Source organism: Notolepis coatsorum (assembly GCF_963971535.1).
Source record: "Notolepis coatsorum genome assembly, chromosome: 8".
NCBI classification, from domain to species: domain Eukaryota; kingdom Metazoa; phylum Chordata; class Actinopteri; order Aulopiformes; family Paralepididae; genus Notolepis; species Notolepis coatsorum.
The window spans coordinates 86,728,913-86,951,603 of record NC_140172.1 but is presented as its reverse complement, the minus strand read 5'-3'; the positions used below and the strand labels follow the sequence as shown (position 1 = coordinate 86,951,603).

The 222,691-nt window shown below is 44.7% G+C and overlaps 2 protein-coding genes across 2 annotated transcripts in view; both read right to left on the bottom strand.

Moving 5' to 3' along the window:
* LOC311233663 (sodium channel protein type 4 subunit alpha B-like) overlaps nucleotides 1-27,577 on the bottom strand; it is a 33,946-nt gene extending 6,369 nt beyond the window's left edge. Inside the window, exons 1-5 of the mRNA XM_084320645.1 lie at nucleotides 27,491-27,577; nucleotides 20,468-20,738; nucleotides 13,703-14,324; nucleotides 11,112-11,256; nucleotides 9,898-9,975 (exon numbers count right to left, since the gene is read on the bottom strand). Of these exons, the coding sequence (XP_084176771.1) occupies nucleotides 9,898-9,975; nucleotides 11,112-11,256; nucleotides 13,703-14,324; nucleotides 20,468-20,738; nucleotides 27,491-27,565 (1,191 nt within the window). The 5' untranslated portion in view covers nucleotides 27,566-27,577. The remainder of the gene's footprint in view (nucleotides 1-9,897; nucleotides 9,976-11,111; nucleotides 11,257-13,702; nucleotides 14,325-20,467; nucleotides 20,739-27,490) is intronic.
* A 9,125-nt stretch (nucleotides 27,578-36,702) lies between these two features.
* On the bottom strand, nucleotides 36,703-216,007 carry LOC311233502 (sodium channel protein type 4 subunit alpha B-like; the record flags this gene model as incomplete). Its single annotated transcript, XM_084320469.1, has 23 exons — nucleotides 215,924-216,007; nucleotides 211,989-212,117; nucleotides 210,621-210,700; nucleotides 210,233-210,463; nucleotides 199,959-200,022; nucleotides 198,562-198,703; nucleotides 188,946-189,146; nucleotides 188,373-188,490; nucleotides 187,221-187,459; nucleotides 184,662-184,733; nucleotides 154,839-154,940; nucleotides 154,236-154,592; nucleotides 145,729-145,885; nucleotides 80,133-80,266; nucleotides 59,624-59,660; nucleotides 57,237-57,391; nucleotides 55,689-55,862; nucleotides 51,189-51,293; nucleotides 50,057-50,203; nucleotides 48,580-48,717; nucleotides 45,827-45,880; nucleotides 45,309-45,450; nucleotides 36,703-36,791 (listed from the first exon to the last, which is right to left on the bottom strand). The coding sequence occupies exons 1-23, from the start codon at nucleotides 216,001-216,003 to the stop codon at nucleotides 36,703-36,705; spliced, it is 3,147 nt and encodes a 1,048-aa protein (XP_084176595.1). The 5' UTR covers nucleotides 216,004-216,007.
* Nucleotides 216,008-222,691: the final 6,684 nt, after the last annotated feature.

The window sequence follows — 222,691 nt, the reverse complement described above, 5'->3', positions numbered from 1 at the left end:
GCAGGCAGTAATGGTGTCATCTGCTACCTCTCCACCCATGCAGGACCAGGGACCCCCGCCTGCACCTCAGGTAGTGAGAAGCTATGGCTATAGTTCACAGAACCAGGCGTCCAGGCGGCAGGCAGGGAATGGGCAATCAGGCCCACGGTTTACACAGGGACCGGGGAACGAACAACAGTTTCCCCGTTTCCACTGTTGGAACTGCGGCATGCAGGGACACAGGGAAATGAGATGTAGGCAACCATACCGTCCCGGCTCGGAGTATGGAAGACCCGTGCGCCAGGGGGAGTCACAAGGGCCCCACGACCAGGGGGAGACAGGAGGGCCCCGAAACCAGGGGGGTAATCACTAGGGGTGCCCAGAGAATGCGACGGGGGGAAATCAAATGATTGTGGTTTCCAAGGGAGCTGAGCAAGAACCTATTCTGCAGGTCCTAGTGGAGGGCAAATTAACAGAGATGATGGCAGACACTGGAGCAGGTTTTTCCTGCATAAAGCAAAAATACGCCGCTCACTTACCCCAGTCTGGACAGTATGTTCGGACGGTCGGATTCTCGGGAAAAACACAATTAATACCCACATCAGATCCAATCTCTATGACGTATAACAACAAGACCATAACAATACCTGTATTAATTTCGGACAGCACCCCGCGCAATCTCTTGGGACGAGATGCAATGTGTAAACTAGGCTGTAAAATCCTATGTACGCCTGAGGGGATTCAAATTGAACAAGACGTGTACCAAATGATGCTACAAGGGACGGGGGAGAAAGAGGCCACTGTGTTCTGGCTGGGCAACATAGATGCAGAGCTGCAAAGGGTCTGTGCCCCCTGGGAGCCATTTCTGAAAACCCAACTGCCTCAGTCTAGACAAACAAACATGGAGGCACATTGCACACTACAATATTTGACGAATAGTGACCTAGTTAGGAACAAGGCATGGTTGCAGGGACAGCCCGAGCAGGTGCAGATTGACTCATCTGCGATAATTGTAGGGAGACAGGGCGCGGCGTTGAGGGTTAACACGGGTAAGTATCTACGGGAACAACATAGACTAAGAGACGCCGCCCCACACATCAATCTGAGAATAAATCCTGGTTACGAATCCGAACATCTAGGTTCAATGATACAGGAATCCGAGACTCAAAGGTGGGTCTCCACGGAATCTCCGCTAATTTGGAACAGCGCAGATGGGAGTTTCATAAAAATAATGATTTCCTTTTCAGTTTTGGCAAAACCGCAAGTAATCAGATTACCAGGAGACCCTTGCGTTATTCCAGAGGCGGATGCTTTGCTGGAACAGGACATGTTGGCGCGCACCCCGGAACGGTTGTGGTCAAAACACGACACAGATGTGGGTCTAATATTGTCGGCACAGCCAGTGAAGGTCAGGTTAAAGAAGGGTTGTAGACCACCCTTTATCAGACAGTATACAATGAAGCCAGAGTCGGATGAAGCTATATCACATCAGATTGAGGGACTGTTAAAGGGGGGAGTGCTCGTCCCTTTCAAATCCAGATGTAATACACCTATCCACCCAGTGCTAAAGGCGGACAGGGCTAGGTACAGACTGGTACACGATTTGAGGGCGGTGAACGACGTGGTGTCTGGACCAGAGGCGGAAGTCGCTAATCCACACACCCTCCTGACAAACATCCCGAGTAGCTCGCAGTACTATACGGTCATTGATCTCACGCAGGCATTCTTCAGTGTTCCATTGGAAAAAGAGTCTCAGTATCTGTTTGCTTTTACCCACAGGGGGAAACAATACTCTTACACCCGGTTGCCACAAGGGTTCGCGCACTCGCCGCATTACTTCTCGAAGGCGCTCAAGGAAGACTTGCAAGGAGTGTGCGACACACTACTCAGCACGGTTTTACTGTATGCAGATGACATTCTAATCTGCTCGGATACACGTCAGCAGTGCCATGAGGACTCCATCAAAGTTTTGAGTGGATTAGCCGTGGGAGGCCACAAGGCATCCCGTTCAAAACTGCAGTATTGCCAGCCAAAAGTTGAGTACTTGTCTCGCGTCATTCAAAAGGGCATAAAAAGCATCTCACCCACGCAGCTCGAAGCTGTATCCAAGGCACCTAGGCCATTGACGGTCCGACAGATGATGACGTTTTTAGGGATGACTGGGTACAGCTCTGAGTGGGTGGAGGACTATACGATAGCGACAGCGCCGTTGAGGATGATGATAAAAGAGGCGGGTACAGACAAGCTTCGCGCTCCCTTGACATGGACCGAGGAGGGGGAGGACGCGTTCATAAACATTAAGCGTCTGTTGTTACAGGCCCCTGCCCTGGCGCTGCCGGATTATGAGAAGTGTTTCCACCTATTCGTCTCACATAGAGCGCAGCATGCGACAGCTGTCCTGACTCAAACACAGGGGGGGAGTGGGAAAAAACAACCGATAGCATATTACTCTAGAGCTCTTTCGCCGGTAGAGCAGGGTCTGCCACCTTGTTATCAGGCCCTGGCCGCAGCACATTTGATGTATGAGAAGGCAACGGCCGTGACAATGGGATATGACATTTGCATTTGGACACATCACAAATTGGCAAACTTGATTGAAAGAGGCAAATTTGTTCTGACCAGCCAACGGCAACAGGCTTACATGAGGCTCCTGCAGTACTCGGACGTTACGATAAAAACATGCCACGGCAGTAACCCGGCGGATCTGGTACCACTCCCGAGCGAGGGTCAACCGCATGAGTGTGAGGTGGAGGTACAGGCTTTCGTGAAACTCCGTCCTGATTTGGGAGTCGACCCGCTCGCGATAGCAGAACTCTCACTTTTTGTGGATGGGTCCTGCTATCGGGAGGGGGAAAATTTAAGGTCAGGATACGCCGTCGTACAGTGCAAACCTAACGGAGAAACACTAACAAGAAAGGCCGGACAATGCATGCAACCATGTTCGGCCCAGCTTGCAGAACTAATAGCACTAACAGAAGCATGCATAATAGCTAAAGATCGCACGGTTAACATCTTTACAGACTCTGCGTATGCGCATGGCGTATGCCACCTATTCGCGGCCATTTGGAAGGCAAGAGGCTTTAAGAAATCGGACGGCTCACCGATCCTTCACCACAAGCAGGTTGTGGCGCTTATTCAGGCTGTAAAGTTGCCCAAAAGCATTGCTATCGTAAAGTGCCAGGCACACAGAAAAGACCTGTCCTTTGTGACGACGGGAAACAACGCGGCGGACGAGGCCGCGAAGGCGGCGGCTGCGGTGCCGTCCACGGCTGTTCTGATGTTTGCGGCCGAACTGACGACTGAGGTAACTGAGGATAATTTGAGTGATCTTCAGGACTCAGCCACGCAGGCCGAGAAACAGTCGTGGACGGAGAGGGGGGCTGTAAGGGGGGCAGATGGTCTGTGGAGGAGTCATAACGGTTTGATAGTCGCCTCCATCGATCTTCTGTCCTTAGTGATACCTGAGGCTCATGGTGTTGATCACTGTGGAAGAGCAGAGACCCTGAAACGAATCACGAAAATGGGATTTTGGTCCCCAAAGCTTCAGGCACAAATTGACGTTACACTAGCCAGGTGTTTAACATGCTTACAGGGCAATGTGCGCAAAGGAGTACCGACAGTGGCGGCTTACACACCCCTCCCTGAGGGACCATTCAGACATCTGATTATGGACTATACAGACATGATAACGCCAGTGCAGGGCAAACGATACCTCCTGGTAGTAGAGGACTGCTTTAGTCGCTGGATTGAGGCCATTCCATCTAAACACAAGAACGCGGACACAGTGATCAAGTTCCTGTGTCGCGAGGTCATTCCGAGATTTGGAATTCCCACGATATTACAAAGCGATAATGGCCGCGAGTTCATCGACAAGGTGGTTAAAGGGCTGATGCAGAAATTAGGTATAAGACAGCGCCTTTCCTGTGTCTATAGTCCCGGGTCGCAGGGGAAGGTGGAAAGGGCCAATCTGGTCATTAAAAACAAACTGTTGAAAATCTGTATGCAAACTAAGCTTAACTGGATTGATGCTTTGCCACTTGCTCTGATGGCTATTAGAAGCAGCGTAAACCGCCAAACACAGCTAACACCGCATGAAATGCTTACAGGCCGCAGCATGCCAGCACCGCCATTTAGACACCTGGCTAGGGGCCCGGCATTAGATATTTTTGAGCAAGATCTGAAAAAATATCTTCAGCAAGTGACTAAAATACATGAAGCTGTGTTTCGACAGGAGCAGAGAAAGGAGAGAAAGGGGGAGAAGGAGGCGGAGAAGGAAGCCACCAAACCGAGACTGATCCCTGGGGACTTGGTCTTCGTAAAGGTCCACAAGAGAAAGTGGTCATCACCCCGGAGAGAGGGCCCGTACGAGGTGATCCGATCGACTGGAACGGCAGTCCAAGTCAAGGGATCAGCGACCTGGTTCCACTTCAATCACTGCATAAAGGCCAGCGGCGATCTCTTGGGGGATACAATCGATCGCAGTTATGCAGAACCCGACATGGAGGGTCCGAGACGGCAACTGGAAGGTGCAGTGCCTGCTGATGCTCCCGCAGATGTTGGCAGCAGTGTGCGGACGGTCGGCCGGGCACAACGACGTCATTAAGAACCGTCACGGTCGACCCGGCCTTGAGGATGACGGGTTTGAGTGGGTAGGAGTCCCACGGGGTCCCGCTCAGGCTCAAGTACCAGCAGACTTTCATGACCAGGCTCAGAATCAGGCGCCCCCTTTTCCCTCCATCGAGGAAGGGGGGGAGAAGATAAGACTACAACCAAACGGGGTGTTTCCCGTAGGACCGCAAGGGCATGTTTTTGATTTTGACCATTCCCCCGTTACAGGCGGGGATACTTACCATTATACTGACGAGCATCGGGTTGTGGGGGTAGATAGGAGAGTTGAGCCTGTCCCGAACCAATCACAGGGGACAGGGGTGAGGGGAAAAAGGGAGGTCAAGGACACTGAGTCGGAAGAGGTGGGGGGACAGGATATGTTCCAGAGAACAGCCGGAACGTTGAGGGACTCAGTGGGCTCACTCTGGGCCAGGTTGAGGGGTTTGCTTCCTTCCGGGGAACAAGATGGGGGCGACTATGACTATGACGAGGAAGACCCAGAGGCTGACCCGATGTATAGGGCGGCTTTAGGGAATGAGTGGTTTAAGTGGGTCCAGTACACGAGCGCGCAGAATCAGATAGAGGATTGTTATGTCTGCTCCAAGGCACGTCCGGATAGGCTGCTGGTGAAGGGCACGAAGTTCAGTTGGGCTCAGTGTGACAGGGACGCAGAGGCATGGGAGGGGCCCCATAATAGTCGCCCTTGGTGCGAGGCAGAGTGTTTGGGGTTTCTCGGCTCTAGTCGTTTTAAGGCGGCAGGAAACGTCACGGATTTCAAGGATGTCACTATGCGGGAACGGTGTAGGAAATTGGATGTACGTGTGCAGGGGGTAGCGACGGGGTTGCCAATACCCAGAGGTGTCAAACTATGGCTGACCAAGGATTTCGAGTGCTTGCAAAAGGAGGGGACCCGGGATGTAGGGGAGGTGGCAGAGGGGCGGTGCACTACTATTTGGAGCATCACGACTAACTGTACGAAAGAAGGAAAGTGTGGACACGGGGTCGTGTTAAAGGGAGTGGATACCAACCCACGGCCTGTAGCTTGCCCTTTTCATGTCCAGGATATGGCACTGGCGGACCAATACTGGCTCTGCGGCGGTAGGAGGTTGAGGAATACACTTCCTTTAGATTGGTCAGGTAGATGTGCCCGGGTTCAGGCGATCATGCCAATGGTGGTCCTACCATTATCAGTGACGGAAGGACCTTCTGAGTCTCCTATCTCTCGAACGAAGCGTAGCTACAAGGCAGACCCAAGGGTGTATCTGGACAGCATAGGACAGCCAAGGGGCATTCCAGCCGAGTTCATGGCTAAGAATGAGATTGCGGCAGGGTTTGAGTCTATTCTGCCATGGATATCGGTCAATAAGAACACCGGGTGGATCAACTATTTGTTTTATAATCAGCAGCGGTATCTCAATTACACCGAGGAGGCGTTGGATGCAATGGGGGACCAGATGCACGCGACCAGTACGGTGGCGTGGCAGAATAGACAGGCTCTGAACTGGTTAATGGCGGAGAAGGGTGGAGTCTGTTCCATGTTTGGACAGTACTGCTGCACATTCATTCCGACGAATGTGGGGCCAGGGGGAAAGTTCTCCGAGGCCATGGCTAAGCTGAAGGATTTGAGGGAGGAGTTGAGGGGGAATTCTGGCCGGAATGAAGAATGGTGGGGGAGTGGGGTGTTGGAAAGATTGGGACAGTGGGGAAGCATAGTGATGCAGACGGGGATATCCATCGGGGTGGCAGGGTTGATATTGGTTCTCCTTTTCTGTTGTGGTATGCCTCTCTTGGGTAGGCTGGTAACTTCACACGTAACGAGCCAAATGCTGATGGTGGGACAGAAAGAGATTGAGCCACAAATCGGGCCATATCCTCAGCTTTATGCTGCCTTAGAGGGAGACGAGGGGATAGAGGATTAGGGGTATGGTGAGGTAGGGACATTTTCTTTTTGTTGGTTCTTTCCTTTAAGAGTGACGGGGGATGGTCTGAGTGCAGTTTTGTTGGTTTATTCCTTTAACTAGAAATTTTAGTCTGATTTTCTAATGATCCTTCGGCATAGAGATTGCAACCATTGAAAATCATTGCATTGTTTTTTATTTTTTTATTATTTTTTGTTTATTTTACTTGTGGTCCTGGTCAAACCGGAATGGGAAGGGGCATCGGCAGAGTGTCGGTTCTGAGCCTGAGGAAGCATTGAGAAGAAGTGGTCGGGGGATCGGTTCTGGGGACTGGAGGGACAAAGGGGGGGGCTAACGCAGTGGGCAAGATGGGCACCTCCCGTCGAAGATGGGGGGACACGTGGTGAGGTCGGTACCAGCGCCTCCCGTCCAGGCATGGGGACATGCTTCTACGAGGACTGGAGGTGTGGCGTGGTGGTTGCTGTATTGGCAAAATGTGACTTTTGGCAATACGGTGAGGAGACTATGGCGTGGGCATGGAAGGGGGGCTGAGCGATGGACACTGGGACTCAATGTTATGGAAGAGACAATGTCATTTTTTTGGGAGGGATGTTCTATGTTTAGTTCTGACGGTCAACTTCTCCTTTCCCTGATGAGAGTCGCGGTTTCCGGCCGGAACTGTGGCTCATTTGGTAAGCGGTGGAGGTTGGGGGGATTTGTCTGTCAGGTTAGGATTATAAATTGGGGTATTTTTTTGATGTTTTATTATTACTCTTGTTTTGAGCGGTTTTGTGTTTATTGTGAGAACGGTAGTCAGCCTTTGTTGGTCCGTTAGGGGTCCAGTGAATGAAGTAAGGTTTCTTGTTTAGTTAGACGTTCACATTTTCTTGGTTATATGATTTGGGTGGGACTAGGGATAGCCCCAAATGGGGGAATGTTGGGGAAAATGTGTATGAGGTGGACTAGTTTAATATAGGTCAACTAGCAGTGCTGAAAGACGGTCTGGCTGACGTTCTTAAAACAACTTGGACAGAGGGACATTTCAGTACGGCACATTGTGTGCTGGTAATCTTATCTTGTTCTTTTCTCTCTTTCATACATACACAGCACACACACACAGACACAGGCACAGCACACACACACAGACACACGGACACGCACATACACAATACACACATACAATACACATACGTCTGTACGCAGACGCACGCACACACAGACACACACACACATACACACACACACACACACACACACACACATCTCACTCTCTACATCATATCGTGTGTGGATATCATATCTTGCTTATCTCTCTTCATGTTCTCTCTCTCCGATGTTAAATCTACGTATCATCTTAATGTACGTCATGTCAGATCTGACATGATGTGATACGTCATCATATCTGTCATGGGGGGGCAGGACTGAGAGGGGATTTAGGGACAGGCAAAGGGATCCAGGACAGAGTGTTTTTGTTCAAGCTGTGGTGATCCTCTTTGACCCATAGCTCTTGCTGTTAAAGAACTTCTTTTCTTAAATAAATTACCTATTTGTTACAATTGGAAATATCGTCTCCTGCTGTGTTAAACAACCTTTCCACAACACTACTAACAAATGTGACGGCTGGTAAAACAGCACTTCTAGACATTTTATACTTTCTGAAAATAAGAGATGATACTATAAAATGATGAAGGGTGCACATTAATCTGAGAACATTTGAGGAAACTGTCTGTTTTAAGATTGCTAGTCTTGTTTCACAAAAGTGAAAAAAAATTCGTTTTAGCCACAGACTCTATATATTGAGTGGCGTGTATTAGCTTCTTAGCTTAGCTTAATTTCAGCTAGTTAACACATTCCCTGCCACGCTTATATCCATCAATGTATGATCACTGCCACCAGTCTAAGCCTATGGAGATGTTTACCTTCTTTGCAGGGCTATAACTTTTTAAATTGTATTTCTAAATTGACATTACTATGGGCCATTCAACATCGATTATCTATCGTTCAGGATGTAGGAACGTTTAACTTTTTCATTCATAGATTCATACGAAAATACCGTCTAGAATATAAATATGTTTTTATCGTTTTCTGCAGTAATTCCTAGAACGTGAGATATAGGCATAAACGCATATATAGATTATCAACTGTCGTTTGTTGGCGATACACGCTATATAAAAAATTTCAACTGTACATAATCCTAAACGTTATGACTTATAATTCTGTGATCGTCAGTAAATGCTTTATGTAGTATGGGTGATATATTTATCAGAGCAGTTTGCATGGATAATAATAAACAAACACGCTGAAAATGACGTCAGCATCCTCTTACCGTTAGCCGATGAGACTGGAGTAAAAAGATCCCACTTATTTGACGCCGATCTCCTAAATCCATTTCCGGTTTGTATAATCATAATAAACGCCCAAATCGTATCGATTATTGCGTTATAGCAGCAATCGCTACACACGGACGTGTGTCTACAGTCCCGCAACAATATGCGAGTGCCGGACGCATTTGCCAGATGCACCGGAGATCTCCAGAGATCCACTTCCGGTTGCAACTCGCCGATCATCCTCCAGGCGGCAGTATTGAAGCGTTGCAGAGTTGTGCAGGCTCCCACTGCATCAGACCAGGCTCCGTGAGGGAATTATGAATAACATGGCGAAAAAATTAAATATGATCTCAATAACGTTGTACGCCGTGGAATGGCAGAATTCGCATGAACTTGAAACACGTCGTAAGCCGTTTCCAGCGGTGGATGTGTTAAGAAGATAAAATTATTTAGTTTGTTGTTGTTTATTTGTTAACTCATTCTGTGCCAATCACGAGTTTAGTCGTTATTGGCCGCCAAGTGTTGAGTGCCAATCACGACTAAACTCGTTTTTAGATCCTTTTTTTTTTTTTTTTTTTTTTTAATATCAATATTACACTCACGGACCTCTATGTTACCGTTGAAAGCCATACTGAGACCCAGAGAGTGCAATACCGGCCAAATCCTGCTAGGTGGCAGTATCGCCTACCCTTTGTGTCACATCTAATGTCATCCGGGTGGGGAATCTGGTTCATCCGAGCATCTTGGAACGCGTCCAGGCCACTCGATGCATGTGTTGTGTATATTGTATTGTATTATTTATCAGAGTAACTGAAGAATACTATTAGATACTTGAGGACTTTCAATTATTGTTGGACTGAACAAATTAAAATAAGATACTTTTTTAGTACGTCTGACAGAGTTATGAAGTGAATAATGTTTATTTTCAGAATGTGTTCCTTTACATGGTTTGATAGCCAATACCTTTCTCTACAAATATATACATTTCAAATGAATGAAGAATATATATTTTTTAATTGAGTTCTAAAACATGTTTTGTCCCTTATCTGAAGAATCAGTCACCTATACGAACTCTAATGTGATACCTTGGATGGGTTGTTGGCCATAAACCTCTCCTCCATTTTGGCTTTCAGAGTGTCCATCTGCACGGAGTCTCCCAGTACCTGCAACCATCACAACATCAACCTTAGACAATCATATAATTACGTTTAAAGATTTCAGAGGAACAATGTTTTCAAACTGTATTATCTAAAGATGGTAAGTTAGAATGTTGTGTTGATTCATAGTCAAAGACAGTAGAGGTTGAGTACTTTATTATCTAAAGATGGCAAGTTTAGTGTTGTGTCCATTCATAGTTAAAGACAGTAGAGGTTGAGTACTTTATTATCTAAAGATGGTAAGTTAGAGTGTTGTGTTCATTCATAGTTAAAGACAGTAGAGGTTGAGTACTGTATTATCTAAAGATGGTAAGTTGTGTTGTCTATTCATAGTTCAATACAGTAGAGGTTGAGTACTTTATTATCTAAAGATGGAAAGTTAGAGTGTTGTGTTCATTCATAGTTAAAGACAGTAGAGGTTGAGTACTGTATTATCTAAAGATGGTAAGTTAGAGTGTTGTGTCCATTCATAGTTAAAGACGGTATAGGTTGAGTACTGTATTATCTAAAGATGGTAAGTTAGAGTGTTGTGTTCATTCATAGTTAAAGACAGTAGAGGTTGAGTACTGTATTATCTAAAGATGGTAAGTTGTGTTGTGTCTATTCATAGTTAAATACAGTAGAGGTTGAGTACTTTATTATCTAAAGATGGTAAGTTAGAGTGTTGTGTTCATTCATAGTTAAAGACAGTAGAGGTTGAGTACTGTATTATCTAAAGATGGTAAGTTAGAGTGTTGTGTCCATTCATAGTTAAAGACAGTATAGGTTGAGTACTGTATTATCTAAAGATGGTAAGTTAGAGTGTTGTGTCCATTCATAGTTAAAGACAGTAGAGGTTGAGTACTTTATTATCTAAAGATGGTAAGTTAGAGTGTTGTGTTCATTCATAGTTAAAGACAGTAGAGGTTGAGTACTTTATTATCTAAAGATGGTAAGTTAGAGTGTTGTGTCCATTATAGTTAAAGACAGTATAGGTTGAGTACTGTATTATCTAAAGATGTATTGTGTTCATTTATAGTTAAATCACCTTCAGACTCCAAGTGATCTGCCATGATCCTCCCCCACATACCACATAGTTGAACTGGTGTGGTCCAAGCATGCTGTACACCCCATATACATACAGTATGTGGGTGTCTGTGTACCTCAGTAGTGAGAGCTAGCAGGATATCCAGACAATGGATCTTGTCTCCAGGGACCAGAGGCAGATCCATGCTGATCAGTTTGACAGAGTTTGGTTTGGAGATCCGCAGGGGGTCCTGCAGTGTGTCGCAGAAATCTGAAAGAACACTGTAACATAGAACCAACTGAATTATTAGAATAATAATGGCATAGAATAGAAGTAGAGTAACATACAGTATCTCAAGAGTTAAATAGTATTCCACAACAGCATGGCGGACATCTTGGTAGGCAAACAACAGTGATTAGAATCAAGTAACAGGTGACCATTTTGAAATGGCAACTGTGGCCAATGTGCTGTTAATTGTTAACGGCAACATTTACATTTTTGTAGTAGTAGTAATATAAGTACTGTAGTCGTTGTAGAAGAAGTAGTAGTAGTAATAGTAGAAGTAGAGGTAGTAATTGTTAAATATTGATTGCTTATTCCAACAATCAACTCCGTATTTAAACATTTATTAAGTTCTCCGGTCTAGTGCAAACGCACTAGCATTGCTCTCAGCATACATGTCGCTTCCTGGATGTGCAGCATCCGCTCCTTATGACGTAACCACGTAACCAGTGTGGGACATCAGTAGTGTACACAACAGTAATAGTAGTAGTAGTACTAGTAACTATGGCTGTCAGATGCAGTGAGAGAAGAAAGACAGACCCCTCGCTCCACAATGGTGGAACAAACTTCCCACCACAGTTGGGACAGCCGAATCCCGACCAATCTTTAGCCGTTGACTAAAGACACACTTCTTCAATCAATATCTGAAATGAAGAAAAAGATAAACCACTAAACTTACTATCCTATACTACCATGCACTCCTCCTACTATACTAATATGTCTTGCATGGCTATGCAGCACTCAATACTGCAGCACCAAAGTTTCAGCACTGTTTGATGAACATTATTACTCAGCTGAAAAAGTTTTACCATTCCTGCTGACTTGTCATACAGAACTTGTAAGTCGCTTTGGCGTCAGCCAAATGAGATGAAAATGTAATGAAATGTAAATGAGAGGCTGAGAGGAAGTATAAAAAGACACACCTCACCTCACTCTTCTCTGTCCTGATTCTCCTGGACCTCTCAGCAGCCTTCGACACAGTCAACCATCAGATCCTCCTTGCATCCTACCAAGTATCATGGAGAGGTACTTTGTTGGCCCCCCTGCCCCTACAGACAGGTGTCCCCCAGGGCTCGGTCCTTGGACCCCTCCGCTTCTGCTATACCGATGACACTCAACACTTCCTCTCCTTTCCTCCCACAAATATCCAAGTCTCTGAGCAGATCTCGGCCTGTCTGTCAGACATAGGTGTAGTTCTTGACAACCGGCTGAACTTCTCTGCTCACATCGTTGAAACAACCAAAACCTGCAGATTCTTCCTGAGCAACATCAGAAGGATCCGCCCCTTCCTGACAAAAGAAGCCACTCAACTCCTCCTGCAATCAACAGTCATGTCTCGCCTCGACTACTGCAATGTACTGCTAGCTGGTCTACCGACTACCGCCACCAAGCCACTTCAACTCATACAGAACGCAGCGGCCCACCTGATCTCCAACCTACCAAAGTCAGCCCATGTTACCCCACTACTTAGAGAGCTGCACTGGCTTCCCATTGCCACACGAATCCGCTTCAAGATCCTTGACCTGGCATACCATGCAGCAAAGGCTTCCGCCTACCTCCGGTCAATGGTCTCTAACTACACACCCTCAAGACCCCTCCGCTCTACATCTTCTGGCCTCAGACCCACTCCTGTCCAAGCTCCGGGGGGGTCATCAAAGAGAAGCCGACTATTCTCGGTTCTTGCTCCACAATGTTGGAATGAACTACCCACCACAGTCAGGACAGCCGAAACCCTCCCCAATTTTCTGTGGTCGACTTTTCTTGACTCAATATCTGAAATGGGGCTGGAATTGATTGTACTATCTTTATCTCCTACTAAGGAATCGACCTTACCTATATTATTACCTACTATGCTAATATGCACTCAAGTCTGTAGCACTCAAGTTCGACATGTGTTTGACACAATGTTACTTACGCTTAGCTGCCAGAGTTGTGCTCCTCCTGCTGACTTGTTGTACAGAAGTCACTTTGGATAAAAGCGTCAGCTAAATTACAAAATGTAACGTAAATGTAGTAGTAGTAGTAGTAGTAGTAGTAGTAGTAGTAATACTAATATTAGAAGTAGTAATAGTAGTAGAAGAAGTAGTAGTAGCAGTAGTAGTAATAGTAGAAGTAGTAGAAGTAGTAGTATTATTAGTAGTAGTAACAGTAGTATTAGTAGAAGTATTAGTAGTATTAGTAGTAGTAGAAGTAGTAGTAGTAGTAATATTAGTAGTAATAGTAGTAGAAGTAGTAGTAGAAGTAATAGTAGTAGTATAAGTCATAGTAGTAGTAATAGTAGAAGTAGTAGAAGTAGGAGTAGTAGCAGTAATAGTAGTAGTAGTAATAGTAGTAAAAAGTAGTAGTAATAGTCGTAATAGTAGTAGTAGTAGTAAAAAGTAGTAATGGTAGTAGTAATAGTAGTAATAGTAGTAGTAATAGTAGTAGTAGTAATAGTAGTAGTACCTGTACTGAATTAATTGTGTGGCCTCAGGGTCAAACTTCTCCCAGGTCTTGTAGAACATCTCAAAGTCGTCTTCACAGAGAGTGTCTGCGCTCTCCCCTATCGCTACCTTGAAGTTCTCCAGGATGATGACGATGCACATGTTCACCACCACCAGGAAGGACATGATGAGGTAACTGCATAAGAAGACAATACCCACACCTGCACTGCCACAGTCCCCCTTCACTCCGGTCCCTGGGTTCTCTGCTAAAGGGTCACAGTCTGGAGGGCTGTTCATGAAGGGCAGGAGAAGGCCATCCCAGCCGGCGGAGGTGGTTATCATAAACATACACATCATGCTGTTCCCAAACGTCTCAAAATTAAACATGTCGTCCAGCAGGGCTTCCTTCTTCACGTAGCCAAAGTTGGACATCCCGAAGATGGAGAAGATGAACATGATGAGGAACAACAGGAGGCAGTTGTTGAACAGGGCAGGAAGTGACATCATCAGGGAGAACAGGAGGGTACGGATTCCCTTGGCGTAGCGGATTAAGCTGAGCATGCGGCCGATGCGAGCCAGTCGGAGAGCGGAGAGCAGCGTGGGTGAGACAAAGTATTTTTCTATGTTGTCTGCTAAGAAGAGGTCTGAAGACAGAGATACAGAGAGAGAGAGAGAGAGAGATTAATGATGAAAGCAAAACCAAAACATTTCAGTATATCAGTAGCCTATATCATTTTGTACTGAAGAACAGAAACACAATTAACACAGTAACAATGTACTGCCATTACTACTACTTATAATATTCATAATAACAATAAGACACCACATGGACCACAGGTGTCTGAGATTAATAATTACAAATCAACAATGTGCTGCCATTACTACTACTTATAATAATAATAATAATAATAATAATAATAATAATAATAATAATAATAATAATAATAATAATAATAATAATAATAATAATAATAATTATTATTATTATAATAATAATTATTATAATTATTATTATTATTATTATTATAATAATTATAATTATAATTATTATTATTATTATTATTATTATTATTATTATTATTATTATTATTATTATTATTATTATTATTATTATTATTATTATTATTATTATTATTATTATTATTATTATTATTATTATTATTATTATTATTATTATTATTATTATTATTATTATCATTTTGGTTGCCTAAGGTTAAATTCATGATATACCATAGATTGCCAGCGCTATTTGTCTATGGAGAAAGTCCCCTTCTTTGCAGGGCTATAACTTTTTAAATTCTATTGCTACATTGCCATTATTAGGGCCCATTCAAAGTCCTATATGTATTGTTCATTGTGTAGCAACGTTAAACTTTTTCATTCACATATTCATAGTAAAGTATGGTCTAATGTATAAGTATGTTTTCATCTCTTTCTGCAGCTTTCTCCAGAACGTGATATATAGCCCCAAATGCATTATATTGATGATGAAATACAGTTTGATGGCAATCAGCGCGATATAAAAAATTCCAACTAGACGTACTTCTAGAAGTTACTACACGTCATCTGATGTTGACCGGATGGGCGAGGGGGCGTTTATAATTCCGTGGGCAGCGTTATACCAATCATCTAATGTGGGTCAAATGTTGATAATAGCAGTTAGTATCAAAGACGGTAACGTTACACGCTGAAACTCACCCCAGTCTCCGCGCGCCGTTGGGCGATCATCGTCGAGTAGAAATTTTATCATTATGGGATATATTTTTACCCGGTCCATCTCCAGCTTGTATAATGGTATATACGTCCAAATCATGTTGTTTATCGAGTTATTGCCAATCGTTCACCGTGTAGCGTGACGAGCCAGAGTCCCATGAACTATAGCGAGCGCCCGGAAGTACTACGGTCGTCATGACAACCTCTATTCAACATCCTGTTTGGCGATTGCGCCGATCGGCCACCAGATGGCACTCCTGAACCGCCAGAGAGCTCAGTGGGTCCTGCTGGTGGATCTCAGGCCAGCGGAGGGGACATATGAATCCGATCGCAGATTTCTGAAATATTGATATAAGGACGCTGTACAGCGTCCCCCGGAAACTTGAGCATGGCCAGCAATGACGTGGAAAGACGTTTCATGGCAGTCAAAGTGTTATTATTATTATTAAAATAATTATAATTATAATAATTATAATTATAATTATAATAATAATAATAATAATAATAATAATAATAATAATAATAATAATAATAATAATAATAATAATAATAATAATAATAATAATAATAAATATAGCCGCAAGTGGTGATTACCAGGTTTCAAGCCAATTTGGATAATAAAATTGCTAAATAAGTTCACACGTGGTTCAGCAGTATTATGAAACATGGCGTGCGAGATTTGTAATGTTTGGACAACATTTAAATGTTGGTGATTTGTGTTATGCCACATATATTTTGTGCAAAGTCAACCAAAGTCAACCATCATCCCAGTCCCAAAATCCTCAAATAACCTGCCTCAACGACTACAGACCCATAGCACTCACATCTACAGCAATGAAATCATTTGAGCACCTGGTCCTAGACTACCTAAAAACTGTCATCACCTCAACTAGATCCATACCAATTCGCCTACCGTGCCAACAGGTCAGTAGAGGACGCCATTAGTCTAGTACTCCACCACACACTCCTACACCTAGAATCCCCCAACACATACGCAAGCATCCTGTTTATCGATTTTAGCTCAGCCTTCAACAACATCTCCCCCAACAAACTATTTTCCAAACTTCAGGACATGAACATCAACCCGGCCATGAACTACTGGATCCTTGACTTCCTCAACAAGAGAACCCAAAAAGTCAAGGTGAACAACCTCACATCCCACTCCCTGACACTCAGCACTGGTGCCCCACAGGGCTGCGTCCTTTCCCCCTGGCTCTTCTCCATCTACACCAACCAACTCATCTCCCTGGACAGCTCAGTAAAAATATTTAAATATGGGCAAGAGGTGGACAGAGCAGCGAGATGGTGCTCCATCAACAACCTCCTGCTCAACACCTCCAAAACTACAGAAATAGCCACCGACTTCAGATCTACCAACAAAACACACAAACTCCCACTCTCACTGACCAATCCATAACTCTGACGGACTCACTCAAATTCCTAGGCACCCACATCAACAATAACCTAAAATGGGACACCAACATCACCTACATTACAAAAAAGGCCCAGCAGCGCCTGTACTTCCTCAGGCAACTGAGGAAGTACAGGGTCAAACGCCACCTGCTGGTCCAATTCTACACCGCCATTATACAAAGCATACTCACCTCTTCAATCACAGTCTGGTACGGTTCCGCACAAAAACTATCCATACAAAAACTCCAGCGCATCATCAACAAGGCCTCCAAAATCACAGGATGTGACCTTCCCTCCCTGGACTCCATCTTCACCTCCCGCACAACCACCCGTGCCAGAAAAATAGCTAAGGACCCCTCACACCCAGCACACCCCCTGTTTCAGCCCCTGCCCTCAGGTAGGCGCTTTAAGTCCATCCTTTCCAAAACCACCCGCTTCAAAGACAGCTTCTTCCCCACCGCCATTCGGACCCTGGACTCCCTTGGCCCCCCGCTCCCCCTTCCGCCCCCACACTAACCAAGCTCCTGACCGATGGACTTGATTCTCTGTGTGTTTATGTGTTTATGTTGTGCTATGTTGTGCTGTGCTGTATTTATGTATTTATTGTGTCATGTTGTACTGTATTATGTATCCATCCTGGCCTGTACCGAACAAGAATACCACCAACCTGGTTGCGTGGCAATAAAGGAAACTTGAACTTGAACTTGCATGTGTAGCATCCCTAGTGATCAATTTGAATGACATGTTCAGGGTATGTTCTGGGTAGCTATCTGGACATACCCTGCAAATTCGGTGATGATTGGCTAAACAGTTGTTGATTTGCATCTATTTATGTGCTTAGCCACGCCTTCTTGAAGTTCATTGATTAATATCTTCAAAACTAAATAAGGTATAAACAAGCCTTATGCAACTGTTGATATGCTTGATCCAGTAATGATCCACAGGACATTTGGTAGTAATTTGACTTATGTTATAGGTATAGATCTCAAATCTGTTTTACATAAAATGGGTCCTTGAGGCACATTTGGAGAGGGCAGATAGGTGGATGTCTGTACCAAATGTTGTGTAAATCAGACTCATGGCGTAGGTGTTTGACCTTGCAAAGTAATGATTATATAATCTTCAATTATAGTGCCCCCTGTTGAGATCAGAGGCTCTGTATAGGATTGTTAGTAACTGTCTAACTGTGCAATATGACTGTTTACACTGGTAACTGTTTACCTGCATATGTGATTGTCTCCACCAGTGATGGTCTAGTTGTATATATATATCTGCTCCCACCAGAGGGCGCTCTAGGCGGAGCCACCCAGGTACCCTACCTTATGGCAACTATAAAAGGAAAGGTATCCACCCCTTTCGTTCTCTCCCCCAATGTCTCTCAGAGAGAGAAGAGTTGTACTACTGCTGCTTACATGTGAATAAAAGAAGCCACGCCAGTTCAGGCACAAGATAGAAACCATGCCTCTTGACCACATTATTGTCGCCCTAAGTTGAGTTCTGTTAACACCCCCATTACGCCAATTGGTGTCATATTTCTTGGAGAGCATTTACACACAACGTCCAATATATGGGTCAAATTTCATGTTGCTACCATTTACCATCTCACAGGAATTTGCAAACCCATTTCTGAAGGAGAAGATTAAGAATAACAAATCGGTCGAAGAACAATAGGGTGTCTGCACTTCGTGCTTGAAACCCTAATAATATTGATAATAACAATAAGACAAATTTTAATATATCATGCTTTAAGTACTGTAGTTTTAATGCAGTTGGTGTTTTTTATAGTGGTGAGTGTCTATGTATTGTGATTGTATGTTTGTCTTTTAACCACTGCACAAATAAAGTTCCGAAAGGAAAATAAAGTAATTTGAAGTTGAAGTTGAAGTACTACTACCACTATTACTTATATTATTAATAATAATAATAATAATGATAATAATATTGATAATAACAATAAGAAGTCACCACATGGACCAGAGATGTCTGATAAATCACAATAACAAATTAACAGTGTACAGCCACTACTATTACTTTGTTACATTATTACAGTAGTTTTATTTATAATACCATGTGAAACAACAGGTTAGGTAAGTCATTTTGTATTTATATTATTCACCTGTGTTCACCTGTGGTAACTTGAATTACTATGTCCCTTTCTCAGGTACTGCCCGGCGTGCCCGCCCCTTCCTGTAGAGTCTCCAGTGCCTGGTGATTGGCTCCAGCTAAGGTCCGCCCCTTCCTGTAGAGTCTCCAGTGCCTGGTGATTGGCCCCAGCTGAGGCCCATTACTCAACAAGGTGCGGGTGGATAAAACCTGAGATCCCGCAATCATTCTGGGCATTTTGCCACTATCATGGGACTGTGTGAACTGTTGGTTCACCCTTTTGCTTAGTAGCCTTATTGTGCTTTGTTGGTTTGCTTACCACGTACGTTTGGTTGTGTCCTGTGACACTTAGGCTTACAACTGGTGCAGAACGCAGCCGCGCGCCTCCTCACCAAAACAAGAAAATACGAACACATCAGCCCAGTTTTGGCCTCGCTCCACTGGCTGCCTATTAGCTTCAGGATCGATTTTAAATTAGCACTAAATGTTTTTAAATCATTAAATGGCACGGCTCCCTCCTATCTGTCCGAGCTCCTGCACCGCCACACCCCCTACCGATCCCTCATATCAGCTTACCAGATGCTATTGGTGGTACCCAGAACCAGGCTCAAAACTAGGGGAGACAGAGCTTTCTCCACCGCAGCGCCTAGACTGTGGAACAGCCTCCCCCTCAGCGTACGGACTGCCCAGACCGTACAGGCTTTTAAATCACTCTTGAAAACCTACCTGTTCTCCTTGGCCTTCCCCCCTACTTAACCACCACTAGACCCCTGGCCCTTCTATCCTCTTTGTTTTACTGTGTCCTACCAGTTTTTATTACTTTCATTGCTTTATTATGTTTTTAATCCTATATCTTGCACCATACTGTTTGTTTTTGTTGCTTTCATTGCTTTGCTATGTTTTTTTTCTTTCTTTTAATTTGATACCTTGCCTCACACTAATTTGTTTTTATCAACTTGCTTGTGAAGCACTTTGGTGTCAGCTGCCGCTGCCTGGAAATGTGCTATACAAATAAAACTGACTTGACTTGACTTGTATTACCTGTGCTTGGTTAGTTTCCCCTTGTTTTTCCCTATTGAGTGGAGTTACTGTTTTAGTGTTTATCCCTTGCCTTGTTTTGTTTGTCTTGTTTTGTATTCCTGGTTTGTTCCCCCTTCCCTTATTCCCCTTTGTTTGTTTATGGCTTCCATACCCCTTTTATTGAATAAATATTATTCACTTTGGAAAACGTTTGAGTTGCTCTTTCCTCCTGCCGGGACATACTTATAATAATAATAATGATAATAATAATAATAATAATAATAATAATAATAATAATAATAATAATAATAATAATAATAATAATAATAATAATAATAATAATAATAATAATAATTAATAATAATAATAATAATAATAATAATAATATAATAATAATAATAATAATAATAATCATCATAATAATCATCATAATCATAATCATAATCATAATCATAATCATAATCATAATCATAATAATCATAATAATAGTAATTGTCATAACACTGCTGCTAATGCTATGAAAAGAACAACAACCCACCTACGATAGACAGTATGACCAGAACAAAGTCAAGAACATTCAGTGCCACAGTGAAGTAGTGCTGTCTGAAAGCAATTATCTTCAGGAAGAACTCCGCGATGAAGATGCAGATGAAGACCAAGTGGATCCAGAAGAGGACCTCTTCCTTATCCGCACTCTGCTCGTCCGTCTCCACCATCAGGGCCACCATGTTCAGACAGATCACAACCATCATGAAGATCTCAAACATCTGCGTGGTCACCAGGTCAAACAGCAGGCACTGGAACCGGTTCTGTTGGTAGAAGTACAGAGCAGACATACAGTATGTGTTCTGTTCTATCAGTGTTGAAGGTAAGGCTGAGACCACTTATCTGCGTGAAATCAACAACAACTGCGTGAAATCGATAAGTGGCATCACTTATAGATTTGTTTGCATGTGTTAAAAAAAAATCTTAATAATTTAAAAAAAAACTTTATACTATACTAAAATACTAGGTCTTGTGGCATGTTTTAGTTAAAACATCCCCATTTCATGTAAATGCAGTTGAATTGCAACTTTGCACTGTGTATTCAATATGCAGTGCACTCCTCCATCACATCCAGAGACCACCGACTATAAAATGAGAAGGATCACTGTGGTCGTTTTGAATGGGGAAATCTGTAACACTAAAGATGGCGGCAACGACAAAGAATTGCTGTAAAATAAACATAAATGTGTTGTTTAAATGAAAAAAAACGAATAATAAAAATATCTACATAGATAATTCTGTCCCGATTTATCGATTCTTCCAAATGGCATATTGTCTCAGCCTTAGTTGAATGATCATCACACCACAAGGTCAGCCAATCATTCAGTTGGTTAATCAATTAGTCATTAGTCAGTCAATCATTCAAAAAAGAAAAAAGGTCCAAGGCACTCTTCTGTCAGTCTGTCTTTGTTGAGATGCTATTTCATAGTGAAATTCTTAAGAATATAGACAATTAATGTACATGTTGAAACAGCTGGTGTAGCATGTTGAAACAGCTGGTGTAGCATGTTGAAACAGCTGGTGTAGCATGTTGTAACAGCTGATGTAGCATGTTGAAACAGCTGATGTAGCACGTTGAAACAGCTGGTGTAGCATGTAGCATGTTGAAACAGCTGGTGTAGCATATGTTGAAACAGCTGGTGTAGCATGTTGTAACAGCTGGTGTAGCATGTTGAAACAGTTTATGTAGCATGTAGCATGTTGAAACAGCTGATGTAGCATGTTGAAACAGCTGGTGTAGCATGTAGCATGTTGAAACAGCTGGTGTAGCATGTTGAAACAGAGCATGGCTACAACCAGGTGTAGCGGCATACAAATATTTTTTACTTCAGTATTAACTACCAAAGAGCACCTTCATCACACTAATTAATCTAGCACATATTCTGCTTTTCCGGTTATTCAATTAATCAGTCAGTCAGTTAGTTAGCACATCAGTCAGGTATTTAATAAATAAGTTTGTGTCTGTTCTTCTCTTAGATTGTTAGTAGTTGGCTGGTTAATGTATTGGTTAGTAGTTATCTGGTTACTCTGTTGGTTAGTTGTTAGTAGTTAGCTGGTTAATGTATTGGTTAGTAGTTGGTTAATCTGTTGGTTTGTTGTTAGTAGAGTTAACTGGTTAATCTGTTGGTTAGTAGTTCGCTGGTTAATCTGTTGGTTAGTATTTTGATGGTTAACGATAGGTTATGACTATAACCAAGTTCTGTTAGTTAGGGGCGATGCTTGGCATCACTACTGCACTATCTCGCGTACGTGCACGCGTACTGAATAAACCACAAATGTACCTCTAATACCAGTATTAGTCTGACCACACCCCTCATCAGCTTACCTTCATAAGCAGGTGTGTGGTCACCTGCTCTCCTCCTTCCCAAGCTTTCACCACAAGGTGAGGACAAGGGCTGCAGCGGCCGTCTGATGCCAAGCATCGCCCCTAACTAACAGAACTTGGTTATAGTCATAACCTATCGTTCTGTATCGTTAGTGGCTTAGCTTGGCATCACTACTGCACAAGGGAGGCCAAGCGGAGCCACTTGGCTGACAAATACACCCCGCTGACAGCCCCCCAAAACCATCAGAACAGGGAGGGCCGAGCCCCCCCGACCCCCCCTAATGGAGGGTATCCCCCCTATTAGAGGCTTCACGGGAAGGCGACGGACCCGACCGTGCGAAGAGGCACTCAAGCAACTTAACGCACAGGGTGAGCAGACCGTGGCTTGACCCCACGACTACACACACGCACAACCCGCATGCCACCCGGGAACGAACGGAGGAACAACCTCGTTACTGCCCCCAGAATCACGGGGCCAAGGGCAAACCCAACCCCGTGGCAAGGCCGTAGCAGCGGAGCGCGAAGGAAGACCCAGACCCACCAAAAGGACTGGACTCCCTGGAATGGGGGCCCGGAGAAGTCCATGATGCCAGCATCAAGACCCCACCAGGTGGGCACGCAGTGCCCCGCCCCCCACATCGCCAGCGTATTCGGACAAAGGCCCCTCAGTTACTGCACCTGGTATTCCCAGGCGGAATCCCATCCAAGTACTAACCAGGCCAGAACCTGCTTAGCTTCCGAGATCGGACGAGATCGGGCGTGTTCAGGTCGGTATGGCCGTAAGCCGAGCGGGCCCCGTCCCCCCAATAGTACACCGCCTGGCACACTGACCCTGCAGAACAGGCAGTCAGCATGGCCGTAAGCACACAAAAAAGGTTAACCAACGGAAGCAGGCAGCGCACCGGGGAAAAACCAGGCAACAGGCTGTTAACCCTAGCCTGGAGACTGCGGACGAGACAGGCGCCAGAGGGGACAGCTGAACACAGCCGCCCCGGCGGAAGGAGCGTAAGCTGGCGGTGTTGCATGACCAAGCCTCCATTTAACAACCCCCACCCAGAGGGGTCGAGGCAGAGAAGGCTGACACGATTGGCAGACGTCATGAACGTGCAGGGGCACCCTCAAACGGTGAACCCGGGAGTTGACACTGCTCCAACACACCAGGGAATCAACCACCTCGGTGTTACCCAATGCGGTGGTTGTTCCTATAACCCCTCAAGAAAAAACTCCAAAACACACCTGCGGGTATACACCGGCTATACCGCAGTACAAGTGTTTCAGTTTCCAAAAAGGGTTAACCCAGGCCTACGGGTCGCAAACATCACTTCGGACCGGGCCTGGCGGTACGGGAAGCACAGGGTCACCAGAGGAGGTCAAAAAACCACCCCCACAGGCCCCTCTTCGCCATGCGTGAGAGAGGAGCGAAAAACAATGGAGAACCAGCCCCTAAGCACACCGTACCTGGTATTCCCCGGCGGTCTCCCAACCAAGTACTAACCAGGACCAACCTGTGTAGCGGCCGAGATCCGACGAGATCGAGCGCGTACAGAATGGCATGGCTGTAAGCCATGACGACAGTGCTGAGTAAAAACATACCCAACCAGGGTCTCCATAGCGCTTAACCCTGTGACACCCAGACCGACCTGGCATTTTTCCCCCTGAAAAAAGCCCAAGTCCCTCAGGGTACCAGAACAGCAGATCTGCATCCCCGGCGGACAACGGGTTCAACTGATCTGGACCAGCGTGACCAGAACCAGTCCCGTGCCCTAACCACGCCGACATGCCTACTCCAGGAGAAGGGCAGATATGCGTGTTGATCTTAACATGAAAAGAAGGCGCCACCCAGACGTTCGGACGAACCGCGCCTGGTGGCCCACCCCAAGGGCGTGAGACCCCACTACATATGTTCAGATCCATCCCGTCATCATCCCCCAGACATGAACGAGAATCCGTCGACAACCCACCCAGGTCATGGGATGTGGTCGTCGGAAGAGGAAAAACCCCCATCTCAGTTGCTTTATAAAAACGCTGTTTCAACCACAAGCAACCAAGGCGTGCCAGTCAATCGCCTGTTTACAGCGAGCTAGCACTATACGTGCGTCGGGACACACCCCCATCAATGAACAGGCTACTTAGACCTGTCATTGAATCCCCAAGGCGCCCAGGGGAACGACAAGAGGGGTGTGACACTCCCTAACTCCAACACTTCTGGAATAGAAAGAAGGAAGCATCAACAGCATGTATCCCAGTCTACACAGCCGGGGTAAAAAATGGTCACATTTTTACATCCCACCACCCTCCCATAGGAAAGAGACGGGGATCCCCAGAGAGACTTCCCACGCGAGCTGTACAGATTGAAAAGAATATATTGCACCTTGAGCCATGTAAAAAACTGGTTTTAGGGCCTCCGGGGAAGAGGCACTGAACCCATACACACTCAATAAACGAATTGAATCGAATATACATACAATAGAAAAGGACCCTTCTAGAGGGTCCACTCACTTTGACAATCTGAGGAGGAAGGCTCTGTACTCTGATGGAGGCTTCCTCACATGGAAGAAGGAGTCCGAACTCACAGAAGGCCTGAATAGGCGCTTGGTGAGGAGGAGCCCTGACCACCCCCCCTGAAAACAGATCCATCACATGGACCTGAACAGCACACGGAAGTCCTACCAACAGAGACGCGCACGGTGACGTACTCTATGGCGGGGGAATTCCTGCGGTGCACACGCCCAATATACCAGGCCGTGGGACCAGGAACTCCCCCCCCCCCCCCCCCCCCCCCCCCCCCCCGTAACGTGCCGAACCGCCACGTGACGGGAACCTTGAAGGACAGGGGGTGTACCCCTGACCGACAGAACAATGGGGAGAGGAAAGGTTACCAGTTCACCCCTTTACGACCCCACACCCATGATACGACGTAACGACAAAAAGAGAATATGACACAGTCATAGTCAGCTCTATGAAGCGTTTCACAGCTCCACACAGCGCATGAGCTAACCTGCTATCTGATTTTTACTAAGGAAAAACACAGAATAGAGAGGGCTCTAAGAACCCCGGTCCAACATACACATGTGCTTCTGTGGCCAGTACAACCCAGTTGTAGGTCACATGACACACACAACCCATCATCACCTACAAAAAATGGCAAAAACACTCAACAGAGGAACGCCGTTTTTTTCACAATGAGAGAATACATCATTCTTGATTAGTATCGACCACAGGCCTTGCTAAGCACACATGACAGCAACCAAACCAATTTCCCTTTAGGAAATAAGTTTCTCCAGCAGATTTAGCACAACCTCAGCAATCAAGCTAAGAGTTACATCGTATCCCTACCACACAAAAGACACAATTAATGCACAACATGTCTGATAGGAGGTGATAAAGTCCCCAGGGAACCGGGGGGGAAAAACACAATCCTCCTATTTTACCCTCAATACGGCCAGTTAAAACAGGAAAACCTGTTAATGTGTGAACACACTGTTCATTGTCATTACAGTCTGAGAAAGAACATTCTTTTACTCACTTGTCACCAAGCATAGCTTCATAGGTTAGTTGCCTTAGTAGTGAGTACACGGTACACATAAACACCATGATGTTTCTCACACAACAACCAGATCAATACATCACAATCTGCACGGAGAAGCTAACTGCCAGTGACAAAACAGCCCACACATAACCCGCAACGTATCCTAAATGTATTTGCAACAACACACGTTTTGGGAAAAAACACCGTTATTCACAATACATCTAGCAAAGTAAAACCAGAAGACGTGTTATGAGGTCTGGTCAACCCCGTACCTACCCGGAACGCAGATCAGCGAAGTGCAGTCACAAGACACCGTAGAACACAGCCGTCCTGTGTTGTTCGATCCGGGCAGCGTCGCCGCTCCAACCAGTCGCTACAGTCCTTTTTGTTGACGCAATCCCCGTCCAGGCCCAGGGCAGGGTCGACGAAACATCCCCTGTCAAGGATGACGTCGCGGTCAAGAGTGTAAAACATGTTAAAATCAAAGCACGTTCAACAGAATAGCATCAAGCCAACGGCGATCAGAAGCGAGCTCCCGGCGGCGCGCGAGAAGCTAAGCTACCCCGCGCCAGCCATCTAACCGTAAGCTATGAACATGTAAACAATGACATAACACTCACCCAGACAGGCCGCCGTTCTGAACCTCCTCACTTTTTAAGAGAAAAGAGAAAACAAGACGTCAACACCGCTTCACAACGGTGACATTACCACGTCCGACGGAAATCAGCACAGTACCAACTGGCCTGTGTAGCTGACTTTAAACATGAATCTGCCGCTATCGCACATTACATGCACATATCCCCTCGTGAAGGAATACTCTCATTTGGATATGAAAGATGGGGCCTTAACACGGTGACAGAGAGAATCCACTCGTCCAGAACACACAGGGATCACCAGTGTCAATGGTCGCGGCCCACTATAGTTAAAACTATAATGGTCTTCAGACCAAGGTCTTCTGTCGCCTAGGTGGCTAAACAAAGGACCCTAGCCTGGGGCCGGTTTCCATAAACTTTGTCAAGTAGCCCCCATAGCACTAACAGACAAGTGGAGCCCGCCAGCAAACACTACTCACCCAACCTGGAACGCACCGCTTCTCACAACAGCGGCATGTCCGACAGTTCAGCTGTGGCCTGACAGGTTTCACCCCAACAAACACAGCAAGGAACTGCAGTTGAGAAGCATGCAGCGGCGTGCTCCCAATACGAAAACCGGTGGAGGGTTTTTAGAATGATCATCATCTTCTAGACACTCCAGTACGAAGACAATATCGCCGTATTTTCTCGAAAAATAGTGAGAGAGAAAATAAAGATATGATGTCAACGTATCCTTGTTTCCCAAGCTGTTCCTAATCCAATTTCTTCCATCATGGTGTCAAGTGTGGGGATCTACCGAGGCACCTCTTCCTTGTGGTGAAAGCGAGAAGGAGGAGAGCAGGTGACCACACACCTGCTTATGAAGGTAAGCTGATGAGGGGTGTGGTCAGACTAATACTGGTATTAGAGGTACATTTGTGGTTTATTCAGTACGCGTGCACGTACGCGAGATAGTGCAGTAGTGATGCCAAGCTAAGCCACTAACGATACAGAACCTGTTGGTTAGTTGTTAGTAGTTAGCTGGTTAATCTCTTGGTTAGTAGTTAGCTGGTTGGACATTTAACCTACCAGTGGTCGAGGGATGGGTTTCTTGGAGCCCAGTTTCTTCATGGCATTGTAATATTTCTTCTGTTGTCCAGTCATGAAGATATCTTTATCTCCAAAGTAGAGACACAATATATACACTATTAACTCACAACAATGTATTCATCTGTGTTGTATTGGAGATACATGTCGCCAAAGTACAAACGCATCATATTAACTCAAAATAATACAATATATGAACTCAATGGAGCAAGGCTGTGTTCAGGGGCGGAGCTTCCTATAGGCAACATACAGTAGGCGGTTGCCTAGAGCCAAAAACTGCCCCCAGTTAGTTTTTTGTTTGTTAGCTAAGTTGTTTGTTTTAATTATTTAGTGTGCACTTTACATTTCTTCTTCATTTTCTTTGAAAGCAAATGTGCACATTATTTTATTGTCTGTTATTATTATTATTATTATTATTATTATTATTATTATTATTATTATTATTATTATTATTATTATTATTATTATTATTATTATTATTATTATTATTATTATTATTATTATTATTAATAATAATAATAATAATAATAATAATAATAATACTATTATTATTATTATTATTACTATTACTATTACTATTATTATTATTATTATTATTATTATTATTATTATTATTATTATTATTATTATTATTATTATTATTATTATTATTATTATTATTATTATTATTATTATTATTATTATTATTATTATTGTTTGTTAGTTAAGTTTAAAAATTGTATTCTTTAGTGTGCACTTTACATTTATTATTAGCTCTTGTTCTTGTTTGTAATAAATAAAGGTGCAGTACTGTATAACTATAGTTATACCACAAGCAGTGGTGAAGCTTGCCTAGGGTGCCAAATGTGCTAGGTCTGGCCCTGGCTGTGTTGTACTGGAGGTAAATATCTTTATCTCCAAAGTAGACACACACACAGTCAATTTGCTCATACAGGAAGACGAGTGGGAGGAGGTTCTAGAATCCATTAATCCACAGTATCATCCAATTTAAGCTCATCCATCATATTTACTGGACTAAAATCAAAGCTAGAATCATCGAGCTCTTAGGTGACAGATGCAAACAGGCCCCAGCATCACTAATCCATGTGTTCTCCATAAGGATGCTCTGATATTATTCACTCTTATATCCATAAGGATGCTCTGGTATTCTCCATTCTTAGCTCCATAAGGATGCTCTGGTATTCTCCATTCTTATCTCCATAAGGATGCTCTGGTATTCTCCATAAGGATGCTCTGATATTATCCACTCTTATCTCCATAAGGATGCTCTAGTATTCCCCATAAGGATGCTCTTGTATTCTCCATAAGGATGCTCTTATATTCTCCATAAGGATGCTCTTGTATTCTCCATAAGGATTATTACGTTACCATTGACTGAAGCAGTGCTCGTTGTCTTGCCAATGTAACATAATTAGGAAACGGTAGCCAAAGTAACCAAAAAAGATGTTTAATTATATTTACCATGGGTTTGTAACCAAAAGAAATAACAAGATAACAACAAACAAAACACAGGACTGTACAAACAGGATCAGCGACACATGTAGGGAGGAACAGAACAGTTATACACAAGGGAATGACGAGACAAGAAACACCTGGGTTGATTACAGATGGATACACCTGGGAGGGAAACGGCAGGGAACTACAAGACCAGGACATGGAACTACAACCAGACATTACACATCACACTGGGAAGCGTCTATACTTTCGACAACAAATGTTTGTTTCTGCGTTCGAGTTTTGCGCTCTGATTGGCCAGGTCATGTGACATGTGCGCCAATCGTGGGACGGCAAGTTCGGCGCCTATTTCCGGGTCTAACAGCCTGCAAACTACCTAACGCCTAGTTTATCACTGGTTAAGCTTAGGCGACTCTTTCGCAGTTGGTTAAGGTTAGAGTTTGGAATCAGGGCAGGCGTTCTATCGCCATGCTCTAAGACAAACTCTACCAACTTCGAAAGAGTGCCTAAGCTTAACCAGTGTAGAAACTTGCGGTCCCACGATTGGGCGTACATGTCACATGACCTGGCCAATCAGAGACGCGGAAACACGACTTTGTTGTCGAAAGTATTCAGGCCACTGGGAACACCTGATCAGGGTACAAACACATCCCACACGTAACAAGGATGCTCTTATATTCTCCATAAGGATGCTCTTATATTCTCCATAATGATGCTCTGATATTTTCCATAAGGATGATCTGGTATTCTCCATAAGGATGATCTGGTATTCAATCTTAAATTGGAAGCATGCTCATCAACTGGAACCAATCAGCCAAGTCCTCAGAGACCTCCCTGTCTTCCACTGGAACTAACGACTCAAGACATCAGGGATGTCTGTCATGCATACCCATAACACCAGAGCCAGCATTGCCAACCTGTGTACTGTATTCCAAGGTTCAAAACAAATATGGGCAAATGTTCTTTTAAATTCCGAAGAGACACAAATTGGAATTTGCTACTGTGGTAGTTTTTAATGAACAATAGATCATAACTGGTACAAATCAAACTAATGTGTAATAGTCTTGTAGAAACATGCCAATCAAAAAGGTTTTAAGCAAACATAAGATGTAGTCAAAACAGCTGTCTTATTCAGTCAGTCCACGGGCCAAGTTAGCGCAGGAGGAAGTAATCAACAGCTTGGAAGGTGCGACAGAACCGGTTTCCTTCAAGACAATAGAGCAACTGTTTACAAGGGGGGTGGGTAAACAGCTAACACAATGAGATGATCAGATCACATGCAGTTGGTATCGGCTGCCCCGCGGCCTAGGGACAACACAGGTGTAGCCAACTGGTCTGATTAGTATGAAAAGTCTCAAATAGGAATTATAGTTAAATAACTTAAATGTGTGTTTAAAGAGATAGGAGGTTTACCATCAATATGACATACCTGCATATATGACTGTTAGGCTGGACTGATGAGGCTGAATAGAGTAGTGTGATAATATGATGTGATTATACTAGCTCAGAGACAATCACTCAACACAATGTGAAATAACTGCAAATGCCTGTTATATTGGGGTAACAATCCTGAGTGAAACTGATATGAAATATACAATGTTTATAAGTCTCATTTAGCATCAAGATAAACTGTTCAATTATGATATATCTGTGTTTATGTAATCAATATATCTTGGGGTTCACCAACCAAAGTATTAAATATACAGTGAAACTATTCTCTGGGCTTAAACAAAGGAAAGTATAGAGTTGGCTGTATAAGCCCAACCCCTATTTTCAAATCCAAACTTAGCAGGCCTGGCATTGGAGGAAAGGATTTGATGTCATTTTTGATGACATCACGTAGAAGGCTCTAGGTTTGGGATATAAGCTGGGGTGGGGGGACGGTGAGGGGAGACTCGGAGAAAACCAACTCACCGACCAGGAGACCACACCCCATCTCTACACACGCGGGCAGAGGAAGAACAAAGAACATCACTTTTGGAGGGAGAAACATAGCTTTACTTTCTTCACTAGCCAGAGAACAAAGCCATCAACGATTTATCAACTATCATTCTTTAATCTGATTTCTTAGATAGGGCGAGAGCGGCATAGGGCTCCGGTACCTTGAATCTTTTATAGCATTCTTTATTGTAATTTGTATACACTCTTAACTTTGATTAAACAGCTGTTGTTATATACCCTCTTCTCCTCATTCCTCCTGCTGCACCGCTGATCGTCATAACAAAGACCCTCAAGTCTTTGTTTAAAGTATTTTCCAGGGCTGTAAAGGTTTTGAATCACAACGCAGAGCAGATTAGATTAGGTTCTGATAAATATCAGAACAGTTTAGTTCGGGAAAATACTACATTTTGGTGCCGAGGCCCTTGAACAAGAGGCGGCCGTGAGAACAAGAATTTTTTTCTTCATTCATCGACCTCATCAGCGGACAACGAAGGCCGCAGCTGCGTGAGCTTCGATCCTGTGAGAGAGGTGAGTGATGACGGAGAATTGGCTGCTCAGTTCGAACAAGGGGTTGGAAAAAGTTAAAGCCTCATATAGGAGTATATGAAGATAAGTTAAAGCCTCATATAGTAATATATGGAGTAGTTGGAAACCTCATATTGTATTAAATATGTAGGCGTTGGGGGGAGCACAACTAACTGGTTTATGGTGTTGGTCGAGGCGTCGGACTGCGGCAGATGAAATGCTTAACTGATCATGAGGCTCGGTATATCTGATTTGGCATTCGACAGATGCGTATCCTGGGTTATGGGAACCCTAATACATTTCTCAGGAGATGGGCGCTATAATGTTGATAATTTTTGCGTGTCTGAACAGCGGGGGAGCCGTGTGTTTGCGCCGGGGAGGTGAGACGGGTCTCGTCGGGGTGGCGCGTACTCAAATCGGCACCGGGGCAAGATGTGTTTCACCGAGACGTGGATGCGGTGGCTCAAACGCTGTTTGGATTATGTAATCGGGTATGGTGGAAATGAAGGGGGATCGGTATAAATCAGGGATCTTGTTGTGCGATTACAGGCCTAACACGACACGATTAATATAAGCGGGGCTGGCTAGTGTTTATGAGGTTGTAACATAGTTTTCTGACTGAACGTGATGACCGGCATTACGACGGGACGTGGTATCTGCGGGGACTATCGGCCGAATTAAATGGAGAATTATGATAGTTTTTAGGACATATTCAATTGGATCAAGACGGCGAGGGGTTGTCGGCAAGGTGAGTTTGCGGATTAAAGAAACCCGAAAGCCTAAGGAGATCCTATTTAATACGTTAACACGCCGGCATATTAATTGATTACGTGCGCTGTAATAAGGGGCGAACGATGGTGCTTGAAAACATTTCGGTTGAAAGACTGACTTAGTACTTAGTGGCGATTCGATTGCAAAGCTGTTGTAATCTTAAACATTCAGTATAGTAAGGTGTACGATGGCTGTAACTGAGGGGTACAATTCCCTGACTGTATTACTAGATATGATACTTACTACCACTACCTTTGTACTTAATATTCGGCCACCCAGTACACGGCATAAATATATTATCATGAACACTCTCACGTAGATGAAACGGATCCAACACAAATGTACGAATTAGAAACAGGTCTTTATTTCCTACACAGCGATGGTGTGTAGAATAAACACTTAATCACTTAATTACATTTATGAATTGAAATAGTATGCACTTTTATGGCAAGGAGTATTCGTCGGTATATCAATAGATAATGTCCAATCTCTGAAGGCGCAGGTGGTAAATAAACGACCTGGAATAGTTAAGGAATAACAGCAATGATACTTTAATGATTATAGGCTGGATACACTAGAGGGGGTTAATCCGGTCGCTTGTAAGCCGACAGGAGTAGGAGGGGGGGGGGGTAGAATCCAGCTGCCTCGTCCGGCCAAGGGTATCCCAGGTGAACCCACTGTAGTGCCGTTCAATGCGCCGGCGATCCTTGGACCACAGATGAAAGCAGGTGGACTCTTTGTGGGCCGGCTCTCTCCGGTCCACGGGGGAGAGATGTGGAGAGACCTCGTCTTGCAGAGCGTCTCCTCACCTTGCGTCCTCTCCAGGGGGGGGGGTTCCAACACACGGTAGTGTCGGGGGTCTTTATCCATAGAATAATCAAAGTATCCAAAGCATAATCCGTGCCTGGGAAGGCGGGCTGTCGTCGGTAGAATAATCCGGTATACAGGTCCACTCGCTCGTCGGCTCTGGGGCTCCTCGGGTGCAGCTTCACATAGGGTCAACCACCCTGGGTAAGCAGCCAGTTCTCTGCCCGAAACGATGGGGTACTGACTACGGTAGTATTCTCACCGCACGAAGCACTATATATTAACAGACTATTATTAGCTTAATAGACTACGTCCAACTCGACAAATATGACTATTCAAATATTAATATACACGATGTCTCAATACCGATGGTAGGCCGAACTTGGCCTTACTCCCACACGTGGCATCGCGGGGAGGCTTTACGTCTGTGACTCTATTGGAGGGTAAGAAACTGGACTGAAAAGAAAGTCCTACTTTAGTAGCGCAGTATAAACTGGACTGAAAAGAAAGTCCTACTTTAGTAGCGCAGTATATATACGCACTATGAACAAATAGTCCCATTAGTGGTGCGGTAGCCAAATTCCTACGCGGAACTAGGACTTGTTCGTACATGTCGAGCGGTACGTTTGAACTGGGTCTGAGGGGTATGGCAGCCTGGCACCAAGGTCTCGACCAATAGTAGAATGGAGACTATTATGGGATGTTCAGTAGGCTAGAATGGATATTCAATGCATATTGTACAAGGAATATACAAGGGATATCAGGGAATATTAGAGAATATACAAATACAATTAAATATATATAAATAAATATATATATTCGGTTTAATCTGGCCCTTCACAACAATGGCACTTGGTCTCGTTTTTAATAGTCGCGCGGAAGTTATTGAATAAGGTGAAACGGAATGTGAAAACTGCCGCGCGGACGTTCGAGGGACAATAGTATGTAAGTCTGAATGGATGTTTGTGTTTTTATTTGTGGTTAGGAGTGGCAGTATGATTGAATGTTTGGATGATGGCTATGGTTAGGTATGATTGATGAAACGTATGAGTTTATTGTTGTATTATTATGTAATTTAAGTCACCGGATAGCCGTGGGGATATGTTATGGTATAACGCCGGTTTTTCGAGGGCCGTTGGAACGCAGCGGCGGTTAGCTGCTGTGTTAGCCTGGGGGCGACCGGAGGATGCTAGTGACAAAGTGGCGTAGGTGCGAATGTATAAGGTCGATGGGTAGTGTCTTGGGATTACGGGGATGTGTAAGGCACTTTAAAATTTTCATATTCGACGCGGATAAAGTAGTTGTTTATTGTTTTAGGGGATCGGGATGTGATGAAAAGTTGTCCCGGAAGTCGTCCTGAGCACACCGGAAGTGAAGCCGGCGGGGTCAAGCTAGTGTTTTGTGAGGGCCTATATGATGTTATGTTTTTATATTTGTGTTTAAATCACTACACTGGGGCTTTGAGAGGATTAGGGTTCTGTTGTGGGGTAAGTGATGTTGTGGTAACATTGCGAGGTGTCGGCCCGCGCTGCGAAACGGGACAATGGGTCGTTGGGGTACGTTTTTATGGTATCGTGGGAGAAGCTAAGCTAATGCTAACTAGCCGCGCTAACGGCTAAAGCGGTCGCCGGTTGTGACGTCATAAGGGTGCGTGGAGCGAAGGGCGGACTGGCGACCTGCGCGCGCTGGGTTGAAGCTAACGTAGCTAAAATGCTAAGCTAACTGTGCTGACGACATAGCATGACGAGACTCTCGGGATGTCTCGCGATGAGGCGGCCATCTTGGTAGGGGCGCCGGGCGTCCATTGTTGAGGGGAAGGTGGAGTTTATTTAGGAATACGGTAGGGGGCAGCAGAGGACATGGTGAGTTTCCTTTTGAAACTGTTTTTGGGTTCTGCACACAGAACGGTTTCATTTAGAGGTTAGTGTAATGATAGGGGTGGATTAGATTGTTATGCTTTAATCTGGTAGTGGAATGTGGGGCCCTGGCCCCCCCTCCCCCTCATCCATTCCCTCTCCCCCACCTCACCCCCCCTCTCTCTCTCCTCTCTCGCCTCTTCCTCTATCCCTCCCCCCCCCTCTCTCTCCCCCCCCCCCCTCCTTCTCTCTCTCTCCTCTCTCTCGTTCCATCTCACCCTCACTCCTCTCTCATACTTCCTCCTCATCACCCCCCCTCTCTCTCTCTCCTCTCTCCTCTCTCTCCTTCCTTCTCTCACCCCCCCCCTCTCTCTCCCTTTCCTCCCTCCCTCTCTCTCTCCCTCTCTCACCCCCCCTCTCTCTCTCTCTCTCTTACCCCCCCCCCTCTCTCTCTCTCTCTCTCTCCTTCCCTCTCTAACCCTCCCCCCTCTCTCTCTCTCTTACTCCCTCTCTCACCCCCCCCCCTCTCTCTCTCTCTCGCTCCCTCTCTCTCCTTCCCTCTCTCACCCCCCCTCTCTCTCCCTTTCCTCCCTCCCTAGGGGGCAGCAGAGGACATGGTGAGTTTCCTTTTTAAACTGTTTTTGGGTTCTGCACACAGAACGGTTTCATTTAGAGGTTAGTGTAATGATAGGGGTGGATTAGATTGTTATGCTTTAATCTGGTAGTGGAATGTGGGGCCCTGGCCCCCCCTCCCCCTCATCCATTCCCTCTCCCCCACCTCTCTCCCTCCCTCTCACCCCCCCCCCTCTCTCTCTCTCTCTCTCGCTCCCTCTCTCTCCTTCCTTCTCTCACCCCCCCCCTCTCTCTCTCTCTCTCTCTCTCTCTCTCTCGCTCTCTCTCTCTCTTTCCCTCTCTCACCCTCACCCCTCTCTCTCTCTCTTACTCCCTCTCTCACCCCCCCCCCTCTCTCTCTCTCTCTCTCTCGCTCCCTCTCTCTCCTTCCTTCTCTCACCCCCCCCCCTCTCTCTCCCTTTCCTCCCTCCCTCTCTCTCTCCCTCTCTCACCCCCCCTCTCTCTCTCTCTCTTACCCCCCCCCCTCTCTCTCTCTCTCTCTCCTTCCCTCTCTAACCCTCCCCCCCCTCTCTCTCTCTTACTCCCTCTCTCACCCCCCCCCCTCTCTCTCTCTCTCGCTCCCTCTCTCTCCTTCCCTCTCTCACCCCCCCTCTCTCTCCCTTTCCTCCCTCCCTCTCTCTCTCCCTCTCTCACCCCCCCTCTCTCTCTCTCTCTTACCCCCCCCCCTCTCTCTCTCTCCCTCTCGCTCCCCCCCCCCTCTCTCTCGCTCCCCCCCCCCTCTCTCCCTCTCTCACCCCCCTCTCTCTCTCTCTCTCTCTCTCACCCCCCCCCCCTCTCTCTCTCTCCCGCTCTCTCTTTCCCTCCCAATGCCCCCCTTCCCCTCTCGCTCCCTCCCTCCCCCTCACTCCCCGCATGGTTATGGGCACAGGCTATATTGTGATGTGGTGTTATATGAACGAGGAATCTCGTTCCTACACCGCCTCTCTTCCATTCTCTCTTCCCCCCTCGGCCCCCCCCAAAACGCTCTCTCTTTCTCTCCTAGTTTGGTCTTGTATATTGTTTATGGTTGTGCTGTGTAGGTTTCAAACGCGGTGTATTGCTAGATTTATTGTTTATTGCTGTCTACTGTAGGATTCAAAGGCAGTTGGTTGAATTTGGGACTTGTTTGATGTATGTTGTTGTTCAATATTCAGTTTTATTGTTATTTTTAGGGAATTTCTAGTGCTGGTAGTGGTATTGGCTGGCGTTAGGGCAATGATGTCGTACTCAACCGGCGATGGGGCCGTACTCTCTGGCTCTCTCCAGGTATCCGGCCGCCTTCCGGTCTCTTGATTTAATGGAGAAGTGTAGCGCGGCTGACACGGGGCGACACGGTAGACTCCGTGTCAGTGTCTTTTGTGTGGCGTTCATGTTGGTGGGCCGTAAGTCGGAGCATATTTTGAGGACAGGTTGGGGGCTCTCCACACAGATGGACCTGCGTGTGGGGGTTGCTCTGCTCGGCTGCACCTGGGTAGACAGATCGTCGTAGCTCACTGTCTGCCTCCACGCGTTGACGGGGATGCGCTATGTGTGCGACTCGTCGATGCTCGCTGCCACACTGCGCATATTTTTCATTTTAACGGGGGTACGGGGACTGCTAGACGTCGTGGCGGGGGTGGGCTCGTTGCCTGCCACCGCGCATTAACGGGGATGCGCTATGCGTGCACTCGTCAAAAGCTCGCTGCCACACTACGCGCATTGGGTTATATTGTGTGTGGGTATTTGGGTGACGGTGGTTACGGTGGTTGATTGGTGTCGGAGGTGCTGTGTGTGAGCAGCAGTGGTTGAGAGTGATATGAACTTTGGATATCCTTGAGTAGGAGGCCCGGGGTTTCGCGTTCCAGGTTGCAAACTGGAGGGGGCGCCGTTGGGCCACAAGTTAGGTTGACCAATGAGATGTCATTGGTCTGCAGGGATTTCAATGTGGGGGTAGTGTCGGCACCTGTGGTTTAATGAACAGGTTGTATGACACTGTTCCGAATGCACGGGACTTCAGTGTCATAAGGCACTGAAAATTGATTTCTATTCTCGTGAGAAGTGGGTTTAACACCTAAGTGGTTAGGTGTTACGGGGGAATGTGTAGTAATTGTGTGCAAAATTGTGTGTGAAATATGTGTATTACTGGTATGTAAAATGTAATATGAGCGGAATACATTTTTAGGCTTTCACGGATAGAAATAAATATAGTTACACGTAGAAGGAAAGATTAGGATTAAATATACACATAGCCATTTGCAAAGAGCAATAAGAGTTAAAGTGCTTTTATTCACATGAATTATAGGAGTTAAAGTGAGTTTATTCACCTAAATTACCATGTCCAGTACAGATGTTTAGAAATGATAGGCTGTAAATAACAAATTTCTGATTGACCAACAGAAGGGGAAAGGCTGATGCAATATTGGGTTCCCCGGAGTTGTGAGAAGGAACATGACAACGGGATTGGGAGATCCAGTTTTCCAATGGAGACAACTGAAAAACGATTAAGGCTGTGTCGTTGATAATTCAAACGAAAATTGCACAAATGCTCTCAAGTGATTTTAGTATAGGAGAAGCCCTACATTCCATGCTTAAAGATAAATGATGGATTGTGAACGGGAAATGCCACTGATAATTAAGTGTATGCTTTTTCTTCTCTCTTCACAGCTGCTCCAGGGCGGACAGGCCAGTGCTGACAATTTCGAACTCCAGACAGGGAAATCAAAGGGACTGTTGAAAGTCGGTGTATAGTATCACACAGCGAGTTATCAATTCCTGTTTGCACCAATATATCAGTGTGAGTGAAATTAACTCAAAGTTGTAAAAATAGTTTGAATACAGAGACACTTGCTTTCCAAACGGTGATATTACGAGTGTTTGAAAGAGGGTGAGAATGGAAAATACACAGATCGGAGCAACTGGAGGGTTAGATGTACTAACCATAGAAAGGGTAGACAATCTGTCTATTTCAACGACTGGGAATGTCACAATAAAAGTGACGAAACAATGGCCAAAGATATTCAGGCCATTACAGAACCTTGTATTTAAATGTAAGAAAGGAGGCCGGTATAGAATGCGTACCCAAATCAAAAAACAGAAAAAGAGATTACAAAAGGTGATGAAAAGAAATAATGCCGGTAGTGGGGTAATGCCGATAACCTCTGCAGACATTACATTGACCGAATTGAACAGTGACGTTAACCTGATTGACTTGAATGTGATCGACTCCCCTCCGGAGTCCAGTGTGACGGAGGGACTGGAAATAATGTCTTTAACTCCGCCACAGGGAGTCGTTGCAGCGAGCGACCCAGAGACAACTGTATTACCCGAGCCGATCCACGCTGAAGTGTCCGTTGCGGGAGACTGCCAGTTAACCAAGGGACAACGAAAGCAACTGAGGAGAGCGATGTTGTTACAGCAGTCCCAGGGAGTTGACGCTGGCCGTGCGGCGGGAATAGAGACCGACAACAGGTATGGGATAATACATGAACAGTTTCTACAGCCCACCTGTGTCCCGTGCCCAGATTTCCTCCACCCCCACCATCAGTACCAAACTGAGAGACGTGGCCCGATGACTAGGAGCCAGTCAACAAGGGCCAGGGTGGAGGAAGTGCGGAGGACGTGCCTCCCTCTAGAACAACAGCTAACCGAGGCTGGACAGGTAGTGGAATACCTCCAAGGCCTAATCCAGTCCACACAGCCCAGAGGGGAGACAGGCTCCAACGGAGAACCAGATGGCCAGAGACGGGCCCAGTTGGGGCCACAAGGGGGTCCTGCGCCGGAACAACAACAAACCCCAAGAGGGACACCCTGGCAGTCACGGGGACAAGGTGGAAACAAAAGAGGGAGTGCGAAGAGATCCAGAGCACAGTAAATTGTGTGTTGGGCGTGCGGGAATCTCGGACACATTTCTCGAGAATGTGAGTGGGGCTATCTATCCACGACAGGAGGCCCTCGATGGGGGAACAAAGGAAGTGGGCATGGGCAAAACCAAGGTCGGTATCAAGTACAGTGTTCACAGCCAGCAAGCTCCCCCTGTCCAGGACCCCCTCAGCACCAGAGCCAAGATGAGAGGCGGGACCCAGCGATGGGAAGTCAGACCGCCAGCGCTGAGATGGGGGAAGGGGCGTCGTCCTATAGACAACAGAGAGCGTTTATAGCAGCTATTGAGATCATACTTCGGGCGTCGGAATTAGCCGCACACGAGACTCAGAGACTGGAACAGGAACTGGGGAGAAAGACTGCACTACTAGATGGTACAGCTATTGAGATCATGTTTCGGGCGTCGGTGTTAGGCCACCGTGACCGAGCAATGCCGTGTGCTCCGTCGTCTGGACAGGTAGCGGGCCCCTCCCAACAACAGGCTCAAAGTGTGACTGTGAACTGTGAACTGTGACTGAACCAAATAGGTACGTGGCTTTCTCCCCAGGACAGGCTCAAGGGAACCATGGCGGACAGCAAGGACATGCTCTGGGCCCAATGACCCCAGGGCCATCCGATCACAGGCGGGCGACCCACCGGGTCCCACAACCCAGGGGACACGGACAGGTTTGCTGGATCTGTGGACTGAAAGGTCATTTTCAAAGGTCATGTCTGCAGAGGCCACCGGCAGAATAAAAATATATACAACTGATTAGGGTAAAGATGGAATAGATTGAATAATAAAAAATATATGCTCCTGATTAGATTAGAATAAAAATAGAATAAAAAATAAATAGAGGGGTTAGGTGATTAGGTTATGAATGGAAGTTACTAAAATGGATGTGTGAGTAACGGACAAATGCATGAACTAATCAGACTAACAGTTAATATTAGGTATTCAATATTAGACAGTGTGATGATGTGACACTGCGGAAGCTAGTGGTCAGTAAATGATCCATGCTTGGTCAACATTCAGATTGGTCAAAGGGTGGACTGCATGATTAAGAAATTAAAAAGACCCATAGTTGTTCCTAGGTTTTTATGGTATTGATAGATAGATATTAACAGTTATGAGCAATAGATATAGGTGTTTATTTGTATTGTCTGTAGAAATTCTCTTTTCTAGTGTGTTACGAGCAATTCCTGACTTAGGCCGGGAGCGTTCATTTTGTTTATTCATTTGATTTTTCCCTTTTTTGTTTCTTAGTTAATACGGGGGTGCATAAGCCTCTAGATAATAGGTTAATTTTGTTTCTAAAAGTGAGTTGAAAAGAAAAAAGAACAAAGCTCACAAGTTTAGTTTCTTTTTTCTTTTTTTCATTTATTGTTTTGGGCATGCATTTTCTTTGTTTGTTTTTGTTTGTTTTCTATATAATTTTTTCTTAGGGTACCTGGCAAGCTGGGAGTGATCTCGACACATCAGGACTGGGTAGTATATGTCTGGATAATGGACTGAGGACAAAGTGAATGGACATGAGCTGGTTCATGGATTTTTGTTCTCCGCCCATTAAAAATCCGGTTCTAGGAGCTGGGGGTGTGTCGTGATTGGTGAAAGTGTTGGGGAGCATGATTCTCTGTACATTGATAAGCTCAATAGGTTTTGGTCGCTATTGGCCAAATTAGTCTTTGTGTAGGGTGTGAACATGTGCAATTGATAATTGGCTTGTGGGGGACTCCGGTGGCTTGGTGAAGGCTGACGGAGCATGTGGAAGATGTGTGTTTAAGGCGGACTGTGATTTGTTGCCATACACCTAGGATTACTGGGAGAGTGGACGTGTCAGTGCTGACTGTCCAGGCCGGGAAGCAGCTGTCCAGGGACGAAGGTAACGATGTTTGAATGTTATTCCACATCGAAGAGTGGTGGGTTATACTGTTTTGACAGCATAATATAAGGAGAGCCATGTGATTTTTTCTGAATTTTGAATATTAACGATCAAAAAGTCATAAAATATATAGAATAATGATTTGGAAAAGAGAGTTGTCAGAACTCAGACCAGTAAAGAGTGTCTGAGGGAGGAAAAAATCTGGATTCTCAATAAATTGTTGTGGTAGAAGTAACCTGCACTGTCCCGAAGCGATATATATTCACTGCAGGATACAAATGGGAGATTGGGGAACCGACATGCATCCGAGTGTGGTACGAAGCAGACCCAAGGATTCCATCAGTACTGGGGAACCAGACACTGGCTAGTGTCTACCCAGAGGTCCATGGGGAATCATAACACTGCAGGCCACCGAGAGATCCAGGAGAAGCCTAACTCTCAAGCGTGGAGAGTTCCGGCCAACGCAGTGACCGGGTCTTGAGGCTTCAGAGGGGAACGAGAGGAGCCAAACGACAGGCAACCTATGAGGAGACAGGCTGCTAGGCCTCAGCAACAACTCCGGCTGTCAACAGACGGGCTGCAAGGCCTTAGCAATTGACCATTGACAAGCGAAAGGGTGGAGCTGCTATCGCCCCTATCAACGACCAGGCGGAAGGGGGGGAGAAGCAAACCTCTTCCACTAATCCGAGGGTCAACGGGGGTTGAGCAGCCAGCGACGACCTCCTCACAGCTGTGACAGCGACAGAGCAATACAGCAGGGGGTCCTACCCCTATAGAGTTCAACACGAGACATGCGGTCGCGACAGAAGACGGGGTGTGATAGAAAGGCAATTGGCTTTCTAATTCCACCTCCCAGAGTTGGTGGTAGCATTCAGCAGTCGTGAACTGCACCAGCTCTGAGAAATAAGGAGGAGGCCAGGTCGATCTAGAAAACATTGACCCCCCTTCCTCACTGTTCCAAGTCAGAATTTGACAAATCACATTGGAAACCAATGGAAATTGATCTTGGTACGAAACAGCGTGTCAAAGACTGTACACGGGGCACAAATAACCGAAATGGACTGCTAATAAAGGTGTTTGAATTTATAAAGATACATAAGAAGGAGATTTAGAAAAAGAATGTTAGGTTGAATTTTAGGATCTGAGTGTGGCAAACCATATGTATTTTATATAGATAGTGAGTAGAAGTTAAGATCTATGTTTGACATAATTAAGGATAGATGAACTATCCGAGTGTGGAAACTGTGGTAGTTTTTAATGAACAATAGATCATAACTGGTACAAATCAAACTAATGTGTAATAGTCTTGTAGAAACATGCCAATCAAAAAGGTTTTAAGCAAACATAAGATGTAGTCAAAACAGCTGTCTTATTCAGTCAGTCCACGGGCCAAGTTAGCGCAGGAGGAAGTAAGGGGGGTGGGGGGTGGGTAAACAGCTAACACAATGAGATGATCAGATCACATGCAGTTGGTATCGGCTGCCCCGCGGCCTAGGGACAACACAGGTGTAGCCAACTGGTCTGATTAGTATGAAAAGTCTCAAATAGGAATTATAGTTAAATAACTTAAATGTGTGTTTAAAGAGATAGGAGGTTTACCATCAATATGACATACCTGCATATATGACTGTTAGGCTGGACTGATGAGGCTGAATAGAGTAGTGATAATATGATGTGATTATACTAGCTCAGAGACAATCACTCAACACAATGTGAAATAACTGCAAATGCCTGTTATATTGGGGTAACAATCCTGAGTGAAACTGATATGAAATATACAATGTTTATAAGTCTCATTTAGCATCAAGATAAACTGTTCAATTATGATATATCTGTGTTTATGTAATCAATATATCTTGGGGTTCACCAACCAAAGTATTAAATATACAGTGAAACTATTCTCTGGGCTTAAACAAAGGAACGTATATAGTTGGCTGTATAAGCCCAACCCCTATTTTCAAATCCAAACTTAGCAGGCCTGGCATTGGAGGAAAGGATTTGATGATGTCATTTTTGATGACATCACGCAGAAGGCTCTAGGTTTGGGATATAAGCTGGGGTGGGGGGACGGTGAGGGGAGACTCGGAGAAACCCAACTCACCGACCAGGAGACCACACCCATCTCTACACACGACGCGGGCAGAGGAGCAGAAGAACAAAGAACATCACTTTTGGAGGGAAAAACAGAACTATACTTTGTTCACTAGCCAGAGAACAAAGCCATCAACGATTTATCAACTATCATTCTTTAATCTGATTTCTTAGATAGGGCGAGAGCGGCATAGTGCTCCGGTACCTTGAATCTTTTATAGTGTTCTTTATTGTAATTCATATACAACTCTTAACTTTGATTAAACAGCTGTTGTTATATACCCTCTTCTCCTCATTCCTCCTGCTGCACCGCTGATCGTCATAACAAAGACCCTCAAGTCTTTGTTTAAAGTATTTTCCAGGGCTTTAAAGTTTTTGAATCACAACGCAGAGCAGATTAGATTAGGTTCTGATAAATATCAGAACAGTTTAGTTCGGGAAAATACTACACTACCTTCACAGCTAAAATGCCTTAGTAGCCGACACAATTTTAAGACTTTGGACGCCACAGCGATATGCGTGATGTCGTGTTGTTAAAAGGCTGACGCTCTAAAATATAGGAATACGTGGCGGTGTTTGCAGAGCTATAACTATATTCTATATTATAGCTATGGATACAATACTACCATTTGACATCGACTATCTATCGTTCAATATGTGTTGAAGACATATTTTTTTCATCCATACATTCCCGTTTTATACCGTGGTGAATATGACTATAGTTTTAGAGTAATCCTGTCTAATCCCAGAAAATGACTCTATGCAGCAATACGTGCAATTCACTAAAAACGTTGCCATTTCTCGCCTGTACACGCTACTATTTCGAGATCACATCTATATTATCGGTATTATGTTTCATCATGAATGCATGAAAGGGTGGGGGTGGGGGGTTGTTTTTTGATGCTTTGATTGTCACCAACGGCACATGTTGTGGAGTAAAATACACACATATATTGTGATCGAAGTGAAATCATGGTTGGATCACAGCAGGATTGAAACCATATAGGCCTTACCTTCACTAGTCATGTACCCCAAAATGAATATTCCAATGATCTGATCGCGAGTCCCAGTATTGGTGTCGATCGTGTCGCCAACATAATCCGCCATACATCATGCACCGGGAGCAATTCACGCTTCTCAATCTGACCGTTATAACCGCCCCCCTTGCCCGACCAATAGAAATCCGACCGGAGACTTCTGATCGACCCACAGGCCAAGATATAATGTTTCAAAGGGTATATACTGCCACCTGGGTGGATGCGGCCGGTATTGCACTTGTGCATTCTCAGGACGATTCCCCATGTTAACCCAGATGTCTGTGTGCCTGTAATGAATGGAAATATTGAATAAAAGAAATAGTGATGAAAACCCGACTATACTAGGGTTTGGCGCCCAAGCGTCGGCGAGTTAACCCGACTATCATCGGATCTGGCGTCCAAAGTGTTAAGAAGAAAGTCAAATCATGGCTCCTCGACAATGTTAAGTTAAAAACTAGATATTAAAATGTATGAAAATGTTGTTTGTGGCTACGTTTGTACTGCACTTAATTACTTAACTACTTATGCAGTTTGTCATATTATTATTTGTGGTCATGTTTTGTATTGCTTATCTGTCTGAGACCAAGGACCACAATGGAAATAAGTCTTGACTTTTTTGTGTTTCATCCTTGATGTTTTCTTGAATCTTGAATTTTTTTAAATGTCAAATAAAATAAAATAAAATCTGTCTCGTCTCAATTCCAATTTCCATCTCTTCTCCGTGTTTTCAACAGTCAACTAGCTAGCGACTGGATACACAGCTCTCGTATTGTATGTACTAATGTTGGAATTTCTGTTGGAATAAAATCAATATCTGTTGACAAAAGGCTGACACTGAGTTTGGACCCCAACAGAGGGCATTTGAGTCCCAGGTATGTTTATTATTCCAGAGCTGGTGATGATTATATTAATGGTAGTCTCATAGTCAGTCTGTTGACCAGGCAGTTGATTGGTTAGTTTATTGGTTGGCTGGTTATTAAGAGACTTATCTTAGGTTTTTGCTGGTTGAAATGATCAATGATAACTCCGACGAAGAGGACAAGAGTGAAGAAGGAGCCGAAGATGATGAAGATGACGAAGTACAGATACATGTAGACATTATTTTCATAGACTGGCTGCTGATCCACCTACACACACACACACATACACACAAGCGAGATACATGTTGATTTGGGCTGTAATAGTGATAGTGACAGTGTTATAAAAATAGTAGCAATTATTATGACTGTTTATTATATTATTAGGTGGTGGTGAATGCTCTAGTTAAAGTATCTCTCTCTCTCTCTCTCTCTCTCTCTCTCTCTCTCTCTCTCTCTCTCTCTCTCTCTCTCTCTCTCTCTCTCTCTCTCTCTCTCTCTCTCTCTCTCTCTCTCTCTCTCTCTCTCCTCTCTCTCTCTCTCTCTCTCTCCTCTCTCTCTCTCTCTCTTCTCTCTCTCTCTCTCTCTCTCTTCTCTCTCTCTCTCTCTCTCACACACACACACACAGGGAAGCAGCCTGACTGACCATCCTGGAGTCCACGGCTGCGTACATGACATCCAACCAGCCTTTAAATGTTGCCTGCAACAGAAATGGAAACAAACATAATCACAACATTCAGCTTCATAAAGCATGTACAACAGCTTTATAAGGATTTAGTTTTAGTTTTAATTAGTTTCAATTTAGTTTATATCCCATTTAATATTATTCAACCTCTTTATTTACAGTTGTACAGCCATGGCCTATATTTAATTTAATTTCATAATTATATTATATTCTATTGTGCTCAACTTAGTTCATATTTCATTTGATCTTACTCCACCTCTTTATTGTATTATCTGTCTGTTAATGTCTGTCCGCTAGTGTCCACTTTCTGATTCTGATTCTAATTCTGATAAAGCATGTATCTAGCTGTACAACACGCCTCACAGAACACCACAACACAAGTCATAATAATCAAGACAGAAAAGGGAGTTGGATAAGGGGTGACAGTGGCTCAAGGAGGTAGAGCGGTCATCTGGTAATGGTTTCCCAGGTTTGATTATGGCTCCTCCCGGCAGCGTGCCGAAGTGTCCTTGAGCAAGACACTTAACCCCCTAACTGCTCTCGATGAGCAGGTTGGCACGCACCTTGCATGGTCGCCTCCACCGTCGGTGTGTGAGTGAATGGGTAAAATGTGAGGAACAAATTGTTGTCGCTTACCAGAGTGCTCACCAGAAGTGCTCTCACCTGTGCTCTCACTATCTGTGACCATTTACTCTTTGTTCTATTTTTGCCCATTTGCTCTTTGCTATATATTTTTGTCCATGTGCTTTTGAGTTATCCTAAACTATGGAGGCTGGAGCACCCAGCTCTCCACCTTTTTGTTATTTAAACTAGCTGTTGAATAAATATTGTTATTTTTGGTAAAACGTGTCCGACTTCCTGTTGTCCACCATTTTGCAACCAAGGCCTACCGGGAAAACAAGCCATATTTTCTTGTGACTGCTGAGGCCTTAGGGCAAGTCATTTATACTTGGTTGTAACAGTTTGTCTCCCCTATTTTGAGCATTTAGCAACCATCCGATTTGAAATCAGTTTCAAAATGGCAGATCTCTTGCAAGAATAAAAAACCTACTGTACATACAGTAGATTTCATTATCTGTTCTTGCACGCCTGGTGATACTAAATCCAAATTGAACTCGGCCATTTGAAAGATAAGATTTGGCCCAATCCATAAATGTGCAAATTGGCTATAATAAAGTCATTTATAGGCCTGCTATTCTATATTCTATAATAATATTTCAAATGGCATTGGTCCGGATGGGAGAATTCAGTACTGTATCTACAAAACCTTCTGTTTATTCATCTTCAGTTTTTCATGTCTGGTCATTTTTAGCATGGTGTTATTCAGTGTCAAAGATGCAAAGAAAAATCATAATTAATATTCTCCTTTGTTTCATGTTTGCAGTACTTTCAAGTACATTCCAGAACAGTTGACCATTGGAAAAAAAACTCTTGATTGATCTCAATTTCTCTTAATTTTTTTTATGAACAAACCAGACTAAGAAAAAAGGTTATTTGCTATTTATTATACTTTATACTTATAGCACATGCATGAGTCTGGTCTCCTTTGAAAGGTAACATTCTTACACAATAAATAAAAATCATCATGAGATTAAATGCATCAATTTATTTAACTTTTAATTCTTTCTGTAGTTAATTCATCTAAATGAATGCGATAAAGTCCCAGCCCTAGTTATTATACGATCATAAAATAAACCAGAAGTCAGAAGCTACTGTATATGCCTCAAGGTTAAGTTTACTCCCAGATACCCCTGATCCTTTCCCATTCCGCTGGTCTGCCTCTGGTTTTCTTTACTTAGCTATATGCACATCTGTATTAGGCAAAACTTCACTCCTCTATCTATTGGATACTATTTACATTTAGTAATTTAGCTGACGCTTTTATCCAAAGTGACTTACAAATTGTGAACAAGTCAGCAGGAAGGGTACATCTCTGGCAGCTAAGGGTCAGTGGTATTGTTCATAAAACAGTGTCGAACTTGACTGTTACACTCTGAGTGCATAGTAGTATAGATATTAGCATGATAGGTAGTATTATAAGGATAGTAACATAGTTTATAGTGGTAAGGCGGCACGGTGGTGTAGTGGTTAACAATGTCGCCTCACAGCAAGAAGGTCCAGGGTTCGATTCCCGCTTGGGGACCAGGTTTCCATGATGCCAGGTACCCAGGTGGGGTATCTCCCAGGCCTTTCTGTGTGGAGTTTGCATGTTCTCCCCGTGCTCGCAAGGGTTTCCCCCCCGATAAGATAAACCCAATGGAAAAACATGCACAACAACAGATCGCTAACACTGTGGCGTCCTTGAGAAAGACGGACAGGAGCACATGGATTGGTCCCCGGGGCGTGGCTAACGTTGACGCCCTATCTGCTCCCGGCTGCCCATGGGGGGAAGGACGACGGGATGGGTTAGGCGCAGAGACTTTATCGCATTGGCGACTGAGGAAAGACAATGCATGTGTGTGTGTGTGTATCCCGGTGTGCCGCTCCAATTGCATGTCCAGTTCGTTGCATGCCGATTAAAGACCCCCTAAAGAGGTCCTGCATTATTATATTATTATAAGGTACATACAGTATAGGTACATACTTTATTTTTTATTTTTGTACTGTTTGGGGAAAGGGCATCTATTTCAGTAACTACTTGACTTTTGAGCCTGTTATGGAGCTGTTCTGTGCATTATGTGTGCATGTGCATGTGTGTGTCTGAACTATCTTACCACTTGCAGTAGTGCCAGGTAGCCCGCTGCTACATTGTCATAGTTAACCTTGATGTTCAACCAGCGGATATCAGTGAAGTTCTCTGACACCAATGTGAGACAGTCCGTCTTGTTGTTCACATCATCTGTATGGAAGTACTGGAACATCACACAACCCGTTACATATTACATTACATACACATCAATACAACACAACAGACACACACACACACACACACACACACACACACACACACACACACACACACACACACACACACACACACACACACACACACACACACACACACACACACACATACATATACACACACACTACCGGACATCCTCCCATTCCTGACAGCTCCTGCCTCATCTCCTGGGTGGTTGCTGCCTTACTAAAATGATCCAGAGTCACAACCCTCAGTTAAGAAAGAAATTAAGAAAGCGTTGTTGAACCGTACAGTCATAGATCATTATCACCCGTGCTCACCCAGTTTTTCTCAGTCATTTGAATGCACTGTTTCTAACCAAGTATCTTATTATCTGTTACAGAATTATCTTCTGGACCCAAATCAGTCAGGCTTAAAGACCGGTCACTCATAGCGGTCACAGAGGCTCTTCACTTGACAAGAATGGAGAGTCTCTCCTCTGTCCTGATTCTCCTGGACCTGTCAGAAGCCTTTGACACAGTCGACCACCAGATCCATCAAAACACTGGACACATAATGTCACACATAATGTAATGTTACTGTAATGTCAAAATCACTGAACACATAATGTCACTAGTCAAAAACACAACACATAATGACACATAAAAACGTTCTCTATTTTCCTCCCTGAGTCCCTGAATGGATCTTGACCTGCCTCATGTCATGTCCAACATTTCCACCTGGATGATGACCAACAACCTCAAATTGAACTCCAGAAAAACTAAGCCCCACCCACCAGCTAAAACCTCCTGGTTAGTTGACTATGGGAATAAAATCCCACAGAAAATTAGAGAGTCCATTTCATTCAACGCCTTCAAGTTTAATCTCAGGAATTGGTTGATAGATAATCAAAGATGTGCCAATGTAAACTAGCCTTTTGGCTACAATTGGGTACATTTACATTCTATTATATCAAATGTTCCTTAATGTACGTTGTCCCTCTCTAACAAATAAATGTAAACTGAAACTGAAACTTTTCCATCACCATGGAGATTGTTTCTGTGACCTCCAAGACCCTAGCTGTGGTTCTTGATGACTGGCTAGACTTCTCCCCTACATTGCCTCAACAAAGCCTGCAGCCTCCTAGTTTGTTAGCCTGCTAGCATTAGCTGTCTTGACAGTTTGTTGGCCTGCTAGATCACCCTGTTTTTTCTTTTACTCCACAATGCCATTTTCCAATGTTAGCTTATGAAAATGCTACATTACAAACAAAAATGCCTTTTAGTTAAGAGCCACTGTTCCTCTGTTGGAGGCACTGAATGTTATGTTAGTGTAAATTGCCACACCTCCTCAGACGTCGTGTTGAGGCAGAAATGGAACTTTCCAGCAAACAGGTGGACTCCCATGATGCTGAAAATCAGCCAGACAGTCTGACAGACCAGTAGCACACTGAAGATAGAAGGGATGGCTCCAGCTAGAGAACTCACTACCACCTAAAAACAATAATAAATAAATATAAATAAATAATAATAATAATAATAATAATAATAATAATAATAATAATAATAATAATAATAATAATAATAATAATAATAATAATAATAATAATACCAATAATACCAATAATAATAATAATAATAATAATAATAATAATAATAATAATAATAATAATAATAATAATAATAATAATAATAATAATAATAATAATAATAATAATAATAATAATCATCATAATCATAATCATAATAATAATAATAATAATAATAATAATAATAATAATAATAATAATAATAATAATAATAATAATAATAATAATAATAATAATAATAATAATAATAATAATAATAATAATAATAATAATAAATAATGGCTCCAGCTAGAGAACTCGCCACCACCTAAAAATAATAATAAATATAAATAATAAATAATAATAATAAATAATAAATAATGGCTCCAGCTAGAAAACTCACCACCACCTAAAATAATAATAAATATAAATAAACAATAATAATAATAAATGATGGCTCCAGCTAGAGAACTCGCCACCACCTAAAAACAATAATAAATATAAATAAACAATAATAATAATACATACATACAAATAGATAATAATAAACAATGGCTCCAGCTAGAGAATTCACCACCACCTAAAAATAATCATACATACTGTAATAATAATACATAATAATACATAATAATATGAATATGAATATGAATTTTAAAAGAAAACGAACCTTCTTACTGTCTTTTTACTATTATTTACCAAACTACTATGCTACTATACTTATACTATTGTACTACTTATCAGGCTAATATGTACTACTATGCACTCAAGCTCAATACTATTTGACGAACAATGCCACTGACACTCACAATTTGTAATTCGCTTTGGATAAAAGTGTCAGCTAAATTACTAAATATTAAAATGTACTACTACTACTACCATTACTATAATGATAATGAAGGGTGAGGTCTCACCCGCATGCCTTCAAAGCGAGACAGAGCTCTTAGGGGCATCAGGGCCCTCAAGGTCCTCAAGTGTGAATATCCCAGGAAGTTAGAAATCAAGTTGATGAGAGATACCTGGAACAAAATACACACTGAAATTGAAATGTTTGAAACGGTGTCTGCGTCTTGAGAGAAAGGAGAGAACAAGGAGAATCAAGCAAAACTTGATTATTCAGGAACTGTTCTTTGAAAGAGAGGGGGGTTATAATCTGAGGGGTGAACTCAATTTAAAATGTCTTAGTGTACGTACTATACCAGGAGAAGACACTGCATTTCCATACAGTATGTGGAGTGAAACTGTGGAACAGTCTGAATGTTGTGCTAAAGCAATGTCCAAACATGAGGCAATTCAAACTGAATTATAAAGAAATCATTTTCACGAGGTACAGGGATGAGGAAGGGATTTGACATTCACGGGTGTTTACATTTTTATTTGATTTCTTTCATGTTTTACATATATATTTGTTTATGTTTTGCATATATATATATATTTGTTTTGTAAGGTTTTAAATTAGTAAATTTATTTTGAGTAGTGGAAAAGGGGTAGGATTAGATAAGTGTATACTTCTTCCTACTCCTTTTCAAACATGTAAATTGAGTTATGTTCTCTTTTTTTATTTCTTTAATTCTTTTTGTAATTTCATTGCTAGAGATCAATGATTTGTTTTTGTTTTATATTGTTTGTATTTACATGTTCGAAATAAAGATTTTAAATATCAAATATCAGGTCAAGCCACACAATTCAGCATTTTTCCTCAAAAACACTTGCGAGTTAAACAGGAAACAAACCCGGAAGGAGATGTACAGCCCTGGTCCTGCCCCCGTTAGGCCGTGTCAAGGTCTGTCTTCCCTGCGACGTCCTTGATGTGGCCAACAGCGCATTCTGCAGCGGCTGTTCTACCTCTAACTGGATCTGAGTACCTAACCACAAGGCGCAATGGATCTGCTCTATGCCGTCCTGAGTTGATCTACGGCGTATAACCGTGACCGCTCTACTTCAACAGGATCTGAGTGGTTCTCCTGCCCCCTGGGGAGTGAACTTTGAGACTTAAACCTTTGAGCCTGGACTTTGAGCCGTCATCTTATTTTTCATACCAACGCTTGTATTCCTATGCTTTTTTGTTCATAGCTCTATTATTATTTTTATTTTAAAATTTTCTTATATACTTTCTTTACAGTAGATACTATTTCTACTATGTATGTATATGTGTTTTATTACATGTATATATATATACACATACCAATTATTTGCTTGTTCTATTCTCCATCCATCTATCATCCCCTTTGAATTGATCCCCCCCTTGAATTGCTCATCTGAGGTTTCTCCCCACCATGGTGTGTTATGTTCCACCCGGTCCTGCATTTGTCCCTCCTCACTTTCCTGGAGTTATCCCTGCACCTCACCTTCCCTCTCCTTCCCTTGGACAGTTCCCCTCACATCCTCCACTCATTCATGGTCCTCTTCCTCCACCTGCTGGACAATTCCCATCATTACCCATTGGACTCAGTGTATATTTATGTCTGTCCTAGATCTACTGGTTGAAGGTGGTGATAGGAGGGATCTGTCCTAGATCTACTGGTTGAAGGTGGTGATATGCGGGATCTGCCCTAGACCTACTGGCTGAAGGTGGTGATAGGAGGGATCTATCCTAAAACCTTCAGAAAACCTAAACCACAGCTCGGATATACCTACTGCACTGAAACCTTTGCGTGAGAAAAACAAAGCTATGATTGTTGGATGATAATTACTACTTGAAGCTTTCAATCCCCCAAATGGTAATGGTGGCCGGTGCTAGAAGGATCTAAAGCTAAGTTTCAGTTAGGATTAAAGATCTAAAGATCTGTCAGAAGAACTCACATCCAGAATGAGGAAGTTCAACCAGAAGCTGCTAAAGGCGAGACAGTACCCCCTAATAGGCAAAACAAATATTTGAATAGATATCACTATGAAACTGTCCCAGTTTGCTATGTACATATAAACTAATAAAAAATATATTGCAAGTTTTCTGAATTGTATGTTTATATATGCAAATGAGGTACTTCCTCATTAAATATTCACAGATTTGCATATATCGCCAAGACATGAATCACCAACATGGATAATGCCATATTCAAAAACGTGGTTTAATTTTGTTGATACATTCAAAATGAAACTTTTTCCAGAAGGGATTGTGGCCTCTTATCAGCCCATACATCAGGAAATACTAGGTCTCATTCCCGAAAATGTTTCAAAGATATATTCTGGAAGACTTATCTTGGAACCACTGAGACATAATCAATGACAAGTTCACTCTGAGTCCTGAACGTGCTGGTAATATGTCTTAAGTGGCTGAAAAGGTTGCACAAATTATATGATCTGATATCTGCTTGGAGAATGGCATTCTGTCTTAAACTCGAAAGCGCGTTCCCGTTCAGGTCATTTGCATACAAAACAACGCCTCCATAGCTCCTTATAAGGCAACTAGTGACGCAGCTGTGTGCAAATGGAATGGCGGAAGTGCTTTGCGAGTCTTGCGAGCCGCGTGATTACGAAACCTAGCGTCAGTCAGTGCCAATCAGAGAGCGTCTCCGAAAAATGCGGCTAGGTTTCGTAATCACGCTTGCGCGCCATCAAAACTAGATTAGATTAATGTATTGGCATCATATACAGTTCGCGGTACACCTGCCGCAGCGCGCACACACACACGCGCGCAGTACTGTATATGAATGAATGAATGAAATATAATATATATAGCCTACGGCGGGCGTAATGAATAAACGCAGTATGGCTTATTATTCCATAATTAAGCCTATAGGCTACTGTTCATTCGTAGGCGCACACAAGACTTGGAATATTAATGCAGTCTATTTCCACCGATTGGCTTTAGTTCTTATTTATTTATCCACTGTCATTTCAGTGTTGGTGTATAGGCTATTATAGTGTATTTCAATATAAGTTTAATTGATTAATGATATATTCGAAGGAATGCAGGTTTATAGCTATATCAACCCCCTCCAATGTACAGTAAATTACCAAGTATGGTTTTGTCAATATTCCAATGTACAGTTTTGCTTGTACAGTGTAAGTCTATCCCCCACCCACCCCTCCTACCCAACCTCCTCCAACAGTTTCTACGTCAAATGTACTCTCTTTTCTGGACTCTTTTTGTATCACAAACAGTACTGTATTTGCAAATCTGGTATGTCATAAATGTATAGATGTAGCAGTACTGTCTATCTGTGTCATGTGTGTCATATATGTTATGATGAATTGAAAATGGGGGACCCTGATGTAAACAAGACGAAATTATTTCTCTGGTCTGCATCCCCTTATGTAATTGAGCTGTACTGTACTGTACCCATTCTGCAATCTGTTAATAAAGTTTTCAATCAATCAATCAATCAATCAATCAATCAATCAATCAATCAATCAATCAATCAATCAATCAATCAATCAAACAAACAAAGGTCTGTCCCATTGTATACCAATCAATGGGATACATTGCATGTTGACCTGCATTCTTTCAAATGTATATAATTAATCATTAAAACAGATGTGTAACAAATAAGAAATACAAATTCCACAGAAGGCATTAAATAATTATTATTTTCAATCATTAAGCAGCTGCCCTGTGATCAGATGAATCCATATTATTTATTTTTCCGACATCAAATGCGTAATTTCTTATCGTACAAATATTGTCATATTTATTTTAATTATGATTAAGTAATTAATTCCAAGGAGGCCTGTAGCGTTGACTTGAAGGAATTACTATGAGAACACAGTCTGTCAAGTTATAATGACATTTTAAATTAGTCAATCAATCATGAGATTTGATCGTGGCTGAGAGCAGATTTAAGAGTGCTCCTCAGCACTCTTAAATCTGCTCTCAGCCACGATCAAATCTGATCTCAGGAAAATTTGGGGACTCCCACTCCCAGCCCTAATATGTCTTAAATGGGCCGAAATCTGGCTAAGACGGAATTTTTTGTCGTAACTTCGTTCGGGAATGAGACCCACTGTCTACTGTCATAAAAAAATAAATGTCACCTAGTTTTGGTATAAAATGTACTATAAACCCGGCTATGAATGATATATCAACAAAACCTTCTGTAATTAGAAGCAGGATATGGATGGGAAGAAATGTGGAAAGTTTGGTGTGTGTAGGTATAGGCCTACTAGGGAAATGGTGTTCCATGTCTTTGTGTGTAAAATGCATAAAAACTCGTTTTTGAGAAAAGGACCTCAAAGTTCTGTACTGTAATTGTGATCTATTGACACAATCAGACAAAATTAACTAAAATAAACAACTAAATGTGTGTTATTGACGTTTTATTGTCACTAGTTTCATAGAAGACATGTTTAGGAAGCAAAATATGTGTACCCCCACAAAATCTCCATATCGTAGAGGGGAAAAAAGCTAAAACGTAATTTCGGGGGTAGCTACTGTCTCGCCAGGATTAGAGATCTAAAGATCTGTCAGAACTCACATCCAGAATGAGGAAGTCCAGCCAGCACCAGACGTTGCTAAAGTAGGTCTTGCAGCCGTAGGCCGCCCACTTCAGAATCATCTCCACGAGGAACACAAACGTGAAGACGTGGTCAGCGTATTCCAGGACGGTCTTAATAGTCTTACGCTGCTCTAGATAGACATCTTCAAACGCCTGCATTTCAGAATTACAAGAAGTGTTATTAAAGGCGCAATTTTGCTGAACTACAATGCTGATCTATTTTACACATACTATAAAATAGATCAAAAACACTGGACACATAATGTCACACATCAAGATCACTGGATACATAATGTCACACATCCAAAAACACTGGACACATAATGTCACACATTTAAAACACTGGACACATAATGTCACACATCTAAAACACTGAACACATACAGTAATGTCACACATCAAGATCACTGGATACATAATGTCACACATCAAAAACACTGGACACATAATGTTGTACTTTGAGTGTCTAGAAAAGCGCTATATAAATGCAAGTAATTATTATTATTATTATTATTATTATTATTATACACTGGAAACATAATGACATACATCAAAAACACTGGACACATAATGTCACACATCACAAACACTGGACACATAATGTCACATCAAAAACACTGGACGTATCATGTCACACATCAAAAACACTGGACACATGATGTAGCACGTCAATAAATGCTGGCCATATAATGTCACATCACAAACACTATATAGACATATAATGTCACACGTCAAAAACACTGGGCACATAATGTCACATGTCAAAAACACCCGACACATTATTGTCACATGTCAAAAACACTGGACACATCATTTCACACAAGTTTAGAGACAGTAGGGTCATGGTTAGAGAAATTAGGGTCAGGGTTAGGGTCAGGTTTAGGCAGGGGTGTAAAAAGTACCCAGAAATTATACTTAAGTGAAAGTATGGGTACCGTCTCAATCTTACTCAAGTAAAAGTCAGAGTATCTGGCTAAAACACACTTGAGTAAACGTCTAAAAGTTTCTACTTTTAAATGTACTTAAGTACTAAAAAGTAAAAGTAAAAACTTTTTTTCTGACTGTCTATTCTTCTGATGGCAGGTGTTTAATCAAAGATCCCCGCTTTCTAGTCTTGCACAAGGACCAATCAGCATGGGTATGGGCGGGTTAATTTTCCATTGATAGGGATTTGATTGGCAGGATTAGTAATGTTAACTTTAGTTCGGCCAGAGAAACAAATATACTAATTAAAATGGTTGGACCTGCGAGATTTGTACTTTGTACTTTGTAGGTCTGCATTTTAAATGTAAGGAGTAAAAAGTATGTATTTTTTTCTCTGAAATGTAATTGAGTATACAAGTATACAAACCTAATAATACTAGAGTAAAGTACAAATCCCAAAAAACAGTACTTAAGTATTGTAACGAAGTACAATTACTCAAGTACTTTACACCCCTGTGTTTAGGGACTTTAGGGTCAGATTGAAATGCTTTATGTCAGGGTTAGGGAGCATACAGTGTATGGGTTGGGTTCAGGGCTAGTCACCAGAGCTCCGGAACACAGCAGAATCGTGAAGATGATGAACATCTCAAAGTAGCTGTGTTCTACGATGGCAAGGCATGTCCGTCTGAACGTGGCCCAGGACTTTCCTCGGCCGCGTGAGCTGTCAATGTTCAGGCATGGAAAACTCTGAGAGCAGTCTGAAATATAATAGAAAAACAATGTAGAATATATTTAATAAAAAAACGAAATCTTTTAGAGACAGAATAGAGATGTTTGTAGAGCTAACACCCACTCTGGTGTTAATAATATGTTGTTATTGTATTTGTAGACCTGACACCTGCTGTGGTGTTAATAATATGTTGTATTGTGTTTGTAGTCCTAACACCTGCTGTGGTGTTAATAATATGTTGTTATTGTGTTTGTAGTCCTAACACCTGCTGTGGTGTTACTAATATGTTGTTATTGTGTTTGTAGTCCTAACACCTGATCTGGCCCTGTTCCTCGTACCTGGCTAACTGAGTTAGCCAGAACATTTTCAGGATAACTTACTTAAGCCAGATCTTTCGGTTCCCCGACGCGTGATTGTCTAAATCACTATGGCAACAGATAGAAAAATTTGAACCTGCTCCAGAGCAGGTTTAGTTGAGTTAGCTGGATATAAGCTGGCCACTCCCTCGGAACAAAATGGCAGCTCCGGTCCTCAGAGATTGATTGATTGATTGATTGATTGGAAACTTTATTAACAGATTGCAGAATGGGGTACAATACAGTACGGCTCAATACACACAATTGTTAAGGGGATGCAGACCCAGAGAAAGACTTTCGTCTTGTTTACATCAGGGTCCCCCATTTTCAATTCATAATGACATTTATGACATACACAACATACAGATATACAGATATATATCATGACATTTATGACATACAGATATACAGTACTGTTACATTTGTGACATACAAGATATGCAAATATACAGTACTGTTAAACAGAGATCCTAACAGGAAATATATATACGAGGGGGAGGAAACTGTACATTGGGAGGGGGTGGGTGGGTGGGAGGGGGTGTTTGGACATTTACAGGGGCCAGTTTAGAATTGCAGTCTCCCGTAGGTGCTCTTTGATCCCATTATACCATTCTGAATAATGTTTTCGCAAGATGATTTCCAGAATGTATTGATTTCATAGAATGTGTGAAATAGGCCTATAATTAAAAACAATTAAAATACATTAAACTGGTAAAAGAAATGCTTTTGAAATGTAAAATAATAGACCTAAAATGCTGATAATAAATCATATTCAGCCTATGGATTTCCTGCACGACACCTGTTTGAGCTGCGGGATGAGGCGCGCTTGTTTCTGATGGAGAATGCGTCCCACCTCCGATGCCGACTAGATATCAATTGAGGGGGAATACGCACAGCTATACATACCTATTCGAAAAAACATTATCTGCACTGACTTATATACAAAAATAAGTACAGATCACGTCTGAATGAATGTGGAGGATGATCTCTGAGTTGCTGTCTCCAAAATTAAACCCAGACTGGACATATGCCCATCCATCTCATTAGGTGAGTTGAACATTATAGCCTTCTAAATGAAACAAGCTATATGTATTCATTTTATGGTTGTTTGATTATTGTGTTATTTTGTGTAGTTATTGTGCATGTTAAAAGCCTCCAATGCATATGTGTGCGTGTGAACGTTTGCATGTTTCAACCACCTCTATAATAGTGGGGGTCGCGGCTCTCTGACACCGTTATTTCGGGGGGTCGCGGCCTGAGCGATGTATTTATTATATTACATGATACCTAAGCGCATACAGTACAGATATCCTCATAAGTATCTATTAATTCGTATCAATTAGATATAATCTTTGGGCTTGTTTTTATCTACTTATTCTGAAAGAGTTGAAATAATTATTTTTGCTAGCAAGATCTCATTCGATTATTCATTCCATTAAGCCTATTACCAGCAGGCACATTTAAAGAAATATAATCTGATTGATTGGGGTAATAAGGGATTTAAAATTAGCCTATAGATTATGCATTTAACTTGTCTGCGAGGCTATTGAGCCGTACTGTATTGTACCCATTCTGCAATCTGTTAAAAAAGTTTTAAATCAATCAATCAATGCCGTTAGAAAATCAGGATTTCTGCGATCGACACCTGCTGTCTTTTCAGGTGAGGCGGCCGTGCGCAATTATCCTGAGTATCAAGTCTGGTTCGAATTAACGAGACTGACTCAGCGTTCGAGGAACAGGGAAGGCCCGGATTCAAACATCCCGTTAATTGAATCTGGATAATGGGACTTTTGATCGACTTAGTTGAACCAGGTACGGGGAATAGGGCCCTGGTGTTAATGTCATGTTGTTATTGTGTGTAGTCCTGGTGATCACAGTGTTTCTGTTCTCCAGCATGTTGTTACCAGCTCTGCAGCAGTCCTCTGTTTCCTCTTCCTTCACCTGGCCATCAGATGAACAGAACAGAGCTCATTAGAACACAACAGAGCGGAACAGAACAGGGCAGAGTGGAACAGATGAGAATAGAGTAGCACAGAACATAGTAGAACAGAACAGAGCACAACAGAGGATAATAGGGTAGCAGAGAACATAGTAGAATAGAAGAGAGAGTGTGGTAATATGAAAGCCGCCATATCACCAATTTAGTCAATAATTAAGTGTATCCAGGGGCGTCGTTTTGGTATGGCAAAAAAATAAAAAAATGTATAATACAATTTTTTTTATGTTGATTTATAATTCGAATGTCAACATTATGAACCAAGCTTCGAACTATTCGGTACATCCCTAGCATGTTTTGATATTGTCAATGATCTCACTTTTACTAGGTGACTTTTACTATAACTCAAATATGCCAAAAAATTAAGGAAAATGGACATACAGACGTTTTTTTTATCAAAGGGCAGCAGAGACAAGTGATACAGGGACACAGGTAAGGTCTTACAATGGCTTAGTGATTATAACAGTGCAGTTCAGCATTCAGTAACCCATACTTTTTGTGAACGTGTTTTTGATACTACATTCTGTTGAACACACACCTCAAAACCGTACCTAAGGAACATTTTATCTAACATTTAACATTTAATGTCCAAGGACATTTAACCTGTCCTTGGAACAGGCTGTCATCCCCACCTGTCTGAAGAAGTCCACCATCATCCCTGTACCCAAAAAATCTACGCCTGCTTGCCTCAACGACTACCGCCCTGTAGCCCTCACCTCCATAGCCATGAAGTGCTTTGAGAAGCTAGTGAAGGGCTACATCTGTTCCTCCCTCCCCATCAACCTGGACCCCCTGCAATTTGCATATCGCCCCAACAGGTCCACGGAGGACGCCATAGCCCAGGGCTATTCAACTGGCGGCCCGCGGGCCAGATCCGGCCCGCGGGATGATTCTGACCGGCCCGCCAAAGATTACATGATACAATTATTTTTTTTTTTTTTATGTCAACGTTCACATGCACAATTGAGCCAAAAGTCACTCAATTAATGACAGATTTCATTGATAAATTGAGGGAAAACTTTGCAAGTCGATTTGATGAATTTGACATGTCCAGAGAATTGATGCATTTTGTGAGCAACCCATTTGCCAATGTAGCTGCTATTTCCACAAAAGGACAAGAGTTCCTTGCATCACTTCACATTAATGAAGGTCTCCTGCAACTTGAAATAATTGAGCAAGCATCATCTGCTCTGAAGCAGGCACTTGAGAATGAATCCACCACAACATTTTGGATAAAGTGTATTCATGTCAACACATTCCCCAAAATAAAAACGCTGGCAATATCTGTGCTAACAATGTTTGGCTCAACATACACCTGTGAATCCAGTTTCTCTCACATGAATGCCATTAAAACAAGCAACCGTGCCTCCTTGACAAATGAGCATTTGCATCACTGTTTGCGGGTAGCCCTCACTTCCTATGAACCCTCTTTCTCTGCCATTGCCCAGTCAAAGAAGTGCAATCTCTCTCATTAGATGTGTGTATGTAGGCTAGGCCTGTCTGCCCCCCAACCCCCCTGATGTGTGAGAGTTAAGAGTGGACAATAAGTGCTAATAAGATGCTGTGATTTGCTGTTGTTGCACAGACATGAAGCACTTTTTCATAAGCTCAGCTGCACTATAAATGTGTTTTTTTGTTCAAGTGTTGATGTTAGAATGTTCAGATGCACATCATGCACTTGTTTGTTTTTTATTTTATATTTATATTGAAATGTTGAAGAGGAGATGTTGCAGTTGTTGCACAGTCATAAATGAAGCACTTTTTGCAGGAGATGTTGCAGATGTGGCACATAAATGAAGCACTTTTTTTGAAAAGTATACTACTTTTGCAATGTAGTTAAATAAAAGTTGTGAAAATGTGGTTGCGTGTTGTGTCAAGTGTACATATATTCATAGCACGGGGAGGCGCCGTGGCAGTCCGGCCCCTGGCCCCTTGGGTTTCTGACAATGTGGCCCCCTGAACAATTTAGTTGAATAGCCCTGCCATAGCCCATGTGCTGCACACAGCAGCATCACACCTGGACAAGAGGCAGGGGAACTATGTGAGAATGCTGTCATCGACTACAGCTCAGCATTCAATACCATAGTCCCCTCCAAACTCATAGCCAAGCTCAGGGACCTGGGCTTGAACTATGACCTCTGCCAGTGGGTCTTGGACTTCCTGACGGGCAGACCCCAGGTGGTAAGAGCAGGCAACTGCACCTCCTCATCCATCACACTCAACATAGGGGCCCCCCAGGGCTGTGTTCTGAGCCCCCTCCTCTACTCCCTGTACACACATGACTGCGTGGCACAGCGGAACAACAACACAATCATCAAATTTGCTGATGACACAGTAGTGGTGGGCCTGATCTCTGCCAACGACGAGAGGGCCTACCTGGAAGAGGTAGAGAATCTGTCACAGTGGTGTCAGGAGAACTGCCTCTCCCTGAACGTCAGCAAAACAAAAGAGATGATTGTGGACTTCAGGAGGTCGGGGGTCAAGGACTACAGCCCCCTCAGCATCGACGGGGCACCGGTTGAGAGAGTGAACAGTTTCAAGTACCTCGGAGCCCACATATCCGAGGACTTGACATGGACCACACACATTGACAGTGTTGTGAAGAAGGCACGACAACGCCTCTACTTCCTCAGGCGCCTAAGGAAGTTCCAAGTCAGTCAGAAGATCCTTAGGAACTTCTACTCATGTACAATAGAGAGCATCCTGACTGGCAACATCACCTCCTGGTTTGGGAATAGCACTGCACAAGACCGTAGCAGACTACAAAGAGTGACACGTTCAGCCGAACGCACAATTGGAGGGGGGCTTCCCACCCTCCAGAACATTTACAACAAGCGGTGCAGGGGGAAGGCTAAGAGAATCATCAAGGACTCCAGCCACCCGAACAACTGCCTCTTTGAACTGCTGCGGTCAGGCAAGCGATACCGGAGTCTTAAGGCGAGCACAGAAAGACTCAGAAGAAGCTTCTATCTCCAGGCCATCAGGCTGCTAAACGAACAATAAACACTATGCAACAACCATCAAACGCACACAGCACACACACCCACACGCTCACTTAAACAAACAACACACTGCAGCACCCACTCTCCACACTTTAGATCACACAAACACACTTTATATTTATTGATAAAGGATTTGCACTACAACTCGTACACCTACTGTAAATTGTACCTAAATTGCACCTCATCCCATTTCTGCCTTGCACTATATAGTATTGTATATTAGTACACTGCATAGTATATTGTATATTATATGGTAACTCAGTTACGTCTATTCTGCATCGAACATTGTACATATGTCTATACTGAACACTGTGACCTAATTTTTTACTTCTAATTTACATGCTATACTATGTTATTTTATTTCATACTTATCTTGTCTTGCACAGTCTCTGGAGCGTAACAGTAAGAAGCATTTTGTATAAAAGTATTCTGTACTTCTGTATGACAACTATTAAAGAAACTTGAAACTTGAATTGCAAGAAAAATAATAGACAGTTATGATATTACATTCTGCATAATTTGTATGCAAAATATTGTGGTTCCCTGCTTTAGTCTGTTGACACTTTTTTTTTTTTTTTTTTTATTATTGCAAAACAAAAATTATTAAAAGTCAGTACTCAACACACAATGCATAATGAAACTAACAATCAAGGTGGCTAAAATGACATGCAAGTACAGAAACAGAAAACAAAAAAAAAGTCTATAATAATATTTTACCGTATACAGTGTATATCCAACGAAATTACCAATTATACCAATGCCTTATACAGGATATACCCCTAATACCTATTTTCTAAAACCCTACACACATATGCTCCAGCTCGAACCCCCCCCTCCCGGACCCCTCCTTGGATAGTACCTCCATTATCCCTCACTCCTAACCAGACACTACCATTATAAGCTAGCTTTTATTCTCTCCACCACTTCTAACCACATTGACATTTTGGATTCGTTGAGACCCAGAATTCTTGCTGTAGATATTTCTTGATAAATCACATCGAGATATGTAAGAAACCAAACCTTCCGGCACATTTTTTCGGTTGAAACCAGCGTGATGCGATCAGTTTTTTAGCTACTGTGATACCCGATAAAACCAATCTCCTTAGCTGTGGATTTACTGCAAACTCAAAAACATCATTCAATAGTAATACAGAGGGGTGTACTGGTATATTCCAAGATACGAGTTTTGATAATTGATGGGTCACATCTTTCCAGAATGCCTTAACAGTCCCAATACATGTGCATAAATGTCCCTTCGTCTCCATTTGTACATTGGGAGCATTTTGAGTCTTGTTTAAGACCCATTCTGTTCAGTCTTATAGGAGTCAAGTATGTCCTGTGAATATAGTTAAGATTGATTTGTTGATGGTCCGGGTTCCTTGATGTAAGACGGACATTTGCCCATGCTTCTTGCCAATCAAAGTCACTTTCCAGGTCTGGTATATCCCTCCTCCAGACAGAGTCTAGTTGGAGGGTTTCATACGAGGACGTTAGTAATTGATAATAAAAACCTGATACAAAACCTCTCGATGTTTCTCTTTCATAGAAGAATTTGTGGTATCTGTGGTGTTCAACTGGTATGTCTAATGGAACACCGTGAGACTTCAAACATAGGCGTAACTGTATGTAAAAAAGCCATGTGGACTCGGTGAGGTTAAACTTTGTGCATATTTCTCCATAACTACAAAAACCCTGGTTATTAAAAATATCCCCTAATGAGTGTATGCCTTGCTCTTCCCATATAGGGAATCTTATAGGACGTTTTTCAATTAAGAGTGCATTGTTATTGAATAAGGGAGTGTGATTATGCCATTTTTGTGGGTTAGGATATTTCTTTTGTGTTTCACGCCATATCCGGATTGCATGGGTAATTATGGGGCCAAATTTCCGCGCACAGTGCTATGTCCTTCAGTCTATGTGGGGCTACTATGTTTTCTTCCAATTTTCTCCAGGATACCAATGCCTGGGGATCAAACCATATTGTCAATGGTCTTAATGTGTATGCCTTAAAATATTGGAAAAAATCTGGAACTGCCATGCCACCGTCTGCTTTATTTCTCTGTGCGGTGGATCTTTTTATGCGAGGTGGTTTGTTATTCCAAATAAATTTGTATGTGGAGGAGTGTAATCTTTTCCAGTAACCCTCTGGAGGGGGTAATGGTAGCATTGAACTGATGAAGTTGATTCTAGGTAGTACATCCATCTTAACTATTGATACCCTTGCCTGTACTGAGTTTTTAAGTTTTGCCCACCTGTCCAGGTCGTCTTTGATTTTGTTCTGTATTTTTGTGTAATTGTGCTTCACCGTTTGTCTTATGGTGGGAAATATTTCCACACCCAAGCATCTAAAATGTTTTACCATAGGTATCTCATCTGGGAGGGTTGTATCTTTTTTTGCATGGGTGTTAAGTGGAAGGAAAGCCGACTTCGGCCAATTTATTTTAAATCCCGATAAATCACCAAAGTTCTCTATCAACTTGAGTAGATGAGGCAATGTGGTGTTGGGGCTTTGCATGAACAATATTACGTCATCCGCATATAAACAAATTTTATGTTGTGTGCCCTTGATTACGATTGGTTCTATGGATTGGGATTGTCTTATATATTGTGCTAAAGGCTCTAATGATAGATTGAATAGTCCGGGACTAAGAGGGCAACCCTGTCTGGCTGAGCGTGATACCGGAAAGATTTTGGAGATGAATGTACCTGTTGTAATCATGGCCGATGGGTCTTTGTATAATACTTTAATCATATCAATGAATCCTTTTCCTAACCCCATCCTTTCTAATACTGCCCATAGATACGACCATTCCAGCCTGTCAAAGGCTTTCATAGCATCCAGGGACAGCATCGCCTTAGGTATGGTGTCTTCTTTGTCTGCATCTAGTACGTGCAGTATTCGTCTTATGTTATCAGTGATCAGGCGACCACTTATGAAGCCAGTTTGGTCCGGATGAACTAAAGACGTCATATGCTTTTGTAATCTGATGGCTAATACCTTAGAGTACAGTTTGACATCGGTTCCGAGGAGGCTTAAGGGTCTGTAACTACCGCACTCGGTGGGGTCTTTGTCTTTTTTGAGAAGGACTGAAATGAGTGCAATATTGTCGTGTTTATGGAAGCTCCCCTCCTTGACTGAGTATAAGATCATATTTAGTAATAAGGGTCCAATTATGTCCCAACAAGAAAGGTACATTTCTGATGGGATACCGTTTCTTCCAGGAGCCTTACCATTTTTCATTTCGGATATGGCCTTCTTGAGTTCCTCTAGTGTGATCGGTGCTTCTAACTGTTTAGCGTCATCCTCCGAAAGTTTAGGGAGAATAATTTGATTAAGATATGTGTCCATTTTGTTTTGATCAAAGGTCGTTTCTGATTTATATAAGTCGGAGTAGAATTCTTTGAATGTATCGTTTATTATTTTGGGGTCTGTTTCAAGTACTTGTTGTTTTCTAATGGCAGTTATATCTGCAAATTTTGCATTCATTCTTAATCGCATGGCTAATAGGTGACTAGGTTTAGAACCTTGGGAGTACAGCTTGTGCTGCGTATTTGCATTTCCGATTGTTGTCTGTATATGGCATTGATCTCTGTTTTTAGTATGTTAACTTGATTTTCTAGTCTAGTTGAGTTGTTGTATTTTAAAGAATTAAATAACGTTGAGTAAAGCGTTTCCAGTTCAGACAGTTTTGTGCATTGATTCTTGCGCATTATGGAGGAAAATCTATCAGTGAAATCCTTGATCATACCCTTTACCGACATCCATATTATTCTGGGGTCTTGCACCGAGTTTGCATTCTCCCGTAGGAATACTGTGAGAGCTTCTTTGAGTTGTGTAATGAATTCCTTGTTATTAAGCAGCATCGAATTAAAACGCCATCTTGGGGCCCGGGAAGATAGTATACCAAATGTTGCTTTTAGGAGTAAATAACAGTGATCTGATAGTGCATTGGGTATCATTTCCACTTCATATTTATCAAATAGTCTCGGGGATGCAAAGACATAATCAATTCTGGATAATGTGTTATGTCTCGCCGATCGACAAGAGTACTTTCGGGTCGTGGGATTAAGTGAACGCCATAAATCATTTACACCTGTAATCTTTGACCAATCCTTTAATGCTTTAGATGAATTTTTTTGTTCGCTGGAAAAGGCGAGGTAAGATTTGTCCATCCTTGGATTCCAAATGGCATTAAAATCCGCACCTATTATAAATGAGTAATCGGGATGGTTTAACATTTCATCGGTTAGTGTAGTGAAGAAACCCTCTTCGTACAAATTTGGGGCATATACCGCTGCCAACGCTATTTTCCTGTTATTGTGTACAATCCTAGCTATAGTTATACGCCCATCCGCATCCGACCATACCCCCTTTAATTCAATATTTAACTTACGTCTGACGACTATGGCTACACCTCGAGTTCTCGTACCAAAAGAAGAGTGACTAATATTATGGTATGTGTTATCCGCTAACGTATCTATGTCTTCCTCTAAAATGTGCGTTTCGCTTAGTAGAGCCACGTCCACGTGTTCTTTTTTCATCAGTGTGAGCACGCTTTTGCGTTTGTGTTGTTTGTTTATCCCACCAGTGTTCCATATCATTATATTCAAACTAGCCATAATCTATGCATGTTTTTGTGTAGTTTTTGGTAATGCTTCTGGAGTGCGAAGCTACAATAGATGTACATCCAATTATTGAGGTCCCGTTGAGAGCCGAGCTTAAAAACATATATATATACAAATAAAAATCCCCTATTTTCCCCTCACCCAGAGAGTCGTACAGGCCTGTGTTCCAAAAACACATCCTCCACGTATGACTCCCTCCCTTAGGCCACCGGATTGCCCAAACTGAGTTTTGTAATCCTAATCTTCCTATGCTAATTGCCATAGGATCTAACATTTTCATTCTAATACAATAGAATGTCGCTTTTGGTCTTGCGCCTTCCCTTACTGTAATGAAATATTATGAAAAATGAAAAAAAAAAGAATAAACTTTCATCGATATATTCATTTGAACCCTCTACTAACTTATGTAGGAAACATCAGAAAAAAGGAAAAGATTGTAGAGAAACATTAACACCTTAATATGAAGAACAATGGGAAAGAACAATGTAAGATAAAAGAGAGAGAAAAAAAAGATTAAAATAAGGAGTGAGAGATAGAATAAAACTCAACGTGGAGAAGCCACTAGAACAGAATTGAGTAATTAGATAAAAGAGAAAAACAGAGCCTTTTAGAGCTACAATGTGCCAATCTCTACATCAGTGGAGTGATTACTTAAATTGTTAGAATAACCTTGTTGTGCTCATACGTTTAGGTGTGGTTGATTTTTTTTTAAAAGTTTTATTAAGGCCTGATTAAACTTCAGTCAATTGATCATATGCTTATGCTTATACACACCGTATGTTAATGTTAGGGTTGCAGGCCTTCGTTGTAATGGTGCATTATATTCTAGAAGGTTGTAGAATACACTAGTATATACTAACAGACTGTTGTTATGTTCCAGAATGATCTTCCTACCCAGGGTTCATGACTACTAGTATTTTCGGGAGATTTCTAAGTGACCCAGAGCAGTCGAGCGATAAGCCCAGAATATTCCAGATTGTTCTTATTGTCAATGATATGTTCTTGTCTCCACGGAGACCAGAGGTCTGAAAATATAATGCATTACGAATCATATTATACACAATATGCCTTGGTGTAGCCGGCATGCATATCATCTGCTACTTTTGTTGAGCCCGGATAAAGTCATTCTAATACTGATATACACAGAGAAAGAGAGAGATGAGAAGGCTTATCTGTTTTCAGACAGTGTTTCGTTCTGCCTTGGGGGTTCTGCTCCATGTTGATTCCAGTATTCCTCGGCTTCTTTAGGCGTGTGTAATCCTACCCTACGGCTGTCCCTGCCCACGATCGATAACAGCGCCGGGTATGCTAGCCTTGGTCTGAGGCCAGACTTGAACAATTTCTGCATCACCTCCTTGTAGGGGAGACGCCGAGCGATGGCTTCTTTGCAAAGATCCTCGTAGATAAATATTGAGTGTTCACCATGTTTCAGCTTCCCCCTTTGGTTGCGAGCAATTTTGATGATGTCATCTCTTATTGCCGTCTTCCGCAGAGTAACAATGATGACTCTTGGCCCGTTGCTTCTTTGATCCCGAGTACCGATTCTGTAAGCTTGGTCCACTGTCGGCACTGTGTTTAGAAAGTTGTTACCCAAAATCTCTGATAGCACTGTTGGAAAGTTGTCGTCTGCGCAATTGACTGCTTCATCAAGTCCTACAATGCGGATGTTATTTCGCCTGTAGTAGCGTTGGGTTTCGAGTAGCCTCTCCATCGCTTCATCTTTAACATCTTGTATTTTCCTCCGGCATGCCTCTTCCACCCTTTTTATCTCCTTTGTTACCTCTGTCATACCAACGTTGATGGTGTTCTCGTTCACTTTGACTGCTCGTGTAATATCTGTCACCGTATTCTCCACTGTCGTGATTCGCTCGGACTGTACAGCTACCGCTTTCTTAACTTCTTCTAATTTAGCATCGATGTGTTCGAATTTAGAATCGATGTGTAATTTGAAAGCGACCATCTGTTCTTTCATCAGGATAGTCAGTGAGTTGAAGTCGGGTGGTGTAATTGCACTGCTTGTGTCAGTTGGTGATATGGGTGCAGTGAGGGATCCGATGGATTTGTTTGCAATTATCTTCTCAAAATTACTCAAAAGTACTCACGGTACTTTTTCCTGTCGTTCCTGTTATGTTGACATCTATTGTCTCCCTCTCGGGGCCAATAGTCGATGGTCCCGGTGTAATCTCCTCTATATTCCCCTCGTCGGGGCTTGTCACCAACGGATCTGCAGCAGCGTCGCCTTGAACGTTTTTTCTTGAACGTGTTTCAATCTGCGCCGTTGGAATTGCTGTTTCTTGTTTCTTTCCAATCTTTTTCTTATCCTTATCCATGTTGTCTTTTGATATGGTTAGTAGAAGGTCTTATCAATACATACGATGTGGTCTAATCTCTTTTGGTATTGTCCAAATAAGGTTTTTAAACGAAATTAACGTTAACGGGAGCGGAGCTATTACCAAATGCGTGCGCTACATAATGCAGCTAAACCGGAAGTCCTGTTGACACATTTCTATACTAAAAATGCTTGTGTAGTAGTCCTGTGTCATACCTAAATGTCATATAAGTGAATTGTATAAAAACGACTCACCAAAAGTGACTATTGCGCAACTGATTTGACAAAAAAATGTACACTAAGAGGGGGAAACCCCCCCTTCACCCACCCCCACCCTCCCTAATAGCCATACCTTGGCTTTTACTGAAAAGACGCCACTGAGTGTATCCCTTGACAAAATCATCTACTGGTAAACCATTCTGATCTCAATATACTACGGCCCTTGTTACACACAGTGTTTGTGCTAGTTTTTATACGTTTTTGAATACGTTTGCTGTCCCTATTACATAGAAATCCGACACTATGTAGCTGACCTACAGGGCCTGGCTAGCCTCTGTAAATTTGGAGTGATGGAAGATGAACTGATACGGGATCAGCTAGCTGAACATACTAACAACCCTAAGCTCAGGGATAAGCTATTAATGATGCCAGATGAATTGACATTGACAAAGGCTGTTAATATTGCTTTCCATCTCGAGTCAGCAGCAGGCTTGGCAGCACAGCTAGCACCCTCCAGTAATGTTTTCCCCAAACCTCAGATGTTGACTCAAACAGTGGCGCCGTCCGGGGAGTTTCCCGAACCGGTTTTCCCGGAGGACAGCCTGGAGGTAAATTTCGCTGCACGCCGGGGTACGACCGCGTCAACAGCACACCGGGCCGTGTGTGGAAATTGTGGCTCCTCATCACACCCCAGCCGGGCTCCAGTTTGCCCTGCCAGGGGACAGAGGTGTCAACGCTGTGGCAGGCAGAACCATTTTGCCCGGGTCTGCCGCTCTGCTCCCGGTGCTGATAGCACGCCGCTACGCTCGCCACGTCCACCTACGCCGACAACCATCCATTCAGTGGACGCCACCTCTCGTGCATTTAAATGATGCACGGTGGAACTGGACGGGGTGGTTCTCCCACTCCTGTTGGATATGGGGGCCTCCAAGTCACTTTTGAACATTTCCACGGTTCGACGACTTTTCCCACGCCGGACGCTCACCGCCAACGCAGAGGACCTGTATGGGTATGGACACTCTAAGATAGGAATGGCAGGCACAATCACCTTCACAGTGTGCTACGGGACCAAGGCCCTTCCCTCATTCACTTTCCAAGTGTCTCATCAGGGAGCCAACCTCATGGGCTACGATTTGTTTTGTGGGCTTGGGTTCTCCCTGGTGGACAATACAGGGGCTGACATTCTGTCTGTGGGTTCGCCCTGGCACCAGCGCTGGCCTGCTCTGTTTAGTGGGTTGGGCTGCCTCACTGCGTTTCACCACCAGCCTCTCCTCATCCCGGAGGTGCGTTCGGTGATCCAGCCGCTGCGCCGCCTGCGCCGCCTGCGCCGCCTGCCCCTCGCCCTACGCGACGATGTCACCGCCGAGCTGCAGAAGCTTTTGGATGCGGGCATCATCGAGCGCGTCGACGCTTCACCATGGGTTTCCAACCTGGTGATAGTCAAAAGGAAATTAGGGGGACTGCGTCCATGCGTCGACCTCAAGCAGGTGAACAAAGCGGTGATTCCGGATAAGTACCTGCTGCCCACAGTGGAGGAACTGGCGGCACAGTTTTACGGCTCTTCAGTTTTCACCAAACTGGACCTTTGCCAGGGCTACCTGCAGGTTCCATTGCATCCTGACAGTCGCTACCTTACGGCTTTCGTGACGCATGTCGGAGTGTTTAGGTATACCCGCATGCCTTTTGGTCTCAGCTCGGCCCCCAGCTGTTTTCAAAAAATAATGGCGACCATCTTCGCCGGCATCCCGGGCGTGGTCGTTTTTTTGGATGACATAGTGGTCCATGGTGCAACATCAGCCATCTACGACGAGCGCCTGGCGAGGGTTGGACGTCCTTTCCAGTCACAACCTCACGCTGAATGGGGACAAGTGCACCTTCTCTGTCCCAGTCATCGAATTTGTGGGGTTCTGCCTGTCTGCTGATGGCCTCAGCCCGCACCAGTCTAACGTGGAGGCCGTGCTGCGCCTGCCTGAGCAGTCCTGCCCAGCGCAGCTCTCGTCGTTTCTAGGGATGACAGCCTACTACCTTTGCTTCCTTCCCCAATACTCCACAACCACCACCCCGCTTCGGAGGCTCCTGAAACAGGACGCGGTCTGGGAGTGGACCCCAGCCTGCTCTATTGCTGTTCGCCAACTTAAAACGCAGCTCACCTCACCACCAGTGCTCGCGTTCTTCGATCTGGCGAGCCCGACGTTTGTCACCTGTGATGCGTCCAATACGGCGATCGGGGCTGCGCTGTCTCAGGTCCAGCGGGGCATGGAGCGCCCAGTGGCGTTTGCCTCCCGCGCTCTCTCCCCAGCGGAACAGAAGTACTCAGTGGGGGAGCGCGAGGCTCTGGCCTGTGTCTGGGCGTGTGAACGGTGGCACATGTACGTGTACGGACAACATTTTATGCTGCGGACGGACCACCAGGCTCTTACCGCCCTGCTCGCTACATCCGGGTCGGGCCACAAGCCATTGAGGATTTACCGCTGGTCTGAGAGGCTCCAGCCATATAACTTTACCACAGTGTTTACTCCCGGCAGGGAGAATGTAGTGGCTGACCTGCTCTCCCGTGCCACCCCCGACCCGGCACCCAAAACGTTCCCGGATCCAATGGAACCGGAGCTTGTCCTTCAGCTTCACGGCCCGCTCCAGGCCACAGTCTCCCTGGAGGACCTTCAGCAGGGGGACTCCACACTCGCCCAGCTCCGCACCTACATCAGGGGGGGGGTGGCCCGTGAAGGTCCCGGAGGTGCTGGCGCCTTTTCATCGGGTCAAGGATGAGCTGTCCTGCTGGAGCAGTGTTTGTGTGGCTCGGGGGCTTCGCACAATCATCCCCAGTGACCTCAGAGCACGCATATTGACCATGGCGCACGAGGGGCACCTGGGCATCGTGAGGGTGAAGCAGCGCTGCAGGGATCTGGTGTGGTGGCCGGGCATTGACCGGGATATAGAGACAATGGTGAGGGACTGCTCAGCCTACCTTCTCAGTGGTAAGACGGGGCCACCGACCCCAGCGCCTCTGCAGCCTTTGCCATGGCCACCCGCACCTTGGAAGCACATCCAGCTGGACATCTGTGGGGAGCTCCATGGTGTCCCACACCACCAGCGTTTCCTCCTGGTTGCCTATGACCTCCATTCCAAGTGGCTGGAGGTGGCCGCCTCGGGGTCTGTGACTACCCGTGTGGTCACGGATTTCCTCTCCGCCCTGTTCGCCCGGTGGGGCATTCCAGACACCCTCACTACGGACAATGGGCCGCAGTTTGTCTCTGCTGACTTTGCCACTTTCATGGAGGCCAGGGGGATTAACCACGTCCGTACAGCCTTCTACCACCCGGAGGCAAACGGGGGGGTGGAGAGGTTTAATCAGACATTGAAGAACGGCATCAGAGCGCACCTGGCGGAGGGTCTGCCGTTCTCAGCCGCTTTACTCCGCACTCTGCTTCACTACAGGGCGACGCCGCACACAACTACGGGCAGTTCCCCAGCCCTCCTGATGATGGGACGCGAGTTGCAGCTTCCCCTGGATCGGCTGAGGGTCCCGGCAAGCATCGCGCCGGCAGTGATACCCTGCCAGGGCACCAGGGTCGCAGATGCTCAGCGGCGAATGAAGCAGCGGTTCGACAGGAGGCGGAGGGTGAAAGCGCCTTCCTTCACAGAAGGAGACTGGGTCCGGATTCGTCGTCCCCACCGGGACCACAAGCTGCTCTCCTTCTGGTCGGCACCGATACGGGTCACGGCCCGGCTGGGCCCGGCCACCTTTCGTCTGGCCGATGGATCACGGTGGCACGCAAACCGGCTTAAGAAGGTGGCAAACGACCCCATCTCGGACCCAGAGTCCAGGGAGGGTTCAGAGCTGGACATTGAGGACTGGGTTTTGCCAGATGAGCCGCAGCGGGGCCCGCCATTGCCAGCCGAGCCCCAGGTTCACCTGGAGGCCTCTCCAGACCGCGCCCAGCGGGGCTCACCATTGCCATTGCCAGTCGAGCCCCATGTTCACCGGGACGCACGGCCAGTCCGCGTCCGGAATAGACCGGCCTACTTGAGAGACTATGTTACTTGAGAGATAGACTATTTATGTTACAGATTATTTATATTTATTCATTGACCGTTTTAGTCAGAGCATAGTCTGTTGCGTGGCAGAATAATCCACAAGACTATGTCGGTGACTGGCAGTCTACCCGGTTCACCTAGGTAGGCTGCAGGGACTGTTAGTATGAATTAGATATGAATTAAACTGTATGGGGATGTTCTTCAGGGTTCCCTGTGGGGGGGGGGGATATGTTGTGTATGTGAATCACAACGGTGTTCACCGGGCATTTAAGATGGCACGGTAATGTTGCGACACTGCTGTAATATACCGTGAGCTAGCGTTAGCTATCAGACCCTGTTAGCTCAAGCTCCTCTTTCAATCTTAACAAGCATTAAACAAAATGGCCCAGTCATCTATTCACCTTTGTTTAATACACACAGCGTTGTCTCTAATGTTATCTAGCTACTGATAGTTCCCGATATCATCAGTTTGGTGCTGGCTGGTTAACGTGAGCTAGCGTTAGCTTCTAGCCACAATGCTATACTGTTATACTGGCATATTCCAGTGACGTTAGCATGTAGCTAACAATGTAGCTAACAACATTGCCGATCCTTTTTGAGACTAAACTATCCGCTCTTGGTGGTCACTTGTGTTGATGTTAGTTTTGTTTCATCAACAAATGAGAGGCAGAACACACAGTGAATGTATCCGTTTTGTTTATTGCACTTTTATTACACTTTGCTGAAAAATAAGTGCTGCATTGGGTAAATAGGCATTTAAAGATGGCGGCGCCCGCCTTGTTGACATTTTCTTTGCAGGAAGTGTATTGGCACATTCAAGTTCTGATTGGTTGAAAATTGCCTTCATGTTCGCCACCTACTGCCACCTACTGCTTTGGCAGTGTACTACATCACTGTACTCCGGTTGCAAAACGTATGTCTCACTCGGCTACCGCTACGTTGCGACCTGGAAAAGCGAAACTCATCAGAAAACGAAACTAAGGGGACATTGCTATGTGTCTGAGAGCTGGAATGTTTCAACTGATACCAACATTTGCATATAAACACAGGCAGGGCAGCTGGTATCAGAAGATAATGCAACAGGCTTGATCACAACAGGGTGTGATTTATCAGTTTCTCCTGTGAACACAGAGACAGGATGGGACAGCCCAAAGATGAGCCAGTAATATATATTAAAGAAACCCCTTTTTACTTTAGAATGTGATTTACTATATTAGAAAGTAGTGAAAACTCAACTTCCATTACCATTAACACTTTAACTGCCGGAAGACGCTTTTAGGCGTCCTTCCCCGCCATGCTCAAGTTGCCGAGGACGCCGTAACTCGTCTTTGATATCAATATTTCAAAAATCTGTGATCGAAATCATATTTTCTTTCCGGAGCCCTGAGATGTACTGGTGAGCTCCCATCAACTGTTTAACGGTTCGAGAGCGCCATCTGGTGGCCGATCGGCAGATCGGCCAAGAGGGAGGGGCTCGCCAAACAGGAAGTGCTCATCCTATGTGCTCCGGGCACTCGCGATCGGTAGCCGGACTCCATCTCAACACACTGGATGATCAATCGCTCGCCCTAACTCAATAAACAACGTTATTTGGACGTATATAGTAGTATACAACCTGGAAATGGTTCTTCAGGATAAACATCCCATAATCGAAAACGGTCCAACGGCGCGAGGAAGATACGGTAAGATTCAGCGTTATTTTTGAACGTGTTTGATATAAACTGCTCTGATGAACATATGACCCACACTAGATGAATGATATAACGCTGCCCACGGAATTATAAACGATCCCCCGCCCATCCGGTCAATATCAGATGATACGTAGAAACTTCTAGAAGTACGTCCAATTGAAATTTTTTATATCGCGCCGATTGCCATCAAACTGTATTTCATCATCAATATAATGCATTTGGGGCTATAGATCACGTTCTGGAGAAAGCTGCAGAAAGAGATGAAAACATACTTATACATTAGACCATATTTTACTATGAATATGTGAATGAAAAAGTTTAACGTTGCTACACAATGAACAATACATATAGGACTTTGAATGGGCCATAATAATGGCAATTTAGCAATAGAATTTAAAAAGTTATAGCCCTGCAAAGAAGGGGTACTTATCCATAGACAAATAGAGCTGGCAACCTATCGTATATCATGAATTTAGCCTTAGGCAATCAAAGTGCTAAAATGATGGGCTCAATTAGAGGAATGCATGGATATTAAACTTAAGATGGTTTAGAGCTTAATTCCCAGGTCCAAAGTAAGAAACAATTGTTTAAGACTACTGCAAATATTCAATTTCAATTTCAGGTTAAAGCATTACTATAGGAGATGATTTGGAGTGGATTTAATGACAAACTGTGATTCTTGTCTGGCCTAATGTGGAAACTAATGGAAGAATACTATCTATGTCAGGGCTCTACGGCTACGCTAACCTTTTTCACTAGGGGCACAGGTGCTCCTAAATTAAAAGATTTAGGAGCACACAAAGAAATTTAGGAGCACCCAAAAATATTTAGGAGCACAGTGAAAATATTTCAAGTAACAGAGTTTATTTTTTTTCCAAAAATAAATTTATATTTGTACTGTGCGTGCATGTGCAAACGGGAACGGGACACACATCTGTGCAATAGCACATACCACCAAAGTCACTGGCCCACTGTGTGCGTGTGTGTGTATCATCTGCGTGTGCAAACGGGAATGGGACACAGACATTTGAACTATTAATTAAGTGATTAATGCCTACTGTGGCAAAGTTGTAGCCAACAACTAGGCCTAATAAGAAAGCAGTGACATTGAACAAAAAGGAGACACTGGCATTACCACCAGGGCCATCAGTAGTGGGGGGAGCTAGTGTTGCTCTTCTAGAAAAATAATCCTTTCGGGGTTGCCTATTGAAATACTGTACACCTCCAGTACAGACACATTGTTTATGAGTTTGCGTGTCAGGTAGACCATTGATTGACAGTCGATTCTGCCAATTACGACGTCACACCGCTTGCACACAGCTGGACCCTATTGCCCACCTCTGCGGTTGATAACGCTAGCCAAGTTAGCTGTACACACACAGTGGGCCAGTTACTTTGGTGTAGGGGTGTAACAATGCATCGATCCTACTTTGCAATATTTACAAAACATTGCAACAGACTGTTTTCGAACTCTAGCCATGGGAAAATGTTTAGCCAATTCACGTAAAATTTGTATGTCTTCCCTCCGGCTCCAGTGGGTGTAGCTTCGCTAGCTACAGTGACTCCAGTGGGTGTAGCTTCGCTAGCTACAGTGGGTACATTGGGTGCTACAGTGGGGGTAGTAGTGGGTGTAGCCTCGCTAGCTTGGCCAACTTTGCTAGCATGCTGGCTAGCGTCAGTATCTTGGTTAACGTTAACGTTAACTATCACCTCTGTAACATGAGCTGCAGGGGCGGATTTAGGATTGTAGGAGATCCGGGGCTTAGCCCAGATGGGGCCCCTTTTTTATTTTTATTTAAATTTTTTTTGCAGGCAAGGGGTGGTTTGGAGGGGGTCAGGCACGCCCCCCTCCACGACAGATTTTTTTTGAATTTAATGAACCTGTACGTGCAATTTCCTGCAATATAGAGCCTTCAATCTTGACCAATAAAGCTGCTCTTTTCACTATAAAACTCAGTTAACCATAACGTAGTTATGGTTAGATTTATATATTGGGGGGGGATATATTATATTTTTCATATAATCAAAAAGTGGTGGAGCAAGATCATACCTTTGCTCCCCCAAGTTCAATAGTGGGAGAGCAGAGATGCTCCGAATGCTCTTATGGCCAGGCGTCTATGATTCACTGATACAAAGTAAAATAGTGCAGTGCAATAAAATAGTTAGTAAAATAGAATAAAATAATGCAATAGTGCATTGCAATAAAATAGTTATCATCGTATTTTTTTGGGAGGCCGGTAAGGAGTGCATTACAGTAGTCGAGTTGGCTTGAGATAAAGGCATGGATCTGGTTTTCAGCGTCTTTTTGATTTATAAATGGCCGTACTTTAGCTATGTTTCTAAGGTGGAAGAATTAAGTTTTTGTCAACTTGTTGATTGTGATTTAAAGCTTAGGTCTGAGTCTACCATAACACCAAGACTTAACTCACTCAAATACAGTTAGCAGCTGGATAGACCACAGATGGAAATTAGCTTCTGCTAAATCTGGTGCAAACATATTTTCATGTAACAATGATGAATTGTAATTTTTTTTTTTTTTTTTTTTTAAATAGATTCGGGGCTTTTCAGAATACATCCGGGGCTTGAGCCCAGGTAGCCACCCCCATAGCTCCGCCCCTGATGAGCTGCCTCGCCTGACTTCTCATTCTCCGGTATCTTTCGCGCAAAATAAAAATGAATGGGCTTCGACATGGCTGTATTGTCTGCCTCAGACAGACGCTGATCATTACTTTCAGTTTCCAGTCGCGTGACCGCAGGAAACTCTACTGTGATTGGAACGTTTATGCGGCTGTGAACTGTGGGACTTGTAGTTTTTTAACGATTCTCGCAGCAGAGAAAAAAAAGAACGAATGAGGCTGTAATCTGCACTCGCACACCGTGCAAGTAATTGATTTTTCAGGTTCGCACACACATATATTTAGGGGCATATGCGAGCAATATGGTCTGATTAAATGTGCTTGTCTAATTAAATCCAATCAGAAAATATGTATCTTGAGTAAGATCAAGTCAGTATTTAGGTTGATTTGTCTATAAATCTAATTCTGAGCCTAGGGGCCTAGGGGCAAACAGACTGCCTACTATTTTCAAAGTTGACCAAAGTAGTCTCTGATTGGACAAAAACGTTCCCTTGACGTCACACAGCGTGGCGTCACGCGAACGCTTCAGCTCCTCCATATAAGGGAGAGCTGAGGAGAGAAAAGACACAGATGGAAGTGAAGCTGTGAGAAGAGGACAACCCTGGATCACTCTCATCGATAAAGGCTCATATTCATCACTTTGCCATAATTCAGAAAGAAGAAGTCTTTTCTCGTCACATTGTTTTTGTTCAAGATCTTTGTAACGGTGTAATTTTGGATAGCGGTGAGTCTGTGTATTTTTGTTTATGTGCATCCGAGATCACCTATTTTTTAGGTTGTTTACCATCTGTGGGAGGGGGATTCTTAAGCTGGCCTCATTAGGTCCAGTCAAATAAAACTCCTGCTCACGGGCGATACAACTTTGAGCAAACTTGTGGATTCCCTTTGTTTTTACACGAACACTTGCACCTTTTTGGGACATTGAAAGACACAATGCAGAAACCAGTATTGGTCTAATTATACACGACAATAGCACAACAGAACAGAACTGGTACAAGAGAACATAACAGAGCACAACAGAACCGAACAGAGTAGAACAGAACAGAAAAAAGTAGAACAGTGCAGAGTGGAACATAGTAGAGTAGAACAGAACATAACAGAAAGTAGATAGGGCTTTACCGAATGTAATTTTTGTTTACATTCAAAGCTTCTATTGAAGTTTTCGAATGAAGCTTCGAATGTCTGTCATCATATTTTATGACATAATCATGAACAAAATGTTTTATTAAATTAAATAAAAGATATTTAATAAAAAATCCTCAAACAAAATCCTCATTTTGAATAAAGTGCTTAATCTGATTAATGAGTTTTTTTTTTATCAAAACTTTATATCAACTTTCTTTTAATGAATATGACTCGTCAGTTTCATCAACATAAATAATCCAATAAGGGCACGGTTGGTACGAAAGTGATGGTGACGTCTTGATGGAGTGCCAAGCACCAAGCGGATGCAGATAGGCTACTTCATTTATGATAAATGTTTTATAAAAAAATGTATGACGAGTCATATACTATAATAGTATAATACTATAATATTAGTGTAGCCTAATCTTTATCTGCAACTGTGAAGAAAAACCCCATTGGTTTAAACAGAATGAATAGATAGACACATAATAAAATGTAAATCTTTTTTTTTTAATTATTATTACAAAAAATATATATATATTCGAATGTTGATTTATAATTTGAATGTCAACGTTATGAATGAAGCTTCGAAGCTTCGAACTATTCGGTACAGCCCTAAAAGTAGAACAGATCAGAACAGAGTAGAACATAACAGAACAGGGTAGAGCAGAAGAGAGTGGAGCAGAACAGGGTATAACAGAACAGAGTACAACTGAACAAAGTGGAACAGACATCATATTTAAGTCCTGCTTACTTTAGGATCATCTTTCTTCTCCAAGGTCTCAGCTTCATCATCAACATTGTCAGGTGGTTCTATGTCAGACTTGCTTATCGCCATGGGGACTTTCACGGTCAACGCCAGCGACTCCATCTTCTGATCCCCATTAACTACACACACACGCACGCACGCACGCACGCACGCACGCACGCACGCACGCACGCACGCACGCACACACACACACACACACACACACACACACACACACACACACACACACACACACACACACACACACACACACACACACACACACACACACACACACACACACACACACACACACACACACACACACACACACACACACACACACACACACACACACACACACACACACACACACACACACACACACACACACACACACACACATTTTAATACTTTATTTGGTTCCACAAATTATATTACATAAACAGGGAATCAAATGTATCGGGGCCAAGCAGCACTGAACACTTAAGGGTACACATAGCAGCACCTCCTTCTCCACGTGGCTAAGCTGCCAATAATAGCTGAGACAGAGCAATATTTGGCTATTTGTTTGGCTTTTCTTTTAGACATTGCAGCAATTCTCAAACCGGTCATGGTGCATTTGTATACATGGCCAAGACTTCCGAACACAAGTACACTATATCTTTTGTATTTTATTTTTTTTATTATTTTTTAAACAAACACATAAACAAACATGACAACACACGATAAGATATACAAGCATTAGTTGACAGTGCACATCCAATGAAATCACATTTTAGTTAATTGTCTTATATAGGATATACCCTTAATACCTGTTATCTAAAAACCTACACACATATGCTCCAGCTCGTACCCCCCCCCTCCCGGACCCCCCATTGGATAATTCATCCATTTTCCCTCGCTCCTAACCAGACATTACCATTATATGCTAGCTTTTATTTTCTCCACCACTTCTAACCACAATGTCATTTTGGATTCATTGAGACCCAAAATTCTTGCTGTAGATATTTCTTGATAGATCACATCGAGATATGTAATAATCCAGACCTTTCGGCAAATTCTTTCCGGTTGGAACCATCGTGATGCTATCAGCTTTTTAGCCACTGTGATACCCGATAAAACCAATCTCTTTAGCTGTGGATGTTCTGCACACTCAAAAACATCATTCAGCAGTAATACAGAGGGGTGTACAGGTATATTCCAAGTTAAGAGATTTGATAATTGCTGGGTCACCTCTTTCCAGAATATCTTAACTGGTGGGCAGTCCCAGTACATGTGCATAAATGTCCCCTCGTCCCCATTTGTACATAAGGAGCATTTGGAGTCTTGTATAAGACCCATTTTTTTCAGTCTTATAGGAGTCAAGTATGTCCTGTGAATATAGTTAAGATTGATTTGTTGATGGTCCGGGTTCCTTGATGTGAGTCGAACATTTGCCCAGGCTTCTTGCCAATCAAAATCACTTTCCAGGTCTGGTATATCCCTCCTCCAGACTGAGTCTAGGTGGAGGGTTTCATATGAGGACGTTAGTAATTGATGATAAAAATATGAAAAAAAACCTCTTGATGTCTCTCTTTCATAGAAGAATTTGTGGTATCTGTGGTGTTCAATTGGTTTCATTAATGGAACACCTTGAGTCTTCAAACATAACAATAACTGTATGTAAAAAAGATGTGTGGACTTGGTGAGATTACATTTTTTCCGTATTTCTTCATAACTACAGAAACCCTGTTTGTTAAAAACATCCCCTAATGAGTGTATGCCTTGCTTTTCCCATATAGGGAATCTTATAGGTTGTTTTCCAATCAAGAGTGCATTGTTATTGAATAAGGGAGTATGATTGTGCCATTTATGTGGGTTAGGATATTTTTTTTGTGTTTCACGCCATATCCGGATCGCATGAGTAATTATGGGGCCAAATTTCCGTTCGCAATGCTTGATTGATAGTTTAGTGTATGCTATGTCCTTCAGTCTATGTGGGGCTACTATGTTTTCTTCTAATTCTCTCCAGGATACTAATGCTTGGGGATCAAACCATGTTGTCAATGGTCTTAATGTGTACGCCTTAAAATAGTGGAAAAAATCTGGAAATGCCATGCCACCGTCTGCTTTATTTCTCTGTGCGGTGGATCTTTTTATACGTGGTGGTTTGTTATTCCAAATAAATTTGTATGTGGAGGAGTGTAATTTTTTCCAGTAACCCTCTGGAGGGGGTAACGGTAGCATTGAGCTGAAGAAGTTGATTCTAGGTAGTACGTCCATCTTAACTATTGATATCCGTGCCTGTACTGAGTTTTTAAGTTTTGCCCACCTATCAAGGTCGTCTTTGATTTTGTTTTGGATTTTTGTGTAATTGTGCTTCACCGTTTGTCTTATGGTGGGGAATATTTCCACTCCCAAACATCTAAAATGTTTTACCATAGGTATCTCTCCTGGGAGGGTTATATCTTTTTTTGCAGGGGCGTTAAGTGGAAGGAAAGCCGACTTTGGCCAATTTGTCTTGAATCCCGATAAATCTCCAAAGTTCTCAATCAACTTGAGCAGATGAGGCAGTGTGGTGTTGGGGTTTTGCATGAACAGTATTACGTCGTCCGCATATAAACTAATTTTATGTTGTGTGCCCTTGATTACGATTGGTTCTATGGATTGGGATTGTCTTATATATTGTGCTAAAGGTTCTAATGATAGATCGAATAGTCCGGGACTAAGAGGGCAACCCTGTCTAGCTGAGCGTGATACCGGAAAGATTCCGGAGGTGATTATACCTGTTGTAATCATGGCCGATGGGTCTTTGTATACTACTTTAATCATATCAATGAAACCTTTACCTAACCCCATCTTCTCTAATACTGCCCATAGATACGACCATTCCAGCCTGTCGAAAGCTTTCATTGCATCCAGGGACAGCATCGCCTTAGGTATGGTGTCGTCCTTGTCGACATCTAGTACGTGCAGTATTCGTCTTATGTTATCAGTGATCAGGCGGCCTCTTATGAAGCCAGTTTGGTCCGGATGAACTAAAGACGTCATATGCTTTTGTAATCTGATGGCTAATACCTTCGAGTACAGTTTGATATCGGTTCCGAGGAGGCTTAAGGGTCTGTAACTACCGCACTCGGTGGGGTCTTTGTCTTTTTTGAGAAGGACTGTTATGAGTGCAATATTGTCGTTCTTATGGAAGTTCCCCTCCTTGACTGAGTATAAGATCATATTTAGTAATAAGGGTCCAATTATGTCCCAACAAGAGAGGTACATTTCTGGTGGGATACCGTCTCTTCCAGGAGCCTTACCACTTTGCATTTCGGATATGGCCTTCTTGAGTTCCTCTAGTGTGATCGGTGTTTCTAACTGTTTAGCGTCATCCTCTGAAAGTTTAGGGAGAATATTTTGATTAAGATATGTGTCCATTTTGTTTTGATCGAAGGTCGTTTCTGATTTATATAAGTTGGAGTAGAATTCTTTGAATGTCACGTTTATTTTTTCAGGGTCTGTTTCAAGTACTTGTTGTGCTCTAATGGTAGTTATATCTGCAAATTTTGCATTAATTCTTAATCGCATGGCTAATAGGTGACTAGGTTTAGAACCTTGGGAGTACTGCTGTTGTCTTGTGCTACGTATTTGTATTTCCGATTGTTGTCTGTATATGGCATTGATCTCTTTTTTTAGTACCTTGACTTGATTTTCTAGTCGAGTTGAGTTGTTGTATTGTAAAGAATTAAATAACGTTGAGTAAAGCGTTTCCAGTTCAGCCAGTTTTGTGCATCGATTCTTGCGCATTTTGGAGGAAAAGCTATCAGTGAAATCCTTGATCATTCCCTTTACCGACATCCATATTATTCTGGGGTCTTGCACCGAGTTTGCATTCTCCCGTAGGAATACTGTAAGAGCTTCTTTGAGTTGTGTAATGAATTCCTTGTTATTAAGCAGCATCGAGTTAAATCGCTATCTTGGGGCTCGGGAAGATAGTATACCAAATGTTCCTTTTAGGAGTAAATAACAGTGATCTGATAGTGCATTGGGTATCATTTCCACTTCATAGTTATCAAATAGTCTCGGGGATGCAAAGACATAATCTATTCTGGATAATGTGTTATGTCTCGCAGATCGACAAGAGTACTTTCGGGTCGTGGGATTAAGTGATCGCCATAAGTCATTTACACCTGTAATCTTCGACCAATCCTTTAATGCATTAGATGAGTTCTTTTGTTCGCTGGAAAAGGCGAGGTAAGATTTGTCCATCCTTGGATTCCAAATGGCATTAAAATCCGCACCTATTATAAATGAGTAATCGGGAAGGTCTAACATTGCTTTGGTTAGTGTAGTGAAACCCACCTCGTACAAATTTGGGGCGTATACCGCTACCAACGCTATTTTCCTGTTCTTGTGTACAATCTTAGCTATAGTTATCCGACCATCTACATCAGACCATACTCCCTTTAATTCAATATTCAACTTACGTCTAACGACTATGGCTACACCCCGAGTTCTCGTACCAAAAGAAGAGTGACTAATATTATGATATGTGTTGTCCGCTAACGTATCTATGTCTTTCTCTAGAATGTGCGTTTCGCTTAGCAGAGCAACGACCACCTGTTCTTTTTTCATCAGTGTGAGCACGCTTTTGCGTTTGTGTTGGTTATTTATTCCCCCAGTGTTCCAGATCATTATATTCAAACTAGCCATAATCTATACATGTTGTTGTGTAGTTGTTGATAATGCTTCTGGAGTGCGAGGCAACAATAGATATACATCCAACTAGTGAGGTCCCGTTGAGAGCCGAGCTTAAAAACATACATATATACAAATAAAAATCCCCTTTCCCCCCCTCCCACCGAGAGTCGTACAGGATTGTGTCCCATAGACACATCCTACACGTATGACTCCCTCCCTTAGGCCACCGGATTACCCAAATTGAGCTTTGTAATCCTACTCTTCCTATGCTAATTGCCATAGGATCTAAAACTTTCATTCTAATTCAATAGAATGTCCCTTTTGGTCTTGCGCCTTCCCATTAATGTACTAACAATAGTGTGAAAAATGAAAAATATACCTTCATTAATATATTCATTTGAACTTTCTACTAACTTATGTAGGAAACATCAGAAAAAAGGAAAAGAGTGGAGATAAACACTAACACCTTAAAATGAGAAAAAATAACAATGAAAGATAAAAAATAAAAAAAGGAGTGAGAACTAAAATAAAACTCATCAGAGAAAAACAGAGAAAATAAAATTGAGTAAAGAGAAAAAAGAGAAAAACAGAGATTTTTAGAGCTACATTGTGCAAATCTCTAAATCAGTGGAGTAATTATTTAAAATATTAGAATAACCTTGTCGTGCTTATACATTTAGATGTGGCTAATGTCTTTTTTTATTTTTTTTATTTTTAAAGCCCTATTAAAGCCTAATTAAAATTCAGTCCTTGGATCCTATGCTTATTCACACCGGATGTTAGTGTTAAATTTACAGGCCTTCGTTGAAGGGGTGCATTATATTCTAGAACAGGGGTGTAGCGGCAACATGCCGGTGCCGCTTCCTGGTATAGACGGGGAGTGAATCCATACGCTCTCAACGTCCAAAGAAATAGTCTTCCACACATTAAGCTCCGTTATCAGACACCGATGTGGTGATCCGATTTAATTAGAATAGGTAGGTTACATGGGAGGGTTGATCAAAGCGATCCTAAGCATCATATAACCTGGTCTAATTGCTTAAAGTGTTTCCTAAATAAGACTAATCTAAAACGTTCCCGAAGCGGTAAGAAAATCATATGCTTTCCCCGTCGGCTACAGCCCAACAGCTGATTCCTATCACCTATTTAATGATCTCCGCCGCGCCGTGGGCTGATCCACCCACAGGTGCAGAGTGATCCACCCACAGTACAACAGAGTCCACCAAACTGGCTACACAGATAATCATAACATTCCCTTAAATCATAACCTTCTATTGGTAATAATAATAATAATAATGATAATAATAATAGTAATAATAATAATAATAATCAATAACAAAAACACTCATTCGGCCCTTACACCGGCCCCTAATTGTGCCTACACAATTACAAAATATGGTCGGGCGAGTGTTCATTACAGCTGGCAATCCTCCTTTGACTCCAGTAGTAGGCAAAGCTTCGTGATTGGCCTCTGTAGCACATTGGTCTTGGTCTTCACCCTGACACTTCGTACCAGGCCCTTGTTATCCGGAAAGGTTTCCAGGATCCGTCCAAGCGGCCAGGAATTCCTGGGCGCTGTATCGTCCACTATGACCACCAAGTCACCAGGGGCGAAGTTCTCTTTCTGGGTCTGCCACTTGCATCTTTCCTGCATCATGGGCAAGCACTCCCTCACCCAGCGTTTCCAGACGATGTCAGCCAGGTATTGTGCCTGTTTCCACCTTCCACCGGAGGGGCCATAGCACTGAGACAGCACTTGTAAAGGTAATGAACGACCTTAGGGTGTCTGCGGACAATAAAGAGGTATCCGTTCTCCTACTCCTAGATTTAACGGCTGCGTTTGACACAATTGACCACACAATTCTAATGCACCGCCTCGAGTATTGGATAGGTCTGTCAGGCACGGCCTTGTCCTGGTTTCATTCCTACTTAACAGGTAGAAGCTACTCTGTCAATCTAGCGAATTATGATTCCGACAAACACACCATCTGTTCTGGTATCCCGCAGGGATCCATTCTTGGCCCTTTATTGTTCTCCCTGTATATACTGCCGCTGGGTGGACTTATTACCAATCATAGAGTTAACTTCCATTTATATGCTGATGATACCCAGCTTTACCTCTCCGTAGCTCCAGACGAGCCCTGTGCTCTAGACCCGTTGTTGACCTGTTTGTCCAGCTTAAAAGGCTGGATGAGTGAGAATTTTCTCAAGCTAAATGAGGATAAGACAGAAGTTCTCATAGTGGGGTCTAGTGAGCAGAGAGAACTGATAAAAAGTAGACTGGGTAACCTGAACGTAGAAAATAACACTGCAGTAAAGAACCTGGGGGTTATTATTGATTCTGAATAGAATTTTAATACACACATTAATCATGTCACGAAGATTGCCTTCTTTCATCTTAGAAATATTGCACGAATTAGAGCCTATGTGTCCCTGGATGATGCAAAAACGCTAATCCACGCTTTTGTTTTCTCTCGGCTTGATTATTGTAATGCACTTTATTCTGGCCTTCCAAAGAAAACAACTGACAGATTACAACTTGTCCAAAATTCGGCAGCCAGAATTTTAACTAGAACTAAGATGAGGGAACATATTACTCCAGTTTTAGCTTCACTGCATTGGCTCCCGGTTGTCTTTAGGATTGATTTTAAAATTCTCCTGCTTGTTTTTAAAGCTCTTAATGGTCTGGCACCATCTTATCTCTGCGACTGCTTACATAGATATGTTCCAAACCGCCCCCTCAGGTCCTCTAGTGCGGACCTGCTCGAAGTGCCTACAATGAAATATAAAAAATATGGCGAAGCAGCCTTTTGTTTCTATGGGCCGACGGCGTGGAATAATCTCCCACTACATATAAAACAGGCAGCCTCTGTGGATAGCTTTAAAGCACAGCTCAAGACATATTTTTATACTCTTGCTTTTAGCTGATTTTAAAATGCCTGTTGTCATTTATGCTTTTTAGCTATTTTCTTAATCATGTTTTGCTGGTCTTAAAATCCTGCTTTTCTTTTCCTCACTTTTTTTTTGTGCTTTATTGTAAAATGTTGTGTTTTTATTTCTTTGCTCTGTTAAGCACTTTGAGCTGCACTCCGTGTATGAAAGGTGCTATATAAATAAAGATTATTATTATTACATATCCTCCTTCTCAAATACACCTGGAGGCATAACAGGTTGTCCCTTCAAGAGGAGTAGGTGGTTTGGTGTAAGGGGTTCTAAATCTTTGGGGTCGTTGGACACCGTGGTAAGTGGGCGATCGTTCATAATGGCTTCCACCTCACACAGTGCTGTGAGGAGAGTCTCATCATCCACCTTTTGTTCCTTCAGGACCGACTGGAGGATCCTTTTTGTCGACTTGATCAACCTCTCCCATACCCCACCGAAGTGGGCCGCAGAGGGGGGATTGAAAATCCACTTTACTCCAGAGTCCGCCATTATGGTGCTAATTTTAGTTTGGTCCAGCTGCTTGAGGGCCTGGTTTAGCTCTCTCTGGGCACCAACGAAATTGGTCCCTTGATCCGTCCTTATGGAGCGTACTGGACCCTGTCTGCAAATGAATCTTCTGATGGCGTTTATACAGGATGCAGTGTCAAGGAAGTGTGCTACATCAAGATGAACGGCCCGTGTCACTAGGCAAGTAAAAATGACACCCCATCTCTTGACGGTACTCCGTGCTCTCTTTACCTCTATGGGGCCGAAATAATCAATACCCACATGAGTAAAAGGTGGGAGGTCCGGTGTTATCCGATCCACGGGTAGGTCTGACATTTTCTGTACACCAGGCTTGGCTAGTACACGTCTACAGACTACACACTCCCTAATGACCTTCCTGGTCATGGAATTAGCGCAGGGTAGCCAGTATCGCTTCCTTAGCCTGGAAAGGGTGTGTCCTCTCCCCGAGTGTCGCAGTTGTTCATGGATCTGCCTCACAATCAAGCTTGATATGCGAGTGTGTTTGGGCAGGATCAGTGGGTGTTTCTCTTCCACTGGCATGGCCATTTTGTTCAGCCTACCTCCCACTCTCAGCAATCCATCATCCAGGAGTGGATCCAGTCTTAAAATGGAGCTGGATAGCTTCACAGATTTTCCCTTCCTGAGAGATGTTATCTCGTCCTTGAAGTGCTGCTCTTGAGAGTAGCGTATGAGTGCATGCCTGGCCTTAGTCAATTCCTCTACTGACAGGCTAGTTTGCACTATGGAGTCGGTGGAGGCTTGATCCATGCTAGGGCCTGGCTCCTTCTTTTGGAGCCTGGCTCGAAGTAGTCGTTTTAGTCTTAGGAACCACGCAGTTGCTCTTGTCAACCTATTCCAGGTTGAGTAGTGCCCAATCAGCTGACTTGTCGGGTTTGCCTCTTCTACCGTAACACTACTTACAAAGACCTCTTTCTTGACTTCTGGGTCATCTTGGTGCACTGAACCATATAACTCCTCTGGTCTATTCGGCCAGTGCTCCTCTTCCTGCTGTAGGAATCCTGGGCCACTGAACCATTGCTTTGACTTGAGCATCCTGTCAGCATCCAAACCTCTTGATGCCTCATCTGCAGGGTTCTCCTTCGAGCTCACGTACCTCCATTGAGATGTCGTGGTGAGGTCCTGAATAATGGCGAGGCGATTGGCCACAAATGTCAGAAATCGTCTTTTCTCATTGTAGACATATTTTAGGACTGTCTGGCTGTCTGTCCATAGTACCGACTCTTTCAGTGTCAGGTGTAGCTCTTTTCTGAGCATTCTGTCCATACGGGAAGCCAGAGTAGCTGCGGCAAGTTCCATCCGAGGGATTGTTACTTGTTTCAGAGGGGCTACCTTTGCTTTTCCCATCACAAATGCCGTGTGTATCTCACCCTGGTCATTTGTGTACCTTGCGTAACTCACTGTACCGTATCCTGATTCGCTTGCATCGCAGAAGTGGTGGAGTTGAACAGCTTCCAGTTTCCCAAAACTGGCGGGTTTCATGCACCTGTTTATCCTGAGCTCTGACAGCTTGTCCAGGTCTGAAAACCACTCTTGCCACCGTTTTGCCAGTGGCTCCGGGATATCTGTATCCCATCCGCACTTGTTCCTGCAGAGCTCTTGAAGAATCATTTTTGCCGTGAGCACATAAGGAGCTAGGAAACCAAGTGGGTCATACATGGAACATACGATGGAAAGAATGCCTCTCCTGGTTAGGGGTCGATTCCTGATGGTAACTCGGAAATTGAATGTGTCACTTTCAAGGTTCCATTGGATGCCTAGAGCTCGTTCAGTGAGTGGTTTCTCCCAATCAAGATCCAACTCAACGTTCTGCTTGGCCTTGTCCTCTTCAGGGAGGCTAGCCAGCACCTCTTTATTGTTGCTCACCCATTTGGTGAGTCTGAATCCACCTCTTGCACATGCTTCTCTGAGTCCTTCTGTCAACTTGACGGCTTGGCTCACTGTCTCCACCGACTTCAGGCAGTCATCAACGGAAAAGTTAGACCTGATGGTATCGGTGACTTCTTGGCCGTAATGATCACTGTTATCCTCCGCTGTCTGTCTCAGAGCAAAGTTGGAACAACTAGGTGAAGATACGGCACCGAACAGGTGTACCTTCATCCTGTACTCTTCCAGCAGCCGGGTGATATCGCCATCTGGCCACCATAAGAATCGGAGAAAGTCAATGTGATCTGGATGGACTCTGACCTGATGGAACATTCCTTGTATGTCTGCCATGAAGGCTACTTGGTCTTGACGGAATCTTAACAACACTCCTATTAGTGTGTTTGTCAGGTCTGGACCCTGAAGCAGTTCATCATTGAGTGATGTGCCTTGGAATGATGATGTGCAATCAAACACCACTCGTAATTTGTTCTTTCTTTTGTGATACACCCCGTGATGGGGTATGTACCAGACATGGCCATCTTTTTTGCTTAGCTCTTGAAGAGGTACCTTCTCTGCGTAGTCCATTCTGATTACCTCTTCCATGAATCCTTTGTACTCTGCATGGTACTCCTCATTCTTCCTGAGCTTCTTTTGCAGGCCCATGGCTCGTTGTGTCGCCACCTGTCTGTTGTTGGGCATCATCACATCTCCCTTTCGAAAGGGGAGTGGCAAATGATAATGACCATCTTTTAAGGTTATTGAACTGGTGGCGATCTTTATGCACTTTTTGTCCTCTACCGATGGCTCATTCTGCTCATCATGGTGCTTTTCAGAAAAGTCCTGATTGTATTGTTCCACAAGCAGGTCCTCCAGTTTCGCGATTGATATTCTGTTTGCTGTGGCTTTGGGCCTTCCCATCTCATCCACCGCGTTGATGTTAAGTGGACCACAAACCGCCCATCCCAAGAGTGTCCTCACCGCATATGGCCCGTCATCCTGACTGTTTATGACCTGCCAAGGTTCCATGGCTCTTGGGGTATTGATTCCAATCAGAAGTTCCACCTCTGCATCAATCTGAGTGGTGTGAACATCCTTCAGGTAGGGCCATCTTTTCAATTCCTCCTGTGTAAGGATGTTTTCTTTTGACACAGGGATTGCTGGTTGAGTGTAAATTGTAGGCAGTGCAAGAAATGTGTTGTCATCGATGTTGCCTACCTCCAGGCCTGATATCTCATATGCCGGGACTGGTTTCTCTTGTGCCATGGTTGTAAGGAGAATTGAGGTTTTCCGGCCCTTAGCATTCAGCTTCCTCATGAGGCTCTCTGTGCAAAAGGATGCCGAGCTGCCATGGTCCAAGAAGGCATATGTAGTTACATACCTACTTCCGTCAGCTTGTTTCACCTTAACTGGCACGATGGCTAAGGCACAGTCCTTACCGGCCCCATTATCTTCACCCAGCCTCACCAGAGCACTACCCACAGTTTTCTTGGTCACGGTTGGTGTCCTCACCTGTTGAGGTGTTTTCACCTTCCATGTCGTAGACCTGACTGTTCCCTTTTGATCGTCTGGTCCTTCTTGGTCATTTGTCTCTATGTGTAGCAGAGTCAGGTGTTCTTTCTGGCAATGCTGACACCTCATCCGCTGGCTACAGTGCCTACTGAGATGTCCCTTGGTGAGACAACCAAAACAAAGTCCTTTCACCTTTAAGAACTCTATTTTGTTCAGATGTTTCTGAGCTCTTATCCTCCTGCAGGCTTCAAGTGAGTGATCGCCTGCACAGTACAAGCAAGGAGTTCTAAAAGCCACAGAGCCATCTGCCTTGCATCCTACATTACCGACGGTTGACGGTATGTTTGTGGCCGGTGTCACTGTCGTGGCAAAGCTGCTTCTCTCCTTTCTCTCTTTAACCGGTGCGGCTGATGCTCCTGCTCGTGCTTGCCATCCAGAGGCTGCCGTCTTGAGGTACCTTGGGGCAGCTCTGTCAGTACCATAGTCCTGAATATCACCGAACAATGGGTCGGAGGCCATTTTGGCTTGTTTTTCCAGATAAGCCACAAGGTCCTTGAATTTGGCTCTTTGCCCAGTGCGCTCCTGGATGTCGTAGGCTGTTGACCTCCACCTTTCTCTGATCCTAAAGGGTATCTTGGATAAGATCAGTCGTAGGTTAGATGGATTGTCTAGCTCATCCATATAGTGGAGCTCCTGCATTGCATTACTGCATCCTCTCAGGTAGAGGGCGTAGGCGCGCAAAGCTTGACTATCCTCCGGTTTGATGCTGGACCAGTCCAAGGCCTTCTTTATATAAGCATTTGTTATCCTTATTTCATCACCGAAATTCTCTTTAAGTAGTCTTTTGGCTTCCACATATCCATCCTGCGGATGCATGTGTAGGCAGCTCCTCACAAGATCTTTAGGTTGCCCTGTGGTGTATTGTTCCAAAAAGTAGAGTCTATCTTGCTCGCTGGTGGTTCTATTTTCTATGCCGTACTCGAAGGCTCGCATGAATGACCTAAAGTTCATAGGATCTCCGTTAAACATGGGAATCTCCCTGGTTGGGAGTAGCGCCAGATTCTGCTGTGTGACAAGTATATCTGCAATGTCGTTCTGCCTTGCCATGACATTTGATAGAACCTGGTCTGTTTGGGTTTGACCCTGTTGTCCTGCAGTAGCTCCAGATGGTTGTAGCTGAAGCTGCACAGGGTTCTGATGCTGATATGGTGCATGTGGTTGTTGCCAAGGTTGTGGCTGAGGTAGCACATATGGTGGTGGTCGATACTGTACAGGTGGTAGTGGCTGTACATATGGCTGCTTGGGTCTCACTACTTGTGGAGGCCTCTGTTGTTGTTGTTGTTGTTGTTGTTGTTGTTGTTGTTGTTGTTGTTGTTGTTGTTGTTGTTGTTGTTGTTGTTGTTGATGTTGTTGTTGTTGTTGTTGCTGTTGTTGATGCTGTTGTGGTTGTTGCTGTTGTTGTTGTTGTTGCTGCTGTTGTTGTTGTTGTTGTTGTTGTTGTTGTTGTTGTTGTTGCTGCTGCTGTTGCTGTTGTTGTTGTTGCTGTTGTTGTTGTTGCTGCTGCTGCTGTTGCTGTTGATGCTGTTGTGGTTGTTGCTGATGTTGTTGTTGTTGTTGTGGTTGCTGTTGTTGCTGCTGCTGTTGCTGCTGTGGTTGTTGTTGTGGTGTGTGCGCCCATGCATACTGGTCCAAGAGCTGTCTTTGCACAGGGGTTTTTGGAACAGCATTTATGGATGCATATTCTACCGTGGATTGCAATATCGGTAGTCCTTCTGAGGTGTCTAGAGCATGTGCTTGGTCAACATATTCATTCATACCATCTCTAGGTTGCATCTTGTACACATATCCGTCCTCTTGAGAGGGTGGCTGGTTAATTTGTGATGGATACCTCATGGTTCTAGATGAGTTGGTTTGTGATGATGTCTCATAATCATCCAGTATCTTGAGTTTGGCCGCTGATACAGCCATGTCTGTGTCAAAGTCAATTTTATCCTTCTCAGCCTTTAATTTAGCCCTGGCTTTAGCCTCCTGCAGACTTAATTCAGCCTGTAATTCAGCTTGTCTTTTAGCCTTGTTTAGATTTAATTCAGCCTCTAATTCAGCTTCCTTTAGGCTTAGAGATTGTCTGGCTGAAAGTGCAGCGGCTTTTGCCTGAATGGTGGCCCTCTCGTTTTCAGCCCTTCGACGGGCGGCAGATAACCTGGATGATTGGCTTCCACTTGATGATTTTGATGATTTGGATGATTTTGATGATTTGGATGATTTTGATGGGGCCCTGGAAATGCTATCCTCTGGGCCTATTGTAGCCTGAAGGTCCCTTTCCAGCTTATCTTGAGTCTCTACTGGATACTCTTGGATCCCAGACCCAGTTGGACTTTGGGCTGGAGTTTGCCTTTCCTTATTCCCTTCCATCAACCATTTTTCCATCACATTAATAAATGCATTGAATTCATCTATTCTTGGTTCATACCGTTGTGTTTCATCATCATCGTCATCCTGTAAATACGGCTGTACAGACTCAATTGCTATCTTAAAAGCACTGAGTGTCTTATTGAACAATGCCATGTCCGTTCTTACTCCTTGTTCATCATTTGATTTCATCATCAGAATAATCTCATTTTTCTTGCGGGTGCATGCTGCAAGCCTGGCTTTACGTGATGCCATTAATTGTTTCAGCTCAATATCCGCTTGTGTCAAATCCATGTTCTCTGTTTCAATATCTGACATCTTGTCTATATTTATCCACCACTTCTTAAGACAGCTTTATAATTTGGCTTATATTCCACAGCGCCGTTTGCGCGCGCCACGTACGCAGTAGTGTCTATTCCATTCATACATTCTACTCACGCACGTTCCATTTGATGTCCTCGAGCCGGGAGGGAGGATCCTCCCCTCTTGGTGGTGATGCTTTCGTTGATCGATCTGTCCTGCTGATCACAGGCAGCGATGTCCTCGGGCTGTGATCATTCACTGTGTGGTGGTAGTTGATCGATGATCAGTGATTGTCTCTCTCAACAATGCTGGATCCTTGTCAGTCCTCTTGCGAGTCCTCCTCGTCAGTTGTCCTTATTGACGCCCCTCTGCCTTGGGTTGCGTCAATATCTGCGCGAGTCCTCTTTCACTTTATTGAAGCTCGCCTGGTTTCAATAAAAGCGTTTTTCTTACTTAATGTAGCGGCAACATGCCGGTGCCGCTTCCTGGTATAGACGGGGAGTGAATCCATACGCGCTCAACGTCCAAAGAAATAGTCTTCCACACATTAAGCTCCGTTATCAGACACCGATGTGGTGATCCGATTTAATTAGAATAGGTAGGTTACATGGGAGGGTTGATCAAAGCGATCCTAAGCATCATATAACCTGGTCTAATTGCTTAAAGTGTTTCCTAAATAAGACTAATCTAAAACGTTCCCGAAGCGGTAAGAAAATCATATGCTTTCCCCGTCGGCTACAGCCCAACAGCTGATTCCTATCACCTATTTAATGATCTCCGCCGCGCCGTGGGCTGATCCACCCACAGGTGCAGAGTGATCCACCCACAGTACAACAGAGTCCACCAAACTGGCTACACAGATAATCATAACATTCCCTTAAATCATAACCTTCTATTGGTAATAATAATAATAATAATAATAATAATAATAATAATAATAATAATAGTAATAATAATAATAATAATCAATAACAAAAACACTCATTTGGCCCTTACAAGGGGTCAGCAACCTTTTTGACATGGAGTGCCTGTTTGAAATATAGTTGTAACTAGTGTGCCTCAACAATATTCCATGCATCGTACATTTTTAATCGTACTCATAATCAGGTCTTTTTAATGATAATTTTTACATTATTACATCATTATTGTTATTGTTATTATTAACAATATTATTATGATGGTTGTATCAACCCTAAATCTGAGTGGGGGGGGGGGGGAATGCAATGCAGACAAACAGCTGCATACAGTGCAACCATTTCACTCACATTTGCCCATTCATTTTTGGACACATCACACACCATCGGTGTGTGTACTGTACGTGTGCTGTCATAGCTCCACCTACAGGCCTAATGGAGAACACCAGGAGAACACCAGGATGTGAATGGAGGGTGAATGTGAGGTATATCGTGTAAATAAGTTTTGATTGATCGCAAGACTAAACTGAAAAAATAAGTTACCAGAACTTAAAAATATTGAGTTCAGTTACTGTGCATTAAGGTTTTCAGTTTTCAATCCATAATAAGTTAACAGAAAAATAATTATAACATTATTTCAACCTAATAAAACTATGTTTATTGTCATTGTTTTAAGAACACAAGTTGACTTGGTAATACTCACATTTTGACAAAAAAAATTGCTTTTAACATGTGCAATGTTCAATGAAATAGAAAAATAAATAATAAAATGTGTTGATTAATCCCACAATGGTGACCGCAATAATGTTTTTGTTATAAGGCTCTGCAAATGTTACTGAATGATGTAGCAATGTATTTCCAGCTAAATTGAAATAATAAACAAATAAAGGGTCTCAATTAAATATGTGGTAGTAAAAAGAACCTGTGGGAGGATGTCAACAAGATAAATGCGACAACAGTGCAAAATATTTCACTATAATATTTATATAAAAAAACGCGTGCCTAGCGTTGCCTACCCCTGTTCTAGAAGGTTGTAGAATACTAGTAAATATGTAAACACTGCTGTTATGTTCCAGAATGATCTTCCTACCCAGGGGTCATGACCTTCTAGTATTTTCCGGGATATTCCTTTGTGTCCCTGATCAGTCGAGAGAGGAGCCCAGAATGATCCAGAATGTTCATAATGTCAATGTTGGATTATTGTCTCCACAGAGACCAGAAGACTGTAAATATAATGCCTTACGAGCCATATTAAACATCTTGTGCCTTATTGTTGCCAGCGTGCATATCATCTGTTACTTTTGTTGAGCCGTGGTAAAGTCATTCTAATAAAATTACTAAAATACAAAGAGAAAGAGAGAGATGAATAGGCTTATCTGCTCTGAGCCAGTGTTGCGTCCTGCCCGGGGGGACCAGATCCATGTTGCTTCATGTAATCTTCGGCGGCTTTAGGCGTGCGTATTTCCTGCCTAATACCGTCTTTTCCCAAGATCGATAATAGTGCCGGGTAGTTAAGAATTGGCCTGAGACCACTCTTAAACATTCTCTGCATCACATCCTTGTAGGGGAAACGCTGAGCGATGGCCTCCTTACATAGATCTTCGTAGATAGATATTGAATTTTCACCATATTTCAGTTTCCCCCTTTGATTGCGCGCTCCTCTAATGATGGCGTCCCTTATTACCGTCTTGCGCAGGGTAACAATGATAACTCTCGGACCGTTACCTCTTTGGCCTCGTGTACCGACTCTGTAACATTGGTCCACTGTCGGCGCTGTGGGAAGGGTGTTATTACCTAAAATATCTACCAACACTGTTGGAAAGCTGTCGTCTGTGCATTTGACTGATTCATCCAGTCCCACAATGCGGATATTATTTCGCCTGTAGTAACGTTGGGTCTCGAGCTGCCTCTCCATTGCTTTCTCTTCGACTTCTTGTATTTTCTTCCGACACTCTTCTTCCACCTGTTTTATCTCCTTCGATAACTCTGTTAATCCATCGTTGAGGTTCTTCTCGTTCACTTGGACCATCTGTGTAATTTCTATCACCGTATTCTCCACTGCCGTGATTCGCCCGGCCTGTACAGCGGCTGCTTCCATAACCTCTTCGAATTTAGCATCGACGTGTGCTTTGAATTCCTCGATGTGTAATTTGAAAGCGACCATCTGTTCCTTCATCAGGATAGTCAGAGAGTTGAAGTCGGGTTGTGAAATTGCACTGCTTGTGTCAGTTGATGTTGTGGGTGCAATGATGGACCCGATGGGTTTGTTGGAGATTATCTTCTCAAATTCCCCTGCTTTATCTCTTACGGTATTTTTACACGTCGTTACCATTGTGTCGTCAACTGCTGTCTCCCTCTCGGGGCCAGTCGTCGTTGGTCCCGGTATATTCTCCACTATAGTCCCCCCATCGGGGCTAGTCAACAACGGTACCACCGTTGCCTCGCCTGTTGTATTTTTTGACCGTGTCGGAGGCGCCGTTGGAGTATCTGTGCCGAATCTCTTTCCAACCTTTTTCTTATCCTTAATATCCATGTTGAGTCTTTATGTCTTTTGATATAGTTAGTAGAAGGTTTTATCAATACATACGATGTGGTTTAATCTCTTTTGGTATTGTTCAAATAAGGTTTTTAAACGAAATTAACGTTAACCAAACGCGTATCGCTTCACATTGCGTTCAAACCGGAAGATCTAGTCAAGTACACTATATCTACACCTATACCCAAGGTCAGCCATCACACTGAGCAGTGGTTGGTATTTGATATACTTGTCGCGGAAGGCCTGGTCCATGTACAGATCAAAGGTACAGCCTACTTCTATGACCAGCACCTCCCTGTGGCTGGTGTCAACAAAAACAACGTCCGGTGTATTTGATATGTTAGCAAAGACATCGTTGGTAAGGCCAAACACACACACACACACACACACACACACACACACACACACACACACACACACACACACACACACACACACACACACACACACACACACACACACACACACACACACACACACACACACACACACACAGTTAATGCTAAAGTCGGACAGAAAAACCTCTTTGTATCATTACAAACACATGTTGGAGGTTTTTCCTCAAACTCACAGCTGGGTTTATTGTGATGTCAGAGGCTGAGGTCACACTTCATAATAACCATCCTGAATGGGTTATGGTTGATTGATCATTATTTAATATTGGTTCATAGATATATAGATAGATTGACAGACAGACAGACCATTAAGTATATTTATTAATTATTTACTAACCATTAGTAAACATTTTAAAACAAAGCTATATATTAATAATTATTCATTATTTACTAACCATTAGTAAACATTTCAAAACAAACATAATTATTCATTATTTACGAACCATTAATAAACTGTTCAAACAAAGATAATTATTTGCTAGTAAACAGCGCTCATTAGAACACAACAGAACACATCTCATTAGAACACAACCGAACACAGCCCATTAGAACACAACAGAACAAACGGAACACAGCTCATCAGAACACAACAGATCACAACTCATTAGAACACAGCAGAACACAGCTCATTAGAACACAACAGAACACAGCTCATTAGAACACAACAGAACCCAGCCCATTAGAACACAACAGAACAAACAGAACACAGCTCATCAGAACACAACAGATCACAACTCATTAGAACACAACAGATCACAACTCATTAGAACACATTATACAATGGCATGCAAATTTCTCGATTCTGATTGGCTAAAACAGTCAAGTTAGACGTTGTTATTTATCATAACACACGCTTGTGATCCCAAAACCCGCCCACAACCAAATTACAATCACTCCGCCGTTCGTGGTTTTAGGAATGAAACCAAGATGGTGATGTGTTGTTAGATGCCATTTGTCAAAAGGACACTCTCATTTCACTGTTAATACAATTTTCAATCAATCAATCCAATAACACACGCTCACTTCACTGTTAGACGGCATGCTTTGAAGCCTTGTTGTTTCTAACTGGTTATGCTTTGGCCCTCTTTCGAAGTCTGTTAGGCTTAGAGTTTATCTTTAGAGCAGGGCGATAGACCACCAGCCCTGATTCCAAACTCTAAGCATAACCGACTTCGAAAGAGGGCCAACGCATAACCAGTTCGAAACAAGGCGGACATTAATACAATTTTCAATCAATCAATCAATCATTCCAATAACACACGCTCACTTCACTGTTATATTATCGCATAGCTTAAGCTCTGCTCGTAGTGGAACCTTATCCCTTTCAATCTAATTCTGAATAAAATGTCTCCACATGTACACACCCATCCGCCTGGCCACACCCACATCCGCTCCTCTACATAAGTGGGGACGTGGCCATACTAACAGCTCCTTCCCTATTTTCACCACTGACAAGTGTCTGTATACACCACTTGAGTTTACTGCCGAAATAGTTGTTGGAAAGGAGCTACGTGGACATTGTATCTTATTTTTCTCTCTCTCGCCAATTTACAAGAAAAGTCATAATGTTTGCACCTTCAGGGGGTTCGAGCGCTCACAACGTCACCATTCACCAGTGCTTCTCCATTGCCGCGTCCGCCGTGCGTCGTGGGGCTGCTCTGACTCCACGGTCAGGGCAGTTAGATATGCCCAGGCGGCGCCTGGTGTTGAGTCTGCCTCTCCGAGGGGCCGTTGAGCCGCCGTCTCCCGTGAGATGGCCTAGTTCCGGCCCTGGTTCCCCCGCCAGTGGACAGTCGGCCAACAGGCCGACAGCTCCTCTGGTGGCTGGGGATTTGCGACGCAGACTCTTCGCCTCTGCTCACTCCCGTCGTAGGGCGGCGAGCTGCAGGGGCGAATGGCCTTGCTTTGGGGTTGTGCTGGAGCCGGACGAGAGTGCTCTTGCTCTGTCTCCGTTTCCGATGGAAACTGAGGATCACATGGAGGGGGCGAGAGCGCTCTTGTTTGATGCCCCAATGGAGTCGTATCATTCTCCCCTCGGGTGTGGCAGGGAGTGTTGCGTCTCCTTGGGGTCCCTTGTTCTCTGGTGTTGGGTTAGAACCTCCGACCCTGAGCCAAGATGCCCAGCTATCTGCCGCGTCGGATGGTGGCGCCCGACATGGCAGCCTCCCGTACGTGAGGGACACGAGTGACGTGGAGGGAGGTACGCAAGGGGAGTTGCTTGCCTTGTTCCCCGAGCTCATGGCGGCCGCTGCAGCCGCTAATGGCGTGGTGTTGCCGCAGCCTCTGCCTGCACCTGTTCCTGATGACATGATAGGTCATCTCTGGCAACGTCGTTGTCTGCCCATTCTTCCCTTCAATGGAGGCCTACGTGAAACAGGGACAGGTAATCTGGCCTTACCCGCGCCTACGTGCCAGTCACGCGGGTGGCGGGTTTGGTCCAGGGACTAAAGGATGGGGTGCCTCGGCTTGATAGCCCGATGACATCCATACTTTGTCCCGAAGTGGTGTGGGAGCCGTTGCGGAAGCCGGTTCCCCAAGGGAAATCGGCTAGGCAGATGGCTAATTGGAGTGACCAGGCGTACATCGCCGCGACTCAGAGCCTAGCTGCGACGTCTAACATCGCGCAGCTAGCGCGCTACATGTCGGGGATGATGGCGGGCGGGTCGGTATTGGATGACCATCTACGACGAGCTAGTCAAGATGAGAAGCTCGTTCAGCCACAGACTCATTCCCCCCCGACACTCAACTAACCGCCTCGGACAGTCCTTCATACCAGCGGCCATCAGGCTCCACAACAGTGGGCAGCGACTAGCAGCCTCCAGGCTCCACAACAGGGGGCAGCGACAGCGACTGCTATCAGACATTGACCTGGGACTCATAGGAACCCAAGGAGGACAACCTACACTACCTTAGGCTTACTGCACCTTATGTGGATACTGTGATACTGTGATACTGTGAATAATGTATATTTCAGTGGATACCGTGATACTGTGAATAATGTATACTCAGTAGATAGTAAATTATAACACTACCTTATGCATACTGCACCTTATGTGACACTGTGAATAATGTGAATATGTCTTCAGCTAGTCAGATAGTAATTATATTGACCATATTGATCAATTGTTTACACTGCCTGTGTTGTTTTTTACTACCTGTACACTGTGTTGTTTTACTACCTGTACCCCCCCCCCCCTCCCCCCCATGCTGCTATGATGCCTGAATTTCCCCAAGGGGATCAATAAAGGAATATCTTATCTTATCAACAGTACCTTCACGCCCAGGCGGCTGGAGCCATCCTGCACCTTACCCAGCTGCAGGCGATAGCCGCCGGGAAGGGGCGCGCCCTGGCCACTCTATCCCAGCGCCACCTTTGGCTGGAGCAGGCGAGGGTGCCGGAACAGAAGAGGATTCCCCTGCTCACGGCCCCCCTCTCCGATGCTGGGCTGTTCGGGTCGGCCATGCAACAAATGACGGCTGCCTGCAGAGAGATGGAGGAGGAGCGCTCTGTGCTCCAACCCCATTTCCCCCGACCCGATGCCACCGGTGATGGCAGACGAAAACAACGCCGGCAGAGGACCGCGACCGTTGCCTCCGCCACCACCACCGCCGCTGCTGGGCCTTCATCAAAGAAGGCCAGGAGTGGAGGGAGTGCCTCGTCCGCCGCAGCCAGCCGCTCCACGCCCGGAGGTGACGGTAGGGATCGACGTGACCAGGTTTCCCAGAACGGTCCCTCCGGGCCGGCTCCCCGTGGGGACAAGCACTGCGCTGCAGGCGGCAGGCGCCGCTAGTGACTCTCCCCATTTACCCCTGTCCCCTTCCCCTCCCCAACATATAATTTTGTTACTAAATAAAAGGTCCCTCCTGGTGGGGGACTGTTTTTTGTTACAAACTGTGTGTTTATTCACTGTTATATATTGGGGATACGATGTGTAAACCCTCACCTAGCTGTGGGGTTGTGTGTTGTTTAGGAGAGTAGGACAGTTTCTTGTAAATCGTTCTGGTCGCTATATATATGTGTGCTTGGCAAGGCCTGTGGCTAGCACTCGTCGAAAGACTTGTCTTCCCTCATCATGAAGAAGACTGTGTTCTTCTTGCAATGGTAAACTTTACAGTTTTTTATCTGAGGGGTTGTGTGTATTCTGTTACGTTGGAAACATGGCATCGAGTCCACAACTTGGTTAGAGTGTTGCCTACACAAGTGCTCATATATGTAGCTTGTACCGAGGTCTTTGACCCTCTCTTTAAACGTCTGTGTTTTTCTTTAGACATAAACACGGGTGACGTGTTTCGCACATGAGCCTAAAGCCTTGTATATAAAACCTGTTCGCAAACGAGTTGTCGTCTGTGGCTGGCGTGCATTTGGTTTGGCTTATCCTAGTGGATATACGCTTTTCATGTAGCATGCTAGGTACACGGGTATCATCGCTGCTTGTTGTTTTTCATCGTATCCGGGGTGTGGGGTCATGAGGGGGTAAACCCTTCCTCCCCTTTTTTCTGATTGGTCAGGGGGTTGGAGCTCCTGTCCTTCGGGCTTCCTGTCACGCTGTTGGGTCAGTGCGTCACAGGAGAGGGGGGGGGGGGGGAGTTCCCTGGTCCCACGCCATATTTGGGCAGGTGGGTCACAGAATTCCCCCCGCCATAGAGTACGTCACTGGCCGCGTTTCTATTGGTTGTGAGACTTCCGTGAGTTCTTTTCAGGCTCCATGTTGTGGACCTCTGTTATTGTCAAGATGAGTTATGCGGTGCGTGAGAACTTAAAAAAGTGTTCTGCTCTGCGCTCTGTTGCATATGTCTTGAGCTTTTGGTCACGTAGCTCAATGTTACATATATCTTTTCAATTATTACTCACGTGGGAGGTCTCTCTGGGGGTTCCCTGTCTCCTCTCTTTTATACAGAGCAGGGTTGACAGGGGTGTTTTCCCTCGGACGCATCATATGGGACCCATATCTGTGTCTCTTAGCCGGCTTCCTGCCGCTCTCCCAGGCGGCTTGGAGGGAACGTTATCTGGGTTCTTGTTAGAATTACCATTGATATGTTTTGGGTCTCGACGTGTACATAGTGCTGGCCCTGGGTGCTTCTGTGTGGAACCACGCATGGGCTTGCGCGCCTTGGTTGCTCATCATGGAAACAGCGTTTTTATGGGGCAACTAGGATGGAGTTTGTCTCTTCCGAGCGCCAGTGTACTAGGTTATTCTCGATGAATTCTCGTTCATCTCTGGGGGGAGATAACGGAATAGATCAAAGCATTGGTGGAGGGGTCTCACGCTTTTGGGGTGGGCCACCGGGCGCGGTGCTTTTATGTTCTGACCGTCTTGGTGGCGCCCTCTGTGATGTTTTAGATCGACACGCGTACCTACCCCCTCTTAGGACTGGGGATGGTGGCGTGATTAGGACACGGGACTGGTTCTGGTCGCGCCGGACCAGGTCAGTTAACCCGTTGTCCGCCGGGGAGCAGATCTGCTGTTCTGGTACCCTGAAGGACTTGTGCTTTTTCGGGGGGAAAATGCCGGGTTGGCCCGGGCGTTGCAAGGGTTGATGTTATGGAGGTGTTCGTGGTTATGTCACTGCGTGTTATCCTTCCCTGTGGCTTGGTCCATATCAGCCGAGCGTACCACGGGTATTGCACTACCCCCCCTGCAGGTTCTATACAACAAGAGGTGCAAATCCAGAGCCTGCAGGATAATGAAAGACCCTCACCACCCCAATAACAGCCTGTTTCAGCTGCTGAGGTCAGGCAGACGCCTGCGAACCCCAGCTACTAGGACAGAGCGGCTTAGGCTCAGCTTCTTCCCCCAGGCCATCAGAGCCATGAACAATGAACATTGAGTGCTCAGAACATTGAACTGTCCACACACAAGCACACATGAACACACACACGACACGCACACTGTGCACGCTCACACACGAGCAGCCACTTAACACTTTAACATGAGCGGGCACACACTCATGTCGCACACACGCACACTTATGGCCAAAGGAAAGGACACTTTAAATTAGAATAACAGGAACAGTGTATTGCACTACCAAAGCTAACTAGCATGTCCCACATGCTCTGTAAATAACTATGTACAGATACCGAGAAAATTTTTGTCACTCCATGTTACCTGCTACCTGTTACTGCACAATGTTGTTTTCTTCTTTTGATTCTATTATATGTACCACTGTATTGCACATCGTTGCGGGCAAGACCACCCGCATTTCATTGTATACCTGTATGCCGTGACAATTAAAACTCTTGACTTGACTTGACTTGTTGTACCTTGCACTGTGCTAAAGGAGCCTGGTCCTTCTCCATAATTTTTTCGCCCCTCTCTTCTCCTGCTTGGCGGGGCTGGGAGGGAGGTGGTTCTTTGTACCCCTCTGGCATCCCTGTGTACGTCCCAGGCCGCCGGGCCCAGGTCCGGACTCGTTCTCGTCGACCTGTTGGCCTGGGTTAACCCCTTCTTGAGAACTAAAACACTTGTACTGCTGTATAGCCGGTGTATACCCGCTGTTGTGTTTTTCTTGGGGGGGTTATAGGAACAACCGCCTCCTGTTAAACTAAACAGAGGACACGGTGGTGTAGTGGTTAACACTGTCGCCTCACAGCAAGAAGGTCCAGGGTTCGATTCCCGCTTGGGGACCAGGTTTCCATGATGCCAGTTACCCAGGTGGGGTATCTCCCAGGCCTTTCTGTGTGGAGTTTGCATGTTCTCCCCGTGCTCGCAAGGGTTTCCCCCCGATAAGATAAACCCAATGGAAAAACATGCACAACAATAGATTGCTAACGCTGTGGCGTCCTTGACAAAGACGGACAGGAGCACGTGGATTGGTCCCCTGGCGCGGCTCACGTTGACGCCTGTCTGCTCCCGGCTGCCCTTGGGGGGGAAGGACGACGGGATGGGTTAATCGCAGATACGAATTGCATGCATGCATCGCATGTGTGCCGATTGATGACCTCTGAGCAGGTCCTAAATTATTATTATTATTATTATTATTAAACATAGGGTGGTGGTTGGTTTCCAGGTGTGTTGGTAGCGGAGTCGACTCTCGGGTTAGGCCAGGCTTGACCCCGTCTGCCTGCGAGTGTGCCCCCGCACCTTTCATGACGTCTGCCAATCGTGTCAGCCTTTTCTGCCTTGGCCTCTCTAGAGGGTCGTTTTTTTTTGTAGAGGCTGCGACATGGTGCACAGCATACCGAACGCCCCTTCCGCCGGGGGGCTGTTTTCAGCAGACCCCTTAGGCGCCTGTCTAGTCCGCAGTGCTCCAGGCACAGGTCGGGTTCTTTTGACCTGTTGCCTGGATTGAGGGATCGACCTCTTTGGGGGTTGTCTCCCCGGTGCGCTGCTGGTCCCACTGTGTTGTGGGGGTGTAGCCTCTTTGAGTGCTTTAGGGCGGCGTGTAGGGGGGAAGGGCCTGCTCTTGGATGGGCCCTGTCTGATACGCTGGCGATGTGGGGGGTGGTGTCACTAGTGACCGCCTGGTGGGGTCTCGATGCTGTGGCGTCATTGGCCTCACCAGGCCCCCTTTTCTGGGGGGTCCTGACGCTTCCTGTGGCTGGCTCCTCCTTCGCGCTCCGCTGCTACGGCCTTGCCACAGGGTTGGGTTCTTGACCTTGACCCTGTGATGTTAGGGATTGTAACAGGTTTTTTTTCTTCCCGTTCGTTCCCTATTGGCATGTGGGATGCGCGCCTGTGTAGTCGCGGGTTCTTCTGTGTGAAGCAGCCACGGGAGGGCCGCGAGATGATTTAAAAAACAAACAAAAAAAAAATCCAATTTTTATTTTTTTTTTTTTTTTTTCCAGGCCACTGAACTTAGAAGCAGGCCAGGACAGTGTTTCTAGTTGTATTCTAAAATTCTATTCTATTGTATTCTAAAATGTGACTATATGGTTTTATATTAACTTAACACTTTGGGTGCCGGGAAACGCTTAAACACGTCATTCCCGGCCTTGCTCAAGTTGCCGAAGACGCTTTACAGCGTCTTTGATCTGTTTACATCTTTTTTTGATTTTCCCCATCTGAACTTCACCGCCGAGCTTTTGGCAGAACATTTGAACCGGAAACTGCATTTCCTCTCAAATTTCACTAGGTGGCAGTGTCCCCCTATTTTCTAACACTATCACATGAGGGTGAATATTGTACCCCACAATGAATCTGGCATTTGATTGGCCAGATGCAGTGGCCAATGTGACCACAGGTATAAAACGTATCGACAAGGTTTTGGAGGAGAGAGAGAGAGAGAGAGAGATAGATAGAGCGATAGAGAGAGAGAGATTGAGAGAGAGATATTTGAATTGAGATCAGCCTATAGTCTATATTTATAGTGTTATACAGTATAGTGGTAGTATCAGAATAATTGTAAGGTTTCAGCTGTGCTTTAGAAAGTACTTAGTCGTGCTAAGTAGTAGTACTATTGTGAGGGATTAGTGTGTAGTCTAGTCAAGTCAAGTCAAGTCAAGAGTTTTAATTGTCACGGCATACAGGTATACAATGAAATGCGGGTGGTCTTGCCCGCAACGATGTGCAATACAGTGGTACATATAATAGAATCAAAAGAAGAAACAACATTGTGCAGTAACAGATAGCAGGTAACATGGAGTGACATCTCGGTATCTGTACATAGTTATTTACAGCGCATGTGTGACATGCTAGTTAGCTTTGGTAGTGCAATACACTGTTCCTGTTATTCTAATTTAAAGTGACCTTTCCTTTGGCCATAAGTGTGCGTGTGTGCGACATGAGTGTGTGCCCGCTCATGTTAAAGTGTTAAGTGGCTGCTCGTGTGTGAGCGTGCACAGTGTGCGTGTCGTGTGTGTGTTCATGTGTGCTTGTCTAGGTAGTCTATTTCAGTAGTAGTAATAGTAGTTTGATCAGTTAGTAGTTTCATTTAGATTATTAGTTCAGTATGAGGAGACGTAGTGTAGGTAAGCGTGGGGACAGGCCGACGGCGGATCGGTTTGTTCAAACGAAGCTGGCGTTTGGACCCACGGTTGCAGCACCAACGACCGGACCTTTGGTAGCTCCAGCAGCGGCACCAACGACCGGACCTTTGGTAGCTCCAGCAGCAGCAGCATCAACGACTTTGGTAGCTCCGATCGGAGAGAGCCGTGAGACCGTTGCTGGGCCCAGCAACGCGTCTCGCCCCGGGACCGGGACCGGCTCACCCCGACGCAGTTCGAGGAAGAGGAAGGCTGCGGTGGTCATAGCTTCTTCATCCGAGTCAGTGGACAGCGATTCGACCGCCCACGAATCTGATGGGAGCGCCGATTGGGAACCACCAGGTAATTACACGGTCTTATATATATGTGTGTGTGTGAAACGTGTATTTGATGATTTACCTAACGCTTATTTGAATCATTGTATACTGTGACTATGTAGCGTTAGTTCGCCAAACCAACGCCGATATGCATTTATTATATATGTGATTGTGTGTGTGTGTGAAACGTGTATTTGATGATTTACCTAACGCTAATTGATTCATTGGATACTGTGACTATGTAACGTTAGTTCGCCAAACCAATGCCAATATGCATTTATTATATTCTAGCTCCGGAATCATCTGACGATGATCTCGGCTTGGGTCGGAGGTGTACTTATGGGTCTGATTCATCGCACGAGTCAGACGTGGGACGCGGTGGTGGTCGACGAGGGGGCAATGGTATGTCATGTTGCAATGTGAATATTGTTTTATGTGCATGTTCAAATCGATATAGTTGATGACCATGTGCTACACGTTAGGTTGCATGGCGTTGCATGGCCTTGTGTGTGTGTGTGTGTGTGTGTGTGTGTGGGTGCACGCCCTTTGATGTGTGTAGCTTTAGGTTGCATGGCCGTGTGTGTGTGTGTGGTGGTCGACAAGGGGGCAATGGTATGTCATGTTGCAATGTGAATATTGTTTTATGTGCATGTTCAAATCGATATAGTTGATGACCATGTGCTACACGTTAGGTTGCATGGCGTTGCATGGCCTTGTGTGTGTATGTGTGTGTGGGTGCACGCCCTTTGATGTGTGTAGCTTTAGGTTGCATGGCCGTGTGTGTGTGTGTGTGTGTGTAGGTGCACGCCCTTTGAAGTGTGTAGCTTTAGGTTGCATGGCCTTGTGTGTGTGTGTGTGTGTGATATGCAGGCCTCGCCATAGTTCAAAGGTGTTTGAGAGGGTTTAAGTCTTTGATGTGGTGTGTGTGTGTGTGTGTGTGTGTGTGTGTGTGTTATCAATGCTATTTCATTTAGCATTAGTCCCAATTCCATTGATAGCACACACACACACACACACAGTGTGTGCTATGCTACACAATCCATGCATATATAGGCCACAATGTACTGCAAGTTCAACGCTGTTGGATAGGGGTCAAGCCCTTTGATCTTTGTGTGTGTGTGTGCGTGTGTGTGTGTGTGTGTGATATGCAGGCCTCGCCATAGTTCAAAGGTGTTTGAGAGGGTTCAAGTCTTTGATGTGGTGTGTGTGTGTGTTGTAATCAATGCTATTTCATTCAGCATTAGTCCCAATTCCATTGATAGCACACACACACACACACAGTGTGTGCTATCAATGGAATTGTGATGCATGCTATGCTACACAATCCATGCATATATAGGCCACAATGTACTGCAAGTTCAACGCTGTTGGATAGGGGTCATGCCCTTTGATATTTGTGTGTGTGTGTTTGTGTGCGTGTGTGTGTGTGTGCAGCATGGTGGCCTATATATGCATGGATTGTGTAGCATAGCATGCATCACAATTCCATTGATAGCACACACTGTGTGTGTGTGTGTGCTATCAATGGAATTGGGACTAATGCTAAATGAAATAGCATTGATTACAACACACACACACACACACACACACACACACACACACCACATCAAAGACTTGAACCCTCTCAAACACCTTTGAACTATGGCGAGGCCTGAATACCACACACCACACACACACACACACACACACACACACACATGTACATGTACATGCTTTGATGTACAATGGCCGCTGATTTATTTTGTGTTCATTACAGGATCCGACACCGAATCCGGGGCCGATACACCAACATGCTTGGGTATGTACTAACTACATTTATGTATGTGTAAATGTATTACTATTGTGTTTTATGAGACTTACTTACTGAATGAATTTAATCCAATTCAGATTCTGGCGCAGACCCCGCAGAGAGTGACGCAGAGACTGGCAACGACATAGGATCACATTCTACTCCTGCAGGTAATTGTACATCAAATATAACACATAATGCTATATATATATATATATATATATATATATATATATATATATATATATATATATCATGTAAATACAATGACAATACGTTGCCCTAGTGTAATGTATTACATCATGTGATTCTAGAACTGGATGCTAGTCTGGACATGCCGGAACCCGTTGCAGGGCGGAAACGCACATCTAAGAGCGGTAAGTTGGCCTCACTCTGCACACCACTTCCAGCTCTGACCTCTGACCCCCACACCACGTCCAGCTCTGACATCTGAACCCCACACACACTCACTCATTCACTCACACACAGTTTGTAACTACGTGGCATATGAATGTCTACAGTAGGGGTGTTATAGTATATTTGTATAATTGACAGGTCGTGGCGTGCGACGCGGAGGAGCGAAGAGCAGGGCTGCGATCCGCCAGGAAGAGGAGAATGCCTGGTCTCGTGAGGGCTGGGTGCCTCACAGGATCCCCTTCACAGCCCAACCGGGGTTGCTCCAGGACGCCGCGGCACTCAAATCGTACCGGCCTGCGAAATGGATCGATCTGTTCCTGACAGATGCTTTTCTGAATTCCATTGTTGCCCAGTCCAACCTCTACGCTGAGCAGTCCATTGCCCGGCTGGACCCCACGCTAACCAGTAGCAGGGCACTGCTTTGGAAGCCCCTCACATTGAAGGAGCTGAAGAAGTTCCTTGGACTCAATTTCCTTAGCAGTGTCCTGCGGAAGCCTCGCGTGGACCAGATGTGGACCACTGACGACATGATGTACACACCGTACTACTCGGAGACCATGCCACGCAACCGGTTTCAATTGATCTGGCGATTCCTCCACTTTGCGGACAATACTTCCCTGGAAGTTAGAGACAAATTGTGCAAAGTACGCCTTGTAGTCGACCATGTAAACGCGAGGTGCAAGGAGCTGTACCAGCCTGAACGCGAGCTCGCCATTGACGAGGGGGTGATGGCATGGCGAGGCCGCCTGACCTTCCGGGTCTACAACCCCAACAAGCCCACCCGCTATGGCATCAAGTCTTACTTCCTGTGCGAATCACGCACAGGATATGGCTTTGCATTTAAGCCATATTGTCGGGAAGGCTCGCTCCTGGGGGACACGGTCGTCGGTCTGCTTGGACGTCTGTCTGGGGCCGGCTATACGTTGTACATGGACAACTTCTACAACTCGGTACGTATGTCCGCCAGGCTCCGACAGTTGAGGACCGACGTCTGTGGTACCCTCAGGAAGCACCGGGGGGAGCCAGCCATCATCAAGAACGTGACCAAACGTGACATCGGTGTGGGGGAGCGCATTGCGGTCCACAACAAGGAGGTCCTGATCGTGGCATGGCGCGATAAGAGAATCGTGAAGACCATCAGCAGCTACCACGAGGACACCATGGAAACGGCGATGGTGTGGAAGAAGCAGAAGAAGGGCAAAGCGCTGAGGGTGGAGATGCTCAAGCCGTCATCAATCATGGAGTACAATAAATGCATGAACGGCGTCGATCAGCTGGATCAAAATATCTCATACTATCCGGTTACACGTAAGACTGGAAAGTGGACCAAAAAGTTTGTGATGTATCTGATCCAAATATGTATGTTCAACGCTTTTGTCTTGTACAAAAAAAAGCACCCACAAGGGCATTACTACAACCTCTTCCGGTTCACCAGGGCTGTGGCGCGGACCTACACAGACGGTAAGGAGAAGAAGATTCCTGGGGTGACAGCGGAGATGGAGGCGGAGGCGGAGGCAGGGGAGGAGGCAGGGGAGGAGGCAGGGGGTGGGGATGAGGAGTAGGCAGGGGCTGAGCAGGTGGGGCGTGGCGACCCTAGGGCCCCACTGGGGGACCCGCAGAGCAGATTAGTGGGTGGCTTTGTGAAGCATGTAATGGTTGCATACAAAGCCACCCCCAAGCGAAAGCTACCGTGTAGGAAATGTCGGGTCTGCAGTAGGCGTGGCATCAGGAGTGAGACCAGATATTTTTGCACATCGTGCAAAGTCCCCCTGCATCATGACAAATGCTTCGCTCTGTACCACACAAAGAGGGATTTCTCTAAATAGTTTCTTTATTAGTTGTCATACAGAAGTACAGACTACTTCTAAATAATCCGGCACACAGAAGTACAGATTACTTCTAAATAATCCATCATTGTGTGATACAGACAGAACCATGTGTACCGGTACATAGTATAGCTAGCTGAGAGTAGTATAGTATAGTGTAGTATAGTATAGTATAGTATATTATAGTATAGTATAGTATAGTATAGTATAGTATAGTGTATGGGTAGTTGCACTGTTTTCTGTACAAGACAAATGCGTTGAACACATGTATTTGGGCCACGGTTGTCGATATTGCATAGGCATGTTTGGACCACTTGCAGATGAGACGTTATGTTAGCGATCTAGCTGTATCGACTCCATTCATAATTTGCATTGTGTGTGTATATCGTTTATTTTTTTATTTATCTTTTTCCCCCCTCATTTTTACCGTTTGCACAGAACCAATGGTTGCTGACAGTCACCCAGTTTATAAAAGTATATACTGTAGGTAACATACCACACTTTTCTAATGCAGTCCATTGGCCTCTTATTTATATACTTTGGAAGCATGTATTGGATATTTTTTGGTCCACAGATCATCTGGCGCTTCATCCATTTATCAATGGACAATGCAGTCATCGATGCGAGAGACCAAGTAAGATACGCCCTGTAGTTCATGTGACGTGCCTGTACTGTGAATGTTACCAGCTAACTTCTAAATGCACTGAAACAATGGTTGGTTATCCTCCAGTGTTCACTTTTTATAAGGTATTGTCTTGGTAAATTACCATAATCCTATACTGTGAATGTTACCAGCAAACTTCTAAATGCACTGAAACAATGGTTGGTTATCCTCCAGTGTTCACTTTTTATAAGGTATTGTCTTGGTAAATTACCATAATCCTATACTGTGAATGTTACCAGCAAACTTCTAAATGCACTGAAACAATGGTTGGTTATCCTCCAGTGTTCACTTTTGATAAGGTATTGTCTTGGTAAATTACCATAATCCTATACTGTGAATGTTACCAGCAAACTTCTAAATGCACTGAAACAATGGTTGGTTATCCTCCAGTGTTCACTTTTTATAAGGTATTGTCTTGGTAAATTACCATAATCCTATACTGTGAATGTTACCAGCAAATTCCCTAAATGCACTGACACAATGGTTGGTTATCATCAGCCAGTGTTAACTTTTTATAAGGTATTGTCTTGGTAAATTACCATAATCCTATACTGTGAATGTTACCAGCAAACTTCTAAATGCACTGAAACAATGGTTGGTTATCATCAGCCAGTGTTCACTTTTTATAAGGTATTGTCTTGGTAAATTACCATAATCCTATACTGTGAATGTTACCAGCAAACTTCTAAATGCACTGAAACAATGGTTGATTATCCTCCAGTGTTCACTTTTTATAAGGTATTGTCTTGGTAAATTACCATAATCCAATACTGTGAATGTTACCAGCAAACTCCTAAATGCACTGAAACAATGGTTGGTTATCATCAGCCAGTGTTCACTTTTTATAAGGTATTGTCTTGGTAAATTACCATAATTGTATACTGTGAATGTTACCAGCATATGTGTCTAATGCACAGCAACAATGGTTGGTACTGATGACTTGTCACCCAGTTTATTGAACATATTTTGCAATAAAAATGTTCATGTCATCAAAGTTTCAAGTGTTCTGCATTGTAAAGTATTCTGTATTTTATAATAATGTTTTCTGGACCTACACCAGTAGTTATAACTTACTTGTTCATTAGCGCCAGGCATGGTGGTTGATAAGGTAGTAGTATTTCCAGGTGAAACTAATTGATATATTATCAATACAAGATATTATTACTTTATGAATATGTTTATCATGTATGGATGAATAAATTGGAAAACAGGTAGGTACAGAGCAACACAGTGTCTACAACACAGGAGCAGATTATGCACAGTACATGAATGAGAAACAGTCGAAATGTTTTTTGTTTCGTTTATTGCATGCAGCCGCCCCCTGTAAAACAGACAGGGGGTGTGCGTTTTGGCCGTAAGTCACAGAGGCGCTAGAGGGACTGACAGCCCGAGAGCAGCATTCCACTGGCCGACCACAGGTGGGGGCCCCCCCCTGTGACCACAGGCCTGCCCTGTCACCCTCTCTTGAGGGTCTCTGGCTGCATCTAACTAGACGAGCCCTCTCACCGAGCCCCCCATGGGTTACAGGGACCCACAGGCTGACCAACACCTTAGTACTGTCAGCCTGGACGAGGGAAACCTACATAAAAAACCCTCCTTCCCATCTGTACACATAGAAAACGCAGATTCTATGCTGTTCCGACAGATCCGGGGGCGTGCCCGGTTCCTAACGGCAGTGTTGAAAAACACCCGGAACCCGGGAGCACTGACCTCTAATTACCAATACGTTAGGCTGTAGGGAGGCAGAATAGGCCCACTACCTCCCCACCGTATTTGGCCGGCACCCCACGTTAGAGGGAGTCGGCGAAGTCTGCCACGTGAGATGTGACAGAGCCCAGTGGCCGAGGTCCCACATCAATGATTGACCAACCAATTGAAAACTACATTTTCATTTCAACTTAACAGCTTGGAGAACGGGTACTCCACCGCACGCTCAATACACACAGCTGTAAAAAACTATCAAAGATGTGGAACTCAGTCTAAACCTCTACTCGTTATCCACTCACATACGAGTCGGGGGGGAAACACAGCACAGTACCACTGTGCGTTCTTCAACCCCATATTCGAATGACAAGTAGGGCCACTCTGTGTGGGCAGACGTCATCCCCCTTTGCAGCAGTAGGGGGGGCTGTCTAACAGCCCATACCGAGGATGGAAACCTTCACCATGCCTCCTCCTAAAATCAATCGGGAGACATGCGTGGCATGGGTCTGAAATAATCACTTCTGTGAAAACGGGGGCAGACCCATTGCTGGGACCGGAAAATCGACCTATTTTGCCAACAAAATCAGAATGAACCCGATTTGGTCCGGTCGTCGTGGCTGCGGCACCTGCTTTATCACAGCAGAGCCAAAAACAGCACGAGACGAAAAGAGCCTTGAATAAGAAACTCGAACCGGGGAAGTGCGCACGCAACTCCCCTGGTTGCTAACGCCAGAGCTAGCGAGGGTCCCCATATATCCGCCGACGGATAGCGGGGAACCCCTTTTATGCAAAGGACAGATATGTAAATACAGATATGTAAATACAATACGTCACCACTTACCTCCTCCCAGCGGGAGCGGCAACGTGGTGTGCTGCTCGCGCTCATGGTTGACCAGAGGAGCTGGATGTAAGATATTTAATGAATAAATATAGTACAGCCCCTCACATCAGGCCTTCTTCCGAGGGAGAAGACCGAAACGTCATATACCATATGAATAGATTGTAAATTACCCCCTTCAGGTATAACACTGGTCCCAATTTGCCTGCCTCCGGGCTGAGCGCCACCGGATACAGCCGCTTTAACGTTATTATAAATAACACAGACTGTAGGGTCACTGAACAATCTAGTATCAGACACAGTCCGAAATCATACCAGGTATATTCTCATGGGGGATAGGACTAAAACGTTCAATGCCCCCGCCGAGTGTAACGCCAGTTCCAAGTCTTCAAATAAAAAAAAAATGGAACCTCAGCACCGCTCGCAGCCCTCTGGGCTAAATGCCAGGAGGCAGCAGGGTCAAATCATATTACAATAACAATAGAACGGCGGAGCATTGACCAAAACCCACACGTCAGACAGTAATTTTTACTCTGAAAAAGGACCCGTCGATGACAAAAAACGCAAGACCTGCTACCATTGTGCCTCCTCACAGGCGAGGCAAACTGCCGTTAAGCCGTCTAGCATCATATCAGGCATTTTCTCATGGGGACATGACTAAAACGTCATACCTGAGAAAAGGTAATCGTGGCATCGTCTGGTACCACATCAGACATGGTAACGGAGGAATAATTGCACGTTTGTTGAACAGAACCTACCGGTTTCACTCTGGCTTTTTTATTACAAAAAACCAACGTAAACAACAACAAACATCGTATATACAGTGCAGAAGAATAGAGAAATGATGTACAATGTGGGCGAGACGGGGGAACGCTTTCCAGCGTCCCACTACCACAGTCACACCCAACAACAAAACAATACGTACATAAAACCACTCGGGCAATGGGGAAAAACACCTGTTACCTCCTTCTATTCACCTCCTACGTGTCGTGGCCCGTCCACGGTTCCCCCAAAGGGCAAACCTGTAGTCCCGGTCTTCCGGGGGACAACAATTGTATAGACAGATTGCAGAATGGGTACAATGCAGTACGCCTCAATACACACAATTGTCAGAGGGATATCGACCAGGGAAAGACTACTATAGTCTTATTTACCCCAGTGCGGCCCATTTCCAATTTTACCATATATATATATAAATATATGTCTAACATACAATTCCCCGTTGACGTGAACACAACACGGGGGGGGGCCATTGTCTGGCACCACATCAGACATGCAGGCAAATGGTTTTCAAACTACCACATATATATATATAAATATATATACATATGCCCAAATCCATAATCCACCGGTGTCGCGTACATAACATGAGTGGGAAGTGTGGACACACGGCATGGCCCTGCGGTGCCTCACCTTGTTCAAAAACAGGTGACACAAGGCACGAGTCAGCATGATATAGTGATTGAAAATCGCATCAACAGATTGCAGAATGGGTACAAAGCAGCACGCCTCAATACACACAATTGTTATGGGGATGCAGACCAAGGAAAAGACATTATAGTCTTATTTACCCCAGTGTACCTCATTCACAATATACCATATATATATATATATATATATATATATATATATATATATATATATATATATATATATATATATATATATATATATATATATTCGCTATCGCTTCCTCAGGTGCTATGCAGCAGGTGTCAATGATCATCATTATATGTACAGCATACTCCACCCCACATCGTAACACATCAAGCCCATTGGCTACTCAATTATCACATTTAATTTGATCATTTTGCAGGATGTAATGCATATAACTCTTATGTATAAAAATGATGCATAGAGACCACATATATACACACTCATTTTTGAAAATTATATAATACAATATGAGAGAAGTGACAAATCGTAACACATCAAGCCCATTGGCTACTCAATTATCACATTTAATTTTATCATTTTGCAGGATACATATCACTCTTATGTATAGAAATAGACCACATACATACTCATTTTTGAAAATGATATATAATAAAACAATATGAGAGAAGTGACAAATACCTAGGTCAATAGACCTGATAAACAGTTTAAAACAGACTTAAAACCACACCCATATAGGTTACACAGAACGGATAGTGGTTACAAAAATCCAGTACGCTTCCCTTTGTAAGAGAAGTTTTATTATATCACCGCCCCTGGGTGGTAGGGTGACTCTTTCGATTCCAATGAACCTTAGAGAGGCTGTGGATCCATGATCTCTCTCCTTATAGTGTCTCGCAATGGCATAATCCATATTGTTGTTCCTAATGGCTGCCTTGTGTTCTGCTATTCGCACCTTCAAATTTCGTTTTGTTTGTCCAACATAGACCTGCTTTTGGAAGAGAAGACCCCGACTTTATAAAAAAATGGGAGCAAGTACTGAATAAATGCTCCATGGACTTGATATTGCTTACTATTGAACAAACCGCAAATTAAGCTGACAAAGCCAAACGAGAGGCTCAACGTATTAAAGACGAGCTGGTTGTGAAACTTGGCTCGGATGAGTTCACAAACCTGGAACGCAAGATGAAAGATGACCTCCAGAAGTTTGAGAGTAAACTTAAAACTCTTAAGAGGAACAAATTCGAACGACATGCTGAGGACTTCAAGAGAGAGAGGGACCGTCTACAAGTGGCAATAACCGGCGTGGAAAGAACGACGTCCAGCGGCCTCACGCCAGAGGGAGCGATTCCCACGCAACGAAGGGAACCGAGGAAACTACACAACCGAGGAGTCTGATCCTGCCCTGTCAAGTGACTCGACCCATTCCCAGGATGCACGTTTTTTAGACGCACGTCCACGGTACGGCTCACGACACAACAACCAACGAAGAGGGACCAGGGGAAGAGGACGAGGCGGGGGAAGAAAAGACATCGACCCGGCATCTGTCGTCACCAGGAGCAGGAGCAACAGGCCGTAATTAACATCTCGGACTGTCCCCTCACCCCAGCCCAACAATCGGTATTAGGTAAAGGTCTATCATTTGTTCCAACAAATAAGGTGAATGTCTTTAAATTGAAAGTGGACTGCTACACATTTTTCAGACTGTTACACATGAAACACCTTTTTAGAAATACTGATCAGACTATATCTACTAATCCTATGAATAAATTGAAGAAATCATCAACGTATTGTCCCACTAGTACTCTGAACCCTACCTTGGTCACTTTCAGTAAACTAGTTGAGCGAGACATCCAGACATTTGTGAAATCATCAGACAAGACAATCAAGCATCAAAATGTAACGGAGGTTGAAAGAAGAGCTCTAAACGAATTGAGAAAAAATGACAAAATTATTATCAAGCCGGCAGACAAGGGTGGCTCTATTGTAATACAAAATGTTAAAGATTACATGTATGAAGCCACACGGCAACTTAGCAATACTGCATTTTACAAGTCTCTTCTTCACAACCCTGTTGAACAGTTAATGACAGACAGAGATAAGATACTAGATGATGCACTTAAGAGTAAGAACATCACAAAAAAACAATATGAGTTCCTAAAAGTTGAATTCCCTGTCACACCTGTTTTTTATCTATTACCTAAAATTCATAAAAAATTTACAAACCCGCCAGGACGCCCCATATAGTCTCAGGAAACAATTCCTTATCAGAACCTCTAAGTCAATTTGTAGACTATTTTATCAAAGATATTGTAAAGACATTACCCTCATACCTTGCAGATACTAGGGATGTGTTGAAGTCGTTAAAGACTTCCATCCCACAAAATGCATATTTAGTATCCTTTGATGTAGAGAGTCTTTATACTAATATTCCACATGAGGACGGCCTGGCGGCCATGTCATTTTTTCTGGGTACAAATGATGAAGTCTCCTCTGATTTTTTACTCAGCTTGACGAATTTTATTTTGAAATCTAATTACTTCATGCTTGATGATAAATGGTACATTCAAATCCAGGGTACTGTCATGGGTTCTGCATTCGCACCTAATTACGCCAACCTATTTATGGGCCACTGGGAATCCCAGTTTATCCACAACCAAGATGCCTCGCCCCTCTTGAAAAATGTAATTTTTTGGAAAAGGTACATAGATGACATTCTCATGGTGTTTGTTGGCTCGGAAGATGAGTTATTCCAGTTCAGGGAGTATATCAATGGTACACATCACACTTTAAAATTCACGATGGTACACAGCAGAGAACATATTGATTTCCTAGACTTACGGATATCAACAGATAGTGAGGGAAACCTGAACACTACTATTTTTCGTAAACCAACAGACCGCAACACTATTTTACATGCACAGAGTCATCACCCGAGACGTATGGTAGAGAATATCCCATACGGACAATTCCTGCGCCTTAAACGTATCTGTAGTGATCCCACAGACCTAGAAAAAAAGGCAGATGATATGAGTAACAGATTTGAACAGAGGGGATACAAGGCATCAGTGGTGCATACAGCCAGAAATAAGACAAAACATGTACAGAGGGAAACCATTTTGGAATCTGACAAAAGAGACACCCCTGGTAACAGAGTCACATTCGTTTCAGAATATAGTACTTCATCTCAAGTTGTTAAAAACATTATTTACAAACACTGGAACATACTAAAATGTGACCCTCTTTTAAAAAACATTTCTTCATTACCACCAAGATTTTGTTTTAAAAGGGGAAAAAGCATAAGGGACGCTGTCGTCAATTCTATGTATAAATCCCCTGTAGTAAGTCACTCTAACTGGCTAACAGAGCTGTGTGGTAACCATCCATGTGGTCGATGTACCCATTGTTCAAATACCATGAAAACAAAAGTTTTCTACCATCCACAGTCTGGGCAGGAATATAAAATAAGGGACCTTATTAATTGCAACACCACTCACGTGATATACATAATAATAATAATGGATTGGATTTATATAGCGCTCTTCATGACACCCCAGTGACCCCAGAGCGCTTCACAGAGTCCATTATTCGTTCATACACAGTCATACCGGTGGTGGTAAGCTACAATTGCAGCCAGAGCTGCCCTGAGGCAGACTCACGGAAGCGTGGCGAATAATCATCACCTACGGCCCCTCCGACCACCACCAACATTCATTCACATGCATACACATTCATACGAGGCAAGTAGGTTAAGTGTCTTGCCCAAGGACACAACGGCAGTGGGATGGACATGGGCTTGAGCGGGATTCGAACCACCAACCCTTTGATCATTGGACCCTGAGCCACGCCGCCCCACACTGAAATGCCCCTGTGGTAAGGTCTATGTTGGACAAACAAAACGAAATTTGAAGGTGCGAATAGCAGAACACAAGGCAGCCATTAGGAACAACAATATGGATTATGCCATTGCGAGACACTATAAGGAGAGAGATCATGGATCCACAGCCTCTCTAAGGTTCATTGGAATCGAAAGAGTCACCCTACCACCCAGGGGCGGTGATATAATAAAACGTTAGGTTATGACTATAACCAAGTTCTGTTAACACTAGTGAACGCTCAGCGTCTCATGCATATATCTCGCTTCAGCATATATACACTGAATACATTTCAAAATGTACCTTTAAATGCCAGCATTCATCTGGCCACACCCCCATCCGCTTACCTATATAAGCAGGGGTGGTGCCACACACTCATCTCCTTCCCAACAAATTTCACCACAATGAAAAATCAAGGGCCGCAGCGGCGTCTAGACGCTGAGCGTTCACTAGTGTTAACAGAACTTGGTTATAGTCATAACCTAATGTTCTGCATCACACTAGCTCACGCTCAGCGTCTCATACATAATAGGAGCTGAGCGGGAGCTAGAAGCTCGACAAATGTACCCTGCTGAGGCCCCCCACAACCATCAGATCAGGGAGGACCGAGCCCCCCCGACCCCCCCTAATGGAGGGCACCCCCCCTATTGGGGGCTTCACGGGAGGGCGACGAACCCGACCGTGCGAAGAGGCACTCAAGCAACTCAACGCACAGGGTGAGCAGACCGTGGCTTGACCCCACGACTACACACACGCACAACCCGCATGCCACCCGGGAACGAATGGAGGGAACAACCTCGTTACTGCCCCCAGAATCACGGGGTCAAGGGCAAACCCAACCCCGTGGCAAGGCCGTAGCGAAGGAAGACCCAGACCCACCAAAGGGACTGGACCCCCTGGAATGGGGGCCCGGAGAAGTCCATGATGCCAGCATCAAGACCCCACCAGGTGGGCACTTAGTGACCCCGCCCCCCACATCGCCAGCGTATTCGGACAAAGGCCCCTCGGCCGAGCGGGCCCTGTCCCCCCAATAGTACACCGCCTGGCACACTGACCCTGCAGAACAGGCAGTCAGCATGGCCGTAAGCACACAAAAAAGGTTAACCAACGGAAGCAGGCAGCGCACTGGGGAAAAACCAGGCAACAGGCTGTTAACCCTAGCCTGGAGACTGCGGACGAGACAGGCGCCAGAGGGGACAGCTGAACACAGCCGCACCGGCGGAAGGGGCGTAAGCTGGCGGTGTTGCATGACCAAGCCTCCATTTAAAAAAAACCCACCCAGAGGGGTTGAGGCAGAGAAGGCTGACACGATTGGCAGACGTCATGAACGTGCAGGGGCACCCTCAACCGGTGAACCCGGGAGTTGACACTGCTCCAACACACCAGGGAATCAACCACCTTGCGGTGGTTGTTCCTATAACCCCTCAAGAAAAAACTCCAAAACACACCTGCGGGTATACACCGGCTATACCGCAGTACAAGTGTTTCAGTTTTTCAAAAAAGGGTTAACCCAGGCCTACGGGTCGACGAAACATTACTTCGGACCGGGCCCGGCGATACGGGAAGAACAGGGTCACCAGAGGAGGTCAAAGACCACCCCAACAGGCCCCTCTTCGCCATGCGTGAGAGAGGAGCGAAAAATAATGGAGAACCAGCCCCAAGCACACCGTACTTGGTATTCCCAGGCGGTCTCCCAACCAAGTACTAACCAGGACCAACCTGTGTAGCGGCCGAGATCTGACGAGATCGAGCGTGTACAGGTTGGCATGGCCGTAAGCCATTACGACAGTGCTGAGTAAAAAACGTACCCAACCAGGGTCTCCATAGTGCTTAACCCTGTGACACCCGGACCAACCTGGCATTTTTCCCCCTGAAAAAAGCCCAAGTCCCTCAGGGTACCAGAACAGCAGATCTGCATCCCCGGCGGACAACGGGTTCAACTGATCCGGACAAGCGTGACCAGAACCAGTCCCGTGCCCTAACCACGCCGACATGCCTACTCCAGGAGAAAGGGCAGATATGCATGTTGATCTTAAACATGAAAAGAAGGCGCCACCCAGACGTTCGGGCGAACCGCGCCCGGTGGCCCACCCCCAGGGCGTGAGACCCCTCTACATACGTTCAGATCCATTCCGTCATCATCCCCCAGACATGAACGAGAATCCGTCGATAACAAAAACCAGGTCGTTGGATTTGGTCGTCGGAAGAGGAAAAACCTCCATCCCAGTTGCTTTATAAAAACGCCGTTTTAACCTCAAGCAACCAAGGTGTTCTGTAAACAGTCGCCTGTTTACAGAACACCCCGAGCTAGCACTATACGTGCGTCGGGACACACCCACATCAATGAACAGGCTATTTAGACCTGTCATTGAATCCCCAAGGCGCCATGGGGAACGACAAGAGGGGTGTGACACTTCCTAACTCCAACTCTTTTTAGTAGAAAAGAAGGAAGCACCAACAGTATGTATCCCAGTCTACACAGCCGGGGGTAAAAACTGTTCACATTTTTACATCCCACCACCCTCCCATAGGAAGGAGACGGGAATCCCCAGAGAGACTTCCCACGCGAGCTGTACAGATTGAAAAGAATATATTGCACCTTGAGCCATGTAAAAAATTGGATTTAGGGCTCTCCGGGGAGGAGGCACTGAACCCATACACACTCAATAATCGAATTGAATCTAATACATACACAATAGAGTAGGACTCCTTCTAGAGGGTCCACTCACCTTGACAATCTGAAGAGGAGGCTCTGTACTCTGAAGGGGGCTCCCTCACATGGAAGGAGGAGTCCCAACTCACAGAAGGCCCGAATAGGAGCTTGGTGAGGAGGAGCCCTGACCACCCCCCGAAACAGATCCATCACATGGACCTGAACAGCACACGGAAGTCCTACCAACAGAGACGCGCACGGTGACGTACTCTATGGCGGGGGAATTTCTGCGGTGCACACGCCCAATATTCCAGGCCGTGTGACCAGGAACCCCCCCCCCCCCCCCCCCCCCCTCACCCTGTAACGTGCCGAACCGCAACGTGACAGGAACCTTGAAGGACAGGTGGGTTTACCCCTGACCAACAGAAAAAAGGGGAAGGAAAGGTTACCAGTTCACCCCTTTACGACCCCACACCCATGATACGATGTAATGACAAAAAGAGAATATGACACAGTCATAGTCAGCTCTATGAAGCGTCTGACAGCTTCACACAGCGCATGAGCTAACCTGCTATCTGATTTTTACTAAGGAATAAAACACAGAATAGAGAGGGCTCTTTAAGAGCCCCGGTACCAAACTTACACATGTGCTTCTGTGGCCAGTCCAACCCAGTTGTAGGTCACATGACACATGTGGTAAATATTGACGTTGAATTTCATAATTAATATGTGGGAATAAATTGGAGAACCATAAATGTAAAGCCAGATGTACCTTTCAATAGCAGAGTGGACTCAGTGGCTAAACAGTCTCAACAGCTGCATCAGAGAACAACAGCAACAGTTATTTTCAACCCCCACTCAAGCAATGACTAAATTAGAGAACAAACACCTTTTCGAACTGACTGTATGTAAATGCTGAGCAGAGACAGCTGGGTTGACCACAGGGCAGACCAGTTTAGACTTGTTGAAGAGATGATTAGTCATGGACACTAAGTCACAAACAAAGTTATCTATTAATCAACTGTTTAGTATCAAAAGAGTAAACCATAATATTAGAAATGGGTAAATTCATATATACGGGAGATACAGTTGGTAAAAGGTTTATTGGAACAGGCCTCTGTAATCAGTTGAGTTGAAAGACCACATCAAGGAAGGGGAAAGACCCCCCTTCTGATCACTGAGACCACATCAAGGAAGGGGGGGCCATAAAGACCCCCCTTCTTATCACTGAGGGAAGATGACATCACACCACCCCACCCGGAGACAAGAACCAACCCCCCCCACAAGAAGACGCCGGATTGGACCAACCATATTAGTAAAATGTGCTATTATTGGCTAGAAATTATAGGATATAAGGGCCAACATAGTGTTATTCAGGAGCCCAGACCCCCCCCCCAGGTCTGCGGCTCCAACCGCTCCCCACCCAGAGACTACTGTGAGCTGATTGCATTTTACGTGAGTAAATCATGGGAAACACCAATGGTTGTTTATAGATTAGAGTAATGTACAGATCCCTGATCTGTAAACCAGATTTACTCATGTATAATGTGTACAGTAAATTCTCTATGTTCAAATTATGTTAACGAGTGACTGTTTTATGTACATATTGGGGTTTGAAATGCAAACCTTGTTGATTCCTGTACACAGCAGCCATGTTAATGTTGTCTGATAATCCTTTGTATGTGAAAGGCAACCTTCTATTCACTCTTGGCCCGGGCTCAAATAAATCAGAAGAGTTGAACTACAGTTCTGGTTTGTCTGGCTACACGTTTATTCTTCATCTGCTTTAAGTCAGATGAGGAGATCAACAATTCTATCACGTATGATCCCTTTCTCCTCCTTCCAGTTAAGCAATCCCATTATACTGTACTACAATAACCTTAGATTATTGTAGGATTCTGTAGGAATATACTACAGAAATGGTGCCGTTCGACCCACCCTGTTGTGCCCCCCCTGAGGATGTGCGGTGAGGTCTCTGTGGCTGGCTGCTCAGTGCCAGGACCTTGCGTGTATGTTGGGGACGTGCAGGGAAAGAGCCGGGGGTTGTTGCGTTTGAATAAGGATAGTTGCAGGGCAGGGGTTTGTTGTCTGGATGGAGGACAGGGGACAGGATGTAGGCTGGTTGTGTACGCCACTAGTTGGGACCCACGGTGAATATGGCCTTTTGCGTACAGGAATGGGGGAGCGGTGGTTAGGTTAGTTTAGGTTAGAATATCCAAAGGTATAGGGATCGCGCTTGTTGTGCAGTAAACATGCAAACATGGGCTTTTGATGTTTGGATGTTTATTCGGACACAGGAGGCCGTTCCCAGCCTATTCGTTTGAGGTTTATAATAGCTTAGGGGGATAGGTTAGGGATAAGTAATTTACTAGAAGGCAAAGGCGTGGAGCGGTAGAGTGGAGAATAGTCACAGATATGCAGGAAGCGGGACTGTGAAGTGCTATGGACATTAATGGGTAATGCGGAGTAGTCAGATCTTGAAGAAAGGATTATAGGGTAAGGTAAAGAGTCTAATGAGAGAACCGTGATTGTAGTACAGGATATCCTGGTTCCACGGTGAGAACAGAGGTAGCCTAATGGAAAGTTAAAACCTCATATAGGAATATATGAGGAAGTTGGAAACCTCATATGTATTAAATATTGAATTGAATTGAATACTTTATTTTGACACAAATCGTATGACAAAAAAAACATTTTAAAAGACAAGACAATAATAGTGTCAATAACGCAGGTCAAAAATGGATAAAACACAATAAAGCCAAGGCTTGTTTCCATTGTGGTCCATACATGGAACATAAAAAGGCACAGAAACACAAATGGACGTGTACACTGACAGGACGCATTCTAAAAAAAAAATTATAAAAACACCTAACCTGACAACTCATACAGTTAACTAATGTTAAAAGAAAATCCGCAAACCCTTAAAAGCAACTCATGATAAAAGAAATAAAAGCCAAGTTATGATAAAAGAGATAAAAAAAACATTTTAAGACCAATTTGAGTTGCTGCTGAGCCATGTTTGTATGTGGGCGTTGGGGGTGCATGACTACTGTATCATAGTGCGGGTCGAGGTGTCGGACTACATCTAGTTGGAAGGTTTATTGAATCGTAGACCCGGTAAACTGTTGTTGGCAAGGATCGACAGGGCGTATTCTGGGGAATGGAACCTAAACATTTACCTCAGAACCGGGCGCAGCGTAGTTTGTAATTTTTTTACGGGTCGGGACAATGGGTGAGTTATGTGTCTATGCGGGCGAGATGGACCGGAGCCCGGCCTGGAACCGTTAACTCAAACGGCAAAACGGCGGAGGACTGATCCATCGGCGGAACATAGGGTTGTTATTGCACTAATTTACCATTGTTTGGATCATGTAAATCAGAAGATGTGAGTACGGGGCCGATCGATGTGGTACAGGGGGCTCGTTGTGGTTCACGAAAATCACCGTGGAAGTGATATGACGGGGGAGGCCTTTCTGGAGTTAGCGTAGGTCTTATTAATGTATTAATCCAGAGGCAGCCGTGACGTTTCAATTCGACGCTTCGGCTCTGCGTTTAATATAGGCCGACTAAATGAAGGTTATGCCCAAATTGGTGTGATCGAGGGATCAAGACGAAGGGATTGTCTACAAATGGAGATTTGTGGATTTCAGAAAACCCTTAGTCGGGGAGATCCGTTTTTAGTGCGTTTAAACTCTAGATCATATTACGACACGTCCGTCGTGATAATTGGCGAACGATAGTACTTAATAACAATGCGGTTCAAAACAACTGGTGGTAAACTTGAACATTCAGTAAAATTAAAGCGAACGGTTGCACTTAATCTCGTTTTTAATAGTAGCGCGAGGTATGTTTGAATGATGGCTATGGTTAGGAATGATTGATGAAACGTAAGAGCTTATTGTTGTATTATTATGATATTTTATTGACCAACAACCATGGGTCTGGAGCGAATCATATTGGAGATTGGGGCTAACTAGCTTAGCTCTGTGGAAGAGCCGCGGTAAATCTAGAGATGTTGCGGCGACATTATGAGAAGAATTGACGAAACACTGTGGCGGTAATTGTTGTTAAGAAGCGAATCGAGGCGTAAATTGGGGAGATTGTGGCCGTTTTGAGGGTTATAATTGATGCGGTAACGATTGTGTACGATATTAAGGAGTCGCGGTTTGATGACGTCATAAGTGTTGAATGGGGAGTGTGAAACGTCCACTGTGCACTGGGGCCGGGGGCGCATTGGATGAGGCGCTGGGGCTGGCTAGGCTAGTTAGCTTGCATGCGGTTGTTTTGTGAGTTTGCGAGCGACGTATGTTATGATTCAAGTTTTGAAAATGATGTTTAGGAAGGGTTAAAGGACGCGGTGGTTGTCGTAGCAGTGTGTTGAGTTGAAACGGAGTGTTTTATGATATTAATTATGCTTTGTCGCGATACATCGTTCTGTGTGCGCCGTTTGCGCTACTGCGCAGGCGCGGTATAACGTGGAGCAATGCATTCATTCATATTAATTCGCTCAGGGAATGGATAACGGGTAAGGGAATATTTTGCATTATGTAAAATGGTTCTGTTTGTATATTGTGCATTCTGTGGGTTGTAAACAATGTTCTGGGAGTGGTTTTGGTGGTGTTACTACAAATTATGGTAGCAAAATAGAGAGAGTAGGTGTATCATGTGATGATTAGACAGGGGATGATAGTCAAGGAGAGGTTTACGTGGACTGCAAACAATGCAGTGTGACTATCAAACAAGGAGTAGATGATTTAATATACATGCCCTTAACTACACTGGGATTCATAAACCAGATACACATTGTACTTGTAACAATGGGCAATAAATATGTTACACAAGGGGAGTCTTGACCAAGTGGGGTTTAAGGGCTGAGTTGGGGAAGCACTCTACACTGGAAAAGACATATCGCTTGCGTCATATTTGATTAATACATCTACATTATAATCACATGTCACCTATATACAGGGCTGGACGTTCCCAGAATATCCTGTTTACAGTTTTGAGACTTAGCATGAATGGAACTTAACTAATGATAATGTTTAATTTCTAATGAGTGGTGGTTGATAGAAATGCTTATGATAATGTTTAATTTCTAATGAGTGGTGGTTGATAGAAATGCTTATGTGTGTGTTGGGCATGGTTAGAGTTGTACAAATGTGATTTTAAGATCTGTATAGAAAAAGTCTGTATAGAATGGTAATTATTTTGAGATGCTTGTATGAGGTACATCTTTAATAACACTGTTAATATGTTGACACAAGCCTCCGACTTGTAGGAGATTATAATTTATTGATAGAGGCTTGCTGTCTGTGTTAGAAAACAGTTTTATCAATGCAATGGCGATTTGATGGTTGCAATTGTGAGTTTTCTTTAATGCCATTGGTTTACGTAGGCTGATGTTTTATATTAAGATTGATTGCAAGTCCTGGGGTCACAATGGGATAATTTAGTGACGGGGGACTTGTTTGATGTAAGATTGTGTTTTTGCAGTTACTATAGATGTATTGTGTGCAATGGTTAACCCTTTGTTGATTGCAGGAAATGATAGGGCTTTGTATGCCCGAGGGCTAACAGGGCCTCAGGGGAGACTGTATTATGGGTCACAAGGGGGGATGGTTAACAGCTGCGGTTTATGACGTTGCAGGGAAGCAGAGAGTAGAATAGGTTTTAAACCAGGGGGGAGGGTAAACCTGTTGTTTATGGTCGCTGTTACACTTACAGAAGGGACCTAGGCTATCTTTGCAACAGGAGAGAGGTCAGAGGTGAAGATAGGCGAGAACAGTTGGAGAAGTGTGATAACAGATGACCGGCTATTTTTACAACAAAGGACAGGAAGTGGTTGTAAGGGGCCGGGGGCCAGGAAGTGACAGAAAGGTGAGACAGTGGAAGGTTTGTCAGGGAACAGTTGGTGAGTGAGTGTGGGAAATCAAAGTAGGCATTCATTTGGGGTTATGACTTATGAATGTTAACTGTTTTGGTAAGGGAATATTTGGGTCTGTCTGTGCACTGGAAGGCATGGATCTGAATTAAAGATGGATTCCAGTCCGTCTTTGGAGTGAGGGAGGAGGAGCAGATGTGAGTATAGACTGTGGTAGCCTGAAGAGAGAGCAGAAGAGGGAGGAACAAAACTAACCATTGTCGGTCTGTGGTTGATTAACGAGTTGTATGAGAGAGAGTTTGAAAGTATTTGTTTAGGGTAAAGTGTTCAGAGTGACTGTGGATGATTGGCGGTGGTCTGTTTTTTGTCAGTGAGTGGTTGGGGCTGTGAAAGTAGAGTGGAAGTGTTGATTTCGTTTTCTTTAAAGGGTGTGTGAGATTTTGATTTGGTTTCTTTCAAATATGTTTAACGGTTAAAATCAATACCGGGGAACTTAATTTACAGGTGGAAGTTGTAATGGTTTGGTTGTTATTTCTTTTCTATTTTAATCTTTGATTGTGTGGACTGAAAGGTGTTTGAATGGGGCCTGTAGGGGTGACTGTGCTGACTTGAGAGGTGTCAAAGTCACAATGTCATGTGTGAATGGAACAGTTGTGTGATGAGATATTGAATGTACATTTTTAGATGGTTTTTCTTTTCTTTCTGAATAACCGTTGAGGTGGTCTAAGTTTGGAGCTTGTTGATTTTATTGATTTACTGTTTTGGGTATGAATGGTGATTTGATTTCACATGTAGATGGTGCGGAACAAGTAATTGAAAGATGTGGGGTCTATTGGGATATTTTTTAATTGTTTGCCGTTTGTTTCTTATTTCTCATCTATTTTTTATGGTCTGGGTGGAGGCTGAAGGAAGTGGCGTCAGGACGGAATGTCAACAAAAGCTAAGTGGCCCCGTCACATTTGCATATGATTAACATTTGGCTTCTCTTGAAAATATTTGACATGTTATGTAAAGAGGATTTGTTTTGTGTTTGTTCTCTCGCAGATTCAGTCAAGGGGGAGGCGGACCGTCACGTGTAGAGGAGTATGTATACATTTCATTAGATTACGACACAGTGGAGTGAACCTGTTCAGTTATTTCCTGTGGGAAATTGTTGGATTGTGGAAAGAGGTCGCTTGTGGACGCTGGCCCCTCCTTCATCATAGCCCCGAGAGCAGTGGCCAAAACAGACGCAGGTTTGGGAAAAACGGCCAGACTGAGAGAGTCGTCTGTAGATCCAAGGAAGAACGGTCATGGGTCAGAATGTGACGAGATCACAGGCCTACAAACAGTGGCTACAGCTGAGGCTGGCCAGCATGGGGTGAAGGGGGAGGCGAAAACGGTCGGAGACTGTGCAAGAAAGATGAGCGAGGGCCTCTGTGGAATGTGATGTTTGATTGGTATGATGAACGGGAGGTAACTGAACGGTAGCAACTGATATAGATTATGACACAACGCAGGGGTCCTAGACGCATTCACATAGGTAGAATATTAGGCGTAGATTATGGCCAAAGTGAGGTGGTGAAATTTTTTTTCTCCTTGAGTGATTCTCCGCCTTCCCTGCCCGACTGAGGTGACGACGAGGTGGTAAGATTTTATGACCATGGGATGGCCATGAAGGGGGGTGGATAGATGAGAAGACCAACTGAAGGATTATGCAGATGTGATTGTGCTGTCTTAGAAAAGGAATTAACAGGAGAAAAAACAAATGAATGTAAAAATGAATACTAATTGTTGTTGTCTCCCGCAGATCTTATAAAAGGATGTGGAACCAAAACGTTCTGTAACTTAAGAAAAATGGGTTTTTAAAAATTGTGTTTTATTTTAAGGTATAATGATTAGATTAAATTGTTTTATTGTTTTCAACAAACCCAAAAGTTGTTGTTTAAAAGGTGGGCCTCTGGCTAATGAGCCTCAAGAAGGAAAAAACTCATTGATGATATGTACCAAAGAATAATGGAAAAAGAAAAAATGGAGACATTTGAAGAAATGATTTTTATTTTGAAAAAATTATTTTTATTATTAAATTGTATGGTTAGTATGTATAGAAAATCAAGTCAATATACAGTATGTGACAATGAGAATTGTCAAAGTGGGGAAATGTGGTAAATATTGATGTTGAATTTCATAAGTAATATGTGGGAATAAATTGGAGAACCATAAATGTAAAGCCAGATGTACCTTTCAATAGCAGAGTGGACTCAGTGGCTAAACAGTCTCAACTGTCAGTTGAGACAGCTGCATCAGAGAACAACAGCAACAGTTATTTTCAACCCCCACTCAAGCAATGACTAAATTAGAGAACAAACACCTTTTCGAACTGACTGTATGTAAATGCTGAGCAGAGACAGCTGGGTTGACCACAGGGCAGACCAGTTTAGACTTGTTGAAGAGATGATTAGTCATGGACACTAAGTCACAAACAAAGTTATCTATTAATCAACTGTTTAGTATCAAAAGAGTAAACCATAATATTAGAAATGGGTAAATTCATATATACGGGAGATACAGTTGGTAAAAGGTTTATTGGAACAGGCCTCTGTAATCAGTTGAGTTGAAAGACCACATCAAGGAAGGGGGGGCCATAAAGACCCCCCTTCTGATCACTGAGACCACATCAAGGAAGGGGGGGCCATAAAGACCCCCCTTCTTATCACTGAGGGAAGATGACATCACACCACCCCACCCGGAGACAAGAACCAACCCCCCCCACAAGAAGACGCCGGATTGGACCAACCATATTAGTAAAATGTGCTATTATTGGCTAGAAATTATAGGATATAAGGGCCAACATAGTGTTATTCAGGAGCCCAGACCCCCCCCCCCCCAGGTCTGCGGCTCCAACCGCTCCCCACCCAGAGACTACTGTGAGCTGATTGCATTTTACGTGAGTAAATCATGGGAAACACCAATGGTTGTTTATAGATTAGAGTAATGTACAGATCCCTGATCTGTAAACCAGATTTACTCATGTATAATGTGTACAGTAAATTCTCTATGTTCAAATTATGTTAACGAGTGACTGTTTTATGTACATATTGGGGTTTGAGATGCAAACCTTGTTGATTCCTGTACACAGCAGCCATGTTAATGTTGTCTGATAATCCTTTGTATGTGAAAGGCAACCTTCTATTCACTCTTGGCCCGGGCTCAAATAAATCAGAAGAGTTGAACTACAGTTCTGGTTTGTCTGGCTACACGTTTATTCTTCATCTGCTTTAAGTCAGATGAGGAGATCAACAATTCTATCACGTATGATCCCTTTCTCCTCCTTCCAGTTAAGCAATCCCATTGTACTGTACTACAATAACCTTAGATTATTGTAGGATTCTGTAGGAATATACTACACACACACAACCCATCATCACCTACAAAAAATGGCAAAAACACTCTACAGAGGAACGCCGTTTTTCATAATGAGAGAATACATAATTCTCTATTAGTATCGGCCACAGGCCTTGCTAAGCACACACGAAAGCGACCAAACAATCTTTTCTTTTAGGAAAATAAAGTTTCTCCAGCTGTTTTAGCACAACCTCAGCAATCAAGCTAAGGGTTACATCGCATCCCTACCACACAGAGACACAATGTAGTGCAACAACATGTCTGATATGAGGATGAAGAAGTCCCCAGGGAACCGGGGGGAAACACAATCCTCCTACTTTACCCTTAATACGGCCAGTTAAAACAGGAAAACCTGTTAATATGTGAACACACTGTTCATTGTCATTACAGGCTGAGAAAAGAACATTCTTTACTCATTTGTCACTAAGCATAGCTTTATAGGTTAGTTAACCCCCTTAGTTGTGAGTACACGGTACATATAAACACACATGATGTTTCTCAACACAACAAACCAGATCATTTTCACATCTGAAACAACAACCCGATTTGCACGGAGAAGCTAAATACCTAGTGACAAGACAATTCACACACAACTCGCGTCGTATCCTAAATGTAGTGCAGTAACACTCGTTTTGGAAAACATCGTTATTTACAAAACATTTAGAAGGGAAAGCCAGAAGAAGTGTACAAGGTCTGGTCAGACCTGGCCTACCCGGAGCGTAGATCAACGAAGTGCAGTCTCAAGACACCGTAGAAAACACAGCCGTCCTGTGTTGTTCGATCTGGGCAGCGTCGCCGCTCCAACCCGTCGCTACGGTCCCCTTTGTTGACGCAGGCTTTGCCGTCCTGGCCCAGGGCAGGTTCGACGAACATCCTCTGTCAAAGATGACGTCGTAGTCAAGAGTGTTTAAAACATGTTATAATCAAAGCATGTTCAACAGAGTAGCATTAAGCTAACGGCCGCTCCAACCGTCGGTCGCTACTGCCCCTGCCCGCGAGACGCAGAGCGAACGGCGCACGCGACCAGAGGGGAGCTTGCGGCGGCGTGCGAGGAGCCAGAACCACCCCGTGCTGGGCCTTGGCCGATAGCAGCAAGCTAACGTTTCCTAGTGAACACAGCAGGCTAGCGCCGCAGCTAACAGCTGACTGGCTAACAGTAGGCCCAACCTAGGTAGGCCACGCAGTGATCACAGCAGGCTAACGCCGCAGCTAACAGCTGACTGGCTAACCGTAAGCTAAGCAGCTATCACCTGAACTTGCACACAATGATAATAACACTCACCCAGACAGGCCGCCGTTCTGAAACCCTCCTCACTTTTTAAGAGAAAAGAGAAACAAGATGTTAACACAGTTTTACAACGGTGATTTTACCAACACCCGACGGAGCCAGCACAATACCCAACTGGCCTGTGTAGCTGACTTTGAACACAGATCTTCCGCTAAAGAACATCTATGCCCATATCTCCTCGTGAGGGAATACTCTCATTTGGCTATGAAAGATGGGGCCTTAACACGGTGACAGAGAGATATCCACTCGTCCAGAAAACACAGGGATCACCAGTGTTAATGGTCGTGGCCCACTAGTCAAACTATAATGGGCTTCAGATCAAGGTCTTCCGCTGCTGCCCAAGATGCTGAACCAAAAGACCTTAAACTGGGGCCGGTGTTCATAAACATTGTCAGTTAGCCCCCATAGCACTAACAGACAAGTGGAGCCGCAAGCAAACAGTACTCACCCAACCTGAAACCCACCGCTTCTCACAACAGCGGCGCGTCCTACAGTTCAGCTGTGTCCTGAAAGGTTTCACCCCAACCAACACAGCAAGGAACTGCAGTTGAGAGGCATGCAGCGGCGTGCTCCCAATACGAAAACCGGTGGAGGATTTTTAGAATGATCACCATCTTCCAGACACTCCAGAAACGAAGACAATATCGCAGTATTTTCTCGAAAATAGTGAGAGAGAAAATAAAGATATGATGTCAACGTATCTCCTTGTTCTTCCTTTCCCCGTAAACATTGCTTTTCCAGCCAATATTTTTCTCCACGTCAAGTGGGCATATAGCAACACGTTGCTTGTGATGAAATTTGAGAAGGAGATGAGTGTGTGGCACCACCCCTGCTTATATAGGTAAGCGGATGGGGGTGTGGCCAGATGAATGCTGGCATTTAAAGGTACATTTTGAAATTTATTCAGTGTATATATGCTGAAGCGAGATATATGCATGAGACGCTGAGCGTGAGCTAGTGTGATGCAGAACTTCTCTTACAAAGGGAAGCGTACTGGATTTTACTCTGAATTCTGTAGAACCCCATGGTCTAAATGAATCCCTCGAGCTGAATCCATTTTTGTAACCACTATCCGTTCTGTGTAACCTATATGGGTGTGGTTTTAAGTCTGTTTTAAACTGTTTATCAGGTCTATTGACCTAGGTATTTGTCACTTCTCTCATATTGTTTTATTATATATAATTTTCAAAAATGAGTATGTATGTAGTCTATTTCTATACATAAGAGTGATATGTATCCTGCAAAATGATAAAATTAAATGTGATAATTGAGTAGCCAATGGGCTTGATGTGTTACGATTTGTCACTTCTCTCATATTGTATTATATAATTTTCAAAAATGAGTGTGTATATAATGGTCTCTATGCATCATTTTTATACATAAGAGTTATATGCATTACATCCTGCAAAATGATCAAATTAAATGTGATAATTGAGTAGCCAATGGGCTTGATGTGTTACGATGTGGGGTGGAGTATGCTGTACATATAATGATGATCATTGACACCTGCTGCATAGCACCTGAGGAAGCGATAGCGAAACGCGTTGTGCAACAATAAAAAAGCAAAAACCAGTCCTGTGGAGTGTGCGGTCCCTTCTTTCCCTTGAAGGTATTCTCCTTTTAGTTTATATATCTCTCTTGCGCTGACCTGCACCTCCAGTCGGGGTCCAACCAGATGTGCACGAGTCTTATTTAGTTTAATATATATATATATATATATATATATATATATATATATATATATATATATATATATATATATATATATATATATATATATATACACGGCAGCCTGGGAGAAATGCGAGGCCCTGTGCGAGATTTAAACTCGAGCCCCCCCCCCCGTTCTACAGTCAATATACAGTGTTATCGCTGCACAGACCCGGCAATGCCCCTGACCCTCCACCAGAGCAAGGCCAGAGAGAGAGAGAGAGAGAGAGAGAGAGAGAGAGAGAGAGAGAGAGAGAGAGAGAGAGAGAGAGAGAGAGAGAGAGAGAGAGAGAGAGAGAGAGAGAGAGAGAGAGAAAAAGAGAGACACATTGGAAAGAAACAACCCAAAACCAGAGCAAATTGAAATGCTATTTGGCCCTAAACAGAGAGTACACAGTGGCAGAATACCTGAGCACTGTGACTGACCCAATACTAAGAAGATCCTTGACTAGGTACAGACTCAGCGAGCACAGCCTAGCCATCGAGAAAGGCCGCCATAGGCAGACCTGGCTCCCAAGCGAAGACAGACTATGCACCCACTGCACACAAGATGAGGTGGAAACCGAGCTCCACTTCTTAACAACCTGCCCACTATACCAAGACATATACTTCCCACAAATTGCAAACACCCAAAGAGACTTTGAAAACATGGACAATAACTCAAAACTCCCATACCTACTGGGAGAAATACAATAATGTGAAATAAAGCCCATTTGAATTGAAGAGAGAGAGATAGATAGAGCATGTCTGTGTGTGTTAGAAAGAGAGAGATAGAGAGAGAGCATGTCTGTTTGTGTGTGTGTGTTAGAGAGAGAGCATGTATATGTGTGTGTGTGTTAGAAAGAGGGGGAAAGATAGAGAGAGAGAGCATGTCTGTGTGTGTTAGAAAGAGAGAAAGAGAGAAAGCATGTGTGTTTGTGTGTTAGAGAGAGAGAGCATGTCTGTGTGTGTGTGTGTTAGTGAGAGAGCATGTATGTGTGTGTGTTGTTTTAGAGAGAGAGAGAGAGAGAGAGAGAGAGAGAGAGAGAGAGAGAGAGAGAGAGAGAGAGAGAGAGAGAGAGAAAGAGAGCTCAACGGCGGGAATAGAATAGGTTGAAAAAACTCACCATAACGCAGTATCAATGGCAAAGTTGGAAGGAGACCTTCCGTGGAGATGAAAAGTACCAGTCCCTTGGGAGTCCTAGTTTATCTGCCACACATTAGCACTCGATAACTTAGCAATTAGCTAAAGGCAGGGACGCATAACTAGCGTTAGCTAATGCTAGCTAGCTAGCGTTAGCTAATGCTAGCTAGCTAGCGCTAGCAACGCTAGCTAAGTAGCATTAGCAACGCTAGCTAACTAGCGTTAGCTAACGCTAGCTAGCATTAGCTAACGCTAGTTACGCGTCCCTGCCTTTAGCAAATTGCTACTAGTACTAGCCGACATAGCTATAGCCTGACTGAAGGTTCTTCTAACATGCAACAACTTTCATCTTCAGTCCATCTGCCGAACATCCTCTTCGTCTTGGCAAAGTTGGCATAACCATCATACTTGGTATTGATAACAAGCTTATGGCACACGGTGTAATTTATTCTGCTCCATGCTGCTTTTCAAAAGACATCCACTCCCTCCTCTGAATAGCGCTGAATAGATCCTGTTCCTCGTGGGTCCGGGAAGAGCCTGGAACACTATTCTAAAAATGTGTCTATCTGTAGAGCAGCAGAGCCGCAGAAACCGGAACACTATTCAGTCTATTCTACAAACGTGTCTATCTGCAGAGCAGCAGAGATGCAGAAACCGGAACACTATTCTACAAACGTATAATGTGAAATATATAAGCATGTAAGAAAAACTAGATTTTAGGTCTGTGATGAAAAAGGGCCTCACAGGAAGGGGGGCCTCGCAAAAAAAAATAATAATAATATTTATTTTTAATTTTTTTGCGAGGCCCCCCTTCCCGCGAGGCCCTGTGCGACCATACTGCTCGCATACCCCCTGAGGCGGCCCTGTATATATATACATATACGTCCAAAACCACAATTCCCCGTCGTCGTGCTATTACATAATACGAGTGGGGAGTGTGGACTAGTGGTCTGCAAGGGCCTTGAAATGAAGCCCGTGCCCAGCCCGAGCCCTTGAACTTCAGGCCCTGCCCGAAAATAAGCCCGACTGTAAATAACATTTTAAGCCCTAGCCCGAGTGAAAACCAGAACAAATAAATATATAATAGACTTAAAATAGATTTTTTATTTGTATTTGTTTTAAATATTCGAAACACGGTTTTATATGAACTTAATAAATAAACAAAAACGAAAATGTTCAATAGGTCTACCTAAATAACAGATAGTGAAAATTAAAGAAGCATTAATTATATAGCCAAATATTAAATTATTTTTTTGTTTTAAATATTCTAAACACTGTTTATATATTTAAATATTCTAAACACTGTTTATATATTAACTTAATAAATAAACAAAAACGAAAATGTCCAATAGGTCTAACTAAATAACACATATCACGCTGAAAACTAACACGCATTCTATAGCCTGTTTCGCAAATGCCTGCCCTCTATTTCCCAGCGCTCGCGTTAGACTGACACGGTGCCTCGTCACAATCAGTCCAAAATCACTGCTATGCTACCGAATCCGATGTCGCGAGTATACAGAGGTACTGGCAGACACAGAATAAAACATTAATGTCATCATCATGACACAAAAGTATACAGAAAAAACTCGACCGCAGCAGCCAATTATAATAAATAATTCAGGACTCACCACGCTGTTGACGTCAGAAACAAAAACGTCTGGCGTTGAATAACGTTAACAAAACTTCGCCAACCAGCTGCTACATCCAAGAACAAATTAAAACGTTCGCCAACTGGCTATATTCCAACTTCAACCAAGAATTGAAGTTATTGAACCACTTCGGTCTGCTCTTGTCCACCACCATCCACCGTTGATGTCCTGTTCAGCACTGTTCTACTGTCCTAAAATTCTCCCTGCGGTAATTACATCCAAAGTTTCCAAAAATCCAGCTTTCCCAGACGCATTGGGAACTTTCAAAAGCTCTCCCTTTCCCTAATTCCATATCTGTTAACTTATCCATCGCGACTCAGAGACAAGCTCTGACTCTCTGATCTCTGATGACAGCTGACGTAAAAGAGAAAACGAAACTTAAGGAAAACGAAACTTAAGGTTACCAGGGACCACCAGGAGATGTCCATCAAGGCTGTTCTCCCTGCTGACCACCAACACCTCACTCTCTCCCCCACCCAGGTGTTTGCTGCACTAGGCAGGACTAAGGACTCCTTCAGCAGATCTAACCAGACAATGCAGCAGGGTGGTGCATTGGTGTGGAATCGGATGGGCCATTTGTGTGATATCGTGCTGTGAGCTTTTTATGCTGCTGCTCTTTTTTTTTGGTAATAAGTTCTGTCTGAGCTCAACTACCTCCATTCAAAAGAAACAACTACCTCCATTCAAAAGAAGCAACTACCCCCATTCAAAAGAAGCAACTACCCCATTCAAATTAACAACTACCCCATTCAAAAGAAGCAACTACACCCATTCAAAAGAAGCAACTACCCCCATTCAAAAGAAACAACTACCCCCATTCAAAAGAAACAACTACCCCCATTCAAAAGAAACAACTACTTCCATTCAAAAGAAACACCTGAGGGTTTCCCCCTCTTGGTGGATTTTTTTGGTAAAATCAGTTGTTTCTATACAATTCACTTATATGACATTTAGGTATGACACAGGACTACAAAAGTATTTAGTATAGAAATGTGTCAACAGAATAAAGCAGGGAACCACAATATTTTGCCTACAAATTATGCTGAGCAGAATGTAATATCATAACTGTCTATTATTTTTCTTGCAATTGAGCCAATTTTACGGTTTTGAGGTGTGTGTTCAACAGAATGTAGTATCAAAAACACGTTCACAAAAAGTATGGGTTACTGAATGCTGAACTGCACTATAATTATAATCACTAAGCCAAAACATCCCTATGTCCATTTTCCTTTTTTGTGTGTGGCATATTTGAGTTAGTCACAGTCTAGTAAAAGTCACCTAGTAAAAGTGAGATAATTGACAATATCAAAACATGCTAGGGCTGTACCGAATAGTTCGAAGCTTCATTCATAATGTTGAAATTAGAATTTTAAATCAACATTCGAATTTTTTATAAAAAAAAATATATATATATATAATTATATATATATATATATTTTTTCTTTTCTTTTTTTTAATAATTTGCCAAGGTATGGCGAGTGCCATACCTTGCCATACCAAAACGACGCCCCTGGTGCTGAGCCCTCTCCTTTCATCAAACCTTTATTATAAATAAAAATCCATTGAGATCAAGGTCTCTTTTTCAAGGGTGATCTGGCCAAGAAGGCAAGCACAAATTATGACAATACATACATAACAAGACACAATACACATACAGTAGACTACCATACAACCGAAATGTTCAGCTTTAAAAAAATACAAGCACAATAAAACAATGTTTATTAAATTGAATGTTTAATTCAACATCAAAGAAGGAGCAGCAGGTGGCAAGGATTTCCAATATTTTTTAGCTTGAAGCAATACAAGGAGATCGGAGAGGCCAATTTGAGACGTGTCTGGAGGTCATTCCAGGACCAAGGACCAAAATAAAATAGGCTTCTTTTACTTGCCTCAGTCCGCACGGGCGGTATTTTAAAGCACATCCAGGTGCTGGATCTGAGATTGAGGGATCTTTACTCCCTCTTCAGTCTTCACCCATGACCCTGCAATCCTGTACATGACTCCAATACAATTATCAGGTTTGTAGGGAGGAGGACCAGCACCTGGTGGTATGGTGTACTGACATCAACCTGGCCCTCAACACCAAGAGAACTAAGGACCTCATTGTACACTCGAAAAAGACCAAAGGAGACATGCCCCCCCCCCCCCTCTGTATCAACAGGGCGGAGGTTGAGCATGTCTGCGGCTTCAAACTCCTGGGTGTCCACATCTCCAAGGACAGCTCTTGGGCCCGCAACACCCATTTAGATATATGCTATGTGCCAGGGGTGTAAAGTACTTGAGTAATTGTACTTCGGTACAATACTTAAGTACTGTTTTTGGGGATTTGTACTTTACTCAAGTATTATTAGCTTTGTATACTTGTACTTTTACTCAATTACATTTTCAGAGAAAAAAAAACATACTTTTTACTTCTTACATTTAAAATGCAGACCTACTAAACTACAAAGTACAAATCTCGCAGGTCCAACCATTTTAATTAGTATATTTGTTTCTCTGGCCGAACTAACAATTAACGTTATTAACCTTGTGGCCGCACTTTATTTAAAAACAGTTCTGTATCGTTAGTGGCTTAGCTTGGCTTCGCCTTCTGCACTATCTCGCGTACGTGCACGCGTACTGAATAAACCACAAATGTACCTCTAATACCAGTATTAGTCTGACCACACCCCTCATCAGCTTACCTTCATAAGCAGGTGTGTGGTCACCTGCTCTCCTCCTTCTCGCTTTCACCACAAGGAAGAGGTGCCTCGGTAGATCCCCACACTTGACACCATGATGGAAGAAATTGGATTAGGAACAGCTTGGGAAACAAGGATACGTTGACATCATATCTTTATTTTCTCTCTCACTATTTTCGAGAAAATACGGCGATATTGTCTTCGTACTGGAGTGTCTAGAAGATGATGATCATTCTACAAACCCTCCACCGGTTTTCGTATTGGGAGCACGCCGCTGCATGCTTCTCAACTGCAGTTCCTTGCTGTGTTTGTTGGGGTGAAACCTGTCAGGCCACAGCTGAACTGTCGGACATGCCGCTGTTGTGAGGAGCGGTGCGTTCCAGGTTGGGTGAGTAGTGTTTGCTGGCGGGCTCCACTTGTCTGTTAGTGCTATGGGGGCTACTAGACAAAGTTTATGGAAACCGGCCCCAGGCTAGGGTCCTTTGTTTAGCCGTCTAGGCGACAGAAGGCCTTGGTCTGGCGACCATTATAGTTTTAACTAGTGGGCCGCGACCATTGACACTGGTGATCCCTGTGTGTTCTGGATGAGTGGATTCTCTCTGTCACCGTGTTAAGACCCCATCTTTCATATCCAAATGAGAGTATTCCTTCACGAGGGGATATGTGCATGTAATGTGCGATAGCGGCAGATTCATGTTCAAAGTCAGCTATACAGGCCAGTTGGTACTGTGCTGATTCCGCCGGACGTGTTAATGTCACCGTTGTGAAGCGGTGTTGACGTCTTGTTTTCTCTTTTCTCTTAAAAAGTGAGGAGGGTTCAGAACGGCGGCCTGTCTGGGTGAGTGTTATGTCATTGTTTACATGTTCATAGCTTACGGTTAGCCGGTCGGTGGCCTGGCGCGGGGTAGCTTAGGCTTCTCGCGCGCCGCCGGGAGCTCGCTCCTGATCGCGTGCGTCGTAGATCGGCGTCTCGCGAGCGGAAGCGATAGCACCAGAACGGTTGGAGCAGCCGTTAGCTTGATGCTATTCTGTTGAACGTGCTTTGATTTTTAACATGTTTTACACTCTTGACCACGACGTCATCTTTGACAGGGGATGTTCGTCAACCCTGCCTGAGCCTAGACGGGGATTGCGTCAACAAAGAGGGCTGTGTTCTACGGTGGCTTATGACTGCACTTCGCTGATCTGCGTTCCGGGCAGGTACGGGGTTGGCCAGACCCTCATAACACGTCTTCTGGTTTTACCTTGCTAAATGTATTGTGAATGACGGTGTTTTTTCCCAAAACGTGTGTTGTTGCAATGCATTTGAGATACGTTGCGGGTTGTGTGTGAGCTGTTTTTGTCACTGGCAGTAGCTTCTCTGTGCAGGTCGTGATGTATTGATCTGGTTGTTGTGTGAGAAACATCATGGTGTTTATGTGTACCGTGTACTCACTACTAAGGCAACTAACCTATGAAGCTATGCTTGGTGACGAGTGAGTAAAAGAATGTTCTTTCTCAGACTGTAATGACAATGGACAGTGAGTTCACACATTAACAGGTTTTCCTGTTTTAACTGGCCGTATTGAGGGTAAAATAGGAGGATTGTGTTTTTCCCCCCCCGGTTCCCTGGGGACTTTATCACCTCCTATCAGACATGTTGTGCATTAATTGTGTCTTTTGTGTGGTAGGGATACGATGTAACTCTCAGCTTGATTGCTGAGGTTGTGCTAAATCTGCTGGAGAAACTTATTTCCTAAAGGGAAATTGGTTTGGTTGCTGTCATGTGTGCTTAGCAAGGCCTGTGGTCGATACTAATCAAGAATGATGTATTCTCTCATTGTGATGATGATGGGTTGTGTGTGTCATGTGACCTGCAACTGGGTTGTACTGACCACAGAAGCACATGTGTATGTTGGACCGGGGTTCTTAGAGCCCTCTCTATTCTGTGTTTTTCCTTAGTAAAAATCAGATAGCAGGTTAGCTCGTGCGCTGTGTGGAGCTGTGAAACGCTTCATAGGGTTGACTATGACTGTGTCATATTCTCTTTTTGTCGTTACGTCGTATCATGGGTGTGGGGTCGTAAAGGGGTGAACTGGTAACCTTTCCTCTCCCCGTTGTTCTGTCGGTCAGGGGTACACCCCCTGTCCTTCAAGGTTCCCGTCACGTGGCGGTTCGGCACGTTACGGGGGGGGGGGGAGGGAGTTCCTGGTCCCACGGCCTGGTATATTGGGCGTGTGCACCGCAGGAATTCCCCCGCCATAGAGTACGTCACCGTGCGCGTCTCTGTTGGTAGGACTTCCGTGTGCTGTTCAGGTCCATGTGATGGATCTGTTTTCAGGGGGGGTGGTCAGGGCTCCTCCTCACCAAGCGCCTACTCAGGCCTTCTGTGAGTTCGGACTCCTTCTTCCATGTGATCCATGTGAGGAAGCCTCCATCAGAGTACAGAGCTTTCCTCCTCAGATTGTCAAAGTGAGTGGACCCTCTAGAAGGGTCCTTTTCTATTGTATGTATATTCGATTCAATTCGTTTATTGAGTGTGTATGGGTTCGGTGCCTCTTCCCCGGAGGCCCTAAAACCAGTTTTTTACATGGCTCAAGGTGCAATATATTCTTTTCAATCTGTACAGCTCGCGTGGGAAGTCTCTCTGGGGATCCCCGTCTCTTTCCTATGGGAGGGTGGTGGGATGTAAAAATGTGAACATTTTTTACCCCGGCTGTGTAGACTGGGATACATACTGTTGATGCTTCCTTCTTTCTATTCCAGAAGTGTTGGAGTTAGGGAGTGTCACGCCCCTCTTGTCGTTCCCCTGGGCGCCTTGGGGATTCAATGGCAGGTCTAAATAGCCTGTTCATTGATGGGGGTGTGTCCCGACGCACGTATAGTGCTAGCTCGCTGTAAACAGGCGATTGACTGGCACGCCTTAGTTGCTTGTGGTTGAAACAGCGTTTTTATAAAGCAACTGAAATGGGGGTTTTTCCTCTTCCGGCGACCACATCCCATGACCTGGGTGGGTTGTCGACGGATCCTCGTTCATGTCTGGGGGATGATGACGGGATGGATCTGAACATATGTAGTGGGGTCTCACGCCCTTGGGGTGGGCCACCAGGCGCGGTTCGTCCCGACGTCTGGGTGGCGCCTTCTTTTCATGTTAAGATCAACACGCATATCTGCCCTTTTCCTGGGGCATGTCGGCGTGGTTAGGGCACGGGACTGGTTCTGGTCACGCTGGTCCAGATCAGTTGAACCCGTTGTCCGCCGGGGATGCAGATCTGCTGTTCTGGTACCCTGAGGGACTTGGGCTTTTTTCAGGGGGAAAAATGCCAGGTCGGTCTGGGTGTCACAGGGTTAAGCGCTATGGAGACCCTGGTTGGGTATGTTTTTACTCAGCACTGTCGTCATGGCTTACAGCCATGCCATTCTGTACGCGCTCGATCTCGTCGGATCTCGGCCGCTACACAGGTTGGTCCTGGTTAGTACTTGGTTGGGAGACCGCCGGGGAATACCAGGTACGGTGTGCTTAGGGGCTGGTTCTCCATTGTTTTTCGCTCCTCTCTCACGCATGGCGAAGAGGGGCCTGTGGGGGTGGTTTTTTGACCTCCTCTGGTGACCCTGTGCTTCCCGTACCGCCAGGCCCGGTCCGAAGTGATGTTTGCGACCCGTAGGCCTGGGTTAACCCTTTTTGGAAACTGAAACACTTGTACTGCGGTATAGCCGGTGTATACCCGCAGGTGTGTTTTGGAGTTTTTTCTTGAGGGGTTATAGGAACAACCACCGCATTGGGTAACACCGAGGTGGTTGGTTCCCTGGTGTGTTGGAGCAGTGTCAACTCCCGGGTTCACCGGTTGAGGGTGCCCCTGCACGTTCATGACGTCTGCCAATCGTGTCAGCCTTCTCTGCCTCGACCCCTCTGGGTGGGGGTTGTTAAATGGAGGCTTGGTCATGCAACACCGCCAGCTTACGCTCCTTCCGCCGGGGCGGCTGTGTTCAGCTGTCCCCTCTGGCGCCTGTCTCGTCCGCAGTCTCCAGGCTAGGGTTAACAGCCTGTTGCCTGGTTTTTCCCCGGTGCGCTGCCTGCTTCCGTTGGTTGACCTTTTTTGTGTGCTTACGGCCATGCTGACTGCCTATTCTGCAGGGTCAGTGTGCCAGGCGGTGTACTATTGGGGGGACGGGGCCCGCTCGGCTTACTGGCCTGGTTGGTTCCGCCTGGGAATACCAGGTGCAGTAACTGAGGGGCCTTTGTCCGAATACGCTGGCGATGTGGGGGGCGGGGCACTACGTGCCCACCTGGTGGGGTCTTGATGCTGGCATCATGGACTTCTCCGGGCCCCCATTCCAGGGAGTCCAGTCCTTTTGGTGGGTCTGGGTCTTCCTTCGTGCTCCGCTGCTACGGCCTTGCCACGGGGTTGGGTTTGCCCTTGACCCCGTGATTCTGGGGGCAGTAACGAGGTTGTTCCTCCGTTCGTTCCCGGGTGGCATGCGGGTTGTGCGTGTGTGTAGTCGTGGGTCAAGCCACGGTCTGCTCACCCTGTGCGTTGAGTTGCTTGAGTGCCTCTTCGCACGGTCGGGTCCGTCGCCCTCCCGTGACGTCCCTAATAGGGGGGCTACCCTCCATTAGGGGGGGTCGGGGGGGCTCGGCCCTCCCTGTTCTGATGGTTTTGGGGGGCTGTCAGCGGGGTGTATTTGTCAGCCAAGTGGCTCCGCTTGGCCTCCCTTGTGCAGAAGGCGAAGCCAAGCTAAGCCACTAACGATACAGAACGTTAGGTTATGACTATAACCAAGTTCTGTTAGTTAGGGGCGATGCTTGGCTTCGGACGGCCGCTGCAGCCCTTGACCTCACCTTGTGGTGAAAGCTTGGGAAGGAGGAGAGCAGGTGACCACACACCTGCTTATGAAGGTAAGCTGATGAGGGGTGTGGTCAGACTAATACTGGTATTAGAGGTACATTTGTGGTTTATTCAGTACGCGTGCACGTACGCGAGATAGTGCAGAAGGCGAAGCCAAGCATCGCCCCTAACTAACAGAACTTGGTTATAGTCATAACCTAACGTTCCCCATCAATGGAAAATGAACCCGTCCATACCCATGCTGATTGATCCTTGTGCAAGACTAGAAAGCGGGGATCTTTGATGAAACACCTGCTATCAGAAGGATAGACAGTCAGAAAAAAAGTTTTTACATTTAAAAGTAGAAACTTTTTTACTTTTACTCAAGTGTGTTTTTAGCCAGATACTCTGACTTTTACTTGAGTACGATTTTGAGACGGTACCCATACTTTCACTTAAGTATAATTATTGGGTACTTTTTACACCCCTGCTGTGCTATGTGTTATGTGTTATGGTTAGGTTTGTTTATAGCAGTGTGTTGTGGTTAGGTTAGGGTACGGTTGGGTTAGTTTATAGCAGTGTGCTATGTGTTCAGGTATATACCAGTCTCCTTGGTGGCAGCAGGCTTAAGTATCCAGGCTTTCAGACGGTCCATGGCTGCTCTGATCCTGGCTGTGATCTGTTGATGACTCATCTCCTCATCTTCATCAGGAGCTCTTCTGAACCAACTCAACAACAACGCCAAAAACAAGTTCAACACCTGCAGAAAGAATATTACCATTAACATCACATCATGTTATATAGATGCGATCAGAATCACTGTAGAATTATAGAATCTGTATCCATATTTCATTAGTAATGTAGTCTGATCGTTTCCTCCCTGTAGAGACAACTAAAGTGAATTGTCTCTCTTGCACTAGTGTTGAAACATTACTAAGAACTAGGGCTGTACCGAATAGTTCGAAGCTTCGAAGCTTCATTCATAACGTTGACAGTCAAATTTATTATTATTATTATTTTTTGTGTCTATTCATTCTGTTTAAACCAATGGGTTTTTTCTTCACAGTTACAGATAAAGATTAGGCTACACTAATATTATAGTATTATACTATTATAGTATATGACTCGTCATAAAAACTTCAATAAACATTCATCATAAATTATGTACAGTATGTAGCCTATCTGCATCCGCTTGGCGCTCAAGGCGTCACCATCACTTTCGTACCAACCGTGCCCTTATTGGATTATTTATGTTGACAAAACTGACTAGTTACATTGATTAAAGAAAGTTGATTTAATAATAAAAAAAATACTAATTTAATCACTTTATTCAAATTGAGGATTTAGTATGAGCATATTTAAAAAATATATATATAAAAAATATGACAACAGACATTCGAAGCTTCATTAGAATACTTCAATAGAAGCTTCGAATGTAAAAAAAAAAAAAAAATACATTCGGTACAGCCCTACTAAGAACATAGTTAATTTGAGGTGACGTCTGACCTCGCCTGGGGTGTTTAATAGATCTTCATGTTACAGCTACTCATAGAATAATAAAAGACAGCAGATGATTCAAACAATTAAATAAACACGCCAACTTTTTGGGAAATTCGCTTATTTGCCATCTACCCTGGAGTTAGACAAGCAGATACATACATACCCTTTTCTTCTCTGTGCATGCATTAGCCTCATAGGGAACAGCCGCACCGTTAGCCTAGCTTAGCGTCATTCACTGGAATTAGGTGTGCCAGTGTGCCATTTTTCAAAAAACAAGAGGGAGGGGGCGGCTAGGTGGTGTAGTGGGCAAGGCGCTCGCCATCAACGCTGGAGACGCTGGGTTCGAATCCAGCTCTCGGCGTTGCTATCAGCTTGGCTGGTCGTTCACACTAACACAATTGGCAGTGTTAGGGGTGGGAAAGCTGATGGGTGGGTCCTGGGCGTTGTGGACAGAGACCCCTACAGTTCGGTCGGGGCGCCTGCACAGCGAGGGTAGGATCTGGAGGGAGGTAGTGTGACCTTCCATACGTTACACTCTCCCGGTGAGAATCTGCGCTGCCAGGCTGGCTGCCGGCTGGCTGCACATGCGTCGGAGGAAAGCATGTGACAGTCTCCGGCCTCCCGGACCAACAGTAGGGGGGAGTGCGCAACAACCAGGAAGGGGGTTGGGAATTGGCATAACGACTAACAGTGGGGATAGGAGAAAAATCTGAAAAAAGGAGGGGGGAAAAAGATATATAAAAAAAAGGGCTTTTGAGGTGATGAAATCACTGCACCCAGGCAGCAGTGATTCGACAAAAAATTATTCAGAGTATATATCTGCTTAGAAAACGAAAATGTCAATTTCTTTTAATTATTTCTCCATGTGGTAAATACACAGGTCACAACATATTTACAGGAATGTTTTGGAGTTGTATTTGGAGTGTATTTCGTGACTAGTAAGTAGTGACCTACTTCCAGTGAATGACGCTAAGCTAGGCTAACGGTGCGGCTGTTTCCTAAGCCTAATGCATGCACAGAGAAGAAAAAAGTATGTATCTGCTTGTCTAACTCCAGGGTAGATGGCAAATAAGCTAATTTCCCCAAAAGTTGGCGTGTTCCTTTAACCAGTATGTTACCCTTGTCTCAGCACTAAGATCTAATGGTTTGACTTCTAAAATGATCAAATAATAGCTGTTTTACTTGTATATGAAGATCAGCATATGACTTTTAGGGGAGTCATCAACAGGTGTGGTTAGAATGAGTAGATCCTCATGTCAAAGGACCCTTTGGCCAGCGGAGAGACCACCTTATGGTGTTGAAAGGAAAACATACGGTTATCCTATAACCATAGTTATATGAGTATAGCGAGCGCTCTTCGCTCTAGTGGAACTATCCCTTTATCCAATCTAGCACTGAATAATTTTTCTCCACATGTACACACCCATCCACCTGGCCACACCCACATCCGCTCCTCTACATAAGCGGGGTCGTGGCCATACTAACAGCTCCTTCCCAAGTCTTTCATCACCGAAGGCGAAGACCACGGGGTCCTCAGTGAGTCAGTACAGAGCGATCGCTATACTCATATAACTATGGTTATAGGATAACCGTACGTTATATATCATATAGCTTACGCTCTGCGCTCTAGTGGAACACAGGAGCTGAGCAGAGCGGAAGCTCGACAAATGTACCCACTGAGGCCCCCCACAACCATCAGAACCGGGGAGGACCCGAGCCCCCGGACCCCCCTAGAGGGGGACGGGAGGGAATCGGATCCGACTGTGCGAAGAGGGTTTAGTAACTCAACGCACAGGGTGAGCAGATCGTGGGACTTACCTTCACACAGAAGGACCCACAACTACTCAGGCGCGCATCCCACATGCCACTAAGGGAAAAAAAACGTTACAGCCCCCAACATCACAGGGTCAAAGGTCAAGAACCCAACCCTGTGGCAAGGCCATAGCAGCGGAGCGCGGAGGAGGACCCAGCCCCAGGAACAGCCTGAGGGTCAGGACCCCCCGGAAAGGGGGCCTGGTGAGGCCAACGATGCCGTAGCATCGAGACCCCACCAGGCGGTCACTAGTGACACCACCCCCCACATCGCCAGCGTATTGGACAGGGCCCAATCCAAGAGCAGGCCCTTCCCCCCTACAGCATGCCGCCCTGAAGCACTCCACACCAGTCGCACCGGGCACCGGGGAGACAACGCCCAAAGAGGTTGATCCCTCAATCCTGGCAACAGGTCAAGAGCGTAACCCGACCTGTGCCCGGAGCACTGCGGACTAGACTGGCGCCTAAGGGGTCTACTGTGAACAGCACCCCGGCGGAAGGGGCGTTCGGTATGCTGTGCACCATGTCGCAGCCTCCACAAAACCCGACCCCCTAGAGAGGCCGAGGTAGAGAAGGCTGACACGATTGGCAGACGTCATGAAAAGTGCGGGGGCACACTCGCAGGCAGACAGGGTCAATGGACAGTATGGACCAAGCACAGTATGGACCAAGCACGTCACTGTTATGGGCAAGCCGTAGTGGCATACACATGACACACATATCCACGACATCAATCCCTGCGAAGCCCGGACCGACCCGGCATTTTCCCCCCGGAAAAGCACAAAGTCCTTCGGGGTACCAGAACAGCAGATCTGCGCCCCGGCGGACAACGGGTTAACTGACTTGATCCGGCAACCAAGGCGCACCGGCCCAAAAACGTGGTTCCACATAGGAAGCACCCAGGGCCAGCGCTATATGCACGTCAAGAACCCGAAACACATCAATGGTGAATTCTAACAAGAAAACACCAGACGACGTCCCCTCCATGCTGTCTGGGACGAGCAGCAGTCAATAAGACACAGACACGGGCCTTATATGACGCGACTGAGGGCAACCCCGTCAATTCCGCTCCTCACATAAGAGGGGAAGACAGAAGTTCCCCCAGAGAGACCTCCACGTGAGTACAATTGAAAAAGATACATGCAATAATAATTGGGCCAAGTGACCAACAGCCCAATACACACTGTAATAGAAATGCAACGCATCATCCAAAGACAGCGGTCTGCAGCACAGAGCCTGTAACCTCACCGACGTCTCCTGGCCAATAGGAAACGCACCCAGTGACATTTCCCATGGCCGGGGGGAAATCCCGTGACCCACCCATCCTAACAGGGAGTGGAACCAGGGAAACCCCCCCCCCCCCTTCCCCCTCCCTGTGACGCGCTGCCCCTCAGCTGACAGGGAAAAACTGACAGGCAGGAGGTCCCACCTCCCGGCCAATCAGTAAAGGGGGGGGAGGATTTTATCAGCCCACCCCTCATGACCCCTCACCCCTGATACGATGCAACGACAAAGCAGAGCCATGACACCAGTCATAGCGTGCTACATGAAGCGCATTTATACCTGTTAGGGTAACAGCTTCACATTCTGCATGCCAGGCACAGACGATAACCTCGCCTGTGCAAAAACTGGTTTTATACATGGCTTCAGGCCCATGTGCGAACCTGCCACCTGAATTTTTACACCTTTACCCTAAACTAAAGGAAGAAAAAAACACAGACCAAGAGAGGGGCCAAGGGCCCTGGTACAAGAGCTACACATGTAACTTCTGTAGGCCAACACCTAACCCAGTTGTGGATCCTAAACATGAATACGATACACACAACCCTCCATCACAACAAAAAAGGGCAAAAAGTACACTCTCACTACTGTAAGAGGGACACCGTTTTTTATGATGAGAGAAGACATAAGTCCTCCATTAAGTGCTGGTCACAGGCCTTGCTAAGTCTACATGACAGCGACCAAACAATTTTCAGAGAAATTGCCTCTCTCTAAGCAAAAGCACAACCCCAGCAGAAGCTAAGGGATTTACACCGTATCCCCAAAAATATAGTGAATCAACACACATTTTGTAAACAAAATCATATTTGAGGGGAGGGGGGGGGGGGCCAGGGGCAAACCGGGGAATAATTTCACCCACCCCTCACCACCTTACCCCTGATACGACGCCAAATGTGTAGAGTAAGCTTTACATCATGCACGCCAGCACAGCCGAAGACCTTGTTTGAACAGGTTTCCCACAGCTCTGCTTATGTGTGAAAAAAACGTGCCACTTGTTATTTTCATCATTACCCTCAAGCAGAGCATGTGAGCGGATCGGAGCGTGAGCGGAGCGGGTGGTTTTGACGTGAGCGACGGAGTGGGTTTTAAAATGGGTCGGCGCGACGTCCGGAGCGAGAGTTCTCCTCCGCTCCAATCCACTCCGGGCCGCTCACAGTGGTTTAACACTGATGTAATATACATGTAGTACAATGCCAAAGCAACAGATGGCGATGTACAAACATGAAGGCCATTTTTAACCAATGAGAAGGGTGAATCCTGTTAGAAAAAGTATATGACGCCATTGTTGTTGTCGTTAGCTTACATGCTAACGTTAATGGCAGCGACCATAGCATTGTGGCTAGGCTAGCTATCATCGCTTAGTAGAGCTAGTGAATGGATAAACAACGTTATTTAACATTGCAGAATGGGTACAATTACAATACGGCTCAATACAAACAATTGTTAAGGGGCCCAGGGGGTGTAGACTGGTCAAATCAAGCAAATTTACATCATGCTCCAAAAAAAATAAAAAATTCTGCCGAGTGATGTGGAGCGGGGAGAGGGGAGCGCTCGATTCAAGGTGAGCGGTGAGCGAGCGGAGAGCGACTTGGGGGCGGGGTCAACATGAGCGATTAGCGGAGCGGAACAAGCCGTCTAGAGCGAAGAGCGGATTTCTCGCCTGCGCCGATCCGCTCACATGCACTGCCCTCAAGTAAGAATAACAAGCTAAGAGAGGGACTCAGCCCTCGATCATATGCCACTATGCACAGCATTGTAGGGTAACCCAGCCAGTTGAGGGCTCAGCCACGTTGTCTAAACGTTACATGAAGACACACAACTTCTCATCATACAACAAAAACCCAGTTCATTTTTACTCACGTAAAAAACAACGCTGTTCCTAGGTAGAGAGAAAGGCACAAGCCTTGGCCAACGCTAACCCAAGCTATACAAGGCGACCAAGACAATTCACACACAGCACACGTCGTATCTCCAAATGTAGTGAAGTAACATGTTTTGTAGACAAAGACATCGTTATTAACAAAAACATTCAGGAGGGGAAGGAAGGAAGAGTGGGGTAATGTCCATTGGACATCTTACCTGCACCAAGGAACGCAGGACGAAAGGCCGCAACACAGGTTGGTCTCCATGTCAACGAAGGCCTCTCGCTGGCTAGACCAGAAGAAGCTATGGCCGGACCCTAGCTCCGGCGTGACGCCCCCCTCCTGCAGCCGGTCATGGCGCAGGCCCGACTACATCTTCTGCCAAAGATGATGTCGTAGTCAGAGTGCCAGGGTCTGCTATTCTCACGGCTACGCCAATGGTTGTAGCACAAGCTAAACAGCTAACTCTAGGCTAACTGATAGCATCAAGCTAACGTTCCCAGCTGAGCGCAGCCGGCAGCTAACGTCGTAGCTAACAGCTAACTGGCTAACAGTTAGCTCAAACCGGCTATCGCTAGCCACTAGCTCACGCAGAAGCAAGCTAAGCGGCTACTACTGAAAACTGTACAACGTGAGAAAAGCAATACAAGCCAACACTTCAGACAGCCGCTGTCTTTTCCTCTTCTCATCCGAAGAAAAAAAGGGAAAAAAGGCAACACACGTCCCTCTTCAGAACGGTGTTTACCAGACACAGCGGTGTCGGCAACAAGTCCCTTGCGGACTATAGCCGACCTGAGCATGGAGATATTCTCATAACGAACACCAAGCTCACCTCCCTCGCACCGAGTGCTTTTCATCTTGAAAATCAGGGCCAGCACGGCGACAGTGGGTATCCGTTTGTCCAGAGACCCGGGGAATTGAACCGCAGATTCGGAATCACGGTCCCAGAAAAACAAAGCTCTTACTTGAGGAGGAGCTAATGTTAACGTGGGGCATCAAGCTAGAACCCCCTCCACGCCGCTAAGGGGCAGCGAAAAGGATCCCAGCCTGGAGCCGACCTTCGTAAGCTGTGTAGTTGTTCCCCCCACAACCAACACACTTGGCGCCTGCGTCGCAAAAAAACATCACCCGCCCAGAGAGGCCTTCAGCCCCCACCCGGCCGATCGCCTCCCAAGCAAAGTGTCCAGCTGCAGAGCCGGAGGCAATGCCGGCGGGGATTGCTCAGCGACGCGAGCCCCTAATACGAAACGCCGGTGGAGGTCAGAATGATCATCATCTTCTAGACACTCCGGTGGCGAAGACATTATCGCTGTATTTCCTCGAAAAATAGTGAGAGAGAAAACAAAGATATAATGTCAACGCAGCTCCTTTCCTCTAAACGTAACTCCTTTCCAATAACTATTTCGGCACTAAACTCAAGTGGTGTATACAGACACTTGTCGTGGTGAAAATAGGGAAGGAGCTGTTAGTATGGCCACAACCCCGCTTATGTAGAGGAGCGGATGTGGGTGTGGCCAGGCGGATGGGTGTGTACATGTGGAGAAAAATTATTCAGTGCTAGATTGGATAAAGGGATAGTTCCACTAGAGCGCAGAGCGTAAGCTATACGATATATAACAGGCTATTTTGAGAGAACTCATTCTGTATAAAAGGAGCACAAACCAGAGTGTGAGATTTATCAGTGGAGATATTTGACCAAGATGGTTGTCAGGACCGAGCCACAGGAGGGGTTACGGAGCCAGGACACCTCTTTAAAGGACTTGTTCTGTGTTTGTCAAGTAGCTTAGGCCATTGGGTATCAATTAGTTTAGTCTCTCTGATACAATTATTCTCCATGTTATCATTACTATTATTACCATATGCCATATGTTATCATTAGTTTAATTAGTTAGTTGTCAGTGTGTACTCACCACTAGGTCTCATATCATCACGACTATCATGATAACTCAGCCTAACTAGTGTTAGTTAGTTAGTTGCCAGTGTGTTAGTTAGTTAGTTAGTTGCTAGTGTGTTTGTTTGTTAGTTGCCAGTGTGTTTGTTAGTTCATTCATTCATTAATTGCTTAGTTAGTCAGTTGGTTAGTTGCCAGTATGTTAGTTAGTTAGTTAGTTGGTTACTATGTTAGTCAGTTAGTTGGTTAGTTAGTTTGTTGGTTAGTTGGTTAGTTTCCAGTGTGTTAGTTAGTTAGTTAATTCGTTAGTTAATTAGTTAGTTAGTTAGTTAGTTAGTTAGTTAGTTAGTTAGTTAGTTAGTTAGTTAGTTAGTTAGTTAGTTAGTTAGTTAGTTGGTTAGTTGGTTAGTTATTTGGTCAGTTAGTGGCCAGTGTGTTAGTTGGTTAGTTAGTTCATTAGTTACTTAGTTGTTAGTTAGTCAGTTTCCAGTATGTTAGTTAGTTAGTTGGTTAGTTGCCAGTATGTGAGTTAGTTGGTTAGTCTGTTAGTCAGTTAGTTGGTTAGTTAGGTAATGTGTCAGTTAGTTAGTTAATTTGTTAGTTAGTTAGTTAGTTGGTTAGTTATTTGGTCAGTTAGTTGCCATAGTTAGTTAGTTAGTTAGTTAGTTAGTTAGTTAGTTAGTTAGTTAGTTAGTTAGTTAGTTAGTTAGTTAGTTAGTTAGTTAGTTAGTTAGTTAGTTAGTTAGTTTCCTGTGTGTACTCACCACTAGCTTTCCTATCACTACGACCATCATGAAGACGACGAGGCATGTGGTCTGGTTGGCCACCTCCATACAGTCCCACATGCTCTCTATCCACTCTCCACACAGGGCTCTGAAGACGAGGAGGAAGGTGTGGAGGAAGTCGTTCATGTGCCAGCGTGGGAGTTCACAGTTCTGAGAGATCTTACACACATAGTGCTTGTAGCTGTCCCCAAACAGCTGCCTGCTCAACAAAGTGAAGAAGAGGACGATGATGGCCAGGACCAGCGTCAGACTGCCCAGTGCGCCCACAGACCTCCCAATGATCTTTATCAACCGATTGAAGGTGGGCCAGGATTTAGCCAGCCTAATCACACGCAACTGAAATAGATTAGATTAGATTAGATTTGCATTTATTGTCATTATACAGCACAAAGTACAGTACAACAAAAATATGTTTGGTATCCAACCATAGTGCAAATGTACAAATTTTCTTAAATGAACTAAAGCAGACCCTTCGCAACCTTAGATCTTTAACAGTCAATATGGGTTTGCAGCTATCATTTACAACTTGAATAGTAACTGAATTCATCCAGTAGGAATGCCCCGCCCAGGCGTTAAACTGACCAGTCGGAAGGAGCGCAGCAAAGGCATGCCCTCAACGTCGGCCAATCCCAGCTCCACCAGGCTCAAGATGACAATGATGCTGTCAAGTGTGTTCCACCCCACCTGTAACCATAGTAACGATAAGACATTCAACTGTCACCATGACAAGAGTAAGCAACATAGACAGGTTCCATAGCAACAACAGAACAGCCCACAATAGACAAACTGGGCTTAGTGACTATCTAATGTTATGGCTTAGTGGCTAACTAACGTTATGGGCTTAGTGAATAACTAACGTTATGGGCTTAGTGACTAACTAACGTTATGGGTTTGTGCCTAGCTAACATTATTGGGCTTAGTTGCTAGCTAACGTTATGGGCTTAGTGGCTAGCTAAGGTTATGGGCTTAGTGGCTATCTAACGTTATGGGTTTGTGCCTAGCTAACATTATGGGCTTAGTGGCTAGCTAACATTATGGGCTTAGTGGCGATCTATCGGTATGGGCTTAGTGACCAACTAACGTTATGGGCTTGTGCCTAGCTAACATTATGGGCTTAGTGGCTAGCTAACGCTATGGGCTTAGTGACTAACTTGTTAGGGATTGTGTTGGCGAGGACCCAATAGCAGAACAGATCGAGGAGAGAGCAGGCAGGAGACATAGGGTGGAGATCAAAAATAGAGCGTTAGAGAGAGATTAGGGATACAGCTTCTGTCAGCCCTTATAAGGGATATTGATTGATTGTAGCCACGCCCCTTTTTGAGATGATTTATGACCCCCTAAGTCCCGCCCCCTTCTCTGATTGGTCGATGATTCAAGGAGGCGGGACATCCGGTTTCGAGGGGAGGGACATCCGGTTTCGGAAGGGGAGGGACATCTGGTTACGGAAGGGGAGGGGTTGTAAGGGCGGGGGCTTCCATTTTTAGAATTTTTTCAAAATAAAATATTCAAAAGTTTTATTTTCAGATTGTGTGTATTCCAAAGTCTTGAGAATAAACATTTCACAATATCTTCACAATATCTTCAGAAGGTATTTTGTGTGTATCTTCAGAATATAGTTTCACAACAATCTTAAGATTAAATGTGTGTATTCCCAGGATTAAACATTTAAACTGTGTGTGAGAATTAAGTTACAGAATTCCAAATGCCAAATGTAAAATACATTTTGTGTATTTCTTAAGAATGTATTCTTCTTCAGAAAGTGTTTTATTTCAAATGGTGAGTGTGTATTTCTTAAGAATGTGCATTTTCTTCCAAGTGGATGTTCAATAGCCACTCTGTCTGTGTGTGTCTGTGTGTGTGTGTGTGTGTGTGTGTGTGTGTGTGTGTGTGTGTGTGTGTGTGTGTGTGTGTGTGTGTGTGTGTGTGTGTGTGTGTGTGTGTGTGTGTGTGTGTGTGTGCGTGTGTGTGTGTGTGTGTGTGTGTGTGTGTGTGTGTGTGTGTGTGTGTGGAAAGAAAGCACCCCTTGCGCTGATGGTCTCCGGTCAGTAGAGTGGTTCTGACAGTATCACGACTCTGATAAGTGTATTGCTGGTGTCGTGCCGTAAACTGAATATTTCACCCTCTGTCTAACTGCAGCTTCTCTGAAGTGACAGCCCCCTGCGTTGTCGTGAAGGCGGGTGTGTGTGTGTTCGCTAGAGCAATTAAAAAAGAACAACCGTTGTTTTTTTTAAACTGACAGCCTCAGTGTGTTTTTTTAGAAGGAGAGGGGGTTCCAATGATAGTGAATGGGGTTTGCTTCAAAAACTACTGTATTCAGCTCCTATCAAAAGCAGATTTACGACTGTGTCTGTGTGTCTGTTTTCAAGGATAACCCCTCCAATGTACGTTGTATAGAGCGTAAGAAGCATTTTGTATAAAAGTATTCTGTACTTCTGTATGACAACTATTAAAGAAACTTGAAACTTGAAACCTAAACATAAACTATGTCTGTACAGATAGAGGCAATAGAAAACCCTACTACAGTAGGTTTCACCGAGGATGATCAAAGCAGTATTATTTCACAGTCTATCAGTCTTCTCTTAGATTCATTACTGGAATCTAAGATTTCTCCTGTATGATAAGGTACCCTGTATGATAAGGCAATGGTATCTGTTTATCTTTAAGGCATAATTATGCTAGAATGGAATTATGAACCTTATCTGACCCACACAAATGTTTGTTTGTTTGACAAGTGTGAACTTGTTACGTATGCCTTTTTTTTTTTTTTTTTTTTTGCATCAGCTTCATTCAGTTTCAATTCTTTCTAATTTTAATTTGATTTTCTTTTGTTGTTTTCTCTTTTCACTTGAATCTTTGATAGTGTACTGAAAATATCTGTGTATGAAAGGTGTGTGTGTGTGTGTGTGTGTGTGGGTGTGTGTCTCAAAGTATAAGGAAGCCTACGTTTTCAAGCAGGTAGGCCTAAAAAAAAGAGGAACTATGATCACCCCTATAAGTATTACTACATTTAGCTTCAGTCATATGTATCATTGAAAACAGACTGACTACATAATGGATTCAGAGAACGGTATGTCTTAATGTAGCGTCTTATGATTCCTGATACAGCAATTATAACTCGAGATTTTTTTTAAACCTCGTTCTCTAACTTGCAGCAGGAAACCATGAGGAATACTCTAACACACTAATACCCTATGGTAAGTACAATTAAGGATTAGTATTCTATCTTCAAATTAGCAGGGTGGTTTGATGTCTATTATAACGACGTGACTTATTTTTCTTCTTTTTTTCTTTTCTAAAAACAGGAGAAGATCTGCAGGAGAATGATGATACGTTCATCTGGGGTTCATTTGCAAACGGTGTGTTTTTTTTTATACATTTATATAGCAAGATATATTACTGTAATCTTTACTTGAAATAATCCCTTAACATGTTTTTAAAACTTTTACAGACGGAAGCGTGTGGGTCGAGATAGACGATGAGGTGTTGGAGGAGGAGTTGGAGGAGGAGTTGGAGGAGGAGGAGGTGGAGGAGAAGGTGGAGGAAGAGGTGAACATAGCAGCCGTGTGGAACCCAGCTACACTCTCAGGACTGGACCATCTAGATCAACAAGACATAGGTTATATATTGGAAATCCTACGACGCGATGCAGCCGGCACCCCGCAAGATTTTATTGATGATTGGGACGTCGATGCACTTGCCCAGATTACCGGCTTCGAAAATACAGGTGTGTATGTACATGTGTACATGTGTGTGTGTGTGTGTGTGTGTGTGTGTGTATGTGTGTGTGTGAGTGTGTGTGTGTGTATGTGTGTGTGTGTGTGAGTGTGTGTGTGTGTGTCTTAAGAATATAGTATTCTAAAACTTTTTTTCTATTCTACACAGCCTACATTAAAGATGAAGATGATTGGACCGCAGCGGCGCTGCATGAGTTAAATCTCATTGACCATCAAGCCGTCGAGCAACAAGCCATCGAGGACATTGTCGCCCGCCACAAGCCGGAGGCCTACGTTCAACAGCACCCCAGGACTCGTGAAGCGCCATACTCCACGAAATACAAACGTACAGTACTATCTTGCCATGCTAGACTCCACGGGGCTATACCCTATGACAATGTGTATCAGAAATGCAGATATCTTAGATTGTAACTAATTAACTTGTGGGGGAGTCGTTTTTTTATTTTTAAATAACTAATCATGGAGGAAAATTTAAACGGTGTTGATATACTGGACTGCTCAATGCCTGATATGGAAGAGCTTGAAGCCTTTTTGTTCTCTAATGAACCTAACCCCTTGCTATTCAACATAGATCTAGAAAACATCAATACCATCATACAGCCTCCTGATTATCGTCATACAATAGAGATGATTAATACGCTTAGAGCCGAAATTGCAGCCTATTTGAATACTGATGAACCTAACCCCTTGCTATTCAACATAGATCTAGAAAATCTAGAAATCACCAGTGCCTATGTACACCCTCCTGATTATAGTCATACAATAGAGCTGGTTAATACTCTACCATGTTTGAATAATTCGACGCAGAATACCCCTGTAGCTATAATCCAACCTTCCAAACAAACAACCCTATCGTTGGTCGAAAATGAGGCCTTGCTCGCAGCTATATGTGAGGCAGAGGATAGTATTCTAGCGCTACGCTCAGATACATCGATCGAAAATGATTCCTTAACATCCGCTATACTTGAGACACCGGCTAATATTCAAATGCGATACACAAATAGCTACGATGATAATGACAACGAGCCTATAGATTCTGTGGCTTGGGATGAGGCCTTAATTGAATTAGATGAAACACGTGCAGCGATGGCGAGCCCCTTACCCAGGGGCGTAGCTGGGGGGGGTGGGTAGCTTAGGATGATTCCAAGGGCCCAGCACTGGGGGGGGGGCCAACATTTTTTTTTTTTTTTTTACTAGACATCACTCAGGTGTATTATTGATGCTCTCATTGATACTATGTTTGTTTCTGAAGTGTGTGTGTGTGTGTGTGTGTGTGTGTGTGTGTGTGTGTGTGTGTGTGTGTGTGTGTGTGTGTGTGTGTGTGTGTGTGTGTGTGTGTGTGTGTGTGAGATATATAGAGAGAGGGGGGGCTTTGGTAGACTATTGCATTGGTCCATTCATTGAAGATGAACGCAATGCGACATCCTTTACTAGGCTCACCCACCAACAGTGCAGGTGCTGAACTGCTGATCCGAATGTATAGGTAAAAACCATATTATGCGTTTTCATCAATAAATAAATTGCCAATTTCTTTTCCGCTCGCACGCTTACGCGCGCTCACATTCACTGGGGGCCTACAAATACATTCTTTCATGGGGCCCAGAATCTGGAGCTACACCCCTGCCCTTACCATCAACCTCTAATGATACACGCATACCAAACACCCTCTTGAAACCTCCCTCAAACGCCGAGAATCCTACTTTACAAACTGGTAGAGGTTGCGCTACAATACATCGTCGTGGACGTTATAATAACATAGAGTTGAGAGAACATTTTAACTTAAAACCCGCGGAGGGTCCACCTGACTTCGAGGCATTCCATAATATTATTATGAACACCATGGACCGCGTTCTAACTAGAATCGAGAGCGAGACAACAGACGGAGATTTCATACAGGTATCGTTAATAGGTGACACTATGCAAGAAGTGGTTTATAGAAACCTCACTAAAGGTCGTGAAGGTCTTGAGGATTTCTACCTGATACTCGATCAGATAGTGCAATCAAATCATGCATTACTCGCAGATACAACCTTACAACTGATGGCCCAGATCATACAAGTGCCTAGGGGCGAAGGGGGTGTCAGAAGAAACATTTACGGTTTACTAGACAGCGAGATCCTCGCCAAGAAACGTTGTTGCTTAAACATCATAACAAACCCTGCCACGAACGTTGCGTTACTCCTAGATCCTTCTATAAATCAAGATATTGCCTACCAGAGAGGTAATGATTTACATACACTTGCAGATCTTCCTGAAGGAGGTGTGAGTTTCACCGATATACAACGCTTCGAGAGGGTTTTAAATCGTTCAATAATCGTATTCTTTCGAGATGATAAAGGTTTCTCGCATTATAATTCAGGGTTTGAAAGAGCGGAGCCCGCTCTCCATCTTCTCTTACATTCCGGGCATTACTACGGAATAACAAGACTGCAGGCTTTTCTAGGCACAGCGTACGTGTGTCCAGGGTGTTATGCGGGCTACACGAGAAAAGGGGGGCATACATGTAAGACTACTTGTTCCATATGTCACCACGCTGATTGTCATACAAAGCCAAAAGCGCTACGGAGATGTAAAGATTGCAATAGGATTTGTCAATCGTCTTTCTGTTATGACCAACATAAAGCAAGTTGTGCGACCGCGCTAAAACAGCGATCTGTTTGCGACGCTAATAAAAAATGTGAAAAATGTGGTGAGATCGTATACATCGCGGCCTCGAAACCAAAAGAACACGTGTGCAGGACGGCTAGCTGTTACACATGTAAGGACCCTTTACCTAACGAGACAGCCATACGTGATCATAAATGTTATTTCAAAACATTACCCGTCGAGACGAAGGCCCCACCCAGCCTAGTGTTTTACGATATTGAATCTTTTGTGGACTGCAATAATATTCATGTGCCGTATCTCATTTGCAGTCAAATTAATAATCGTAAGGAATCGTGGAGTGGCAAAGATTGTGTTAAGCAGTTTCTTAAACATTTTCGAAAACGTCGCTATGCACGTCACACCTTCATTGCCCATAATAGTCGCGGTTTCGATAGCTATCTAGTCTTAAATCCGATGGTTAAAGATGGATTAACCCCCGATCTAATCACACAAGGTAGTAAAATACTATGTTTAAACGATAAAACATTTCAACAACGCTATATCGACTCCGTATCCTTTCTACCAATGAAATTAAGTCAACTCCCCGCAGCGATGGGGTATACTGATCAAATGAAAGGCTATTTTCCCCATTCATTCAGCTCTCTAGACAACCTTAACTACATAGGTCGCTATCCTGCACCCGAGTGCTATAACCCTGATGGAATGTCCACGTCAGAAAGAGCGAAATTCTTTCTTTGGTACGACAGCGTTAAGACAGGTGTTTTTAATTTTGCATCAGAGGCGCTACGTTACTGTACCAACGATGTGGATATACTCAGCCGAGGATGTCTGAAATTTCGGGAGGATTTCATTAAAGAAACATCGGTCGATCCGTTTCAGTCTATCACCATAGCATCGGCCTGCTTACGAGTTTTCAAAACACAATATCTAAAGCCAAATGTTTTAGCCGTACCAGATCCGACCAATTATAAAAGTCAGAAATGTTACTCTAGTGCCGCCATACAATGGCTCGAATACATGTCTAAAAAACATGGTATTTCCATAAAACATGCTTTGAATGGTGGCGAGACACATGTAGGCCCATACTATCTAGATGGATATCATGACAACGGCGTAGAGAAACACGCTTTCGAATTTTACGGCTGCTTTTTTCACGGGTGTACAAAATGCTACAAGGCCCACGATCTGAATCCTTTGACCCGTAAACTGTATGGAGAAATGTATACAGATAGTTTAGCTAAGATAGATGTTTTAAAAGCAACGTACGGTCTCGACACCACTGTTATGTGGGAACATGACTGGAAAGTTTTGAAAGATACATACGTACAACGTCAAGCTTTCCTTAAACAATACCCGTACAGTCTGACTGACGAATGTTTTGATCCTAGAGAGGCTTTGTACGGAGGACGCACATCCGCTATTAGATTACGTTACACCACAACACCTGATGAGAAAATATCGTATAACGATGTGTGTTCTTTATATCCCAACGTTATGAGCAGTTCAGAGTATTTCTACCCTACAGGCCATCCAGTTATTATACGCAGTGATTTCAAGGACCTAAACACTTATTTTGGACTGATCAAAGCAACTGTAAATCCTCCGCGGGGATTATACTTTCCGGTACTCCCCTATAGAGGAAACGGTAAACTCCTATTCCCCTTGTGTCGAACGTGTGCTCTCGCAAACAATCAGGAAAGTGATTGTCTGCACACGGATGTTGAACGCTCGTTAACAGGTGTATGGATTACCCCCGAGTTAAACAAAGCTATAGAGCTAGGCTATCGCGTAGCTGAAATCCACCAAGTATGGGATTTCCCTGAACGTAGTAACGATATTTTTGGCTCGTACGTTAAAGCTTTCTTGAAAGGCAAGACAGAAGTGAGCGGCTACCCCTCTGACGTGGTCACAGAGGCCGAAAAAGATCGATACATAACCGAATACCATAGTACTGCTAGATAAGGCCTCAATCATATCGAACCCCGCAAAAAGGTGTCTGTTCAAATTGATGTTGAATTCTTTTTGGGGTAAATTTGCTCAACGCTCTAATTTACCAAACACTGTGTTATTAAGAGACCCTGCAGAGTTCTTCAAACTTTTATTCTCTGAAGAATATGATGTCAAGTACTTTTCATTCCTTAATGATGACATAGCATTAGTACAGTGGGGTTATACATCTTCTCAGTCAAAGAGATACCAATATTTTCATAGCATCCTTTGTGACAGGCTACGGTCGTATGCATCTGTATAGCTATCTGCATAAACTTGGTGAAAATGTTTTATATCATGACACTGATAGTGTGATTTATAAGACAGATAAGGATGGTGAGAGTTTGCCTTTAGGATCCTATCTAGGCGAACTGACTAGCGAGCTACGCCCGGACGAATCTATCATCGATTGGGTAACTTGTGGACCCAAATCATACGCCTATCGTACAAACCAAGATAATGTTGTCTTGAAAGCTAAGGGGATAACCCAGACTTATGATAGCTGCAGAACGGTTTAATTTGGGTCTATGTGTAATTTAGTTGAACATTATCTAAAACGTGACCCTTCAGCCCCCGACCAGATCCTCTATGCCCCCCAGTTCAATATAAACAGATGTAAAAAAGATTTAACTCTTTCTAACGCCAATGTCTTGAAGAAGGTCAGAGTGGTTTACGATAAAAGACGATTATACTCTGACGGTACGACGAAACCTTTTGGGTATTGAGTGAAAAAAAATTGAGTTTACAGCAGAATATGATTTTGATCCTCATTTAGAGCTCCCAATGTCCACAATTATAGCTGGTCCTAGTGGTTGTGGTAAGACCTATCTTGTACAGAAAATATTAGAAAATTGTAATGAATCTTTGTCAAATGTACCAGATAATATTGTATGGATTTATGATTGCTATCAAACAATGTATGATGAACTGTTGAAGACAATAAAAATCACTTTTGTCAAAGGGTTGCCAGAATCATTTAACGACGAGACACTATTCCCTAGGAGTATGAATCACTTAATTATTCTCGATGATATGGTTTTTTCAGCTGGGGAACATCTTGAAGTGGCCAACATCTTTACTCAGTACAGACACCATCGCAAGATGAGTGTGATAATGCTTACACAGAATCTTTTTCAACAGGGTAAACATAACCGTACAATTAGTCTTAACGCCAGCTACTTGATTTTATTTAAAAACCCTAGGGACAGGTTACAACTTTCAGTATTAGCGGGCCAGATGTATCCGGGCGAGAGATCCTTCCTATTGGATAGTTTCAAAGAGGCTACTATCCATCCCTATTCGTACCTATTAATAGATCTACGTCCCCATTGCCCTGATCAGTTGCGACTTAGAACCGGCTTACTACCTCAAGAAGGACCCCCTGTCGTCTACATTAGAAAATAAGGATTATGTCTTTTCGTATACGGGGTCATATGAATGTATTGAAGGCTTTATATAACAGTCCTCCCCTCATTCGTAAGCAGATGTTAACTAGGGCTTCACCAGATCTGTTGAGATGTGTGTGTGAGATAGCATTAAATGTCCTGAAAGGTGTTATTCCTCTTAAAAAAGTCCACATACATAAACTGAGAAGAAAAAAGAAGATCCTAAAGCTTTTGGCTGATAACAAAGTTAATCTGTCAAAAAAGAGAAAAAAGATTATGCAAACTGGGGGCGGTTTTTTTCTACCGTTACTCAGCGTAGCCATTCCATTTTTAACGTCTTTATTCATAAAAAAAACTAATAAGGACCAACATGCAGAAAATGATTCGAATTCCTAAGAGCCAATGGAACCCTGTCTCCACAAACAGGATGACAACTCCTATTAATATCACAGAGAAAGCGTCTGATAAATTACATACAGGAATGTATAATATTCTGAACGATATTACAGACAAAGAGGAACAGGTGTTGCCTCCAATTGACACCAATGCATCACGATTACATAATCCAGCTGTCTATGCGTCGGATTCGGATAAAGCTAAGAAGATGAATATTCTTTTACATCGTTATCTAGGTTTACTCAGACAAAAAGAACATGCTACCCCCAAAGTTTTACCTATGGCAGTACCGATAGAAGAGGCAGAGGTCAGAACCCCACAAGATATTGACCAATTAGTCTCTGCACTCCCCGTTAGAAGTCAAATAAAAGCACGTATGATTATGCAACAATTAAAAATTATACCCACGGAATCATGGAATCTTAAAGGCGAGTTTATTCGCGACGGTATCCCCATAAAAGGCTTGCATATGCTTGATTACTTAAAAGCGTTAACTACTACCTCTAAACATTCTGCACCAGGTCCTGGTTATGATGTATTTCTACAAACCTTATCGGAGGTTAATATACCTCTATCATATATTGCAAATAAAGATGCACGTTCCTCTTTGAATGCTCTAAAGACCCGCACAAGATTTGCAGAAGGAGACATGAATTCGCCTTCTGAAAAGCATTCCAGCCGTAGAAAAAGGAGACTTAATAATGAAACGGATACAGATTGGCTCTGTTTGTGAAATGCATTAATGTTTTGTATTTTTTAAATAAAAAACAACAAAATGAAATACTTTCAACATGTGTGTTTTATTATTTTTTTGTTACATACAATCATTTAACATTCTTAAACTACAGCACGCTTGTCTATGATTACCTCTGCATTTTAATATACATTTCTTATATTTCATGACAAATCTACTAACTAGGAGGTCGTTTCTCAAAGTATCTCCTGTATAATGTTTAAATATGATATCGTTCAGACTGTATCCTCTCGCTCTTTGACATAGAAAATATACACAATGATGTCCACAATAGGCTGAGAGTTCATTCTGCACTCTACGAGTTGAATAATAATAGGATTCTGTAACATTTTCTTGTAGAAATTCACTAATGTCTGACGGATATGCTTTAGAGTTAGGGCTGAGCCCGAAGGAATAAAAAAAAAAACACCCTCTCGTTCGTTATCAAGACTCACAGCGAGCCAATGCACACCTGGCTTATTGCTAGGATCTGTATTAACTATAAAATAAAAAGGTCTGGTCCGGGTATTCTGTAAATTGGTTTTTAGTTCATTACAAGCCCAAACACCTTGAAAACGTGACCCTAACAAGGATGTACATAACGTGTGTAGTTCTACATTATTCATAGTTTAATAGTAATCTACCAAGACTTGTCGTCGGTCATTGATTTCGAGAATTGAGTCAAAACAGGCATATACGATTAGAGTTGCGGTGGTGTGTAGAGGCTCTTGAAATCTCATCTCCAGACGTAGATTCCCTGTAGCAGCGGGGGATGAGGCCAACCCTTCCTCATCAGGGTCTAGATTAAAATAATATAACCCATAGCCTGCTAGAAAGTCACTTCGATCGAAAATCAGAGCAGAATCCTTCAGATGACGCCCGGTGGCTGAAAATAAACTATAATATTCCCGCACAGCGTTTCCTTGTGCAAACTGGGGCTGATAGGCTTTTGATGGGATTTGACGACCGTCCTGGCTTAAGGCGGCATACTCTAAATTAAAATGTTGGAAATTGAATGGATTTCTAATAGGGGTACCATTATAAGCTTCGTGTTCAACTAACCCGATTATGACGTATTTTGGTAGCAAACCCAGAAAGATGTTTTCGTGAGTTGAAACCCTCGAGTTAGTAGGGATAGAGAATGTTTTTACATTAATACGAGCTAACGGATATAGTGCATTTCCCCTTTGTAAAGCAGTAGCGTGGCCTAACTGTACAGCTGGGGATACAACAATTTTTTTTTACAAATAAGGTCGCATTAATAATATGTAGTCTGTACCCCCCATCGACCGCAGACATTATACAGAAATCGTCTTTAGCTCTAGTTATTTTTATTTTTAAATCAACTTTATTTAATAATAGACGATCGCTAGAAAATATATCTGAATGGACTCCTCCCAGTAGATGAAACTTGCGCGATAGAGCGCATTCATGCCCCCTGTTTTTAAGCCTTTATTTCTCCCGTCAGCTCCTAGACGGACATCTTCCATGGCCCCGCCTGTATCTTTAGCGAATAAACCAGCGGTAAATTGACTATTCAAACTATCGGGTGAATAATTCAGTAATGTTTCAATCATAGCTCTATAAGGATGCGTAGAACTAGATTGACTGATTAAACGATCCTGGACAGTTACATCTACTTGGCTAAAAAGGGTGTTTAACGGATAATTAATTATAGAGACATCCGCATTGGCTGCCAAATCAGTTCCATCGCCATTTGTGATCTTAGCCTTTAAATATAGTAACGTATTATTGAGGTCCAAGTATCGCTCACCTTCACCTGGTATATTAAATTCTATAGGGGAATCTCTAGTTAGAGCGGTTATGGGGGATATTTCAATATAATCACTTCGCTCGATCGATAGCTGTGTATAAGGGGCTGTAAAAATATCCAACTCCGATCTAGAGCACTCTTGAGAGCGTTGATGGATCATGTTTCACTTAGAATATATCCTTTACACGTTTCTTCGTCGGTCGTCTTCTCTGACTAAGACCTCTTCTTTTAACTGGCCTCTTCTTATAAGATCTCTTATTCTTTATAGCTGTCAATCTACAACCAGGAGGTATCCTTCTTTTCGATGACCTCACCCCTCTCAAAGGTCTCAAACCGAAACCGGAACCGCTCTGCTCACCCATCCTAGTGGTGACCTTCTGGATGACGTTGTCTAAAACCTCTTTGCCTATGTTTTTAGCAGCATTCTTGATGTGTGGTTTAGCTATGCTAATACCTGTTTTAAGAAAAGGCATAACAAATTTGAATAATCTGGAGAAGATAGACCCTACCCCTCGACCGTATTGTACCGGGGCCCCTGCAAATCCAGCTAAGCCGTGTCCCACCTGATTTACATAATAACTAACGAACCGGTTAGGATGGATGTGTGGATCCATAATATCTTTTTTTTTATTACACACTTATGTCCAAGGGTTTAAAATGTAATTTTACTATCACCTTACCGTACGTATAATCGACTAACTGATTCGTATCTGTCTTGATTTCTATTTGAATAGTATTTATATCGGTTTTTGATACCCTAGAATAATGTACATGATCATAACGTATGTTCACAATGTCTCCGTATGACCCCTTGATTTGTACCGTGGATAATAGAGGAACGTATGAATCCCCTACGAGCTGGTGGTCTGAAAGATTAGAATATATGAATAGGTTATATACACCTGAACCTAAATCTGTAGGATATGGGGCTTCTATATTACCTAAATCATACCATTTATTGGATTTCAACCCTATAACGTGTGATAACCTTGGTGAGAATCTCACCTCGTAGACACCATTCCCCGTAAACACACATCTATTAGTGATCTCGTTATAAACGAGCCCCGCCTTTATATCACCTGTCATGCGTAAACTATCTGTGATTAGTTTTATTAATTGCTTAGTATTTTTATAGTAACCTCCGGAGCCTACCCTTATTGTTTCAACTAACATGTTGGGATGATGTTTTAGATGTCTGCATTCATAATATGCAGACTCGGGGGATATATTATACCATGTATGTGGGTATGTTATTTCAGAACCTTTTAATTGGAGGGGCTTAGCCAGATTAATATTGAAACTAGAAGCCTTATTATCAGGGAACACTGACATACACGCGTAGGAAGGTAGCGTAACGTAGAACCCCTCCATCGTGTTAATATACGGAATTATGAGTACCGTCCTTAAAAAAGTATAGGATTATATATGAACCTTATTCATACAGCTCTGAGAGTACTCTTTAAGATGTAAGAATTAAATTTCGCAGGCCATCCTATCCATTTTACCAGCGTATACATCTTGCCGTTTATCCTTTTATTCTCAATACATTTTTCTATCTTGTATGTTTTATTAGCCCCTTCCACAATCTTTTGCAACTCCAATTCGTAGAAAACTCCTTTTACCGTTTCACCATCTTGGTCTTTAATGATATACACAACAGGGTCACGGGCTAAACGCTTCACTATAATAAATGTCTCGTACGTATACGTCTGCTCATAGCGCTTGTCGAAGACAGACATATATTGAGCTAGACGCACGGTAGTACCTATATCAAATTTAAATCTAGTTTTTTTATGCGTTAGAGGTAGTGTTCCGTACAGGTTCTGAAATACCTGTAGTATGTTATCTTTAGAGACCTCTGAAGGCTTCATTTTAATACTGGAATGAAACGTGTTATTATAGCTCTGTATCATATCCTGCAACATATCAACGTACCGAAATGTGTTAGTAGCTGTGAAAAATCTCCACATCCTGTCCTTCAATGTACGGTTAAGTCGTTCAATAACGCTCGCTTTCAATTCACTTCCTGTTGCAAAGTGGTGTATGTTATGTACTTGCATCAGTTTTTGGAAATGTTTATTAAAGAATTCTTTACCTTCGTCCGTTTGTATTTTTTTAGGTTTTTGAGTCTCCTCTAGGACTCTTTCGAAGGCTTTTGTAACAGCTAAACCTGTCTTATTTTTTAAAGGCCTTACATATACCATTTTAGAGAATACATCAATGACTGTCATCAGATATTTAAAACCATCGTTATACTGTGCCAAGCTTTGCATATCGCATAAATCAATTTGAAATTGATAAAGAGGTCTCGGTACGAATACTCTATTTCGCTTAAAATGTGTAACTATCCTGTTTCGATAACAAGTTTTTAATAACATTTATCCCCACTTTATCTCCTATGGAAAGCTCTGCGGCCTTTCTAAGACGTTCGACACCCCCAAACGAACCGGGATTTGAAGGATCATAATATATTTTAGCTAGTATGCCATCCATATTTTCAAACTACCACACCCTTTGGATTATAATACATGAGTGAATAAGCAAGCAGGAGACATTTCTTTTTTTAAAAACACATATTTTTTTTTCAGAAATAAAAAACGACTTACACTCTATAGACTTTGGCTAGTTTTGGCACTGTTGACATGAATAACTGTACTGAATCATAGACAGCCTCAGTATCAATCTCAGGGTAATCAAGGTGTATCTCCTTAACCAAATCCTTCAGACATTCACTATTCTTAAATGACTGAAATTCGTAGAGGAGTCCCTCGCAGATTCCTTGCATTCTTAGCGGCGATGGAATGGCTAAACAGAGTCGACCCAGGAGCGCGCTGATGGTAGGAATCAGTTCCCCATTCCATAACAAAGTCATTAGTGCTGGTTCGTTAATCATGTAATACAAGGCCGATTCAAACAAGCATTCATGATGACGTTGACTGGGATGCTGTATGCTACATCCGTAACAGTGCTCGATGAGGTGTAGATCTACACAGCATTTCAACACTTCGGCCATAAGTAGTTTAATGCATGCAATCATTTGATGATCTAGGAATCCAGCTCTTTCGTCCACGACAACGGGGAGTACTGTAAGTCGTCTCCCTCTCTCTGTGACAGGCAGGTCTTGGGGGAGACCAGACTCGGGTGTGTGCGATCGCCATTCGCCATTAGGCAGTGTATCCCCGTCCTCTCCATCGGCTATGGTATCTTGTGATGACTGATCAGGTGTTTCGCAGGTTTTCATCGTTGGAAAAATGCAGAGTAGCGGTGAGTCGGGTACAGCAGACTCCAGTTCGTATCCGTTGTTGAAGGAGGACATGATTAGTCAAGTCAAGTCAAGTCAAGTCAAGAGTTTTAAAGTCCATTGTAACTTTTTTTTTCTTTTTAAAGGTTCTTTTTACGGTTGACACTCCCCTTCCATCACACCCTCACGAGGCCCTCGGGTGTCGTCTTCCTCTGAGTCCTTGTATGGAACGAGACGTCTCTTCAAATGATCCATATCCGCTTGCACTTTTAACATCTCGCTTGTGACGGCTCCACAGGTGTGAAGACATTCTAACCAAGTATTCACCGGCACAGTAAATAGAACACTCTCGGCTCCAAATCCATACCGTTTGAAAATGGTCATATCCCCTACCCCACTAACTCCGGGGGTGGTATGTATAGAAATACGAGCTGTGTAATATACAAAATAACCTTCTAAGTCACTGGAGCTTGTTAACAGTTTAATTAACTGTCCTTCCTTGAGTTTTCTGACGGCCAAACCGTCTAGCGCGTCAAAAGAATTCTTTTTTATCTGCCAGAACTCTCTTTCGCTTAAATAGATCTCAGGCCTTTCTCCGAGACCTTCGAAGTCCGTTGGGCCCAGTTTGTATATCGCAACTCTGTCCAATCTTCCGTCATATTCCAGACATAATATTCCGTCGCTCGTTGGCCACACTTCATTATAAATCCCCCTTCCATATCTGTACGGGGCCCTCAATAATGCCCTAATACGCGCTATTCTGTCAGATGTGTGTATAACAGGTGTACAAATATTGTCAGCCATTATGTTCTTGGATCTATCAGTCATAATCAGAAATATATATATAGCTTTTTTTTCCCCTACATTACGCCCCCATTTATGTCATGGATAATATCACACACCTTCCACAAACTAAAACATACCCCCATAACGCCTCCTGTACACATACTAATGATGCTGGCCCTTATTAGTAACCTATTGAAACTCTCCATCGAAATAATACTGCTTTGATCATCCTCGGTGAAACCTACTGTAGTAGGGTTTTCTATTGCCTCTATCTGTACAGACATAGTTTATGTTTAGGTTTCAAGTTTCAAGTTTCTTTAATAGTTGTCATACAGAAGTACAGAATACTTTTATACAAAATGCTTCTTACGCTCTATACAACGTACATTGGAGGGGTTATCCTTGAAAACAGACACACAGACACTTACACGCATAACCACACACACACCTTGGGGGACTGCGAGGTCTGGATAAAAGTGGAAGTCACAGGGTCGTAAATCTGCTTTTGATAGGAGCTGAATACAGTAGTTTTTGAAGCAAACCCCATTCACTATCATTGGAACCCCCTCTCCTTCTAAAAAAACACACTGAGGCTGTCAGTTTAAAAAAAACAACGGTTGTTCTTTTTTAATCGCTCTAGCGAACACACACACACCCGCCTTCACGACAACGCAGGGGGCTGTCACTTCAGAGAAGCTGCAGTTAGACAGAGGGTGAAATATTCAATTTACGGCACGACACCAGCATACACTTATCAGAGTCGTGATACTGTCAGAACCACTCTACTGACCGGAGACCATCAGCGCAAGGGGTGCTTTCTTTCCACACACACACACACACACACACACACACACACACACACACACACACACACACACACACACACACACACACACACACACACACACACACACACACACACACACACACACACACACACACACACACACACACACACACACACACACACACACACACACACACACACACACACACAGAGAGGCTATTGAACATCCACTTGGAAGAAAATGCACATTCTTAAGAAATACACACTCACCATTTGAAATAAAACACTTTCTGAAGAAGAATACATTCTTAAGAAATACACAAAATGTATTTTACATTTGGCATTTGGAATTCTGTAACTTAATTCTCACACACAGTTTAAATGTTTAATCCTGGAAATACACACATTTAATCTTAAAATTGTTGTGAAACTATATTCTGAAGATACACACAAAATACCTTCTGAAGATATTGTGAAGATATTGTGAAATGTTTATTCTCAAGACTTTGGAATACACACAATCTGAAAATAAAACGTTTGAATATTTTATTTTGAAAAAATTCTAAAAACGGAAGCGCCCGCCCTTACAACCCCTCCCCTTCCGTAACCAGATGTCCCTCCCCTTCCGAAACCGGATGTCCCTCCCCTCGAAACCGGATGTCCCGCCTCCTTGAATCATCGACCAATCAGAGAAGGGGGCGGGACTTAGGGGGCATCATCAAAAAAGGGGCGTGGCTACAAGCAATCAAACTAAAATGGGCGTGGCTATATGCCCTTATAAGGGCTGACAGAAGCTGTATCCCTAATCTCTCTCTAGCGTTATTTAAACAAGGAACAAACAAAGGTATATTCCAAAAACGAGAACAAGGCACAGCAATGCTGGCAGAGAGCAAGTACAAAAAGCACAAACAAAAACCTCAGCAGAGCTGGCAGGAAAAAAGGTACAAAACAAACTACAAACAAAACACTATCAAAACGAACTGCAAACACGAAACCAAAGGTGGTAACAAACAAAACACTAAACACTCGAAAATACTTACTATAGGACAAGGAGTCACAGGAACACAGGAACAGAGCAATGAACACAAACATGAACCATGAACAAGAACCTAAACAGCAAACATGACAGGAACCTAAACAAAACACCAACAATGAACCGACAACTGGAGAACAGGGAAGCACAACATATATAGACAGACCAATTTACACATGGGACACAGCATGGCTAATTACCAAACAAGGCACACATGGGGGGAGAAACAACCTGACAGGATACTAACACAAGACAAGACCAAACACACTGGGAACAACACTAAAAGACAAGAATAACACCTAACACAAGCAAGGGAGCACAAAGGGTAACACACAGGGAGAGATAACAATAGGGAACTGACACAGAGGGACAAGGAATATCAAATCAAATCAAATCAAATTTATTTGTAAGGTCCGACAACACACGTTATATTATCGTACTTGGCCATCGCGTCCCGCTCTGAAGCCTATCGAGATATACCCTATCTCATGTACCTATTGTACTCCATCAACGAAAAAAACAAGTACACCCACACCTGCCGGGTCCCGCCCCTATGGAGGCGTAGCCTATAAGACAGTAGGCATGGTCACCAAACACTCTTCCTCTATTTTCGTTTCCATCATAATAAGATCAGAGAAATTGCGTAATGTTGAATGCTTACCGGAGGTTTGCTTACCCCTGGAATCTTCGGGGCATGTTTCAGCGACACGTCGGGCCTATGTTGATGTTTCCTCGTCTGACGGCAGCAGGCCAAGGAGCAGCGTACAAGGTTTGGCTATCGAGCCGGCTTGTACAAAGGTAGGCCCTGTGTCATCAGGCATTAATGTCGGTATTGGTAATGCTGTGGAGTATGTTGCGGCGCCAGGGCCGGGGTGGCTTGGTGAACGTTCCACTGCTGTGGACGTTTTCCTGGCGATCCTGGAGCACGCTGATAACGCTAATGCTGCTAATGCTACTGCTAATGCTAATGTTGATGCTGAAATGGGTCGTTGTTCTAATATTCCCTGCCGCAGGATACCGCTTTTCCCTCCTCTTGCCCGCTTCATTGATGAAGGTCAGTCGGTTGCTAATGTGGGGGGTTTCGCTGAGTCTTATTTACCTTTTTTACGGGTAAAAGGGCTAACAACAGGGTGCAGGCCGGGTGTACCGTGGCTACATAGCCAGGTAGCTTTGTTCCAGTGCCCCGGCGGGGATGAACGATGTCCCACCCAGCCGATGCTTGAGAGCGAATCGGCTCGGAGGGTGGCAGTATGGACGGATGAGTGGTATACTGCTGCAGGATGGTTTGTAGCGGCGGCCAGTGTTATGGCTCAGCTGGCTAGTTTCCTATCCACATTGGCGTCGGGTAATGGGGCTATGGGTCCAGCCGACATTGTAAACATGTTGCATGTTTGTGGTGTTATAGAGATCTTGACTCAGTCGCAAGCTATAACTGCGGGGAGGATTAGGATGCTATCAACGTTTGTTGTTAGGCATGTTTGGTTGGAGCACTCTCCTCTTGGGGAAGGGGATAGGTTTTCTCTCCTCACGACTCCTTTTTCCACGGAAAGTCTTTTTGGTCATTCTGTGGAGGCGCAGGCGGTTGTTGATCTGGGTCCCACATTGCCTCACGCTGTGCAGCCAGAGGTGGGAGCACGGCCATGTTTCCCCCGCCAGTGGTGCCCTGGGCGGAGAGTCAACAGGGATCCACAAGGCCGACAGCCTTGGCGGCCGAGGGATCGGCCATTTTGGGTGTATGCGGCTTGGATAAAACAAGCCGTTGTCATTCTGCCGCGAGCAGCCCGCTCCCCGTTCAATCCTCTCTCTGTTACCCACAGAAGCGGGGCTCTGATCGTTTTCCTTTGGCTGCGGGCCGTGAACCTTCTTTGAAGCGCATGCGGCCCCATTCTTCACTTCTCATGGGGACAGGGGCTGACACCCAGTTGATGGCTGAGCCTGGGTCTGTCCGTGAGAATGTTGTACTGTCGCGTGGCTCCTGCACCACACGTTGTGTGATGGATGAGCCTGGTGTTACAGCTGCCACTAGCTACAGTGGTCAGCAGGGGGACTCGAGGCCTCTTCTGTTGAATGCACAGCAAGGGTTACCCCGGCCTCGCCTTCGCCAGGCGGGGTATCACGCTGATGCCTCCCACTCCTGTGAGAGCGGCGGTGGTCTGCAAAGAAGAGGCGAGCGTGATTTGGGTGATAGCAATATCACTGCAGGGCTTCGGCGTGTAGGAGCCCATGGGGTCCTCATGCCTTGTGTGTCTAGCTGCGGAACAACTCCTCAGCATGCGCTAGAGGGGTGTTCAGGGGGGGGGTGTGTGTCAACCAGTTTGATGACAGCTTCTCCCGTATCAAACCGGCCCTTTCTGTCGGGGTCCCCCCTTGGGTGCGTCGCACAGCGTGAGGGACCGGGCCAGCTATCTACTGTTCCTTGTGGCCCAGCGTCAGTTGACGGCGGGTGCGCTGTGGGATTATTTTCACATATGGCGACAAGAATGCCGTTTGGGGGGGTGGATAGAGAGAACGTTGAGGGAGGGGCTTGTGTTACAGTTCGCACAACCCCATCCTCCGTTCTCAGGTTTGGTGCCGACCCTATTGTCAGGGTCAGAAGCAGTGACAGCCCTGGCCGACGAGATCCAATCTCTGTTGGCGAAGCAGGCCGTCGTCGTGGTCCCGAGAGAGGACGCGATGTCAGGCGTCTACTCCCGTTATTTTCTGGTACCCAAGAAAAAAGGGGGGGTCAGACCTATACTGGATCTGTCCGCGTTCAATCGGTTGATTGTAGCGAGACCATTCAGGATATTGACCGTCAAACTCCTTCTGCTTGCTGTCAGAAGGGGAGACTGGTTCACCTCCATAGACCTGAAGGATGCGTATTTTCACATTTTGATTTTCCCTCCTCACAGGAAGTTCCTGCGGTTCCTGTTTCAGGGCGTAGCGTACGAGTACCAGAGGTTGCCGTTCGGCTATTCTCTGGCTCCCCGCACATTCACCAGGTGCGTAGCGACTGCGCTGGAGCCTCTACGTCGTCGGGGGATACGGGTTCTATTCTATCTCGACGACATTCTACTCCTCAGTCGTTCGGAGGAGGTTGCCAGGTCTCATACCAGGCTGGTGGTGGAATTCCTCACCAGGCTGGGTTTTGCTGTGAACTGGAAGAAGAGTACACCTCTTCCCAGTCAACAGGTGGAGTACTTGGGCTTGACGCTGAGGTCAAGGCCCATGATTGTAACCCTCTCGGAGCAGCGGAGGGTGTCTATCCTTCACGCGCTCGGGGGTTTCCATCTGGGAGGGACGGTCACGGCGCTGCAAGTGATGCGTCTGCTCGGTATGATGGCATCTTCTCACACGGTGGTTCCTCTTGGCCTCCTCTTCATGAGGAGGATACAGAGGTGGTTTTCCTCTATGGGAATAGATCCGGTGAGGGACAAACGGAAACGGTTGACGGTTCCTTTGTCGATATGGGGAGATCTCGCCCATTGGAGGAGGCTGGGTATCCTCACCATTGGGGTCCCCATGGGCGGCAGGCGCTCACACGTCACGGTCTTCACCGACGCCTCTCTCACGGGTTGGGGAGGGACGTGTCGGACCCACGCAGTGGGGGGCAGCTGGACGAAGGTTCATGCTGGCCCGCCTACCCCGCACATCAATGTGTTGGAATTGAAGGCGGTCCTCCTGGTCCTCAAACGGTTCGACCACCTGGTGGTAGGCGAGCACGTTTTGGTCAGTATGACGGCAGCGGCGTATATCAACAGGCAGGGTGGGACTCGTTCCATCCGCCTGCACCGGGCGGCGGTCGAACTTTGGCTATGGGCATCTCGCAGGCTGCGCAGTCTGAGGGCGGTCCACATCCCTGGTGCAGAGAATGTGGCCGCGGATATGATGTCTCGGGGTGGTCCTCGTTACGACGAGTGGGAACTCCGCCCCGACATAGTCAGACAAATCTGGGATCGGTTCGGGGAGGCCTCTGTAGATCTGTTTGCGAGCCGACGCTCTCACAAGTGCCCCTTGTGGTTCTCGGTCAGTCGAGCAGATCATCCCCCCTTGGGGGTGGATGCCTTCTCGATCTTTCCATGGCCGCCCGGTCTTCTGTACGCCTTTCCTCCTGTACAGCTGTTGGATCAGCTGTTGGAGCGGATACGGAGGGAGCGCAGGACGGTGGTCCTGGTCGTGCCGGACCGGGGCACAGCAGTATGGTTCCCGGTCTTGATCCAGCTACTGGTCGCTCCACCTTGGGTTATTCCTTGGTCGGCGACGGCCCTCTCGCAGCAAAACGGGTCACTGTTCCAGTACCCGGTGTTGGGCCAACGCCTGTTGGTGTGGCTGGTGGGAGGGTGAGTCTGGAGAGGATGGACCCTTCTGTGGTTGATACCATCCGGAATGCGCATGCTCCCTCCACTGTCGTGCTTTATGCGGGCAAATGGCGTATGTTCCAAGAGTGGTGTAAGGCGGGGGGCTGGGACCCAGTCTCCTGCCCCCTGGATGCTGTCCTTGGTTATCTCCAGTCTCTCCTTGGTAGACTGTCGGCTTCGACGGTGAGGGTATATGTGGCAGCTATATCCTCCTATCATGAGGGGTTTGAGGGAAATGTCTTGTTCAGCCACCCTCTTGTGAAGCGTTTCCTGCTTGGCGCTCGACGCGTTAAGCCGGTGCAACGCTCTTTGGCTCCGACTTGGGATCTTCAATTGGTCCTCGGTCGGTTGTCCTTGGCCCCGTTTGAGCCGCTCGAGCAGGCGCCGTTGGGACTGCTGTCTTTCAAGACCGCGTTCTTACTGGCTGTCACCTCCGCTAAACGCGTGAGTGAGCTCTGTGCTCTTTCGGTACGTCCAGAGTGCCTGTCTTTTCGTTCCGATTGCGGTGCCACTCTGCGGCCTAATCCTGCTTTCATGCCTAAGAATATCCGGAGTTCCTTCCGCTCCAGGGATATTGTGGTTCAGGCGTTTCGTCCGCCTCCTCACACCTTCACCTGTCATGTCCGGTTTGTGCTTTGGGAATTTACCTCAGCCGTACTCAGGACCTCAGGGTTACCGATCAGCTTTTTGTCTGTCATGGTGGTTCTCGTGCGGGTAAGGCACTATCGAAGCAGCGCCTGTCCCATTGGTTGTGCGAGGGCATTGCCCTCTGCTACACGTTGGCTGGGCTGGTTCCCCCTGGGGGCGTCAGGGCGCACTCCACTCGTGGGGTGGCTGCCTCTGCCGCTCTCCTGGGTTGGGCCTCGGTGGAGGACATCTGTGCTGCTGCAGCTTCATGGTCCTCCCCGGGCCCCTTTGTAAGGTTTTACCTCATGGACATGACCAGGGGTTCTGTCTCCCAGGCGGTTCTGGGGTCTGTGGCCTTTCCTGCTTCCCGTCCTTTGGTAGGGTAGCAGGAGTGTGTGGGTATGGGCCACAGTGTGTTAGGTCACACGTGGTTCTGCCTGTGCTGTGTGTTCAAGGGGTTCTAGTTCCCTCTTGCTCACACTCAGGTGGAGTTGACTGCACCCCCCTTCATTAGGAAGGATGGGGTGACGGGGCTCCCCAACCCCTTGATGTGGGCTTACGGGTCCTCAGGGGGTACATTTGTCGGGCCTCGCGTCCGCTCTACCCCATATCTCGATAGGCTTAAGAGCGGGACGCGATGGCCAAGTACGATAATATAACGAAAGGTTATGTATATAACCTAGTTATATGAGTAAAGGCTAAGCGTCCCGCTCTTAAGTGGCCCTGAGTTCCATTTTGAGGGATCTTTTACTGGAAACGAGATTTTGGCGAGGAAGAGTGTTTGGTGACCATGCCTACTGTCTTATAGGCTACGCCTCCATAGCGGCGGGACCCGGCAGGTGTGGGTGTACTTGTTTTTTCGTTGATGGAGTACAATAGGTACATGAGATAGGGTATATCTCGATAGGCTTAAGAGCGGGACGCTTAGCCAGTACTCATATAACTAGGTTATATACATAACCTTTCGTTAATGTCCCCATGGGCCGTACATGTCTTCTTTAAACAAGTCAAGAAGAAATATAACAATAAGTCAAGAACAGAACAAGAACACCATAAGGTCCAACAAATTTAAATAAATGCAAATAAATTAAAGAATGCAAGCACTCCCAGACATACCCCACGCGAAGGTAAGGAAAAACTCACTAAAACCTAACAATAGGGGAAAAATGCTCCACAGGCAGTGTGGAGGAGAGAAACCTTAGAAGGGCCATTCAAGGGGGGATCTCCCTTCTTAGATGTCGAGTAGTGTTGCAGACTAACAGTTGGTAAGCATGCACTCAAGTGTGTAGTGAAACATATATATAACCAGGGATAGGTGCACAAGGAAGCCAAGGAGCAGTGATGGTAACTCTCTAGCCCCTCTGCCCCTCCAGTCCAAACAGTTGAACCACAGCCGGCGACTACTCAACCTCTCTGCTGCTTTTCAATCATCACACAGCGAGAGGTTGAGGAAATCGTCAGGAAAATGAAGCCTTCCACTTGTATCCTGGACCCCTTTCCCTCAGCCCTGGTGACATCCAATATTGTCACTATGAGCCCTCTCATCACCAAGGTCATAAACCTCTCTCTCCAGGCTGGCCATGTCCCCTCTGTCCTTAAAACTGCAGTCATAAAGCCACTAATTAAAAAACCCTCCCTAGACCTGGAAATCTTGGTCAACTACAGACCTATATCCAACCTCCCATTCCTGTCTAAGGTGCTGGAGAAGGTAGTTGCCGCTCAGCTTCAGGACCACCTAAACTCGAACCAACTTCTCGAGAAGTTCCAGTCAGGTTTCCGCTCTGGCCACAGCACAGAAACTGCCCTGGTCAGGGTCACCAACGACCTACTGATGACGGCTGATGCTGGCTCTCCTTCCCTCCTCATCCTCCTTGACCTCACAGCAGCTTTCGACACCATCAATGACATCCTCCTTCACCGGCTCCAGTCCACCATCAGACTTTCAGACTCTGTCCTTGATTGGTTCAGATCCTACCTCACCGGAAGAACGGAGTATGTCTCCTTGGGAGAGGCAGGGTCTGACACCCATCATGTCACCTGTGGTGTCCCACAAGGATCAGTCCTCGGCCCCACCCTATTCACCCTCTACATGCACCCCCTTGGCTCTGTCATCAGCCGGCATGGAATATCATTCCACTGCTACGCTGATGACACCCAACTCTACCTAAAAATAAACCCTACCCCATCCACAGTTCTGCCATCTTCCACTCTGACCTAGGGCTGGGCGATATAGCCTCTAAATGATATCGCGATATTTTTTGGCCATATCGCGATACACGATATATATCGCAATATTTTGACATAAAAATGCTTGATTTAACCCTTTGATGCATACAGTCACGCCAATATGATGATTATAATAAGTCCCTGCAACATATGTTTGCATTATTAAACCATGAAGATGCTTTAAAAAATAATTTAATGAAAATGTACTAAGAGTAGTCTACTGACACTAATAAAACATTTTATTTACATCTAAGACAATTTATATAAAAACTCTTGGGTGCCTAAGACTTTTACACAGTACTGTGTTTTCTATCCACTTTAGCCAAACACACACACACACACACATATATATATATGTATATATATACACACCCTACTGTGAGAAAATAATAATCACACACAAAGGTATAATGGCTTATAGCAGACTTAATGATTTTAGAATATTTCAGATAATGAAATTAAATGTTTATATCATCAACTATCCAGTTAGTATTTATACTGTCTGTAACGTTTGGCTACTTTAAATCATTGAATGTAGAGAGAGAGCGAGAGAGAGAGAGAGGGGTGAGAATGAACAAGAGAGCCAGCCCCCCCCCCCCCCTCGGGTTTTGTTCTAGGTTCGCGTTTTGATTGTCTAAGCTGCCGTAGGTGATGACGTCACACTCGAATGTAAACAGGAAGAGATGGAGATGGAGACACACAGAGATGGAAATTGAATGATATACAGAAACGAATAACCAATAAATATGACGTTATGTTTAAACTTCTGTTGTCAAGCGTTGTCAATATAACCCACCCCCTTTCCTCACGAATGGAACTAGTCTTGTGGAGTCCGCTTTGACCGTTTTCCAGGGTTAGCAGCTATCGCTAGTTAGCTTAGTATAATCCTAATGGATACCTTGGTTAGCAGCTACCGTTAGCTCATTGCTTGTGTCAATTAAATTACATGTTATTAAAGGTCCGCGCTGGTCTGTCTAATGAAATTACAACCGCAACATTATATCGCACTGTACAGCCCTGACTACACTAACGTTAGCCTATAGCTCCGCCGTCCCTGCTACACTCGGTACAAATACACTAACGTTAGCCTATAGCTCCGCCGTCCCTTCTCGAGGAAAGCACTGCGAGTGTCTCTCGGCCGTGGGCGGCACCATATAAACTAAATACTCGATGTTCGCGATATAGTACAGTACTACATCTCGGGTAGAACAATCCGCGATACATCGAGTATACTCGATATATCGCCCACCCCTACTCTGACCACATGCCTGGAGGAGACCAAGGCGTGGATGAAGCACAACTTTTTACAGTTACATTTACATTTACATTTAGTCATTTAGCTGACGCTTTTATCCAAAGCGACTTACAAGTTCTGTGCGACAAGACAGCAAGAAGGGTATAACTCTATCAGCTGAGTAACAATGTTCATCAAAGTGTTGCGTGTTACAGTGTAGGTTAGTTTATTAGGACAAGTGCATGACATTAAGGTTAGTCGGGGTTAGATTTTTTTTTTTTTTTTTTTTTTTTTTATCATTTCAGATAATGGTTGAAGAAGTGAGTCTTTAGTCGACGGCGAAAGATTGGACGGGATTCGGCTGTCCTAACTGGGATGGGTAGTTCATTCCACCATTGTGGGGCAAGGACTGAGAATAGGCGGCTTCTCTTTGATGACCCTCCGGGAGCTTGGATAGGAGTAGATCTGAGGCGGCCAGAAGACGCAGAGCGTAGGGGTCTTGAGGGTGTGTAGTTAGAGACCATTGACCGGAGGTAGGCGGGAGCGGTTCCCTTTGCCGCACGGTATGCTAGGTCGAGGGCCTTGAAGCGGATACGTGCAGCAATGGGGAGCCAGTGCAGGTCCCTAAGAAGTGGGGTGACATGGGCTGACTTCGGTAGGTTTGAGATCAGGCGGGCCGCTGCATTTTGAATGAGTTGAAGAGGCTTGGTGGCAGTGGCCGGGAGGCCAGCTAGCAGTGCGTTGCAGTAGTCGAGGCGGGAGATGACTGTTGATTGGACGAGGAGTTGGGTGGCTTCTTTTGTCAGGAAGGGGCGTATCCTTCTGACGTTGCTCAGGAGGAATCTGCAGGTTCTGGTTGTCGCTGCGATGTGAGCAGAGAAGTTCAACTGGTCGTCAAGGACAACACCAAGGTTCTTGGCGGTCGGCGACGCGGTCACAGCTGCATTCTCGACTGTGATGGAGAGGTCGGTCAGGGGGGAGGATTTGGCCGGCAGGTGGAGCAATTCTGTTTTGCTTAGGTTCAGTTTGAGGTGGTTGGTCGTCATCCAGGCGGAGATGTCGGACAGACAGGCCGAGATCCGCTCAGAGACGTGGATATCTGAGGGAGGGAAGGAGAGGAAGAGTTGAGTATCATCGGCATAACAATGATATGAGAAGCCATGAGATGTGATAATGTTACCCAGTGATTTAGTGTAGAGGGAGAAGAGAAGGGGTCCTAGGACCGAGCCCTGGGGGACACCCGTCCGGAGGGGGCGGGTGGCCGACAGAGTCCCTCTCCATGACACTTGGTAGGAGCGGTCATTGAGGTATGATGTCAGCCATGTCAGCGCAGATCCAGCCACTCCCATTCCTGCGAGGGCCGCGAGGAGGATCTGATGGTTGACTGTGTCGAAGGCTGCAGATAGATCTAGGAGAATCAGGACAGAGGAGAGGCCTTTCGCTTTTGCTAAGTGAAGTGCCTCTGTGACCGCAATGAGGGCCGTTTCTGTGGAGTGGCCAGTCCGGAAGCCAGACTGATTGGGGTCTAGGAGGTCATTCTGTAAGAGATAAGCAGTAAGTTGGTTGGATACAGCACGTTCAAGTGTTTTAGAAAGGAAGGAGAGAAGAGAGACAGGGCGATAGTTGGCTATGACGGTGGGGTTCAGGGTTGGTTTTTTTATGAGGGGCGTGACTCTGGCTTGTTTTAGGGAGGTGGGGACCACCCCCGAGTTGAGTGAGGAGTTGATGGTTGCAGTTAGGAATGGGAGGATGTCCGGTGCTATGGTCTGGAGGAGTGGGGAGGGTAGCTGGTCCAGCTGGCATGTAGTCAGACGGTTCGACGTCACCAGTGTCAGGGTCTCGGCTTCTGTAATGGGAGAGAAAGATGACAGAGTGAAGGATGAGGTTCTCGATTCAGCGTTTGGAATGGGTGGGGGTTGGGAGAAGGAGCTGCGGATGTTCTCCACTTTTTCCTCAAAGAAGATCGCAAAGTCTTCGGCAGACAGTCTTCGGCAGACAGTTAAACAGTTCTAAAACTGAAACCATTATTATTGGCACCCCACACCAGGTTCGCTCATCCACCATCACCACCATCACCTTTTCCGGCCAAAACATCACCCTGTCACCAACAATCACCAACCTAGGGGTAAAAATGGACCCTCACCTGACCTTTGAGGCACACATAAATCAACTATACAAAAATTCTTTCTACCACCTTAGGAACATCGCCAAACTTCGCCCCTCACTCACTCTGTCAGATGCCGAAAAGCTCATCCACGCCTTTGTTTCCTCCAGGCTGGATTACTGCAACGCACTCCTCATCGGGATCCCTAGCAAGAACATCCAAAGGCTACAATGTATCCAAAACAGCGCTGCTAGGATCCTGATGAGTGCGGAAATACCACCACATCACTCCCATCCTCAAGTCCCTTCACTGGCTCCCTGTCTCACTCAGGATTGAGTTCAAAGTCTCCCTGCTCACCCACAAATGCCTCTACGGAAACGCCCCACTCATCACCCCTCACTCCTCCTCTCGACATCTCCGATCTGGCCAGGCAAACCTCCTCCAGCGCCCAAGGACAAATCTCTGCACTATGGGAGATCTGGCTTTTTGCTCTTCCACTCCCAGTCTGTGGAATGCTCTCCCTGACTACCTGAGAGCACCACAGACTGTGGATGTTTTTAAGAAAGGCCTCAAAACTCACCTTTTTAGTAGAGCCTTCTGTTGACTTTTTATAAAAAAAATTGCTCCACACATTTTATGTTCTTTTACCAATTTATTTTATCAGTTTTATTTATTCTATGTTTCTCTATGTTATTCTATGTTTTAGTCTTGCCTATTTTTATATTCTTTCTTTCCTTTATTCTCGCTAGTTTTTAAGTTCTTTTAACTGTAGCGCTTTGAGATTTGCCCCGCAACTGTAAAGCGCATTACAAATGGAATCTATTATTATTATTATTATTATTATTATTATTAACTGTCCAGCAGAGGGAGGTAGAAGTCTGTGCAAAGGTGGGGGCGAGTGAGGAGCAGGGGGAGGAATATGGGCAGGAAACGGTGGACCGTAACATAACTAACGTTATGGGCTTAGTGCCTAGCTAACATTATGGGCTTAGTGGCTAGCTTTGATTGATTGATTGATTGATTGATTAATTGATTGATTGATTGATTGATTGATTGATTGATTGATTGATTGATTGATTGAAAATTGTATTAACAGATTGCAGAATGGGTACAATACAGTACAGCTCAATACACACAATTGTTAAGGGGATGCAGACCAGAGAAATACTTTTGTCTTGTTTACATCAGGGTAACATTATGGGCTTAGTGTCTAGCTAACGTTATGGGCTTAGTGGCTATCTAACATTATGGGCTTAGTGGCTAGCTAATAGTATGGGCTTAGTGGCCAATAAAGGGAAATTAAGAAAACAGTATTATTCCTATACTTTCATGTGATGACATGTCCAGGACCTCAACAACACACAGAGTGACTTTATAAGCCATTTTTGTCCGGGGGCTTCTTTGGTTCTGACCTGGAAGTAGTGGTATGGGTCCATGGCCAGCAGCTTGACAACCACCACAACTGTGATAATTCCCGTGAAAACCTGATGGCAGACAGAGGTCAGAGAGGTGAAATGTCAGATGATAAGGGGAGGGGTTGAGTTAGGGTTACAGTAAAATTCAAATACAATGCAAAATTAAACCCAGAGGCAGAAAATGCGTACAAAGTAAACAAAATACTTTTATGGAGACGAACAGAGACAGAGCTTTGCTCTGGGTGACATGAACACTGCTCACACAAGTTGAAAATAATTCAACTTGAGCGAGAAATTTGCCAGGCCTCGGTGAAGCAATGAATATGAAACAGACTGCTCTGTAGCCTGTAGATGTTGAATACATTTTGAAATGGAATTTTTTGTAAATGTCAACAATGCTACTGCTGAGACCAAACGCACTAGCGTGCCTTCACACCACTGTGGCTAGTGTTCAACTGTCAAACTGACGTGAGTAAAGTGAGACAATGTTCCCCTTTGCATTGTGTCTGTGTATTGTCAAGATCTGGCAGGTTTTTTGATAATATTGTGATGGATCACGGTTTATGTGGGTTTTATTTTAGTTTATTCTAAGGTGCTTTGGCTTTATTTCGTCTTTCTGTGAGTGACAGCTGTCTATTTCGTCTTTCTGTGAGGGACAGCTGTCAATCACTGGCCTCTGCAGTTAATTGCCATGCGGCATGGCAGGTGTGTGGGCTGATTGCCACCTGATTGGTGTCAGGTGTGCAGTGCCATAAGTAGGTTTGGTTGACTGTGTTTGGATGCTTGTCTATTTCATGTTTCTCCCTCAATAGTAGAGGAGTGTTCCAAGCTCATGCTTCTCTAGGGTTTTCTCTGTCTCTAGTGCTATTGTTTTTTTTTCTTTTTTTTCTTATCCACTTTTTCTCCCCATTTTTCTATTTTTCTCCCATCCCAATTTCGTATTATCCAATTCTTCCCTCCCCTGTCTTGAACGTTGCTAGACTATGCTTCCCACTGGTCGGCTGTAGTGAGGATAGAAGCCTTGCATCACGTGTCCCCTCCGGTACACGAGGAGGCAGCCTGTTGCATCTTTTCACCGCAGCAGCTCGAACTCTCAGTGGCGAGGAGTAACGCGTGGGAGGCTCACGCTGCCCTCGCTACTTCCTGTTTCCGCAGCACTGGCGTCACCCAACCGACCTGTAGGAGTCGCTGTCCACAACGTCCAATCCCCACCCACCGGCTTTCCCACCCTCTAACACTTGCCAATTGTGTTAGTATGAACGACCGGCCAAGCCGGTAGCAACGCCGAGAGCTGGGCTCGAACCCAGCGTCTCCTGCGTTATTAGCCGCTGCTATTGTTTTTCTTGTTGTTTTCAACTGCTAGGCAGTGGTGGTTATTTTGGGATTTTTCTCCCAGTTATTTTATACTGGTGTTTTGTGTTTCCTACAGTTTTTTTTTTTTTTTTTTATTATTCTTGTGTTTTCCCCCACCCTCTCTCATCGCTCAGCGATTCCAGTGGTTACCCCTCTTCACTTCTACCTCAACCTGCCTCCTCTCCACCCTCACATTCAACCTTCACCGTTTAGGGAACAGAGGTTTCTCCAGGGCAGATCCCATGCTCCGGAACTCTCTCCCCCAAGACAGGCTACGTCCACACCGATAAATCTTCATTTTAAAATGCATAACTTTTGCTACATTTACGCTTAGCATCCACACACTACTCCAGCATCTTTAAACCCCTAAAACACTGGTGACCTTTGTTCTAGTTTGAAAGCTCAGGGGTTGCATTTTAGTGTGGATGGGACGAGAACAGAGACAGATCTCATGGGGTAGTGTTAGGGGTAGGGTTAAAGGTCAGGGTTCAGGTTTTCTACTGACAGTATGTATTCAGACCTTGGTGTCATGGGGTAGTGATAGGGGTAGGGTTAAAGGTCAGGGTTCAGGTTTCTTACTGACAGTATGTATTCAACCTTAGTGTCATGGGGTAGTGATAGGGATAGGGTTAAAGGTCAGGGTTCAGATTTCTTACTGACAGTATGTCTTCAGACCTTGGTGTCGTGGGGTAGTGAATAGAATAGAATAGAAATACTTTATTCGTCCTGAGGGAAATTTGGCACTACAAATCGCTCACAGTAAACAGTAAACATTTAGGTAGACAAAAACAAAAGTCACAAATAAGAATAAAATAAACCTAAGAATAAAATACGGTCCGGGATATACATTTCCTATGTCACATTCTAATATAAAATATACAGTGAAAATATACAGAAATATACAATAAGTATACATTTGTAAATGTAAACGTCCAGGAAGGTAGTACTGTGTCACCCTGTGCTTAGTGATGCAGTGAGGCACATTGATGCATTATAAATATAAAGTCTGATGGCTGTTGGAATGAAGGACTTGCTGTGCCGTTCAGTGGTACATCTTGGGAGTCTTAGTCTAACACTGAACGTGCTCCTTCTGTCAGCCAAGTCTGTGTATAGTGGGTGGGAGGGGTTGTCCATGATGGCATGGAGCTTAGCAAGGCTCTTAGGGGTAGGGTTAAAGGTCAGGGTTCAGAGGTAGTTTCTCACCAGGTTTCCTATGGCCAGCATCTCTTCAAAGCCTGCTGTCATGGGATAATGGTCCATGGCGAGGACGATGGTGTTGAGGATGAAGCAGAACGTGACTCCCAGCTCCACAAAGGGATCCATGATGAAGGGGTGCAGCCACTGTTTGAAGCGGCGCCAAGAGGAACAGCAGTCCCACCTCAGGAACACGTCTGCGCAGCGGTAGCAACGCGGTGGACAGGACCTCTGACTCAGTTCAAACTCTGATGGGAACAGACAACAGATAACTGGACATTCTGAACATTGTTTATGTTATGGTTGGCTCCGTCCGTACTTATCAGTTAGTTAGGGCCCCATTCTTTAGGAGTTAATACCAACATTGCGCTACGCCCTATTCAGGTCTGGGGTGTGTGTGTGTGTGTGTGTGTGTGTGTGTGTGTGTGTGTGTGTGTGTGTGTGTGTGTGTGTGTGTGTGTGTGTGTGTGTGTGTGTGTGTGTGTGTGTGTGTGTGTGTGTGTGTGTGTGTGTGTGTGTGTGTGTGTGTGTGTGTGTGTGTGTGTGTATGGGTATGTGTGTACATGTGTATGTATACAGTATATGTGTTTGTGTGTGTATACATATGTGTGTATGTATTAGGGCTGTCCCCGACTAAGGATTTGGATGGTCGACTATGATTGGCCAAAATTTGCCGTTAGTCGACTATTGGTCGACAAAAAAAGAAAAAAGTATAATATTAAAAAATAAAAATACAAAAAATTTGTTTTGTATCATTCCATTTGGGCTGTGGGGGGTGCTTAATGTCTGAAGGAGTCGACTAAAGGCTTCTTGTCCTCTGCAAAAGCATGCAATTGGTCCACTGATGGATACATCTTGATATTTGTCTAGTCTAGTGTGTTCGTTCATTAGATGGGTGAAATCCTCTTTCAGTGCCTCTGTGCCTGTTTTCGTAGGCAGTTAGCCTCTGGTATGCGTGCCATTAGCGTTAGCCACGCTTCTAGGCCTCTTTTCTTTTGGAAAGAATTATAATTAAAATTATAATAATAATAAATATTTTTTATTTATTTATTTTTTATATATATTCGACTAAGAGGTTGGCCAGTCGACTACGGCTCCTTTCCACCGATTAGTCGACTAATCGACTAATAGGAGTCAGCCCTAGTATGAATATGTGTGTACCATCCATGGTATTGTGTTCTTGCTCATGACTCTTCCTCTGTGGTGCTGAATCTTCATTCTCCTGAAGCTCTTTGCTGCCCTTGCTGGCCTGACTGGCCTTGCGCACCAACACAGCATTCTAAAGAAAGACAGAACGACACATGTTAACTAGACCTGGGTTAACTAGACACAAGTTAACTAGACACATGTTGACTAGACACAGGTGTTGACTAGTGTGGGAGAATAATAACTCACCCCCAAAACTAAAAATAACTTTTGTATTCGACTAAGAGGTTGGCAGTCAACTACGGCTCCTTTCGATCGATTAGTCGACTATTCGACTAATAGGGGTCAGCCAGCCCTAATATTTATTTTTTTAAATCATATTCTCAAAATAATCTGACGGACAGATATTATTGCTTACCCCCAGACCGACACTAGGGCAGCACGTGATAGTCTACTCTACACCCTCCCCAGACTGACAGTAGGGCAATGCATGCAACGACCAGGAAGGGAATTGGCATAACGACTAAATTGGGGGATGGAAGAAAAAGATAGATTTTCCTATAGCTGATCATATATTAGTAATATCACCTCCTCCTCTCTGCTCTTCAGCACCTCTAGGATCCTGGAGCACTCCTCTTCCTTCTCTTTGGCCTCAGCAATGGTCGCCTCGTTGTGTTCGGTGGTTGCCATGGCAACCACCGCCACCATCAAGTTGATAAGGTACAATGACCCCAGAAAGATCACTACCATGAAGAAGATCATATTGACCTTCCCAGCCACACGGAGGGTCTAGAGAGAGAGAGAAGAGAGAGAGAGAGAGAGAGAGAGAGAGAGAGAGAGAGAGAGAGAGAGAGAGAGAGATAATATGAACGTGTACATCTATGCATTTAACGCATCCTAACTATTTAGCCACAGTTCAGCGCCCAGGGACCGACTCCAGTTCCGAGGAGAGGATGGAGAGGAGAGGAGTGGAGAGGAGAGGATGGAGAGGTGAGGAGAAGAGAGAGAAGGGTGGAGAGGATGGGAGAGGAGAAGAGAAGAGAGGAGAGGAGAGGAGAGGAGAGGAGAGGAGAGGAGAGGAGAGGAGAGGAGAGGAGAGGAGAGGAGAGGAGAGGAGAGGAGAGGAGAGGAGAGGAGAGGAGAGGAGAGGAGAGGAGAGGAGAGGAGAGGAGAGGAGGAGAGGAGAGGAGAGGAGAGGAGAGGAGAGGAGAGGAGAGGAGAGGAGAGGAGAGGAGAGGAAAGTTACTTATTATATGGTCATGGATTGATATTTTTAACGGTTGGACCTATCCATTTTGGCAGATATGTCTGATGTATCACTGTTAGCGAATGTTAGTGGCTCAGGAGGTAGAGCGGTCATCTGATAATCGGAAGGTTCCCGGTTTGATTCCGGCTCCTTCAGGCTGTAGTGTAGTGTAGGACTACAATTCCCATGGTTATTGTGTCACGTGTCTTGCATGTCATTGGTTACTGTTCCGTTAACCAGATGCGCCAAGGAGCGCTCTGTGTCAGTGTCAGGCAGCCGATAGAGGGACTGCCTACGGTTCCACTGTAGACCTGTAATCTACCGAACTGTGAATAAAGCACAACTGAGAACTACCACGGTCTCTTATTAACGAAGATACAACAGTGGCGACGAATATAACGGAAAACACATGTTTGTGTCCACCTCGGAAATAGAGGTTGTAGCCGAGTAGCGACCTAGCTAGAAGAAAGTGTGTAGTCAAGCTAGCTCCCGCGTATTTTTTTCTTGGAACTCTGTGGCTGGCAAGTGCACAACGGAATGGTGCTGTACAGTCTAGAAACGGGACTGGTGTTTGATGAGACGATAGAGACATTTGAAGCCTATGAAGAGAGACTTCAGCAGTTTTTCATCGCAAACAACATCGCGACAGGCCGGCAAAGGGCTGTTTTTCTCTCCGTGGTAGGAGCTAAAACTTTTACATTGCTCAAGGATTTGGTGGCACCAGCCAAGCCGGGCAATGTGGACTTGAAAGACTTGTTAACGTCAGTGAGAGCCTATTTCTCACCGAAGAAGAATGTGCTAGCAGAGAGGTATACGTTCAGAAATCACAAACAGCTCTCTGGTGAGTCGCTCACGGAATATGTGGCGGCATTGAAAGGATTGGCTTCTTGGTGTGCTTTTGGAACATCAATTGAAGAGCAGCTTCACGACCAGTTTATCTGCGGTATCACGAGTAACGAACTGTGCAGTAAGCTGCTGAATGCAGCTTGTGACGGGGTCCTAGCGTGGACCAAGACGATGGAGATCACCAACAACTACGAATGCACCGTGGTCAACATGAAAAGGTTTGAGCCAGAGCCGCAGTTCAGAACCGACAGAGTGGAGATGACAGGAAGACAACGTGAAGGCGCCACGGGTGGACAGCGACCACGAGAGCAGAAACAGAGCAAAAGAGCGGCAATGCGTCGGAATGTTACCGCTGCAACGGAAGAGGGCATTCGGCAGGGGATTGTCGCTACAAGGACTTCCAGTGTCGGTTTTGCAAGACGACGGGGCATCTGGAGAGGGCTTGCAAGAAGAGGGCCCAATCCAACGGACCAGATCAGCGAGGGAGAGCAACGCGCACGGCCCAGCAAAGAGGCGGGCGAGGAGGAGTCAACATGATCACAGAGACTGAACAAGCAGAGTACGGGTCCGGTTCAGAGGAACAGACTCACATGGGACTGTATACAGTCCGACCTAACATGCATTGTGAGTATGAGAAACCATACAATGTGTTTGTGAAATGTAATGATCAGAAAATATGTATGGAAGTGGATACAGGTGCCGCGTTATCAGTCATATCATATATGTACCATGCCAAGTTCAAAAATGTAACATTACTTCCATGTATGACTAAGGTGAAAACGTACACAGATGAGCCATTAGAGCTAATGGGGAAGATAATGGTCACAGTTGAGTGTGTGGAACAGAAGTTGCAGTTACTCTTAGTGGTAGCCAGGGGGCGGGGTCCAGCACTCATGGGTCGTAATTAGATAAGACCATTAAACCTAGACTGGTCTAAGGTCAACAGGATAGTCCCTGTGTCAGACATATACGCAGGTATTTGGCAATGGTTTGGGTAAAGTGACAGGGGTTAAGGCTAAAATGTATGTGTCCCCACATGCAAAACCTAAGTTTTGCAAAGCCAGGTCGGTTCCCTATGCTTTGCGGGAAGCCGTAAACAAACAGCTAGATGACTTGGAGAAGCAAGGGGTTATTTCTCCAGTGCCACACAGTGAGTGGGCAGCACCCATAGTGAACATACCAAAGAAAGACAACACAGTTCGCATATGTGGGGACTACAAAGAAACAGTAAATCCATTTCTGGATGTAGATCAATATCCTCTTCCCAAAACACAAGACCTATTTGCCAAGTTAGCAGGAGGGAAACATTTTACAAAGCTAGATTTGACACAGGCATATCAGCAGATGGAGTTAGAGGAGGAGAGCAAGCAATACTTAACAATCAACACACCAAAAGGGTTGTACAGATACAATCGCTTGCCATATGGTGTAGCCAGCGCTCCAGCCATATTTCAACGAACAATGGATCAAGTGCTGCAGGGGTTAGATGGTGTAGTCTGTTTTCTAGACGACATATTGGTGACAGGCAATGACACAGACAGTCATATGAAAAACCTAGAAAGGGTACTGCAGAGGTTGGATCAATATGGGCTGAGAGTAAACAAGGGAAAGTGTGCTTTCTTTCAGGACAGTGTATGCTATTTGGGCCATCGCATAGATGCACAGGGGTTACACCCCCTTCAGGAGAAAACGGAGGCCATCGAGAAGGCCCCCGTGCCCAAAAACACCACCGAGTTGAGGGTGTTTCTGTCTTTGTTAACCTACTATGGAAAATTCATGCCTTCTTTATCTACTCAGATAAAACCTATGACAGAACTACTACAGAAAGGACAGGAATGGGTCTGGTCAAAGCAGCGCCAATAGGCTTTTGAGAAAACCAAGAAGATGCTGACAGCAGCACCAGTGCTAGCGCACTATGACCCCCAGTTACCAGTGATAATGGCCTGTGACGCTTTCCCATACGGGATATGGGCGGTGATATCACACAAGCTACCAGATGGCAGTGAGCAGCCAATAGCATATGCCTCACGGACCCTGTCCAAGGCAGAGGTCAATTATGCGCAAATAGAGAAGGAGGCCCTCAGTATAATTTTTGGAGTACAAAAGTTCCATGAGTATTTGTATGGTCGAAAATTTACCCTCTGTACAGACCATCAGCCACTGGTCAAGATTTTAGGACCTAAGACAGGTGTTCCCACATTAGCAGCAGCAAGAATGCAGAGATGGGCCCTAATTCTAGCAGCCTACCAGTATGATATTCAGTATAAAGCCGCTCTGACACATGGAAATGCTGATGCATTATCTAGGTTACCGATGCAAGCAGAGGCACAAGAGTGTAGCCCGGTATTCAGAGTCTCGTTCTTAGATGAGATCCCTATCTCTGCTAGAGAGATCGCAGAGCACACCAAGAGTGATGCAGTAATGAGAACAGTGAAAGATTTCAGAAAGGGTGGCCTAAGCATGTCACAGAGGAGGAACTAAAACCATACTGGGTGAGACGTGCAGAACTGTCTGTAGAGGGTGATTGTGTGATGTGGGGTTTTAGAGTGGTCATTCCTCCCGTACTGAGGTCACAAATGTTGAAAGAGTTACATGACAATCACCTGGGTATAGTGAGAATGAAGACCAGAGCACGTAGCCATTTTTGGTGGCCAAACCTGGACAGAGACATTGAAAACCTGGTGGCCACATGTAACCCTTGTCAACTGACTAGGAACACACCACCGACGGCTCCGGTGCATGCATGGACTGGTGCAGTGAGACCGTGGCAGAGGGTCCACGTGGATTTTGCAGACAAAGGCAAACATAAGTTCATGGTGTTAACAGACAGTTTCTCTAAGTGGCCGGAAGTGTCATTGATGACGACAACGACAGCGGAGAAAACAGTGGAGGTTTTAATAATAATAATAATGGCTTGGATTTATATAGCGCTCTTCATGACACCCAGAGCGCTTCACAGAGTCCATTATTCGTTCATACACAGTCATACCGGTGGTGGTAAGCTACAATTGCAGCCAGAGCTGCCCTGAGGCAGACTCACGGAAGCGTGGCGAATAATCATCGCCTACGGCCCCTCCGACCACCACCAACATTCATTCACATGCATACACATTCATACGAGGCAAGTAGGTTAAGTGTTAGGGTTTGAAACCGACCTCAACAGCACGGCACAGACAGGTAGTTCAGAGTTAGCCAAACACTAGGGCGTATTTATTTACAGAATCAAAAAGAGTCAAGTAACAATTCTGAACAACAAAAAAGGAGACTGCCTTCGGCAGAGTTATCTGCGGCTCTGCAGATCCTCCCGGTGTTAGAGGTGGGGAATCGGCGTAGACGCCGTTGCGGCTCTGCAGATACTCCCAGCTCCAACTCAGAGTGGAGACGGAGAGAGAGATCAACAACAGTCCAACAGTACACAGAGGCAGTGCAGTTCAGTCCTCCCTTAGCTGAGTCCAGACTCCAGAACAAAACAAAACAGTACTTCTTCAGTGTTTATCCAAAACACACAATTTAGCTGAGTCCAGTGCAAACAAAAACAATACTCTTCAGTGTTATCCAAAACACACAATTTAGCTGAGTCCAGTGCAAACAAAAACGATACTCTTCAGTGTTATCCAAAACACACAATTTAGCTGAGTCCAGTGCAAACAAAAACGATACTCTTCAGTGTTATCCAAACACACAAAACAGATAATCCAAAAAGGGTTTGGTTCCAAAACTCACCAAAGCGCAAATGCTAAAGCGGGCAACGAGGCGCAGCTCCAAACGGAGGATCAAGATATTCACCAGCGGCAATCCAAAGATGTCCTGGAGGGAAAGTAGACGAGGCACAACAACGGGGGGAAAGCAGGCAGAAGCAGTAGTATTCAAAACAGTAGTACTCAAAACGACCCGACAACGAATGAAAGGAGGTCCGAGTATATGAAGCCTCTGGAGCGCTAATTACAAACTACAACAGGTGCGTGATGGAATTGATAATCGCTCCTGAAGCGTGTGGCGGGGAATGGACCAATCATCACAGTACCTTAAGAAGCGTGTGGCGGGGAATGAACCAATCCTCACAGTACCCCGCCCCTCCACGGGAGCCACCCGGCGACCCACTCGGCCCCGGCCTGCCCGGATGGGACCGAAGGAAGCCGGCGATCAGGGGCACCGGAGAGGGGGACAGAGGCCCGGAGAGGGGGACCGGAGACGGGGACAGAGGACCGGTGAGGGAGGCTGGAGACGGGGACAGGGACCCGGTGAGGGGGGCCGGAGAAAGGGACAGGGAACCGGCGAGGGAGGCCGGAGACGGAGACAGAGGCCCGGAGAGGGGGCTAGAGACAGGGACACAAGGGGAACCCCGGGGTGAAGGACTGGACGCCGCCTGAAGACACCGGGCATGACAGGAGGGGCTCCACCCCCTGATGGTGCCGGAGGACCAGGCGATGTGGGGCTCATGCTGCGCGAGCCAGGGCCGACCCAGGACTACGGGGACAAGAGGGGATCTGGTAATAAAGAACTGGAGTCTCTCAATGTGGTTACCAGCCACGGTGAGGAGGACAGGACAGGTACGTTGAGTGATGTCAGCCAGGCGGCGATTATCCAGCGCGAAAACCTCCAAGGGCCTCTCGAGGTCCTCAAGTGGAATGTTGGCCCGGGTGGCAAACTCAACGTCCAGGAAACTCCCATCAGCACCAGAGTCAATGAGTGCACCCACCGTCGCCCGCTGGTCCGCCCAGGCCAGGGTGACGCTCATCAGACGACTAGGTGGTGCACGGTTCTGGGAACGAGAAAAACGGCTCACCAGGATCTCCCGGGGTCCCGGCGAGCCTGGTCTTTTGGCCGGGTGGGGCAGTTGGAGATAAGGTGCCCATCCTGGCCGCAGTAGAGGCAAAGGCCGGACCTGAACCTGGCCTCCCGTTCAGCCGGGCTAAGGTGTGAGCGTCCCAGCTGCATGGGTTCCTCCTCGGGCACCGAACGGGAGGGGAAGGAACCACCAGTTGTGGTGGGAGCAGGACGGACCGCTGTACCGTCACGAGTGCGGGGGGTCTGGGGAACTTCTGGAGGTCCCAGTCGGGCTCTCTCACGCCTTCTCTCCCGGAGGCGTCCGTCGATGTGAATGGCGAGGCTGAATAGGTCCTCGAGGGACTCAGGTTCCTCACGGGTCGCAAGCTGGTCCCTTACAGCATCGTTGAGCCCCCTCATGAAGGTGAGACGAAGCGATTGATCGTTCCAACCGCTCTCCGTTGCCGCCAGTCTGAACTCCAGCACGTAGTCGGTGACCCCGCCACTGCCCTGCCGGAAGGTGCCCAACCGAGCTCCTGGGTCCTGGCCACGGGCTGGGTGGTGGAAAACCCTGCGGAGCTCTGCCACGAAGTCTGGGTAGGAAAAACAGAAATCAGCCCCCATTGCCCAGGAGGCAGTAACCCACTGTGCTGCCCGGCCTGAGAGCAGGTTAGTCATGTAAGCCACCCGGGCTCCCTCTGAAGTGAATCGGCTGGGTTGATGAAGAAAAACCAACTCACATTGCATGATGAATGTGGCACAATCCTCGAAGTTACCATTGAACAACCGTGGTTCGGAGAGACGGGGCTCCCGAGGTGCGGGATTGGGAGGCGCGGGGCCTGCCACGGCTGCGGGTGGTGCTCTGGCCGAGACTCCTGAAGCAGGTGGGGTTACAAGCAGGGCGTTAAATGCTTCACTCAGAGTTTGCAATTGGTGAAGAATATCAGCCTGCTGATTACCCTGGGCTGTCTGTAGGGTAGCCAGAGAGCCAAGGGACTCCTGAATAGGCAGGACCTGGGCTCGGAGCTCCTGTACAGCAGCCGCAGCCGCACCTAACTGTAGGCTGTGGTCGTTGGTTAATTCAATCTGGACCGCCAACGCTGTTCTGACTCTGTCGGCTGAGGTCGTCATGGTCGGGTCGTAATGTTAGGGTTTGAAACCGACCTCAACAGCACGGCACAGACAGGTAGTTCAGAGTTAGCCAAACACTAGGGCGTATTTATTTACAGAATCAAAAAGAGTCAAGTAACAATTCTGAACAACAAAAAAGGAGACTGCCTTCGGCAGAGTTATCTGCGGCTCTGCAGATCCTCCCGGTGTTAGAGGTGGGGAATCGGCGTAGACGCCGTTGCGGCTCTGCAGATACTCCCAGCTCCAACTCAGAGTGGAAACGGAGAGAGAGAGAGAGAGATCAACAACAGTCCAACAGTACACAGAGGCAGTGCAGTTCAGTCCTCCCTTAGCTGAGTCCAGAACAAAACAAAACGGTACTTATTCAGTGTTTATCCAAAACATACAATTTAGCTGAGTCCAGTGCAAACAAAAACGATACTCTTCAGTGTTATCCAAAACACACAATTTAGCTGAGTCCAGTGCAAACAAAAACGATACTATTCAGTGTTATCCAAAACACACAATTTAGCTGAGTCCAGTGCAAACAAAAACGATACTCTTCAGTGTTATCCAAACACACAAAACAGATAATCCAAAAAGGGTTTGGTTCCAAAACTCACCAAAGCGCAAACGCGTAAAGCGGGCAACGAGGCGCAGCTCCAAACGGAGGATCAAGATATTCACCAGCGGCAATCCAAAGATGTCCTGGAGGGAAAGTAGACGAGGCACAACAACGGGGGGAAAGCAGGCAGAAGCAGTAGTATTCAAAACAGTAGTACTCAAAACGACCCGACAACGAATGAAAGGAGGTCCGAGTATATGAAGCCTCTGGAGCGCTAATTACAAACTACAACAGGTGCGTGATGGAATTGATAATCGCTCCTGAAGCGTGTGGCGGGGAATGGACCAATCATCACAGTACCTTAAGAAGCGTGTGGCGGGGAATGAACCAATCCTCACATTAAGTGTCTTGCCCAAGGACACAACGGCGATGGGATGGACATGGGCTTGAGCGGGATTCGAACCACCAACCCTTCGATCATTGGACCCCTGACCTCTACCCCTTGAGGGGGTTCTTCGCAACATATGGACAGCCAGAGGAACTGGTATCAGACAATGGCCCCCCATTTCAGTCACGGACATTTCAGGACTTTCTCAGGAACAATGGGGTGAAACACACACGGTCGCCGCCGTGGCACCCTGCCTCTAATGGGGCTGCAGAGCGCCTGGTGCAGAATCTGAAAAAGGCGCTGGAAAAAGCAAAGAGTCAGAGTATCACAACGCAGCACTCTATTCAAGACTTTTTTGTTTTGTTACAGGAGCACCCCCCATTGTGTGACGGGTAAAACACCGGCAGAACTGTTCTTGGGACGGCAACTGAGAACGAGACTGTCGCTGATACAGCCCAGCGGTGCAGAGACGGGACAACAGAGCACACAGCGGAGCCCTGAGGGACCGCAGAAGAAGGTCAGATCATTCCAACCTCAGCAGCGGGTGTTGGTGAAAAACTATGGGGGAGGGGAAGGAGAAAAGTGATTTCATGGGAGGATTGTGAGGCCATTAGGCCCTGTTACATACATGGTTGATGTTCAGAACAAAGTATGTTAAATACATGTGAATCAAATGGTGTCAACTCAGTTACTACAGCCTGAAACGGAAGAGAGAGAAATACTAGGGCCTGTTGGTCCTCGGGTCATGGGAAGTAGTAGACCCAAACGAAATGCAAAACCCCCAGACAGGTTATATCTGTAAATTTCAGGAATCAGAGTAGGGGAGGAGTGTAGTGTAGTGTAGGACTACAACTCCCATGGTTATTGTGTCACGTGTCTTGCATGTCATTGGTTACTGTTCCGTTAACCAGATGCGCCAAGGAGTGCTCTGTGTCAGTGTCAGGCAGCCGATAGAGGGACTGCTTACGGTTCCACTGTAGACCTGTAATCTACCGAACTGTGAATAAAGCACAACTGAGAACTACCACGGTCTCTTATTAACGAAGATACAACACAGGCAAGTGTCCTTGAGCAAGACACTTAACCCCCTAACTGCTCCCGATTAGAAGATTGGCATTTCTGCCATCGGTGTGTGTGAATGTGCGAGGTTAGGTTAGCTTTAGTTAGCTGAGGTTAGCTTTAGTTAGGCCCCTAGGTTATAGCATTAGTTAGGTTCAGTTAGCTGAGGTTAGCTTTAGCTTGGTCAGGGTCAGGTAATTGGTTATTTATTTATTTCACCAACCATTTGGAAGAGGTTCTCCCAGTAGTCCAGCGTCATCAGTCGGAACAGAGCCAGGAAGGCCCAGCCAAATGTATCGTAGTTGGTGTAGCCGTAGTTTGGATTACTTCCTGCTTTCAAACAAGTATAACCTTCTGGACACCGCCTAGAGAAACACATTGTTGTTGTTGTTGTTGTTGTTGTTGTTGTTGTTGTTGTTGTTGTTGTTGTTGTTGTTGTTGTTGTTGTTGTCATTGTAGCTGGTGTAGCCTATGATAAGAGTCTTCCCTGCTTTTCCTATGTCCAGCTTATGACACAGTTATGGCACAGTGATTAGTTATTGATACCATGATTGGTAGTGTGGAGGAAATATAGAGCTCTTCTCTCATCCTACCTCAGCTCCTCAAAGAGCATGTCTTCATCCCCTCCCCTCCCCTCCCCTCCCCCCGTTTGACCCATCTCATGGGGTTTCCCCCTCCCCCTCCTGATTATAAAGGGATCCTCCCCACGTTATTCTGGTCTTCTCGTCCCGGGTCTTATAGCTGATCACCTGGGCGAGAGCCACTCAGCCATATCTCTAACTATCTTGTAACATTTGATCTTCTCTGGTTAATAAAGCCATTTATTAACTGGACCCACTTGACTGAGTAAGTTATTCCTAACAATTATATCCACTACAGTAGAGATGACCAATATTTGCCATTTATAACATTATTGGCCATTCCCATATGATGCAAGCTACTTGAGCATTGTATATTTCCCTAGAACTACTTTATGAAGAGACTTTATTAACTACTTTATAATTTTTTTGATCCACTTTTTCTCCTCCTGTTTTTCTGTGTTTTTCTCCCATCCCAATTATTTTGTCGTTATGCCAATTCCCCCTCCCCTTCCTGGTCGTTGCTCGCATGTGCCCCCCACTGGTCGGTCTAGGGAGCCCTGAAGTCTATCAGATGCTGACATAGGAGACAGCCAGCAGCATCTTTTCACCTGCCAGCGCGGACTCTCATTGGTGAGGTGTAACGTGTGGGAGGTCACACCACCCTCACCATCTCCCTCCCTCGCTGTGCAGGCGCCCTGACCGACCTGTAGGAGTCACTGTTTACAACGACCAGAATACCACCCCACAGGCTTCCCTCCCGCTGACTCTGCCAATTGAGCCAGTATGACGGCCGGCCAAGCCGGAGGCAACGCTGACAGCCGGATTCGATACTAGTGTCTCTCGCGTTGGTGATGAGCGCTTAGTCCGCTGCGCCACCCAGCCGCCAGTTAACTACTTTATGAAAAGCGATATTGCTTCAGAAATATTTGTGGTTCAGGCAGACTCAAAGCAATCACTGTAGTAAAAGTAATAATAATACCATTACAGTGGTCTTATCCTTTAAATACACTCAAATCAAACCAAATGAACTCAACCTCACCCTGAGTCTGAACCGTTCCCACACAGCAGGGCATCCAGCTGGCCATGCAAATAGTAGTGGTTCACTAAGTGAGAGAGAGAGAGAGAGAGAGAGAGAGAGAGAGAGAGAGAGACTGTTATTATACCACTACTAGTACCACGACTAGTACTACTAACCCTAATACTGTTAGTGATAATATTACTACTACTAACACTAATAATGTTAGTAATGTAATAAACACGGAATGTCCAGTCAGGTATCTTTGTGGAGGTAATACTTTATATAACGTTGTCGAGCATATACACAAGCGAGCCACATCCAGTCAGTACGTAAGTCGGTCTAGTGTCGTAAAACCCCCGTGTTACCATGGTGACGTACGGCAGGTTACCGTAATGACTCTAATACTCTGACATCTCCCCCTTTTAATTTTACTTCCTTTGTTAACGTAAACAAATACACTTTCTGTATTAACAAGGCTATATATAGCAAACAATAGGAACATCCTGTAAAGTGGAAACAGTGCTATTCTTCTATAACATCAATAAACAATATTCAACATTCAGAGTAGCAAATGATTATTAAATCGCAACAGTTTACATTCTGGAACTCTTTTGACATTTGTTATGTGGTTATGTGGTTTACATTCTGGAACTCTTTTTGACATTTGTTATGTGGTTAACATTACCACCTGGAACTCTTTTCCCTCATTCCCCCCCCCCCTGAAAGGCCCTGAGTGTGACATCATGTCAACTCACAAGTCCAGTCTGACAACTGGCCTAAGGATCCGTCCAGACCTGGACTGTGACAGTCCTTCAGTACCAGCAGGCACGTCGCCACTGGTGTTACCTGGCTCTTGACCGGTGTCCTTGGGAACTGGTGAGACTGGTGCTGTGCTCCCAACTGGCCCTGGGGAGGGTACCCCCTGGAGGTGGCGCCGGGTGCGCCGGAATGACGCACCCTGCTGCGTCTCAATGATGTAAGAGCGTGGCGTGACACTCTCGCTGGTCACTACTGCAGGGGCTGTCCAGGATTTCTGGTGGTCCAGCTTGGTGAGGACATTACCACCAGGCTGTAGTGGAGGTAGGGGTCTCGCCCCGTGACGTCGGTTGTAGTAGAAGGCTTGCTTCTTCTTTTCAGCCTCGTCCTTCTGCTTGATCTGTCGCTTGTCTGGCCATGAGGGCTGCAAGTTCCTCTCGAGTGTAGGCAGTGTCGTTCTCATTTTCCGACCCATCAGAAGCTCCGCTGGGCTGGCCCCTGTGGTGCTACACGGTGTCGACCTGTAGCACATGAGTGCGATGAGAGGGTCCTTCTGTTTCAGGATTCGCTTTGCGGTCTGCACCGCCCTCTCCGCGTGACCATTGCCTTGTGGGTTGTGTGGGCTTGAGGTGATATGTTTGAAGTCAAGCTCACAGGCTAGGTCTTGAAACTCAGCGCTCGAGAACTGTGGCCCGTTGTCGCTCACAACCACGTCCGGGACGCCATAACGGGCGCACGTTGTTTTCAGCTTCAGCGCGACTTGAGAACTGGTCGTCGTCGTCATGTGCAGTATCTCTATATATCTAGAGTAGTAGTCTGAGATTATCAAGTAGCTCTGTTTGTTATGCTCACATAAATCTAGAGCTATACGCTCCCATGGTCTGTCAGGGAGCGGAGTCGAGATCAACGGCTCCCTCTGTTGCGCTCTTCTCAGCTCACAGCAGGACTGACACGACGAGACCTTGTGTTTCAGCTGCGAGGAGATGCCCGGCCACCAGACAGAGGCGTTTGCCCTCTCCCGACACTTTGAGAGCCCTTGATGTCCGTCATGGATTATCTCGAGGATTTCTGTCCTCAGTGTCTCTGGTATCAATATGCGACTTCCTCTGATGACCATTCCGTCATACTCTGAAAGTTCACTTTTCGCCGGGAAGTACTCTCTTATGACGCTTGGTACTGTATTCACGTGTTCAGGCCATCCTGACCTGATGTACCTGATCACTGTCTGCAGCTTTTCATCAGCTGCTGTAGCTTTTCGGATGCTGTCTGTAGCTGAGGGGTACAATTCCCTGACTGTATTGTTAGATATGATATTTAATACCACTACCTCATGTACTTTAACTTCTGGCCACCCAGTACAAGATATAAGTATGATGAACACTTTCCCACCTGATGAAACGAACCAACACAAATGGACCAAATCGAATATTTAATACAGCAAAGGGTGTATACAACATTCACTTAATTACATTTATGATTTGAAATGTTAAGTATGCACTTTTATGGCAAATGAGTATTCGTAGGTAAATCAACATTGAATGTCCAATCTCTGGTTGCGCAGGGAGTAAGTATACAACCTGGAATATTTAGGAAACGATAGCGATAGTACTTAAATGATTATAGCTGGATACACTAAAGGGGGGGGGGGGGGTCCCGCTGGTTGTAAGACAGTAGGAGGGGGGGGGGTTAGAGAAGTCGCTGGCGGTATCCCATCTGGCCGACGGTGTCTTGGGAGAATCCAAAGTCTTAGACCCAGTGCCCACAGAACCTCGGGCCGTAGACGAACACAGCTGGACCCTCTGTGGAACGGTATCTGCCGGTCCACAACGGAGAGACGTGGTGCGACCTCACATGTAGAGCGCCGCCTCACCTGTAGTCCTCTCCGGGGGGTAATTCCAACACTCGACAGTGTTGGCCTTTATCCATGGAATAATCAAAGCACATAAAGCATAATCCAAGAGCCGTGGAAGGCTCGCCGTCGTCGGGTAGAGTAATCCAATATACAGGTCCAGTCGCTCTTGACCAGGAGCTCCTCGGATGCAATCACCACTAGGGGTCTGACCAGCCTGGATAAGCGTCCAGATAATGTCAGGAACGATGGGGGTACTGATAACTGTAGAGCTCGAACCGAACGATGCACCATACATAAATAGACTATTATTAGCTTAATAGAATACGTCCAACTCGACGGTATGGTGCCAAACTATGACCATTCAACTATTAATCTACACGATATCTCAATGCCTATTCTGGGCCAAGTAGGCCTTACTACACCGCACGTGCTTCGTGGGGAGGCTTTTGCGTCTGTCACTCTGTTGGAGGGTAAAGAACTGGACTAAAAGAAAGTTCTACTTTACGAGCGTCATATATATATGCGCTATGAACAAATAGTACCACACGTATTTCGCCCGGCATATTACTGCGCGGAACCGGGGGTTGCCTCGACATGTTAGGCGGCACGATTGAACTTGAACCTAGGGGTATGGCAACCTGGCGCCAGGTTCTCGTCCAATGGTAGAATGAAACTATTATGGGCTGTTTAGTAGAAACGGGGATATTCAATGCATATTGTACAAGGAATATACAGGGGATATCAAACGATATACAAATACAATTAAATATATATATATAAATAAATATACATATTCGGTTTAATCTGATCCTTCACAACACTGTCCATCCTCTGTGGAGTAGCTGGCACGTTGTTGATGACAGCTGCGATGTAGCACTCCACATCGGAGTGTGTGTCTTTCTGGTTCTCTGTGTGTCTCAGGGGGCTCCTTGACAGTGTGTCTGCCACTACAAGGGTCTTCCCAGGCGCATACTCTGCCACTGGCTTGAAGCGCATGAGCCGCATGAGAAGTCTCTGGCACCTTAGTGGGACGTTGTCCAAATCCTTGCTGTTCATTAGTGGGACCAGGGGCTTGTGGTCAGTCACTAGCTTGAAACTCTCAAGGCCGTAGAGGTATTTCTCGAACCTCTCACAGGCCCAGACACTCGCCAAACACTCTTTTTCAATTTGCGCGTACCTAGTTTCCGCGTCAGTCAGCCTCCTGGAGCAGTACACGACTGGCTTCCAGTCTTCTCCATGGAGCTGCAGCAGCACCGCACCGACCCCGTAGCTGCTTGCGTCAGCCGAGACTGCAGTGGGTCTGTTGACGTCGTAGAAGGTTAACACCGGCAATGTCATCAGGAGCTCTTTCAACTTCTCAAAAGCTGTTTGTTGTGCTGGGCCCCAGGTCCAGACTGTTTTGGACCGGAGCAACTCGTACAGTGGCTGGCCCACTGTGGACAGGTTTGGCACGTATTTCCCCAGATAGTTCACCATGCCGAGGACTCGTTTGAGCTCGTGCACGTTCTCGGGCGCGGCGAGCTCCCGGATGGCCAGCACTTTTGCTGGATCTGGCCGCACGCCCGAGGCATCGACCACCTGCCCCAGGAAATGGATCTGCTTCTGCCTGAGCACGCACTTGTCCTTGTTGAGCTTGAGCCCAGCAGCTCCTCCCTGACCTTGGGCATGAGTGGTATTGGGACTCTGCGTGCTGTGTGCACCGCGTATGGAATGGCGTCATCCTTGAGCCTAATCCTTACCGGCTCTGTCTTTAGTGTGCCATGGTCTCCAAAGGCACCGTGGACCTCCTCGATCCGTTTCACGAGGCCCATCTCTGCTGCTGTGGACCGGCTGAGTAAGTTGTTGACAGACTTCCCTCTGATGACAAACACTGGGAATGAGTATGATTTGTCCTTGTATGCAGTGTTGACTTGAAATTGTCCTTGACAATCTAATTTACCCCCTGGGCTGCTCAGTGCTCAGGCTCAGGGACTCTGTCGGCCACCCGCCCCCTCCGGACGGGTGTCCCCCAGGGCTCGGTCCTAGGACCCCTTCTCTTCTCCCTCTACACTAAATCACTGGGTAACATTATCACGTCTCATGGCTTCTCATATCATTGTTATGCCGATGATACTCAACTCTTCCTCTCCTTCCCTCCCTCAGATATCCACGTCTCAGAGCGGATCTCGGCCTGTCTGTCCGACATCTCCGCCTGGATGACGACCAACCACCTCAAACTGAACCTAAGCAAAACAGAATTGCTCCACATGCCGGCCAAATCCTCCCCCCTGACCGACCTCTCCATCACAGTCGAGAATGCAGCTGTGACCACGTCGCCGACCGCCAAGAACCTTGGTGTTGTCCTCGACGACCAGTTGAACTTCTCTGCTCACATCGCAGCGACAACCAGAACCTGCAGATTCCTCCTGAGCAACGTCAGAAGGATACGCCCCTTCCTGACAAAAGAAGCCACCCAACTCCTCGTCCAATCAACAGTCATCTCCCGCCTCGACTACTGCAACGCACTGCTAGCTGGCCTCCCGGCCACTGCCACCAAGCCTCTTCAACTCATTCAAAACGCAGCGGCCCGCCTGATCTCAAACCTACCGAAGTCGGCCCATGTCACCCCACTTCTTAGGGACCTGCACTGGCTCCCCATTGCTGCACGTATCCGCTTCAAGGCCCTCGACCTAGCATACCGTGCGGCAAAGGGAACCGCTCCCGCCTACCTCCGGTCAATGGTCTCTAACTACACACCCTCAAGACCCCTACGCTCTGCATCTTCTGGCCGCCTCAGATCTACTCCTATCCAAGCTCCCGGAGGGTCATCAAAGAGAAGCCGCCTATTCTCAGTCCTTGCCCCACAATGGTGGAATGAACTACCCATCCCAGTTAGGACAGCCGAATCCCGTCCAATCTTTCGCCGTCGACTAAAGACGCACTTCTTCAACCATTATCTGAAATGATAAAAAAAAAATAAAAAAATCTAACCCCGACTAACCTTACTGTCATGCACTTGTCCTAATAAACTAACCTACACTGTAACACGCAACACTTTGATGAACATTGTTACTCAGCTGATAGAGTTATACCCTTCTTGCTGTCTTGTCGCACAGAACTTGTAAGTCGCTTTGGATAAAAGCGTCAGCTAAATGACTAAATGTAAATGTAAATGTGATACGCTGGTCTGGCTTAGTTCCCTCTCTGGGATAAGCACATTAAAAGTCTCCTCACACATAACACTAGCATCTGCCCCAGTATCAATCTTGAACTGCACTGGTGTTGCACCAATGAGGAGCTGCACTGTCCACTGCTCATTACCAGTGTTTGCATTCACTGATCCCAAGAAGTATTCACTCTGTTCATCTTTCTCTGTTACTTCACTCACCGCTTTGGATTTGCACTGACTATGCCAGTGCCCAGTCCTGTTGCATTTATTGCAAGTTGAATTTCGTGCGGGGCACCACTCTGGATCCTTGTGCGCCATTTTCCCACAACGGCCGCACTTCCCTCCGTGTTCCGCGCTTTTTCCTCCTCCCTTGGCATAGCTCCTCCCTTGCCATCTGGGGTTTTCTCTCCGCGCTCCCCGTACCTCTTGTATGGCCGCGGCGGCTCCCGTAGTCTCCCCCTGTGCACTGACTTGCATGTTAACCGTCTCTGACTGGCGTACAGTTTGCGCTAAGGTGAGGTCTGACATCATTTGCAATTTACGAGACTGTTCTTTATCCTGAATCCCCACTACGATCCGGTCTCGGATGTTTTCATCCCTACACCGACCGAAATCACAGTGTTCTGATAGGTCGTAGAGAGCTCTGATAAATGTCTCTGCCAGCTCTCCCGCCCGCTGCACTCTCTGATGAAACACGGCACGCTCATGAATCATGTTCCGTCTAGGGAAGAAATAGCCATCAAACTTCCCCAACACTATCCTGTAGTCGTTCTCGTCTGCATCATCATCAAACGTGAACGATTTGAAAATATTTTCAGCTTCACTCCCCATTGCGTATATCAACGCAGAAACCTGTACATCACCAGGCTTCTTGGTGAGCTCCGTAGCTGTTCGATATCTTTCAAAACGCCTCCTCCAGTCTGTCCACTCCGTTGGTTTATCAAAAGAAAAACTTTCTGGTGGGTTAAACTTCGCCATGATTCACTCTCTTAGTAGACGAAAATACCCCGCTTCTGACACCATGTAATAAACACGGAATGTCCAGTCAGGTATCTTTGTGGAGGTAATACTTTATATAACGTTGTCGAGCATATACACAAGCGAGCCACATCCAGTCAGTACGTAAGTCGGTCTAGTGTCGTAAAACCCCTGTGTTACCATGGTGACGTACGGCAGGTTACCGTAATGACTCTAATACTCTGACAAGTAATACTACTACTACTGACCCTAATACTGTTAGTGATACTACTACTGTGGTACCATTGACTGGAATTTCATAATCAATATGTCTGTATAGAAGACATATATGCAAAAGCTTTGTGTGCCTTTTGGAGCAAAATGGGTCTCAGTTTCAGTGGCTAAAAATAAGGAACCATGGTGCTGAGCTGTTTGTGTCAAACATTCTGTGAGAAAACCTTTAGGCAACCCCCCCTGCTATGTTAAACTGCATCAGATAACAGCAGGAACAGTCACTCAACCCCCAATAGCCAACTGCTCAAACACCAGAACAAAGGGACTAAAAAGTCACACCCAACTGTTTAGCAAATTTCAGCAGAGACAGTTGAGCAGATACTGGCTCTGATAAGTAGAAGACAGGAATAAAGATCATTAATCAATAGGACATGTTTCAAAGTGAAATGAAAAAAAGCATGATAGTTGATTGGCTTTGATTGGATTGACAACTCTACAAAGAAAACATGTAGATAAATAATTGGAATCAAGAATCCTGGTATATTTATCACAGTTAAATTACAAAGGTTTAGTCTGGTAAAATATACTTATCAAGTTATCCTTAATCACTGTTTGGTATCAAAATATAAGCAAAAGAGTAAAACTGTGATAATACTGGAAGAGTGTAATTCATATACACTGGAGATACTTTGTAAATGTTTATTGGGATATGCCTCTGTGCAGCATGAGAAAACCAGCCCAAAGGAGGGGGCCACGGCCCCCCCTCTGTTGCTGCAGGAGCCCACACGACAGGAAACAGGGGCTGACAGCCCCTCGGAAGACAGCCAATTGGAGCAAAACGCCATATATAGAAGAAAACTGATTGGCTATGAACCAAGTCAACTTATGACATCATTTTGAGTATATAAACCAGAACGCATTGTTAGAAGGTAGGCCAGACCCCCTGGGGTCTCCACTACTGATCCACTGTTCCGCGAGAGAAATGTGCCTGGCAAACTACATGTGAGTAAATCATGGGAAACCACTGTTGTTTAGGGTAAATGTAAAGATCCCAATCTTTGACCAGGTTTAACCATGTGTATTTGCTCAGTATATTCTCGCTTCATTGACATAACATGACTGCTATTTGTGTACAGACTTGTTTGGTGTGTAAATCTCAACAATCCTTTTGTACAGCATGTTTTAATATGAAATAATCCCTGTATGTAAACAACCCTGTATTCACTTTGAGCCCCGCGGCAATAAACCATTTGAGTTGAACTATAGTTCCGTTGTCCTGACTACACCGTTATTCTCTACTGGCTATTTTTGGGAGTCAGATGAGGACCATCTTACATTCTGTCCTTCTTCCCTCTAGTTAGCAACCTCAATGCACTGTGATTAACCTTAGGTATTGACTTAAATATACCACACTACTGACCCTAATACTGTTAGTGATGCTACTACTAACCCTAATACTGTTAGTGATAATATTACTACTACTAACACTAATAATGTTAGTAATACTACTACCACTACTAACTCTAATACTGTTAGTGATACTACTACTACTACTAACACTAATACTGTTAGTGATACTACTACTAACCATAATACTGTTAGTGATACTACTACTACTAACCCTAATACTGTTAGTGATGCTATTACTACTACTAACCCTAATACTGTTGGTGATAATATTACTACTACTAACACTAATACTGTTAGTGATACTACTACTAACCCTAATACTGTTAGTGATTTTGTCATTCTGATTTAAGAACTTTCTAAATAAAAGTTAATTTACCTGACTGCTTGTATTGATTGATGAAAAAGTAGCCATGTGCAGTAATATAGATTATAAAATTGAGGATGTAATATATTATTGAGCTGCATCGAGATGGATCATAGAATCGAATCTGACATGGCTGACATCATACCTCAATGACCGCTCCTACCAAGTGTCATGGAGAGGGACCCTGTCGGCCACCCGCCCCCTGCGGACGGGTGTCCCCCAGGGCTCGGTCCTAGGACCCCTTCTCTTCTCCCTCTACACTAAATCACTGGGTAACATTATCACGTCTCATGGCTTCTCGTATCATTGTTACTGTATGCCGATGATACTCAACTCTTCCTCTCCTTCCCTCCCTCAGGTATCCACATCTCTGAGCGGATCTCGGCCTGTCTGTCCGACATCTCCGCCTGGATGACGACCAACCACCTCAAACTGAACCTAAGCAAAACAGAATTGCTCCACCTGCCGGCCAAATCCTCCCCCCTGACCGACCTTTCCATCACAGTGGAGAATGCAGCTGTGACCGCCAAGAACCTTGGTGTTGTCCTCGACGACCAGTTGAACTTCTCTGCTCACATCGCAGCGACAACCAGAACCTGCAGATTCCTCCTGAGCAACGTCAGAAGGATCCGCCCCTTCCTGACAAAAGAAGCCACCCAACTCCTCGTCCAATCAACAGTCATCTCCCGCCTCGAGTACTGCAACGCACTGCTCGCTGGCCTCCCGGCCACTGCCACCAAGCCTCTTCAACTCATTCAGAATGCAGCGGCCCGCCTGATCTCAAACCTACCGAAGTCGGCCCATGTCACCCCACTTCTTAGGGACCTGCACTGGCTCCCCATTGCTGCACGAATCCGCTTCAAGGCCCTCGACCTGGCATACCGTGCGGCAAAGGGAACCGCTCCTGCCTACCTCCGGTCAATGGTCTCTAACTACACACCCTCAAGACCCCTACACTCTGCATCTTCTGGCCGCCTCAGACCTACTCCTATCCAAGCTCCGGGAGGGTCATCAAAGAGAAGTCGCCTATTCTCAGTCCTTGCCCCACAATGGTGAAATGAACTACCCACCCCAGTTAGGACAGCCGAAACCCATCCAATCTTTCGCCGTCGACTAAAGACGCACTTCTTCAACCATTATCTGAAAGAAAAACTTAACCGTAACTAACCTTACTGTCATGCACTTGTCCTAATAAACTAACCTACACTGTAGCACGCAACACTTTGATGAACATCGTTACTCATCTGATAAAGTTGTACCCTTCCGGATGACTTGTCCTACAGAACTTGTAAGTCGCTTTGGATAAAAGCGTCAGCTAAATGACTAAATGTAAATGTAAAATGTGAATCGAATCGTGGACAGCTGAATCTTAATCTAATCGAATCGTGAGGCCAGTGAAGATTCACAGCTCTACTACTAACCATAATACTGTTAGTGATACTACTACTAACCATAATACTGTTAGTGATAATATTACTACTGCTAACACTAATACTGTTAGTGATACTACTACTAACCCTAATACTGTTAGTGATATTACTAGTGATCCTGCTACTAAGTCATTCTGATCCTACCAGGGTTGTTAATGTACTGAAGATAGCTGGAGTTTCCGTGTCCTTCCTCAGTGTGTTCGCTCACAAAGCCTACTATGGCCGGGGGCCAGAGGACACATTTCTGTCGCAGGTTTCCCATGAAGAGCTGTAGACCAATCAGAGTGAAGACGCTGAGACAGAAAACTGTGACAATCATCGCATCGCCCAGCTTCTTCACAGACTGGATCAGAGACCCTACCGCTGTCTTCAGACCTGAGAGAGAGAGAGAAAGAGAGAGAGAGATAATATTGTCATGAAATTACACACGCACATTTGCAAAAATATACACTCAAACACATGCACGCACACACACACCGACACACACACACAAAATGCGCACACACAAACATACACACACGCACATACAGACCTACACCTGGACAGAGAGGGATGATCTTCAGGACTCTGAACGCTGAACTCCCCCCAAGCATCACAAACTCATCTACAAACCTATAATCACAAGAACATTAGATTAGCTGATTACCAGAGTCTAGGTGAGGCTTTGTGTGTTTACATTTTCCCTCAACATTGTGTAAATTAATTTAAATTAAATACTTGTTTTATCCAAATTGTGTTACGCCTGTATAGGAACTATGGCTGGCACAGACAGACACACAGATAATATGAATATAACATCTTGTACTCCATGATGATGACCATGAAGTCCATATACTGTATAGATTATAATATTAAACATATATATATATGTATAATATATTATAATCTAGATATAATTATAATAATAAATATAGCTGCAATTAGCAGGGGCATAGGGGGCATTGGAGCTCAACCATTTTGGTGTTGTATGAAACATTATGGTGTTTTGTCATTGAGCATTATGACATTGGATAGTATGGCATAGTTATAACATTTGGCAGCATGGTATTGAAGAGTCACTCTAATCAGTTTTGCACACATTAATTTAGATTGACAGTTATTGAGAGTAAATTAAGTAAGGGATAATGTATAGCTACGAGGTCATTGTCGCAAAATAATTGACCGACACAGAGTTTAAAATACAAAGGCGCAGCGCCGAGGTGTTTTAAACGTCAGTGAAGGTCAATTATTTTGCGACAATGATCGAGTATAGCTATACATTATCCCGCTTATTACATGGCTAACTTACTAACAATATACCTAATTCATTTTACATCGACAAGACGAGATCAAATGCAGACGCAGTTCTGTTCTGGCTCCGCTGTCATCGTCACACACACTCCGCTGTCAGTGCAGCCAGCAGCTGTGTCTGATTGGCTGCACTGATGCAGTGTGTCAGTGGCCTTGATTGCGAACAGCTGCGCACAGTGGTCATTATTGTTCGGCAGAGGTCCGTTATCGAGTAATATCGGACCTCTGACGAGCGCTATTGACCAATCACAAGCAAGCATTTCGGCGAATGTGAAAACACCATGTAATAATTAATGTTAATTACAGCACCATGAAATGATGAGCAGTACTTATAAGACAAGGTATAGCTATTTTTCATAGACCATGCTGATGACCATGACGTAGATCAGCATGGTCTATGAAAAATAGCTATACCTTGTTTTATACTATATATATATAGTATTATAATAATCTAGGGTTAGCGTTATTTATAATAATATATGATAATAAAATAATAATCTACTACTACTAATAATTATCATGTATGCCATGCTGATGACCAAGACGTACATATATATATATATATAGTGTTATAATCTACATATAATGATATATAATAATATTATCATACGCCAAGCTGAGGACTATGACGTCCAGCCAGTTCCAGGGGTCTTGGAGGAAGGTGAATTTTCTGATGCAGAATCCTCTTGAAATAATCTTGACAATGGCTTCAAATGTATAAATGCCTATAAAGACATACCTAGAGAGAGAGAGAGATAGACAGAGAGATACCCGAATCATAACCCAAATATAACCCAACCCTGACCTTAAAGCCATATTTTCAGAGAATTCACCTAGAAAATACATACCTAAGTAAATGGAAAATTGCTCCACTTCTACAAGGTCCAGTTGCATGTTCCTGGTATCTAGGGACATCTATGGATCCCAGGGAATGTATTCCCAGTGTCAGAAATATTGTGTCTGTTACTAGGCTTGAGTAAATTGTAATGAACCAAAGGAGAATATGAATTATGATTTTTCTTTGCATCTTTGACAGTGAATAACACCATGCTAAAAATGACCAGACATAAGAAGCTTGTTCAGTACCTTCTTGAGATCACGTGCACATAAAATCTAAGGAAATGAATAAAGGGAAGATGATTAAACAGAAGGTTTTGTAGATACAGTACTGAATTCTGCCATCCGGACCCATGCAATTTGAAATATTATTATAGAATATGAGGCCTTTAAATGAACTTATTATAGCCAACTTGCACACTATGGATCTACTCATTCCATTGGCAGAGTTCAATTTGTATTTAGTATCACCAGGCGTGCATGAAGAACAGAGAATTAAATCTACTGTATGTACAGTAGGTTTTTTATTCTTGCGATAGCTCCGCCATCCGCATCCGGATGGTTGCTAAATGTTCACAATAGGGGAGACAAATTAACTGCGCTCCAATATATACCAATAACGTTCAGTTTTGTGGTATATAATCCAGAGTAATAAGAGAAATAAAAAAAAATCATACACAAGTAATTTGCTTGAAGGCAGCTAGAAGCCATTGGGTAGTGTAGTTCTTGGAAATTCCAACGCTCATTGGATGTCCTCTTCTCAAAATTACTACAATCGTCATCATTCAACGACAGCCGCTAATTCAAAATGGCGGATATCCGCGATAAATACATACACATTTCAAAAACAAAAATCGGTAGCACTTTATAATAACACCCTGTTATAATACATTTATAAGGTATTTGTAGATAATGAACTAATCATGAACAAACCATTTATATACATTCATAAATGATTATTAAATCATTTATAAATTTGTATACCATTTACAAAGTATATAACATATTAGTGGATAATGAACTAATCATGAACAAACCATTTATATACATTCATAAATTATTATTAAATCATTTATAACTATATTTGTATAACATTTACAGATTAGTTCTACATTATTTATAACTCATTATCAACATTGTTTGTACTTGATTTGTTCATCATTAAATAATGTTGTTTAATGTGTAGTAACACATTTGTAGATGCTTTGAAAAATGGATATGAAAAAACAACTATAGTGTATCTCCATTTATTTTTCATGTTCAACAAATGATTTGTTAAGACATTCATAAAACATCTATAAATCATTTGCAGATGCTATCGTGGGGGCCAATCTAAAGTGAAGCCTATTCATCATTAACAAGTGTCTAATACAGTTAATTATTTGTTTACTTTTTCATCACATGTTACAAATGTTGTAGGCAGCTTTCGGATATAGACTAGGCAGAATTTCAGAAAATGTGCTTGTATAAAGTGCTGAAGGCATTTCGTGTTTATTTTTGGTACACAACATTTCTAGGGGTATTAAGGGATGCTGAATCCAAATCTGCTGTATACCAAGCTCAAAAATGTCAAATAAGGCCTCAAAATTGAGAAATCCAACATGAACAAATCAAGTACAAACAATGTTGATAATGAGTTATAAATAATGTAGAACTAATCTGTAAATGGTATACAAATATAGTTATAAATGATTTAATAATCATTTATGAATGTATATAAATGGTCTGTTCATGATTAGTTCATTATCTACAAATACCTTATAAATGTATTATAACAGGGTGTTATTATAAAGTGCTACCGATTTTTGTTTTTGAAATGTGTATGTATTTATCGCGGAGATCCGCCATTTTGAATTAGCGGCTGTCATTTTAACCTATTGGTAAACAAACGTATTGCTGAAAATATACACTATGACTGCTCTTTTGACAGGGTTAGGGTCTTTACTCTTGGCTACATTTGAAAAAGAAACGCAACATTAATTCATACAGTCTGTAGAGATGGATTTATTGCGTGATGACATTTGCGGTCCGCCCCCGGACCACCCGGGATAAAGAGGTTAAAATCATTGGTAAACAAACGTAGTGCTGAAAATATACACTTTGACTTCTGTTTCGACAGGGTTAGTGTCACTATCCTGGCTGGGATAGTGGGAACAATATGGACAGTGGTCTCCTGCTGCCCTCTGGCGGGTACCGTCAGATGGTGCAGTTCATTATATCCTTGTGGTTAAATGTAATTAACATTATGTCATTATTCATGTTATCCTGGGCTCTTCCTTCCCTTGTTTGATTTTGTCCTCCTGTCTGGTTGTTGTATGTGATTATGCCTTTTGTGTCCAAGACCAAGTTGAGTTTCCTAGTGTGTTCTTAGTTTTGCATTTCTATATTATTGTCTGGGCTCACCAGCTGTTTGTAATTTAATCAAGGGTTGTATTTAAGTGTGGTCTACCCTCACTTCATGGTGGCATCATTGTTTCCGGTACCCCTGTTTCCTGTCGTGTCACTGTCAACGTCGTCCTTGCCCTGTTGTTGTTTTCAGTCTAAGGCCATGTTTAGACGGAAATGCTCGCGGGTGAATCCGGAAAAATATTTTTCCGGATGTGCCTTTTGTTCATATGGCAATGGCGTTTTTGTGGGGAGAATCCGCAAAAAAGTTAAACCACCTTCCTGGGTGGAAATCCTAGAAATGATACACCTTCGCGCTATCATCTGAACAGTCAAACCGCATAAAACTATGACGAAAGGGTTCTCAAGGCTCTCGTCGTGTACTGCTTACGTCACAGGCATGCGCCAGTAGCCTAGAAGCGTAAACAAAGTGAACAAGCATGTCTGATTCTATCCACGGAGATCACCTGAAGGCTACATTGGCAGTACTTTTAAATACACAAGAATAAGTGCAGCGGCTATCACAACTGTCTGTGTGTGACTCTGCTTTGGTCCAATCACATTCCCCCACCCACAGTCTGCAAATCAGAGACAGAGTAGGGCGGGTCTTCACAGCACGCTTGGTTGTCTCAAGGACCTGAGGCAGTGTAGCGGGGCTCCGTCGTCTAGAGTCGACTACACTTTTACAGCCTCGTCTGCACGAAGAATTCCCTCCCAAAACACTAGTCTAAATGCAAAATTAAAAGTGAGACCGCAAGACGACTTCTGCGGTTTCTGTTGAGACTCTTTCCATCTAAACATGGCCTAAGTAAGTGTTTGTTAGTGTTCCGTTTTGTTGCCCTTTTTTTTGAGTTCTCAGTTTGTTTTCGTTGTTCTTTTGTAACATGCTTTTGTTGGATATCTCGCCCGTCTTTATGTTTGTTTAATTATCAGTTTCTTTACTTTTGTGTTTTGGTCTTATGACCTATTATCACTCTTGTGGTTCTTATAATAAAAAGAACAGTGTTTGAGAAGAGCAAACTACTGTCTCCGTTTCCTCCTTCCACTGTCCTGCTTTTGGGTTCTATCACCACCATGCCAATTCCTAACAGGTTAGGGTCTTTACTCTTGGCTACATTTGAAAAAGAAATGCAACATTAATTAATATGTTCTGTATTCATCTATTTATGCCGTGATATCAATCTCGTACCGGTACCGGACCGCTCAGGCTTAAGGGGTTAATATAACACCTGGATAACTTAACCCTAACTGTAATATGACATATCTAAATAAGCCAACTCTGACCTCATAACAAATGGATGGATGGTGTGTGTATTAACTCACTCAACAGTATTGCTCCAAGTTGGAGTGCTGCTTATTGTCATGAAGACGCAGTTGACCAGAACAGTCAAAATGATGAACATACTGAAAAATGTTCTAATGTTAAGAAAGATAGATAGATAGAGGGACGGACGGATTATGATCTGATTAAAACAGTATATACAAATAGCAGATGTGCAATTAAAATAGGAAATAAAATAATGAATTACTTTAAACAGTGCCGTGGGGTGAGACAGGGCTGCAGCATGAGCCCAACCCTCTTTATCATATAAATACATCAGCAGAACAACTGGATAAATCCACAGCCCCTGGTACACTATGACTCTACAGAACATAGAGGTCAAATGTCTGATGTTTGCTGATGACTTGGTTCTCCTGTCTCCCTCAAGAGAGGGTTTACAGAAGAACCTGGACATCCTCCATGTTCAGTCAAACATGGACACTGACTGTAAATATGGAGAATACCAAAATATTGACCTTTCAAATGTGATTCAATTATCAGGAGAATACACTCACATTAGGAAACACAGAAAGACTCAGGTTTTAAACTGTGAGTCAATATTTGTATTGTTATTATCTGCATTGCTTTTACCCTTTGTTAAATCTAGAGGGTGTATGTATGATTGTAACTAACTGTAACTGTCCTCTACTACTCCCATGACTGCATATATATCTGTGTCCACTGGAGGGCACTATAGGCGGAGCTTCTACTGTCTATGCCAGGTTGGGAGTATATAAGTCTTGGTTCCCTCCTACTTTTTCTTCTTCCCACACATGCCTCTCCCGGAGAGGAGAACACATGAGCTGTTGTGGTATGAGTCAATGTGAATGAATAAAACGCTGCCAGCAGAGCAAGGCCAAAGATGGAAACCATGCCTCTTGTACATATTATTGTCGCCCCATAGCCATTTCTGTTAACAGGTTATGGGCCCAGATCTCGCAGGGGCGAAATAATAAGGGTAGCTAGCTTAGCTGACGTGTAGGCCAGAGTAGCACCGGGAGTACCGCGTGGCTAGCGTACTAGGCCAACAAAGCTTAAGCTACACCTACCACCAACCACCAAGAAAGAGGATGGCGACCAAGGGAAGAAGCAAATGGCCCTCATTTAATGGGAAAGCGGAGGGATATGAGCTGTGGGAAGAGCGCATGCTATGTTGCATGCACGGCGCGGGACTCAAGGCGGTGATCTTGGCGGCCCCCGCGGGACCACTGACGGCGGAGGAACAAGCCCAAGACGACAAGCTTAATGCGGACGCATACTGTGAGTTGGCACCGCTGCTCGACGATACAAGCTTGGCGCTAATATTCCGCGACACGAAGGACAAAGGCAGAGAAAGCCTGGGAGTGTTGAGGGAGCATTACATCGGACGGGGAAGGCCCCGAGTAGTGTCCCTCTACGTGACGTTAGCGGCCCTGAAGAAGGGGCACACAGAGACGATGACAGAATACATCATCCGAGCTGAGCAGATCATGGCGGCGCTCAAGAGTGCAGGAGAGGCACCCGGCGAGGGGTTAATGATGGCAATGGTGATGAGAGGACTACCGGAGTTGTACAGGCCGTTCATGCTACTGGTTACCCATGGTTCAACGGACATGACATTGGGGCAGTTCAAAGCCAAGCTTCGGAACTTTGAGGCCTCAGAGGATATCCACCCAGACGCCGCGGAAGCGGGGGGGATAGCACTGAAAGCCCGAGCGACACCGAGGGAGAAGGCCAGGACCACGACGGAGCTGACGTGTTGGAGATGCGGAGAGAATGGGCATCGGAGGGATAACTGCAACAAGACGGTCTGGTGCAACTTCTGCAGATCATCGGGGCACACAGACAAAGAGTGCCGAAAGAAACGAGACCAGAGCGCCCGATACGCACATGGGCAAGATGTCGGCCAGAGACGAGGCGGCGCCTATGGACAAGATGGCAGCGACGGACGAGGTCGCGGCCACGAACAAGATGGCGGCGATGGACGAGATCGCGGCTATGGTCAAGATGGTGGCTGTGGACGAAATGACGACTACAGACAAGATGGCGGCAACGGTGATCGTGAAGCGAGTCGAGATGGCGCCCGGAGAGCGGCAGGACGAGAGGACTTCGTTTTCGGGGCGCGGACTACGGGCATCGCCCGGCCAACGCAGCACCAGCAGTTCCCGAGGAGGGGACTGATCGTGGACACAGGTGCGTTGTCCCACATCATCAACGACAGGAATAGTTTCAAGAACTTTGATAAATCCTTTGAGCCGGAGGGACACAGCATGGAGCTGGCGGATGGGAAACACACCTACGGGTTGGCGCAGGGGAGAGGAGACGCACAGGTATGCCTTATAGACATTAAGGGGTGCCGGTGTACAGTGACGTTAAAGGGCGCTCTATATATACCCTCGTTCCCACAATAACTATTCTCAGTAAAAATCCGCTACTGCTAACGGTGCCGAAGTGTTCTTCAGTGAAGGTAAAGATGTTCTTGTAGAAAAAGATGGTACACGGTTTAACATTGACGTATATGGAAGAATGTATTACCTACAAACGGAGTGTGATAATAATGATAAATGTAATGTGACTGTTAGTCATGACATCCAGACGTGGCATGAAATTATGGGTCATTGTAATCACAAGGATTTACTAAAGCTACAAGCAGTGACAGACGGTATGCACATTAAGGGTGAAAAACATAGACCTGACAAAGAATGTGAAGTTTGCATAAGGGGGAAGTTTACTCAAACAAGGAACAGGGACCCCACAGAGAAGGTAAAGAGACCACTGGAGCTAGTTAACACCGACATAGCCGGTCCAGTAAGGAACAAGTCCATAGGTGGCTTTAACTATGTACAGTCCTTTACAGATGTGGGTACAGGCGTAGTGTTCGTCTATTTCCTTAAAGCAAAGAGTGATGCACTCCAAGCCACGGAGAAGTTCCTTGCCGATGTCGCCCCCTATGGGGACGTAAAATGTTTGAGGTCAGACAACGGGACCGAGTTTACGAACAGAGAGTTCCAATCACTGTTGAGAAAAAACAGGATCAGACACGAGACATCATGTCCCTACTCACCACATCAGAACGGGGTAGCCGAGAGGGAATGGCGCACTCTTTTTTAAATGGCCAGGTGTAAGCTAGACCAGTGGTTCTCAAACTGTGGTACGCGTATCACTAGTGGTACTTGGTGGTACTGCTGGTGGTACTTGAAAACATTTCCAAAAAAGCTAAAAAAAAAAAAATTATTTTTTTTTGCAGTCAGGCCACTGAACTTAGAAGCAGGCCAGGCCAGTGTTTCTGGTTGCGGCAGCGCGATAGTTAGATAATCTAAGTGGGGAACAACCAGGAGATCACTGTGACAGAGAGTAATGCAGTCTAAACAGTCATAAATCTTTAATTCAACTTCAGCCCTGATCATAACCATTTATTTTTAGATTTCTTGTAATGTCAGATAAAAAATGAAATACTCCCACTTTTCTGAAAAGAGTTGGTGTTAAATCTGACATTACAAAAAATCCATCAAAATATGTGTTGCTGCTAATCATTGACACATGCCTAGCCTGTAATAATCCCCCCCAGAAAAATGTACTTTGCATTTGATATATTGTAAATATTTTACTTTTTGTGTGTTTTTTTTAACAATAATTTGTGATGCCATCACACAAACTGGCATTTAAAGGGTAAACATTCAAAAATGTATTGAATATGTGTTTTATTTTCTTTTTTACAATAATTTGTGATGCCATCACAAACACTGGCATTTAAAGGGTAAAAATTCAAAAAGTCCTGCACCAGAATGCAGGAAATTAAGTTTTTGTAACAAAATAATTGTGTGTGTGTGTGTGTGTGTGTGTGTGTGTGTGTGTGTGTGTGTGTGTGTGTGTGTGTGTGTGTGTGTGTGTGTGTGTGTGTGTGTGTGTGTGTGTGTGTGTGTGTGTGTGTGTGAGAGAGTGTGAGAGAGAATGACGGACAATTGCTTGCTGTGTGAGAGAGAGAGAGAGAGAGAGAGAGAGAGAGAGATAGATAGAGAGAGAATTAAGTACATTTGCTGAAATACAGTTGTTCTTAATTTTCTCACTTGCTATGTGAGAATGTTAGTTATTATGTTCTCAATGCCCCTTGCATTGTATGAGTTGTGTGGAAGCGTTTGCTAGTTCTAGTGCTATCCCTTTGTACATTGTGGCTGTGTCTGACAAAAGTTAACAATAAATAATGGTATTAGGAATACATTTGCCTCCTGCGTGAACTGTGCATAGCTGAATAGACTGTATTTTAACGCCGGTCATATGGTGGTACTTGGAGAGCCAGCTACGTTCTCAGGTGGTACTTGGTGTAAAAAGTTTGAGAACCACTGAGCTAGACGATAGTAACATACTGAAGAGCCTGTGGCATTATGCGGTACAAGAAGCCGCCTACACCAGAAACAGGTGTTTTAATAAACATACGGGCACCACCCCATATACAGCAATGACAGGGAAAAGATGTAATCTAGCCAGAATGCACAAATTCGAATCAGTGTGCTATGCTTACCAGCAGGACAGAGGCAAGCTTGAGTCCAGATGTGAAAAAGGACTATTTGTAGGACACGACAGAGGGAGCCCCGCACTCCTAGTCTACTATCCCGGTAAAGGGAAGGTGCAAAAGCACAGACTAGTGAAATTTGTCACCAAGACAACGTGCGAAATCGAGACACAGACAGAGAAGCCATGGCTGGACTCCGGGGTAAGGTATGGAGGGACAGAGACACCACAGCCTAGTGTACTGAGCACAGGCGTGCAGGCAGACCTCCAGACACCCCCAGAGGGCGATGATGAGGAGCACCCGAGGGTGACGTCAAGTGCCCCATGCAGTGGGAGAAACCCCCAAGATATCTAAAAGATTATGCCCGGAGAGGTAGTGACGAGGATGACAGTACACTCGCCAGTATTGATTACTGCTACCGAGCGGTGTGTGGCGTGCCTCAGTCCTTTAAGGAAGCCATAGTGTCCCCAGAGTCGAGTAAGTGGGAGAGAGCGATGGACGAGGAGATGAGGTCCTTAGAGGACAACCACACCTTTACCCTCACCAAATTGCCAGAGGGCAGACAGACAGTGGGAGGGAAGTGGGTGTACTCAATCAAGGAAGGGATCGAAGGCCACGAAAAGTACAAAGCGAGATTTGTAGCTAAGGGTTTCAGTCAGAGGGAGGGGATAGACTATGGTGAAACATTCTCCCCCACAGCCAACCTGACCAGTGTAAGGGTAGTGGTTCAGCAGCTGAGGTCAATCTGATTTTACATTAGATGGATGTGAAGACAGCCTATCTGCACGCACCCATAGATAGGGAGATATATATGGAACAACCTGAAGGTTACGAAAAGAAAGGGGGAAAGCTAGTGTGCAAGCTAGAAAAATCCATTTACGGCCTGAAACAGTCTGGGCGAAATTGGAACGAGATGCTTCACACATGCCTCATCGAGGATCACTTCCTACAGAATCCAGTAGACCCCTGTGTTTACTCAAGGGAGTCAAAAGAGTCAGGAAAAGTGATGATCGTCATTTGGGTGGATGATTTGATCATTGCAGCAGACAACTCTAGGAACCTAGATCAGGAGAAAGGTATGCTCTCCACCAGATTCAAAATGAAAGACATTGACAGGTTAAAGCATTTCCTAGGCATGGACTTTGAGCAGTCGGAAAATTGTGTAACAGTATCCCAGAAGAGATATGTGGAAAAGATCCTGAAACGTTTTGACATGCAGGAATGTAGAACAAGGGAAACACCATGTGATCAGAAACTTGATTATCATGAGGATGCTCAGAAACTGACAGATGTAAAAATGTACAGGGAAGCCGTGGGTAGCCTCATCTGCTTAACAACATGTACCCGCCCTGACCTATGTTTTGTAGTGAGTAAGTTGTCACAGCACTTTGCTGATCCCACAGAGGAACACTGGATCACGGTAATACATATTTTTCGTTATCTCAAAGCAGCGGAGGCTTAGGGCTTAAAGCCTACAGTGATGCAGACTGGGCTGCTGACATCACAGATAGAAGGAGTACTACTGGATACTGTGTTAGTTTAAACACAAACAGCTCACTGGTTTCATGGAAAACAAAGAAGCAGCCCACAGTGGCACTGTCAACTTGTGAAGCCGAATACATGGCCCTGGCCATGACGATACAGGAGTGTATTTATCTAGAACAACTGCTCGGAGGGATGGATAAGAAAACTGTTGTTTATGAGGACAACCAGGGTACTATTGCCATTGCGAGAAACCCTGTGTGTCGACAGAGGTGTAAGCATATGGACATAAAGTACCATTTCATCAGATCTGTCATCAGAGAAGAAAGGATGACACTAGTTTATTGTCCAACAGATGACACGGTAGCAGACGCTATGACGAAGCCTGCTTCAAAATTGAAACTGAGGAGATTTGCAGAGGTCATGTTTGGTGTGTAAATATTGACTGCCATACTCTTTTTGATGTTCTAAGACTGTTATTTTCTTTGTGAATTGTTTTGAAGAGTTCATACAGTGTACTAAGCAACCATAAGTGGGAGTGTTGAATCTAGAGGGTGTATGTATGGTTGTAACTAACTGTAACTGTCCTCTACTACTACTCCCATGACTGCATATATATCTGTGTCCACTGGAGGGCACTATAGGCAGGGTCTACGCCAGGTTGAGAGTATATACGTCTTGGTTCCCTCCTACTTTTTCTTCTTCCCACACATGCCTCTCCCGGAGAGGAGAACACATGAGCTGTTGTGGTATGAGTCAATGTGAATGAATAAAACGCTGCCAGCAGAGCAAGGCCAAA